This window comes from Leopardus geoffroyi, chromosome A2 (assembly GCF_018350155.1).
Source record: "Leopardus geoffroyi isolate Oge1 chromosome A2, O.geoffroyi_Oge1_pat1.0, whole genome shotgun sequence".
Taxonomy (NCBI): domain Eukaryota; kingdom Metazoa; phylum Chordata; class Mammalia; order Carnivora; family Felidae; genus Leopardus; species Leopardus geoffroyi.
In genome coordinates, this window is record NC_059331.1 from 146,519,530 (window position 1) to 146,756,174 (window position 236,645).

The 236,645-nt window shown below is 42.4% G+C and overlaps 6 protein-coding genes and 2 long non-coding RNA genes across 17 annotated transcripts; 5 read left to right on the forward strand and 3 right to left on the reverse strand.

The window, feature by feature from the left end:
- Positions 1-13,420: 13,420 nt before the first annotated feature.
- On the reverse strand, positions 13,421-16,342 carry LOC123606856. Its single transcript, XR_006716526.1, has 2 exons — positions 15,607-16,342; positions 13,421-15,066 (listed from the first exon to the last, which is right to left on the reverse strand). It is a non-coding gene; the product is annotated as an uncharacterized LOC123606856 (long non-coding RNA).
- Positions 16,343-21,070: 4,728 nt separating this feature from the next.
- Positions 21,071-41,213, reverse strand: ZC3HC1 (zinc finger C3HC-type containing 1). The gene is made up of 10 exons (XM_045495630.1): positions 40,994-41,213; positions 39,372-39,483; positions 34,872-35,022; positions 34,249-34,332; positions 28,348-28,475; positions 26,809-26,963; positions 25,527-25,770; positions 24,501-24,713; positions 23,629-23,835; positions 21,071-21,500 (listed from the first exon to the last, which is right to left on the reverse strand). The coding sequence occupies exons 1-10, from the start codon at positions 41,137-41,139 to the stop codon at positions 21,432-21,434; spliced, it is 1,509 nt and encodes a 502-aa protein (XP_045351586.1). The 5' UTR covers positions 41,140-41,213; the 3' UTR covers positions 21,071-21,431.
- Positions 41,214-41,263: 50 nt separating this feature from the next.
- On the forward strand, positions 41,264-46,835 carry LOC123606861. The gene is made up of 2 exons (XR_006716527.1): positions 41,264-41,325; positions 46,634-46,835. It is a non-coding gene; the product is annotated as an uncharacterized LOC123606861 (long non-coding RNA).
- Positions 46,836-54,975: 8,140 nt separating this feature from the next.
- Positions 54,976-127,749, forward strand: KLHDC10 (kelch domain containing 10). Of its 3 annotated transcripts, none has more exons than XM_045495632.1 (10): positions 54,976-55,195; positions 85,995-86,081; positions 102,219-102,440; positions 104,416-104,570; positions 105,748-105,896; positions 107,589-107,673; positions 108,730-108,796; positions 109,327-109,374; positions 111,427-111,566; positions 127,519-127,749. In XM_045495632.1, the coding sequence occupies exons 1-10, from the start codon at positions 55,120-55,122 to the stop codon at positions 127,732-127,734; spliced, it is 1,245 nt and encodes a 414-aa protein (XP_045351588.1). In that variant the 5' UTR covers positions 54,976-55,119; the 3' UTR covers positions 127,735-127,749. The 3 variants fall into 3 exon arrangements, with proteins under 3 accessions (XP_045351588.1, XP_045351587.1, XP_045351589.1); XM_045495631.1 differs by lacking the exon at positions 127,519-127,749 and adding an exon at positions 112,208-117,334 and having other exon boundaries at positions 54,985-55,291; XM_045495633.1 differs by lacking the exon at positions 127,519-127,749 and adding an exon at positions 112,208-117,334 and having other exon boundaries at positions 54,988-55,195.
- LOC123606860 (translation initiation factor IF-2-like) lies at positions 120,016-122,671 on the forward strand. Of its 3 annotated transcripts, none has more exons than XM_045495634.1 (2): positions 120,016-122,108; positions 122,472-122,671. In XM_045495634.1, exon 1 carries the CDS (start codon positions 120,311-120,313, stop codon positions 120,992-120,994), a length of 684 nt encoding a protein of 227 aa, XP_045351590.1. In that variant the 5' UTR covers positions 120,016-120,310; the 3' UTR covers positions 120,995-122,108; positions 122,472-122,671. The 3 variants fall into 3 exon arrangements, with proteins under 3 accessions (XP_045351590.1, XP_045351593.1, XP_045351592.1); XM_045495637.1 differs by having other exon boundaries at positions 122,506-122,671; XM_045495636.1 differs by having other exon boundaries at positions 120,026-122,108; positions 122,448-122,563.
- Positions 127,750-140,153: 12,404 nt separating the features above from the next.
- Positions 140,154-177,054, reverse strand: TMEM209 (transmembrane protein 209). 5 transcript variants are annotated; one of them, XM_045495638.1, is made up of 15 exons: positions 176,962-177,054; positions 175,659-175,795; positions 175,443-175,501; positions 174,116-174,247; positions 173,364-173,605; positions 168,285-168,486; positions 163,216-163,391; positions 162,526-162,597; positions 160,445-160,541; positions 154,907-155,032; positions 152,491-152,588; positions 150,931-151,045; positions 150,740-150,837; positions 147,536-147,609; positions 140,154-141,860 (listed from the first exon to the last, which is right to left on the reverse strand). In XM_045495638.1, exons 1-15 carry the CDS (start codon positions 176,962-176,964, stop codon positions 141,806-141,808), a joined length of 1,686 nt encoding a protein of 561 aa, XP_045351594.1. In that variant the 5' UTR covers positions 176,965-177,054; the 3' UTR covers positions 140,154-141,805. The 5 variants fall into 5 exon arrangements, with proteins under 5 accessions (XP_045351594.1, XP_045351596.1, XP_045351595.1 ...); XM_045495640.1 differs by having other exon boundaries at positions 140,154-142,485; XM_045495639.1 differs by having other exon boundaries at positions 176,452-177,033.
- Positions 177,055-179,508: 2,454 nt separating this feature from the next.
- Positions 179,509-188,966, forward strand: SSMEM1 (serine rich single-pass membrane protein 1). The gene is made up of 3 exons (XM_045495643.1): positions 179,509-179,750; positions 185,557-185,611; positions 188,123-188,966. The coding sequence occupies exons 1-3, from the start codon at positions 179,568-179,570 to the stop codon at positions 188,569-188,571; spliced, it is 687 nt and encodes a 228-aa protein (XP_045351599.1). The 5' UTR covers positions 179,509-179,567; the 3' UTR covers positions 188,572-188,966.
- Positions 188,967-210,011: 21,045 nt separating this feature from the next.
- On the forward strand, positions 210,012-235,215 carry CPA2 (carboxypeptidase A2). Of its 2 annotated transcripts, none has more exons than XM_045495648.1 (12): positions 210,012-210,018; positions 213,685-213,759; positions 215,873-215,954; positions 216,625-216,759; positions 217,552-217,647; positions 219,355-219,456; positions 221,729-221,827; positions 223,235-223,345; positions 224,472-224,562; positions 226,129-226,328; positions 228,410-228,494; positions 234,981-235,215. In XM_045495648.1, the coding sequence occupies exons 2-12, from the start codon at positions 213,695-213,697 to the stop codon at positions 235,166-235,168; spliced, it is 1,254 nt and encodes a 417-aa protein (XP_045351604.1). In that variant the 5' UTR covers positions 210,012-210,018; positions 213,685-213,694; the 3' UTR covers positions 235,169-235,215. The 2 variants fall into 2 exon arrangements, with proteins under 2 accessions (XP_045351604.1, XP_045351605.1); XM_045495649.1 differs by lacking the exon at positions 234,981-235,215 and adding an exon at positions 232,881-233,029.
- The last annotated feature ends 1,430 nt before the right edge of the window (positions 235,216-236,645 follow it).

Genomic DNA, 236,645 nt, shown 5'->3' on the forward strand with positions numbered 1-236,645 from the left:
CGATATGAATAGATTCTCTTGAGCCTGGTGAACTCCAGATGCATTGATAGATCGTGCTTCTGGATCTGCGCGGTCCAGCCTTGAGCCACAGTGATCCCCACGTTAGTGCCTTTGGCATCTCTTAAGCTTTAACAAAGGGAGTAATATGCGAGATGATAATAGCAACAACTATTGAACGCTTACTATGTGCCAAGTATGGTTCTAAGCACTTTTCTGGGAGGACGGGGGTTTACGTTGTGGTAAAATATACATAACAGAAAATTTACCATTTTGGGGGCACCTGGGTGGCCCAGCTGGTTTAGCATCCAGCTCTTGATTTCGGGCTCAGGTCCTGTTCTTGAAGTCCGAGGGATCAAGCCCCGAGTTGGGCTCTGCGCTGACAGGGTGGAGCCTGCTTGGGATTCTCTCCCCCCCCCCCCCCCCCCCGCCTGCCCCTCCCCTGCTTGCACACATGCACACACGTTCTTTCTCTCTCTCTCTCAAAGTAAATACACTTAAAATTTTTTACCATTTTAACCATTTCAGTATCTGTCTGAATCCCTGCTCTTAGTTATTTGTGGTGTATACTTAGCAATAGAATTGCTAGATCGTGTGGTAATTCTATGTTTATAAATGCTTTTGTGTAATAAGTCATTTAATCATCATAGCAAACCTTACAAAGGAAATAGCATCAGTATTTTCATCTTATGAATGAGGCACAGAGAAGTTAGGTAACTTACTCAAGCTCACACAGCTAACAAATGGCAAAGTCAGGATTTCAACTCAGGGAATCTCCCTTCAAAGCCCAAATTCTTTCCCCCCTTTTCCTCCAGAGCTCACATTCTTTTTTTTTTTTTTTTTTTACGTTTATTTATTTTTGAAAGAGAGGGACAGAGTATGAGTCGGGGGTTGGGGGGCAGAGAGAGAGGGAGACACAGAATCCGAAGCAGGCTCCACGTTCCGAGCTGTCAGCACAGAGCCCGACGCGGGGCTCGAACCCACAGACCGCGAGATCATGACCTGGGCCGAAGTCGGACGCTTCACGGACGGAGCCACCCAGGCGCCCCCAGAGCTCACATTCTCAACCACCATGGCAGAGCAAAGATGTTGCAAGATCTTCGCAAGAAAGATGTAAGCAAGAGATAAATGTGGGTGTTATAGAGAGTGGATTGTACTGGAGTTCAGAGCAAAGAATCATGTGAACTGGCGTGAAACTGGGATTAAAGCTGAATCTTTTTTTGTTTGTTTTTTAAGTAGGCTCCACACCCAACATGGGGCTTGAATTCACGACCCTTTGATCAAGAGTCGCATACTCTACGGACTGAGCCAGTCGGGCGCCCCTAGGGATGAAGGCTGGATCTTAAAAGCGGCTCAGTCGAGGTAGGGAGAGAGACACAGGAAGGGTACAGAAGTGGACTGAGGGTGGTGTGTTCAGAAGTCTATACGTAGAGCAGACTCTTCATGTGGAATTTAAATGTACAAAGGTTGTCGAGATCAGACTGGGAAAGCTCCAGTTCCGCAGGTAATGGGGAGTCGTTGAAACATTTTGAGGATGGGGACAGGGTGTACGTACATTTTGGAGTGATTTCTCAGGCGGGAGCATGTGCAGGACAGGTGGGACCGGGTCAGGTCTGGAGTCAGAGCCAATTTGGACAGCGATCTATCTAGACAGGGTGCCAAGAGGGTCTGGGCCGGAGGAGGGCAGTACAGGTGGGAGGAGACGCTTGAGGCTGTGACAGATACCAGACAGACCAGGCGACAGAGGGACAGATGAATGATAGTGGCAAGAGAGGACACATCAAATACCAAAGATGACTCTGAGGTTCCAGCCCAAGCGACTGGGATAATCATGATGACAGTGACTTTTGGTCACATTGAATGTGAAGTGACAACAGGGCATCCAAATGGAAACGTCCAGGAAGTTGTTGGAAATGTAGACAAAGAGCTGGGGGAAAAGTTTGGGCTAGAGAAAGAAAAGTTGCAAGAAATCTTTGAGACAACATGAGCAGGGGAGGGGCAGAGAAGAGAGGGAGACATAGAACATGAAGCAGGCTCCAGGCTCTGAGCTGTCAGCACAGAGCCCGACGCGGGGCTCAAACTCATGAGCTGTGAGATCATGACCTGAGCCGAAGTCGGACACTTAACCGACTGGGCCGTCCGGGTGCCCCATTTTTTTTAATGTTTATTTATTTTTGAGAGAGCACGAGTGGGTGGGGGAGGGGCAGGGAGAGGAAGAGAGAGAGAACCCCAAGCAGTCTCTGCACCGTCAGCAAGGAGCCCAACATGGGGCTCGAACTCATGAACCGTGAGATCATCCCCTGAGCTAAAATCCAGAGTTGGCTGCTTAACTGACTGAGCCACACAGGTGCCCCAACAAGAAGTTTTATAAAGAAAACGGAGTTTATCAGGGGGAGGCCCCCAGAGCTCCTCCTGCAGCCCCAGTGCTCTCTGGCCCCTATCTGCCAGAGGGTCCCAGGCCAGCTGAGGAAATGACACCCTCCTGGAGCCACCCAGGTGGACAGCTGAGCCTCTCCCTAGCCCAATTCAGGGTGCCAACATGTCCTTTTCTCTTCACTTCAACAGGACCAGCTTGCATTTTTCATACCAAACATTTTCTAAGATCCACTGGTTAGAAGGCTTTGGACCACAAGAAACCAACAAGAACCGTAGTAGTAAAAACTGGCTCAGGCAAGAGTGATCAGTGGACGCTAAATAGGAGAGAGGTCTCGATGAGGAACAGGATATTTATGCTGTCTCAAACTACATCCCTGCAAATTACTTATTAATTACAAAAGGATTAATAATAACCATACAGTAGAGAAACCAGACAACGTCCTCACCAAGCGATCAAAAGTAACATTTCATTGTGGAGCAAAAAGAGACCATGTGTCTCCCACTGTGGTACCCTGAGAAGGACACCCTGTCCCTCATGTAATATTCAGGTCAAAAACGTGTAACCTGTGGGGCGCCTGGTTGGCTCAGTCATAAGAGCATGCGACCCTTGATCTTGGGGTTGTGAGTTCGAGCCCCACATTGGGTATGGAGATTACTTAAAAAATAAATAAATAAAACCTTAAAAAAAATCTACTTTGAGAGGGAAAAATAATGTGTAACCCGAAACTAATAATGAGGAAACACCGCACAAACCAAATTGAGGAACATTCTATAAAAGAAAAATAATAACTGGCCTGTTAAGAGTCATGATATCATGAAAGCACCCCCCCCCCACCCCAAAAGGCCTGAGAAATGGTTACAGATTAAAGGAGACTGAACGGCAATGACAATGACATGTAATATGTCATCCTGAATCAGACCCCGTGCTGGGAAAAGCAAATACTTTACAAGACAACATTGAGACTGTTGACAAAATTAGAATATGAACTGTGGATTAAATAAAATTCTTGTATCAGTATAGTCTCCCAGATTTGATAATCAGACTGTGCTTATGTAAGAGGATATCCTAGTTTCTAGGAAATACACTGAAGCAGAGTATAGAGAATAAAGGGGCATGAGATATGTCATCCATTCTAAATGGATCAGGAGAAAAAAAAGAGTTTGTCTGTGTGGGTATAAAGGGAGGATTAGAAAACAAATATGGTCAGGGGCACCTGGGTGGCTTAGTTGGTTAAGGGTCCAACTTCAGCTCAGGTCATGATCTCAGGGATCGTGAGTTCGAGCCCCGTGTCAGGCTCCCTGCTGACAGCTCAGAGCCTGCAGCCTGCTTCGGATTCTGTGTCTCTCTCTGCCCCTCCCCGACTTGCGCGCGCTCTCTGTCTCTCTCTCAAAAAGGAATAACATTAAAAAAAATAAAAAAAAGAAACAAATATGGCAAAACGTTAGAAGTCGGTGACTCAAGTTTATAAGAGTTCTCCTTACTATTCTTGCGACTTCTCTGAAACTAAAATCATTTGAAAATAAAGTTAAAGACAACCTCTCCCCGGCACACATCTAATTTGAACTGGCTTACACGGGGAGGCAGTTTATTTTCTCACGTAACAGCAAGTCCAGGGGAATGACAGGCTACAGGTTAGTGGTCCAGCGACCCCGCGATGTCAGAGAATCTAGGTTCCTTCTGTCTCTCCCTTTCTCCACCCTTAGTATGGACTTCATCCTCAGGCTGGCCGGAAAGGGCCCTGGCAGTCCCAGACTCACACACAGACACAACTGTGCCAAGGGAGAGAGACCATTCCCTCGTCCGGCTCTCTTTTGCCTGGATTCGCTTCTCTACTTTCTACTCAGACATATTGCTCTCACAGTCAACTCTCTCTCTCTCTGGCATCAGCGCTTTTCATCATGTTTGCCCCACCCCACTGGATCATTCCATCGGCACGTAGACACTCAGTAATGTCTTTGCTCTTGCAACAAAAACAGGCAAAGTGCTCTTCTAGCCACCACTCCTATTCTCTGTATAGCTGAAGCCCATCAGTCGTGTTACCTACATCTGTCTTCATCACACACACACACACACACACACACACACACACACACACATCATTGGTGTCTTTACTCCCATCAGCTATGGGCTCTGCCCCCACCACTGCACTGAAACCACGGCCTCCAGCTTGCCAAGGTCACAGTCAATTCCCAGCCCTCAACTTAGCCAAATGACACTGTTGATCATCCCCTCCTTAAAACTCCTTTATCACCTTTCAGGACACATCCTCTTCACGTCCTATGTCCCTCCACCTCTTCTGTTCTTGGCTTTTAAATATCAGGGTTCCCAGAGCTTGGTTCCTTGATTGTCCCAGGTGACTTCCTCCAGGCCCATGACCTTAACACCAAGTGTACTCAGATCATCTCCAAATTTTCACCTCTAACCCAGCCTCTTCCTGGGGTTCCAAGCTCATATACTGCCTGCCTGCCTGCTTGCCTTCCTTCCTTCCTTCCTTCCTTCCTTCCTTCCAGGCTCATATACTGCCTGCCTGCTTTCCTTCCTTCCTTCCTTCCTTCCTTCCTTCCTTCCTTCCTTCTTTCCTTCCTCCCTTCCCTTCCCTTCCCTTCCCTTCCCTTCCCTTCCCTTCCCTTCCCTCCTCTCCTTTCCTCCCTCCCTCCCTTCTTTCCTTTTTCGTTTTAGTATGGGAAAATTCAAATCTATAGAAAATAAAGAGAACAGAATGGTGAACCCCATGGTCCTAAGTGCTTCCATGATGCCTTGCCATGGATTCCTAACGAGTATCTCAAAGTTAACTACAGCCAAATTAAAACTCTTGACACCCCCTCAAATACGCTCCTTTCTCACTCTTTTCCTTTCTATATGCTTACCCCCAAACCCAGCTTGTCATTCTTTGTTGAAGGACCGGCAAGCAAGGTCCAGACCATGCAGATCCTGTTATCCACCCTATGAAATCCCAACCCTGGAGCTGGTAAGGGCTGCACGCTTATCTCTGCCCTCAGGGTAAATATACACCCTCAGTAGATAGGAGGCTATAGAGCCCTTACCGACCAGTGCTGGGAGGTTACCCTTATTAAAAAAAATTTTTTTTTTAATCTTTATTTAGTTTGAGAGAGAGACAGAGTGTGAGCAGGGGAGGAACTGAGGGGAGGGAGACGCAGAATCTGAAGCAGGCTCCAGGCTCTGAGCCGTCAGCACAGAGCCTGACGCGGGGCTCGAACCCACGAACCCCGTGAGATCATGGCCTGAGCCAAAGTTGGATGCTTAACCGACTGAGCCACCGAGGTGCCCCACCCTCATTTTAATAAAAACTAAATCCAAGGGCTGACACAGAAGCTCTCTCATGTACCTCCCCCTTGCTGAGAATGTCAAGTGAGCTGGAGAGGAGCCACAGAGGTGTGTCTTAGGTTACAACCTTCCTATTGCTGCCACACGCAGGCCACACACCTGCTGGGACACTCTCCTGCTCTTCGTTTCTCAGCCTTAACATCGTCCCAAATCTCCCCTTTCTAGCCCTTGGCTAACTTCCCCATCCACTTCTTACCCTGGTCTGCTCTCTTCTCAAGAGGAGGGCAAAGCATGTCTTCCCGACCCCTGTGAAAGTAGGTTCTTCAAGGGACCAGAATGGAACCCCTCGTCTTCATGCTGCACAGTCTGCAAGACAGTGAGTTTTGACTCCGAACTCCCGCGCCAGCTCTGGACATCGATTTGTTCATTTACGCAGCAAATATTTCCTGAGCACTCTCTCTGGGTCAGGCGCCGGGCCGGGCACTGGGGATACAGGAATGAGGAAGATCCACGAAGGGGGCAGCAGATGAAGTAGCTGAGAAGTCCTGAGAGATCATCTTACACACGACCTCACGTTTTTTCAGAGCTCAGTTGCCTCCGTCCTCTCTTCATTCCTCACATCCTTTTATGTAACCGTTGTGCCCTGCTGAAACTCAGGCCGAAGATTTTCAGAGCCCAAGGGAACAATCACAATCAGCTTCTCATTGGAAAGCTGCTCCTGTATAAGGCATCAGTATGCCTCAAGGGCACCCGGTTCCTTTGTTTGGAACAGCTTTTTCTGAAATGGAGACGGAGGTATCCTGACTCCGAAGCTAAACTGGCCTTAGGGCGCTAAAGGCAAAGGGCAGAGGACTGTGGAGGGGAGGAGAGGTTGTGTCTGTCTCCTTCCTGGCCTCCTCTGCCTTGCTTCAGGTCCCGTATGGTTTGAAGACAAGGGCCAGAAGCTTAACCAAACCATTCACAAATGGCTTTGGGAGACTTGGACCGTGCGCTGAAGCTTTGGGGTGCGCTGACAATGCTAGCTACTAAATCGAGGAGAGGGGTATTGTCCCCACATAGACAGGCAGTCCACCTTCTTGGGGCACCCGGAAGCATGGGGGCCTGGGCTCCCTCGAGAAGCTCTGTGGTCAGCCGGTGGGAGCTGAAGCCCGGTATAAGATGCCTGGTGACAGACTGGCTTGTGGATGCTCGTGAGGCACCCTTTGGGGACTCCCTGAGAGAGCTGGGGACCTTGGGTGGCATTAATTTTCCCCTCGGGCGGTCAAGGGGGTAAAAATCAGAATTCTTGGGGCACCTGGCTGGCTCAGGCGGTGGGGCGTGCGACTCTTGATCTCGGGGTTTTGGATTCCAGCCCCACGCGGGGTGTAGAGATTACTTAAAAAGAAAATCTTTTTTTTTTTTTAATTTTTTTTTTAACGTTTATTTATTTTTGAGACAGAGAGAGACTGAGCATGAACGGGGGAGGGGCAGAGAGAGGGAGACACAGAATCCGAAACAGGCTCCAGGCTCCGAGCTGTCAGCACAGAGCCCGACGCGGGGCTCGAACTCACGGACCGTGAGATCATGACCTGAGCTGAAGTCGGCCGCTCAACCGACTGAGCCACCCAGGCGCCCCAAAAGAAAATCTTTTTTTTAAAAAAATCAGAATTCTCTAAGGATTGTCTTACTTGCCTAGGATGGACCCAAACCCATGATGGGGTGACCCATTCTGCAGAACTAATGTCATCTCTGGCATTCACGCCCGACAGTCTGCAGGCCTCTGCTGTTTGCTGCTGGCTTAGCGGGCAGTGTCCAGAGACGGGGCACAGCCTGGCATCCAGACGTCCCGTCCGTCAGTGGACAGGCCGGGCACTGACCACAGGCCTGCATCTAGCTCCGGAGGGGACACTTCGGCGGCTGCCGAGGGAAACAACGTCCCTCTGCCTGGGGCATCACCTGACATTCCTCTTTCTTCCACACCACGGCCCCAAAGCTTCTCTGCTTGACCTCTCTGGGTCCTCGCTCCTTGACTTCTCACTGCCGTCTCTCCCGTCTGATCTTTCCCTGTTCTTGACTCAGATACCAGCCGCTGTCTGCACATCACCCCCACTCTTGTGGTAACGCCTCTCCTCCCCAAATCAAGTCCCAACTCATCGCAGCTCACGTGGTGTGTGTTTGTGAGTGTGCGCGTACGCGTGTGTGAGAGAGAGAGAGACAGATAGACAGACACTTTCCAACTTCCCGGAGGCTCCTTGGCCTCATCAGTGAGTTCTAAATAAGTTAGATAGTTACTACTACCCCATTGGACAGACAGACTGAAATGGAGACTGGCTTGCCCAAGGTCATCAGGGTGACAGGCAGTACCGGGGCACTGGAACCACCAGGCTCCCCGTTCCAGCCCAGTTGCCCCCTGCACCACAGTACCGCCTGCATGAAGTGCGCCGGGCACAGAGATGGTGTGTCCCTTGTCCTCTAGGGCAGTTCCAAACTGTCATATTTTCACGAACTCGGTCCGGCTCTGGGACTGCACGTCCCAGGATATGTGGTGATGGAGAGTCTCCTGGCATCACAGGGCCCAGGCCCCGTCCCGAGGGAGTGGAGCCATGAGGCCTTGTTTAGTGGAGGAAGAACACCGGGCCCACGCCTGGCTGGCCTCCGTGAGGGGAAGCCGATGGCTGCTCGCTGCCTACCAGGAGCCTTTATAAGGCCGTCGTAAAGGTCAGGGCTGGGAGTCACCCTCAGTCGGCAGGTCGACCGGAAAGCCAGGTGTGAGGACGCTGAGGTCACGTTCTAGGGAGCAAGGAAGAATTAGGTCTCCCTCCACCCTCCTGCCTTGCCGCTCCCTCCCCTCCAGGGATAGTCTGTCATCAGTCTCACTTCCTGCCCAACCACAAAGTGTGAGGGGCCATGGGTGGCACCAGGAATGCTGAGGCTTTCACGGGGAGCAGATTGCACAGCGGGAGGCACTACTGCTGAGCCCCCCAATTACTTGGGGTGCAGCAGGGAGAGCCGGATACAAGCAACAGCCACAGCTGTGGGGAGGCAGGGCCTGAGGCAACCCCACTAATCAGGTCCTCCAGCCCCCGGGGGAAGCTGGCCTCTTGGCCTGAGCTTGCTTTTATGGGGCTTTCTAGCTCTTTTCTTGGAGGAGAGAGCCACATCCCTAGGCTTCTGGGATTGCTGCCTTAAAACATTGCTTCCTCTGTCTCCTGTCCCACCTACAGTGTCCCCACTTGGCCTTGTTGGGTTCTTTTTAGCAGCCGTGCCACAGATGGTCCTGACGGTGGAAATCACCTCAAGGTTGTAAACTTCCTCCAGTCCCAGAGAAGGGGCCCACCTTTCTCCTCTGTCACATCCTTCTAGTTTCCCTTACTCAGTGAGTCAGAAAGGGAGTAGGGGATTCTCATTCTTATTTCGTTTATACTTTCTGTGAGAGTATTTTCTAGGTCTAATTTTAAAATGTTTTTTGCGAGGGGTGCCTGGGTGGCTCAGTTGGCTGAGGGTCCGGCCCTCGATGTTGGCTCAGGTCATGATCTCAGGGCTGTGGGATCGAGCCCCGCATCAGTCTCCGCGCTGGGAAAAACCTGGGTGGACCCCTGAATGGGGGACAGGGAGCAGCTCAACGGTGAGGCTGGCGGGTGGTATGGAAGCGGAGAGGCAGCTGGCGCCCTGGCCGTTCTCTAACGCCCGGTTTCATCTCTGATCCATGGAGGTGACCTTCCGAAGGCTGGCTGTGAGGCCTCCGCTCTGGTTCTGCTCACCCCAGAATGAGCCCTGGCCGGGCTCTTCGCTCAGTCTGGAGCTGTGTCTCCGGAGCTAAACGGTCTCCGCTTGCTTTCGGGAGGGGAGAACAGGCAGGAAGCGCTGGCACTCGCCAGGTTGAGCACGCAGAAGGTGTTCCAGACTCCGGGCAGCCTGCCGGCCCAGGTCCAGGCCCAGGTGGCTATAGGCTACGGGCTAGATGACTCAGGTTAAGTTGTGCTAGACAAACAAGCCAGTATTCTCAACCCAGCAGGGTGACGACTGTAATTAGCTTTCATGTCGTCACTATCCCACCTCATTCAGAGGGTGGGCTTGCGGGGCCCGGAGCCAAGGCCTGAGGAGATGGGCAGGAATGTGGTTATCTTGGTCTGTGTCTTGTTGCCCAAGATGCCTTCTGATGCTTCTAGAGCTGGGCTGGGAGCTGAGCCAGCAGCACCTGCATTGTCTGATGATGTCACCAAGGCTGCTGGGCTAAAAGAGCCTACCTTGGAGTAAGAGAAAGGGGAAGAAATTCCAGGAATCTCTTTCTCCTGAGCCCAACATCTATTCTTTCACTGCTCCCTTCTCTCAGGAGACCCAGAAGGTCAGGCAAACTGGAGAAATGGCCAGCGAGACAACTGGGCTGGACCCAGTAGGGGAGCTGAGTGGCCAGGTGTAGAGCTAAGGATTCTCATACTTGCCTTGTTTAAATAATACTACAAAAAATTAGCTATGTATTTTAAAAATTTTTTTAAAGGTTTATCGATTTTTCAGAGGCAGAGAGACACAGAGTGTGAAGGGGAGAGGGGCACAGAGAGGGGGAGACACAGAATCCGAAGCAGGCTCCAGGCTCTGAGCTGTCAGCCTAGAGCCCGACGCGGGGCTCGAACTCACAGCCCGTGAGATCACGACCTGAGATGAAGGCAGACGCTCAACCGACGGAGCCACCCAGGTGCCCCTGCTACGTTTTTGTTGTTATCATTTTTTTTTACATTTATCTACTTTGCTTCTCAAAACATCCCGATGATCTAGCTACTTGCATTAGCCTCATTTTATAGATGGAGAAACTGGGGCACAGAGGAGCTGGCTCGGATGCACACAGGTGGTAAGCAACGAATCCAGAATCTGAACCCAGGCTACGGAGCCCGAGCCCACGCTTGTAACTCGCACAATCCTGCCTCTCTCCTGCTGTCATCAGGGTGTACAGGGAGCAGCACACAGCACCTCAGGATGCAAGGCCTGGCCCACTCACAACACCCATGGTGTGATCTTAGCTGTCACCCTGGCCTCCAGACTCCTCATTGTAGAAGCAGAGGTAGTGGAGGGGTTATCGAGCCAAAGGTCTTTCCAATGGGAGTTGCTAGTTCTATGGCTCTGGTCCACATGGAACAGCACTGAGGAAAGGTCCTGCTCTTCTCCTCTGAACGGGCCCACGGGAAGTGTTTACTCCTGATTATCAAGGGCAGCCTCGAGGGCAGGGCAGTGATAAACTCGCAGCCTGGTGCCCCTGACTAATGGAGCAAAGCTGCTTCCCCACTCCATACCTCAGTTTCCCCCACTGGACTCAGTGGAGACAATGACCTCTTTGTGCTCAGTGTTACAGTGAGTCATGGTTAATTACCATTAGTCACAGGCTTTGGAATCCTCACAAGAAAAGGGTCATCTGCTAGGTCCGGGCCACACTGCGGTCATGATGAGACACCATTCTGGCCCATGCCCCTATGAGCATGTCTTCAAAGCGTCACTAGTGGCTTGCCTAGCTTTGTGGGTTGACCCCGAGGTGACCCAGCTCCGAGTGCTGGTGCTGAGACTGGCAGGAGATGACCCCTCAGGAGGGCTACCTACCGCATGTGTGCTGATGTCCCTGCCAGTGGCTGATCGTCCCCTGGGTTTCCTCTTACAGCTGAATTCCTATTCCGATCTGCTTCTCAACCGTGCTCCTCTCTCTCGCCTCTAATCTCGGACACGGGGTCCTAACCCTAAGTTTTTGGTGTTTGTTTTTTTTTTTTCCTTCTCCGGCTCCTCAATAAACATCCATTCTATTTCTCTCTCTCCCTACCGACTGTCTCGTGCTTTCAGTCCATCTCTTTTTCCATCCTAGTACAAGCCTATGGTAGAAACAAGGCAGCTTCAGCCTGTAAGGAATATCAGTTTGGTTAAGAGAGAAGATCGGTAGCAAAGCAAGGACAATGGAAGACTGATGCTGAAAATGAAAATAAGCCACTTGAGAAAATAAGAGCAGTAATGTCTGCCACTGGCGATCTGTTAGTCGTTCATACAAAGCAGGGAGGCAAGGTTTGTCTGGTCTCTCTCTGTTCCTGCTAGAATTCAGAAAGCCTGCAAGGAAGTCAGATGCGGAGCATGGGGGCCATCTAGCGGCTCCTGGCAGGTACTGCTGCACCACCGCTCAGCACCGAAGCCACGCATCTGATTTTGATTCTCAAGTAGGCTACGGGGACCTCAGCTCAGACCTCAGCTCTTCCGGGACGCGGCATGATGGTTAAGGAGGGGAGATCTTCTAGTCACTTAACATCTGCTAAGTCGCCTTTCACTTGACATACAATTTCCTCGAATCTACAAAAGAATCTATCAAGTCCACTTTCTTCCCTTATTAGAGGAGTAACTGAAATCCATGGAAGACCAAGACCACGGCACAGCCGGAGGGTCTCAGGGCAAAGACGTAAAAGGCATGTCAATAGAAAGAAACGGGATGATGGGCAATGTGGCCCAAACCTAGGTGGTAAGGGTTAAAAGGACAGTGTTCAAGTGGTGGTTTGCTTCTGTAGAAGCGGCCATTTCTTTTCTTCGTTAATGTGGCAACAACCACCACCAAAAAAGCACACATAACATAAAACATACCATCTTAACCATTTTTTAGAGTAGTGTTGACGACATGCATACTGCCGTGCTCAGATCTCTAGAACTTCTTCATCTTGGACAACTGAAACTTTATACCCACTGAACTTCCCCCTTCTCCCGGCACCTGGTAACCACATTCTACTTTCTGTTTCTGAGTCTGACTCCTTTAGATCACAGTGGAATCACACAGTTTTTGTCCCGGCTTATTTCCTTCGGCATAATGTCCTCAAGGTTGATCCATGTTGTAGCGTAGGACAGGATTCCTCCTCTTTAAATGGCTGAATAATACTCCATTGTACATATACCACATTTTCTTTATTCATTTGTCCATGCACATTCAGTTTGCTTCCAACTCTTGGCAACTGTGAATAATGCCGCAGTGAACGGGCATGGCCCGTGAAGGGGCATGTGAACGGGCAGTGAATGGGTGTGTGGCCATTTCTTTGTTAACAGCTATGAAGAGAGTCCGCTCACAAAAGGACGGGCTAGACTCCACAGCGGAGAGAAGGTGGCTTGAAGGTGAACGGAAGGAAGGGAGGGAAGGAGGGCACAGCTCCCTCTCTATCCTTGACTGTAGGATTTACGACAGGTCACCCTCCTGCCCAGTCTATAAACTGTGAAAAACGATACCACTATGAGCTGGTAAGCTACAAAGAATGGGTTTTGTATATTTGTTTGCATATAAAATATTTACCAGAATGAGGTAATACATTACTTGGCCAACTTTCAAGATAAAGCTTTATTATTATTCTGTCTGAACACTCCCACTTACTGCTATTACTTTTATTGTTTCTCACCTACCTTCTATCCCAGGCATACAAAACAGAACAGGAAAAACAACAAATATGAAAACTTAGATAGCTGGGGGTGGAGGGAACATAAAGTGACCAGAAACCTTTGCTAGGCCACGGACTACTGATTGTAGAATTACAAAGACTAAGGAGACCATTTTTTTTTTTTTAATATATGAAATTTATTGTCAAATTGGTTTCCATACAACACCCAGTGCTCATCCCAAAAGATGCCCTCTTCAATACCCATCACCCACCCTCCCCTCCCTTCCACCCCCATCAACCCTCAGTTTGTTCTCCGTTTTTAAGAGTTAAGGAGACAATTTTTAAATTAGCCACACAAGCGGTAGGGTGACGATTAAAAACAAAAAAATCCAAAGAACGTCACACGTCCCATTTTAATACGTGAGCTTTTTATTCTCTCAAGGTTTCTTCTAGTCGTGGCCATGTAAACCACAGCGGAGGTACATGCCCTTGCACCGTTTTCCACACATGTCACAAACAACTTTCTGCCCCGCAACGGATTTATTACAACGATCATTTTAAGAGTTCGAATTGTGTTCCGCCGATTTGCACTCTGTGGAGTTAATCACTCTTCAACCGTCAGATGGTTAAGTTACATTCAACTTTTTATGATAAGTAAGCATGTGCTGAACATCTTCCGGTAGATCACTTTTTCTCTTTTGAACTATATTCTTGGTTAGGAGGCAGATAGCAGAGTGTTAGGAAAGCAATGAACTTCTGCTTTAATTTCCTCACTTGTAAAGTAGAGATAGTAATGTGACTTCCTCATAGGCTTGTTCTGAGGCTCCAGTGAGGTAAAACATGTGGTGTTTAAAAAGGTGGGCACCAACAGCCCTTACAGGGAATGACAGCTATCTGTAGCAGTAGTAAACTCAATTTTCAGGGGTTCTCCTGTTCCAGAATGTTCTTCTCTGGCTCAGGTCGCACGAGAGAGGCGGGCTCCGGCTGCAGTCTCTGCCTCTTGAAATGGCTCGAAACCCACCCTGCCACCCAGGCCCTCACATGTGTGTTTCCTTCTCCTTTGGTCCTAGTTAGGCTGGACCAGACTCGCTAGGAAATGGGCACGGAAGCTAAACAATGATCTTCTTATCTCTGGGACCTTGGTTTCCTCATGAGAACAGTGGGGTCCTGGAGGTAAACCTCCTTCCTGGTCAGACATTTTATGCTCCTACTCCCATCCTCTCGATGGCTGTTCCTCACCTACTGTGGGCAACAGGCCCATTCCCCCCACCCCACCCCCCCACACCCCTACCTATTGTGATAGTGATAGGCAGCTGACAGAAGTGAAGTCAGAAAGCTGAAAAGCGTTATTATTAAAGTGGTCTGAATCTTTGGATAATCTGAATAAACCGCCAAGTCTCCGCGGCCTACTGCTCCTCCCCACAGACCTCCATACAAACTTGGCTTCCCCTTTCCCGGTCTTCCTAATTGGCTTCAGTTCCCCAACAGACCAGAGAGGCACCAAGGAAAGAAAAACAGTGACCACCAGCAACACTTGAGCCACAGCCATGAGAGAGAAGAGAGAATGGGAGGCAGATGGAATGAGTGGTCTCTAACTAGCGACGCGGCATCTACTTCGGAAGGCGTGGGTCAGCTGACCCAGATGACCGCTACATAAAGCCAAAGAAAACCCAGCGTAGGAATAAAACTAAAAATAGCAAGGAAAACTGAGGAGGAAGTGTTTGTACTTTTGCTGCTGGTCAAGCTGTACGTGCAGCTGTTTTTGTTGCTAGGGTGGAATAGGGTGGGAAGGGATTTAAAAGCTGGCTCCGAGGGAGCCACGACTGGTCTAAGGGCTTGACGAATGAGGAAAGCCCCCAAACAGCATGTTGCACCTGCTAAATCGATTAAAGTTGGCTAAAATTTAAAAAGAGCCGGGCAAAAGACTCACCTCTGGATGCCAGCGTCCCACGGGCAGTTGCAAGATAGTCCTTTCGGCTGTGAGGGGCAGATCTCAACTCTGTGCTCGGGAAAGGAGGATCACAGAGTCACCACGCTGGAAGTTAGTCCCAGCTGTATGACCATGGAAAGATCAGAAGGGTGGGAAACACAGATTTAACTGCAACTCTGTCACATTCTAGCTGTACGACAGCACTTATTGTTAAATGTCATTGAACTTCAATCTTTCCCAAAGCTACTTGGATGGGAAGTGCAACCTTTGCTAAAACAGAATCCTTGAGGGGCACCTGGGTGGCTCAGTCGGTTGAGCTCAGGTCATAATCTCACGGCCGTGGGTTCGAGTCCCACGTTGGGCTCTGTGCTGACAGCTCTGAGCCTGGGGCCTGCTTCGGATTCTGTGTCTCCCTTTCTCTCCGCCCCTCCCCTGCTCATGCTTTGTCTCTGTCTCCAAAATAAATAAAAACATTAAAAAAAAATTTTTTTTAAACATAGAATCCTTGAGACCTTGGTGGACCAAAACAGTAAAAGGAGAGGCCGAAGGCAGGGAGGACTGCCCAAATGAGGGAGTCTAAATGACCCAGAATAGCAGGGGGTCTCCAAAATACGGCCACCCACCCTGATGCTGGGACCAAAACTGCAAAAGAAGGTTCTCACCTGTGAAGTAGATAGGAAGGCATTGGAAGTTCCATTTGCTGGCAGATGATGAACACAGAGATTCCACAGCATCCCCATAAGCTGCCTAGTGTGGCTAACGAAAGTAGGAAAATTCCCTACAATGATGGCTTATAATGCCACCTTGGAGGATGGTAAAGTAGCAAAAATGAAATTTTAGGCAGTTATCTTTAAAAAAAAAACACAACAACTTTCATTTATCTTGAGAGAGAGAGCACGCACATGCAAGCAGGAGAGGGGCAGAGAGGGGAAGAGAGAATCCCAAGCAGGCTCCGAGCTGAGCAGACTCCACCAACCTCACGACTGCGAGATCACAAGCTGAGCTGGTATCAGGAGTTTGGACGCTTAACCGACTGAGCCACCCACGTGTCCTTAGGCAATTATCTCTTTTAAAAGGGCCTGCCGAAAGAAAACTGTATTTCCAAGATTTTAAGTAATCCGTACACCCAACATGGGGCTCAAACTTACAACCCCAAGGTCAAGTTGCATGCTCTACCGACTGAGCCAGCCAGGTGCCCCCAAAAATTGTATTTTCAGATAAAAAAATCAAATCATGGTGGGGGTGGGCTGGGTGGCTCAGTTGGTTAAGCGTCTGGACTCGGGATTTATGCTCAGCTCGTGATCTTGTGGTTTGTCGGTTCGAGACCTGAGTCGGGCTCTGTACTGGCCGTATGGAGCCTCCTTGGGATTCTCTCTCTCTCTCTGTCCCTCCCCTGCTCACGCTCTCTCTGTCTCAAAATAAACTTTAAAAAAATTAAAAAAGGGGCACCTGGATGGATCAGTCAATTAAGCGTCTGACTTCAGCTCAGGTCATGGTCTCACGGTTCATGAGTTTGAGCCCCCCATCAGGCTCTGTGCTGACAGCTCGGAGCCTGGAGCCTGCTTTGGATTCTGTGTCCACCTCCGTCGCTCTCTGCACCCCCCTCCCCATGCTCTGTCTCTCTCTCAAAAATGAATAAACATTAAAAAAAACTTAAATTAAACCAGGAAAAGTGGGTTTCTAGAGAGGCCATGCCAGAAAGAGTTATAGGAAGAACTCACAAGAAGAACAAGTAATAGCCCAGGGCTGAAGTGATGTCCTAATGTGTGGAAGAGACCAGCAGCTTTAGGAAGAAATTCATGAACTCAATGCCATCTTTATCGGTCAGGGTTCTCTAGGAAAACAGAACAGGTAGAATATATATAGACACATACAAAGAAATTTATTATGGGAACTGACCCACACAACGACAGAGGCTGAGGAGTCCCCTCCTCTGTCTCACGCAAGCTGGAGGCAAGCTGGTGGTACGGTTCCAATCCAAGCCTGAAGGCCCGAGAACCAGGAGGTCCGAGGTCCAAGAATAGAAGATGAAATGTCACAGCTCAAGGGAAAAAAAGCATTCACCCTTCCTCTGTATTTGTTTTGTTTAAGCCCTCAATGGATTGGATGATCCCCACGCGCACTGGTGAGGGCGATCTTTACTCCTTCACCAAGTCAAAAGCTAATCTCTCCCCGAAACATCTTCACAGATATGTCCAGCAATAATGTTTTGCCTGCTATCTGGGCATCCCTCAGCCCAGTTAAGCTGACACATAAAATTAATCATCATGGGGCGCCTGGGTGGCTCAGTGGGTTGAGAGTCCGACTTCGGCTCGGATCATGATCTCACGGCTCGTGGGTTCGAGCCCCACATCAGGCTCTGTGCTGATGGCTTGGCGCCTGGAGCCTGCTTCGGATTCTTTGTCTCCCCGTCTCTGCCCCTAACCCACTCGCATTCTGTTTCTCTCTCAAAAATAAGTAAACGTTTAAAAAAATTTTTTTTAAGTCAATCATCACGCCCTCTGAGAACACCCATTACCATTTGAAAGTATACTCAGTACAGCCTAGCAGAGTATGTACCAGAAACTTGAAACCGGTAGCCTCAAGCCTCAGGTACGCGGTGACACAGGCTGACGATAAGGTGGATGGCTTCACCTCCACGCAGCTCTCTAGATGGCAGACATTTGAAACAATGAGCCTTGACTTCAACATACTGGATCCTCTTCTCCGGTCCTCTGGAACATCATTTCTAGACAGACACTAACCCCAAAATGTTAAACAATACAACTATTTTCTTCCCTCCCCACCTGGATTCTTGATCTTGAATGGCTGGCCAGAGACCTCAAGGTCACCCGATTGCTCCTTTTTCTTCATGCCCAGACTGTTCATGTTGAAGTTGTCCTGACATTATTCTCAAGCCACCCTCTGTCCTTGCCATCGTACCTCCCTTAGAGCCTTCCTGTCTCCCCTAATGCGTGCTATCCACACACACCAGAATTATCTTCCTAAGCACTAATGTCACTTCCCAGCTCAAAAACTCTTCAATGAGTTTTCCGTTTTCCAACAGAATCAAGACCACGCTCCTCAGCGGAACATACAAGATTCCTATCTGGCCCAACTTTTATTTTCTTTTCCTCTCTCTTCCATTCCTCAGTGCAAAGGTCTAGCCACAGCAGAACACCTGCTCTTTCAGGAACACGTGAAATTCTGCTCATTTGCTCACAACATTCCTTTAGCCTCAAATGTCCTTATTTCATTAAGTGTCTATCGTGAGCCAGGCAGTTTCAAGTGCTGACATTATAAATAAGACAGACAAGGGGGTGCCTGGCTGGCTTGGCTGGTGGAGCATAGGACTCTTGATCTTGGAGTCAGGAGTTTGAGCCCCATGTGTGGGGGTAGATTTAAAAAAAAAAGAGGGACAAGGTCCCAGTTCTCACAGAGCCTACATCTCCCACTCATCTCCAGGTCCAGCTCAAATCTATACCTTCCTGAAAATTCTCTCCAATTCCATACGTGAGAGTTGATTCTTATTTTTCTTAAATAGGCTCTATGCCCAACGTGGGGCTTGAACTCACAACCCTGAGATCAAAGGGTCGCATGCTCTACCAACAGAGCCAGCCAGGCGGCCCTCGCTTCTTTTGTTATACTAATTCTTCCAGAGTATTGAGCACTCTGTCTTGTGCAACAGGTGTCTATAAACTTGACTTTCAGCCTGGGAGACAGACTCCTTGAGGGCAGGAAGCAGGTAGTCCTTCACCTTTGCATTACCCAAGGGCTTGTACAGGGCCTTGCACACGGAAGAGACGGAATGTTTCTTGAATTGCACAAAGCCCATCCCAAACTGCTTCCATTTATACTTTAAACACACACTCATAAACAAAACTTGTGGAGCTTTGTCTTTTTTAAAGAAATGTGACTATTTTCCCTGGAGGGAGGTATAAATTAAAAATTGCAGCGGAAGGGCATATGGATGGCTCAGTCAGTTGAGCATCCAACTCTGGATGCTCTTGGCTCAGGTCATGATCTCACGGTTCAAGAGTTCAAGCCCCACATAGGGCTTGTGCTGACAGTGCCTGGGATTCTCTCTCTCCCTCTCTCTCTCTGCTCCTTCCCTGCTGTGTGCACTCTCTCAAAATAAACTTAGAAAGATTAAAAAAAAAAAAAAATCTCTCTCTCCTTCTACCACTCTCTAGATCACAAGTGTGTGCACTCTCTCTCTCTCAAAAAAAAAAAAAAAAAAAAAATGCAGTGGAAAGACTTTTAAAAATTTACCCACATTATTATAACCTGGAATCAGGGTTGCGGTCCTTTTGAAGACCTTGTGTTAATGATTCTACACCACTCCTAAAGTGGTGACCTAGACGACAGGAGCTGCCAGACAGCAGACTTCAAACTCACTTAGTCACCAGTCAGCAAAGGGCTTACCCCCTGGGCCCAAAGGCTCATGTCCATGAACATTAGAGAGCTGCCTGGCACGGGGCGCCTGGGTGGCGCAGTCGGTTAAGCGTCCGACTTCAGCCAGGTCACGATCTCGCGGTCCGTGAGTTCGAGCCCCGCGTCGGGCTCTGGGCTGATGGCTCAGAGCCTGGAGCCTGTTTCCGATTCTGTGTCTCCCTCTCTCTCTGCCCCTCCCCCGTTCATGCTCTGTCTCTCTCTGTCCCAAAAATAAATAAACGTTGAGAGCTGCCTGGCAGTGTGCCCCTCTAAGGAGACCACGGGGCCTGACAACGCACGCTCACGCTGAAGGTAAAAGAGCACCCCTACAAAATAACCTGGAAGCAGCCTCTCCTGGCCTCAGCCACTGACAGGGGCTTCATTCAGAAGAGATATCAACACTATTTACCCTTTTAAAAATTAGGATTGAAAAATGACAAATTAGAAAATCTGACATGCATTAAAAAAAGGGACTCTCCTTCAAACTAAAGAGATTTACGTAACCCATGATCTTGAATTGGATCCTGGTTTAGACAAATCAAATGTAAAAACATTCGGAATACCCAGGAATTTTGCATATGGACTGGGTATTAGATGATGTTAAGAGATCGTTAATTTTCGTTGGATAAAGAAAATAGAAAAAATGTATTTAGAGACGGAAACCGAAGTTTTAGCAGGGGCAGAATATTATGATGTCTTATTTTCTTTAAGATACTGGAGTATAAAAGTGAGTCCTAATTGGTCACGCGTCTGACTTCGGCTCAGGTCATGATCTCGCAGTTCGTGGGTTCAAGCCCCACGTCGGGCTCTGTGCTGACAGCTCAGAGCCTGGAGCCTGCTTCGGATTCTGTGTCTCCTCCTCATTCTGCCCCTCCCCTGCTCACTCTCTGTCTCTCAAAAATAAACGTTAAAAAAATTTTTTTTAAAAAGTGAGTCATAAAACAAACTACAGTTACTCAAAGAAAATATGACATTTCAGAGAAATGTCCCTTTATCAGTGTCCCCTTATCAGCTTTCATGGTCCCTTTATCAGGGGGCAGTCTTATTTAGACGGGGCAGGTCAGGGTCATTCTTCACCACAGAGACTGATGCTCACCAGCAGCAGTGAAGGAGCCTGGGGGAGTCCCCCTCGGGGGGAGCCGTGTACCGGAAGGCATGTGGAGAGGGTGTCTCTCCTGAAGGACCTTCCTCCCTCACCTAGCCTATTGTTGTCAAAGTGAACAGAGAACACGAACAGCCTACCATTCACTGTAACACATCAGGAGATCTCCCGGTGACATAACGAACACTCTCTGGTTCAGAAATACCTCTTTGAGGGGCGCCTGGGTGGCTCAGTCGGTTAAGCGGCCGACTTCGGCTCAGGTCATGATCTCACGGTCCGTGAGTTCGAGCCCCGCGTCGGGCTCTGTGCTGCCAGCTCAGACCCTGGAGCCTGTTTCAGATTCTGTGTCTCCCTCTCTCTGACCCTCCCCTGTTCATGCTCATGTCTCTCCCTGTCTCAAAAATAAATAAAGTGTTAAAAAAATTTTTAAAAATTAAAAAAAAAAAAAAAAAAGAAATACCTCTTTGATGAGAATCACAAGCAAATTTCAGGCTTTGTGGCCAATCTGAAAATGAAAATCTTGATTCTGCCTACTGCTCCACTGACGTGTGCTCAGTGTCTGCCTTGTTTATAACAGCCCAGAGGCAAGGAGGAACACAACTCGCCGGCAGTAAGAATCCTAATAAGTATTTTATTAACACATTCTGTCACATTCCTGGGACACAAGAGTCTTCACAACACCAGCCCGTACTGACAGACACCAGAAGAGCTCAAGTGCTCGGTCCTCCATCTAGTTTAACCACCCCGCACTCCCTTAACAGAGCCAGGCTTGGCGTACTTCACCTGTCCAATCCCGGCACGGAAACAGGCTTCCCCTCAGGCAGACGGCAGACAGTGACGCTGCCTTTTACAAAGACGGGGGATCCTTGTGATTAAACCGGGATGGAGAAATCCGCCGCCCAAAAGGGAATTCAGACTCTTGCTTCTCCAAGTCACTCATTCCGCTTCTCTCCAGGAAGGGCTGGAATATCTTCAGGAGGAGCATAAGGATTCCCACTGCCGGAATATTCGGAATACCTTCCTTGATTTCTCAGAGAGACTCTATAGGTAGAAAAGCTCATTGTTAGAGATGAAATTTTTTTATAGAGATGAAAGACGGGTAACGGCGTTAAGGATTCGTCTATAAATTCCTCCCACAGGGATCTAGGTACATCTAGAATTGAATAAAACCCATTTTATATTTCGTATTACTTTATATTGTATACAGAACACACATCTAAAACCAGACTAAAAATCTGCGTTCTGTCACAAGACTGCTAACACACTCTGAGCCTCTAACACATGGCTCATGTCCTCCCTCCAAGTATCTTCATCTGTCCTCATCTTTGTGAGGCTGACACTCCTGACCCACCATTAGTGCAGTGCACACATCCACCGGTTTCCGAATTGGCCCTAGTTCGTTATTTCTTGTGAACAAAGATTCACATTCATGTGATGCTTCACTGGGGTTAACAGTATAATTCAAGGCCAAGGAGTAAAATAAATGACTCTTTAGAGCTTAAACTATGACCCTGGCCTTCTCAGCTTCATTTTTAGCCAGCAGAGCTAATAATAGGAAGACTCTCACCGCCACTTGATCATGCCTATGAAGTGATCTGAGATTCTGAGAAATGGTGTTACAGGGAGACAAAACAATTCACTAAAAGATAAAAGTTCTCAGTGAATCAGAACACGCTGATCTCTCAGCCTTTGAGAGGCACAATAAAGAGCACAGGGTCTCAATGAGAACATAAATAATAATCTAGCAGATAATCCATAAAGTTATCTCCAGTTTCTGACATCAGATGACATTTTCACTGTTTTCTCATCCCCTTTGTGGATGAATGTTTCAATAAAATAAAAGTCCCGGGGTGGGAGGTGAGGGTGGGGGGAGTTTGAGCTCTTACTAATGACCGAGGGGAATTTAGTTAATACGGTGACAACGTTAAAAGGAACTTTAGTTGAAAAACAACATAAGCTTTTTTCTAACATGAGGATCCTTTGTGTAGCCTCATTAAGCTCTGGACTTCCCAGTCACAGCAGCTGTGGGAAGGTTAAAAGACAAACCACCAAAAAGGATCTTAAAAGTCCTGGAAACCAGGGTCAATTATGAGGCCAACTTTTCCCACTACAAAAACAAAAAACCCCGTAAAAACCCTGTGGGATTTCTTGTAAGTAAGACAGTGACAGAGGGGAGTCAATAAAAACTTCCAGTACACTATTTCATGAAGATCTAGGCAGAAGAATTTACGTGCAGATTATTTGTCTTCAGATAGCTTTATGTATTTGCAAAGGTTTTAAATTAGAAAAACGTAGATTTTCTTCCTGCGGAAAAACCTGGAAAGCCTTCATTTGTGTATTAAAAGGGTACAGATGTACATTCTCGGGCTTGCTATCGTTGTCCCCAGTAGAATCCCATGATCCTGTTGAGCCGCGAACCTGGGACCACTTCTTTTGAACGTGTACCGGCAAGTATTATCTTACTTTGTCCTTGGAGGTTATGGAAATCAGAAATTATTCTATTTACACCGTGCTAAGAGGCAAATTTGGCAATGAGCCAGCAAAGGAAAGAGAACCCAGTTTCCGTGACTCCTTAATGCTTACCCTCCTATCACTTCCATCCTTTACACACAGTAAACACGTGACCCGTCTTCTCAGCTGTCACGATGGATTTGCATTTGCCCACATGTGCGGTAGCAGCAATCACTACTGCCGTGGCTTGCTGAGGCTCAGGGCACAAGTCTGGGGCTGTGGAACAGAGCCAAGTAACGTGCCCACCGTGAGGAATGAAATCGCAATCGTGGGGTCAGGGCACAGTACTCAGACGGCTAAGCTAACTGGCCAGGCTCCAAATGCAAGTGACAGCAACTGATAGAAAAAGCAGCTGTTGTGCAACAGGAGGCCGGAACAGCTGCCTCATCATCTAGTTCTGGTTCTGTATTCCTTTTCTACTTTGAATCACTTTAGTTGAGAAGACAAAGAATTTACCAGAATTTGATGGGAATGCCAAATGCTAAACTGCAGGAAGACTGAATCAGTTCCACGCCTGTTCTCCCGGACGAACCCGGACTCAGTCTAACCTGACTTATGACAGCTGAGGGCAGGCAGGGTGCTAATTATAGGACCAGCCCCTGTTCCTCATCCCATAAACAGCAAGTGCTGCACACACAGAGGCAACGGCTTATCTCACCATGGAGTCTGTGTCAGCTGGCTGGCTGGACTGCTTGTGGGCCAAGAGGATGTTCAGCACGGCCTTCCAGCCTGGCTCTGCCGCGGCACTGGCCTCTGCCTCAGTTCTGCCATCCGCCCTGGTATCCTGGCCAAATGTGACATTCACCCAAGGGCACCAGTCTCTGTGCTGAGAGGTGGGATCAAAGAAGCTTCGGGAAGATGTGTCCTGAGAGGAGGAAAAGAAACAGTGCTGATGAAGGGCAGAGGCCACGTCAATCCAGAGAGGCACTGCTGTGAGTTGTCCAGTTCAGAATCTCACAACTGCCCGCGTTTCCAATTTGATGTCTCCTTTAAACGCTGCCTATGTCGGGGCACCTGGGTGGCTCAGCTGGTTAAGCATCTGACTTTGGCTCAGGTCGTGATCTCACGGTTCACGAGTTCAAGCCCCGCATCAGGCGTGCAGCTGTCAGTGCAGAGCCTGCTTGGGATCCTGTCTCCCTCACTCTCTGTCCCTCCCCAGCTCATGCTGTCTCTCAAAATAAATACACTTTAAAAAAAAAATCTGAACACTGCCTATGTAGTGCCCACTCTCTTTCCAAATTCTTTCATTCCCTTTGTGTTAAATCAACAGCACCTGATCAGGTATGTCCTCCCATCCCCCTGCCAGCCCCATGCGCTTGAAATAGTTACTACCTCTGCAGAATCCATTCCAAAGAACTGAAATGACAAACCTCTTCAAGTTTTTTCCTTTTGGTCACCCAACTATCCCATCTTGAAACTTATCACATGGTCTTCTCACAGCCACAGGACCACACCTGCTTCTCTGTACTACGCGGTGAGGGTCTTGCGTGCTGTCTGCGCTCCATGACATCTACACGCAGGTGGACTCACCGAGCTGCTAGAAGAGCAGAGGCGAGCCCGTTTGGCTCTCCGGAGAGGGCTAGATGGCACTTCCAGGCCAGTGCCGTCTCCTGTTCCCATACTTCGGGTCACAGGACGAGTTCTGGTGGTGGGGCTAGCAGCCTCTGGCTCAGGACGGTCAACGGGACTAGAAGAGTCCCAGCTCCGAGTTCGGGAGACGACAGGGCCTGGGCTCCTTTCAGCCTGAAGGAAAGAAGAGGGAAGAGAAGTACACCAATGATGGAAATGACTATGGTCAGAAGACGTATTTCTAGAAGCAGGTGAAAACAAATACTTCACAGTTTAAACTGTGAGAATTTACTTTCTGGACTGTCGACATATCTAAACTCTTCAAAAAATAATCGATTTTTATACAAAATCATGAATTTAGCTTCTGTGTTGCAACTGGTGAATAAAAACACGCGGTATTTTGATCACTGTGGTCAGAACTAAAGCTTCCCCACCTAAGTTAATCTCCAACTTTTCCACCACAACACTTTTGGCAAGAATGCTTTTTTTTTTTTAATGTTCATTTATTTATTTTGAGAAAGTGTGAGAGAGAAAGCATGCATGAGCAGGGGGAGAGGCAGAGAAAGAGGAGGAGACAATCCCAAGCAGGTTCCTCGCTGTCAGAACAGAGCTTGACGTGGGGCTTGGTCTCAAGAACCACTGAGAACATGACCTGAGCCAAAATCAAGAGTCGGAAGCTTAACCAACTGAGACATCCAGGCACCCCAAGAACGCTTGCTTACTTGCTTTATTATTTTTAATGTTTATTTATTTTTGAGGGACAGAGCACGAGCAGGGGAAGGGCAGAGAGAGAGGGAGACACAGAATCGGAAGCAGGCTCCAGGCTCTGAGCTGTCAGCACAGAGCCTGATGCGGGGCTCGAACTCATGAATCCTGAGATCATGACCTGAGCCAAAGTCAGACACTCAAGTTGGACTGAGCCACCGAGGCGCCCCCAAGAATGCCGCTTTTAAAAAGGCCACCCCAACAAGCCAAGTAAGTCTATACCTGCTCGGAGCCAGGGGAAAATGTGGCATCCTGACTCCGAGTCATCATCCTCCGAGGAGATTCCGGCACCAGAGGGAAGCGCTCTGCCCGCCCCTCAGGGCCTTGGATGGGGGAGCTGGTCAGGCCAAACGATGCGTCCAGTTCAGTCATGGAAGACTCCATCTGCTGGAAGCCCCAGAGCCCCACCTTCCTCGTACACTGTGAACAGCTTATCAAGGAGAGCTGCATGGGTTCCAGAGAAGAACTAGGTAGGAATAGAAAAGAGAGTTTTCTCAAAAGGTAACACTTCCAAGGGACTAAGTGTAATCATTTGTGAGAATGCTTTATCTCATCAAATAAGTCTCTGGAACAGTCCAGTGGATTGGGAATCATGGCATCTAGAGGCCCCTGTCCTCTGATCTCAGGACCCCAACTCCAGTGTCGCTCACAAAGTTCCTACAGAAAGATCTAATGGTCTTGGTGTCATCTCGAAGGCAAGACTACATTAAAGGTTATTTTATAAATTTCTTCTGTTCCTTTTAAATGAAAATATTCCTGGGGCACCTGGCTGGTTCAGTCAGAAGAGTATGTAATTTTTGATCTCAGGGTCTTGAGTTCAAGCCCCACAATGGGTGTAGAGATAACTTAAATAAACTTTAAAATAAACAAACAAACCTTAAATAGAAAATATCCCTTGATCTATCAAAGAATGCGTAGTTAAGGTAAATCAAGATTGGTTCAAACAGTTTTTTGGTTTTTTAATATTTTATTTTTAAGTTATCTCTATCCCTAACAGGGCTGGAACTCATAATCCTGAGATCAAGAGTTGAATGCTCTACCGACTGAGCCAGCCAGGTGTCCCAGTTGCAACAGTTTTCTATCTCAGAGGGAGTCTATGCTAAATTGAGCAGCTGGAATAGAAATACCAACATGGAGGCTCAGAGGACTCTGGCTGACGTTTCCTTTGGTAGTTTTTATGAACTCAACTGATTTTTCTTCCTTTCTATAAACAGAAAGGAGCTTCACTGCTTACAGGAGCACAAATTCCCAGCTGGAAAGCGATAGTAAAAAAAAAAAAAACAAAAAAAAAACCCCCAAAGTTCAGGTGTGTCCAAGAATTCCCGCGTTCTAATTCTGGAACTGTTACTGATTCTTATCATCCCCTCACCACCCTCTTAGGTTTTCTTTGTCTGCTTTTCTGACAGGAAAACACCATGTGATCTACAAATACTATCAGTGACTGATGTAAACCAGTGTATGACGATGTCAAAGTTCATGTCACCCTGCAAATTCACTGACTGACCTGCATGCCCAGCCGCACAAAGAGAGGACACAGGCAGTGACGTGGACTTGGATGTCTGAGCCTAATTTGCTTACAGCTTTTCTCTCATCCGTTCGGTGATCAAGTTCGTCTTCAAGCAGGTGCAGGAGAAGACTGATCTTGTCTTCTGTCAAGCACTATAAAGGAACCACGGTTCCTTAAATTAAACGTCCAACCACAAAAATGACATATAATGATGTACTTAGACGGTACAACGCATAAATCATGAAAGAAATGCCAAACACGAAGACAATTCTCTTCATTATGGAAGGCTTACTTCTAGGACAGGGCTAAGGTATTACAAACCTTTCTGTATTGCTCTGGATCTACTGACTGAGAAAGGTAGCAGTTTTCCTAGAACTACTAAATCTTTTCTTAGTACTAATTTGTTTTCAATTTACCAATTGCAGGGGCACATGGGTAGCTCAGTCAGTTGGGTGCCCAAGTCTTGATTTTGGCTCAGATCATGATTTCACGATTCATGGGACTGAGTTCCCTGTTGGGCTCCAAGCTGACGTGAGGAGCCTGCTTGGGATTCTCTCTCTCCTTTTAGCCCCTCCCCCACCTCGCTCTCTCAAAATAAATAAACTTAAAAAAAATCAATTTACAAGAGTGCCTTGGTGGCTCAGTCCTTTAAGCACCTGACTCTTGATTTCAGCTCAGATCATGATCTGACCATTGGGGAGATTGGGTTCTGCGCTCACAGTGAGAACCCTCCTTGGGATTCTCTTTCTCCCTCTCTCTCTGCCCTTCCCCTGCACGTGCACTCTCTCTCCCAAAAAAAGATATTTACCAATTGCGGATTTTCTCTCAAACCTGTACACTTCAAACCAAAATAGGAAAAACAGATTACTATTTATATCTTGACCTGACACTAAATTTACTTCTTGACAAAATGAGAACTTACCAAGGTCTTTATTTTTGTACTAAGAATAATAAAGAACTGACAAGGTGAACAAAAAAGCTGCCTTGGCTATGGACAAGGGACATTTATAATAGGCACAGAGGGTAACACTTCAGTTAAAATCCAAATGGCCTTGCAACTTGAAGAAGCAAAATAATAGCTACTATTTCCTACAGTAAAGCTTGTCTCCAGAGTGTGTGCAGGGTGATGAAACAGGACACTAGATAGGGACACTAAAGATAGGGCAGAGCATTTCTAATTTCTACTCACAGGGGAGAAGGGAGTTTATAACTTCTCCTGGAGTATTTTCTTTGGGAAATGATAAGCAATAAACCATATGAAGTCACATTTCAGTATCTTCTGTTAAATAGTTTAAGTAACAACTCAAGATAAAATTGAACGTATGCCATTTAAAGAATATCTAGAAGTTTCGAGGGAACCATTTACTTAACTGTCAATAGCTGCCCTTCTAGCAGAGACTGAAAAAGTCCAGTTGAGGGGCAAACAACTAGCTCTCTTCACAGCAATCTGAATCCTCTGGTCATTTAAGGAAATGCTTCACGTACAAACGCTAGTGACAACTGAAGACCGCTGTAGGCTCGCTAAGGAAAACTCACCATAGTTTTCAAGTCCTCTGGCCTCAGGGAAGGAAGCTGAAGGTCCAAGTGACAAAGGCTTTGAAAACGATCTAGGAATTCACTAACAAGAACAGCAGGCTCATCCAACGGCAACATCCCAAATCGATCTGCGGACAAGGTAAACTGGAAGCTCATATTGGTGTAAATGGTAAAAAGTCAAAGACGTGTATGGAACGACAGGGGACAGGTACTGATAAAACTGATTAAGTACTTGAAGATATTAAGAATTATTGACTTTTTTTGACAGAGCTGTGATGTTTTTGTGAATATGTTTAAAAAAGTAGATTTCTCGAGAAAGGTTTCTCAGAAGCAGTCAGGTCTAAGCTGAATTTGAGACCAACAACAGTGTGCAAAAGCAAAGGCCCAAAGGATGGGACAGGTGCGGAGTTTCTAAACAGTTTCACGGGACTGGAACCCAGTGCGCCCGTGGGGAAAGTAGTAGGAGACGGGGTTGAAGTGTAGAGAGTAACTAGACCACGATTTTACTAATGTATGTGAAGAGAAATTACCGAAAAGATTTTTTTAAAGGAGGAAGAGATATTATAGATAATATGCAGTAGTTTAGAGTAGAGATCATAAAAGGCCAGCTGGGATGCAAAAAAAAAAAAATAATAAGCTTAGCAGACATTAAAGTGACCTAAGGTAATAATCCCTGCAAGATACTGGTGGCACAAAGATGGAGAGAAGGAGCATCCATGTTATAAAACTCTTAATGATCAATGACACTTCATACTGTAAGAAAAACAGGGCACGGTAATATATAGTGTTAAATTGGGATAATGATATCAACTCCTGATGTTAAATAGAAATCTGGCAGTGATGGTTTCACAAGCCCACAAGGATGTCACAACTTACCAAACCGTACACCTAAATATGCACATTTTATGTCAATTATTCCTCAATAAGGCTGTTTAAAAAATGGGGGGGGGGTGGGGGTTCTGGGTGGCTCACTCAGTTAAGGGTCCAAATCTTGATTCTGGCTCAGGTCAACGATCTCACAGCTGTGAGATCGAGCTCCATGTGGGGCTCTGTGTTGGGTCAGACTCTGAGCTGGGCACGGAGCCTGCTTAAGATTCTCTCACTCGCCCTCTGCCCCTGCCCCGCTTGCCCACATATATGCGTGCTCCTGCTCTCTCAAAAAAATAAATAAACAGAAACAGAAAAAAGAAAAGAAAAGGGCACCCAGGTGGCTCAGTCAGTTAAGCGTCCAACTTTGGCTCAGGTCATGATCTCAGTTTGTGAGTTCGAGTCCCGCATCAGGCTTTGTGCTGGCAGTACAGAACCTGCTTTGGATCCTCTGTCTCCCTCTCTCTCTGCTTCTCCCCTGGGTAACCTCTCTCTCTCAAAAATAAACATTTAAAAAAAAAAAAAAAAGGAAGAAAAAATCTCTTTTCCAGAGTTATTACTAAGAGGTACAGGGGCACCTGGGTGGCTCAGTTGGTTGAGCGTCTGACTCTCGATTTTGGCTCAGGTCGTGATTTCACGGTTCATGAGTTCAAGCTCCACGTCGGGCTGTGTGCTGACAGTGCAGAGCCTGCGTGGGATTTTCTCTCTCCCCCCACACCCTCTGTCAAAATAAATAATAAATAAAAACTTAAAAAAAAAGAGAGAGATACAAAAGTAGTTAACAATAGCACTTTTGTCCGCCTTTTATTGTATCATTAACAACCAGATTTTGGTCTCTAATATTATTAAATATTATCAAACTATTTAAACTTGTTGCCAGTAACCAAATATGTCAAAAATATATGCCATCAATTTAAAAAGATGTATCATTTTACAAGGAATGTCTGATTATAAAAAACTAAGATTGGGGCGCCTGGGTGGCGCAGTCGGTTAAGCGTCCGACTTCAGCCAGGTCACGATCTCGCGGTCCGGGAGTTTGAGTCCCGCGTCGGGCTCTGGGCTGATGGCTCAGAGCCTGGAGCCTGCCTGTTTCCGATTCTGTGTCTCCCTCTCTCTCTGCCCCTCCCCCGTTCATGCTCTGTCTCTCTCTGTCCCAAAAATAAATAAACGTTGAAAAAAAAAAAATTAAAAAAAAAAACAAAAAACAAAACTAAGATCAACAAAAAAGGTATGGACTTTACAAAATCAAGTGAGGTTTAACAATAAAAATAAAACATGTTCTGATGACCAGTGGCTCAGGTTTGACAAAATTTAGGAGAAAAAAACAGATCCCAATGTCCTTCTGATCACCTTCCAATTCAGGGTTTGGTCTGATCCCTACAATTCTAAGAAAATACTAGTAAAAATTGATGAAGGCAAAAGAGCAAACAGAAGAAATTAAACCCATCATGTAAATGTTTTAACAGGAATTAAAATATGTTTTATAACTAACATGTGAGTATTTGGTCTACTTCAGTGTTTGATATGTTCAAAATAATCAGTCTAGTAAATTAGTAATTATAATTGTTATAATTTGAAATGTTTAAAGGGATTTAGTTTTGTTTGTAAATACTGGTACGTGTTAGAAAAAAATTACCTACAAAACTGTATTTATTAGATACGCTTAATAAATAAAAGCACTAAAAGTACAGATAGTTGTCAGTGTTCCTTTCTTCACACTAAAGTCTCTTGAATGTGAAAGAACCAAACCAAGGGACGATATAACTGAAAGGTCACATTTCAGATTTGGGAGGTAGGATGGATAGGACCAGGTGGTGACAACAGGGAAGAGCATCTAAGGTGACTTCCAGGTTTCTGGCTAGGACAACTGGTGGGGGGGGGGTGGGTGGGTATCAGTACCATTTACCAAGATGGAGAACATAGAAGATGAGAAGCAAGTTCTAGGTATAAAATGAAGCATTCAGTTTTGTATATGTTGAATTCCAGGTCTGCAGCAGATATTACATGGAAATGTTTAGAAGGCAGCTGGAAATGAGTCAGGCTCAAAAGAGAGGTCTGGATAGGAGTTAGAGGTATGCAAGTAGGTGGCAGCTGAAGTTATGAATAGGACCAAGAAAGCTGAGTGTGTAGTACCAAGAGGCAGGAACCACCAGCAGGGTCCTGGGCGGATCCTAGAAACCTGGACAGGGCACACGGAGAGACGATTCACATCCTCAAGGAGCGAATGTGGTTGTACTATCCAGAGAAATAGCTGGGCCAACAGCAGAAACTTCTGTTACCATGACCTTCACTTTACAATGTTATTTCTTGGGTCACCTGAGTGGTCAGTTGGTTAAGTGACCGACTGCGGCTCAGGTCATGATCTCGCAGTTTGTGAGTTCGAGCCCCGCATCGGGCTCTGTGCTGACAGCTCAGAGCCTGGAGCCTTCGGATTCTGTGTCTCCCCCTCTCTCTACCCCTCCCCTGCTCATGCTCTGTGTCTCTCCATCTCTCAGTAATAAATAAACGTTAAAAAAAAAATTTTTTTTAAATGTTATTTCTTGGGGTGCCTGGGTGGCTCAGCTGGTTGAGCGTCCGACTTTGGCTCAGGTCACGATCTCCCGGTTCATGGGTTCAAACCCCACGTCGGGCTCTGTGCTGACAGCTCAGAGTCTGAAGCCTGCTTCGGATTCTGTGTCTCCCTCTCTCTCTCTGCCCCTCCCCTGCTCATGCTCTGTCTGTCTTTGTCTCTCAACAATAAATCAATGTTTTTTTAAAAAAAAAAGTTAAAAAAAAAAACCTGTTATTTCTCGGGGCACCTGGGTGGCTCAGTCAGTTAAGCATCTTACTCTTCCTTTCGGCTCAGGTCACAGTCTCACAGTCTGTGGGTTCAAGCCCTGCATCAGGAGCGGAGCCTGCTTGGGATTCTCCCTGCCCCTTCCCTGCTCACTCGCTCTCTCAAAATAAATAAAAACCTAAAAAATTTTTAAAAAATCATTTCCTAATAGTCCCTTTCTAGCACCTGTTCATCTATCAGTAGATGGCACTCTATGAACATTTTCAATCTATTTTTTTTTTCTTCTTAGTGGTTATTCATAGAATATTCCCAGGTGTCAGTGACCCTGGAATTAGCCTGAGTTGTCCTACTGAAATAATAAAAAGTATACCTACTTTTTGGCACTAATGTCTGGTCAAGCATTGAGTTTTGCACCTGGTCTTGGTGAGCCCTCCAGAAGGCTCTGCTGTAGAAGTTACTCACTCAGCAGGAATATGCCCATGTGACCAGTAAAATATTTAAAACTCCCACTTGTGACTACATTTTGGGCTCCCTCATTCTGAAGCATTTTGTGCATACAACACTTAAGAGTCTTTAAGAGTCCAAGATACTATTGGGGCACCTGGCTGGCTCAGTTGGTAGAACACACGGCTCTTGATCACAGGGTCATGAGTTCAAGCCCCACATTGGGCATGGAACCTACTTTAAAAAAAAAAAAGAGGGGGCGCCTGGGTGGCGCAGTCGGTTAAACGTCCGACTTCAGCCAGGTCACGATCTCGCGGTCCGTGAGTTCGAGCCCCGCGTCGGGCTCTGGGCTGATGGCTCAGAGCCTGGAGCCTGTTTCCGATTCTGTCTCCCTCTCTCTCTGCCCCTCCCCTGTTCATGCTCTGTCTCTCTCTGTCCCAAAAATAAATAAACGTTGAAAAAAAAAGAAATCTTAAAAAAAAAAAAAAAAAAAAAAAGAGTATAGATACAATTAAAAAGAAAAAGAACTAAAAGAACTTTAAAAGACATGAAAATATTGGGATGCCTGGGTGGCTGAGTAGGTTGAGCATCTGACTTGGGCTCAGGTCATGATCCCCGGTTTGTGAGTTTGAGCCCTGTGTCAGGCTCTGAGCTAAGAGCTCGGAGCCTACAGCCTACTTTGGATTCTGTGCCTCCCTCTCTTTCTCTGTCCCCCCCACCTTGCTTGTGCTCTGCCTCTGTCTCAAAAATAAACGTTAAAAAAAACTGAATTAAAAAAATATGAAAATATTAGCAACTGCATCACCGTAATATTTTTCACAAAACAACTTCTAAATCAAGATCCTAAGACCAGTAACAAAGGAGCTATCATATATTTTATAAGGCAGGGCATTCTAGAGTATGAGGCTTCATAAAATTCCTGTCTCTTTGCCTAAGTATAAATTTTGGAACCATAAAGCAAACATATCCTGCTGTTAGTTTCCCAGAATACATAGTCAGATTCACTCTAAAGTAGCCTAGTTTTTTAAAAAAGTAATGATTAAAGTCAATAACTCAAGTGAAGACAATCACAAATTCACCGGATTCAAGAGAGGGCTTTGGCTTCAATGCTGTTGTTTATATTGTGTCACTTCACTGGGACAAATTATACATTTGTAATCACTCTCATTTGGCTTCCTGTGAGTTGGTTTTAGGAACCGAACCCCAACTCCATTTAACTGCCACAGTTAGTGCACCAAAGGAAGCCTGGGGAGAACATGGGACTGCTTGCTATGGGGGGCAAAGCAGAGAGTTTGAAAGCAGATAAAACCACAGTTTTGCCTCCTCACCAGTTGGTTTTAAGATTTCTGATTCTGGGTGCCGGGGTGGCTCAGTTAGTTGAGTGACTGACTCTTGATTTCAGCTTGGGTCATGATCCCAGGCTTGTGGGATCGAGCCCCATGTCAGGCTCTACATTGAGCCTCTTTTTTTAATTCTCTCTCTCTCTCTCTCTCTCTCCCTCCCTCCCTCCCTCCCTCCCTCCACCCAAAGATCTCTGATTCTGTTTCCTCACTTAAAAAACTGTGTTGGTAATCTACCTCCCAGGGCCCCTGTGAGAATTAAATGGGATAATGTATGCATGGCTAAGCTGTCAAATGCCCTTAATAAAGTTAAGTAATAACCTAACAAGTAAATGAATGTAAATTCTTCTTTAAAAACCCAAATAGAAAGGAAAAAATGAAACTTCAAAGACTAGATTTTCACAAAGAAACAGACAATATTAAAATGCAACAACCAAGAAGGGATGGTCAATGGGAAATCTTGGAAATAAGTACCTGGGGAGGGGCTGTCTGGCCAGAAACAGAACTTCTCATGGGCGGTGCACAAGGCTTTCTTCAGCTCAGCACATCGGTCCTTATCTGAAACCCATACAGGCAGCAGTGCCTTAGAAAACACTATAGGGATTCAAAATCTAATGACTAAGAACCTTTAAGAGTGTGGATAGAATTAAAAATAAAAATGACTAAGATAATTTTAGAAGATATGAAAATACTAGCAACTGCATCATCTTAATATTTTTCAGAAAACAAGTTCTAAATCAAGATCCTAAGGTCAGTAACGGTATTATGTATCTTACAAGGCAGGGCGTTCTAAAGCACAAGGCTTCATAGAAGTGCCTTGTCTCTTTGCCTAAGTATAAATTTTGAAACCATAAAGTAAATATACTCTGCTGTTAGTTTCCCAGAATACAGAAAGTCAGGTTCACTCTAAAGTAGCTTAGTTTTAAAAAACAGTAGTAACTGAAGCTAATAATTAGGACAAAGACAATCACAGATTCGCCTTGCTATATGTAACAGTACACATTTTTTGATCAAACACAAGTGACTGGTCTTCTTAGAAAACCAGTCTAATACATCTTTGAAAATGGAGGAAAACATAATTTGTACTTTATACTTACATCTGTCAAAATCAAAAGCTGGTTGTAAACTGGCACAGAGAAAAGCCTGACAGCTGGAACACTTGAGCATATCACATTCAACTGTGACCCAGCCGTACTTTGCACAGACAAGTGGAGACAGCTCAGAGGGCTTACCTGCCCATTTCAGAGAGTATTCATGTTAAGAAAAACAATGCTGCAAGTATATTAAGATGAGGAAGTCAGAAATGAAAACTTTAACTCATTCTTTACACATATAGGAATAAACACGTTAGATTAAGAGGAAAAGCAAGTAAGGAAAGTTTGGAAAACTAATTTTTACTTTTTTATTATTTTGAGAGAGAGAGAGAGAGAGAGAGAGAGAGAGAGAGAGAGAGAGAATCCCAAGCAGGCTCCATGCTCAGTACAGAGGCTGACATGGGGCTCGATTCCAAAACCTGGGATCATGATCTGAGCCGAAATCAAGAGTTGGATGCTCAACCGACTGAACCATGCAGGCACCCTGAAAAACTATTTTTAAAGCACAGGCAGGGCGCCTGGGTGGCTCAGTTGGTTAAGCCTCTGACTTCAGCTCAGGTCATGACCTCATGGCTCATGGATTCATGCCTCACGTCGGGCTCTGAGCTGACAGCTTAGAGCCTGGAGCCTGCTTCAGATTCTGTGTCTCCCTCTCTCTCTCTCTGCCCCTCCCCTGCTTGTGCTTTGTCTCTCAAAAATAAATAAATGTTAAAAAAAATTTTTTTTTAAAGCACAGGCACATACTTCACAGAACAACGGAAGTCATTTGAGTAATAACCAGAGGGAAAAATTTTTGAACTTTTCCTCTACAAAGCCCTATGTATTCTACATGTTTAAAATGTTGATGCTGGGGCGCCTGGGTGGTTCAGTCGGTTAAGCGGCCGAACTTCGGTTCAGGCCATGATCTCGCAGTCCGTGAGTTCTAGCCCTGCGTCGGGCTCTGTGCTGACAGCTCAGAGCCTGGAGCCTGCTTCAGATTCTGTGTCTCCCTCTCTCTGACCCTCCCCTGTTCATGCTCTGTCTCTCCCTGTCTCAAAAATAAATAAACGTTAAAAAAAAAAATTAAAAATAAATAAATAAATAAATACATACATACAATGTTGACGTTATTAATGGTTGCGGGGTGGAATATAGAAGCCATTCCCTTTCATTTATTGTGAAATACTAGAGATTTAAAAACACTTGTAAAAGTACAGGGATATGCCTCAGCAATAAGGATGGTAAAAGTCAAACAAGCAGAAATATTTTCTGCCACTCATCTATGCTCTTTTATTGTACCATGTTCGCTTTTACATTCTAAAGAATAGTCAGTAAAATTAATAATAATTATATTCTTCATTATTTCCCCTGCCCAAAATTTGATTATTATGAACTAATGTGTGCACGTAGTCTATGTGTGTTAAACAGGCTGAGAGTACCCAGAGCATCTAGAAGTATGCGCTTGGGAAAATGTCCTAAAACATTTATTGATCTTTAAAACTCAATACTCAACATTTTACCTAAAGAGCTCTATTTTACAGAGCACACACACACACACACACACACACCAACACACACACAACACATGAAAGAAGATGGAGGAAAGTTCTATATTTTTATAAGGGATACAGGAATTTCAAAACATTCTAATAGCAAAAGAAGGACCGAAGCCTAGAAAACAGAATTTAGATACAGATGTTAAAGGAGTTGGCATCACCTAAAATAAAAGTAACAGAATTACTTAACTGGCTAAGTGAAAGAAATGATTATCATACCCAAAGCGGTGGTCAATTTATATCCAATGAAAACAAAAAAGAACAAAGGATAAGGTTCCTTTGCAGAAAATGAGGAATTAGTCCAAGGTACGGCAGTAGATGATTAAAATACCTTCCTCTTCCTGAGAAATTTAGTCCTAGAGCCATCAGGTGGTGAGCAAGGAGAACAGCCACCAGGAGGGTGAGGGAGGCAGTTCAGCACAGGGTGTCAGAACCCAAGTTGGGTAAAGACAGGCCGCACCCTGAGGTGTTGGGAGTCAAGTGGAGTGTAAAGAGAATCTCTACAGGGCCCCCACTCACCAAATCAGGGATAAGTGTAATATCAAAACATATAATGATAGTTACAGATTAAAATCCACTGAAAAAGCAGCCCATGCTGCTACAAATAAATAAATTACATAAAGTTTGATGAGGAATGGGATATTTGTATATTTTCAAAGCACCTCTGCACAAAACACTTTTTTTAAATGTTTGTTTATTTTTGAGAGAGAGAGAGAAAGAGCTAGAGCAGGGTAGCGGCAGAGAGAGAGGGAAACAGAATCTGAATCATGCTCTAGGCTCCCAGCTGTCAGCACAGGGCCCAACTCGGGGCTTGAACACACGAACTGCGAGATCACGACCTGAGCCTCAGAGGTACCCCCCCCGCCCCCCCACCACACTTTTTAATTACAAAAGAAGAAGTGTTACAATGGAAAAGACGGGCAAAGATGGGCAGATGCTCCCTAATCAAGTGATCAAAGTGATTATCACCAGGAAAGGGATAAATCAAATTCATGTGCCACCTGACAGGATACAGTGAGAACACAGCACCATTCTGTGATATTCCTAAGCTACTTGAATCTAACTATAAGGAAACATCAGATGGATGTGAATTGAGGTACTCTCTACAAAACTACTGGCCTGTAATCTTCAAAAGTATCACGATCATGAAATTCAAGGAAAAACAAGAATCTCAACTGGATCCTTTTACTATAAAGAATATTATTAGGGGGTACTTGGGTAGCTTAATTAGTTGAGCATCCGACTCTGGATTTTGGCTCAGGTCATGATCTCATAGTTTGTGAGTTCGAGATTGGGCTCTGTGCTGACAGCAAAGCACAGAGCCTGCTTGGGACTCTCTCTCCCTCTCTCTCTCTGCCTCTCCCCTGCTCACTTTCTTTCTCTCTCTCTCTCAAAATATTTAAACTTAAAAAGAAAAAAAAGAATATTACTACGACAACTGATGAAATGACTGGGGTCTGAGGGTTGGATGGCAGTAATTTATTATGTGAAATTTCCTGATTTTGATGGCTGCATTGCAGTTACGTAGGAAAAAAGTCCTGGTGTGTAGGAAATATCTGGGGGTAATGAGGTATCACTTTGGCAACTTACTTAAAGGTAGCTTAGAAAGGAAGTTCTTTGTAACCTGTGCAACCTTTCTGCAAGTCTATAATCGTTTTATATTTTTAAAAAATCACTCTAGTGAATAGAAAAGGGCACAAGTGATGGGATGTCACCTGTGAGATTAGGTTACAAAGAGAGTTTAGCTTCTATCTTGCTCTCTTTCACTTGCACACTCTGATGGAAGCCAGCTGCCACGTTTTGTGAACTGTCCCTGTCAATAGGCCCATGCTGCAAGGTACACAGGGAGGGTCTACCCGAGAGCCACTATAGAGCTGAAGCCCTCAATCCAGTAGCTCGTGGGTGAGCTTGGAAATGCATCTTTTCTTAGCGGAGCCTGGAGATGACTGCAGCCTGTGAGGAACCCTGAGCCACAGGACCCAAGTAAGCCATGCCCAGATTCCTGACCCACAGAAATTGTGACAAAAAATGTGGTTTTTTTTAATGTTTATTTTTGAGAGAGGGTGAGTGAGCGGGAAAGTGGCAGAGAGAGAGGGAGGCAGAGGATCCAAAGCTGGCTCTGTGTTGACAGCAGGGAGCCCAATGGGGGGGGGGGCCTCAAACTCATGAATCATGAGATCATGACCTAACCTGAAGTCGGATGCTTAACCTACTGAGCCACCCAGGCACGCCCCATGTTTGTTGTTTTCAGCCACTAAGCTTTAGTGTAATTTGCTATACAACAGATAACTAATAATATAGGGGAAAATCCAGAAAGAGACAGGAAGTGTAGTATACATAGCCTCATGCTATAATCCTGGCTCTGCCATTAGCTAGCAGGCTGACCAAAGGCAAGTCACATAACCTACCTGAAACTGTTTCCTCTTCTGTAAATGAGTATAATAATGATACCTATTTTCACGGGTTTAAGGTGAAGACTGAATGTGATAATATACATGAAAACACACCACATACAAATGTTAGTTACTATTCCTTTTCCTCTCAAGCTCTTAGTGTTTTCTTCTGCAAAAAGAAAAGGTCAGAGGCACCTGGGTGGCTAAGTTGGTTGAGCATTTGACTCTTGAATTCGGCTCAGGTCATAATCTCGAGGTTTGAGAATTGGAGCCCCATACTGGGCTCTGCACTGACAGTGCAGAGTCTGCTTGGGGTTCTCTCTCTCTCTCTCTCTCTCTCTCTCTCAAAATAATTAGTTAACGAAACAACAAAAAGCAAAGGCCAGATCATCTCAAATATCCCTTTGAGGAATAACATTTAATGATGCTAATTTTCCTGTAAAATATCTTACCAAGTTTAATTCTTTTTTTTTTCCCAAGTTTAATTCTTAAATTTACAACATCAAAATAAGTGCTGTTATTCCTCTTTCCAGGAGCGGAAAGTGCAACTCACGTGAACTAATAAAGAAGGATATAGAAAATGTTTCCACCCTGCTAAAGAAGGCTTCTTTGCTTGTAGATTCCAATGGCGGCTGTTCCGCTTGGGGTGACCCATTAACTGACTGGAATGTGGCAGATGTGTCCTTCCTAAAATAAAGTGGCAGAACTCTCAGAAATCTTTCACAGCATCACTTTCCCTAAACATTTTGCATCTCGCTTCTCGGCACATCACAGCGTCAATCACGCCACGCTGGATTTTAACCTTTCTAAAAATCATTTCAGTAATGTCATTCCTCTGCTTAAAATTATTAATTAGCTTCACAATAATTATTAAATAGAATCCAAATTCGTCAGTCTGGCATTCAAATTTCTTTACCGTTCGTTCATATCTAAGTTTCAAGTAATTTCTACCTCCATGGTGCTCCACTAATCCTATACCGGAGAACTTCTAGCTCACTTACTGGTCTCCAACAGTATTTCACACAACTTTAGTAAACACAAAATGAGACTCAAAGCTTCTATGCATTATAAATTTGAGCCACCTTACAAATAGAACTCCTTTAAACACAGAGAAAAATAATTTTGATAGGTTTCTACCTGAGTCGACCATTGATACCCACTCTCCCAAAACAGAGTTTCAGAATTCAAATCAAAGTAAAGATCTTTGGGCAATTTCATGAAAAAAATTCAGGGAGGTAAAAATCCAACAATACAATGATCTATTTTTAGTGAAAGGCATTTCAACAGCACCTGGAAGGGGTAGAGGGAGGAATCCTTGAGGACAAAAATCATCTTAATAAAAACAGGATGACAGCAGCTATTATAACTCGAAAGATATAAACTCATTCTAGGAATCTTGCTCAGAGAGCCAGCCTCAGGGAGGTGCAGTTCTTGAAAGAAATTCAGAGGATCCATAAACTTGGATGAGAAAAAACTGACGTTTATTTTATTAACCTCTAGCTGAAATTCAGCACTTCCTTCAAATACGAATGAAGGTACTAAAAAACCCCTCACAAAACATAGTAGCATCAGCAGTACTTATGAATTTGTCACCAGTGGAAATCACAGGCATTTTGTCACATTACGGTTGTTGAACATGTTGTGAAATATCACTTATGCCCATGATTACTTCAAAATTATGGTACATAATAGACTTATTACTAGAGATTACTTAACTTTCCAGTAATGAAGCATGTTACTGCACTTTTTTTCTTTTACTATCTTGATAACCGCATTCTAAAGTAACTGGTCCCCTTTATGTTGCTATGCACTTTATTTTATGCATTTAAAAATATTCTGAGAAGGGATTCATAAGCTTTGCCAGGCTGCCAAAGGTGTCTAAGGCTCAAAAAAGATGAAGAAACCCCACTAACAGATGTCAAGCGCATATTCAGTTAGCAGTCGCCTTTTTTCCCTCTTCCGCCCCCCAACCCGTTTTATTGCAAAATGCCGCCCGTGGTGCTGAAAGCAGTACATCCCGAGGCTAAAACCGAGTAAACGTAGTAAACCCGGTCTCTTTCAGATCCCGGGACGTTGCCAACCCTACAGACAAAAGTGCCGACCCAGAGGATTCCCCCCACCCCCCGCCCCGGGCCCGCGTCCCCCAAACCCTCTCCAATCCGCCGGCGCCGGACCCAGGGTGGACTCGTGAACTCACGCTTCGGCGCCTCCTTCTTCTGGAGCAATCCCCTCATCTATCAGCTGCCTGACTTTTTGGGGCGTCCCTTCTGGGGAGCGAATAACCGCACCCCAATTCTTTTCAACCCCCGCGGCAAACGCCTGCCCCTCACTGGGCGCCGCCATCTTGGTCCGTTGCCGACTTGCTTCCCCGCGGGCTTGAAGGCTCTGGAACTTCCGTTCTGCGCGGTTAAGATCCTCCTCTGGAGGCGCGGTCCGGCGCGTTTGCCCACGCAACTCGCAGAATCTGACCGCGGGGTCCACCCCTTCGTGGCCATCTTAGAACGAGGTAAACCCTCATTACAGAACGAGGTAAACCGCCTTGGGAGCTCCTAGTGTTTAAGCCTAGGTTGAGGCTTATGATGTGGGGTGTTTGGAGCGGTGTTTCTGCAAATTCGACAGGGATGGGGGGCCAGGTTGAGTCTTAAATTAATTAACTGATATGGCCTTCCTGAGTTACGTGTTTTTACAAGGGAAGAAATGGCGACCGTTTCTTGAGAGTAAAGCATTTCGAACTTTTCTTAGAAACCGAGTTACAGTGGGTTTCTAAGAGAGAGAGAGAGAGCGAGCGTCTGTGGCATTGGCACTGAACACCCTCCCTCCTTTGTCTAACAAGTATTTATTGAGTGTGCCCTACTGACGCCGTCCTAGGCGTTGTCAATGACGACAGTGAACAAAGGAGACAGGTGTTAGTGAAGTTAGACATTCAACAAATACGTTTTCCTGTAGTTTTGAGATTATGATTAGAAATGCTCCGAAGACGTACTAAGTACTAGGGACCCAATTTAGTCTGTAAATTGTCCCGGGACAATCAGGTGCTGGAGCTAAAATAGATGTGATTGGGGGAAAGAGATCAGATTGGAAGGAGTTTGTCTCATCCGATCAACTGGCAAAAAAGACTTGTGACTGAGCAATAGGCCGAGATGAAAGTGGGACCACCTTGAGCATAGGGTCGTGGAGGCAGTGTTGCACCACCGAGGGCCCCCTTTAGGAATAAAGAACTAAATCTCATAGCTCCTGGGAGTACCACCAGCAGGAAGCCCTTCCCTCAGCTGTCAGTTCCTTGAGGAGTTACTTGAATGAAAAGAGCCATTTGCCTTCCCCAGGGAATCCTGCATCCAGGGACTAATCAAGAAGGGGATATAAAAGGCCCAGCATCCTTGTCCCAACTCAGGACAATGCTAAAGGGCCATCCAGCTTTGGAGTTTCCTGTAGGGTCCCCTGGGGCCAACCTTGAGACTTCATGGCAGTCCAGCTTCTTCCCTGCCCTATCCTGCTTCCTTCCCCTCCTTTCCATGGTGTTGATCCCAAATGCCCTCTCCCAAACCCTCTGGCATGCTAATCTCACTCTCAGGGTCAATTTATCCACTTTGTTTATCCCAGGGAAGCAGACAGTTCTGCTGATAGCTCCAGCTGTCAGACTGTCTTTATTGTATGTGTGGGGTGTTGTTTATTTATATTTTAGTAATCTCTATACCCAACATGGGGCTTGAACTCACAACCCCAGATCAAGAGTCGCATGCTCTTCCGACTGAGCCAGCCAGGCACCCCTGTGTGTGTGTGTGTGGTTTTTTAAATGTGAGAATATACAAAAATTTATGTAAGTAAGCTTTTTATGCCGTGTTGGACCTCTTAAGAATGAGTCAAATATACTATGTTTGCTAAGTACAATTCTTTCATAAAGTACAAAGATGTGTCCAACAGCAAGATTAACGTTTTCAGTGAAAATTTAATTTCTATAAAACATGACTAAGGTTTTAAGTGGGTATACATTTATCAAACATTTTTTATTTCTTATGGGCTACTTTTTATTGATATGTAACTTACATAACATAAAATGGTTTTTAGTATACTCACAGAGCTGTGCAACCATCACCACCATCTAATTCCAGAACATTTCATCACTCCATGAAGGATCCTCATACTCATTAGCAGTTATTCCCTATTCCTCCCTTCCCCCAGCCCCAGGTAACCACTAATCTATTTTTTTTTTTTTTTTTTTGGTCATTATGGATTCGCTTTTGCTGGGCATTTCATATAAATGGAGTCATACAATATGTATTTCAGAGATTTTTTTTTTAAGTAATCTCTACACCCAACGTGGACCTCAAACCTACAATGCCGAGATCAAGAGTTGCACGCTCCACCGAATGAGTCAGGCAGGTGCCCCAATATGTGGCTTTTCGTATAATGTCTTCAAGGGTCATTCATGCTGCAGCTTGTATTAGTACCTCATTTTTTTTTTTTAATTTTTTTTTTCAACGTTTATTTATTTCTGGGACAGAGAGAGACAGAGCATGAACGGGGAAGGGGCAGAGAGAGAGGGAGACACAGAATCGGAAACAGGCTCCAGGCTCCGAGCCATCAGCCCAGAGCCTGACGCGGGGCTCGAACTCACGGGCCGCGAGATCGTGACCTGGCTGAAGTCGGACGCTTAACCGACTGCGCCACCCAGGCGCCCCGTACCTCATTTTTTTTAATGACTGGATAATATTCCATTGTACGGATGGATGCCTTATTTTGTTTTTCCAACATCCCGTTGATGGACGTTTGCGTTGTTTACATTTTTTGACTGTTACGAATAATGCTGTTGTAGATATTTGTGTACCAGTTTTTGTGTGGACATAGGTTTTCATTTCTCTAGGGTATATATCAAGGAGTAAAATTTGAGTCAGCTGGTAACTCTTAACATTTTGGAAACTCTTAAACTTTTCCAAGGTGGCTGTACCATTTGACAATCCCATTAGCAGTGTATGAGGGTTCTAATCTCTGCACAGTCCTGTCAACACTTATTGTCTATCTTTTTTATGTTAGCTAACCTAGGTAATGTGATGTGCTATCTTTTGTGCTCTTGATTTGCATTTCCTTAATCATAGTGGTGAGCATCTTTTAAAAAATTTTTTAATGTTTATTTATTTTAGAGAGAGGGAGAGAGACAGAGTGAAAATCAGGAAGGCGGGGTGGGGGGGGTCACAGAGAGAGAGAGGGAGACACAGAATCCAAGGCAGGCTCCAAGCTTCTAGCTGTCAACACAGAGCCTGACGCGGGGCTCGAACTCACGAACCCTGTGAGATCATGACCTGAGCTGACGTCGGGACACTTAACCGACTGAGCCACTCGGGTGCCCCAAGTATCTTTTCATGTGGTTATTGACCGTTCTTATTTGGAGAAGTGTCTATTCAGACCCTTTGCCCATTTTTCAACTGGGTTGTCTTTTTGTTGAGTTTTAGGAATTCTTTATATATTTGTGACATTAAACTCTGCTCAGATACATGCTTTGCCGATATGTTTTCCTATTCTGTAGGTTGTCTTTCACTTTCTGGATAATGTCCCTTGATGTGTAAGTTTTAAATTGTTGAGATCCAATTTTTCTGTTTTATCTTTTGTTACTTATGCTTTTGGTGTCATATCTAAGAATCCCTTGCCAAATCCAAGATCGTGAAGATTCACCTCTATGTTTTTCTTCTAATACTTTTATGGTTCTAGCACTTATGTTCGGGGCATTGATTCATTTTAGATTTATTTTTATATATGGTCTGAGGAAAGAGGTCCAGCTTGATTCTTTAGTGTGTGGAAATCTAGTGGTTCGAGCACCATTTGTTAAGACTGTTATTTCTGCATTAAATGTACTTGGCACCCTTGCCTAAAATTGGCCACAAATATAGGGTCCATACCTCTTTTTAATGAGGCATGTTTACTAGTGTTTTTTAATTTCTTCATTATATGGTATTTATAGTTTGTATTTATCCAAGGATTCCTTAAGTCTACGAGACGTTGTACATGTTCTTTTTATACTAAAAGAATTAAACATGACTGTACATTTTTCCTCGAGAGCAACTTTTCTGGTTAATCTATAACCTCACAGATATATAAAAGCAGGAGCCTTTTACCCATCCAGGTCCCTTTGCCTTTATGCCAATAAAATTATCTAAGGCCAAATTCAAAGAACTTTTATTATCTAAAAAGTTGCTAATGATTAAAATCAATAACATGTCATAATTTCTTTATTTTTTACTCTGAAAGTAATAAAGTCATATTCTAGAACTTTCTGAAATTAGAGATAAGGAGAAAACAATCCATAATTTCACTCTTCAACACAATAACCATTAGCATTTTTCATCATTTCTCTCTTTCAGACTTCGTACTGATTCCACTTAAACCAGGGAATGTGAACTTGGATAGTATACTGGGTTGAATAGTGTCCCCCACCCCCCACCCCCCCACCAAAAGTTATGTCTCCCTAGAACCTATGAATATGACCTTATTTGGAAATGAGGTCTTTGTAAATGCAATTAAGTTAAGATGAGGTCACACTGGATTTGAGTGGGCCCTAATCCAATATGACTGGTGTCCTTATAGAAAGAGGGAAATTTGGACACAGAGATGCACAGGGAATGCATCATGTCACAAGATGGGAGTGATGTAGCTACAAGCCAAGGAATGCCAAGGATTGCCAGAAACCACCAGAAACTAGGAAAGGGACATGAAACAGATTCTCCCCCAGAACCTCCAGAAGGAACCAGTCCTGCTGACACCTTGATCTCAGACCTCTAGCCTCCAGAATTGTGGGAAAATACATTTCCATTGTTTAAGCCACCTACTAAGTGGGATGTTGTAATGGCAGCCCAAGCAAGCCAATACACCAAGGAAACTAATAGTTAGGGAAAAAAGTCCCATGATTTTCACAATCCCCTAACTGAAATTTAGCATTTCTGTCAATAGAAATGTAGGCAATAAACTACAGTAGTATGTTTTTCTTTTCTTTTTTTAAATTTTATTTAAATTCCAGTTTGTTAACATACAGTGTAATATTTTCAGGTGTAAAATATAGTCATTCCACACTTCCATAAAATACCCTGTGCTCATCACAATAAATGCGTCCTTAATTCCCATCAGCTGTTCAAACCACAGTAGTATTGTACTGTCACTTTGTCACCCATAGAAATTCAGATATTGTCATATACCATTAGAGTTACTGCAAGTACCTTAAAATATTGTTTATACCGTTTTAAATATAGTAGTTATGGAGACTCCCACTCAACTTTGTTATTTCATGTGTTAGTATAAGAGGCATATGATTTACTATATCAAAAAATTAATTCTTTTAATATTTTGATAGCTATCTTTTAGTATAATTAGTCTCCTTGGTAATTTTATACATTTTATTTTATGCATTAAAAAGATTATTCTGAAAAAAGTATCCATAGGCCTTACCAGGCTAAAAGAGTTTCAGAATCCTTGATTTAAGCAGTGAAATTTGCATGGAGAAGCAAGAATATAGTCTTGTGAAATCTCTCAGGGGAAATGAAAGTCAGTGGAGTTTTTCAGCCTACCATGCAGGCTGGACAAAGGTATTCCCAGATCCACCCAGACCTTGACAAATTATCTTTCCCATTTAGAGGAATCTTCCCTCCCAGATCCTATTCCTTTGTTTGTTTTTCGGTGTGAAAGATTATTCAGGTGCTGAAAGCAATTCCAACTTTGCTTGAATTTATTTGGAGTCCTTGGATTTCTTTACATCTTTTCGTTTGCTTTTTGCTGTGTTTGTAAATTTACATCCTAAAAGACAACGTGCTATTTTGGGACTAAGAGATCTTCACTCTTACTGTTTCCACCAAAGGACAGAAGAATGTCTGCAGGTTAAAAAAGAATAACGAAATCCTGTTAAAAACTAATAAGAATGTGTCCAAGACATATTGTATAGAAGAGCAAAAGCTGCCTGCAGAATACACCGTGTCATCCCATCTGTGTAACAAACTAAAATAGAATACCTGCATGTGTGTGTAAAAGATCTGGAGGGGCATCTGGGTGGCTCAGTTAAGCATCCAACTCTTTTTTTTTTAATGTTTATTTATTTTTGGGAGAGGGAGTGGGGGAACAGAGAATCCCAAGCAGGTCCGTGCTGTCAGCTCAGAGCCCCATGTTGGGCTCAAACTCACGAACCATGAGATCATGACCTGAGCCGAGATCAAGAGTTGGATGCTTGGGGTGCCTGGGTGGCTCAGTCCCTTAAGCGTCCGGCTTTGGCTTAGGTCATGATCTGGCAGTTTACGAGTTCAATTCCCACATCGGGCTCTGTGCTGACAGCTCAGATCCTGGAATCTGCTTCAAATTCTGTGTCTCCCCCCCTCCCCTCAAAAATAAATAAACATTAAAAAAAAAAAAGAGTTGGACACTTAACCAATTCAGGCGCCCCAAACATCCAAGTCTTGATTTCAGCTCGGGTCATGATATCACAGTTGTGAGATCAAGCCCCATGTTGGGCTCTTGCTTGGGATTCTCTCTCTCTTCTCCCCTTTCCTGCTCATGCGCTCTCTCTCTCTCTCTCTCTCTCTCTCTGTGTTTCTCTCTCTGTCTCTCAAAATAAATAAAAATAAACTTAAAAAAAGAAAAAGATCTGGAAGAATAGACATCAAACCATTAACAGTCTTTTGGGGGTGGAGAGTAGGATTGGGTAGCAAGTGAATGGGAGAGTTTCACTTTTTCTATATCTTCAATTTACAGTTTATGCAGTAAGGATGTATTCATTATTTTACAAATCAGAGTTTGATATAAAGACTCAAAATCAGGGGCGCCTGGGTGGCGCAGTCGGTTAAGCGTCCGACTTCAGCCAGGTCACGATCTCGCGGTCCGTGAGTTCGAGCCCCGCGTCGGGCTCTGGGCTGATGGCTCAGAGCCTGGAGCCTGTTTCCGATTCTGTGTCTCCCTCTCTCTCTGCCCCTCCCCCGTTCATGCTCTGTCTCTCTCTGTCCCAAAAATAAATAAACGTTGAAAAAAAAAAAAAAAAAAAAAAAAGACTCAAAATCATTTTCCATGTGGCTATTGGACCAATCTTGGGACTATTACAACTTTATGTATTTTTATCTTATTTCACCTCTCCCAGCTGACTAATTACAAAGCATTTTTTAAGAATCTACTTTGTGTAGGTGCCTGGGTGACTCAGTCGGTTAAGCATCCAGCTCTTGGTTTCGGCTCAGGTCATGATCTTACAGTTTCGTGGGTTCAAGCTCTGCGTCAGGCTCTGCACTGACAGTGCAAAGCCTGCTTGGCATTCTCTCTCTATCCCTCTCTCTGTGTCCCCCACGTGGGCTGTCTCTCTCGAAATAAATAAACTTAAAAAAAAAAAGAATCTACATTACGTAGGAAATCCCTCACATTTGTATTATACTGTATGGTTTACATCTGTTTCTTACAACTCTAGAGGTAGTATATTAATTAGGATTATATTGGTTTCGCGTGACAAACTCAATTAAATCTATCTTAAGCAAGAAGGAGCATTTGGTAGAACAGTATTTCTTAAAATGATTAATGTTCATTCTACCTTTTGATTTTATTCATCCCATCTTACACAGAAGAAAACCTCCTCCTCAATGTTGACATGTTATTTTTATCAGAAGTTCAATGCATACATTATTTATAAGCTTCTTATATATGCTTATAGTGCTTTAAAAACAAAATCAGAATAAACTTCTAAATTAAATAACCATATATTCAAAACAGTTCACATTACTGAATGATGTTTGCTGAACTATAATCACCAATGTTGGAGAAAAGTAGAAAAATATGGCCTGGTTTAGGCTCTTTATTTAATCTTCTTGTGTGTGATTTAGTTTCAATAGTATTAACATATGCAGGGAGTGCCTGTTCATATAAGGTTACCACACCAAAAATACAAAATGATATTAATAGTTTCAAGGTTTTGTTTATTTGTTTGGGATGAGACTTAATACTTGACAAATCTTTGCCAGAGAGCATTCTCCTGAAGTCAATTTAATGAGATGTCACTTAATATCTTCATAAAATTATCTTGTTCCTTTGCAGTTAAGTTAGTGTCACTTAAATCTGAATCAAATGAATATGTAAAACAATTATTACTGGAATTGGTAACAGTAAATCCTATCTGGACTTCAAGTTCAATATTTCAGATGTCGAAAAAACCGTCCAGGGGCACTGGGCTGGCTCATTCAGAAGAATGTGCCACTCTTGATCTCAGGGTCATGAGTTTGAGTCCCACGGAGGGTATAGAGATTATTTAAATAAATAAATAACTTAAAAAAAAAGTCTGGTTTTAGCCCAGAACTTTCTATTAGATTACTGAAGTAAATAAGTAAATATCCAAATGACTCTACATATAACTTCAAAAACGATTGACCATTATTCAGTTTTCTGTAGAAACTTACATTTCTTATTGGACTTGGAACATTAGGAGCACTGTGAAAGTCGCTTTTGGATTGCTTTCTGTGATGGCATGCAACCTTCAAATATGCCATGAGTGTATTTTTTCATGTTATATGGCAGTCCTTGTCTTCTTCTCATTAGCCTGCAACAGCTAAAGTAATATGTTACTGCATCTCATTATGTCATTGTTATGATGTCAAGTGTAAAAGTAAATTTATCAAAAGACAATAAACTAGTTTAATTCTGTTTCAGTCTTTCAGTTATAAAGCACCACTACAAGAGTGTTATTTTTTTTAGGTTTATTTATTTATTTCTACTTTTTTTTTTAGTTTATTTATTTTGAGAGGGAGAAAGAAAGTGCATGAATGAGTGGTGGAGGCAGAGAGAGGGAGAGAGAGAATTCTAAGCAGGCTCCATGTGCTATCAAGCGCAAAGCCCAATGTGAGGCTCGAACCCATGAACCATGAGATCATGACCTGAGCTGAAATCAGGAGTCCGATGCTTAACCCACTGAACCATCCAGGTGCTCCAAATGTTTTTTGTTTTTTTTTTAATGTTTGTTTACTTTTGAGAGAGAGAGAGAGAGAGGGTGAGGAAGAGAGGGAGAGGGAGGGAGGGAGACAGAGGATACAAAGCAGGCTCTGTGCTGACAGCAGAGAGCCTGATGTGGAGCTTGAACTCACAAATGTGAGATCATGACCTGAGCTGATGTTTGACTGAGCCTCCCAGGCACTCCTATTTGTACTTTTTAATGTACAGGTTCCAATGTAGAACTTGAACTCACGACCCCAAGATCAAGAGTTTACTGAGGTAGCCAGGTGCGAGAGCATTGTCTTTATAATTGATGATTATAAGACTACATGGCTTAGTGCTAGAGCAATATTGCATTTAAGTCATAGCCTAAACAAGTATTCCAATCTTTTGTGATACTGCTCAAAAATATGCATGTGAGAATAGATTTTTTTTTAAGTTTATTTATTTTGAGAGAGAGCACAAGCAAGGGAAGGGCAGAGAGAGAGGGAGAGAGAAAATCCCAAGCAGTCTCCGCACTGTCAGTGCAGAGCCCCACTTGGGGCAAGGCCCCGGTTCCATGAACCGTGAGATCATGACCTGAGCCAAAATCCAGAGTTGGACGCTTAATGGACTGAGCCACCCTGGTGCCCCAACATGATAGATCCTTAGTGTGGCCAGGAGAAGATATTTGGGAGCAGAGGTCTTTTCCCTGAGGGTGCTGCCTATAGGCAGGTTCACCCACAGCAATGGACAGCCTCCCATATAAATCCTCAACCCAGTTCTCTGGAGTGATCTTTGAAAACTAATCTGATCATGTCACCTCTTTTCTTAAAGACTTCAATGACTCCTCACTCCATTAGGATTCAGCCTAAGCTCCTTAATGAGATTTGTCTTTCCGGTGTCATCTTAAGCAGAACTGTTTAATACCTTCCCTCTCCAAAATGAAATCTTGGTTTTACCTTTGCAAAGTCCAAGGCCTTTTTTCCACATATCAAAGGCAAACTCAGGCTTTTATGTTTAAAGCTACACAAAGAAACATGGAAGCTTTGAAACAGTGGGATATTTGTGTGTGTGTGTGTGTGTGTGTTTTAAGTGGGGGTGGGATAAGGGCAAAGAATTGCATTCAAAATTTCCATATAAGTTTTTTAGACAGGGCTGAAGTTGCCGGGCTTCTGGGAACATAAAACTTTGGTAAACACATTGGTTGCTTACCCTTTTGTTGATCAAATGCCTGCCTAAACATTGTAAGAGGGGAGCTTAAGCTTTCTATAACCCTTCAGAGGAGGCCCTTCCAACTTGAATACCTAGAGGCAAGGTGTTTCAAGACCTTCCTGAACCATTTTGTCCTCCCACCCCTTTTTTTTCTTGCACTCTTACAGTTTCATTCTTCTTTTTAGGAAATACTGGTCATGTTCCATTGAATTGATTTCATGACTTAATGTTTCAAAAATGCTATGGTAGGTAATCTGCCTATTAAAAAACATAATATACATAAAAGTGCCTAGTTCACAACAGGTGATCAATAAATGTGAGCCTTCTTCCTTCTTTTCTCTGGGCAGCCAGACCTAACCTTAGCTACAATTTATACTTTGCGTTTTGACGACATCTGTATGTGTGATGCTTATGCGTGTAATGTTTATGAGTAGATGGTTATAATTTTTGTAATTAAGTAAACTACAGACTCATTAGTTTGGGCTTCTCAGTATCAATGCTGATTTGATCTGGGCTGATGACAAGCAGTTAGTCACCTTTGACTATTCACCAAGGAATTTATAGGATTCTGGGTCATGTTTAATCTATGACAAACTAACCAACAATCCAAGAAGTAAACGTTTTTAAAGGATTGCTATACATTGATTGATTGCTAACATGAGAATATGACCTTACATTTATATAAAACATACTTTTCCATGTACTTTCACATGTACTGTTGTTTATATCCTGTAAACGGATAGAGTTACACGTTTGACTTTATTCAGATTCAGTTTTTTGGCAAGAATAATTCATCATAGGGGCCACTGGGTGGCTCAGTCGGTTGAGCATCCGACTTGAGCTCAGGCCATAACCTCATGGCTCATGGGTTCATGCCTCACATCAGGCTCTGTGCTGACAGCTCAGAGCCTGGAGCCTGCTTCGGATTCTGTCTCCCCTTCTCTCTGCCCCTCCTGTGCTCATGCTCATGCTCTCTCTCAATAATAAATAAACTTAAAAAAATTTTTTTTTTAAAGAATAGTTCACCATCAATGATCATACTTCCGTTAGCACACACGTAATGTCTGCTTGTTCCTTTTTGTTATGCTAGCAGCCGTTGATTGTCATTGCCTACCTCTATTATTTCGTTAGTGGTCACCACCTTCCCATTTTGTTTTTGTGTTATTTCATTTTGTTTTTCATTACGTTGACTTAATGACGAAACCAGGCTAGATATAGTGAAGACTGTCTCCTTGGATTTAGTTGTTTCACATGTTATTTAACTTGTTCTTTGTACCCTGAAAGTTTCTGTAAACTGGATGTTAGAGGTTAAATCTTGAATAGATTCAAGTGAATATTTTTGATATGATGACTTCGTAGGTGGTATCATGTACTTCATATTATGTTATGTTAGCAGGTACATATTGTCTGCATGCACTTACTTTATTAACTTTTTAAGTAATCTCTACATTTAACATGAGGTTCAAACTCATGGCCCAAAGATCGAGAGTCGCACGAGTACTGACTGAGCCAGCCATGTGCCTCTGCATGCACTTATTTTGAAGGCCCCTGTCCAAATCATGTCAATGCCCATCAAAGTGTACCTATATTCCACATTAAAAAGTTTTGATGGCAACCTAATTTTTAGAAAGTTTTCAAAATAATTTAATAATTTGGGGGCACCTGGGTGGCTCAGTTGGTTGAATGTCCAACTTTGGCTCAGGTCACCATCTCAGGGTGTGAGAGTTTGAGGGCCTCTCTTTCTGGCCCTCCCCCATGTGCTCTCTCTCTCAAAAATGAATAAGCATTAAAAAAATAATAATTTAATATTTTAAATTTAGTTAAGAACAAAAGTTTCATTTTGTTTCTGGAATTAAAACTGATTATCATATATATTACATACAAATTATATGTGTATTATATATACTACATAATATATAATAACTACATGAGATACTTTTCAGTTGATTCGTTAATATAATCTTATTTTTGTAGACCTTTTTTTTTCCTTTTTATTATGAAGAATTTCTAACATATACAAACGTAGGCACAACAGTATAATGAACAGTTCTTATGTCCTTCTTCAACCACCCAGCTTCAGCTTATGGTTAATGTGTTTCATCTAGCTCCGCATCCATTCCTCCCTTCCCATATTATTTAAAATTTTTAATTCAGATATAATCCACATAAAATCCACCATAAAATTTACCCTTTCAAGTGCACAATGCAGTGGTTTTTAATATAATAACAAAGTTGTGCAACCATTACTATTCAGTGATTCTTAGTATATTCACAATTATACCACTATCACTGGTCTCTTATCATATAGATTTTTCCTTCCAAATCTCTCATTTTCCTTTGTAATTTATTTGTTGAGAAATTTGATTATTCCGTAGAATTTCCATAGTCTGGATTTTGCTGTTTGTGTCTCTGTAGTATTTTTTTTTTATATTCCTCTATCCTCGGTATTTCCTATAAATTGATAGATATAGATATCTGATGAGATTCAAGTTCAATTTTTCTACAAGACTACTTCATACTTATGTTTATGTTCTAGAGGCATATATATCTCATCTTTAATTTTGTGATGCTAGCAGTAGGTAATATTCAATAGGTTGATCTCTGAGTGTATTAAGGGTTGAAAAATGGCGATATTGTATTGTTCTTTATTTAGGGACTACTCCTATAAAAAGAAAATTTCCTTCATCTACTATTTGGTTTACTCAATGGTACAATTTCTTTAGAAAAATTAACATTTATTAATTTTGACTTTCATATTTTAGAGCCATAAACTTTTTTTTTTTTCAAGTCTCAAACATTTTCATAAGCAGTACCTTATAGTGCTTACAAGGTAAAACGCCTGCCTTGAGGGACTAAAAGTAGGAAAATAAGGAGGCAGGACCACTGGTGACATGAGATTTGACCAAAAGCATATGTATGCAGCCTCAGCTACAGCAGATTTTCTTTTTTCCTTGCATCACATAAGGTTCTCCTATGTAAAGGTTTACAGAAAAAAAAGAAAAGCCACCGTACCTAAGAACCTTGAAAAGTTGTTTTCTCTGAAGAGTATATATGCTTTTCCCTTATCATTCATAAACATCTTTAATAATCTGTATTTTCCCACTTTGCACTGCCCCCCCATAAGTTCATAGCCAAGTTTTCTGTTTAATTTTGGAACAATAATTTGACAGTAATAATTTGACAATTATTTAACAATAAGAATTTCTGAACTGTACATCTGCAGTTTTCCTCAATCTTCATCTTCCGTACCTATTTCTGTGTTTCTTTCAGGTGATTCAGATTTTCTACTAGCAAAAAAGGGTTTGATTGGACAAAAACATTTTCATAGCCATCAGTCATCCATGAAATTACCTTTTTCCTGGTACTCTTCTTGCTGATAGGTGTTATTTTTAAAATCTTTACTAACCTAATAAGCCAGAAATGGTTTCTCATTGGACTCTTAATTTGTATTTCCAGGATTACTGGTTAGCTTCAACACTTTTTTATGTTTATTAACCAAGTTTAAAATTGCTTGCTTGGTAGGTGGCTGGTGTTTAATTGAGGAGCTCAGCCACTCAACTCAAAGACAAGACAAATGAAACCCAGACTACCTCACTTTTATATTTAAGCTATGACTCCGCCTCTGTTTTTTTCCTCCTCCAACAGAGCCCTTTGTGTGTGTTAACAGTCGGGGAAAGGGGTCTCAGTCTGCACAGCCGGCGAAACACTGTATTGCCCCCAAACATGTGTATTATGTTCACAGCCTAGTTCTGATTTGAGTACTTACGGGAAGAGTTCCTGAACCCTAACCGCGGCTGGAGGACCGACTATCGCCGGGACTCTTTCTGCAGGCGTGGCCTCTCTTGTTCGGCCTTCGATTGGCCCTCCTGATCCCGCAGGACTCGCGACGCGGGCTTGCTTAGCGCGGTTGATGCGTGTGTTGAGTGGCTGCTTCTGCCTTTCTCTCTCTCCACTTTTTTTTTTCTTTTTTTTTAGCCATAGCTATGGTTACCACGTCTCTCCCCGCCTCCCTCCACCTGCCAAGAAGGCGACTGGCCATTGGCTGCCTGTCACCAAGTAAGGCAGTCATTGGTCGCTGGTGAGGACAGGGCGCTCCCCCTACCCCAGTCTCCCGGGTCTCTTGAGGAGCCCAGCAAGGAGGCTCCGCTAGTGCCGCCGGGCCAGGGGCTGCCGGGACCCGGCTGCCGCAATCGTTAGCGGGTCATGTCGGCCGCCCAGGGCTGGGACAGGAACCGCCGGCGGGGAGGAGGCGCCGCAGGCAGTGGCGGCGGCGGCGGAGGTAGCGGGGCCGGCGGGGGCAGTGGGGGCAGCGGGGGTCGGGGGACTGGCCAGCTCAACAGATTCGTGCAACTCTCCGGGCGGCCGCACCTGCCAGGTGAGTCGTGGGACAGGGTCCTGCCAGCTTGCGGGCGCGAAGGGAAGGCGACTGCTACCTTTTCTTTTCTCCCTGGCTTTCTTTTCCTTGGGAGGAGCAAAGGCAGGCCCCACGCATAGCAGAGGAACTGGGGCTTAGAGAAAAGGAAAGGTGTCTTTGAGGTCAGGGACGGAGCAGGAACACAACGAAAAGAAGCATTTTTGCTTTGTTGAAAGCTCTGTGCTGAGAGTTGTGTTTTCTTTTCAAAGGAGAGGCCGATGTTTCATTGACATTCCCAAATGTTTCGGTTACTCTGTTCCCAGTCTCATCCTCTTCCGCAGTTTGATCCTGTAAAAGGAGGATATTGGCGCCTAGCTGTGGGACATTATTTTTTAAAGGGTGCTAAGTTGAGAGAAGAGGGAAGAACATTCCAAAGAGTGTTTTTGTAAAAACCACCTCGAGTGTTTAAGAGTTAGGCATTCTGAGACTAGAAAGGAGGAGGAAAGGCGCGGGGAGGGGGGTAGAGGGTGTTGGAATGTGGATGGGGAACAGAACCAAGAGAATTAGGAAAAACTAGTTAAATTATTAGTATTTTGCAATGTCCAGAGACAGAATCGATAACGTGGTCTAGATTTTAAGGGGAGAAAAATGAAGATCAAGAATATACTTGGTGACAAAATTATGATAAAAGCAGCTGATTGAGAATTGGAAAAATGTGTCCAATGTGATTATTTTACGTTTTGGCCTACAATTTCCTATCCTGGAGTTCAGATGCTTTAAAAAACAAATCAGATCGATGTGTGTGTGCCGTCAATTTTAAAGAGGTACATTTGTAAGTGAAGTGTAGTAGAGGGAAGGTAGGGAAGTAAATATTGCACAGAATGTCAAATATTATATTGGGCAAGCGTATTTTTTTTACCTTGAAGAGAACGATCAGGAGTGATGTGTTAATCATTCACCATATTGTTTGTGAATAATGTTGATTTTATCAGTGATATATTTGCTTAGCCGGTGAGTTTTGAGAACATGATGGTTTTTGAATTCATTTTAGTACCATGCCTGTGGTTCTAAGTAGTCAAAAATTATTTGATTAATTTGTAGACAACAAAGGGAATTTTGCACGTTCAATGAGACAGTTGCTTGCTGGTGATGAGGTTATTGATGTGTATTAGAAATGCACATTAACCATTTATATGTGCCATTAAAATTAACATTGAAGCAGTTGTAAATAGTCAAATATATAATGTACTAGGAGTTGAGTTTGAGGTGATAGTATCAGACTGGGTATTCTAGAACTGCTATATATGTGATCTTTAACATGAAAAAGAAAAAAGGAGAAATCCTTTTACCTACCTCAAATTAACAGCAAAAACTTCTATTTTTGTGTATTGATAGATTAGAAGATAAATCTCTTACCAAAGACTATTACCGGTTTTCCCTCTACCACTGCGATCTTTAGGTCTTTGATCTCAGATTAATTATACCATGGACTTCATATAGGCATTCCCAGGCTCCAAGAACCTAGTTGGTGCACTTCCTCACTGCCACCACCAGATGGCAGTGGAAGCCATGCTTTCTGATGTGGGGCTTAGGTGTGGAGCTATTTCTGCGTTTCCTTAGCACACAAGGCCAAGAACAGCCATTTGTCCAGAGGGAAAGATAAAACGTGAAAAATTTAAACTGTGAGAATTCATGCAATGGGATGATCAGCTTCTTCTCTCTTTCTTTTCCTTTTGATTGGTGCTTCATTCTTCCTTCCCCAAGTAGGCAGCTTCTGTCATTTCTTTACTATCAGAATTGGGAACATCTGCCATCTCCATATATTTCAAATTCTTTTACACCAATTAATTATTTTCCCCAACATTGCATTTTGGCTGTCCCCTCCCCCCACACTCATTGAAAGGTTGTATATTGAGGTGTTTAAGATTTTAGGTGCTGGTGAGGCATAGAAATATCTAGGCCTGTTTTATGGCTGACCCTGGAGGTTAAAAAAGGATTCTTTTTTTTAAGTTTTTGTAGCTAACTTTCTCTCTCCATTGACATCTAATCCCATTTTCCATTTTTTGTCTGGCTCTACCAAGACTGCCAGATACTAAGCACCCAGAACCCTTTCTTACTTTTTGCACGCAGACCCTCCATCTAGTCCCTGATGAAACAAAACAAAACACTCTGGTCTTCCTGGAGTGTTCTTGCTCTCTCCTTCAGTGGTAGCATCTTTATCCACGCAGTTACGCAACCTGAAACTTGGGCATCCTCCTTAAATTTTCTTCTCCCTTGTATTTCAGGTATAATTAATCACCAAGTTCCATTTATTTTATTTCTGCTCTATAACTCCAGCTCATGCTGCCATCATCCTTCACTTAGGTCTGCTGCAGTTTTCTAAGCAGTCTTCCTGCTTCTCCTCTTGCCCTGCAATACCTATGGCACACTCATCTTTTGCAAACGCAAATCTATTCTCATCTCTGCTTACAACCCTTCACTAGCTTTTCATTGCTTTTAGTGTAAGGCAAAAATCCTTAACATGACCTAAAAGGCACTGCATTGTGTAACTCTTGAGTTAATTTTACGTCATATGGTCTTGCTCTTAGATCGTTTCCTGCTACCTTAGACATATCATGCTCTTTCTGCCACGAGGCCATTTCACATGCTATCCCATCATGCCAGAACTCTCTAACTCCACTTCTGTTTTTTGGCTTTTAGGGTTTTTTGTTTTTGTTTTTTAGCTTCTCTTCCATTAGAACTTAACTCGATCACACTGTGTTTTCAGGGATGCCTTCTTTGACCTTCTGATTTATTCTCTTCTTTCTGTACACACTTACAGTGCCATGTGGTTCTCCTTGGGCATACTTATCATTTATGGGTGATTCCTTGATTTGCATGATTTGACACTCTTCGTATATGCACACACACTAATTGTGTATATACGTCTATACATATGTACATGTACTTAAATTCTAGATGGATGCATTGGCATTATATGTAAGCAATTAGTTTCTTGTGAATTTGATTGATTAGTGTGGTTCAATCCTCTACAGCCCCATTGACTCTGGACAAATGGATAAAATCAAGTTCTTACACTTAAAAGTAGACCACACTCTGCATTCATGGTGACAGCACAAATGATAATTTTGTGAAACCTTGTTTGAGCAGCTTCTTGCCTTTTTGCTGTCTCCTAAAATGAAATCATGATTTTGTGTTTGTCCCATAGGCCAAGACATTCATAGCTTGTTGGTCCTGGATTTCTAATTCATAATCTCTATACACATAGTAAAGAAAGAACAGGGAACATTTTTGTAGAATAGGTATGCAGAGGTAGAGCTCAGGGGCACCCAGATCATGGAGATGATAGAGTGCAAGTTACTATTGTGATTGCACGGTGTCAGTTTGATTAAATGTATTACCTGCGATGACAGTTAGACATTGTGGCTAATGAAAGAACTGAAAAACTGACAAGGAGAAGGAAATATGTAACAACTGGTAAAGCTGGGCAAAAACAGTACTGATAACTTAAAAATGTGAAATGTGATATATGTTGCTGATATAAAATCCAAATGGTACAAAAGAGCATATGATAAAAGGCAAGTTTTCCTTCTACCTTTGACCCCAGCTAATTGGCTTCTTTCCCTAGAAGCAAGCAATGATAAATTTTGAGTGTACGTGCGTGTGTGTGTGTGTGTGTGTGCACTTGCACATGGAAAGAAATGGTAGCATTTCTTTGTTTGGATGGGCATTTAAAATGTTTACAGTCTTGCTAATATAAATGATGATATGATGAATATCTGTCTATATATTTTTGCACATGAGTGAGTCTGTCTTTAGAATAAATTCCTAGAAGTGCAACTGCTGGGTCAAAGGATATGTACTATTTAGATTTTCATAGATATTGTGAAATTGCCTTCCATAAAGATTGTACCAGTTTATGTTTCACTGTTGGTGTTGGAGTGCTTGCATCCCAGGCCCTTGATAATAGAGTGGGTTATCAAACTTTCTAAAATTGCCAATTTAATAGGTGTATTTTTTTTTTTTTTCAACGTTTATTTATTTTTTGGGACAGAGAGAGACAGAGCATGAATGGGGGAGGGGCAGAGAGAGAGGGAGACACAGAATCGGAAACAGGCTCCAGGCTCTGAGCCATCAGCCCAGAGCCTGACGCGGGGCTCGAACCCACGGACCGCGAGATCGTGACCTGGCTGAAGTCGGACGCTTAACCGACTGCGCCACCCAGGCGCCCCAATAGGTGTATTTTTCTTCATCTTTTCAATAGGTATAAGAACCATATTTGTTAACTTTATTTATAACATCTGCTTATAGTTTTTATTCATCTGGTTATATTTTTTGTTCATTTTCTATCAAGATGTTTAATATTGTTTATAGGAACTCTGTGTTTTAAGGAAATTAGTTGTCTTTGCTATGTATTGAAGGTATTTTTCATAGCTCATTATTTGGCTTTTGACCTTGTTTATGGTACAGTTTTTCAGCAGAAATTAAAATTCTTTTGTAGTTGTAATTATCATTCTTTTTTGGATTTTAGATTTTGCATCATAAGAAAGGCCTTTCCTATTTAACTATTATTTCTGATTAAAATGAAAATTCTTGTTTTTTCTAGGTACTTTTATAATTTTACTTTAAGTTAAATGTACTTATCTATATAAAATATAAATTATGTGAAGTGTTAAGGTAAGAATCCGACTTTTTTCTAGGTGGCTACAAGTTATTGCAGTATTAAAATACTGTCTATAGGTGTACTTGATTCCTACATATAATTTGAGGTTCTTACTGGGCTTTTATCCTGTTTCATTGATCAGTTCACCTATTTATACCTTAATGACCCCATTCTTTGATTATAGTCTGCTCTTACTCTACTTGCCAGGGTTTTCCTGGATAGTCTTGCTTGTATAGCTCCTCTCCCCCATGCTGTTGATATTTTTATTGATAGAACGTTATGGATTGATTTAGAGATATTTGATGTCTTTTTGCGGTTCATTCTTCTGTTCCAAGAGCAGGGAATATATTCATTTCTTGTTCAAGTCTTCTTTTGCATCTCTCAATAACATTTAAAAATTTTTTCATTAAGACCTTTCACATTTCTTTTTTTTTTTTTTTTTTTAATTTTCTTTTCAACGTTTATTTATTTTTGGGACAGAGAGAGACAGAGCATGGACGGGGGAGGGGCAGAGAGAGAGGGAGACACAGAATCTGAAACAGGCTCCAGGCTCTGAGCCATCAGCCCAGAGCCTGACGCGGGGCTCGAACCCACGGACCGCGAGATCATGACCTGGCTGAAGTCAGACGCTTAACTGACTGCGCCACCCAGGCGCCCCTCACATTTCTTATGTTTAGCCCTTGGTATTTTATCTTTTTTGTTGCTATTGTAAATGGAGTTTATAGTTTTATTATATCTTTTATCTTGTTTGAATGTGGGAATGCTGTTAATTTCTGAGTGTTAATTTTGTATCTAGCCACTTTTAGAATTCTAATACTAGCTAGTTTCCCCGTTGTCTTTTTAGAGTTGTGGGGTTAAATAATCATATCATTACCAAATAAAGATAATTTTATCTGCCTCTTTCCAGTGTTTATACTTATTTCTTCCTTTTGTCACATTATTTTGGCAAGTACTTTCCAAAATGTATGAAACAGTAAGATAGTGGATCTTTGTCTTATTCCTAAGTTCATTGGGTGTTTTTGGTGCTTTCCTGTTGGAATGTGATCTGACTTCAGATTGAAGTGTATGTATTTAATCATGTTAAAGTAGTCCACTATTACCATTTTATTAAGATTTTTTAATACAGAAGTAAATTTCATCTAAAACCTTCATCTATAGTTTCTTTGAAAATTACATAATTCTTATCCTTTGATCTACTTTTGTGGTGAATTGTACTACTGGACCATCCTTGCATTCCTGAATCAATTCACTTTGTCACAACGTATTACTATTTTAAATGTGCTGTTGGGTTCTATTTGCTAAACTTTATTTAGAAATTTCGTATCACTCCTCATAAGCTAAATTGCTCCGTAGTTTTTGGTTTATCTTTGTTGGATTATGCCACTTTCATAAAAGTTATTTCAAAGTTTTGGTTTTTTGTGCTTTTAAATTTGTTTTCTTTCTATCTCTGGCTAAATGGCATTGAAGTTAAAGGTTTGATTCAATTGCCTGTGAAATCTTTGGACCTTGAGTATTTGAGGGGAAGAAAAACTATTTGACAAATAATGTCTGCTTTTATGATAATTTGGCTGCTTACAATATACATCTTTTAGGGGAAGCTTTGATAATTTTATTATCCTAGAAAATAACCCATTTCATCTAAGTTTTTAAAATTATTTTGTGTGAAGTTGAACAGATACTCTTTTATGATTAAAAAAAAAATTCCTGTGTTTTTTTCTTGGTTCTTGGATTTTAGAACCAGCTCTTGGATTTATTTAAGTTAGTTCTACTATTTTCTTATTTATTACTTTTTTCTTTCATTGTTTTAAATCCTTCCTTAGCTTTTCTTAGGTTTTATTTTGTGGTTGTATTTCTGTCTTTTTATGTTGGATGCTTAATGCTCTTTTCATTCTAAGTGTTTAAATTATAAGAATGCTTCTAAATACTGCTTTAGTTGTGTTCTGTAGGTTATAGGCTTCCTGTTGTAGTTATTTTCTAAATATCTTGCAATTCCATCAATTCCATTTTTTATTTATTTTCTTTAGTACAAAAGTAGTTAATCCCTTTATTATTATTATTTTTTAGCCCCCAACTCCCTAGTTAATCCTTTTAAACTCTTTCTTAACATTTCCATTTCTGTTTTCAATAGCTTGAGATATACTTCACATGTCAAACAAACAATTCACCATTTAAATACCAGGGTTTTTTAATATAGCCAGATATGTGCAGTTATTATCACAGTTGATTTTAGAACGTTTTCATCACCTCAAAAAGAAACCTCATATTTTTTAGCTGCACCTCCCTTATCCTCTTGCTTCCATTCCCCACCCCACCCCCACCCTAAGCAACCGCTACTCTACCTTTTGTCTCTAGAGATTTCCCTATTGTAGACTGTCTCATATGAATGGAATCATAGAATATGTGGTCTTTTGTGACTGCCTTTTTTTACTTTGCATAATTTTTTCAAAGTTCATCCATGTTAAAGTGGTGGATATCAGTACTCCATTCCTTTTTATGGATAAATAATATTCCATTGTATGGATAAACCACATTTTGTCTATCCATTTATCCACTCATGAGCATTTAGGCTATTTCTACTTTTTGGCTGTTAAGAATAAGACTGCTATAAATTGTGTAGAGATTTCTGAGTGAACATATGTTTTCATTTCTCCTGGGTATATACCTAGGAGTGAAATTGTTAGGTCATATAGTAGCTCTGTGCTCTATGTTTAATATTTTGATTAACTGCCAAACTTTTCCAAAGTGGCTGGAATTTTACATTCCTACTAGTAGTGTATGAGGGTTCCAATTGCGTCCACATGCTCTCGTCAACACTTGTTATCTGACTTTTTATTTGTATTTATTTATTTTTATTTTTTAAGTGTATTTATTTATTTATTTTGAGAGAGAAAGAGTGAGGAGAGGTGGAGAGAGAGGGAGACAGAATCCCAGGTAGGCTGTGCACTATCAGCACAGAGCCTGATATGGGGCTCGAACCCAACTGCGAGATCATGACCTAAGCCAAAATCAAGAGCTGGACGCTTAACCGACTAACCCACCCAGGCGCCCCCCACCAAATTTTTAAAAATTTATTTTTAGAGAGAGAGAAAGAGTGCACACATGTGAACAGGGGAATGGGGCAAAGGGAGAGAGGGAGAATCCAAAGCAAGCTTCACACTCATCATGGAGCCCCACAGGGGCTTGATCCCATGACTCTGAGATCACGACCTGAGCCTAAATCAAGAGTTGATGCTCAACTCACAGAGCTACCCAGGTTGCCCCTGCCTTTTCACTTTTTTAATTGTGTTATTTGAAGTGCAAAAGTTTTAAATTTTGGTGAAGTCCAAAAATAAATAAATAAATTTTAATGAAGTCCAGTTTATCGATATCTAAAACTCTTGCCAAATCCAAGGTCATGAAAACTTATCCCTATGTTTTTTCTAAGAGTTTTATATAGCTTCCCTTTTACATTTATGTTTGATTCTTTTTGCGTAAGTTTTCATGTTTGGTGTAGGGTAGAGATTGTCTCAGTTGGCTGCCCTATTGTCCCAGCATCATTTGTTGGAAAGGCTGCTCTTTGCCCATGGAATAGCCTTGGCATTTCTGTCAAAAATCAGTTGACCATAAACATTCAGGTTTATTTCTGGACACTTGATTCTATTCTATTGATCTATATGTCTGTCCATGTGCTGTTACCTCACTGCCTCCCATGCTTTTGCTCTGTAGCAAGTTTTGAAATCAGAAAATATGAGTCCTCTTAGTCTTTTCCAAGATTGTTTTGACTATTATAGGTACCTTGCAATTCCATGTAAATTGGAGAATCAGCTTGTCAGTTTATATGAACTCAACTGAGATTCTTGTAGAGATTTGTGTGGAATCTGCATATCAGTTTGAGGAGTATTACCATATTAATAACATTAAGTCTTCCAATCTCGAACATGGGATGTTTTTAATTTATTTAGATCTTCTTTAATTCTTTCAACAATGTTTTATGGTTTTCAGAGTTCGCTTATATCTTGCTTGCCTTTCTCAGTCCTCTTGTCCATGTCCTTTACTATGTTTTCAGCAGTGTTTGTACTCCTTTGTGTTATATTCAATGAAGATTTCATTTCAGTGTCAGTTTTATTTTTTCCTTCCATTTCTTTCCTGCTTTCAACCTGCTTATGTTTCATCTCTTCTATGGTCTATCTTCTTTGAGTTAGAATCTCTTAAATTTTTTCTGCCTTTGAAACATCATTAATTTTGGTTCAGTATGGTTTATTGTCTTCCACTTCTTACCACCACAATTATAAAAGGAATAGAAGCTCATTATTAAAATTTGGTAAGTATTGAGTGAGAACTTGAAAATCATCCATAGTAATTCCGCTTAAAAAACCACTATATCAACATTTTGACATTTTGCTTTCCTTTTAGTTATCAGTGAGTTGTTTTTTCTTTAATACTATGTAAGTAATTACATATCACTAGCAGCAACTTGGATTCTGTTAAAACTGTTGTGTATTTAGGGGTGCCTCGGTGGTCCCGTTGGTTGAGTATCCATCTCTTGGTTTCGACTCAGGTCATGATCTCGCAATTCACAGGGTCAAGCCCTGTGCTGGGCTCTGTGCTGACAGCATGGAGCCTGCTTAGAATTTTCTCTCTCCCTCTCTCTGTGCCCCTCCCCTGCATGTATGCACTCTCTCTCAAAATAAATAAATAAACTTAAAAAGAAAAACAACAAAAAAATAACCCAAAAGCTGTCGTATGTTTAAATATTTTACTCATAAACACTCATTTATATTTTCTTTTCTTTTTTTTTTTTTTTTAAATTTTTTTTTTTCAACGTTTATTTATTTTTGGGACAGAGAGAGACAGAGCATGAACGGGGGAGGGGCAGAGAGAGAGGGAGACACAAAGTTGGAAACAGGCTCCAGGCTCTGAGCCATCAGCCCAGAGCCCGACGCGGGGCTCGAACTCACGGACCGCGAGATCGTGACCTGGCTGAAGTCGGACGCTTAACCGACTGCGCCACCCAGGCGCCCCTCATTTATATTTTCTATTATTAGGAAGAATCTGTTTCTCAATTTATTATATGAATAACTTTTAGGTTTTCTTCTAGCTGATGTCCTATTTTATTTCTTTTCTTTTTTTAAGAAAATTTTTAGTGCTTATTTTTTGAGAGAGAGAGACAGAGACAGAGAAAACAGATGCACAGGGGAGGGGTAGAGAGAGGAGACACAGAATCTGAAGCAGGCTCCAGGCTCCAAGTTGTCAGCACAGAGCCCGATGCAGGGCTCGAACTCACAAACTGTGAGATCGTGACCTGAGCCAAAGTCAGATGCTTAACTGACTGAGCCACCAGGCACCCCATGTCCTGTTTTATTTCTCTCAGTTACAGCCAGGCTTTCAAAAAGAATAGACTCTGTTATTTATTTTAATTTCTTTTTTTTCTTTTCAATCTATTGCAGTCTTGCTTCTGCCTCCTTCATTCCACTCAAGTGCTCTTGTTAAGGTAATAACTTCCTAATTGTTCAACCCATTGGATACCTCTTAGTCTTCATCCTACCCAACTTCTCTAGATTTTTATTTTTTTTTCTCTTTTTTTTTTTTTTTTTTAATTTTTTTTCCCAACATTTTTTATTTATTTTTGGGACAGAGAGAGACAGAGCATGAACGGGGGAGGGGCAGAGAGAGAGGGAGACACAGAATCGGAAACAGGCTCCAGGCTCTGAGCCATCAGCCCAGAGCCCGACGCGGGGCTCGAACTCACGGACGCGAGATCGTGACCTGGCTGAAGTCGGACGCTTAACCGACTGCGCCACCCAGGCGCCCCTCTAGATTTTTATTTTGACACCTCCTGTACTAGAGCCTAGGAATCCATAATTAGACAAAGTCTCTATTCCTGAAGAGCTCTTAGTTATCCTTTAGGTCTTGAACTTCTCATTAGTTTTCCTTTATCTGCCCCTTAATATTAGTATCCAAGAATATATCTGTCTGTTTATTTGTTTTCCCTCCCTACTCTTGTATTCTCCCTGGGTGATGTTATTAATTTCCTGACAATGCCTAAATCTGTCTCCAACCCAGACCTACTTTCCTGTTGGACTGTTTGCCTGTGGCTACTAGACATTACCACCCAAGTTACTGAAGAGTACCTTAAATTCAGTGTCTAAAAATAATTTCATCATCTTTCCTGCCAAACCTGTTCTTTCTTCTTTGCTCCTTATCCTAACTAGTTTCATGGCTAATTCATCCATTTAGTGACCCAAGCCAGAAACCTGGGAATCACAGTGGATTCCTTCCTTTTGCTCACCTCTTACCCAATTGGTCAGTCTTCTCAATTTCTCCTCCTTACCCTAACTCTTCAGTTTGTCCCTTTCTTTTTTTTTTTTTTTTTTTTCAACGTTTATTTATTTTTGGGACAGAGAGAGACAGAGCATGGACGGGGGAGGGGCAGAGAGAGAGGGAGACACAGAATCGGAAACAGGCTCCAGGCTCCGAGCCATCAGCCCAGAGCCCGACGCGGGGCTCGAACTCACGGACCGCGAGATCGTGACCTGGCTGAAGTCGGACGCTTAACCGACTGCGCCACCCAGGCGCCCCAGTTTGTCCCTTTCTATCTCTCTAACCTCACCATTGATGTCTTCGATTTTATATTTCAGCTGTATAGAAGTATTTGTAGTTAGTTGCCTTAAATTCTTGGCAAAAAGTAGGTTGGAGAGAGAGATTTAAAAAAATGTGTAATTTACTGTAATACTACAGTACATTTTATTTCTTCTTTCTAGAGTGCCGTTCTCCTAATTGTCTTCTAAGACCCATTCAAGTGTACTTTATACAACTTTTTAAAATTCTCTCTTTTTTTTTAAATCTCTTTTTTAATACAAATAGGTTGTTTGTAATGAGTAGGTACTGTGTGTCTGGCCCTGTTCAAGGTGTTTTATAACCATTAACTTATTTAATCCTCATAACCTTGTGAGGAAAATAACTTTTGCATCTTCTTCTCTGATGAGGAACTGAGGCTTAGAGAGAAGCTACATAACTTGCCCAAAGGTATATAGCTAATAAATGTCAGAGTTCAGATTCAGACCAGTCTTTTGGACTCCAAAGCCCATGCTATTGTGCCCCTTCTTTGTGTCACCACCTTCCTTTGTATATATATACAAAGTGTGTATCACAGTACTGATGTATACTGAATTGCAATTCTCAACTTACCTGCTTGCTAACTATGGGTTCCTTAAAGGCAAAAGTAATGTCTTACTCTTTACCGTATTCTGCAGAGATTAGAACACTGTCCAGCTCCTTACTATGCTTTTAGTAAATGTTTATTGGATGAGTTGGTAATTGTCAATGTCTGCAGGTATTGATGCAAGAGAGTTATTTTACATTACATAGTCTAAAATAGATTTTCTTTACTGAGGCATTTAGCACATACAAGTTTTGTATGGCTTTTCTAAATATTCTTTTTTTCCGAGTACACTTTTATGTTGAACATTATCATAAATAGTTGTACCACTCTTCCATCTGTGCCTTGATTCTGTCCCCTCCTGCCTTTCCAGAAAATGTATATTATGTCCTGTGTCTTCAACCTTTTTCTCTCCATCAAATCATTCCTATAGCATTATAGCTTTAAGTTTTATGTCTTCTAATCTCTCCTTTTCCTTTTTTGTTTTTAAGTTTATTTATTTATTTAGAGAGAAACAGAGACTGTGAGCAGGAGAGGGGCAGAGAGAGAGGGGGGGAGAGAGAATCTCAAGCAGGCTCTGTGCTAGGAGCCCAGAGCCCAATGTGGGTCTCGAACCCATGAGCTGTGAGATGATGACTTGAGCCAAAATCAAGAGTCAGACACTTAACTCACGGAGCCACTCAGGTGCCCCTCTCCTTCTCCTTTGATAGCCAAGTTTGTGAAAGCATTGACTAGAGTTGCTGTCTTAGTCGCCATACCTCCCCATCACGTCTTTGAAGTAGGTCTTGTTAAAGTCACAGAATGACTAATGTGTTATCAAATCAAACGAATGTTTTTCTATCTCCATTTTATTTGATCTCTCTTCATTTTAAGACATCCTTTTCCGTCAGCTTTCTAGGTGTCAGATCTGCTCTTCTTATTATGAGTCTGGCCTCTCATACCCAGTCTTAATTTTGTCAACTCTTCCTTTTCGACCAGGCCTTAATGTGAGTTCTCAAGTCATGATCCTATGCCTCCACCCTTTTTTTTTTTCAAACTTAATTTTAAGTATTCTCTTCCAAATCCATGGTTTTCAATTTCTATCCATATGCCAATAAGTAAGGCCACTTTCTAACCTCTGCCCAAATCTCTCTTGAGGGCCATATACTTACTGTCTTCACATCTTCCCTTACATGCCTTATATCCTTCAAGTTCTGCATGTCTAAAACTGAATTTGTGACCTTTCCTTATTCTAAAGGTGAAGGGAAGCTTTTGGACAGTTTTAAGCAAGGGATTGATAAGATGTGATATACATTTTTTTAATGTTTTTTATTTAAATTCCAGTTAACATACAGTATAATATTAGTTTCAGGTATACAATATAGTGATTCAACGCTTCCATATAATACCTGATGCTCATTACAAGTGTGCTCCTTAAACCTCATCACCTATTTAACCCATCTCCCCACCTGCCTCCATTCTGGTAACCATCAGGTTGTTCTCTATAGTTAAGAATCTGTTCTTGGTTTGTCTCTCCCTCTCTTTTTTCCCCTTTGCTCATTTGTTTTGTTTCTTAAATTCCACGTATGAGTGAAATCATATGGTATTTGTCTTTGTCTGACTGACTTAACAGTCCAAGTGTCTGTTGACTGATGAATGGATAAAGCTGTGGTATGTATATGTGTACACACACACACACACTGGAATATTACTCAGTCATAAAAAAGAATGAAATTTTGCCATTGGAAACAACGTGGAGCTAGAGAATAGTATGCTAAGCAAAATAAGTCAGTCAGCAATTTACATCTAAAAAATTTTTTTTAAGTTTATTTTTCAGAGGTGGAGATAGAACATGAGCAGGGGAGGGACAGAGAGAGAGGGAGACACAGAATGCGAAGCAGGCTCCAGACTCTGCGCTGTCAGCACAGAGCCCGACACGGGGCTCAAACTCACGAACCGTGAGATCGTGACTTTGAGCCGAAGTTGGAGGCTCAACTGACTGAGCCACCCAGGTGCCCCAGCAATTTATATTTTTTAAAACTCCCTCTAACTGCTGGATGGAGAATGGAGTGTGGGAATTGGCTAAAGTGAAGCATAAAAGCCATTTAGAAGACTTGTAGTGGTCTCCTCAAAGGATTATGGTGGCTTGGACTAGGGTATAGTGGTATAGGTGGTGAGAAGTGATTGAGTATGAGATGTATTTTGAAAGTGGCATTTTTTTAAAGTTTATTAATTTTGTGAGAGAGACCACACGTGTGTGTGTGTGTGTGTGTGTGTGTGTGTGTGTAAGCAGGGGAAGGGTAGAGGAGGGAGAGAAAAAATCCTAAGCAGGCTCCGTGCTTTCAGTGCAGAGCCCAACTCAGGGCTTGATCTCACGAACCATGAAATCATGACCTGAGCCAAAATCAAGAGTCGGATGCTTAACCTACCGAGTCACCAGGTGCCCCTTGAAAATAGCATTAACAGGATTTACTGTGAGGTATGAAGAGAGGAATCATATGTTTCTGTCTTGAGCAACTGGATGGATGATGGTGTCATTAAATGAGATGGAACAGATGGGAAGGAGCAGGATTGTGGGGGTAAGTCAAGAATTTTGTTTTGGCTATGTTAAGCATGTGATGCCCATATGACCTCCACGTGGAGAATATGGGGTAGGCAATTTTCATATACAAATCAAACTTAAGGGAGAGGTAGAGGGTCAATATATAAATTTTGGAATTATTAGCATATAGATGATATTTTAAAGCTGCTGGGCTGGATGAGATCACCAAGGAAGATTAAATAGAAATAAGGACAGAAGACTAACTTGAAGGTGGGAAGGAAAGGAGAAGCAAGCAAAGAAGGTCAGTAAAATAAGAGGAAAACTAGGACTACTTGATTTCACAGAAGCCAAGAGAAGAAAGCCTTTCAAGAAGGAGGGAGAGGTCATCTTGTTCAAGGCTCTAAAATGGTGGACTCTAATACTACGGTGCTCTAGTTACCATTGTCGATATGGTAGGCTTTGGTGGGCTGGCCTACGGACCTATGAACTGTTTATAACACAGTTCATATCACAAACCGAGATACAAATTTAGAATTTTGAAGCACAGCCTAATTTTTAATAGCCTCTATACTTTTTAAGGTTCACTTTGTTTTCCCTTCCTGAACTATTTTTAAGACCTTTTTAAAAGCAGTTTTTTAGTGGTTTTGAACCCTAAGATCATTAGACCAGATTACCAGTTATCTATACTGAGCAAACTTGTAGAATAAATAAAAGTTATGCTCAGGCTAAAATATGTAAATATGATTTCCTGTTACTGGACTCATCCTAGCCTATCCCCTAATATCTTTTCATAAATTTTTTTAACTAAACACTACATAAATATGGTAAAATCAAATAGTATACAAAGGAGACAAAATTTCCCTTCTGCCCTAGATCCCTAGTTCTCTAGACTGTCTCCAGAGGAATCATCTGTTAAGAGTTTCTGGTGTACCTTTCCAGAAATAGAATTTGCATATGTATGCATATAGATACATTGTATCTTCATTTTTAAGCAATTAGAGTACAATATAAAGTATTCTTTATGAACCTATCCTTTTTTTTAACTAAAAATATATTTTGGGGGTAGTTCTATATTACTATTTAGATTTTGATTGATCTGATTGATCTGATTCTTCATGGCTGAAAGTATTGTGTTATATGGATGTACAGTAATTTACCATTCATGCAATAGATACTTATTTAAACTGTTCCTCATCTACAATTTGAAAATATTGCTGGGGCGCCTGGACGGCTTGGTTGGTTGAGTGACTTTGGCTCAGATTGTGATTTCACAGTTCATGAGTTCAAGCCCTGCATCGGGCTCTGTGCTGACAACTCGGAGCCCAGAGCCTGCTTTGGATTCTGTGTGTGTCTCTCTCTCTGCTCCTCCGCCACTCATGCTCTGTCTCTCAAAAATAAATATTAAAAAAAATTTAAAGAGAGAGAAAACATTCCTGCAATGCATAGTGATAAATATTACCAACTTACCCATATAATGTCTGTTTTTAAAGTTTTCTTCAAGTTATGGAACTAAAAACTCATGCTTCTATTTATCCCTTTATTTTACTCAACTTTCCCATCCATTTTGTCTGGGAGTGTTTAGGTTTAATCCTCATAATAATAACACTAGGAACTTTTATAAACATAACCCAGTGAGGAGTAGGTACTGTTATTGTTCCCTTTTCACAGAGAAGGAAGCTGAGACCCAGCATTTCTTGTCTAAGGCCATTAGCTAACTAGAGACAGAGCCAGAATTTGGAATAATCAATGTGGTTCTACAGTCCATGCTCTTAACTCTGTGCTGTATTCTCTGCTGCCCGTCCTTCCCACTTCTTTCTCTTACTAATGTAATTCAGGCCTTCACTGCCTTATAACTGGATTATGCTAATTAATGTTTCTGTCATTTCCTGTCTTCTTCTCGTATTCTATTCTATATACTGAAACAGGATTAATCTTCCTCAAGCAAAACTATGGTTTTTAGGATGTGCTTCCCAGATCAAAATCCTTCAGTTGCTTCCTGCTACATTTAGAATCCAACCTGGTATCATGTTCTTATTATATTTGCTATACGGTCAGTGAATTTACTTCAAGCTTTCTCTAAGATATCATTGATTTGTCTATAAGATTAGACAGTGAAATTAGGGGTGTCTGGTTGGCTTAGTCGGTTACGCATCTGACTCTTGATTCGGCTCAGGTCATGAGATCGGGCTCTGTACTGGGTCAGGCTCTGCACTAGGCATGGAACCTGCTTAAGGTTCTCTCTTTCCCTCTCCCTCTCCCCCTTCCCCGTTATCTGGCTCACGTGTGCACGTTCTCCCTCACTTACCAAAAAAAAAAAAAAAAAAAAAAGGAATAAATAGTCTTTGGAGTTGAATAGTGCTTTTTCTTTGAGTTATTTCCCTTTTTACCCACAGTAGCTCCTACCATATGGTTTTATCAACAGACTCTCAACTCAGTTAATTTGAATCAGATGTGTAATTGATCAAACACTGCTAACCACAAACATCTTGGTGTCACATAAAACAAATTCCTCAAAATACAAACATGCAAACCTCATGCAAGAACATGGAATTTCTTTTCTTTTTTTTTAAGATAAAATTTTTTTTAATGTTTATTTAGTTTTGAGAGAGACAGAGTGAGTGAGTCCAAGAGGGGGAGGTGCAGAGAGAGAGGGGGAGACACAGAATCTCAAAGCAGTCTCCAGGCTCTGAGCTGTCAGCACAGAGCCCCACACAGGCCTCAAAACCACGAATGACCTGAGCTGAAGTTGGACGCTTCACCAACTGAGCCACCCAGGTGCACCTTTTTTTTTAAAAAAGATTTTATTTTTAAGTAATCTCTACAGCCATCATGGGGCTCGAACTTACAATCTCAAGATCAAGAGTTGCATGCTTTACCAACTGAGCCAGCCAGGCACCCCTGAATACGGAATTTCTAATGTGCGTTCCAAACTGGGTACTTTAGAAAGAGGTAACATATTTAGCATTAAATGCACATGCATATACTAAACTAAACATTGAGAAAACCATTTCGGAAGAAAAATAACTTTTTAAAGCTACATCAAATTTTTTTCTGCTCAGTTATAATTTTAAGTACAAAACTTCACTATGCATTTATGGAAAAAGTACTACAATGCAAATGTTCTTGTGAAATGTATCTTTTGAAATTTTTATTTTTAAGGAAGGAATAGCTATTATTTTATTTTTTAGAATAGCTCTTCTTTTTTAATATGATGCTTCAAGCAAGTATCTTACTAGAAGTCATGTCTGCTTTAGCAGTATTCAATCTGATATTTTTTAGTTTTGCATTTAAGCTCTTATTGGCTTTCTGCTTGTTACATGACAGGATTGTCACCAATTTTTCAAAATAGCATCATTTTAAATATTGAACTTTTAAAAACAGTTTTGTATAAGATAGCAAACATTGGGGCGCCTGGGTGGCGCAGTCGGTTAAGCCTCCGACTTCAGCCAGGTCACGATCTCGCGGTCCGTGAGTTCGAGCCCCGCGTCAGGCTCTGGGCTGATGGCTCAGAGCCTGGAGCCTGTTTCCAATTCTGTGTCTCTCTCTCTGCCCCTCCCCCGTTCATGCTCTGTCTTTCTCTGTCCCAAAAATAAATAAACGTTGAAAAAAAAAATTAAGATAGCAAACATTAAAAACTTGTTATTTGGTGACTGTTTTGTTGCTTTTTTGCCAGGTTTGGTCCAACACAACTTTTATTGCTTTTGGTCAAGTCTAGATATTTTCTTTGAAGACATTGCATTTGCCAACAGAAAATGGTGCCTTGAGAGAAGGGAAAGTGTAAATTCATAAAGAACAGTCGTGTCGTAGGGAGCCTGGGTGGTTCAGTAGGTTAGGCGTTCAACTTCGGCTCTGGTCATGATCTTACGGTTTGTGAGTTCAAGCCTGCATCAGGCTGTGTGCTGTCAGCACAGAGCCTGCTTCAGATCCTCTTGTCCCCCTCTCTCTCTGCTCTCCCTTACTCTGTCTCTCGCTCTCTCAAAAATAAACAACAAAAAATAATTGTGTCTTCACTTCAAAATTGATTACTTTTCTAATTTTAATCAAGGAACAGAATGAGTAGCAAAGTATTAAATGACATTTCTGGATACAATCATTTAATAGAATTTGTGAATTTCCTTCTGCTTGATTCCTCAGTTTTACTTGCAGAAATAGGAAGTGTTCTGTGTCTCTGAAGAGCTAACTGCCTTTGGTGCCTCTTAAAGGAGGGAGTTTGCAAAATTTTAGTTCATCAAGCACTGTCAAAATGTATTGATTGAAAGATCTGTTTTTCCTATTCAGTCTCTCATATCTATACTCACTGAGTACATAGTGTTTCTATCTCTCCCTCAAGGATGTTTTTGGGGAGAAAGTTTATTCTCTGGATACTCATCAGAGTGCAGGAAATCCAGGAATATGAAAAGACCAAATCATGTAGTTTGACTCCTGAGTAGGTTATTACTATACATTTTTATTTCAGTATATTAGGATTCACATACATAGTTGTTAGTAAAGAAACTGGCTAAGTTATTTTCTAGGGTAGTAGGATGTATACCATACTCATTTTTTTAAACTATTTTTTTAAGTGTATATTTATTTTGAGAGAGACAGAGACAGTGTGAGTAGAGGGAGAGGTAGAGAGAGAGGGAGAGAGAGAGAGAATCCCAGCCAGCCTCCATGCTGCCAGTGCAGAGCCCGATGCAGTCCCCAAACTCACAGAGTCGAGAGGTCATGACCTGGGCTGAAACCAAGAATCGGATGCTTAGCTGACTGAGCCACCCAGGTGGCCCTCTTTTTTTTTTTTTTAAACAAAGTTTTGCTGGAGATAAAAAAGGAGATAATATTAAATTAAGAAAAACAGACTCTTGGGGTTCCTGGGTGACTCAGTTGGTTGAGCGTCCAACTCTTGGTATTGGCTCATGATCCCAGGGTTGTGGGATTGAGCCCCGCATTGGGCTCTGAGCTGAGCGTGGAACCTGCTTGAGATTCTCTCTCTCTCTCTCTCTCTCTCTCTCTCTCTCTCTCTCTCTCGCCCCCTCCATCTCTAAAAAGAAAAAGAAAAGAAGGAAAGCAGACTCTCTGGCTATGGTTTACATTTCAGGATGGCCACATTAACACAGATACTCATAGAATACAAATGCAGGCAGTTTTATTTATATTAATTAATTAATTTATTAATTTATTTATTTATTTTTAATATGAAATTTGTTATCAAATTGGTTTCCATACAACATCCCGACAGGTGCCCCCCTCAATACCCATCACCACCTACCCGTCCCTCCCACCCCCCATAAACCCTCAGTTTGTTCTCAGTATTTAGGAGTCTCTTATGTTTTGGCTCCCTCCCTCTCTAACCATTTTTTTTTCCTTCCCCTCCCCCATGGTCTTCTGTTAAGTTTCTCAGGATCCACATAGGGGTGAAAATATATGGAATCTGTCCTTCTCTGTATGACTTATTTCACTTAGCATCACACTCTCCAGATCCATCCACGTTGCTACAAAGGGCCATATTGCATTCTTTCTCATTGCCACGTAGTACTCCATTGTGTATATAAACCAGTTTCTTTATCCATTCGTCAGTTGATGGACATTTAGGCTCTTGTTTATTTATTTATTTATTTATTTTTATTTATTTTTATTTATTTATTTATTTATTTTTAACATTTATTTATTTTTGAGACAGAGAGAGACAGAGCATGAATGGGGGAGGGTCAGAGAGAGGGAGACACAGAATCTGAAACAGGCTCCAGGCTCTGAGCAGTCAGCACAGAGCCCGACGCAGGGCTCGAACTCACGAACTGCGAGATCATGACCTGAGCCGAAGTCAGACGCTTAACTGACTGAGCCACCCAGGCGCCCCTCTTGTTTATTTTTTTAAATCTTAAACACAGAAAATATTTTATAAGTAGTAAAAAAAAAAAAGTTTTAAAATTAACTTTTTATCTTTTTCCTTTGTCCTCTCTTCTAAAACTCTTTTAGAGCCATAAAATGTTAAAATTGAAAAGGACCTTAGAAATTAATTATCTTGCCCTAGCTTCTACACAATATGAGAATCCATTCCACAATAGTTCTAATCGTTTTATAAAATCTCTATTTTAATGTTGTTGTTGTTGTTGTTGTTGTTTTATGTAAGCTCTATGCACAATGTGGGGCTTGAACTCATGACCCCAAGATCAAGAGTCACATGCTCTACTAACTGAGCCAGCCAGGTGTTCCTAAATCTCTATTTTAAAGATGTCTCCTTATTTTGACCTCTTAGACTAATGGACTGCCTATTACATTGTGGAGAAAGCTGTCAAATTATGTGTTGGCTCTAATTATTACAAAGACTTGCCTTAAGTGCAGCTACAAATTCTATGACTTTCTCCCAGTTGTATCTTCTTATAGATTATAGAATGAATCTGTTCTTTCTTCCATTTAACCACCCTTTGGAAAACATTGATAACATTCTGGGTCTGAATTCTGTTTTGCTTTTTAACCTGGGGGCCATCAGTTCATGAGTCTGTCTTCAGGGGATGGGTCTTCAGGGGATTATATCATATGTAAAATTGTATATGTGCATTTTTCTGGGAAGGGAGCCAGTAATTTTTATTAGCCTCAATAGAACCTGATTCCCCACCAAAATTAATATGCCAGACCTACCGGGGTAGACCTGGTAATCTGCTTTTTGGTTTTGTTTTTATTTTTATTATTTTTAGTAAGTTTGCAATGAGCCGGCTAGTCTAGCATCTCGGGAACTATCGCACTAGGTAATTTCTGAGATGCTTAGAGCATTTCCGACTCCATTGAGAATTGTAGAATTTTTAGAGCTTTAGAGACCATTTAGTTTATATATAGTTAATGGTATATTTATAGTTAATTCTTTCTATCAAAAGATTAAGCTGATCCAAAGGAGTAAGGTTTTTATTTAAAAATTTATTTGAAAACCTTGGCAGCCATTCATAAACATTAAGAATGTGGTAGTGCTATTTTAAATCAGGAGTGTTCCCAAGATTTTTTTTGTTAGACTTAATATTTTAATCTAACACAGGTTTATGAGTTATACTTTTTTGTTAATTTTTAATCTGTAAAGATTTTAGCCTATTTTATTCTTACTATTCCATAGGAAGGACAGTATAGCTGAGGATTCACTTAGGAGCACTAGTTTCAAATATTCCATCTACCTTTTAGAACAGTTTGAGCCTAGTACAGCTCCTCCTGTGCCTGCCTCCCTTTCCCAAAGACAAAACTCAACCAGCGAGGCTTTTTTCTTTTCTCCAGTAAAGTAATACTTGAATAACTAATAATGTAAACCGAATGACAAAAAGCATCTTAAGATTTGAAGATGTCTTTCAGTGTGCTATGATTACTTCACTTTTCTAGAAGTCTGTGCATGATAGACCTACTTTTTGCAACAAATGTCAGAGGAGTAAAGTCAGAAGAGACAAGAGACTAATGTGAAAGAAAACAGAAAAATGCAGCACAGCAGGGGAAATGAACATGTTTTAATAAACAGCAATGACAAGCAACAGAGATGGCAAGAACCAGCAATTTTCATTCATTTACCATTTATCCCTCTCTTAGTGTCAAAAGTACCTGAGTTAGCTTATAAACAGAGATATATCTGAAAATAGAATGTTTTTTATAAGTAGGTAAATAAGTAAATGGTGTAGTTGAAGACAGATGATATAACATATCTGGTATCTGGGGGGTATACAGCTGCTTTTGCCTCAATATTGTAACTTCCTAAAGATACATTTCCTGTGTATGTATTAGGGAAGGACAGTAGAAGCGTGTAAGTAGTCAATAGCTGCTTACCCCTAGCTTGAAGGCCCTTGAACCAGAGTGCAGGCTTCTTGCTTCCTAAAAGCCTAAGGGATGAGAAACACTACAGTTATTTCATTCATTACAATGACTTACTATGGCTTTTATTTTATTTTATTTTTTTTATTAAAAAAAATTTTTTTTTTCAACGTTTATTTATTTTTGGGACAGAGAGAGACAGAGCATGAACGGGGGAGGGGCAGAGAGAGAGGGAGACACAGAATCGGAAACAGGCTCCAGGCTCTGAGCCATCAGCCCAGAGCCCGACGCGGGGCTCGAACTCACGGACCACGAGATCGTGACCTGGCTGAAGTCGGACGCTTAACCGACTGCGCCACCCAGGCGCCCCTATGGCTTTTATTTTAATAAGGGTGGCAATATGATGGTATATGGGGGGGAGGCGGTGCGGGTAACACCAGACTCTTGGGAGAGGAGAACAACTTCTTTGGAGGGGTTGGGAGAATGTACCTTTAGTTGAGAGTCCTTGCCTTAATGTTCTTTCATTTGTTCATTTGTTTGTTCAACAAGTATTTAGCAAATGCCTCTATTAGACACATTTCTTAGGTGCTGAATTGAATTGTGACTAAGAGCATTATTATAGAGTCGTTAAGAGTGATTTGGATCTAAACTGCATGGGTTTGAATCCCAGATTTTTCATTTGCCTAGCTAAGTGACCTTGGGAAAATTGCTTAATTTCTCTATGCCTTGGTTTCCTCCTTTGTAAGTTGGGAATCATAATAGTATCTGTCTCATACAGATGTGGTGAGGATTAAATGAGTCCTGGAACAGTATTGTTATTAAAGGGAATTCAGTTGTTTTGATACACATACACACACACACAAACATGTATATGTAAAATGCTGCCATGACTAAGCCATAACACAGTACAATATAGCACTCCAATTTATATTTTAGTTTGTGTTGATTTACATACCTCTTTGTTTCCAAAAGGATTTGAGACCGATCCAAAGCCTCCAAAAGAATACCCTGTATTCAACTAACACAACAGAATTAAGATTATGGGTTCAGATCTTCTTGCTTTGAGAGGCAAAAGACAGAAACTTAAAAATGAGTGTATTTGGGCGCCTGGGTGGCGCAGTTGGTTAAGCGTCCGACTTCAGCCAGGTCACGATCTCGCAGTCCGTGAGTTCGAGCCCCACGTCAGGCTCTGGCCTGATGGCTCAGAGCCTGGAGCCTGTTTCCGATTCTGTGTCTCCCTCTCTCTCTGCCCCTCCCCTGTTCATGCTCTGTCTCTCTCTGTCCCAAAAATAAATAAACATTGAAAAAAAAATTTAAAAAAAATGAGTGTATTTAACTGCTAGGAGTAGAGTAGACACTGGATAAATGTTAATTCTAAGTGTAAAAGAAAGTCATTTACTTAAAAAAATGGTCACTGCCAGCCCAAAGTGTGCTGTTATGCAAAGTACTTAAAAATGCCTCTTCCAGGGGTGCCTGGCTGGCTTAGTCAGTTGAGCATGTGAGTCTTGATTTTGGGGTTGTGAGTTCAAGTCCCACGTTGAGTGTATACTTAAAAAAATAGGGGTACCTGGGTGGCTTATTTAGTTGCGAGTCTTGATTTTGGCTCGGGTCCTGATCCCAGGATCATGGGATTGAGCCCCGCATCGGCCTCTAGGCTGAGCATGGAGCTTGCTTGAATTCTCTCTCTCTCTCTCTCTCTCTCTCTCTCCCCCCTCCCCCTCTCTCCGTCTCTCCCTCTGTCTCCCCCCTCCTCCACTCATGCACTTTCTCTCTCTCTCTCAAAATAAGTATCTTAAAATAAATAAATAAATAAACAAACAAACAAATAAATAAATAAATAAAGCCTTTTCCAGGTAAGCATAGTCCTGTTAGTACACCGGGGAGTAGAGTGTTGGCTGGATTTTAGCCTCACTTAGCCACTTGGCCTGGAGCTCTTGTGCAGTGTGCAACCTACACAACTGTGCAGTGATTCTGAATACAGTATTAATTTGCTTCTCTTCTGAAATTCTTTATAGACACTGAATTGTATAAAGCAATAGGATCATGCCACATGGCATAGCCACCTAAATCAGAATTCTTAGATCATGTTAAATAGTTTGGTTTATTAAAATATTTATAATTGTTTCAGACATAGCATTTTGAATGCAGTCTGCCCCATATCAACGTAATCAGTTTTTGTCATGTTTTTAATCCTTTTTCCTTTGAGATATTGTAGATTTACATGCAACTGTAAGAAAGAATATGGAATGCTCCATACACCCTTCATTTAGTTTCCCCAAATGATAACATTTTGTTACTATTGTGTAATAACACAACCAGGAAGTCAACATTGATACTGCTTGTTTGACCTTACTTTGATGTTATTAGTTTTGCATGCGTTCATTTGTGTGTGTGTTTGTATTGAGTTCTAGGCAGTTTTATCACATGTGTAGATTTGTGTGACCACCTAGTCAGGATATAGAACAGATCCATCACAGTGACTCTTCATGTTACCCTCGTATCACAGCCATCTCCCCTGGTAAGCTCCTGACAACCACTAATCTGTTCTCCATCTCTATAATTTTGTCACTTTAAGAACGTTATATAAATGGAGTCCTACAGTTTTGGCATTGACTTTTTGGCATTGACTTTTGGCATTGGCTTTTTTCATTCAGCACAATTCCCTTGGGAGCCATCTAAGTTGTTACACGTATCAGTAGTTCATTAATACTGAGCCTTATGCCATGGTATGGATGTACCACAGTTAAATTACTCATTCATTGGAAGGTTGTTTCCAGGTTTGGGCTATTATTGATGAAGCTACTATGAACATTTGTGTACAGGTTTTTGTGTGAGCTTAAGTTTCTTTTTTTTTTTGCAGTTTGGTATTTTATCCAAAGGTTTTTTTGCACTGATTGAAATGATGTTGTGGTTTTTCTCCTTACTTTGTTAATATAGCGAATTATACTGATTTTTTAATGTTAAATCAGTCTTACATTCTTGGAAGAAATTTTACTTGATCATGATGTATTATCCTTTTATATAGCTTTGATTTTATTTGGTAATATTTTGTTTGGAATTTTTGTGCCTGTTTATAAGGGATTTTGACCTGTAATTACTTTTAATGTTTTTATCAGATTTTGATATCAAGGTTCTATTAGTCTCCTAAGTGAGTTTCTCTATTCTCTGACAGCATTTGTGTAAGATGGGTGTTATATATCTTCCTTAAATGTTCGGAGTGAAGCCATCTAGTACTCCTACTAATTTTTTTGCACAGTACCTAAATTTGTGTTTTTCTATCAATATCTGTATTAATCACTTTCTGCATCTTTCTTCTAAACAAGGCAAAGACTTTATTCTTCTGCTTTCCCTTCTCTCAACCCCCTTCTTACCCTCACAGTGATTCCTGTCAATATCATCTAAGATTGGAGTTTTGAATATTAGTAAACTTTTGTGTTTTGTTCTTTTCCCAATCAGCACTTAACTTCAAGATCTTACTGGTTTCTCCTCTTACTCTTTTCTTGTACCTTGTTTGTTGTTTTTGGATTAATTTTTTTTAGCTCCAAGTAAAGTTTTTAAGTTTATTTATTTGAGAGAGGGAGGATCCCAAGTAGGCTTTGTACTACATGCTAAGCCCAACACAGGGCTCAGTCTCATGGAGCGTGAGATCATGACCTTGAACCAAAATCAAGAGTTGGACACTTAACCAACTGAGCTGCCCAGGTGCCCCAAGTATATATCTTTGAGTAATTCTTTTGCCAGAAGTCTGAAAGAAGCAAAATTTTTGTTTCCTAGTACATTAAAAAAATGTCTTAATTTCACTCTCACAATTGAGAGTTTGAATAGATATAGAATTCTGGACCATCTGTTGAAAAGACTGTTCTTCCCCATTGAGTGGTCTTGTCACCTTCGTCAAAAGTCAGTTGACCATAGATGTACGGGTTTACTTGTGGACTTTCAATTCTATTCCATTGATCTCTATGTCCATCCTATGCTAGTACTAAGTTGTTTTGAATACGGTATTTTTGTAGTAAGTTTTGAAGTCAGGAAGTGTGAGTCTTCTAATTTAGTTCTTTCTCAAGATTGCTTTGGTTTTCTGGGTTTCTTACATTTCAATATGAAGTTTACAGTTAGCTTGTCCATTTCTGGAAAAAGGGCAGTTGGAATTTTGGTAGCGATTGCTCAGTTCTCTTTTATATCTTAACTTTTGAAAATACTTTCTACTTCTTTTTCCTTCTATACTATATTCTGGTGAATTTCTTGGCTCCATCTTTCATTGTACTAATTTAGTTTGCTGTTTAACTGTGTCTTTTCAGTTCCTAGGTTTTTTAGTTTGGTGATCAAAATTTAATTTCTGAGAGTTCCAATTGATTTTTTTTTAATAAATGTATTATTACTTTGCATATCTCTGAGGATATCAATTATACTTGATGTAAGGTCTTACTCTATTTAACTTGTTAACTCTCTTTCTTTAGTCTGAGTTCCTCTGTTTGTCACATTCATGCCTGAGTCTTTTTCATGTCTGAGTCTTGGGTTTTTGCTTATTCATCTTTATTTGAGAGTCCTAGTTAGCCTTCCTGTGAATATTACATCTGTTACTGCAGCAGATCTTTAATGGTTGTGGGGAGAGAGGAAATGTGAAGTAGGATGGAGCCGCCATTGGCAGGGTCTTCTTCAGGGTGAGCGTCCCCTCTTCGACCTGGGAGTTAGTATCCACCCAGGGCTCTGTCCTGTCTCTCTGATTGGTGTTTATAGTCATTGTTCCTACCTGGGGAGGGGAGGGACACCTGTCCTTTGATGCCACCGTTTCCCTCTGGAGCAAATACCTCTGTTCTGTAATGGTTGACCCAAAGAGGTAAATGAGCGGGAGAGGCTGATCTGCTTTGTAACTTCTGTGCTGGCCCCCAACCTGTAAATTCTGTAAATTGTGTCACTTCTTCCTGCTGTTTTCCACCTCTGGGCTTCATTTACTGTGAGGTCTGCTCTGACCACTTGCAGTAGCCCTCTCCTCTGGGTGTATCGGACTATGTTTCTCACGTTGCAGTGATTCCCGATAGTGTTAGTCCACCGAAGACATTTCTTGCTTTCTTTTGATTATGGATTTGTAAAAAATTTAAAAATTAAAAAAAATTTAAAATGGCTTTTGTGTAAGCATAAGAGACTGTTAAAAACTGAGAACAAACTGAGGGTTGATGGGGGGTGGGAGGGAGGAGAGGGTGGGTGATGGGTATTGAGGAGGGCACCTTTTGGGATGAGCACTGGGTGTTGTATGGAAACCAATTTGACAATAAATTTCATATAATAACAAAAAAAAATGGCTTTTGTGTTATTTGCTGGGCTTTGGAGAAAGGAGAATGTGCTTGGCCTAATAGCCTGTTTCAGTCAATGACTATGTCATTTTTATAATGAAATAAATTTAATAAAAAGAAAACATTTAAAAGCAAAAAATAGGGGTGCCTGGCTAGCTCAGTCGGTAGAGCATGTGACTCTTGATCTTGAGGTGGTGAGTTTGAGCTCCATGTTGGGTGAAGAGATTACTTTAAAAAAATAACAAAAATCAGCAAAAATAAAATACTGATGAAATCATTGAAGAAATTATCCTTTTTGTTTTTGTTTTGAAGAGTAGAAGCAATCACGAATGAAGATTGGCAGTCTGAATTTATACAAATGAAAGCTTTAACGAGCAAAACTTCAGACCAGGAACATATCTATATGAATTTGGAACGGCATATATTTGCTCTATTGCTGGTTTCTCTCTTTTTCTGATCTTTGGGTGAAGGAAGAAAACGTGGGTTCTGAAGTCAGTGCCTACCTTGTGTGAATAACCTCAACATTAGCTTATGCCTATGACAGACTTCATGTTGGTGGCTGAGTGAGGCCAAAGATGTTTGGCAGAGCTCTGAGAAAACATCAAAAGCATTTTTTATTATAACTTTGATTCAGTCATTTTCAATGTTATTCCCTCAGTGTCATTCTAAATTTGCTTGTGTTTTTCCATTATAAAATATGTCCTAGAAATTTGGATAATATAAAAGAGATGATAACCCTCAACCCTAATCATAACCACTGTTAATGCTTTGGTATGTTTCTTTACAGTATTTTTTTTAACATAGCATAAATAAATTAAAGTAATATGGTATTATTTTTCTTCCAGTCCAAAAGTAATGCCTACTCAATGGGAAAGCTTGGAAAATAAAGACCAGCATTAAGGAGAAAAATCCAAAAATCATTCATAATAACCACACAAAGTTAACCACAATTAAAATTTGATGTACATCCTTCCTGTATTTTTCGTGAATCTATACAAGCACTTTTTTCTTTACTAATATGGTATCAGACTCTAGTACTATTTTGTACTTGCATTTTTTTTGTTTGCAATATATTGTGAATGTTTTCCCATGTTAGTAAATATTCTTGTATATACTTTTTAGTGGTGTGTGAAATATGAACATATTTAAGTATGTTTATTTAGCATACTTACTTAACCATCCCCCTATCATTGGACATTGAAAGTGTTTCTAATTTTTTGCCATTATGAATAGTATCATAGTGAGTATCTTTATCCATACATCTTTCCATGCATCTGTGATTGTTTCTTTAGGAATAAATTCCTAGAAGTGGAATAGCTGGGTCAAAGGGTATGTACATTTTAACACTTTTGATACATAAAAATGTCAAATTTTAAGCTAATCACTTGTTATACTCTGTCTTGTATTGCTATCTAATTGTTTTATGTGTCTGTCTTGTCTCCCTAATTAGAATATAAGCTTCTTGAGGGCAAGGGAAGTTTCTTATACATCTTATGTATCCTTTGACAGTGTGGTTTATAATGTTGGACTTATGAGTCATCAACAAAAATTGTACTGATTTAACCTGTGATTCTCCAGACTTTTGGATGTCATAAATTTGTTATTAAAAAAAAATATATATATATACACCTATATATGTATATACACATACATACATATATATGCATATATATATGTATATGTATATGTATATTTTGGGGATACACATAGACTTGAACATTTTCTGTTTTTCTAAGAAAGAATAATTCAATCAAAACCAACTAACCATTTCCTCTAACCTTCATCTCATAAAATGAAGCATATTTGATCAAAAAAAATTTCTAATCTCTGAAAAAAGGACAGGCCATTTACTTAAATGGAACATTTTCCTTTAAAAAAAAAAAATCCCTACCTTGTCCGCTTTTTTCTCATTTTGTTTTGGACTGGTGAATCTTCACCTTAGCCTAGCAGTGGTCTGTAGACCAAGATCTGGGCATTGCTGATTTAAAAGACTTAGACAGTTAAAAGATAACCCTTTTTGCAAAACAAAGAATTCTTCGCCTTGCCAAGGAGTCTGTCTACTCCACAGTATGACGTGCATAACGCACGCACCAGTAATGCCTTTTCATCGCACAGGATTTGTGTACCAGTACCTTGCTGACGAACATCTAAGTATATTTGCAACTGCCAAACCCAAAACCTATACGCTTTCTAATGAATATGAGACAGGGAAGTGTGGTGTAGTGGAAGGAAGGCAGGTTTTAAAGTCAGGCTGAGCTTGGATCCTGGGTGAGGCATTAAGTCGCTTTGCTACCTGGCTTGTAAAATTAAGATGATAACATCTTTCTCAAAATGTCTTTACGGCCACTGTTATGGCAGTTACTTCACTGTAATGTAATTGTTTGTTTAGACATCTGCCTTCCTCATAAGACCAAGAGCTGTTGAGGGTAGGGGACATATCCTTGCGCTACGCTAGAGCCTGGCCGAGGGCTCAAGGCATAGCAGATGCTTCATGAAATAACTGTTGAAGCCGTACAGGATTGTTGTGAGGATCAAATGAGGTAACATGCGTGGAAGCTCTTTATAAACTTTAAACTCTATACAAATGGTAACTTTTTGTATTGCCAATAAAAGCCATCTTTGGGAGCTATCAAAACTTTGGAAAGAGACAAAATTATTCCTTTAACAGTTCAATAATGCTTTGTATTTCTCTACTATATTACAAGAAAACAAGCTTTAATTGGGGTTAATATGGAACTGGTTTGCTTCCTTGGAAGGCAGATGAATTTCCTTTTTTCTCTCTCCCAGTGGAAGTGCCAAGATATTAAATGTTTGCTTTATTTGGTTGTCACCATGACATTTTAATTATAGCAAGATCTGCTTATTTCATATTCAAAGAATGGTGCCCATTGCTTTATCCTCTTAACCACATAACCGATAAAAGAATACCAAACCCGGAAGAGAACAGGAGCCTGCATTATGCCGAATTAATTTTAGTCAGTGCTCCTTTTTGACATTCACTGATTTTTTAAAATGTCATAATTTCTAATTTGTTTGTAAAGCTACTGGTGAATTTTTGCCACAAGATGGCATTGGTGATTATTGAATGCATGTTCTGTTGAACCAGAATTCTGAAAAATGGTGCACATATTGTTTGCATTCTTTGGGGGTGAGTTGAATACCTTCATCACTGCTTGTATATTAATTTAATTTTGTTTTGACTTCCAAAACAGGGTTAAATGCTACTTTACATCACTTCTTTCTGTATTCAAGTATTGTTTTGTTTCCTGTTTTTCTGTCTTTATAACTACAGTAACTATGTATTATTTGCCATGTGTTGTATGTGTCTGACTTATTGCTGATGATTGTGGTAACAGGTAAGAAGAAAATACGATGGGACCCAGTTAGGAGGCGCTTCATTCAGTCCTGTCCCATCATAAGGATCCCTAACAGGTTTTTGAGAGGTGGGTGATAACTAGCAAGAGATCTGTGCTTCATATGGGTTAAAGGGAACTTTGAATTTTCTAAAGTCAAAACTCTGGTTTTTAAAAATTGTCTAAACAGCTAAAATTGGAGTAAGAAAAGTCTAGAACTTAATTTTAAACCTGTGTCTCATATTGACCACTGTTGGCGTTGGAATTGTAAGTTTTAGGGAGTTAGAAACACTTAATGTGTACTAGATGGTAGAAATAAATCATCTAACTGATATCAGTATTATTCCACTGTAGCCATATGAGAGAGAACTTTGAGTGAATAATCTATAAAATATGGGCGTGGGAAAGAACTTTCTAAATATCATCTGAGGAATAAATAAAGATTAACTGATGTGACAGTATAAAAATTAAAAACCTCTATGTCAAAAACCATAAATAACAAGATAAATTAAAAGGGGGAAATATTTGTAACAAATGGTTACTACCATGAATATATAAAGAGCTCTTATGAATCAATAGTTTAAAAGCAAATGCCCACTAGAAAAATAGATAAAAGAACATGAATAATCAATTCAGAAAAAGGAAGCATCAGTAAATATGAACAAATACTTATTTTCACTATTGTTACATAAACATGATAATTAAAATAATAAAATCTCATTTTCACGTATGAGGTTGGCTAAAGGCTAAAAATAAGAATGCCCAGTGTTGGCAAAAGTATGGGGACGTGAAGCTCATATATTGAGGGAAGTGTAAAGTTAACACAGCCTATCTGGATTCAGTTTGTCTATATGATATAAAAAACCTTAAAAATGTTGACATCCTTTGACCTAGTAATTCTTACTTTTAGAAGTGTTGCATTCCTTCTAGTTCTTATTTTTTCTACCAGAACATATTCCATACTGAAAAAGAATCTCAGAAGAGGGTTGAAAACTGGTTCACACTGTTTTTCTAGATACAGCAAATTGTCAGACAAGCATACTTAATGTGATGATTTAGACTTTATTAAATGATTTATAAGCCAGTATATCTAATTTTGACTGAAGATTATTACAAAAAAAAAAAAAATCCTGCAGCTGCTATAGATGTTTCTATATCTAGTACCTAATCTATTTTTAACAGCCATGTTCCACAGCATGGAAAGAAGGAAATCTAGACTTAATGGTCAAAATAAGATACTTAGGGTGTTATGCTCCCTTTTAGAATGAATAATGATTTTACTGATACAGACTAAGAGATAATTCTAATATTATATGACAAAACCATTTTTGCATATGTGGCCAAACAAGTGGCACATCTAATTCTATAACATTTTTTTCTTTTTTCTATTTATAAGTTAAAATGCCAATTTATTGATTTACAATGAGAAGGCTAACTTGGGCTGACTAAATTTAAGTACAATTAAGAAATTGTTTAATTAGGATATAGAATTTAATATAATACAATTTTGTACAAATATAAACATAAAAAAAACAAAGGAAACTGAACCAACATTATATCTGGATGGTGAGATTTTATTTCCTTTTGAATATTCTGTTTTTCAATTCTTCAGTCATGGAAAAAAGAGATTAGTACAGGTAAGTTGCATATCTTTGGTTCTTTTGGAAGCCCTAAATTGCCTCCAACAATAAATGGCCTAGGAAGATGGCCTCTGCCTGTGCTGAGAGGGAGGTGGGAGTAAAACCAGCATCACCATCATCAGTCACCAGTGACTGCCTCTAAATCAGTGGTCTTGTCTTAGTTCTCGCTTTCTTTGACCTGTTTGTAGTGTTTGATGCTGTTGACCACCTGCACCTTCTTAAATATTTCTCTTCTTTTGGGTTACTTTCCTGTACAATCCTAGATGTTTTCTTCTCTTTGATTGTTCATTCTGTTTCCTTCACTAGCTTCTTTCTTCCTACCCACTACAGGTGGGCATTTCTCCAGCGTTCTGTCCTTCTCTCCATTATCTCCTTTGGTTCTCTCATCAGCTTTCACAGACTTAACTCTCTCCGTTCGTTCGTTCATTCTTTCATTCTTTTAGTATTTCTTGATTGCCTCCTGTGTAGCAGGCAGTGTATCAGCTCAGTATCTAAATAACAGAGAATCAGATAAACAATTACAGAAAATAATTTGAGTGTAATTCTTTGTGATAAGTGTCCTGGTGAGGTAGCATGGTATGGGATTGCACAGAAGAGGCTCCTGACTCAGCTTGTGGGGAGCACAGACAGAGGAGTGGCCATCAGGATGACTTTTCAGAAGAGATGTACTTAAACGCTGAGTAGGTGTTAGTTAGCAAGGGAGGGTTAGCAAGGGAGAACATCTCAAATCATGGGGACCACATAGCTTAAGGAAAGGCAGTTAGGCAAAACAGAGCATAGTCTCCAGAGAACCGTAGGGGGTTCAGCATAGGGGGAAGGAGTAAGGAGAGAAGAAGCTGGAGAAGGTCCAGATCAAGTGGGGTACAACCCAAGGGAAGTTTTCAGAATCATTTTGTGTTTTAAAAAAAAATTTTTTTTTTTAACCTTTTATTTTTATTTTTGAGACAGAGCATGAACAGGGGAGGGGCAGAGAGAGAGGGAGACACAGAATCGGAAGCAGGCTCCAGGCTCCGAGCCATCAGCCCAGAGCCGGACGCGGGGCTCGAACCCACGGACCGCGAGATCGTGACCTGAGCTGAAGTCGGACGCTTAACCGACTGAGCCACCCAGGCGCCCCTCATTTTGTGTTTTTAACCAGTGAAGATATTTAACTGAAAGATTAATTACAAGGTTATTACAGTTATTGGGGTGAGAAACGATGGAGACTGCAGTGAAGGTAGTTGTACTAGGAGTAGAGAGTAGGGAGTTGATTTGAAATATAAGGAAGTAGAATTTGATGACACTTGATTCAACTAATATTGAAGAGGAGGAGCTTTCTGTGTGGACCTTTGTGCTCTTTACCCATGTTAAATGGGTGGAGAGTGGGGCAGATTTGAAGAGAGGATGATACATTCAGTTTAATCTCCCCAAACCAATAATAATGTATCCTTGAGCCCTCAGGTTAAGAGTTATTTCCAGGGAAGTTCCTGGGAAGGCCTGTCTCTGCCCCGATGGCACCCTCGGTGTACCTGCCTGTGTCATAGCACTTATCACACTGAATTACAGTCATCAGTTTCCTTGTCCGTGCCTGCCGTTAGACTGTAAGCTCTGCAAGGGCAGGGATGGTGGGACAGTGCCTGACATTTCTCTGTCTCCAGTTTGTAGCACAGTGCAAGTGGTAGGCATATCATATGTATTTCAGTTGAATTGAATTATTAAGGCCACTGTCAGGGAATAAATAGGATGGGACTAAAATTTTCGTATGTTCTCAACTTCTCTCTGGTGATGTGGCAGTAAACTAGAGTTGTTGAGAACACAAAAATGCTGTCGTTTATCGTTTTCTTAGATTAAAAAAAAATCTATGCTTTTGAAGTTGCCACTTTTAAGTCTTTCATTTTGGGAATCCTATGCATTACCTCTGTTGATTCTGATTTAACAGTTTCAAAGGGCTCGTTTTCTGTCACTGGATTCCTTCTCTAGAACCTGCATTTTCTCTGAAAGATATTTCTACCAATTAAAAGTGTGGTGTGAAAACAATATTGGTGTAATAAAAACAATGGGTTTCCATTACAAAATGATGGCCTAAACATACCCATTTATCTTTCCATACTTCTTAGATATCATTGCAAAAGACAAAACAGACATAAGAAAACTAATAAATCGAAGAAAACTAATAAATCGTGATTGTAGAAAAGAAAGGCTTTGAATCCAAATGATCTATGTCTGAATCCAGGCTCTACCATTTACCAACTGTGTGCCTTTGGGCAAGTTCCTTACTCTTTTTTTTTTTTTTTGTCCTCAATTTCCTCATCTGTAAAATAAGGATGATGATAGCAGTACCTACCTTCTAGAGTTATTGTGAGGACCGAGAGAGGTAATGTGTGCAAAGTACTTGGAGTTTTTATATTTAGCCAATGTTGAATTAATGTTAGCTGCTTTCATTATTATTTGATGATACCAGAAAGTCTAAGGAATTTCAAGGTAATAGAAAGCAGTTGGAATTTTATTGATTGAGAAACCAAAACAGGAACATGGAACTCAAAATAGGTGCTCCGGCTGCATGCTGAAGTCAGAGAATTCTCCATAGGGCCTCTTTACTGAAACTCCAAGCCTAGAGTCTGCAAGTGTGGCAGTAGGGAGCAGGTTTAGGAAAAATGGAACATCAAGGCAAATAACTAAGGGACTTCCTCCAAAACAGTTACTTCCCTTCTTCCGTCTCTCTATAGACAGAGCTCTGACAACAGCTTTCGTTCCTAGGATAAAGCTACGAGAACAGCTCTTCGGGTGGAGTTAGGGGATTTGCTTTGGGGATGGTTGAGCAGGCCCTGTTCCCATGGACTTGGACTGGAGAGAGAATGGGAGCACAAAGCAGAGCTTTAGGTAGTGTGCCTCCACAATAGATGGGCGAGGAGGGTGGAACAGGAGCAGGAAAAGAAAGGGAACTCAATCCGGGATTGACGTACATTAAAGGACCCTACCGTCAAAATACGGCCTTATTCTGGCAATCCTAAGGCAAAACTGCTTACCTTTTCTCAGCTTCTTTCGAAAGGGAAACCTGTCTGTCAGTGTACCTCCACTGTACCACTTACCTGCAGAGACCCACAGTGAAAGAGACCTCTCACTTGGAGTCTTGGAGACAGAGTGATACAACTGTTGAGGAAACCCATGCCTCTTACAGTTACTAACCCATGGAGTCCTTCACTTACTAACATAAATAGGTGATCCAGGCCCATCAGACATTTGCAGGAGACTAAACTTGAAAGAGGATGACTAAGATGAACAAATAGCTGACGTGGGAAAAACAGAGATAATGAGGAAGCGGAATGGAACTTTAGGAAGTTCTGATCATAGGAGGTTTCCTCAGAATCAAGAGTGAATTGGGCCCATAAATTAAAAACCAACTGCCGTGAGAAAAAGGAATGATTAAAGAATTAGTTCTGTGTTGAAGTCTTTTTTAAAAGTGTTTATATTTATTTATTTTGAGAGAGAGAGAGAGAGAGAGAACAAGCACATGCAAGCATGGGGCAGAAAGAGGGAGAAAGAAAATCCCAAGCAGGCTCTACTCTCTGTCAGCACAGAGCCTGACACGAGGCTCCATCTCACGAACCATGAGATCATGACCTGAGCTGAAATCAAGAGTTGGCCACTTACCTGACTGAGCCACTCAGGCACCTCTGTGTTGAAGTCTCGATTGCTGAAATAAAAATGCAGTTGGAGTGGTCAATAATAGTCTTAAGACCAATTTTTACAAAAATAAAAGAGGAAATGTAGAGACCATAAGGCAAGAAGACCAAAAGAGAAAATAACATGAGAGAAACTCATACTGTCGGGACAAATCTAAGTGGTCAATATTCATTTTGTAGAGTTACAGAAGGAAAGATCAGACAATGGAAGGGAGAAAATAAAGAAATGGAGAATATTTCCCTAAAATGAAGAGGCTATGAAGGGGCCACCAAGGAACAAGCAGGAAGAACACAAACAAAAGCTTCTATCTGTACATGGGTGAACTCCTTATGATTCCGGAGACAGAAAATAGTTTACATAGAAAGACTGGTGTTGGATTTCTCACCTGCAACATGATTTGCTTGAAGAGAAGTAGCTTCAGTGTTCTAAGAGAAAATTATTTTGAACAGAACTCTGCACCCAGCCTCACTAATGTTTATGTGGGGGTCAAAATAAATGAGAATTCTGAAAGTTTACCATACACACCCTTTTTGGAAAATTACTTTGAAGAGATACTCCCAGTAAAATGAAAACAAATCCAAGAAAGAGGGAGATTTGGATATAGAAAGCAACAGTGTGCAAAGAAACCAGTAAAACTTAAAGTTGTGTCCAGATAAAGGGGCTATGAAGCCTAGTTTGATTTTTAAGAAAAGATTTATAAAAATGTAGAAGTATAATATAAATGTGTGTATGTGTATGTATGTGTGTGTATATATGTTGTATATACAACATTCTGTAACTAAAAACACAAGATAATAGCATGTATGTGTATGTATGTGTGTGTATATATGTTATATATACAACATTCTGTAACTAAAAACACAAGATAATATAAATGTGTGTATGTGTGCATATTTATGTGTGTGTGTGTGTGTGTGTGGATGGATAGATAGATATACCTATAAATAACATTCTGTGACATTTCAGGTGATTTAAACAATTGGGGGTAAGGAGAAAGTGAAACTGCCTAAGATCATCTGGTTTTTTGTTTTAGAATTTACAGGTGTAATACGGGTTTATTAAAACTCAAATAGGGGCGCCTGGGTGGCGCAGTCGGTTGAGCGTCCGACTTCAGCCAGGTCACGATCTCGCGGTCTGTGAGTTCGAGCCCCGCGTCAGGCTCTGGGCTGATGGCTCAGAGCCTGGAGCCTGTTTCCGATTCTGTGTCTCCCTCTCTCTCTGCCCCTCCCCGTTCATGCTCTGTCTCTCTCTGTCCCAAAAATAAATAAACGTTGGAAAAAAAAAAAAATTAAAAAAAAAAAAAACCTCAAATAATACGGAAGTACATAGGAGGGTGAAAAGTGAACGTCCGTATCTCAAGCATATGTAACAAACTTAACAGATTAGTAAGAAGAAAATAGACATCTCAATAGAAGAATGTATTAAAGCTTGAGCAGGCATTTCCCAAAGAAAAATCCAGTTGGTCAATAAATAAAAAAAGGTAATGAGATAAATGCATATTTTTTCAATGTTTAGTTTTGAGAAAGAGAGTGTAAGCGGGGAGGGGCATAGAGAGAGGGAGACACAGGATCCAAAGCAGGCTCCAGGCTCAGAGCTGTCAGCACAGAGCCTGACGCGGGGCTCGAACTTACAGACTGCGAGATCATGACCTGAGCCGAGGTCAGATGCTTGATCCACTGGGCCACCTAGGCACTGCAGAGACAAATGCATATTAAAACCATGATGAAAAGAGGTCTACAAACCTTTAGGAATTGCTAAATTAAAAAGACTGACAATACCAACTATTTTGTAAACAGTTAGGCCTTATCTAGTAAAGGTAAAGTTTTACACTATGACTCAGAAATTACATTTCTAGATTTATAGCCTACAAACATTGACCCCTGTGCACCTGAAAACTTGTACAAAAATGTTTATAGCAGCATTAAGAACCACTAATTTGAAACAACCCAAATCTCCATTCACACAACATAGAGTGGATAAATCATGGTATATATTCACACAAAGTAATACTATTTGGCAATGGAGATGAACAGACTAATTCACCCCAACGACATGCATGAATCTCAGAAACTTAGTTATGAAAGAAAGAGCCCAGAAAGAATACATACTATATATCATTCTATTAAAATACAATTCAGGGGCACCTGGGTGGCTCAGTCGGTTAGGCATCCGACCTCGGCTCAGGTCATGATCTCACGGTCTGTGGGTTTGAGCCCCACATCAGGCTCTGTGCTGACAGCTCGGAGCCTGGAGCCTGCTTCGCATTCTGTGTCTCCCTCTCTCTCTCTCTGCCCCTCCCCTCCTCACTCTCTGTCTCAAAAATAACATTAAAAAAAAATTTTTTTTTAAAATACAATTCAAATTTAGGCCAAAATAAACAATACTGTTTAGGAATGCAAACTTAGGTATGATAAAGCCTTTAAAAGAAAGCAAGTTTAATAGTTTCCATAAAAATCAGGAAATATATTTCCTCCAGAAGTGACGGAGGTGGGATGGATGGAGTTGTGACCAAAAGAAGCAGGTAAGGGGTGTCTCAGTGCTGCCAGTATTCAGTAGTTTGACCTGGGTGATGATTACATACTGCCTTTTTGATAATTTGTTAAGCTACACATTTATAGTTCTATGTGTTCTGTACGTGTGTTATATTTCACAGTGAAAGAGATTAAATTAAAAAAGCAAAGGTCCTACTTTATATCTTTATTCTCCACTTTATTCCCCTCTACAGAAGTAAATGCTGTTAATAGCTAACTTCCTTTCCATATGTGGTTTATTCTTAATATTGTTAGAAAAACAAAAGTTTATGGGTTTTAACGTTTATTTATTTTTGGGACAGAGAGAGACAGAGCATGAACGGGGGAGGGGCAGAGAGAGAGGGAGACACAGAATCGGAAACAGGCTCCAGGCTCTGAGCCATCAGCCCAGAGCCTGACGCGGGGCTCGAACTCACAGACTGCGAGATCGTGACCTGGCTGAAGTCGGACGCTTAACCGACTGCGCCACCCAGGTGCCCCAAAAGTTTATGGGTTTTAAAAATTATTAGAGGTTATAGGATGAAGATCTCCCTGGGAAAAAAGGAAAGGAAAATAAGAAAGCTTAACTATTTCAGTAAAATCAGAAAAGTGGGAAAACAAGCTTTTCTTGATATCAAAAAAAGCATTTTATAAACTTTGATTCTCAGTGTGTTCATTTTGTTAAATGTTAAATGCATCAAGCTGTACTCTCCTATGCAATTTTCTCTATGTTACGTTTCAGTAAAAATTTTATTTAAAAAAATCATACCCATTCCTGGCAGGGAGCATTTGCAGGCATCCAAGAAAAAAGGAAAATTTATTTTATTGATAGGCTATCTATAAGAACCCAGTTAATTGTAGGGGCACCTTGGGTGGCTCACTCAGTTAAGCATCATACTTCGTTCAGCTCAGGTCATCATCTTGTAGTTCGCAAGTTCGAGCCCCATATCAGGCTCTCTGCTGCCAGTGCAGAGCCCACTTTGGATCCTCTGTTTCCCTCTCTCTCTGCTCCTCCCCCACTCATGCTCTCTCAAAAAAATTGTTAAAAAAAAAAACCAACCGCAAATATATATAATGGTGAAACATTACCAATATTTTCATTAAAGTAAAAATCATGGAAACCAATTTGACAATAAACTTCATATACTGGAAAAAAAAAAAGTAAAAATAAGACAAAAATGCTTACTATCATCTCCACTCTTCAACCTTATTCTGGAGGTTTCAGCGAATACAATAGAAGACAAGGAAAAAAATAAAAGGTACAAATATTGGAAAGAAAGCAGAAAGTTGTCATTAATAACATATATATCATTGTCTACTGTAAAATTCAAGATAATTAATGATAACTAATATTAGAGTTCAGACAGTTGGCTGTATAAAATTTAAACTTGCAAAGATTAATTACTTTCCTATATATTAACAGCAACAAATTAGAAAATAAAAGAGATATCTAGTCACAATTATATGGAAATTTGTAAAGTACTTAGAAATAAAAACAATGAAACTACTGATGACTATCAAAAAAGATGAGGATAAAAGGCTAGAGATTATGTTCCTTCATGACATAATTTCAGATTCAACAGAGAAGCTACAAGAATGGTAAAAAATTCTATCCCTTTTGCCCAGATTCTCCAAGTGTTAATATTTGATCACATTTGCTTTATCCTATTCCCTCTCTTCTCTCTCTCTCTCTCCTCTCCTCGCCCATCCCCCCCCCCTTTCTATATGTATAACACATGTATACATATACATGCATATTGTTTGTTTGAACCATTTTTGAGAGTAAGCTACAGACATCATGCCCCTTTGCCCCTAAATACTTGTGTCTTTTCCTAAAAAACAAGTAGTCTCTTTGACTGCAGACTCGTACACAAAATAGGAAACTATAAGTAATGGATAAAATTAACACTAGTATCTAATTTACAGACCTTATTTTCAGATTTTGCCAATTATTCCAATGATATCCTTTTTAGTAAAAGAAAGTCCCAGATCACGTGTTGCGTTCAGTTCTCATCTTCAGCCTTGGTGTTGATATTTTTGAACAGTAAACACTAGTTATATTGTGCAGTGTCCCTTACATTCAGCTTAATGCATTTTTGGTAGGAATACTCCGAAGTAATGCTGTGCTCATCTCATTGCACATGGTGTTGATTTGTCCCATTATGACCACGTTAACTTTGATCATCTGTATAAGATGGTGTCTTATACCAAAGAACTTCTTATAGGTTTTTAACAAACTGATTTCAAAATTCATTACATGAGTAATGGAGAAAAACAGCCAAGAGGTTTATGAAAAAGTAACACAAAGGGGAATTTGTCCTACTAGATGTTGATTGATACTTCAAAGCTAACATAATTAAGACCGTGTGATAATGGTATAGGAATAGACAGTGGAACTGAACAGATCCCAGAAGCCCATGGCCACTGATCCCTAGAACAGTGTGACTGCTGTCTCAAGTATGCTGTGCTCAGCACTTGAAACTAACTCACGATAACACCAGAACCTGTCAAAGCGAATTTATTTTATTGCTGCCATCTTAGACGCTAAAGATTACTCTGCCCTGAGAAGCCAAATATTTACATACACATCTCGTATAGGGCATAGAGTCTCTTTGGTAGGGAATGCTTACACAACTAAGTAATATTGCATGCTGATATGAATGGGTTGCTTTTGCCTGAGCAGCTTGGACTCTGGGAGTAGTAAAAAGGTCTGGTTGCTGGTCAGGGGCGGGAGCTAGCTGGCTCAGTCTTCCTTGGATTTCCTGTCAGGTTTCCAGGTGTACAACAGAAGACCTGTCTTCTCCGGCAGAGGTAATGGAAAGCTTCATATTTGGAAAAAAGTGACCAGTTCAACAATTTATCCTTTAGCTATTTGATATTTATAACCAGCTAATACTTTTAGCGGTGAAAGTTCTTATTTTTTTAATGGCCTCCCCACACATATTTGATAGAACATTTAGAGGTGGCTACATCTTGTAAGTAATAGACTTATTAAGCAATAAATGTTAATATGCTATTTTATTTGCAAGCTTTTGCCATTAAGATTTTGTGGTTTTGCTTTGTATTGATTGTGTGCATTCTTAAAGAGTAATAGATTTTGTGTCTAAATTTGTGATTAGACCTGGATAATTGGGATTTTCCTGATTCTACTTTAGAACATGTCAATTTCGTGTCTGATAAAGGTGATATTTCGATTCAGTATAGAAGAGGTGGCTTTCCATAAATGGTTTGGGGGCAACAGCCTATCCATTTAAGAGGAACAGTTAGAGCCCTACCTCATATAATACACAAAAATAAGTTCTGGATGTATTCAGGTTCTGAATATAAAAAGTCAAAACTATAAAATTACTAGAAGTAAGTGGGAATTTTTTATAATTTTATAATGATTTAGAAATAAATGAGATACAGAGCAGCCTTGTTTCTTTTTCTTTTTGCAAAGAAACCTTAGAAGAAAAGATTGAAAGATTCAGACAAAAACTTCCATCTGTTAAAAGATACCATAAACAAAATTGAGACAAGTAGCAGGCTGGAAGAAAGAAATATAATAATCTCTATAAACCTGTGAGAAGAAAACTCAGTAGATGGAAAAGTAGGCAAGGGATGTGATCAGGCAGTTCCCCAAAGAAGAAATAAAATGGGCTGATAAACGTGAACTAGTAAAAATCAGGGAAATACAAATTACCTGACACCAATTTGCACCATTCTGATGGGTACAAATGAAAGAGGTTGAAGACAGCATGAATAGGCACTTCCAGAAATCATTGCTGGAGTGTAAATAAAATTGTTCCAGTCTTTTTGGAGAGCAGTATGGCTCTGTGACAACATTGCATCTGTAACAGGTTAAAGCGTATATTCCTTTGACCCAGAAATACTCGGACATTTGCATCTCAATATACATAACGGAAGCTTTGTTACAATATTGTAATGGTGAAAACAGCAGCAACCTAATCATCTATCCCCTGATGGGGGACAGCTAGCTCCTTCCTTCCTTTAGGCTGGAAACTAAAGCCCATTTCCCTGGTTACCATAAGCTCCTGCTTACTCCCTGGGGTAAACAGCAAGTTGTTGTGACAGGGTGAGCACGCAGAAGAGAAGATGGCTCGGACATCATAGGTGCACACTGCCTTAGCTGGAGGTTGCCTTCTGGATATTAGAAGTTCACCTCTGCCTACAAGTTCACATTGGAGTTTTTTACATTTTCTAGTGGAAGTTCCTGAATCAGGTAACCTAGTTCTCTGGGTGATTTTAATAGTAGCAAGTCATTTTTAGGAAGGTGGGATTTACACGTGGAGAATTTGGGGGAGGATTCAGAGAACTATTTAACAATCTAAAACCCGATTTTATTTCGGTCAAGTTGATGAGCCTATGCTATATCCCACATAATGAAAATCAATGCTTAGTCTCCATGACATTATCCCTGACAAACTCCCATGATTTATTCAAAATAAAATTTGACTTTCTGATATGTTAGTCACTCTTGGGCTATAAATATGTACAAAGAAATCTCTAGTTACTGACCAAAGAGAAAGGAGAGTAACCTCTTCACTCCCGGCTATCAGACTTCTTGACAGGATGTTTAATATTTATCAAAAATTGATCAGATGCTCTTTACCCAGCAGTTTAATTTGCATAGATAATGAAATTACTTACAAAAGCCAGCAATTGAGTTAGACCAACCCTGTTCAATAGAAATGTTACGTGAACCACAACATTTAAAAATTTCTAGTAGCCACATTAAAAATGTAAAAGGCCATTTGTGCTTTTTTTTTTTTTTTTTATGGTGCTTGAAGTAAAACAGCCCATCCTCTGTAAGTCCATCTATGTTGTTCCTTAGGCATTCTCTCTCTGCTCAAATTGTTGAAGGATGGTGGTTGTTTCATGGTTTTTGTATTTGAGTCTAATGCACGTCCTAACATGATAGAGGCAATGCATTATTGTGTAGCCATGGTTTTCTGGAGAAGTTGATATTTTAGGAATTGTATTTCAGATCTTAAATAAAATTTGTTTCTAAATTTCAAAGCAAAAAAAAATAAAAATGTAAAAGGCAGGCAACATTAATTTTAATAATACTCTTATTTAACTCAGGATATAAAAAATTTTTCAACATGTATTCAATACGAAAATTTGTAATTTTACATTCATTTTTGGATATTAAGTCTTTGAAATCCAGTGGGCATTTTACATTTAGAACATATCTCAGTTTGGACCATCCTCATTTCAACATTAATGTTGATTAATTAATTAATTGATTTAATTAATGCTCAACATTAATATATGACTAGTGGCTACTGCATTGGACAGTGTAGGACTAGCCTTTACAAGCTCTAAAGGACAGAAATGGTTATGGTATCTCCATTCTCTATCACTGTATCCCCATCATCTTACACAGTACCTGGTACATAGCAAGTATCTGATAATATTTTTGGCTTAATGAACGAGTGGATAAATCTAAAACTGTCTTTTCACTAACTCCTCAACCTTTAATACATTTGAGTTATAGTTGTCACAAAAATAGTTGTCAATAAACTTATAATGGAGTATCTGCTGTACAGCCATTTAGAGAAAAATCCTAGAATAGACTGTATGTCCTTTCTGTCCAAAAGCAGTTTTAAAAAATTGTCTGTTGACTGCAGGTAATAAGGTGAGTGACATTATAGAGATTCTTAGAGTTCCCATCTGCTGACCACAGCAATTCTGTTTTTTCTTTAAATTTGCCTCACTAATTTTTATTTATTTATATATTTTTAAAATACACATATTTTCAATAAATATTTGCTTTTAATAAATACTATTTATTTTTGAGACAGAGAGAGAGAACAAGCAGGGGAGGGGCAGAGACAGAAGGGAACAGAGGACCTGAGGCTGGCCCTGTGCTGACAGCTGTGAGCCCAGTGTGGGGCTTGAACTCATGAACTGTGAGATCACGATCTGAGCCGAAGTCGGACTTCGGGCGACTGAGCCACCCAGGTGCCCCTAAATTTGTGTCACTAATTTTTAGAAACATTTATATTTTGAGAAGACCATTGTGTAACCCAACTCCTGCCCCCCAAATCGTATATCTCTTAAGTATAATTATATCAAAGTCCATTGAGAGCTGTACTGTTTTGAGCGTCCCTGTCATTGTTTACTCTGACTTAAAATCAGTGAAACTTCTAGTGCCTTAAATATCTCCAGCTGTTTTAGGTGTTAGAGGTAGTACAGAATAATTGTTATACATGACCTTTCCCCTTGAGGAGCTTATAACCTATTTGGAGGAGAAAAACATTAACAAAATGAGTAGAGAAGAATTAAATTTGTAAGTTTGTGTTTAGTGTTTTCTGTGTGCCTTAGGCTTGGTGCTAGAAAGATGAATACAAGTACATTTTTCTCTCTTCAAATAGCTTGCAGATACGTTGAAGATTCATATATAAACCAATAAACATTTTAGGGGTGCCAGGATGGCTCAGTCAGTTGTGCCCGACTTCAGGTCATGATTTCACAGTTCATGAGTTCGAGCCCCACGTCAAGCTCTGTGCTGACATCTCGGAGCCTGGAGCCTGCTTCAGGTTCTGTGTCTCTCTCTCTGCCCCTCCCCTGCTGGTGCGCGTTCTGTCTCTCTCTCTCAAAAATAAATAAACATTAAAATAAAACTTTATTAATAAACATTTTAATAGCAGTATGAAAAATCTGTGAGGTATAAGAATAATGTCCCCTTATGCAGATGAGGAAGCTGAGACTCAGTGAGGGTCAGTGACTTGCTCAAGGTAGCAGTTAGAAAAAAACCTGGATTCAAATCTAGATATTTGTAGGAGCCTTTGCTCTTTCTTCCACACCACACTTTCTGTATTTCAAGATTCCTAGAAAGAGAAATTGAGTTCTTCACTTGAGGTAAATCATGGCTCATGAGTCAATTTTCTAACTGATTCTAGATTGCCTAATATATTCATGTGTTTACATAATCTTATAGAAAGTGCATATCCTATCATTTGAATTGCAGGGTGCTGAACTGTAAGGGCCCTAGGGTTTTATTGGTTAGAAAGCTGTAAGGGCTGGACTTGGAGGCATTTCCACAAGTAGGCATTGAAGGGTAGGAGGCCAGGCCAAGGTCTAAGGGAAGCACTCGCCTTTCCAAGCAGCGAGACAAACTTAAACAGGCAGGAGTGTGAGAGATCAGGACAAAGTTAGGTCATCAGAGGCCCGAAATCACTAGTTGAACACTCCGTACTTGAACAGGAAGGAACCATCAAAGATTCTCAAGCAGGACTAACAGGTCGGAGTTGAGTGATTCGGTGATTCATGGTTCATCAGTTTTTTAGTTTCTCTTAGATCTGTGCAATTTCCTTTCAGTTCTTACTTAAAACTATACCTTAGGAAGTGGGATTTTGATTAAGAATATATATATATAAGGCTTATGTTAGGTTGATAATGTTTATTTATGTGACAGAAGTTTGTTAGGTGCCCAGCATCGTCCTAAATATTAACATTATACTAGTGCCTATTCCTAATATAAGAAATTAGATAAGTCTTTAAGGTAACAGACAACTATAGTAGCTTCTTATTCTATCCAATATGTTATTTAAGCATCTTTGGTTCTATAGCTATGTAAGGGTTTGTGTAGACTGGTATAAACAATTGTAAGGATAATAGGAACAATATAAAATTTTAGTTTTTTTTTACTCTAAAATAATCTTGAAGTGGTTTTTAGTGAACTAGGTGATATAATTTCAGAAATTACAGAAAGCTTCAGAAAGCTTTCAAATATCAATTGTAGAAATAGCTTTCCTTAGTAAAGCTCTTAATAGGGCGAAAGATGCTCTTTGAGATAAGTATAAGGATATTTTTTGTTGACTGCCATAATGTCTGGAGTGGGATTTAAATTCTAAATTTTGCTATAACTCTTTGAAAGCCAGTTTTCTTTTTAAGTGTGTAATTATATACTGTGGACAAATCATAGGTTTTATGTGTGTGTATTTTTATTTATACATGACTCATTCACATTTGTGATTATATTTATGTAGTTCTCTAATATTTTCAGTTTAATTTAGTTGGCCTGTGTTTTTGTTCTCCTCTAAGGAAATAAGAAAATTTGTCCTGTTAGCTTTTGGATTATTAAACCCCTCCTCCTTCTCTTGCAAATTTCAAGTTGTCAGCCATTTTCTTGAGTTTATAATGCTATTTTTCCTCCCTTGGAAAAAAATTTTTTTACAGTTTCCAAAATCTGAAAGTAGTTGTATGAAATAGAAATGGAGACTAGCTCCTTAAAATTATCTTAAGTAGTATGTGCGAATGTATAAAATAACCTAAGCAAATAAAACGTAAATCCACGTTATAAATCTTCCCCATCCCCTTTTAAAGCTAAAATGATTATGACCAAATTTTGTTTGTGTTTTTAATCTGCTTGGCCATCTGTGGAAGACTGTCCTCTTCTTTCCTAGGCCACAGACCTCCACCAGCACGAAGTGGACATCGTTGTGTGGCAGATAATACCAACCTCTATGTGTTTGGAGGTTATAACCCAGATTACGATGAATCTGGAGGGCCAGATAATGAAGACTACCCTCTCTTCAGGGAGCTTTGGAGGTATCATTTTGCTACAGGAGTATGGCACCAGATGGGCACAGATGGCTACATGCCCCGGGAATTGGCATCTATGTCACGTGAGTGCAAGCCGTCCTGAACTTTTGACTCTTTCATAATTAAGCAATGTCTGTGAGAACAGGTTCAGTGCCGCGTGTTTTTTGTTCATAATTTATAATAATACTGTAATATGATTAAACCCTGTTAATGGGTAGACTTTTCACTATGGTAATAATATAGCATGGTGATTCAGAATCACTTGGCAGTTGGATAGTCCTGAGTTTAAATCTAGCTGTGTACCATTTGCTTGCTTGATGAGTTTTAGCGTCAAGTTCCTTACCTGTAAACTGGGATTAGTAATATCTCAGAGGGTTCAGTATAAAGTTTCATATGTATGTATGCTAAGCCCAATGTAGTAGAAGATCAACAGATGGGGCTTATAATGGCAATGATAGCTTCTGAACAAAGTACTTCACGTGTAGTATCTGTTTACCTAACGACATCTGTATAATGCACAAACTAGAATTACTGCCATTGTACAAACGAGAACTGAGTGGAAAGAGCGCAAGTATGTCCATCAACTGATAAATGGGTAAAAAAGGTGTGGTATATATATATATGTATATTATATATATATACATACACACACACACACACACACAATGGAATATCACTCAGCCATCAAAAAGAATGAAATCTTGTCATTTGCAATGACATGGATGGAGCTAGAGTATATTATACTAAATGAAATAAGTCAGAGAAAGATACCATATGATTTCACTCATGTAGAATTTAGGAAGCAAAACAGATGAACATATGGGAAGGGGGGGAAAAGAGGGAAGCAAATCACAAGAGACTCCTAATGATAGAAAACAAACAGGGTTGATGGAGGGAGGTGAGTGGGGGGGTGGACTAGATGGGTGATGGGTACTAAGGAGGGCACTTGTTGAGATGAGCACTGGGTGTTATATATGAGTGATGAATCACTAAATCCTATTCCAAAACCAGTATTACACTATATGTTAACTAACTAGAATTTAAATCAAATTTTGGAAGGGAAAAAAAAAGAGAAACTGAGGCTACAGAGATGCCCTAAGGAAATGGCTAAGAGTGCAGGCTCTGGAGTTAGATTGCCTGGAATTGAATCCTAGCTTGGCAAGATTCTTTTTGGGAAACGTTCAACAAGGTTAAACCACTCTCCACTTGTTTCATCAGCTATAAAAATGGAGAAGATAAGATTAGTTTCCACCTCATAGGGCTGTTATGAGGATTAATTTGGAGATTAAATAACTTTCCTGAGGTCACATGAGAATTGAAACCTAGCTCTAGCTGGCTTCAGAGCCCGTGCTGATTCTTATTCTATATTAACTGAATAATTGATTTTAGAAAAGAAATGCCATTGAAATAATACAGTAGCACTATTTTGGGAGCATTTGTCATCAGAGAGAAAGAATGTGTGTGTGTGTGTGTGTGTGTGTGTGTGTGTGTGTGTGTGTGTGTGTGTGGTGGCAGGAACAGAAGAGATCTAGAGAAGAACACCAAAGTTACCAGCAGGATATTGGTGTTTCTTTTTATCTGGTGGAGGATTAAGGTGACAGAAACCATAATTTAAAATGTAGAGATCATTCATTCCCCTGGCAAAAACAGAATGATCATTTTATCCCTTCATCCAGAGCCCTGCTGGGCCTTTGCTAAGACAAAGATAATACTTCATGTTCCTCTGCCTTGCTGCGTACTTGAACCGCCTTGAGCAGCAGTGGTTCATGTCATTTAGTATTATTATCCACAGTATTTCATGAACTCCACAAATACACATTGAATACATGTCACACACCTAACAATGAGCTGGCTACATGACACAGTCCATAGAGTGTGAATTAAACCTTTTTCTGCAGTACTTTGTAGTAGTTAGATGTCAGTGGTTTGGGCTATCTTCTGAGAGCATTAAAGCAGGCTTCTTTTTTTTCCCCCAGTTTCTCAGTGATTCTGGGTTTATGTGGGAACATATTACAGGTAGCCAGTACGTAAATGGAATTTGTGCTTCTCCTTCCCCAGTTGTGCTGCATGGAAACAACCTGTTGGTATTCGGAGGTACAGGCATCCCATTTGGCGAGAGCAACGGCAATGATGTCCACGTGTGTAACGTGAAGTATAAGAGATGGGCTTTACTTAGCTGTCGTGGGAAGAAACCCAGTCGTATATACGGACAGGTACCAATCTGTGGCCAGTCAACGGTGGTTGTATTTCTGCAGATTTTTCTAGTTTGGGGGACAGTGTCAGAATAATTATTTCCATGTTTTTAACAGAGAATAAATTCACTGGGGTTAATATTTGATTTTTCAGTTCTGATACGAAGTTGTAATTTATAAATCTGGTTGCTCGCCTTCTCCCTTCCTTTTTTTCCCTCACTCTTTGTTTCTAGTCCAATTGGGCAGCGTGATCTAGATCTATACAGAAGTATTTTTCAGTGTCAGGACCCACCACATCCCCACCCCCACCTCCAGTGAGAGATTGGGCTCTACGTATGGTCTCCACGCTGCCACCTTTAGAACAATGCAATTCTGTGGAGAGCTTTCTAACCTAAGTAGTAGAGGAGGTGATCTCCGCACTTTGGTACAAGACTTTTACAAGACTGATCTGAGCTAAAACACAGATTATGTGGAGATGAGTTTCTAGTTACATTGCCGTGCTTCAAATCATAGGTTTGAAAAGTTATATCCAAAAAGATAGGGTGCGACCTACCACCATCAGAGACCCTTTGAAAGTAATGGACTAAGCTTAAAACAGCTAAGCTTTGGCTTCTTGTTTAGCTGGCCAGCTTTCATACTGGTAAATACCTTCCTTCTGAGCTATGTGTAGAGGCACACACTAGATAACTCTATCCCACCACAGGAGGCATTTAAACTCTGATAACATGATCATAACAAAAGCTGAGCTTATGCTAAAGAAGAATCTGGTGGAAAATGTGAAGTTTTATGACTGCTAACTCTAGACATTTTACTTAAGGAGTTCTGGTGGCTTATTTTCATATCTGCTTCTTCTTCTTAGAGCAGTTTTCTTCATACTGCTTAGAAAGAGAAGCAGCTTTGCATGGAAATGCTAATGCCCCCGATGTATATACATTCTTGGGTTGGCTAAGACCCGTAAGGAACATCCAGTCCTCTTACCTATCTAGGTAGGACTGCTTTCCAGTTGAGCAAAGCTCTACCTTTCTAAAAGTAATATCTGGGTTCTCTAAAATCTTTAATCCTTTAAACGTCTGATATTCTAGAAGGTTAAAAAGTACAAAAGAATTTCATAAAGTCTGATTTTGGGGTATTTAGTAAGTTTACATTCTTTAACAAAGTGTTCATGAGTCAATGGTGTTCACATTTCCTTGTTTTCCAGGCCATGGCGATCATCAATGGCTCCCTTTATGTTTTTGGAGGGACAACTGGCTATATTTATAGCACAGATCTGCACAAATTAGATCTCAATACCAGAGAGTGGACACAACTGAAACCAAACAACCTATCCTGTGATCTGCCAGAAGAGAGGTAAGGTTCTAGGATTAAAGCATATTTATTCATTCTTGCTAAGATTTGACTTTATTCAGAATATTGGTAATATGGTTTGAAGAAAATTCTTAAAGCCTGGTTAAAATAGCTAACTGGCTGGTAGATGCCAGTTCAGCATTAAAGAAAGGTCTTCTGGTTAAGGAGTGCTATTTCTCCATTAACTATAGATTTTTTCCTCATGTTATTTTCTTTTATACCTCAGTTTTTCTGCATTAAGAAGATAGTAACACTTTGAAGAAGAAACCAATGGTAGCAATTGTAATTAAATATCATGTTACAGACAAAACAATTACTTTCTAGTTACTTTTTTGATTTCCCTTCTTAACTTGCATATTAGGATTCTTTGGCTCATTTGCTCGCAGCTGTATACCCAGAAGAAGGCACAGTGCCCGTGGCATCAGTTCCCATAGTAGTACTCAATGAATATTGATTGGATGGATGGATGGAAAGGAGGGAGGGAGGCCACTGATTTTAAGTGCCCTGTTAAGCACGCAAACATCACTTGGTGCTCCTAGTTGCCTTCTAGGAACAGGTGTAGGCCTTTCACTTTTCTTTCCTGATAGGAGTTGCCTTTTAGCAGTAAGCTCTATGAAAAACTTAATTTCTTCCCCTCCTGTTTAAAAGTAAAGACAGTGGGGGCACGTGGCTGGCTCAGAAGAGCACACAAGTCTTGGTCTTAGGGCTGTGCGTACAAGCCCCATGTTGGGTGTAGTGATTACTTACATGAATAAACTTAAAAAAAAAAACATATTAAATGCAAAGACAGTAAACATTTTTTTATTCACTCTGTTCAGATGAATGCAGTTAACTCTTTGTTTCCTTTAAACAAAATAGCATAGAGGTGCTAAGGAAGACTTTATCTTTTTTGCAGTATGTCAGTGGGCTGATGATTGTAGAACTACCGTGTGAGGACTTGGGAGGTGGACCGCTACTGGAATAATTTTGATGTAATTTATTTTATCAGCACCAGGGCCTTCAGGGAAAGGAGGAAATAGATTAAGTTTTCAAAGCATTTTCACATGGTTGCCTTCTTGAATCATTTTATGGACATATTATAAATTGTTTCAGCTTCTAGCTAGACTGCTTGGATGAAAGTTCTGGTAGGTGTTTCACATTATATTCACAGTTTTGAGTAGCATAATTTTTCTGATATCTTTGTATCTATTAAATAAGTATCTTCATTTAAAAGCGCATAGTCTAGGGTTTCTAATGAAATGTAGACAGATCACTTTTTAGAAAATCTGGAAAATACAGATAAGCAAAATGAAGAAAATAAAAAAACAAAACCTAAATCTAGGGATAACCAGGGTTAACATTTTGGATGTGTCTCTGTAGTCATTTTCTGTGCGTATTTGTGTAACTATAAATTTTTAATGAGATTATAGCCTATCTGCTCTTACATGAGAGCATTTTTTTTTTTTTAGTTAATGACACGAAAAGAAGTTTCCAATATATTAACCATCCTCTACACCTACTTTCTTATTGGATGCACACTAATCCATTTTATATATATTCTATAATTTATTGAATCAATTCACTCTTGTTGACCACTTAGGTTATTTCTAATAACTTATTACTGTGAATAATTATCCAATAAAAATACCCTGTAGCTAAATCTTAGGTAGATAATTTTTCACTTTATTATAAATGGATTTTATTGTGTATTTTCAGATACAGACATGAAATTGCACATGATGGGCAGAGGATTTACATCTTGGGAGGTGGTACTTCCTGGACAGCTTATTCCTTAAACAAGGTATATTTAAAAATAATGAGAGCGAGAGAAGGATAGGAAGAGGCATGTTTCATACCAAGCAAGATAATTCTGTTACTGTAGATATTTAGATTTCTGGACAGGTTCTTCATTAACACCTGTTGTGTGTTACCTGCTTTTCGTAACAGAAGGCCGAACTATGCCGCTGTTACACTTTCCAGTTGACAGTTGTAGTGATCACACACTAAAAACACATGAAAATGAATCCTGGCACAAACTGGATGAGGAAAGAGACCAAAAGGAGGACACAGTAGCTTAAATGGAGAAACCGATGAGAACTGGAGCCACGTTGCTCAGAATGTCCCACAGAATGTCTCTCATCATCAGTAGATGTCTAAAAAGAACAGTATTTTTAGGGCTCTGCGTCACTCATTTTAGAAAGCTGTACTCTGAAGGTTTTTATTCATCCATTCCTATGACACTTCTAAATGCACATCTCCCAGGGAAAATCTAGATTAGGCTACAGAGCTCCTGGTCTGCTTTGGAACCTTATTGATCTTTTTCAAGTTTTGTCAAAACTGCATTCTCATATTTTCTTATGAACAGTTGCTTTTTTCTGGTATAAAAAAATGATACACATGTTCATTGCAAAAAATGTGGTAGTTGTAGAATTCCAACTTTTTTACTTCGTTTTTTTTCTGTGATTTTAAAAAATTGGAGTCCTATATCTGCTAGTTTTCAACTGCTTCATTTAATGTTTTTTGCCTTAATATTAGTATTAGGGAAAATCAGAGAAAAGCAAAAGAAACGAAGACTTTTCAACCAAGAATACATGTTTATACAGGTTGTTGTTAAAAATTCAGTTTTCAGGGGTGTCTGGGTGGCTCAGTCAGTTAAGTGTCTGACTCTTCATTTCAGCTCAGGTCATGATCCCAGGGTTGTGGGATCGAGCCCCACATCAGGCTCTGCACTTAGCACAGAGCCTTCTTAAGATTCTCTCTCTCTCCCTTTGCCCCTCTCCTCTGCTTACACACTCTTTCTCTAAAAAAATAAGCTAAAGTTATTTATGTGTGTGTATCTTCTCTTTTTCTCCCCAAGATCCATGCATACAACCTTGAAACGAACGCATGGGAGGAAATTGCCACAAAACCCCACGAAAAAATAGGTAAATTTAAATTATTGATTCATTTTTCTTTAATAACTATGCTTTATATTTTTACTTATTTTAGAAGAGAAAAAGTGCTTTTTTTGAGTTATATGACAAGTATAATATCTGTTGTACTAGTATTATAACTTATTTTATTCCTTAGCCCAATTATGCTTCCTCCGCAATTGTGCAGAGACTTTTAATGGGGATTGTTGAGTTCTGTGGAAATAGGGAGATGTGGGTGGGTTAGGAAGCAGGCACTTTGAATCAAGGTCCACCTGTTTTTTGTGGGCATAAGGGCTTGGGAAGGCCATTAGTAACCCCGTTTTGTTCCCCTGGCACCTGAGCATTGTAGTTATGATGGGACTCCGATGGCTTTAATTTAATGTGAAAAAAGGAAGGGTTGGAAGGACTAATCAATGGTTGCTTAATGCAACAAAGGGATTGTTTTAAGTAAGTTACTCATAGGATGTCTTTCACCGTGGCACATCACCGTTATTCTATTCTTTCTGTGGATAATGGGATATTTGTGTTCATGTGTTTGGCAGGTTTTCCTGCAGCCCGAAGATGTCACAGTTGCGTTCAAATAAAAAATGGTAAGTATTCTAAAGAACATTCTAGTTTCATTTTTGTAATCGTATATGCCAAGAATGTCGTCTTTTTTTATGTTTATTTATTTATTTTGAGAGGGTGAGTGAGAGTGCGTGAGTGGGGGAGGGGCAGAGAGAAATGATGAGAGAGAGAGAGAAGAATCCCAAGCAAGCTCCATGCTGTCAGCACAGAGCCCGATGTGGGGCTCAATCTCATGAACCGTGAGATCGTGACCCCAGCCAGATTCAATATGCTCAACTGACTGAGCCACCGAGGTGGCTTTATTTCTTAATAATAGCTCCTTAAAGGGGGCATAACTTTGAGAAGAGTCTATCTCTTATAGTTTTAACTTAAAGGGAAACCCATAAAACTATGGTTCTCTCAGCAGTTTTCATCCAGTAACCTAGTGGGGTGTTTGGGTTCCCTCAGTTACCAGAGTACTCAAAAATTGGTGATAAATAAGCTTTTATTACACTACCTGACCTTTCAGCACCTCACCCCAACCAATGTCTGTGGCTGTGGTGGGTAATACTAATAATCTTGACATATAAAATGGACACCTTGGTGGACAAAGTATTAAAATTATAAGAAGTCCTTCAGAGTGGTATTTTCTAAAGTTTATTCTGTGTTCTGTCAGATGCCAACTAGGACTCTTGGCTCATTCTTTGGCCATATTACAACAGAGGCATTGTGTGGCTTCAGAAAGCAGCTGAGGCTACTTCATCCGAGTGTGATAAATGACTCCTCTTTGGACAACCCTCCTGTCTTTTAATTTACAACTTATTTGATCGTTTGGTATACCGCCTTCCATTTTTCCTGGGAGGAAGGTGTGTGTAAATGAATTTGATAGCCTGTATCCTTTCGGCAGCTTTGTTTGGATTTAACTAGGATCATGCCGCCATCTCTAGTACAGAGGGACATTTTATTAGGCGCCTGCTTTCTCGGTAGGATTTATAGATAGTGGCATCGTTCAGCTTTGCCTCTGGAAGAAGCAAAGCTGTACCTTGCTTTGGAGCTGAACTTTTCTTGAATCTTAGGCCAAAAAGTTTCCAGTGTATTTTGTAGTTTAATTAAGTACTGGCTTAACCCTGATCTAGACCTGAATTAAGACATGTATTCATTTGATTCGTTGAGGCCAGGCGGTATACTAGTGGAGTTCAGCCTTAGTTTGGGGCATTTAGTATGAATGTTTATGTAGACTTTGTTACAAGTCGTCCAGTTATAACTGTATAATTTTACAAAAACAAAGCAATGACAACGGTAAAAAAAAAAAAAAAAAAAAAAAAAAAGAAGAAACACCTTTGATTTTGGAGAAGGTTTAAAGAACTTAAAAAACTGTTTAGATCCAATGGGGCTTCAAACTATCCTCTTTTGGCTAAAGAAAATTTGTAAGAACTACTTTTTCTGCCCCCAAGTTGAACATTGCAGTGAATGTTTCTCCTCAGGTTAAATGTCTACATAGAAGACATTTGTCTCTATGGGCAGATAGGTGTCCATCCTTTCTAGAGCATTATTTAAAAGAAGAATTTGTAAACTGGTGACCTGCAGTTATGTTTTGTCTGGCTCACATGTATATGAAATTTTTTTGGATTAGAATCGAAGTGTTTCACTTAAAAAAAAAATCCAGATTTCCAGCTTCTCTCATAAAAACAGATCTGGCAGTTGCTGACCTTCAACTCTACATGGTATCAGTCAGCTGGTGCAGGGCGTGTGCACTCTTCTTATTTGTTTCCCTGGATCTCCTGGTTGTTTATTTTCCCTGGACCTTCTCATTCATTCACTTCCTGTGCCTACAGGTATTTGAATTTGAGGACCCAGACATGAGGCCTGCTTAGAGGCTTGCTGCATCCTTAGTCTTAGCAAAGATCCCAGCATAGTATCCATACTTTAGCAAGGGACAAGACAGCAGCAGGGGAGGACCACCCGGCTAGAGCCGTCTGTAGTAGGGGGGAATCCACTGAACTTGTCCCCTGTCAGCCTGCCAGGTGATCTACAAAACACGCTGTGGCTGTGGCTCTTTTCTTTGGTGTGATCATGGGTCTCTCTCTTCTTGATAGATGTGTTTATTTGTGGGGGCTATAATGGAGAAGTGATCCTGGGAGACATCTGGAAGCTGAATCTGCAGACTTTTCAATGGGTGAAGCTCCCAGCTACCATGCCAGAGCCAGTTTATTTTCACTGTGCAGCTGTTACACCAGTAAGTTTTTGTTTTCATATTTTCCTTACATAGTTGCAGATGATAAATCTTTACAGTGATATTAGTGAGAAAAAAAGATTCTGATATTACCAACCTTGGATAAAGAATGTGTTTCTAAAACTTTCTTCACGACAAAGCCAGCCCTTCTTCTGAGAAGAGGGGAGAAAAACCATCATACACAGTTTAAAAGAGCAGCAGAAATATAAAAGAAATGCTGTGCATGGCATTTAGGCCCCTGCAGTGACATAAAAGGTGTTTTCTGGGAGGGCAGGATAGCTCTATCCCCCCGATGCCTTGTTCTTAAAGATCCCACCAGTTTCTCAAGGCAAAGACCTTTATTTTCATCTTGGTGTTCCTAGTGTTTGGCACAATGAATACTTAATATAATGTCACTTTAATGTTCGTTGAAGTAAAAAAAAAAAAAAAAGAAAAGAAAAAAGCTACAGTTTTCCCCTAGTAAACTCATTTATTATTTAAACGCCTCTTGATCTCTGCACTATGTTGGGATCAGTGAGAAATTCTTTTTGTTTTGCCCCGTCTCCATTTGGCCTACTATGCATTTTGTCGCTGACTCTTCAGCCTAAGTTACCTGCTTCTCTCCCATTTGAATTTGTCCTCTTTTGACTGCCGTCTGTTCGTAGGCTGGTTGCATGTACATTCATGGAGGAGTGGTGAACATCCATGAAAACAAACGGACTGGGTCACTGTTTAAGATCTGGCTGGTGGTGCCGAGCCTGCTGGAACTGGCATGGGAGAAGCTGCTTGCAGCCTTCCCCAACCTAGCAAACCTCTCCCGCACACAGCTTCTGCACCTTGGACTCACACAGGGACTCATCGAGCGCTTGAAATGAGGATTTCTGGACTGTTCATTGATACTGGAAATGTTAATTTAAAGAGACTCCTTTATTTATGGGCAGTGTAGAATTGGTTACCCTGATCAAGGCCTTATTCAGAAAATACATCAGATGCCTTTCTGTAAATTGGTTTTAAGTTTATGGCAATCTCACTTTCCCTCGTGCTTCTTTCTTTGCTTCTCTCCCTCCTGCCTCAACACACACACATACTCACATACTCCCTCTTCCTGGATGGACTTGAGGGAAAGTCTGAAAGTACCTTAACAATGTTATGAATCATGATCAGATAAAGAATTTTTTAAAGGATCTCTGAAACTATGACCATGTCAGCCAGTGCTCCACAAATTAAAGCAGCATCATTGACAAAAACAAATAAAAATTTAAAAAATGTAAATCCAGCAACAACAACAACAACAAGAAGGCTGACCTTGAGAATTGTGCAGGTTACATGCCAACCTAGACGTCAAACTTACTGTTTTCCAAGACGCCTCTAATTGCGTGGCTGGATCTGATGGCAGCACCGGTTGACATCTTGCTGCATCGATACCCAAACCCATCCTTTGACTTTGGAGGAAAGTCAGGCGGCTCAGCAACTCTTGATCAGTGATTTCTTTCCACATTCTTCTGGTGCCAGCAATGGTTAGATTTGGCTGTCAAAAGGCTTGTGTGTGTGTGTTGTAGTTGTGCTGTTTATTGTTGCTCTTAGAAATTATGGCACCAAGAACGTTTCAAATCAAGGAATTGATGGTGGTCAAAGTTCTTTGTTCTGGGCAGTTTTGAAATTCCCTTGTGCTTATAACTGGTTTCAAGTATCTCTGACTTCTTCGTGGGGGGACTTGTAGACCCTAAATATGTGGCATAAATGCCATGGGGCGTAAAAGTAAGCTTGTGAGAGGCCAGAAAAGAGCAAGGCGGGGAGGGCTTCAGCTCCAGGCTGTGAGCTTTGACCATCATATTGGCCGTTTCCTTTTCAGAACTTGAACACTGGGCCATGCACCTGCCATTTTCTCAGGCAGTGGGTTTTATCTCTAGAAAGCCAACTGGCCCTTGATTTTTCCCTTAGCTTATTGCCTCTTTTTTGTCTGCTTTAATGTGCATGGTGCTGTGAGTAATTGTCTAGTTATTGGATAAAAGGTCTTGGGGGAAAAGCCACAGGCCATCCTTCCCAAAGAACTATTGTTTTCAAAACTAGCATGAGGAAGGAATGAAGCTGAAGATCATTAGCTTTTTGGTGTGACATTTTAGTTCTGGTTTGTTTTGTATTTTAACTCTAAAAAAAGGAGTGACCTGAATTTTCACTTCTTTGCCATCAGGCTGCTAGAGTAGTTGAGCAAGTCACTGAGATGTGAACATTTGGAAGTCCTCAGGTGTACGAAAGGTGCGGAAGGCATACAAGAAGGCACAGTGCTGATCATCCCGTTGGTCACCTCACAACAGGAGACTCAGACGGGAGATTTGGGACACATTTTTCCTTTAAGTGCCTCTTTTTCACTTAGCTTTTAAAGTTACTCTTCTTTTTTCCTTCATCCCAGAAGGGATCTCTTTAGCTCATGTGTGGATTTAAAATCACCTTTGAGTTATGGCTAAAAAGTCACCCTCCAGTGTTGAGTTCTGGGGAAGAGAAAACTGTGGTCTCTAGACTTGGACTCTTAACTTCCATGCCTTATTAGAACATCCCATCCATGTTGGGTTGAGTTCATGGAGCCCAAATTCTGCAAGGTCTTATGATACCACTCACCTGTGAGTTTGGGTCCTTTTGGGGGAATGATGGGTGTGGGGCAGAGGCAGGACAAGGAGCAACTCCTCTAGAGGTCTCACCCCCATCTTGCCATGACCAAGTCTGTTTGACATTTAACCTCTTACCGCCCACTGCTAAGCTTACTCCAGTGAGGAGCTCTCTCCAGAGCAAGTCAGGTTGAACAGCCCCATGAGTTCAAAACAAAGCTTTACTGCATGACTCCAGCCTGGTCTCTGGATATTCGGTGGACTATATCCAGTTAAATAAGCTGTGCGGTCTAGGGTGGTGAAAGGGTATTTGTCATGGATTTACGTAGGGACCAAAGCCTCAGTGCTCAGCCTCTGTGCTTACCCTTCCGTGCTCCTTGGGAAATAAGCAGGTCTCTAGCTTTGCTACACTGGAGAGCTAGAAAGAGAGTCTAGTTCAGTCCACACTTGCTAGCAAAAAGGATTTAAGCCTTCTGAGGGCAGTCTTCTTTGAGGTAGACTTTGGAGGCCTGACATCCAAGACCTTGTGTGTGACATTTTTATAAAAGTACATATCCTTGGTCTAAAGTGTCTTCTTTTCATATAACACTAGTGAAAACGATGTAGTGTGACCAGCTCTGAGTGCTATAGAACCACACATATGCACATGTTCTGGATGCCAAATGAGACTGTGTGTATGATGACTTAAATATAGATGAGCAGAATTTTATATAGGGGGTCCCTGACCATTCAGTATCCCTATAACCAGCACCCTGAATTCCTGACACTGTTACTTGGTTTAGGAAAGTTTATGCCTGCTGCTTCTCTGCCTCTTTGAGGTACTCCCTGCCATCTTACTGCAGTCCTGTAAATTTAAGTGCAATATATAGAAACACATATGGATATATACAGATTATATATAGGGTGTAACTATAAAGCAGGTAGACTACTTTTTTTTTTTTTTTTTTTTTTTGAATCTGCCTTGGAGAAAGCCAGCTCATTCCTGTAGAGTCAACTTATACCAAGAATTTGAGATGTGACCAGCTAGCGTAAGCCAACTCTTGGTCAATCTGGATTTTCAAGTCCTTTTGTTTTCTTACTCCAGTTCTTAAAGACTTCTTATTCCTTGGGTTTGTTAGAGTTGAGACTTTCCCCCAGTCATCTTTTGTACTATCTCATGTTTGCATATCTTACTACATTTCTTGCCCACGAAAAAAGGAAGTCTACCTGTAAGGAATTTCTAAATGGAGAATTAAAATCTAATATTTAATACTGTCAGCTTTCCCATGTACATACTAATTTATCTGTGAATATAAGACTTTATTAAACGAAGAAAATGATGCTTTCTTCATTTAATAAAATATTTTCCACATTCTGGAAAATCTTATTAACCAATATAGAATAGAATAAAATTTTCACTGTTCTTCAGGGGCCAAACTGAAATCCTTTCCACTGGCAGAATCTTTTTTCAGGGCCCTCGTGACATGGTGTAAAAATTTGCTCTAAATTATTCATGTCCATCACATAGCTAGATTTAAACATATGATGATAAACATTAACATTTCTAAGCAAAAGGTTTATTAACAGTGACCTTTGGTTACCCAGAGTAGCAAGAGTAAAGCACAGATAATTGAAACTCGTAGATAATCAGTGTTTCAACTTTTCTATCAAACAATTGATCCATTTACATTCTTCCTCCTCCTTACCCCTTTCCCACAAGCACCTCCTTTTCAGTGGAGTAGGGCTAATAAGTAGTTAGAAATGAAAACGAAGAGTCACGGAGGGCTAGAAACCAGCAAGCATATAGGCAGCCCTATTAGCTGTAATTATCAATTTGATGACAGCTGTTGAATGCTGAAATTAGGACCCACGGGTGGTAATCCTGAGTTGAGATGTTAATTCTTCACTCCTCTGCTTCGGCACAGTTTTCCTGCCCTGAGTTCTAGGCTGTCTCTCCTATAACCACCAAAGAACTCTTAGCACCTAGAGGAAGAAAAAGCTGCTGTGTGTGATGCAGAGGGAATCCCATCATTTGAACACATTTCTTTGGCTCTTGACAAATACTTGCTTTTCCTCTGTTCTTGCAGGAGCCTTATTTTTTCCTTTGGGAATACCTTTTCCAGCCATATAGCTTGGCATGTAGGAAAAGGTTGAATTACGCTGTAAGTCTGTGTTGGTCTTAATTCTGTAAAACCAGTTTGTTTTTATGTGGTCTTACAGATGTTTAGCAGGTGGCACCGTTACTATAAATTGTCTACCTGCCAGCACTCTGATGTAGCACAAGAAGCCGTTTTCCTTATTCTTCATTGTTCTGGCGTTGAGCTCCAGGACGGATGAGGGCTTACGGTCCCGTGATCACGAGCTCCAAAAACTGGTCACTGTTAGCTTAAAGTGCTTTGGTTCCTCAAATTCCTCGGGACTCTAGGTGCGTTGGCAGGGCCTGAGGCCGGCTTCATAGAGCTCTGTACCTCCCGTGTGTGCCGCCGCGGGTCGTGCCCAGTGATGCTGCTTCCCTTCTGAGGTCACTGGGTTTGGTGGGAAGCGACCTCTTCTCTTACCTGGTGTTACAAAAAGAAGTTCTGAGTTGTGCTTCAAAAGTGGTACCATCTTTTTAGTTGTAATTTTCATGATTTTATTTTTTTTCACTTTATAGAAGTTTTTGAAAGGCCCTGCTTAGTCAGTGCGCAGGGTGAGTCCGAGGCAGTCTCACCGAGCTGTAGTGATTGCTGTTTTACTAGTTGCACATTTAGAATACAAAGGAGGCATCAGAAACACACTGACTTTCTCTGAAGCCGCTTCCTTGTACACAGAGTCTGAGCAGGGACAGCGCCAGGCATTTCCCTGTAAAGGCACCTGCCGATGAGGATTTGACTGGAAGAACCTAAGCAAGAAAGGGGAACCTCTCACGCAGTCTCTGAGGGCAGGCCTGGGCTTGGCTCTTTGTACAGGGTGTGCTTAGGCCACACACGATGCTTGCCTTACTGTAAAGCTATTTGCCACAGTCCTGTTAAATAGTGTGGAAGTCCTTTTGCAGTCTGGTGTGCATGCCATATGATCAGGACAGCTTTTCCACCTTATTTGGTCTCCTACGAGCAAGTAGGAAAAATAGTGAATTTACCCTAAAATGTCCAATCTGTATTTATGTACCTTGTCAGTGTTTTGCTGTTGGTTTTCTAAAACAATCTGATCAATAAATCTTATCCAAATCTATTTGGCTCAAGGCTACCTTGATTGTGGGACAGTGATTTGCGTGTATGCGAGCTCACCCCTATGACGTAAGCATCAGTCTGCCCGCCTCCGCCACCCCTTTCCCACCCACCAGGGTGCACTTTTCTCTGTAATTAATATCTGTGAGTCATCTGCCTTCCACCGCCGCCTGCTGTGGGTCCCTCTCTCTGCTCACCATCTGGGACTCCTGGACCTACAACCGTCCCCTCAACAGAACGCTCTTCCCCTCAGGACACCAGCAAGGGAGCGAGTGACTGTGGGGCAGACCACACTCCCTTTTCCTGTCCCGTTCTGTATATTTCCCAAACTCCCACTAGCCAAGTCTGTACGGATGTCTCAAGGCTTTTCTGAAGAGTTGGAGGAGCTACAGGGAATTCAAAGGGAAGATGTGAATCTTTACATACAGAGTCACAACCGTCTCTGAGTCAAGGAAAAAACCCCAGGAGGAGCTGAGCCCTTCCCAGGGGGTCCTTTGGGGATGAAACCACAGTTCCTGGTTCTTGCCTCGGTCTTCCAGATGTTTCTTTCTCCAAAACCTCTGCTTTGTATCGCTTCACCCTCTGCTAGGATCCCTCTCCCAGCAGTGCTTTTCTTCAGGCTCTGAAGTCCGGTGTAGGTGTGGACACTCCCAAGTCTGGTCACTTTTAAGGTCTCTCATCCAGAATCGCACATATGCCTCTTAGTTTTCAGTGTTTCCATCGACAAACTGTTGGATCAAATATACCTTCCTGGGACAAGTAATCTTCGATATTCTGCCATAAATCGACCAGAGGAAAACATAACAATTTCTACCCCCTAATTTATAGGGCTTCCCAGCCCACGTTACAGTTAATACGCAGAGCACATTCATTACGCAGAGCATTCTCGTTTCCTTTGCTTTATTTCTCCTACGTCTTCTGAAGTATACTCCCCTGAGGCCCATCAGGGGCAAGAAGTGGACCCTGTGCCTTTTAGACTTTAGACCAGCCAGAGCTTTGAAATGAACTCTTGTTGGTATCTAATTCGGTTCTTAGTTAAGCCCCGTCTTAGCTTGGGTGGGAAGAGGTTTCAGTGGCTTAGTTGGTTTGGGTGGTTTTGTTCTTCCAGTTACACGTGTAAGATTCTAGTTTGTCAAAATGCTGTTACGAAGCTCTTATAACTGAACAGTAGGACCACAATTCTCTTGCAGTTAATCTTTGGTAGTAATTGCTTGATGGGAGACGACACTGGTAAAACCATCCAGTTTCCATACTTACCTTCAGATAAGAGGCCCAGCTTCTAGACCAGCGCAAAACCAATGGTTTCCTGCGGTGATGGAAATGTTCTATATTTGCGCTGTCCAGTATGTGGTAGCCACTGGCTATTCAGCACTTCAGATGTGGTTAGTGTGACCGAAGAACTACAATTTTCATTCCATTTAATTTTCATTTCTGTAAGTATAAGCTGTTACGCGTAGCTAGCGGCTACCTCAGTACAGTGCTGGAAGGAGATGGCCTGGAGAGCTGGAGAACCAAGGCTTGGTTAGCTCTTGGCTCTCAGCTCAGTCCTTGTTATTGTGTGGCTGCAATAATGTGTGAGGTGCTTTGAAGCATGCCTGGGGTATTTACCGTTCTCGCTCTCTATAGTTGATGGTACAGGAAATGAAGACGAAGTATTTGCTAAAAGTTACAAAATTAACCAATAAAGAAAGTAAGAGGACGAGACAAGGGAAGTGGGGTGACATAGGTGAGAGCTAAATCCTCATGTTCCATGGCAGGAAGGTAATATACAGAATGTCTCAAATTAAGCACTAACCAGGAAAGCATATTGACTAGAGGCGTAAAGGAAGGTATCAGAAAACACAAACAAAAACAGCCAAAAGAGCTAACAGTGGTAAGGTGGCCCGGGAGATGTAGAGGGCCACAGCAGGGACTGCTGGCTTTTTCAAGTATGTTCACGGTTTTTGTTCGTTTTTTTTTCCCCCCTTTTCTCTCCTTTATAAACCAGAACCCTTCATGACTCTTTCGATTTAGCCCTTTTTCAGGATACTGTGAATCTGGGTCCGTTCTGACCAAATCAGGCTGTAAAAAATTGGGTGATTCAAAAGGCAGGGCTGGAGTATTAGTATTTTTAAGTTCTTCATTGATTAAGAGGTAGCCTGACTGGAAATCTTCGATTTAAAAGCCAATCATGGAAGCTGGTAGGAGAAAAAAAAAATTCAGGAGAGGGAAAGAAAAAAAAAAAAAGTCTCAAATTTAATTGTTGCCCGAAGACCATTCCTCACCATCCTGTCCCTTCATAAAATCAAGCAAGATAATACATTATTTTAGAGCCTTTTTCTGTCATCCACTCCACAGTGAGGGGAGGGGAGGTGGAAGGCTTCTGAGCGATACACAAAGCAGACCCCGCAAACCCACCCATCCTGCACAGGCCTTGGGGTCTGGCCTCGAAGTCTCCGGTGGAAGAGGGAGACACTTTTCTCAAATCCTCAAACACACGAGTGTGTCTGAGTGCCTTTCCAATGGTCCGCCTAACAGGAGGGCCTCCGCAGCTCTCCTAGGAAGGAAGGCGCCGAGCTCAGCTCAGGCAGACCGGGCAGTGACCAGCCCAGGGCTGCGAAGGAGAGAAGGACAGAGACAGCTGGGAGCTCCGGCCACTTGCTATTTCAGGAGCCCGCACCCGGCCTGGAGCTGTAGGGTGGCTGTGCCCATGGCAGCTGTGCAAAGAGAAAGCCGCTGTTAGTCCGCGTCACCTTAGACCACACCGGTCAGTTCGTCCCTCTTGCACCTTCCACCGAAAGCTGCCCGGCTACTGGAGCCGAGGTGGCTCTCCCTGCGACCGCCAAGGATGTCTACAAGAGCTCCTCCACTTGAAGTGAGTGAACTTACTTGCTCTGGCCTCCGCCAGGCATCTGGGGTCTCATTTACTCCCTGAGCCTCACCCTGGAGGAAAAGGTAGAGAGCGTGCACTGCAACAGCCAAGATCAGATCGTGGCTCAGGATGCTGGCAACTGCCCTTCCCCCCCCCAAAGGAAGAGGCCCACTTGCCACCCACAGAGAGGTGATCCGTAAGAACGGTAACTCGGCCGTTGCGCGGAGTGACATGTGCCTAGGGGTGCATCGGAGGCGTCCAGGACTGGAACTCCAGCCCTGCTCCCCCCACCGCCAACCTCACCACCTCGGAGCCCACCCAGCCTGTGCCTCCTTCAAGCGCCAGCCGCGCCTTTCCCTGCTTCGTTTCTCCCCACCAAAGCGGTACTGGAATGTTAAGCCTGGAGGGCTGACCCCCACTTGGTGGCAAGCCAAGCGCAGTGACGTGCCTGCAGAGAGAGTTACCCAGATCCGCAAAGCCCGGAGAAGAGGTGGCCTTGCCTGCAATCCCCCGCCCCAGAACGGTCGCCCTCCGGGGCCCTGGAGCCCTGGGCTGGCGGCGAGGGTGGCCCGGCCGCCGCCGCCTCCCCCGCACGAGCGAGGCCCGCAGCCGGTTTCTCCCCGCTGCGGCGCGCCGGCCTCGGGCCCGCGACCTCGCGTCCCGGGGCTTCTCTGCCTCCCCCTGGCGGGCAGCGGCAGCCGGCGGAGCTCGGCCGGGAGGGGGCGCCCGACCCCCGGCCCGAAGGCGGGAGCGCGCGGTGCGCAGGCCGGGGTCGGCGCCAGCGCGCGCCCGCTCGGACCGCTCACTAACTGAGCACCTAGTGCGCGCCCGCGCGGGGCCGGGAGCCGGCCGGGCCAGGCGGCGGGGAGTAAGCCTGCCTTCAGGGAGCTTCCATGGGAGGCGGGGAGCGGGGAGACAGCTGCTGTGAAGAAGCACGAGCGGCCGGACACGGACAAGTTAGGGAGAGCCTCCCCGAGGATGCAATGACTGCGCGCCAGGAGCTAGAAAGCACTTGAGGGAGAATGCCACTACATCAAGGGGCCAGAGCATTCCAAAGACAAAAACCCGGCCCCTGGCGTCTTCTGGAAGGGGAAGAAGCCGCGGAGCGGGAGGACGGGAACCCGGGAGGGTAGGCCAGGGAAGCAAGGAGAGGCTGGCTAGGCAGATGATGGAAGAGCCGGGCAAAGCGTCTGGTTTTCATTCTAAGATCAACTGGAAGCTGGAAGGCAGAGAGAGGACGAACCGATCCCCCCCGCTGCCGAGGGAGGGTGCCAGAGGAAGCAGGGCCCTCGGTTGGGAGGCCACGGCAGCGGTGCGGGCAGGATGAGGGTGCTTTGGGCCAGGTCACAGAGCGGGGCTGGACGTCGGCTCCCATCGCTCCCCCACCTTCCGCCGGGCGCCCTGGTGTCGTGACCGACCGACCACCGCCGAGCAGAGGCCGGCGAGCCCGGGCGGCACGACAAAGGCTCCGCCAACACCCCGCACCGGCGGGGAGGAAGCCGGGGCAGGCAGAGCGCAGGCGGACGTGGAGCCCGGGGCGGGGGGTGCGGAGTAGCCTCCAGACCCCTCTCCACTAATCTCAGGGCGCGGAGCCGCCGTCCGCGGCCCACGCCTAGTTGGAGAGCCTACTTGGAGAGCCTCTCGGAGGAAGAGCGGGGAACCGCTCCGAACCGGAATGATCTGGTTTAGAGCGGCTGCCTTCCCCTCCTCCCTCCCTCTCCCCCCGCCGCCCGCCCTCCCCTTCAGCGACTGGCTGGTTTTTGCCGCAGTCCCTGACCAAGGTAAACAGAAGAGGGAAGTGGGAAGAATGCTTCGTTTCCATGGCAACCCAGAGGGCAGTCGGTGCGGCTCTCTTGGATGTGCTTCAGGGGAAGAAAAGGCTCACTGGAAAAGCAACAGGGAGACCGGCCCCTTCCACAGACGCACGGTGGGGGATTGTTCTGGAACGCGGTGTGGGCCTGGATGGAGGGAGGAGCGGGGGAGAGGAGTCAGGCACCATCCGTGCAGTGGCAGATGAGCGGGGAGGGCCAGGGACACACCAAAAAAGCAACCGCACATGCTGTTGTGACAGCTGTCCGTCAGTGGCTCCATCCCCACACCTAGGGGGCAGAAAACAGGGATGGCGGAGATCTCAGAGCCTCCCCAAGTGTGCACCTGGCTGTCCCTTTCCAGAAAAATCCTTCCGTGGGGCAGCTCAGCCGGAGGGCAGCCACAGAGGCTGGATCCAGAGCCTCAAGGCCATAGATAGGTTTTGTCTGAAACAGAGAAACCCACCGTTCTCCAGCTGCAGAGTGAGCTGGAGGTGCCCACCCTCCCCCCTCCAGGGGACAGGTGCTTTCCATTTGTCACCATGTCACTCCAGCTGCTGACCACAACTCCTGCACGCTGAGGGCATCAGAAACCTCTTCTGGTTTCCAGGCTTCATAAGAGATTCGTCAGAAACTGGCTCCACCTCAGGCATGGGCCTTCCTGGCTTGGGGCGGGGGCGGGGGCGGGGGTGGGGTGGGGGGTTCACTGTTCGGCTTTCACCTGTGTAGGCAGAAATGGGAGAAAACCTGGGACAGAAGGAGGTGGGAGGCAGTAAGCTTCCTGCCCCCGCAAAGCAGAAAGATCGTGGATGCTTTGTGGGAAGCTGGAGGGAGGTGCCTCAGTTTCCCGGGGCAGATGCATCGAGAACCCTGGCAGCGGGACTACAGGCCTGGGAAGTGCTCACTTACACGTCGTGCAGTCCACACCCTTCTCCTTGAGTGGGCCCTTAGACGCTGTGGTCTGCCTGGAAGACGCCTTCAGGACAGGACCCAGGGCTGGGAGGGAACACCTGCAGAGAACAGGATCGACAGACTTGCTTTTCCCTTGCAAAACACCCCAAAATGCCAGGTTTACTCAGCTCTTTCCATGGCTCATGGATTCCAAATTTCTGTGACCTTAACTCCTGCCGCTGCCCCTTTGCTCGTTCTATTCCAGCTCCCCTTTGCTGTTCCTTGACCAGTCAGGTTTCCATGCCAGGTCCATGGCACTGGCTGTGCCCTGGAAAGCTCTTTCTCCAGCATCCACATGGCCAATCTCTCGCCTTCAGTTCTTTATTCAAATGTCATCTCGAGGCAGGGCCAGGGTGAGGTAAATGAGGCAACACGGTCTTCCCTGACCCTTGGTTTAAAATTGTATGTTTCCAGGGGCTCCTGAGTGGCTCGGTCACTTAAACGTCCAACTTCGGCTCAGGTCATGATCTCGCAGTTCATGGGTTCGAGCCCCGCGTCGGGCTCTGTGCTGACAGTTCAGAGCCTGGAGCCTGCTTCAGATTCTGTGTCTCCCTCTCTCTCTCTGCCTCTCCCCTGCTCGCCCTTTGTCTCTCGCTCTCAAAAATAAATAAAACATTAAAAAAATATTTTAAAAATTGTGTATTTCCACCCCTGCTAGATCTCCCTTATCCTCTTCACACCCTGTCACTTGTCATTTATCTTGTTTATTGTCTGACTGCCTCTGTTAGAATGGAAGTGCCAGGAGGGCAGGCATTGTCTCTGTCATGCACCAGGAGGTCTCCACCACTGCAGGAGGTGCATTGGGAGGGGACGTGGGGATGGTGGTGCAGAGAAGGGGGGAAGGGACCACCGCTTAGAACCACACTGGCTCTTGTGTCAAGGAGCCTCGACACCTGCGACCAGGGGCTCCTGTCCCTCTGCCTCAGGAGGCTACCGCTGTGCCTCTCCTCGGCGCAAAGTCTCCTGTAGCCAACTGGCAACAGCAGGTTCTAACAATCCGTCAGGCAAACCCCCCACTTGCAGTGTGTCACCTTCAATTTCCTGCCTGCCTGCCTCTTTCCTGATTGACCTGATAAAATTCGGGACAGCTTTTATTGCTTTTGGCAAAAAACTGCCGTTAAGATTTACAGAGCCAAAAGCCGGTACAATGTAATCTTCAGAGTAATTTACACAGTGAGTTTCAAAAGATGAAAAGTTAGCATTTCAGAGGTAATTTCATAAAAGGGATTATCAGATTAATCACCGTGTCAATTTAATAGTGGTGTCTCCAATAATTAATTAGCTTTCTCGGGAGTCAGCAATGCAAAAAGGGACTCTAAGAGGAATAGAAATGGCTGTGTCAGACAGTAAGTGTGTTTTGGGCGATAGATCTTGAGACACTTCGCCTCGGAATTGCCTCCGCGGAATGTCTGGCATATGGGTTCTGCGGCTAGAGACGTCCTAAGAGAAGAAAAGCGCTTGGGAGCGCCCAAGTCTCCGGCAGACCTTTTGGATGTGCCGGGCTGAAGCTTGGCTGCACCTGCCGAGTGAAGGCCACCCTGCCACGTGTTGCATCGTCCCGTGACACCTGGAAAATGTGTCTAACCCCGCCGTGCGTTGACAGGCTGCTCTAGATGGGGAGAGCCAGGTGTGAGTTGCAGCCTGCTTGTGAAATCACCCGTGAGAATTCCGAGCTGGAATACCGCCAGGGACACACGCAGTCTGAACAGCGACATAGCCATGTGGCGCTCAGTCGGCTGCCACAGGTCAGGGCAAGGCTGTGTCTTCAGTGGGTAACGGGTCCCCCCCCCCTGCCCCCTGCCACCTCCTAAAACGTAGGTTGCAGTCCTAACCCCCTGGTATCTCAGAATGTGATCGTATTCAGAGACGGGGTCTTTTCAGAGGTAATCGAGTTCAAATGAGGTCATTAGGACGGGTCCCCATCCAGTATGACTGGTGTCTCTATAACAAGAGGGTATCTGAGAACAGACACGTGTAGGGAGGACAGCACGTGAGCACGGAGGCGGAGAATGGGGTGATGCATCTGTAAGACCAGAGATTGACAGCCAACCACCGGAGCTGGGGGAGAAGCAGGGAATGGACCCCCCCCTCGCCGGCCCCAGAAGGAACCGGTCCTGCCTTGACCTCGGACTTCGAGCCTCCACCACTGTGTGCGAATACGTTCCTCGTGGTTGAAGCGTCTCAGTTTGTGGTACTTTGTTGAGGCTGAATTGGGAAACTAGCTCGGGGGGTGGGGGGGGGCATCGTGGAGACTTGGGTGTCATCGTTCTTAATAATTGTATTTCTGTGTGTTTTTAAGAGACTTCATCTTTTTTTTTTTTTTTTTTTTTTTTTTTAGCAGTTTTAGGTTCATAGCAAAATTGAGAAGGTCCAGAGATTTTCCCATGTGCCTCCCCTCCCCCACCCCAGCCTTCCCCTCCAACAACATCCAGCATCAGAGCTGTACCTTGGTGGCGACTGATGAACCCACATGGACACGTGGTTATCACCCAGAGTCCGTGGTTTACCTTGGGGTCCACTCTCGGTGGGGCCCATTCTGTGGGTTTGGACTGATGATGAGTAATGACACGTATCCACCATTGTACGGTCTCATACACGGTGTTCTCACCGCCCTAAAAATGTTCCACCTATCCCCCCCCCCCAACCCCTGGCAACACCTGATCTTTTTTTACTGTCTCTGTAGTTTTGCCTTTTCCAGAACGTCACGTAGTTGGAATCACACGTTATGTAGCCCTGTCAGCTTGGTTTCTTTCACTTAATGATACGCATTCAGGTTTCTTCCATGTCTTTTGATGGTTTGAGAGCTCACTTCTTTTTAGTGCTGAATAATAGTCCATTGTCTGAAGGTACCCCGATTTGTCCCTTTCCTGTATTTTCTTCTTTAAAAGATCATTTTTAAAACACCAGCTCAGGACAGAATATAAAGACACGACAAATCCAGGTAGTACGTATAAGAGTATTCTCAATACTTTCTCTTAAAGAATTAGAGACTCGGGGCCTTTCTCTTGGGGTTGCTGACCAGATAGGCTGCGAGCCTGAAGCTGTGGGGGCCAGCGGCCTCTGTTGGAGGAGAGCCTGCCCTGAAGAGAACAAGCCGGAAGGCCCGGGGGGGCCCTGATGCCGCGGGTGCGCCTGGACCCAGCTGGCCGGGGCACTTTAGTTACATGAGCTTTAAACAGTACATGGCTTTGGGTCTCAGTGATTCTACTTAGAATGTGATCTTCTGGGCCTTGCCTTCCTCCTTTCTCACATGAGGAAATCTAGGGCGCCTGGGTGGCCCAGTCGGTTAAGCACCGGACTTCAGCTCAGGTCATGATCTCACGGTTTGTGGGTTCGAGCCCCGCGTGGGACTCTGTGCTGACAGCTCGGAGCCTGGATCCTGCTTCGGATTCTGTGCCTCCCTCTCTCTCTGCCCCTCCCCCGCTCACACTCTGTCTCTCTCTCTCTCTCTCTCTCAAAAATAAACATTAAAAAAATTTTTTTAAATGAGAAAACCTGCCCTCAAAAGTTGTGAAGATGAGACATAAGAAGAAACTCAGGGTGACCTGGAAAGTGCCAGAATATCCACAGCTCCGTGGTTAGATACTTCCTGAGCAACTGACACCACACTTAACAGCCTGGAAGAAGCTCTGGTCCCAGACTCAGGATCCCCCCACCCCCACCCAGGTGCCACTCACTGGCCCTGTTCACCCTGAAAGCCCCTTGTTGACCTTACGAGGGTGTCTCTCTGGGGTCTGACTTCAGAGGTCACCCTTCAGGGAGGTAGCTTCTTCCCACTGCACTCGGGCCACACCAACCTTTGCGGTCTGGGCTGCTCCTGGGAGGATGATGGCCAGTTCTTTCAGAAAGGGCACTAAAGACCAAGATGACAATGACCCCCGGGGCCTGCTTGTGGTGCCTAACCCTTTGAACCGGGCAAAGCTTCCATGGCTATGAAAGAAGCTTCTATGGGCTTCCACAGGCTGTGGAAAAGGAGTCTGAGGAGGGGAGTGGGGTAAGAGGGGGAGCCAGCCAAGTGGCTCAAGGCTGAAAATATATCCTTCGATGGGGAGGTTTACCTCAGACTGCTTCCTCTTCCTTGTCTCTCTTGGGGAGGAAGAGCCTGAGCCCCTTCCTCACGGCACTTCAGAGCACAGAGCCTGAGCCCCAGGCTCCAGGTTCAACCCTGCCTACTGTGGTGGAGTCCTTCCCGCTCCCCTTTGCCTCTTTTTCCCAGGGACACACCAGATGGGGTAAGGGCTAGTCGGCCATTGCCAGAGGAAGCTATGTGGGAATTTAAGGGCTGCCTCCCAGGTCTACACCCTGAAGCTCCCTCTCAGTGGCTCCTTGAAAAAGGGAGACCCAGCCTGAACCACCAGCACTCTTCTCTCTCAACTGTCACCTGCTGGGCACCTTGCCCCCTCTGTCTTTCCTTCATAGATTTGAGTTTAGGTTCTCCCCATGAGAGCAAGATGGCCCCAGGAAGAGGTCTGGTAAGTCCTACACTTGGACCTGGAGGAGGAATTCAACCAATTTTCTTATCTTTTCAACCAGTGTAATTTATTTCCTGCTCTTAGGCTTTTCCACGTTTCTTCACAGGGAGCCCTCTGTGGTGCCTTGAACTGTCAACCCTTCCCGAAGATGCCATGTTGGAATTGTGGGCCTGGAATAGGGAAGACAGGAGGGCTGGTTTGGGGTGGGGGCAGTGGGATGCAGGAAGCAGGTGATATATTAGATACAAGCTGTTTGGGGGGCGCAAATTTTCTTATTTGGGGAAATAAATTTTTTGTCAACTTGGATCCTAAAATGGCATAATCGCTCACTCTTCCCCAGGAGGGAAGTCAAGCCCAGATGGTGTGATCCATTTCCCAGGCACTCTGGCAAGGTCACTGGAAGGGCCAGCTGGCGGCTTTCTTGTTATTGTAGAGTTATTTTATTCTTTAACATTTTACTGATTAAAGTCCTTGAATCTCAAGAGACCAGATGGAAGCCAAATAATATAGCTCTTTTGGTTTCCTTTTAATGAGATCAGGGTTGGGAGAGGACTTGGGCACGACAGAGATGGAGAAGCCGTCTGCTGGGTGCCCTGGGACTGGTTGCCCAGAGGGCTGGGTGAGCTGTGATTTCTTTCATCCTCTTCCCTGCAGGGATTCTTGTCAGTCTCTATTTTCCAGAAGACTCTCCTAATGGTTTCTGTAGGACTTTGTGCTTCACAGGCTTCAATTAAAATTTGACTCAGCTTGGGAGGTGGGGAGACTAAGAAGCCTGCCAAGACTTTGGACCCTTAAAGCCCCCAAATCCTCTTGCTCCATGGGGGGCTGGGGGCCACTTGGCCTACGAGTATGGTGGGGGCTCTGAGGATGTGCTGCCCCCTCCCCTCGATCCTGCTGCCTGGGAGCTAAGGTGCAGGCTCAGGTCTGGCGTCCTCTGGATAAGCTTTGAGCAGCCCAACAGCAGTGCTCCCCATTCTGTGGGGATGGAAGGGCCTGAGCCCATCCAACCTAGCTCTCAACCACGTGGATGCAAGATGGCCACCGGCTGGGCTGCCTCAGCTGCACCCAGCTCAGCTCTGGGTCTGCCAGGAGCTGGCCCACCCTCACATTCATGTCGTGAAGGGGGTGAGGGAGGGCAGGCGGCCCAGGCAGGTCACCTCAGCCAGGGGTGGGTGCTGAGGAGACAGGGCCTTGCAGAGAGGGGCACACCACATCTCCAGTAACCGCCACGGGCCTCTTGAGAGTCTGTTAGTACAGAGCCTGATGCGGGGCTTGAACTCACAAGCTGTGAGATCATGTCCTGAGCTGAAGTTGGACGCTCAACCAACTGAGTCTCTCTGGACCGTCTCTAAGCTGTCACCATTTTAGTTAGCAAGCAGTTCAGCACCGGCTGTGTACGGAACCCCACGGTAGACCCTGGTGAGCAAAAAGGAAACAAAAGAAACAGGAACTGTGTTCTGTTTCTCAAGGATATTCTAAAAAGGTCAGGAAACACAAATATACTGACAAAATGGCCTGAGGACTAAACCACCCCAGCGGCTGTTCATACATATTTATGGTACATAAACCATGAGGTTTCAAACGCTGAGGCAGAGGGGGCAAATCAGAGGTGACGTGAAAAGTTCAATACCACTCGGGGCACCTGGGTGGCTCAGTTGGTTAAGCGTCTGGCTCCTGGTTTTGGCTCAGGTTACGATCTCACGGTTTGTGAGTTCGAGCCCCGCATCGGGCTCTGTGCTGACAGCGCGGGGCCTGTTTGGGATGCTCTCTCTCCCTCTCTCTCTGCCCCTCCCACTCTCTCAAAATCCATGAATAAACTTTTAAAAAGTAAAATTAAAAATGTTTTAAGTTCAAAAACACGCGCATGCAGGGGATGACTGTGACCCAGGGAGGCATCTGCTACCAAGTGTGAAGATGGGCCAACCTTCACACGTCCTCGCACCTCAGCGGGTGTGAAGGAAGCCTGCCCACACCGCGCTCCCTCCAGGTGGGGGATTCCTGTGCACTCCTCAGTCATCGCCTCACGCTGGTCGGGCTGCGCGGGAAGGTGAAGGCCTCTGGCTATTGTTCCTTTACCAGCTCTGCCGTGGAAGAACCTCTTACGTCTCAGCTGAGATGTATTGATCTCATTTTTGCAGACAGAGAAAATGGATACAGGGAAGGGCAGCGATCAGCCGCAGGTGAGAGCGGCGAGGCCCTGAGCACATTAAGAGTTCAATAAATTTGCTGACTGACGTTGAAGGCGGGGAAATGACACCGAAGTCTTGTAGCCAGATCCCTTCTTCTGAGGCCTTGTGTGGCGGTCAGGCAGTGGCGACAGAGGCCAGGGCGAGACCGGCCTGGCGCTTCCCTCTCTTAGGTCTGGCCAAGCAGGGCAGGGACCTTCAGCTTTCCGGACACACGTCAGTGCCCCCCACTCTTCTCCCCAACCAGGGCAGAGGAGCTTCTCAGGAGAGGAGCCAACGCAAGTGACCACGCGGGTGTAAGAGACCCCCTCCTCCTCAGCAGCCACAGGTACAGTTTTGGAAAGGCCGACATCCGGCCTGTGACACCCCCGAGTAACCCCGTGGATACAGAGAGAAGCCAGTGGAGCTGGTGCCTGAATAGCCACAGGGACCTTCAGGAGGAGAGGCCGTTGTTTCCCTACCTCCCTCTCCCGGGCAGCAGCCTAGTTAGAGGGCAGAGGTTAGGAACAGAAGCTCCTTCCAGGCCTGCAGCTGGGGCTGCTGCAGCTTCCTGGAGAAGGGGGGCTTCCTAGTGCCCTTTCTTGCTTAATGTTTATTTATTTTTGAGGGAGAGGGAGACACAGAATCTGAAGCAGGCTCTAGGCTCTGAGCTGTCAGCACAGCCCGACGTGGGGCTCGAACTCACTGACCGCCACATCATGACCTGAGGGGAAGCCGGAAGCTTAACTGACTGAGCCACCCAGGCCTCCCTTCCTAGTGCCTTTTCTGAGGCAGGCTCCCTCGTACCCACGGCCACCCCTCTCAGGGCCCATGTCGGGGAGGGAGAAGCGGTCGACTCTGAAAAGAGCCTTCTAGAAACTCGGGCCACAGTGGGGACCCAGGTGCCTTCAGGATGAAGGCCTGAGCCACTGGCAGCCCTGCGGCCTACGGCGGGGATGAAAACCACTTGATTTCTTTGGCCCTCGGCCCCGCACGGCACAGGGAAGCTGGTGGTCACCGGCCTGGGCGTCCCGGCCTGGCAGGGAGGCAGGGACAGCATCTGTCCTGGCCGGGAGGGCCTCCCGCCGGCACAGGCAGGGCGCCCTTCCCTCCTGCGGTGCGGGGCCCGCCGCGTGCGACGACGGTCGGGCGGCCCCGCTTTGTCCTCCCGCCGCGGGGGGTGGGGGGATGGGGGTGGTGGCGGCGCCGGGACCGGCAGGGCCCCCGCAGGCACAGATACCAGCGCCCTCTGGATTCACGCCAGGAGCAGGTGGCCATCAGATCCCCGGCTCCGGCCCCCACCCCGCGAGGCCCCCGCAGGAAAGCTGGCACCTTTCCCGGCGCCAGCTGCGCCGCCTGGCACCGAGTCCGCACCCAGGGGAGCCCGCGGCGCGCGCCGCTGCCCGGGGACTGGATGCGTGACTCACGCCCGCTCGCTAATCGCTCCCCTCTCCTCCGCCTCGCGTCTCGCACAACCTTCTTTCCCCCGGAGACAAGCGTGCCCATCTGACACCCCGCCCGCCCCGCTCCCCGTGACACATTCATCTGCCCTTGCGCCTGCCCCGGCTCAGCGCGACTCCCACACGGCCGATCCTCCCCGGGCCCGCGGCCTCCCGCTCCCGCTTCCACCAGGAGGGCGTGCCTGGCCTCTACCCTGGCCAGTGCCCTCGGGGCGAGCCCTCAGCACCTACCTGGCAGGTGCGCCGCGTCCCGCCCTTACCTCTCTGCCCACCTCCGCACCAAGGCCGCGGATGCCCAGCCTGGAGGCATCTGTGGAGAGGAAGTAAGTATCAGAGCGCAGTGGCCAAGCTCTTCAAGCCACCATTCAGCTCCCGAGGACTCGTGGCACATCCCCTAGAAGGAACCAAGGACGGAGAGCCTCCTGGTTTTGTCTGCTTTGACCATACAGGCCGGAGGAAGAATCTAGCCCAAGTAGGAGCTGGGAGGTCCCAGGAGTGTCAACGATGCCTTGTGGCCTGGCACCACAGAGCCGGCCTGATGGGGACAAACGACTACCTCCTGCGGCACCGTGGAGTCTGAAGGCCGGACTTCTACAGTGGCCCAGGCAGGACCCTGGGCAGGGGCAGGCCCTCTTTGGGCTTCTGGGTCTTCTGTACAATGAGACGGTCCAGCTGCTTGATCCCCAAGGCCACTTCCAGGCTTTCTAAGCTACGACAAGGAAACACATCTCACCCCAAAACTGAAGCGGCCCCCAAAGCCAACACTACTTGCATGTGGTGTTTCACACAATCTAAAGAGCTCCTTGGGGCGCTCGGGGGCTCAGTCAGTTGATCTGACTCTTGATTTCGCCTCAGGTCACAATCTCACGGCTCATGGGATTGAGCCCCACATCAGGCTTTTTGCCGACAGTGCAGCCTCTGCTTGGGATTCTCTCTCCCTCCCCGCTCACACACTCTCTTTCAAAATAAACAAACTTAAAAAAGATACACACACACACACACACACACACTCTTTCTTTTACTAGGCTAAACACAGAACTGGTGTCACAGGACTGCCACCTGGACAGCCACCCAGGACCCCACACTTAGAAGGGCCTTGTGATTGGTTTAATGCTCTGTTGTGGCTGTCTTGAAATTCTTGGTAATTTTTAACAAGAGACCCCACATTTTCATTTATTTTTTTTTATTTTTTTTATTTTGAGAGAGACAGAGACAGAGAGCACTTGGGCAGAGGAGGGGCAGAGAGAGAGAATCCCAAGCAGGCTCCATGATGTCAGCGCAGAGCCCATCGCGGGGCTTGAACCTGTGAACTTGAGATCATGACCTACGCCAAAATCAAGAGTCAGGCCAACTGATCCACCCAGGCCTGTCCCCCCCCCCCCCCACCCAATTTTAATTTTGCACTGGGTCCCACAGATTATGTAGCTGGTGCTGGCTAAAAATACTTAGAATGTTAAGCAGAAGCATTGTAGATGTCCCTGCAATGTTTTGCTCCAGATCTTGGCATCTGGAACACAGAAATGTTGAACATTTCCTTATCTTCAGTGCCTGGGGACCAGGGAGAGGGTTAGGAAACCCTTGGTGAGTTACACCATTCCAGGGGACAATGGACTCTGTACCATGTTCACGGCCCTTGGAGGCAGGCACAGCCAAGGCTCTGTGGGTTTGTATAGACATCTCCTCAGTGACAGACTGCTGCTGCTGTCCAACATCCAACCCCTCCCCTTCGTCTGTAGTGCTAGGATTATTAGCTGGCCATGGCCATGATCATGGCAGACAAAACCTACTTTCCTCAGATTCCCCTGCAGCTTGATGTGTCCCTGTGATTAAGGGCTGGCCAACAGGATATGCCTGGAAGTACCTGCCGCTATGCAGGAGACGTTCTTAAAAACCAGTTGGTGGGTGTCCTTTCTTCTAAGTTGTATTTTTGAGCAGAGAAGTTTTCAATCTTTAGACTGAGCTCTGGAGTCAGAAGAATATATGCCATTTGTTATTATCATTTCATAATGGAAATTCACATAAGAGCGAATCGGCGCCCCATTGCCCATTAACGTGCAGTTTTTTTTTTTAATTTTTTAATGTTTATTTATTTTTGAAGGAGAGAGAGAGGGAGAGAGAGGGTGAGTGGGGGAGGGGCAGAGAGAGACGGAGACACAGAATCTGAAACAGGCTCCAGGCTCCGAGCTGTCCGCACAGAGCCCGACGCGGGGCTCGAACTCACCGACTGCGAGATCATGACCTGAGCCGAAGTCGGACGCTTAACCGACTGAGCCACCCAGGCGCCCCAATGTGCAGTTCTTAACACAGGACGATGACGCAGGCGTCCCATCTCTAAAGGGGGGCGCTGGTGGGGGTAAGTAAAGTCTCACGTATGTGCAATGAAGAAGAGCTGAGCGGGGTAAGGGAGATGGTGACAGCAGTGCCATTTTAGGGTGGCAAGAAAGCGTCCAAGGAGGTGGCATTTGAGCAGAGCTCTTCCTGAAGACAGGAAGCAGATGTTACACACAGCTGGGGGAAGAGCCTTCTAGGCCGAGTGGGAGGTTCAGACTATTTTGCCAAAAAGGGGATCTCTTCCCTAAGATTCAGACTTTATGTTTCCAGCTATCTGTTGTCATTCCGTGTGGATGTCCCAGTTAACAGCTCGAACTCAGCGTGTTGAAAATATGGGGCGCCTGGGTGGCGCAGTCGGTTAAGTGTCCGACTTCAGCCAGGTCACGATCTCGCGGTCCGTGAGTTCGAGCCCCGCGTCAGGCTCTGGGCTGATGGCTCGGAGCCTGGAGCCTGTTTCCGATTCTGTGTCTCCCTCTCTCTCTGCCCCTCCCCCGTTCATACTCTGTCTCTCTCTGTCCCAAAAATAAATAAACGTTGAAAAAAAAAAAAAAAAAAGAAAATCTCTCTTCTGCCAACCGGTTCTTCTTCCTCCAATTTCCGCGATTAGCGCTGCAGTCGTCGTAACCACGCAGACCGAAGTCTCGGGAGCTGTGTCTACCAAGGTACCACGTTGTGACCGTTTCTGCTTTCACAATCGCTCTCCAAGCTTTCCTGCCCCACCTGGCCTTCGGCAGCAGCCTCCTCCCAGGCCTCCCTGCCTGCTTCTGTCATCCTCGGGACAGCGGGCAGGGTCATCTTCCTTGGGTACACCTTTGACTTCAATCTCTGCTCAAAAAGCGGGGGAGTCTCTACGGTCAACTCTGCAGCCTTAGGTGAACCTTTCCTTCGAGCCCCAACTTCCCAGGCTCCAGTAAACACGGCTCGGGTGGGATGCTTTGCAGTTTTCCAAAGTCAGCTCCCCCGCTCCTGTCTTCATGGCTGGATCCCTGCTGCTTTCTCGTCCTGCTGAAGCTCATTTGCCACCTGTCCCACCTCACCTTCTCACTCAGCAGAGCCTTCTCTTCCTTTGACCTGTAAAATCCTGTTTTGCACCACTTTCCCCCACCCCACCCCCCTTTCTGGACTTTTTTTTTTTTTATTGTAAAAGCGACATACCATTGAGAGGGAATTGAAAATGGAAAAACAATCATCCACGTTCCCGTTTCAACAAGTGAGTTCACATTTGGATATTCTGTTGTAGTTGGCGATCCGCATGCATATTTTTACATAACTGTAACCACAGTAGACGTACAACTTTGATTTGCTTTCACTTCTACCCGACATTTCCCCCATCTTTTTACATAGTCTTGTTAGAGTTGTAGGAATTTTGGAAAGAGGTCAAACTAAGTCTGTAAGTATCTCATTCAAGGATAGATCTCACAGAATTGAGGTACAATAATTGATTAAACCGTTCTATCACTAGACATTTGGATGGATTTTGTTTTTAGCTATTATAGACTAGAAACCATGTGAGGGGAAAACGGGTATATTAAGTCTCCTCTGTATTCCTAGCACCTAGCAAAAGAATTTAAACAATATTTACTGGGGGGATGGATAAATCAATGAGCAAATGCTCACAATGAATATCTTTAGGCATAACTTATTTTTTTCCTGTTGAATATTTTCCTAGGATACATTTTCCTAGGATCGATGAGCCAAAGAATATTAATATCGCAGGAGGTGGGCATTGCACTTTGTGGTAGATCGTATTTTTCAAAAACGGCCACATCAACATATGACCCATCCCACATACTCTCTCCATGGAGAGGTGGGGTCTAGGCTCCCTCCCTTTGAAAATGGTCCGTTCTTTGTAGCCGCCTCGATCAACAGGATGCAGTGGAAGAAACGTGCAACTTTCGAGTCTAGGTTATAAAAAGTAATATGCTTCTGTCCCCATCTCCCCCCTCCTTTCTCAAGATACTTGCTCTTGGAATTAAGAAGTGGCTCAGGCCACATGTGGAAGCCCTGTGTGGACATTGCGCCCACATTCCCAGTTAGGCCCCCGGCCAATAGCCAGCGTCGACCACGAGCCATGTGAATGAACAAGCCTTAAAGACGATTCAGTCTTCCAGCTCCCCGGGGAAAAGTGATACTGAATGATGCTTTGGGGGAATAGTTTGTTATGCAGCAGGAGTGACGGAGATATAGCCCCGTGTTATGTTCCGAAAAGGCTGTACTAATTTCCAGGGCCACCAGCAGTGGAGGAGTGTGGCCGATCCTGGTGTGGCCGGGGGGCACAGACTCTGTGGAACAGACGGAGGCTATCCTCAGAGAAAGCATGTTCCAGAGAAGCAGCTCAGGAAGCACATCTTCTGGTCCAATGAGACACATACTTGGAGAAAACTCTGCAGTGTGCCAGGGAACGGGATGATGGTATCCCGGGATCGGATCACGGGGTTCCCAGCTCTCACACCTCGCATCTATCCTAACACAGCTCCGGCTGTGTCAGCTTGCAGGATGCCACCAATTTTGCACCCAACTGAGAAACTGCTGGCAGATGTGCATCTAGATGGCTCCACCCACTCCCAGGCGTATACGTACTCCTTACTGTTGAATTAATTTCCATAGAGCCCAATGAAGAAGGATGCATGGAAATGTAGAGTGGGTCCTCTGACCTTCTTCTCTACAAGTTTAGAGCCAACTGCCAATCCCTAGCTTTTTTTCCTCTCTGCCGCCCTTCTACTCACCAGCCAGAGAGCTCTCTACGGTCTTCAGCATGGAAAGCACACTGAAAATTCCAGTCCAGAACAAGAAAAGGATTGCTTTTCAAGTGAATTTCTACTCAATCCGCTTGTTAATCCAACAAATAGTTCCTGAGTATCTCACATGCACCTGCCCTCAAGGACCTGAAGGAAGCCAGAGTCTAACAGAAGCTCTATCATTTACAGGAGTTCCACTGTCTGCAGGGCCTCTGGTTTTCCTTGGTATTTGTTCTAGCACTGCCCCATTGTTGCACCTGCCGGGACAGGGTCAGAAGGGCAAGCCAGTGAGAGCTGCAGATCCGTCACCAGCAGAAAACTACTGCGGGTAGGTGAGAGGGGAGGGCGTATGTGTGGGGAAATAGAGTCTTGAGGTGGGAAAAAAAGTAGCAATGGACTCAGAGATAGAGTAGTTTCAATGAAAGATCATTTCTCTGGCTGCATAGAAAATACGTTGTGTCTCATTTAAGAGAATCCCTAATTCTGGGATGTGGACGTTAGCTCCGAGTTCTAAGTACAGTCTAACCACAACTTTAAGGTAGTTAGCTCCAGGAATTTTCAAGATGGCTTAAAAAAGACTTTAAAGAACTCATGCAGAACTTTGAACTGGAAGCAGAACATCGTACCGAATTTACTTTTTTTTTTTTCAAAAAAAATTTTTTTTACATTTATTTTTGAGAGACAGAGAGAGAGCACAAGTGGGGGAGAGGCAGAGAGAGAAGGAGACACAGAATCCGAAGCAGGCTCCAGGCTCTGAACTGTCAGCACAGAGCCCGACGTGGGGCTCGAACCCACAAACCGCGACATCATGACCTGAGCCGAACGCTCAACCGACTGAGCCACCCAGGCGCCCCTTACTGAATTTACTTTTAACAGTGGTTAACTAACTTGAGACGGATGCCACGTTAACACCTTTTCAAACTACCAGGTTTGGGGGCTGATGGCTTTAGATCTTTCTTCTGCCAAGTCTTACTTTCACGAGTTAGCTGGACTGCTCTGCCCCGCAGGCTGTCCAGTGGATGATGCCCCTCCCCACTAGGAGCACAAGGGGCCTTTCTGTGGAGCTGGAGCTCAGGACGCTGATGCCTGTAGTCTGGGCCAAAACTATCACAGAGCTGCCTGGTTCCAGTCTACACACCATGTGTCTGAGGAAGAATCGTGCCTGGCCGCTGCCTGAGAAAACAAGTCTTGCCCCCAACAGAGCAGATCACCACCTTCTGACTTTCCCCCTATGGGATGCAGTTCATGAAAGCAGAGTCTGATTCAGGGTTGTTATTTTTTCCTTCTAGTTTAGAAATGGGAAAGGAAGGAGACGGGGTTTTCTTGGTAGACCAGAAAGCCCAGCCTTCAAGGTACAAAGGTAGCATTGTCTATGCTGGGGAAGGGCCAGATCTGGGGTGGGGGGAGCAGGGGGCAGATCCAGCTGGGCAAGAGCAGTTGGGGTGGGGCAAGGGCGTGTCAAGGCCATGAAGGTCTCCTGGTCCATGAACGAGATAGTGGCTTCACAATGCCAAAGGGGCCATTTCTTACGTTTATGCTCACAGTCTGTTTGGGGACTTTGCAAAGCCAGTTTTTTCCCTACCTAAAAGCACTACCTAAAAGTCATCTGTTATTTTAGCTTGTAGCTTCTCGGTGATCTCTGAATCAGAATCAGCGTAAAAGGTAATTACCCTGCCCCAGTCAGGGAAAAGAGCTCAGTCCTCCCAAGCCTCAGCCCATTCAGGCCAGTGGCTCTTCTAGCCAGACTGGTTTTGGAGTATTCATTTTGCTTTGGGGACATGAAAGGATGTAACTATAGCTTTATTTTATTAAAAAAATTTTTTTAATGTTTATTATTTATTTTTGAAAGAGAGAGCGAGCGGGAGAGGGGCAGAGAGGGAGACACAGAATCCAAAGCAGGCTCCAGGCTCTGAACTGTCATTACGGCACCCACGGCCGCAGCTGGGGACTGCCTGCAGGGGACATTGTGGTGAAATATCCCTGGGTGGACGGGGTCCTGCTTGCTCTGCAGCCCCATCCTGCTGTACTGGACTCCTCTTCCTAACCCTGACTGTGGAACCCACGACCTGTCCCCGAGGTGAGTACAGCTCAGTCAGTGTGGAAATGGAATCCTGGATGACCTTCCAGGGCACGAATTAAAGATGTGGCTCAGAAGCAACACCTAACAACCTCTAGACTCAGCAGAAAGCCACTGGCACACCCAGCGAGATGTGGCAACCTGGTCACCAGGGACCAGGAAGCACAGGTGCTCGTTGTACAAACCCCTCTCATTTTAAGCGTGCAGACAAGGCCTCCCCAGATCCTTCTCAGAAGCTTTCCCGCCAGAGAGCCCAGCCCCCTGTTGCTCATAGTCACGCGTTTTTGCCTTCGGCCACTACCCACGGTCTGGAGGCGGCCGGAACCGGAGTCACCGAGGGATGGGTGCACCCCGTGCCCCTTCCCGTGGACGCTGTGGCATTTGGAACAGCGTGCTAAGGCGCAGGGCCTCACCCAGCTCACTGAGGAAGACCTTTGGGGTGCAGAGACCCGGTTGTGGCATTTTCCTCACACCTCACTCGGGCAGCCCCCCTGTTGCTGTCTGGTCCCGGGGCTGCTTCCTTCTCCTCAGGCCTAACACAGAAGGAAAAGCCAGGGAGCCTGGCTGCTCGAAAGGCATCCTTCAAAGAGGAGAATGCAAGCCTTTCCCAGAAGGTGGCTTTAGCCATTGTCAAGTCGTCCCGAACAGCAGGACAGCTCAGACTAGTAAAAAACTCCGTTCTTTTCGGCAGATGAGAAAAGATACGAGGACGCACCGTTAGACCAAAAGTCACTTCTGAATCTATTCACATGGCTGCTGAGTGCCAGAAAAGGGGCACGGATCCAATCACCCTGGGGGAGAAATGACTGCCAGCTGGAGTGGTCAGAACTAGCTCCAAAAAATAGCAGGTTTAATCAGAGTGAAGTCTCAAGGCAGGGGCAGGCTGCTCTGGGGGTTCCCCAGAGAGTGAGGGGGACAAGCGGGAGGAAGCGCACAGAGAGCCCAGCAGGCGGCAGCCCGCCCTGGCTGGGGCCGAGAATCTGGGAGGAGAAGGCTAGCTTGGGGCCAGATTGTGGAGGGCTTTAAATGTCAGGCTAAGGAATTGATCAGGGGAATGAAATGATCAAACAGGTGTTTCAGGAAGATGAATTTGAAGAGAATGCGCGGGATGAATTGGAAAGTCTGGAAGCTCGGCAACAGTCAGGAAGCTGCGAGATGAATTAGGCTGTCGTAGTGGTCCTATGTGAGTTGATAAGGGTGCAAATGAGCACAGGGGCAGCAGAAACGGAAAGGGACAGCTGCAAGAGACACTGTTAAGAAAGAATGGATGAGGTTTGCTGCCTAATTGGATTGGGGACCCAGGGAGCGAAGGAATCAAAGATGACACCAGAGTTTTGAGCGTGGGCAACTGGTAGTACAATGAACAGAAAAAGGGAGGCTAGAAGAGCGAGCGGGTTTTGGCAGATGTGAATTCAGTTCCGGTCGCACAGTCCACAGGACACGCGAATGGAAATGTCGGACGCCAGAGCTCAGGCAGGAGAGACATTATGGTTGGTGGTAAATTTGGGAATCAGATGCAGAGAGGTGATAAACTAAGTTGTGGAGTGAATGAGATCTCTAAGGAAAAGCAGAGACAGGGAAACACAGGACCAAGACTGACCTTTGAGGAAAAGTCCACATTTAAAAGATTGATATTCTAAAAAAATAAAGGACTTCTGTTCCAAAGCCGGGTTTAGAAGTGCCAGCCATATGCTACATGTCTTCACTACGGAAATATCCGTTTAAAGTGTACCATATATCAGTTTGAGAAAGCCAAGCAACACAGCATTTTTATGTCTTCGTGGGAACTAAATTATGAACACCTAGATACGCTCCTAAAACAAATTTGGCTGAAGTAAAGGCTGATATTCATAGCAGGGGGGGGGGGGGAAGGATAAATGATACAGAGAACATAATCTAAAATCAACATAATTGGTGGATCTGATCCCACAAGGATGAGTCAAGCAATGAAAAGAAAAACTCGTGAAAAATACCCTATAAATAACATTTAATTAAAGTAGGTATTTACTCATTTTAACACAAAGACCCCAAAAATTTTACCATATTTGCAGTGCACTGTTTTCCTGACATGTGAATGCCAACTAATTTATCAAAGTATTTTTAATAAAGGCTACATTAAAGTATAAGTTGGCTCAAACACTTGTGGAGACTAGTCACTATAGGAAAACTACCTAGAATATAGTAATCCACGCTAGACTCACAGTATGCAAACAAAAGAGCTTTTCTTTTTTAGCATGTATCTCTAGTCTTTTTACATGTATACTTCCCACATATTATATTTTCTTGATAGTCACAAAATAAAAATATTATAGCTTTGAATTTTTGGACTAAAAGCTGCCATAAGTCCTATAAAGAAAAAAAACCTTTGTCTTAATGTGTTAAATTTTTTCCCTTATTCCCTTTAATAAAGAATGTTAATTAACCATGTAACAACTGTTATTCTGTGACACCTTCAATAAGTTTTGAAACAGTACTTAGATTTTCACATGTTCTCGTATTTAACATGTTTAATTGACATTTTCTTCTAAAATACCACAGCAAACATGTTCAACATACATCAAAAGCAGTGAAAAGAAACCTCCTTTCCTCTGGACATAGGACTTTCAAAACACAGGAACGACTTGTCGAAAAACAGAATTTACAAATTATTAAAAATGGGATGCACATATAGGACCAAAATGCAGTTACTCAGAAGATTCTAGTTTTGTTTCCAGGTTTACGTAAGGTGACAGAAGTGGTCTCTAATAGGACGTCAATCCAGAAAACAAACACACTTGCTAGCTAGCCTTCAAGGTCCTATACGTAGATACGTAAGAAAATAGAGTCAAGCAAAACTCAGTCACTTCTTACTCTCCAGATATTTTGAACATATCTAAAAAAATTTAAACAGATATTGTATGATCTTAAAAGAGAACTCTTAAAATAACACAGTCAGATTGAATTATTAAAAAGAAAGCAAGAGTTTCTTAATGTCTTCAGCCTTTTAACCTAAGACCCAGATAGTTTAACTCTGTGAGTTAATCTGAGAGCTGACTTCTAAACATGCCAACACTGTCAAACCTCTTTCAATATTATTTAAAAATGCACATGGACTAATAATACATTGCTTACAAGTTGATCTCATCTCTTTACATGTGGGCCTTGGGCTGATCTACAGAACAACAGGGAAGTAAAGAGATAAAAAAAGGTGAATTAGCAATTTCCTTGTTTCTTTTTAAGTATTTACACCAAATAATGCGATTGAAAAAAAAAACTTTTTTGTGGGGAAAAATCAGGTGGATGATTCTCATTTGTAGGTTACAATGAAAAAGGACTCAAATTTCTTAAGGGGAAATTGCACTGTTTTGGGTCAACAAATATCTGAAGGTTTGCAGTTTCACAGACAACTGAAAAATCTGAAAGGTAATAAAAAAAGTGAAGGTAATGTCTCTCGGTGTAGAGAACACAGGAAATACTTTAACAAGAAGTTTCATAACAGCTAATTTTTCGTTAAATCTAAAAGAGTCTGTTAACACACACACATGTATCTTATTTCAAAAGACACAGTGACTCAGAGATGCTTAGATTCAACTCCTGGTTCAATCAAATAAAAGTCCTAATGTTTGGAATTAAACGACCCACACTACTCGCCAAAAATCCACAAAATATTCACACCGGATAGACCAAGATTAACTCTCCTACGAAAAGAAAAAAAAAAAACAACTTTTTAGTTGAGTTGATTTCCAAACATTTAAGGTCTCTTCAAATAACAAAAACTAGTCTTTACAAGGAATACATATTTAACTGGTAACATTTAATGCCATTCTGTAATGAGTTATGTTACATATGGCTTATCAGGTGGACCCTAGTAATAGTAATTGCTTTCTTCACTGGGCTTAAAACCCCAATTTAGGACAAATGCGTTTACAGGGTGTGGAAAATTCAAGGAATATTACAGAATAATTTTAGCAAGATTAAAGTAGAGGTAGCAATTAAATTTTTTACATGGAGGATATGATATAGAGCTGCTAGGTTTCTTAGAGAATTTTACCTATTAAATCCGAATTAAGAATTTACTAATTATTATGGATGCTTTAGTGAATGTGTACATGGGAATTCTTAATATAGCTTAAACTAAACCCTACTTATATATAAACAAAAAGAAAAATCTACTTCTACTCTAGAGAGTACTATACAGTATTCAAAGTACAAAGGAGAGGGCTATAAGAGAAAGAGATTACTCATCTGACAAAGTAAGAAATCAACCTCCGATGTCCCAAACTGAAGAATCAAGAGACAGCCGCATGCCTCTATTATTTGGAACTATAATAATATCAGAAGAAAAAGGCTAAGAGAGTTTCAAGTGGCTGTCTTTAGTGGGCTTGGGGAACAGGGAACTGGTTATTTCTGTCATGAACTTACAGCACCACAGGACTTGTAAAATTATGAGTAGTTATTGCTTTTGACAAAAATTTTAAAATATATATACACATATTACAAAAATGCCCTTCAAAAAAGGTCATTTATATATTAATTGGCTTTTCCCATTTCTTCAAGGAACTCTTCACCAAAACTGCCAATGAGAGGGGCACCTGGCTGGCTCAATCAGTAGTGCATGCAAATCTTGGTATCAGGGTTGTGATGTTGGGTGTAGAGTCCCATGTTGGTATATTTAAAAAAAAAAAAAAGAATCTTAAAAAAAAAACCAAAAAAAACCCTGCAAATGCTAAATGTCAATCTGATAGAAAAAAAAGTTTTAATTTTGGCTTGTTTTATATGAGGCTAACCAGCATCTTTTTGTGATTATTAGCCATACGCACAAAGCTTTTTTGTGCAAGTTTTTCATGTCTATGACCATTTTCTATATATTTTCTTTCCAATGAATTTATATATGCTCTTTACATATGATGGATATTAGCTTGGACTTGCTATATCTGTTGCAACTATAAAATTTTGTCTCAGTTTGTCATTTAGTTTTAGCTTTAAACTTTATTTACGGTTTATTTGCTGAACAGAACACTTAAATTGTTGTGCAGTTAATTCTGTCTAGATTTTTCCCCCCTTTTGGAAGTAAACCAGTCATCTCATTCCAGTAACTGCACAAATATCTGGCATTGACTGGATAATGTATTTGGATCAATCTGCTGCTGCTTTATGGGAATGATTCCAAATGGACTCTATTTGAGCCACTTGCTTATTTCCTTTAAGTTATAGAATAGTTTTTAAGCATTTGATTGTTTTAGAATGTATCAAGTAGATTAATCAATCATTTAAAAAGTTAATAATTTCAAAGTTTTTCCCTTGGTTAAGAAAAAAAAAATCTCAAATAAATAAAAGATGTATTAGTTTTAGTTTGAAATGTTTCTTTTCCACATTTAAGTTGCTCAATAAGATACGCACTTTAAAAATTGTATGAATTCTTCTTGGCCTCTAAGTAAGTCATTACCCCACTAAATATTTCAATCTTATTTTACTTTATTTTTTAAATAAGCTCTATATCCAACACCTGGCTTGAACTAATAACCCCCAGATCAAGAGTTGCATGCTCTATAGATTGAGCCAGCCTCCTAAGTACTTCTGAAATTTTTCCATTTTTATGTGGACAAAGTGTACCTAGCACTCAACACAAACTTCAAGCTATCATGACAAATCATTAATGCATCAAAATGTCAATTTGGATCTAGAGAGGAAAAGATAAACTTTCAATTAAAACCAAACATTCGAGGGGTGCCTGGGTGGCTCGGTCAGTTAAGTGTCTGACTTGGGCTCAGGTCATGGTCTTGCAGTTCATGGGTTCTAGCCCTGTGTCCGGCTCTATGCTGACAGTTCAGAGCCTGGAACCTGCTTTGGATTCTGTGTCTCCCTCTCTCTCTGTTCCTCCCCAGCTCACACTCTGTCTCTCTCTCTCTCTCTCTCTCAGAAATAAACATTAAACAAACACTCGCTATTGATTTAAAATATTTTTTTTTTTATAAAAAAAATTTTTTTTTTTAACATTTATTCATTTTTGAGAGACAGAGACAGAGCATGAGCAGGGGAGGGGCAGAGAGAGAGGGAGACACAGAATCCAAAGCAGGCTCCGGCTCAGAGCTGTCAGCCCTGGGGCTCGAACCCACAAGCTTTGAGATCATGACCTGGGCCAAGTCAGATGCTTAATCGACTGAGCCATCCGGGCACCCCTAAAGTATTTTTCAATTAATTCTTGGCTTCAAAATAGCCCTTCTGAAGCACTAAGTGAGGAATAATTATAAAACATTATATTTATAACATATTTCATATTTCTAATACATATGCATGCACATATTTATAATTAAATACTGCTAGAAATTTTAGGAAAAAGGTCTGTATTTACTGACATGGAAGAATGTCTAAGACAAACTGAGATTAAAAAGCAGAGCACAGGGGTGCCTGGGTGGCTCAGTCGGTTAAGCGTCTGACTTTGGCTCAGGTCATGATCTCTCACGGTTCCTGGGTTTGAGTCCCACATCGGGCTCTGTGCTGACAGCTCAGAGCCTGAAGCCTGCTTTGGATTCTGTGTCTCCCTCTCTCTCTCTGCCCCTCCCCTCCTCATGCTCTGTCTCTGTCTCTCAAAAATGAATAAATGTCAAAAAAAAAAAAAAAAAAAAAGATTAGGGGCGCCTGGGTGGCGCAGTCGGTTAAGCGTCCGACTTCAGCCAGGTCACGATCTCGCGGTCCGTGAGTTCGAGCCCCGCGTCGGGCTCTGGGCTGATGGCTCAGAGCCTGGAGCCTGTTTCCGATTCTGTGTCTCCCTCTCTCTCTGCCCCTCCCCCGTTCATGCTCTGTCTCTCTCTGTCCCAAAAATAAATAAACGTTGAAAAAAAAAAAAAAAAAAAAAGATTAAAAAAAAAGCATAGGATAATATGTTTAGGCACAATACATGTTTAAACAAAATGAAAAATAAAACCCAGATCAACTTATTCCCAGAAAGTAGTCTATAAACATACACTTTTAACTGCTAACATTGGGTACTCAGAGGCAGTGGGATTGAGAGGCTGACCAGACGGGAATTTTCAATTTCTAGTCTATACACTGCTGTGGCATTTAGGTATCTGCATATTGGGCATGTATTACTTTTGTAATTAAAAAATAAGGAAAAAAGAATATTTAGTTTAGATGCTTCACAAAAGTGAGTTTCCTATTTAATCTTTCTTACGTTAAAACATATATGACAATGGGACACATGGATGGCTCAGTCAGTTAAGTGTCAGACTTCGGCTTGGGTCATGATCTCACAGTCTGTGGGTTCGAGCCCCACTGTCGGGCTTTGTGCTGTCATAACAGCTCGGAGCCTGGACCCTGTTTCAGATTGTCTTCCTCTCTCTGCCCCTCCCCTGCTCGTTCTCTCTCTCTCTCAAAAATAGATAAACATTAAAGAAAAAAAAATACATACATATATATATATATATATGATAAAAGGGGATCCTGGGTAGCTGGGTTGGTTAAGCATCTGACTTCAACTCAGGTCATGATCTCATGCCTCAGGAGTTCGAGCCCTGCACTAGGCTCTGTGCTGACAGCTCAGAGGCTGGAGCCTGCTTCAGAGTCTGTGTCTCCTTCTCTCTCTGCCCACCATCCGCAAAATAAATAAATATTTAAAAAAATTTTTTATATATGCTAACTAATTTGGATGTAAATTAAAAAAAATAAAATTAAGAAGAGAACTAAAAAAAACTTGCTAGGATTTTGATAGGAATCATAGACTGATTTGGTGAAAAAAAATTTTTTTGGACTGTTTATGTCTTTTAAAAATCTTTGAATCTAATATGTTTAAGGACAGGAACTTGGCTTTCTCTAGAGCAGTACTGTCCGGTAGAAATATAATGTAATGTCAGTGAAATGCAAACCACATACATCATTTAAAATTTTTTTCTAGGGGCGCCTGGGTGGCGCAGTCGGTTAAGCGTCCGACTTCAGCCAGGTCACGATCTCGCGTTCCGTGAGTTCGAGCCCCGCGTCGGGCTCTGGGCTGATGGCTCAGAGCCTGGAGCCTGCTTCCGATTCTGTGTCTCCCTCTCTCTCTGCCCCTCCCCCGTTCATGCTCTGTCTCTCTCTGTCCCAAAAATAAATTAAAAAAACGTTGAAAAAAAAAATAAAAAAAAATAAAATTTTTTTCTAAATATATTTTTAATTTATTTTTGTTACTTCTTAAATTTTATTTATATTTAATTTTATTTATATTTAATTTATTAAATTTATTTGTTTACATTTAATCTTATTTATATTAAAAAAAATTTTATTTTAAGTGGGTTCTATGCCCAACCTGGGACTTGAACTCACGACCCTGAGAGATTGAGTCGTGAGCTCTACTGACTGAGCTGGCCAGATGCCCCCATAATTTTAGATTTTCTAGTAGACATCTTAAAATTTTTATAAAAAGTAAAAAGAAACAGGTTTAATTAATTTCAGTAATATATTTCATTTAATCCAATATATCCAATGTATTAATTCAACAGGTAATCAATGCACAAAAGTATTAATGAGATCTTTTGTACCCCCCTTTTTCTTGGGTCTTCAAATTCTGGTCTATATACATTACACTTACAGAACATCTAAATTCAGATTAGTCATGTTTCAAATGCTCATTGTCACATGTGATGGATGGCTGCTCTATCAGACAATGTAGTTCTAAAACACATATAAAACAGGACACCTAAGCTAAACTGAAAAGAGGCATGCGTATCGGAACTGGAATGGACCCCAGACGTTCTCCACTCCAAGCCTTTCACTTCACATTTTCTTAACCTCAGGTTTTGAGAGTTCTAGACCTTGCATTACGAGATTTCCCCAGCCTTAACCAGTCCTCCTGCTTCAAAATATTATTTGATATGCTAATATTTTGCATCACCAAAATGACCATATGACAATTCTGAATGTATTGAAACAGGACATGAGCTTCATTCTAAATATTTAGAATAACAAAGTAAACAATTTCAACTGACCATTTTTCTGTCCCAGTTAATAATATTATGGAATGGGTGCTGACTCAGCCTCTCTAGAAGTATAAACATTTTGCAGAAGGCTGTGTCTGAAATGGGATGGCTTTGTTTTGTTCTGTTGATAAATTTTAAATTGGCAAGAGCTTGAAATACATCCTCAGAGTTGCTTCTTGAGGAACACAACTGTAAAGCCAATGAGGGAAACCAGTAGGGAAATGGAGGTTGGTGAGGAATCAATGGATTTGCCCAAGAGAATAGAACTGGTTAGTGGCAGGGCTGAGCCAGTGCCAAAAGCCATATCTCTTGTTCAGTCCACAATCTTTTCAATATATGATGCTGCTTCTGCAGAATCTTAACATGGGAAGAAAAACAGTAAATAAGTTAAGTACTTGCATTTTTAAAGCATCAATACCTACCCAAGCATTCCTGACTCTTTGGTTTTTATGATGTAGAGAAACATTAACAATGTATGAAACATATTATTTCGGCCCTGGAACAAAGACAAAAAAAGACAGCAAGATTTAAACCAAGCCAAGCCAAAGATTATACAAACCAGACAAAAAGATAAATGCAGATCCTATCAATTCACATTCTACTAACTCAGAATTCCGTGTAATTCAGACTTTCATTTGCATGGATTTGTACAGAAACTTCAATGGCCCAAAATATTAACACTTATAAAGCTGGAATATTAAATTTGAAAAAAAACGCAATTAATACTCTTCTAGGAATCTGATGGAGAACACGATTTATGATTATAGTCAATATAAAATTTTTTTGTAAAGAAGCTGGTAACAACAATAACTACAAAGGTCATCAATAGAACTGAAGTCTGCAGTTAAGAGTAAGATACCTGAACAGAAATGTAAACCGGTACATAATGTTTTGTATAAAAGTAGTTTGGTAATATATTTTAAAAGCTTTGAAAATATTCTGTAACCTAGAATTCCACTTTTGGACTTTAACAAAATTACCCAAAATGTAGACAGCTAGATCCATAAAAATGAATATTCAGCAGTATTTATAAAACAAAGATTTAGAACATCCAAAATGTCCAATGGTAGGAGAACGGTTGAATAAATTATGTTACAATCTTATAATAAACTTAAAACAATTAAGAAAAAAAAATTTTTAATGTTTTTATTTATTTTTGACACACAGAGAGAGACACAGCATGAGTAGGGGAGGGGCAGAGACAGACGGAAACAGAATTTGAAGCAGGCTCCAGGCTCCGAGCTGTCAGCACAGAGCCTGATGCGGCGCTTGAACTCACAGACTGTGAGACCGTGACCTGAGCCAAAGTCGAATGCTCAACTGACTGAGCCGCCCAGGCGCTGCCCTCCCCCCCAAAATTTTTTTTAACACTTATTTATTTTTTGAGAGACAGAGTGTGAGCAGGGGAGGGGCAGAGAGAGAGGGAAAAAGAATTTGAAGCAGGCTCCAGGCTCCAAGCTGTCTGCACAGAGCCCGATGCAGGGCTTGAACTCACCAACTGCAAGATCATGACCTGAGCCGGAGTCGGACGCTTAACTGACTGAGCCACCCAGGCACCCCATATAACGATAACTTTTTTATAGCCATTAAAAAGTATTTCTATGAAAGATTTTTATAGGATGGAAATTATATTTAAGTTAATTAAATTAAGAAAGTTTTTTTTTTCTACCATTCACTTTAAAAAAAAAATTTTAATCCAAGTTAGTTACATAGAGTGTAATGATTTCAGGAATAGAATTTAGTGATTCATCACTTACATATAACACCCAGTGTTCATCCCAACCAGTGTCCTCCTTAGGGCCCATCGCCCATTTAGCCCATCCCCCTACCCAATGCCCAGCCAGCAACCCTCAGTTTGTTCTCTGTAAGAGTCTCTTACGATGTGTCTCCCTCTCTGTTTTTATCTTATTTTTGCTTCCCTTCCCCTATGTTCATCTGTTGTGTTTCTTAAATTCCACATATGAGTGAAATCATGTGATATCTTTCTCTTATTTCGCTTAGCATAATACACTCTAGTTCCATCCACGTTGTTGCAAATGGCAAGATTTCATTCTTTTTGATTGCTAGGTAATATTCCATTGTATTCATATACCACATCTTCTTTATGCGTTCATCTGTCGATGGACATTTGGGCTCTTTCCATACTTTGGCTATTGTTGATTGCCCTGCTATAAACATTGGGGTGCACGTGCCCCGCCAAAACAGCACTTCTGTATCCTCTGGATAAATACCTAGTAGTGCAATTACTGGGTCATAGGATAGTTCTATTTTTGATTTTTTGAAGAACCTCCATACTGTCTTCCAGAGTGGCTGCACCAGTTTGCATTCCTATCAGCAGTGCAAAAGAGTTCTTTAAGGAAGTTAATTTTTATTTTCTATTTATTTATTTTTTTTTCAACGTTTATTTATTTTTGGGACAGAGAGAGACAGAGCACGAACGGGGGAGGGGCAGAGAGAGAGGGAGACACAGAATCGGAAACAGGCTCCAGGCTCTGAGCCATCAGCCCAGAGCCCGATGCGGGGCTCAAACTCACGGACCGCGAGATCGCGACCTGGCTGAAGTCGGACGCTTAACCGACTGCGCCACCCAGGCGCCCCAAGGAAGTTAATTTTTAAAAGGAAATAAAACTACATAAATAATACGATTTCAACCCATAAAATAGCACAGAGAAAAGGCCAAAATGAAATTTATCAAAGGCAATACAACAAAAATGTTAACAATAGCTGCCTTTAAGTAATGGAATGAGTGATCTTTCTTTTCAGAATTTATTTATTATGAGACAAAGTGTGAGTGGGGGAGGGACAGAGAGTGAGGAGAGAGCACGGATCCCAAGCAGGCTCTGCACTGCCAATGCCGAGCCCGACGTGGGGCTCAAACCTGTGAGCTATGAGATCATGAACTGAGCCGAAGTCGCATCCTTAACCGACTGAGGCACCCAGGTGCCCCTGCTCTTTCTTTATATTTTCCCAAATTAAGCATACATTACTTTTATAGTTTAAAAAAGGGACATTTAAGAAATTCATTTTGGGGCGCCTGGGTGGCGCAGTCGGTTAAGCGTCCGACTTCAGCCAGGTCACGATCTCGCTGTCCGTGAGTTCGAGCCCCGCGTCGGGCTCTGGGCTGATGGCTCAGAGCCTGGAGCCTGTTTCCGATTCTGTGTCTCCCTCTCTCTCTGCCCCTCCCCCGTTCATGCTCTGTCTCTCTCTGTCCCAAAAATAAATAAACGTTGAAAAAAAAAAAAATTAAAAAAAAAAAAAAAAAAAAAGAAATTCATTTTCCTTAATTTAAACAGTTTACCTGTTTCTTAGACAAGAGACTTTAATTTAAAAAATATTATCAAAGCAAATCACCATGACCTTCCTCAATAGCCATTTCTACATTTAGAAGTAACTTTGGGGGCGCCTGGGGGGCTCTGTCGGACGTGTCCGACTTTGGCTCTGTCATGATCTCACGGTTTCATGAGTTCAAGCCCTGCGTCCGGCTCTGTCTTGACAGGTCGGAGCCTGGAGCCTGCTTCAGATTCTGTGTCTCCCTCTCTCTCTGCCCCCTCCAGCTTGCACTCTGTCTCTGTCTCTCTCAGAAGTAAATAAACATTAAATTTTTTTTTTTAAAAAGAAGTAAGTACCTTTGGAAGATTGTACACATGACGCTGGTAGATTAGCTCATAATGAGGAGGGTTGATAGCACTCTGATAGATGCAAAAAACATTCTCATTTGTCACATCTGTAAAGGAAATATGCTACATTAAAAAACAAGCTAAACCTCTAGATATATCTCATGTGAAAATCTCAACTCATTCTGTTAGGAGGTTTATACCTGGTTTATTTGGTGTCTGAACAAAGTGCTGAGAAGTAAATGTCTTCCCGTCAGGGTACTTAGGATGTGGAGGTAATCTGGAATCAAGGTAGGTGCAAAATACATGCATGATGATCTGAAGATGAGGAAACAATTTTTTTAAATCAGCATGAAAATCTATCATAGATATAAGCCCTTTAAAAACAGTGCTGTTTATGATGACTCCAATCTTTAAATGTTTCCCTAAAGAGAGAACTAGCAAAATGCTTTCAAGTAGTTATATTTATAAGATGAAATCTATAAAATGAAAAGACAAAGCAAGACATTCCAAGTCTTCTGTTAAGTGGACCATTCATACTCATATAGTTAATAACAAAAAAACAAGATAAAAACAGACATACATTCTCAATTTGAATATCATCATTTGAAGCTTTATGTTTTCTACACTGACGGTCACTATTAAAAAATAAAAAACATGATCTTGAAACTCTTAAATGTTCAAAAACTTTACACTCTTTGATTTCATAAATCTTAATTCCAGGAATCTTTCTTAAAGCCACAATCCCCAAGAATAAACATGTACCATGATATTCCTTACAATATTATTTACACTTTTTTTTAATGTTTACTTATTTTTGAGAGAGAGAGACAGAGAGAGACAGAGCGTGAATGAGGGAGGGTCAGCGAGAGAGGGAGACACAGAATTTGAAGCAGGGTCCGGCCTCTGAGCTGTCAGCACAGAGCCCGATGTGAGGCTCGAACTCACAAACCATGAAATCATGACCTGAACTGAAGACGGATGCTTAACCGACTGAGCCACCATGACGCCCCAGTTACAATATTATTTAAAACAGAAAAACCACATTTCTCAAACTTTTAGGTCCAACATAGGAAAAGTTAATGGACACTGGGTAATAATGAAAAAATACTTAAACACAACAGAAGTGAAAAAAAAAAAAAAGGATACAAAATTTTATGTATGGGATAACAACAACTATGATAAAAACATTAAAAAATAGCACAATCTTGGGGCACCTGGGTGACTCAGTCAGTTAAGCATATGACTCTTGATTTTGGCTCAGATCATGATCTTAGGGTTGTGAGATCAAGCCCTGCGTTAGGCTCCGTACTGAGTGTGGAGCCTGCTTAAAAGATTTTCTCTCTCCAGGGGGTGCCTGGGTGGCTCATCGGTTTAGCCTCCAACTTTGGCTCAGGTCATGATCTCACTGCTCGTGGGTTTGAACCCTGCGTCGGGCTCTGTGCTGACAGCTCAGAGCCTGGAGCCTGTTTCAGATTCTGTGTCTCCCTCTTTCTGTCCCGCCCCCACTTACACTCTGTGTCTCTTTCTCTCACAAATAAACATTAAAAAAAATTAAAACAACAACAACAACAACAACAACGACCAAAAAACCCCACCAAACTATTAGCAGTGGTTAAGATAGATGCTGGTACAGTTTTAAACTTTTATTTCTTAGTTTCTAAGTTCTTTTTAATATTTATTTTTATAATGGAAAAATAAAAGCACATAAATCCAATTAACATGGGAAAATGTTAAACTGAGAAAACAGAAGTATGACTTACAGCTGAGTCAGTGGGCAGGTCTGTATCCCACTTCCGTCCTTTGAAGTCTCCACCTCTATTCCATCTAAATGAACTCATACAGCCTCCCTGAGAAAGTTCTGAAGCAACAAAGATGAAATTTAAGAAGCCAAAAATATGCAAAAAAAAAAAAAAAAAAAAAGAAGAAAAGGCTAAGGGATTACAATAAGGGAAGCATAACACCTTCAAAACCTGATGAAAACACCCTAACATAAACACAAGATATAAAATAGTAACTCACACATCACCATGAAAAAAAAAAAAAACAGACAATTCCAAAACACAGAATAAAACTACCGTTCGGGATTCTTAAAAAAGTCCATGTCATGTGGAGAGAAAAGGGGGACAGAACTGTTCTAGAGAAAGAGACCAAAGAAAGATAAAATACTATAAGGTAATGTGTGAAACTAGACTCTATTCTGGTTAGGAAAAAAAAGAGTAACATTCTTTAGACAATTGGGAAACATGAATATGAATTATATATTAGATGATTTTAGAAATATTGCTAATTTTAAAGGTCTGTTAAATGTACTGGGTTTATGTAGAAGAATGTTCTCATTTTTAGGAATCATTACTAACAAGTAATGATGTCTGTAATGAATTTCAAATGGTAGAGTAAAAAAAAAAGTGTGTGTGTATATATGTAGACAAAGAGAATCAACTATAGCAAAATGTTGCTAACTGTTCAATCTAGAAGGCCTCTATCTGTTCATTGTACTTTTTTAAGTACAATTTTTTTAAGCTTTTTTGTATATTTGATCTAGAATATAATAATACTTTGTATGTGCTTTGTATATATATGTGCACACACATTTCTTTCTGGATATACAAACACCTTGCTATCTATCAGGCAATCTTGCCAAAATATTGCAACCTGAATTTACATGAAATACAGAGGACAGAGGATCATGTAAAACCATACCCCATGGGCATGCATTCAGTAAAATCCACAACGTGGACAACTCTACAGGACAAACAATCTAGTTTTTTCAACAAATAAGTTGCAAATGAAAAAAAGGATGGACAGGAAACCTATAGCTTAAAAGGAACTAAAATGCTGTATCAACTAGTCACAATATATGATAATATCTGAATCCCAATTCAAGCAATACCAAACAAAGTAATTACACATTTTATGAGATAGATGGATGGATGGAAATCCGTACATACATAGGCTATATATTTCATGATATAAAGAAATTGTTTTAAAAATAATAGGTGTGGGGGCGCCTGGGTGGCTCAGTCGGTTAAGCGTCCGACTTCAACTCCGGTCACGATCTCGCGGTCCGTGGGTTCGTGCCCTGCGTCAGGCTCTGGACTGATGGCTCAGAGCCTGGAGCCTGCTTCTGATTCTGTGTCTCCCTCTCTCTCTGCCCCTCCCCTGTTCATGCTGTGTCTCTCTCTGTCTCAAAAATAAATAAACGTTAAAAAAGAATTTTTTTTTTAAATAATAGGTGTGATAATTGTACTGAGGTTATGTTTTTAAAAGGCCTTATCTTTGAGACACATAGAGAGCTGTTTACAGATGAAGTGACAACAGCACACAGAACTATATATAACACAGGAAGGGAGCAGGTAGATGGGGATATAGATAGGGCCAGGGGTGCCGAGAGGCTAAAGGCTGCCAGGCCCAGGGGCTGTGTACAAGAGGCTTGAGCACACTGTTGTGTTTAGTATTAGGAATATCTGAATTCTCCTGATAATAAAAAGTTTTTTTAAAAGTCATGAAAAATGCTTATTTCTGAACCCCAGTCCAAACCTGGGGGAGAGAGGGTACCATAACGTTTTCAAGTTAAGATTTATGATAAATCTGAAGAGTGAAATACTATTTCTAAAGCTTTTTTTACTGATGAGAACATTTTACAGTTTATCCAAATAAAAGCAGGGAAGCATAAAGAGAATTTGGGAGTATCAGGGAGGCTAACTTTCCTGATTCTCACGTCCGTCTCCTCAGAAGATCACATTTCCCTCCAAATAATCCGAATATAACAGAAATTCAAAGTAGCAACACATTAAATATACATTACAAGAATTGAAAGAAAGAAGGACCAACATGCTAAAATGATAAGGAATGTCACAGTGGCACCCATTCTTAGTGGTTTAAGGGTAGAAAATAGGTGAAATATTTACTGCAGCCCATGTAGCTCACATTTAAGTTTCCCTCTACAGAATGCAATTAATGAGCACATTTAAGGCTAACTACATCATTTTGACAAGTCTTAGGCAATATGAAATATAAAACCCAAACGTTATTCAAGTATAATAAGCCTTAACTAAGCCCTAAATATATGTTCATAAAACAAAAAAAAGTGATACTTAAAATTTTTTTCCCCTTGTTACTTTTATTTATAAAATCTCAAAGTAGTGAAATTTTTTTCCTCTTCAAATTACTAGTTACCTTTAATCCTTTCGAACAAGTATTCCTGATTGGGTGTAAGGTCTAGATACTGCACAATCGTGTTCAAAGTCGGGATGAGAGGAGCTTTGACCAGAGCGGCTTGCTTCAAGCTAGTAATGCTAGCCTCTGTTAAAAACAAAACACATAGGACACAGATTATTCTTCATGTGGCGTTCTTCAATAGGCGTTGAAGGAATAAGTAAAAGAATAGAATATTTTCACAATGAGCATTATCTCCTTTACCTACAATTTATTTTATTTCTGGCATGGTGGCCAGATTTATAAACACACACACCACTTGCACACACACGCCAAAAGCAGCAGCCAGATCCATTCTGGTAAATCTATAGACAACTGATACAAAATTTTTTTGTGGGGTATGTATAAAAAGATACACGATAGCTTTCAAAATCAGGTTGAGTTGGGGTGCTTGGGTGACTCAGTCGGTTAGGTGACCAACTCTGATTTCGGCTCAGGTCACAATCTTTCAGTTGGTACGTTTGAGCCCCCAGTGGGGCTCTGCGTGTAGGGCTCATCGTTGACAGCTTAGCCTGCTTGGGATTCTCTCTCTGCCCCACCCCTACTCAGCTTGTGAGAGCTCTCTCAAAATAAACTTAAAAAAAAAAACAAAAAACGTTGAGGGGTGTCTGGGTGGCTCAGTTGGTTATGTGTCTAACTTGGTTTTGGCTCAGGTCATGATCTCACAGTTCCTGGGTTCGAGCCCCACGTCGGGCTCTGCACCAACAGTGCCTGCTTGGGATTCTCTCCCTCTCTCTCCCTCCCATGCTCTCTGTTCCTCTCGCGCTTGTGCTTGCTCGCTCGCTCTCTCTCAAAATAAATAAATAAACTTAAAAAAAAAATCATGTCGAGTTAAAAGCTGCCCCTTAGGGGCACCTGGGTGGCTCAGTCAGCTAAGTGTCCAACTCTTGATTTTGGCTCAGATCATGATCTCACGGCCGTGAGACAGAGTCTAGTGTTGGACTTCCTGCTGAGCATGGAGCCTAAGATTCTCATTCTCAGGGTGCCTGGGTGGCTCAGTCGGTTGAGCGTCCGACTTCAGCTCAGGTCATGATCTCACAGTCCGTGAGTTCAAGCCCCACGTCAGGCTCTGTACTGACAGCTCGGAGCCTGGAGCCTGCTTCGGATTCTGTGTCTCCCTCTCTCTCTGCCCCTCCCCCGCTCATGCTCACACACTCTCTCTCTCTCTCTCTCTCTCTCTGCCAAAAAATAAACAAAAAAAAAAATTAAAAAAAAAAAAAGATTCTCATTCCCTCTCTTTCCCTCTTCCCCTCCCTCTCTCAAGTGCTCTCTCTCTCTCAAAAAAAAAAAAAAAAAGTTGCCTCTTAAGCCACTGACAAGTAGAAACTTTTTATGACAGTGATTTCTCTTATCATATCAGGAAACACAACTATACAAAGAAATTAATAAGCAAAAATTTTCAGAACGTCCAACCTTACTAGTAATATCCAGTGTTGGGGAAAAAGGCATTCTTCTCTGTGACACAGTTGCTAGAGTATAAACTGGTATAAGCTTTTCAAAGGGTTAGGTACATCATCACAGCTTTGATGTATTTATTCCTACTGAACTAACCACTTCTTTTTTTTTTTTTTTTAATGTTTATTTATTTTTGAGAGAGAGAGAATGTGCGTGTGCCCTCTAGTGAGGGAGGGGCAGAGAGACAGGGAGAGAATCTGAAGCAGGCTCCACGCTGACAGCAGAGAGCCCGAAGCGGGGCTCTAACTCACAAGTCCTGAGATCATGACCTGAGCCAAGACCAGACGCTTAAACAAGTGAGGACCCAGGTGCCCCAACTCCACTTCTAAGAAATTATCCCCAAGAAATCATTACAAATGTACACAAAGATTTAGGCAAAATGGTATTTACTCACAGCATTATTAATAACAACAAAGGGAAAAAGCCCTACATTTTAGATAATCAAGATCAGTTAAATACAATGTATTACACATACCAAAAAAAAAAAAAAAATACAATCTAGCCACAAAACCAGTACTGGAGAATATTTAACAAATAGAAAAACTGGGGGAAAAAGGAGTTAACAAAATTGTATGACCCTAATTTTTTTTTTTTTTAATTTACATCCAAATTAGTTAGCGTATAGTACAACAATGATTTCAGGAGTAGATTCCTTAGTTCCCCTTACCCATTTAGCCCACCCCCCCTCCGACAACCCCTCCAGTAACCCTCTGTTTGTGCTCCATATTTATGAGTCTCTTATGCTTTGTCCCTCATCCCTGTTTTTAACTATTTTTGTTTCCCTTCCATTATGTTCATCTGTTTTGTCTTTTAAAGTCCTCATGAGTGAAGTCATATGGTATTTGTCTTTCTAATTTCACCTAGCATAATACCCTCCAGTTCCATCCACGTAGTTGCAAAAGGCAAGATTTCATTCTTCTTGATTGCTGAGTAAAACTCCATTGTATGTATATACCACATCTTCTTTATCTATTCATGTATGACCCTAATTTAAAGTGGCTCAGTTGGTTGAGTGTGTGACTTCAGCTCAGGTCACGATATTGCGGTTTATGAGTTCAAGCCCCACACTGGGCCCTCTGCTGTCAGCACAGAGCTGACTCAGATCCTCTGTCCCCCTTCCTCTGCCCCTCTCCCACTTGTGCACACAAGCGCTCTCTCTCTCAAAAATAAACATTAAAAAAAATGTACATGTGTAATATATGTCCTCAGCTCCTAAATATAGTTTTTAAATTTTAATGTTATATTATGGTATAACTTACAATTGATATACATATATGTAGTTAGTACCATAATCAAAAATAATAATTGTGACTTAAAATTGATAGTTGTTATCTCTGGAAGCAGAATTATGGATAATATTCTTGTGTATTTCTGTCTCTACTTTCCAGCCTTTCTACAATGAACATAATATACACTGCATTTTGTAGTCACAAAGCAATGTTGTCTTTTTTTTTTTAAGTTTTTATTTATTTTTGAGAGAGTATGAAAGGATGGATGGGCAGGGATAGAGGGAGACACAGAATCTGAAGCAGGCTCTAGGCTCCGAGCTGCCAGCACAGAGTCTGATGTGGGGCTTGAACCCACGAACCATGAGATCAAGACCTGAGTTGAAGTCAGACGCTTAACTGACTGAACCACCCAGGCGCCCCCCCCAAGCAATGTTGTTCTTTTCAAAAAGCACATCACACTGGTAAAATGTTGTAGAAAATAACATTTTTATAGCTTTTAAAGAAAGCTCAAAGAGAACAAGCACAGGTTCAAATAACATTACCAAGATCTAGAAAGTAACTATTTGGGCTTTGCGGTCTAACAGCTGTGGCCTCAAAACACTGTTCTGTGTTGACACTGGGCAAGATACTTAATCTGTGTCTTAGCAGCCTCATCCATAAAATGGGACACTGACAGCTAGCTTTCAAGGTTGATGTGAGGGTTATACAAATTACACATGAAACACGCAACAGACACCTTTGGGATATACAATTCTATTCTTAGTCTCCAGAGAATAAAGGCTGATCAAAAGACACCCAAAGTAAAAAAATAAATAAATAAAAGACATGCAAAGTAAGTAGAAAGTACTAATGTGCAATCCAAAGCACTTAAATATTTCAAGGAAAAATTTATTCTCTACAAAGAGGTGGTTGAGGGGCGCCTGGGTGACTCAGTTGGTGAAGCATTCGACCTTGGCTCAAGTCATAATCTCACAGATCGTGGGTTTGAGCCCTGTGTCAGGCTCTGTGCTGACTGCTCAGAGCGTGGAGCCTGCTTCAGATTCTGTCTCCGTTTCTCTCTGCCCCATCCCTGCTCATGCTCTGTCTCTCTCTCAAATATACAACAATACAAACATTAAAAAAAATTTTTTAATAAAAAAAATAAGAAAGAGGCGCTTGACTAAGATATTCCTTTTTATTTTGAAACCTAATTACTTAACCCTAAATAAGTTATGGTAAATATATTTTTGGCAAATTATATGGAACCTTAATAGTTTCATTTTTTGCAGGTAAAAGAGTTGAAAATAGGTGATTTTCAATTAGCACTGTTACGCATTCTTTATGCTTTGTACAACTTTGGAATTAATATCTGACAAGGGACTTGTATCTAGAACATAAAAAACACCTCAATGATAAAAAGACAAGTAACCCAGGGATACCTGGGTGGCTCAGTCAGTTTTGCGTCCTTCTCTTGATTTTGGCTCAGGTGATGATCTCATGGTTCATGAGTTCAAGCCCCATGTTGGGCTCTGTGTTGACAGTGTGGGACCTGCTTGGGATTCTCTCTCTCCCTCTTTCTCTATCCCTTCCCTGCTCGTTCTCTCTCTCTCTCTCTCTCATAATAAACAAACTTAAAAAAAAAAGACAAATAATTGAATTTAAAAATGGTAAAGGATCGGAAAAGGTATTTTCTCCTATGAAAATGTATGAATGGCCAATGAGCACAAGAAAAGATGCTCAACATCAGTAGACATCAGGAAAATGCAAATCAAAACCACAATGAGGAACCATTTCACACCCATTAGGATAACTATAATAAAAAGGACAGACAAGTGTTGGTGAAGATGTGAGGAACTGAAACCCTCATACGCTGCTGGTGGGAATGTAAAACAGCACAGCTACTTTAGAAAACAGTCTGGCTGTTCCTCAAAAGAATAAACATGGAGTTACCACATGGCTCAGTCATTCTTGCCTAGAGAAATTAAAACCTATGTCCACACAAACACCTGCATACAACTCTTTATAGCAGCATTATTCATAATAGCCCAAAAGTGAAAACTCAAATGTCAACCAACTGATAAATGGGTAAACAAAATGTTGTAGATCAATATAACAGGATATTGTCTGGCAATAAAATGAAACGAAGCAATGATAAATGTCACAACACGCAGGGATGAACCTTGAAAGCATATTAAGTGAAAGAGCCAGTCATAAATGACAACATGCTATATGATTCCATTCATATGAAATATCTAGAACACACTTATCTATAGAGATAGAAAGTAGATTCGTGGGGAGCGCCTAAGTAGCTACGTAGGTGGCTCAGTTGGTTAAGCATCCAACTTTGGATCAGGTCATGATCTCGCAGTTTGTGGGTTTGAGCCCCACATCAGGCTCTGTGCTGACAGCTCAGAGCCTGGAGCCTGCTTCGGATTCTGTGTCTCCCTCTCTCTCTATCCCTCCCACACTCACACTCTCTCTCAAAAATAAATAAACATTAAAAAAAAATTTAAGAAAGTAGATTGGTAGTTGCCTTGGGCTGCGGAATGCGTTATTGGGAAAACAGGGTGACTGCTAAAGGTTATGTGGGGTTTCCTTTTTGGGTGATGAGATATTCTAAACTTGATTCTTTTTGCACAACTCAAATCTCTGAATTGTAGACTTTAAAGGGGTGAACTGTACAGCAAGTAAATTCTAATATATATTATAAACATTTAGTTTTGTCCTCACCTCAAGATAACAAAGGAAGTTGTTAAACAGCCCAATAAAAAAAGAAAATTTCTACTTGGCAGATTCACTGAAGGTAAATCAAATGTTGGTCTCTATTCTCACATACCTCCTATCTGAAGCTCGGGACAGCCCATTCGTCTCATCTGTGTGCTGACAGACTCAATCTCTTGTACCAGTGGCACTAATATTGTCTCATTGATCCACTAGGGAAGAAACAAGGCAAAGATTTCACACACATAATTCTAAAGTATTTCTCAAATAATGATATTCGTGAAACACTAAGAATATTTTTACTGTCTTGTAGTTGAATATTAACAGAATATAGTGAAAGACAATGAAGTAGCAGCTACCTGAAGTCTAGACAGTTAAGTAAGCAAGCCAGCAGAGTGTAAAAAGTTATACTCTTAAATCACATATGCCTGCTTTTTGCTGATGAAAATATAAAAATTTTAGTTAAGTTTTTCTCAAAATTTCCTGTGGTTATTATACTTAGCTAAAAGGATAATCTCCGATTTACATTTCTGCAGCAATTATCATACATTTATCCATGTCGTGTTTATATTGGTTTGTAATTAATAAGATAGTTTTTCAAACTAACATAATTAACTCAGCAGGCTTACTCAATTTGCTAACTACGTGGAAAACAGATCTATCTGATACTGGTTTATGCATATTAAAATATTCCTTTAGGATTAGAACTTCAAATGCCACTTTGGATGGCTAACATCAATCTAATTCTGGACGTGAAAAGACTGTCCAAGGAAACACCCCATTTGAGTTGTTTGTGTGTTATGTGTTTCGCGTAGGTGTTCGTGGCAACTTTAACTGCTACGTTAGTTCTATTTCCATGCTTCTGTTTAACTATAAAATGGAAGGGTGAAAAAGTTTCTGATGAAATACAAGTCTACAATTCCTTATACAAATTTGTGAATTAAGAAATCTATAAAAACAAAACTTTTCAGTAATCCATTTAGCAAGCAAATCAGATACACCGCAAGGCCTGAACTAAATTCCAATGAGGCTATTTACACACTTAGTGTGACTATTCACATGTTTTGCTACAAATATTAATGTCTTTGATCACCGCGTGCTAACCAGACTCTGCTAGTAAGTAGTATTACACAATATTATATGCTATATGCACACTGCTTTTTAAAAAATATCCAAAAAACTTGAAACTTTCAAGACTGTAATTAGAAATAAAAGAGAGTACAGTACTAGGACATCATTTTACTCATTCATTCTTCCAACATGTACTCAATGCATTCTACTCGCGAGCCACCCTTGGGCTGCAACAAAATTACCCAAGGGGTTCAGGGCTATATTCCCTATGTTGTACCTTTCATCTTCGTGAGGGAATTTTTATGTTTAGAAAGCCATCCAGTGCTTCTGGTTCAAGAAAACAGGCTGCTATTTTCACTACTCCCTCCTGATACCTAATTAAAATTATAGTAAAAGAATAAAAAAGTAGACAAGTGATTTCAACGTATTTCTCGAAGGTGTAGAGTGAGTGGATGAGTGTTGAAGGGTGAAATAGTGGAAGAAGTGGCAGCCTCCGTGGAATCCAAGCGGAACTACCTGCAGTGGAGGGGGGCCAGCGTGTCCAACAGAACGTGGGACATACAGAGGGGTAGAAAGAGGCCGGGCTGAAACAAGGGAACTCACTTATTCTGTATGAATTGGCCAAAGAGAAGAGGGTTCTTCTCTAAAACAACTTAAGAAATTGAAATATTCTGAAGGAGCTTATAATATATATTACCTTCTCTCTCTCTAACTTAAAAAGTTCCCTGAGGGCAAGGACCTCATTTTTGTTTCCCTCATATTTCTAGACATATAAAAGGTTCTGCCAGAAAAGCTCTTTGAAAAATAAAATTGAAAAAAAATTTTTGAAAAAAAATAAATAAAATTGAGCTGTTGGGAAGATCTTAATAACTAGATATGTTATTTCTTTATCACTCAAAAGAAACTGATTTACTAAATATGGAGAGAAAAACAATCTGATGAAAACAGACACCATAAGGTAAATGTCATGTTTATCCTTACATATGTACCATCCATATTGCATTTTTCATAATAATTAATTCTGATACTCTAATTAGTAATTAACACCTCTAAATAATATTCTAATAACACACTTCGCATAGTAAGAGGCAACAATATCGTCTGAAGAGTAATGTCAGAACTTACATTTCTGAACTTAGCTGTCCACGAATCCATATGATCAAGAAGTTGTCTATTCATAGTCACTCTTGCCCAAACCTATTAAAAATATGTTTCAAATGAACAATCAGTGAGGAAAAATCTTGTCAGAAATTGGTCACTTTCCTCAACTCTCAAAAATATGTGGAAAAAAAATCTGAAAAACAACTTCATCAACACTGATATTCATCTAATTAATATGCAAGAATTTTCTTACTACCCACTTGGTTGCTATTCATGCACAGATAGATCTTTAAAATTCCTTATGTTGGTATGTTTAAAGAACATTCCTGCTTTATGAACAAAACAAAAATCTTATTTTTGGTATTAAACTGATAAAGTTCAAATGTTCTAATCCAAATGTATTTTAAAAGCAGGAGTCTTGTATATATTAAGTACAAACAGATACTTGAGATACCTTTTTATAAATGAATGCAGAAAAATGTTTTAGGCAGGATACTAATGTCAACTGTATGCAACGAAGAATAAAACGTACAATACAATTCAGTTTTAGATACACGAAGTTACACAGGAGTCTTTCCAGTGTTTAATGTGTGCCAGATTTATGTTTCTGGCCAGTAAAAGTGAAGATTACAGACAAAAAATGTTCCAGAAGTAGAAGAGACTTTCTAACAATCTGCAATCAGAAATATTAAGTCATTTTTATTTTCCATTTACCTCCTCTGCAGCTTGTTTAGAACTGAGATCAGCCTCATCTTTGTTAGCACATGGGGCCTGAGACCTACAGGCAAGCTGATACTGAAACTTCTTCAAAGTCTGTGCATAATCTCCCATAGAACGATTGTAGTTCCAGAAGGTAGGACTGGTGGAAGGCGAGGTAGAATCTGGACTCCCTACAATAATGAATTTAAAGAGCATCAGTGTGTGCTGTAGTAACTGTGACACTTAGCGTTAGCACACGAACACTGGGTATCTGGGCACCTAGGCGATGGCAATCAAGGAAGACAAAGCCCCAAGGGACTCTTCTCTTCCCTCCTCCCTGACATTACCTCTTCTTTAGAGAACACAGACTGCCTGTGCTAAAGATTAAAAAGAACATTTTCTGAGCAATATCAATCAAGTGGTTGAAAGTATCTGTTTATTTCTGTTGTAAAATTGGGCTTGTTTCATTCTCTAAGACTTTCAAATGACTCAGCAAGAAACAAACAAAAGACAAATTTCCTCAGGAAATAAATAGGCTAAGGAAGTTCCTTGCCTGAATTTTTAGTAGCTCTTTCTGAATGGTACGACTACAGCTTCCTATTAATAAACTACTCTGTGGGCCAGCAGCTCCACTCACTCTTCCCTGTACTACACTGCATTCTCTTTATAGCCTGTAATAATTCCTGCGTTGCATTCAAAGAGACTGCCGATTACACTTTTAAATTTATAAATTTACTTTTAGGAAATGTTAATAGTTAATATGGGGACTCAATCCTCTAGAGGATTCTACCAGAGCAGTTATTACACTTTAAGGCTATAGTTTGTCTTTTTACCCAAACAGAATTTGAGTTCCTTGAGGGCAGGAAATACTATTTTTCCCCAGCATCCCTGTGAGCTGATGCTGTGGCTGCTCTGGAGAATTCTGTAGGCTTTGGGAAACCTATCAGCTTGGATTTCACTGCCCAAGTGGGAAATGGTAATGAGGCAAAGGTGAGGTAGGGTTGGACTCAGACCCTTTTCTCCTACCTCTATCCCCTGTAGCCAGCATAGGGCCAAGAACCTCAAATGGCCACATTCTTGTAGATAAGAAAAAAATCTGCCCACTGGCACCAGGAGATAATAAGGAAACTTATCTAAGTTGTATGGGGATTTAAAAATTATCCATTTACATATGGGTTTAGAACACCCATTTATACTACCTGTGAAATCCAGGAACCTCCTAGCCCAGAAATTACCTAAGTTAGTTCAAGGTCATAATACTCCTTAGGTACTTGGCAGAGGCAAATACAAAACTGCTAGGAGGAGACAAGGCTTGTATCCAGCCTGCCCAGGACAGAAGAGCACAGACAGAACTGTACTGCAGATAAACTTACCAAAAACAAACAAGAAATACATAAATCACAAGAGGAAACAGGGTTCCAAGCAAAGGAATCAACAAGACAAAAATGTGAGTATTTAATCTTTGAGAACTTTAGATAACTGAACTACAAGACAGAGACTTTTAGAAAGTCATGTTTAAAGTGACTGAGATAGGAAAAAATTGAAAACATAAGAACAAGATACACTAAAATAAATCATATATATTTGAAAGAGAACCAAGTAAAACCTTGAAAACTGGAAAAAAAAAAAAAAAAAAAAAAAAAGAACCCACCACAACAAATGAAAAAACTCAGTGAGTTAAACAGCAGGCTAGATACTGCTAATGGAAGAACCAACCAGCAGCACAAACAAACTGTGGGGTGAGGGGGACAACGGAAGAATGCCAAACTACTAAATGCAGAAGAAATGAAAGTATTAGAAAGTCTCCATTTTGCAACCACCACTGCATTAACTCATTCAGATGCTAAAACCACCGGGTAAAAGGCTGTTGGGGAACAGGACTCACAAGTCTCAAAGTATCACACTATAGATTATTTATTAATTACAAAAGGGAAAGGCCAAGGTTGCCATCATCTTGACCAACTGATCCAATTTAATCTCACCAATAAAGGGACAAAATGGTATCATGAGTCTCCTGATGTGATATGCTGAAAGGAGCACACTGCCACCTAAGTTGTATTCTTGCCAAAAAATCGTATTTAAACTGATTCTTATCTAATCCAATAATGAAAAATGATCACACAAATCCAAATTTGCAAAACAACTAGGCTGACTTCTTCAAATGTAAATGTCATAAAAAAAACAAAACAAAGACGCGCAAATGTTCTAGATTAAAAAGGACAAAAGAAGCATGGCAGCTAAATATGGAAAAATGATCCTTGATCAGATCCTGCACCAGTAAAAGAAAAAAAAAAAAAAAAGCTACAAAGGCCATTATTGGGTCAATTGGAAGAAATATGAATATAAATAACACTAGTATCTCAAGTATGGTAATTACGCTATAGTCAGAAAGGAAAATGTTCACATTCTTGGGAGATGAATTCGAAATAGTTAAGGATGAAGTGGCCAGGCAGCAAAAAAAGTGTGTGAGAAAGAGTAAATGTGAGTGCCTGGTTTCTTACTATTGGAGAAAGGAGTTACAAATATGAAAAGGGAGGAGGCTAGAACAAACCCTGCTTAGTTGGACTGCAATTGGAGGTATCAGTATGTACTCATGGTTTTTAATATATAGGTGGATGGATATGGAAACACATATAGGTGTGTTTGTGTGTGTATACACATATATATTCCTGGCTATCTGTTGAGAGGACCTAGAGTAATGATACCCCATCAACAATGACATATCCAGTGCCCAGACATTAATTTCTCAACATCATTCTCCACTAAAAGCAATCACGGTCCCCTTGGAGAAATGGACTGACTCCAGAGCTAGTTAACCAGGAAAGTACAAGAGAAGCCTGGAATATCTTGCGGTGCTAGACAGTAAAACAAAACAACAAACAAAACACAGAAACCAGAGGATCCCACTACCCAAACCTGAAACAATCTAACCACTAAAATAAATGACATAATTGGGGAGAAGAGAAAGTTCTTATCTCGCAACAGAATGCCAACAAATGAATGTAAAAGGTGGTTGCACAACAATGTGAATACCACTGAATTATACTCTTAAGAATGGTTCAAATGGGGGGCGCCTGGGTGGCGCAGTCGGTTAAGCGTCCGACTTCAGCCAGGTCACGATCTCGCGGTCCGTGAGTTCGAGCCCCGCGTCAGGCTCTGGGCTGATGGCTCGGAGCCTGGAGCCTGTTTCCGATTCTGTGTCTCCCTCTCTCTCTGCCCCTCCCCCGTTCATGCTCTGTCTCTCTCTGTCCCAAAAATAAATAAACGTTGAAAAAAAAAAAAAAATTTAAGAATGGTTCAAATGGTAAACCTTATGCATATTTTATCACAAAACATGTTTAAAAATGTAAAAGGGAATAATATAGAAGGAATGATGGAATGAGATAGCCACTACAACACAGTAATAATTTTGAAAAGAAACTTAAAAGGATGTTAAAGCCAGGAAGTCAAATTTGATGAGGAAGAAGATACTTATATAGTCTCAAAGTAGCTCCTCACAAAAAGACTATTTCATTTATATAAATACTGAATTACCTAAAACCTACAGGCACAGAGAGTTCAAAGTATAAGGATGGACACAGATACACCAGGCAAATACTAACCAAAAGAAAATCAGTACAGCTGTGTTAATATCAGAGAAAACAGATTTCAAGGCAAAAAGATAAAGATAAAAGATAAAGATAAAAGAAATAACTGACCAGAATATTAACAATCATGAATTTATATGCACTTAACATAATTTCATATATATTTAGCAAATTTAACAGAATTACGAGGACACATTTAATGTAAAACAATCAGTGGGAGGTTTTAACCGACTTTCTTACTAATAGAGCAAGTGGATGAAGATTAATAAGATAAAGAATTTAAGAACACGTTCAGGAAGTTTGGTTCAATGAGCAAATATGGAGCCAAGTATGTAGAGACTATGCCATCCTTTTCAACATACCAAAAACCATTTATAAAAAGTGATCACACAACAGGCCCAAATGCAAGTCTTAAAAAATACCAAAGAATTAACAGGGTAGAGGTCACAATCTCTAGTGTAGCACAATTAACTTAAGGGGAAAAATAAAAGATAATCAAGCCTTCATTTCAATGTTTGGAAATTAAAAGCAACACCAATCACTAATATTACTTTTAAACAATAATAACACTTTTAAGTAAGTCCTATGGATCAAAGAGGAAATAAAAATGGAAGCCAGAAAATATCTCAATAAGACAAAGATAGGGAGAGGGAATGACACAGGTTGTTCTTTGCATTATACTCTATATAATTTTCAGAAAACTTGAAATAGTTCAAAATTTCACAAGAAGAAAAAGCATGCATCGACAAATAACAAGATAATATTGATTTGTTTCTTTGACATTTCTGGCACTTTCAGGCAAAATTAAATTAAAAATCAATGGAGAGATTTCAAGTGACACAAAGAGCCATGGTCCAATAACGGACTTCCTCATTGTGGCCATGCTTTAGCACCTAATGTGCTTTCTGTGAAAGTTCCTGAGGGGGAAAAATCATTACGTGGCTCAATAACCTAATTTGGTTTCAAATAATTGACTTTGTTATAATCAAATCCACCCCAAATGGATTAAGATTTGCTAACACTGTTTCTCAAAGTAAACTAAAGAGAAGTTCGAAAATGTTCTGAAAAACAGCAGCACTTCTGGAGTAAATATGTTCTCCCTCCTTTATCCCTCCCTGTCATGCCAATCTTCCCAAGGACCAGAAAGAGACAACTATCACTTCAATAAGCTTTGCTCTGCACCGCTTCAAAAACATTTTATAGCCTCAATTTTTGAATAGAAAGTATAACTTATATATAGAAAAAGCTTTCAATCTTAATGTAGATAAAAGGTTCAAGAATTCTCAGTTCAACTGCATTTTACTTCTTAAATTTGGCGCACTTAAAATTCTAACTCTATAAAATATAAGAACAAAATGTATTTCTCTCCTAAGCTACACATATTAGTAAAAAAGAAGTATTTATGTACAGTTATCAAAATAATGAAAACAAGAGGGTAAGGATAACATAAAAGCAACACCAAAAATGAGAGTTGGATCTGAATAAAAATATACATACCCAGCTTAACTCTATGCTGTTTCTCTTCTTCACTTCTAAGAAAAGTATCCAAAGTTCGTAGGTCTGTCATGTAGTCTTCTTTGTCAGTAGGCGAGTTATAGACGGTGGGTGAAGAACGGTAGCGAGATCTCAACCCACTGCCCTCCACTGGTCCAACAGTTGTAGGGTATGGAGAAGAAGGAGAAGGACTATAGCTTGCCAACTATACAAAATAAAAGAACTTTTTCTTATTGAAATTTACTTTTGTGTTGGTTTTTGACTTTCAGAAAGTAACGCACCCATTAGAATGGCCAAAATCCAGAACAATGACAACACCAGAAGTTGCTCAGGATGTGGAGCAACAGGAACTCTCATTCACTGCTGGTGGGAATGCAAGATGGTACAGCCACCTTGGAAGACAGTTTGGAGGTTTCTTGCAAAACTAAACTACACTTATCATCTGATTAGCAATTGTGCTCCTTGGGACTTAGCCAAAGGAGTTGAAAACTTAGGTCTATACAAAAACCTGCCTACAGGTATTTACGGCAGGCAGCTTTATTCCGTAATTGCCAAAACTTGGAAGCAACCAAGACATCCTTTAGTAGGTGGACGGGTAAATAAGCTGTGGTACATCTGCATAATGGAATATTATTTGGCATTGAAAAGAAATGAGCTATCAAGCCATGAAAAGACATGGAGGAACCTTAAATGCACATGACTGACTAAAAGAAGCCAATCTGAAAATGCTACACTGTATGATTCCAATTATATGATATTCTGAAAAAGACAAAACTATGGAAAAAGCAAAAGATCAGTAGTTGCCAGGGATCGGGGTCAGGAGTGGGACAGGATGAATCGGTGGAGCATGAGGGACTTTTAAGGCAATGAAATTATCCTATATGATACTGTACCTTAATGGTGGGTATACAGAATTGTATATTTATCTAAACCCACAGAATGTACACAACCAAGAATGAATCCTAAACTGTGGACTCTGGGTGATAATGATGTACCAATGCAGGTTCATCAACTGGAACAGATGTACCACTCTGGTGGGGGATTTTGATATTGGGAAGGCTGTGCCCGTCGGGGGGCAAAAGGTATAGGACAGGTCTCTGTACCTTCCTCTCAGTTTTGCTGTGAAACTGTTTTGTTTTGTTTTTTGAGAGAGAGAGTGAGCGAGCGAGTGCAGTGGGGAGAGAGGCAGAGAATCCCAAGCAGGTTCCACATCCCAAAGCAGAGCTTGATCCCACAACCTTTGGGTCATGACCCAAGCTGAAATCAAAAGTCAGTCGCTCAACTGACTGAGCCACCCAGGTGCCCAAACCTAAAACTGTTCTAACATATAAAGTCTATTTTTTTTAAAAAAGCACTATGTGCACGTCTTAAAAAATGGAAAGTTTGAAGAAAGTAAGTCATACTTAGAACTACAACCTAGAGGTAATATAATCCCTTTTCATATTTTATGTATTTTCAAATCTTTAAGTGCATATAGCTATATCAATATATTTTTGTTTTTACATATTTTTTTAAACAAAACAATTGTTTTTTAAACCTCATTTTTAACTTTTTTTCTACGAGAGAGAGAGAGAGAGAGAGAGAGACAGCACGTATGTGTGTGCACACAAGTGGCAGAGAGGCAGAGAGAGAATCCCAGCCCTGTGTGGAGCTTCAACTCACAAAGTGTAAAATCATAACCTGAGCCCAAATCAAGAGTCGGACGCTTAATCGAGTCACCTAGGTGTCCCTAAACCTCATTGTGTTTTTAAAGGTAACCAAGGATTTTCCTATAAAAATCCTCTGTAATATTATTCTTACTAGCTATACAATATTTCATTATACATACGTACCATTATTTATTTTTACATTCAATACATTTGAATTATCTACAAGATTTGGCCACTGTAAATAATGTTAACATCTCTGTACATAAATCTTTTCTTTTCTTCTTTTTTTTTTTTAGTAAGTTCCACACCCAACGTGAGGCTTGAGCTCATGACCCTGAGATCAAGAGCCACATGCCCTACCGACTGGCCAGCCAGCTGCCCCTACATAAATCTTTTCTTAATTTCTGAGAAATGTCCTTCAGGAGATTCTTAGAACGGAAATGATCTGATCAAAGCATATGAACATTTAATACATATTCCGATTCTATTAAATGAAAATGTTGTGCTAAGTACTATTCAGAAAAAAGTTGATAGGCGGACCTATTTTGGTATATGTCCATTTCACTATTTTAAAATGTTTATTGGATATAGAAGAATTTTAAAAAATTTACATTTAACTTGTGTTTCCTTATGAAGTTAAACACTTTAAAAATATGGAGGCACGTGGCTGCCTCAGTCAGAAGAGCATCCAACTCTTGATCTCAGGGTGGTGAGTTCGAGCCCCAAGTCTGGTGTAGAGACTACCTAAATAAATAAAACTTAAAAAAAATACAACTACTGGTCACTGGTATTGCCTATTTTATTAACTATTTACTCCAGTATAGTGGCAAAAGAAATAAAGTTGAAAAAAAAGAAAAATGTTACTCCTCTTCCACATTGATTTCTTTCTTTTTTTTGAGAGTGAAAGAGAGAGTGAGAGGGGCACCTGGGTGGCTCAGTCGGTTAAGTGTCCGACTTCGGCTCAGGTCATGATCTCACGGTCCGTGAGTTCTAGCCCCGCGTCGGGCTCTGTGCTGACAGCTCAGAGCCTGGAGCCCATTTCAGATTCTGTGTCTCCCTCTCTCTCTGCCCCTCCCCTGTTCATACTCTGTCTCTCTCTGTCTCAAAAATAAAATAAAACGTTAAAAAATTTAAAAAAAAAAAAAAAAAAAAAAAAGAGAGTGAGTGTGTGAGCAAGGGAGAGAGGCAGAGGGAGAGTGAGGAAGAGAATCTTAAGCAGGCTCCATGGTCAGCACAGAGCCCAACACAGGGCTCAATCTCACGACCCTGAGATCGTGACCTGAACCAAAATCAAGATTTGATGCTTAACTGACTGAGCTACCCAGGCGCCCTGCTTTCTCTTATTTATTTTTTTTATTAAAAAAAAAAAAAAAAGTTTTATTTGAGAAAGAGAGACCACAAACAGGGAGAGGGGCAGAGGGAAAGAGACAATCCCAAGCAGGCTTCATGCTCAGCACGGAGCCCGACCCAATCCCACAACCCTGGGATCACGACTCAAGCTGAAATCAAGAGTTGGCCACTGAACCGACTGAGCCACCCAGATGCCCCCTTCTCTAAGATCCTTCTATATGCCATGATGATATCTGCGCTATTCACTAATTGGTCTATTTTTGCTGAGGGGCACATCTTATGCATAATGTACATTATTTTATTTTATCCTCTCAATAATAAGTAAATATTACTACCATACTAATTTCAGATATGAGAGATTAGGTAATTCACTCAAGATTGTCCCAGGATTTCAATCCAGTTTTCTGACTCTAGAAATGCACTATACTAGTCCCTTCGTTTTTGTCTATGTTTCAACATTTCCATAATCAAAAGTTGAAAAGTTTCTTGAAAACTTAAAAGAACTCAATGACAAAACTTCGGAACCCTAATATATTCTGCAGATATATTTGATTAAAGGTCAAATTTTTTCTTCCTTATTTATTTAGGTTTTCTACCTGTTAGTCAATCTCAGCATTTTTTCCCTAGAAAAATTACTATTCCATTTCATTAACTTTTCCATGGTATTAACTTGGTTCAACAAATATGTATATACAGCATCGATATTTCATATACTATGCTAAGAAAACAAACATGAATAAAAACACACAATCCTGTACTCAAGAAGGTTACAGTCTAGGAGAAAAAAGATAATTAATGTTACCAAGTTTATACAGAGCTATTTAGTACAGATTAATAGTTTTTAAGAAATAAAAATAACTTACATATTCAAGAGTAAACTATGGTGTTTCCACTAGATGAGTATTTTTTTTTTTTTTTAATTTTTTTTTTCAACATTTATTTTTGGGACAGAGAGAGACAGAGCATGAACGGGGGAGGGGCAGAGAGAGAGGGAGACACAGAATCGGAAACAGGCTCCAGGCTCTGAGCCATCAGCCCAGAGCCCGACGCGGGGCTCGAACTCACGGACCGCGAGATCGTGACCTGGCTGAAGTCGGACGCTTAACCGACTGCGCCACCCAGGCGCCCCTCCGCTAGATGAGTATTAAGTAGCCATTAAACAGAAATTATGTTTGGTTGATAAAACTATGAGTGATTTTTTTTCTCATGAAAACAAAAACTGTAAGTCATATTTGCCTATGGGTTATTAATTATCACTACATATACATTTCCTCATAAAATTTAACTTATACAAAATTTTCTAAATGTTATTATTTGCCAAAATTGTTATTGGGTAACCAGTAGTATGCAATTTCATTACAAAGAAATATTATGTAACGGGTAAGGGCAGTGTGTTGATTTCACTTCCAGACATTCCTCATTTAACTAGCAGCTATAGGGATGTAGTTCTAACTAGTGAGAGCATCTGAAAACGTGACCATGCCCCCTTTAACACTCCTTTTATATTCTTACACTTCAGGCAGGAGTCACAATTTCAAATTTGTCAATTTTGCTTCTATCAAACCCACTTTGTGGAAGTTGGAATGGAGGTTTCTAGTCATCCCATGAAGGGTGGTGTCCATCATGAAGAGTCAAACTACACAACAATCCCAGTTTTTAGCTTAGGAGATATTCCACATGATGAAAAGCATTAAGATTCTGTAAGGATATACAAAAGTTTCATATAAACAAGCAAAGAAAGAGGGCAAACATAGATTTAAAAAACTAAAGTAAAAAATTATCATAGTCTCAACTTGTTTGAAAGACCCTGCAGAAAGATCCTAGAGGGTGATTCTCAGTCTATTATCTTTGCAAAAGCTGATTTTTTTCTTTCATTTTAGGGTGTGGTATACGTAACGTCTGAGTAGGTATCAGGATCTGGGTTCTGTTCTTGGCTCTTAGATGGGCAATTTGGGCAAGTCAATTACCCACTGTTTCTCAGTCCTGTCAGTGAGAAAATGAGGAGTTTTGATTCATTTGGTGATTTTCAAGGTAGCTCCCAATTCTAAAATAATGTGACTGGCCAGGAAAAAAGATTCATTACCTTATTATAACCACTGATGGGAGAGTAAGTCACTCCAGGGCTATAGGAACTGCTGCCACCTGATGACAGACCTTGCAGCTGAGGGCTGTATCCGGTTATACAGCTGGTGGTGAACTTGGGGCTGGTACTGGGTGAACGAGATGGGCTATAGCTCAACACACTCTGACCCTGAATTGAAGGAGAAGGTGGCGAGGGAGGGATTTGGGTTGCTGCCAGATCGTGTGGAGGAGTAGTCTGTACAACTAGAAGGAAGGAAGGAAAGAATGAATGAATGAATGAATAAATAAATAAATAAATAAATAATATGTGCATGCACGTATAAGCAAAATTTCTATAAAAACAGACTTAATGAAATGAATCTTTTTCTTCAGGAAAAGAGAAAGTAATAGAATAACTTGGTCGTTAAATTACATATTATTACCTAAGGACACAAAGTAGTGGTTTACCATTTCCATACAGTTTAAAGTAAGAGATTAGCTTCAATCCATAAGGGTTAGTCATTTACTTTTAACTGTAATTAAACAATGGAACAAACTTTCATGAGGTTGTTGAATAGTATTTCCATTCAGTTTATACAAATAGGAATGATAATCATTGGTCTTAAGACAATTTATTATAGACTTGTTTAATATAGTTGAACCAGATGGCTTTAGAAGTCCCTTCCAGCTGAGTCTATAAAAAGGGCAAATTAAATTGAGAAAGATTTATTGCCAACCTTTCCCCCACCTTTGCAAAAGATATAAAACACTTACCAGCTGTTTTCAACCCTAAAAGTGTTTGCTGTCCAGGGCTAACAACCAGACTTGTTGGTGCCACAGTATATTTGAAATACCTCCAAAAATCAAATAAGGCGTTTAGGCTGAAGAGGGACGCAAGGGCAAGCTCTGGAAGAGAACAATTTATTTTTTTTAAGGGGGAGGATGGGAGGGATAACATTTAAAGGTGAGTGGAAAACAAAACCCTTCATACTTTAGCAATTTAACAACAAAACTGAAAACTATCTTCTTAGTCCTCATAACAGTTACCATTTAATGAATGTCTATTATGTATAATGTCTATGGCATTTACTAGTAAATTTCAAAATATTATCAGGCACCTGGCTGCCTCAGTTGGTGGAGCATGCGACTTGATCTCGGGGTTGAGTTGGAGCCCCACATTGGGTGTAGCGATTGCTTAAAAATTAAAAAATCTTAAAAAAAAAATCACTAACCCTCACAACCTTGTACAATAAACATTTTCACCTTCAGTTGACTAGAGGAGTCAAGTGACTTTTGCAAGAGCACACAGCTAGTTACCGAAGTCATGATTATACACTCAGGTATGCAGATCCCAAAACTCTTGCTTATTAAATTTTTTAATGTTTATTTATTTTTTGAGAGACACAGAGAGATAGAGCACGAGCAGGGAAGGAAGGGGCAGTGAGAGAGAGGGAGACACAGACTCCGAAGCAGGCTCCAGGCTGTGAGCTGTCAGCAGAGCCCAACGTGGGGTTCGAACCCACGAGCTGTGAGATCATCACCTGAGCCGAGGTCGGACGCTTAATCGACTGGGCCACCCAGGTGCTCCCAAAACTCTTGCTTATCCACTTGCCACACCATGGACTCCACATTAACATGTGTATTAGACTACAGAATTCACTTTAATGGCCATAAAGACTCTTTATACCCTCTTTATACTGAAGAGCAGAGAGAAGTAGAGAGGAGGACAGAACGAGAACCTGAGGAAGGCATTAATGGAATAGAAATCTGATTGTTCTTGAAAGGAGACATGGTAGGGATTTAGGGAAGGCATTTCAGAGAAAATAAATGCGAATCACTACCACCAGAAGTTATTTTTCATCAGAGGACTCTAAGGATTACCTGGAACTGTACTGTTTAATTTGTCTCCTCTACATTTCTCTACTAGAATGTTCCTTCCATGAGGGCAAGGATCTTGTTCGCTGCCTGCTATATTCCCAGTTTTTGGAACACACTACACACTTGAATATTTATGGAGTGAAGGAATGAATACTAAGCTGAATTAAGCATGCAGTTTTTCATTGGTAGCAAACCTAAATCATAGTAAAAATTAATTACTTACCAATATACCAAAGGGGCCAGTATGTCACATTATAATATGAACTAATCAACTTTCCAGTCCTGAAAAAATTAAGAAGGCTTTTCAAAATCTTAAAAAACAAACAAACAAACACAAAAACCAAACAACAGAAAACACCTAAAATCAAAAAAACACAAAAACCCGTGGAACCAACCACTGTCCTCTTTAAGTTTCGCTTTTTTTGATTAATTAACTTACATTTCAGTATATATCATTCCAGCCACAGATACATTTAGGAGTCCCCAGGCTAAAACCACTTTCTTAGCTTCTGTTTCTTTTCTCATCTTGATGGTTCTGTCAATAAGGGAAGCACTAGGATTTGCCTCCCCTTGCATCTATCCAAAAACAAAAAAGCACAGAAATTAACGAAGAGAAACCACTTCCCCATTTAAGAAATCCAACTTGTGTCCTTTATAATTGTAACTAAAAACTGCACGTATTTTCCCTCATCTTTAATGTCTTTCCAAAAATTTTTATTTCATTATTATCTTATGAAAAGGGAGCCCTAAATTATAACTTTATAGGCACTATATTGTAATCAATAGAGAACTTGCTCAACACTTCAGAGAACACTTCCAATGAATAAAAATGTCTTATTTTGTAATTTAAAAGGGTGGTGATTTTATGTGCCATTATTCCGTATTGTTTTGGAATGTCACAAAGACTAGCCCCTCAAAATACCAAGCTTTGAGAGAAAATATTCCATATTAGCTACAAGCCATTAAAGACTCTCCTCTTGGGGCGCCTGGGTGGCTCAGACGGTTGAGCCTCCGACTTCAGCTCAGGTCATGAGCTCATGGTTTGTTAGATTCGAGCCCCAAGTCGGGCTCTGTGCTGATACCTCAGTGCCTGGAGCCTGCTTCGGATTCTGTGTCTCCCTCTCTCTCTCTCTCTCTCTCTCTCTCTCTCTGCCCCTCCCCTGCTCATGCTCTGTCTCTGTCTCAAAAATAAATATAAATATTAAAAAAAAATTTTAAGGCTCTCCTCTTACATCTTCACGCAGAAGATCGTAAACAACTCTGCACTCGGACCGCTGGGCGCCAAAGATCCCAATTTTGTGTTGCCGCCGATAAAGTGTGAGGATTGAAGTTTTATAAGGGTGAACGCTCCTGTTGTGAAGGGGATGAGAGCGACTGGGGAGTGTGCAGTTTGGGTCCACGTGGGATTTATATTTCCTTTGTTTCGCTAGGCCTCATCTCCGGCAGAAAAACATTAAGACTTCCATATCTGGAGTCGTTGCCCAGAAAGTACAGAGCAGCGCTCTTCCCGCCACCCAGTCCGCGAGTCAAAACTTCCCAGTCCCGAGAGCTTCCCTCCCTGGGTCTCCCAGCACAAACTTCAGCAACCCCTATCGTTTCTTTCTTCCTTTCCGCTACAGGTGGAGGGACGCCTGGCCACACCCCCCTTTGGCTGAACCCTCTGCAGATCCGCAGTTGTGGAAACCCGACAGCACGCGTGGACTCCGCGTCCACTAAGCACAAAAATGACCCCGAAAACCCACCATGTTCTTCGGCCGGAAGCTGCTGGCTCGCGCCACTCTCTACTGCACATGCGCGAAGCCAAGCGCTAAGGCGTAAGCAACCAGTTTGCCGGACGACAGTTACCGGAAGAACGGACCTTCTCGCGAGAAGAGGAGGTTGGGGAGGGCGGCTGGGAGCCCTAGAGCTAGGAACGTTACCAGGGAAACAGCTTTAGGGTTTGTGGCTCCCGCTCAGCTGCGGGGAGAAAGTTGGGCAGCAAAAATTCAGACCAAGCTCTGAACCCGCAGTAAAAAGAAATAACTGTAACAAGCTGAATTTCTATATACTAATATAACTTTAGCTTCCTTAGAGCATTTATGGACTCACTTTTTAAAGCAGATTTTATTAAGCAAGGTAGCCAATTGTAAGGTAAAGAATGTGGTAAGGTGTCCAGACGCCCATCAGCCTCAGCGAAGCATTTCTCACAAAAAAAGTGTTCTGACCCAGTGTAAATTCTTAAATATCCCTGTGATGAGGTTGCAGCAGTGAGAAGAAAACCCCAAACGTGTCAAAGTTGCTAGTGGTTTTGAGGTTTAAAAAAATGCAGTCGTTCCTTTTCTTGCATATTCTTCGGAACTGATCCTGAGGGGGAAAAGAGGTTCATCGGGGAGTTCAGTTTGGTTTCATTGAACGAATCCAAACGCCTACTTTGTGCCACTGAGCCGCGCCGGGATGCGAAAGCGGAGCTCCCTGGTTAGTGTCTGCAAGAGCTCAGCCAGCTGGTGACCTAGGTGGGCAGGAGACGTGGGGGCAGGTGAGCCCAGAGGCGTGCCACGGATGGGCTCCCGGAAGGAGAGCTTCCTGGAAGAGGCGACGCCGGCCTAAAGCACGGGGCCAACAGCCAGGAAGAGCAGGGCGCTGGGACCCGCCGTTGGGGATGTGGAGAAATGTTACCCTAATGAAAACATCACACCTTTTCACAAGAAGCTAGTGGATTGTTACGTCATGTACGTCTCAATGACCAAAAAGTTTCCTAAAATGCATCTAAAGTCAAATAGAAGAAAATTGTTTCCTTAATAGATAATAATTATTATTTATTTACTGCGTATCATTAATATGCAATGGAATCTGCAGGTATGCTATGCTCTTAAAAGATCTAACAGATTTTTTTTTAACTGCGACTTTAATAATTTTTGGACCTGCCTTAGCAGCAGTAGTGTTTTGCTCTAGTTTTAGATTGAGACAAACTAACTCAAAAATGGTTCGCCGTGAAAGGGTTCAATGTACAGTCAAAATTAGAATACTAGGTTCCTCCCCACCCCATGTATCTTTCCTAGGAAACTGTATACATTTGATGTCATTTACAACAGACTCATCGTTCCTCTCTTGATGTCCTTAAGTTATCGTGCATTTGTTGAAGGCTTAAAAAGGAACGGTACTACTATCCAAATTTGATATATAGCTGGCATTATGTATTTGTTTGCTAGGGTTACTGTAAAAAGTACCCTGGAGTGGGTGGCTTAAACAACAAAAATTAAATTTTTTCACAGTTTTCCAGGTTGGAACTGTTTTCTCCTGAGGCCTCTTTCCTTGGCTTACTGACTTCTGTGTCCTCACAGGGCCTTTTTTTTCTGTGTCCACATACCCCTGGGGCATCTCTTACTCTTCTTATAAGGACATCAGTCATATTGGATTAGGGCTCTATCTTTATGACCTCACTTAACCTTAATTATCTCTTTTTAAAAATTAATTCATTTATTCTTGAGAGCTCGTGAGCAGGGAAGGGGCAGAGAGAGGGAGAGAGAATCCCAAGCAGGCTCTGCATTGTCAGTGCAAAGCCCTATCTGGGGCTCGAACTCATGAACCTGTGAGATCATGATCTGAGTCGAAATTAAGAGTCCAATGCTTGGGGCGCCTGGGTGATTCAGTCGATAGGGCTTCCGACTTCAGCTCAGGTCATGGTCTCACAGCTTGTGAGTTCAAGCCCTGCATCAGGCTCTGTGCTGACAGCTCGGAGCCTGGAGCCTGCTTTGGATTCTGTGTCTCCCTCTCTCTCTGCCCCTACCCTGCTTGTGCTCTCTCTCTCAAATAAATAAACATTAAAAAAAAAAAGAGTCCGACGCTTAACTCATGGAGCCACCCAGATGCCCCTCATCTTAATTGTCTCTTTAAAGCCCTCTCTGTGATTATAGTCAAACTGGGGGTTATTCATTCAACGTATGAATTTGGGGGAACACAATCCAGTCTATAACACATTAGACCCACGTATGTTAATCTATATATGGTATGTGATACATGTAAAAGACACTGAAAAAAATGAATGAATACCTCAGAGACTTCGATTTTATAGGCGTTAAAATTTAAGGAAAATACAGCGTATACAAATTTCAGGAAAATAAAAAAAAAGATTAGGGCAGAATGCACCCTATTGACATAGGGGGTAAATACCATAACCTTTCGTAGAAATAATTTAGGTAAATCTTCCAAAAGCTTAGAAATCCAAGAAGTGTTTGCCGGTTCCTGTCACAGTTACTGAAGTGTATGTCATAATAGGTTGCCAAGGAAATTGTCATACACATGGAGTGAAGTACTTCTCAGTCATCTTCATTCTTCCGAGCATGCTTTATTTCCAAAGCGAGAAGCCATCATGGGAGACCTTTTTTCCTTATTTTGGGAGGTGGATCCTCCTCCCCTACCTTTAAGTTTTCCTATTCCAAGTCAGGATTATGAATGCCAGAAGGATGACTCTTGCGGGGCAATAGGGAGCTTCCTGCTTTGGTATTTTGTCATTATATTGGTCCTGATGTTCTTTTCGCGGGCTTCTGTCTGGGTAGGCTATCCAATTTCGTTTTATATAATATGTTGACTGTAGAATAGGGGATTTTCCATAAAATAAATTCACTTTACTTCGATCCAACTACTTTTTAAAAGTTATTTTAAAAATAATGCAATCTCGCTCTAGAGCATCCAAGAATATGGAAAAGGATGAAGAAGAAAATTTAAGCTAACGTAATCCTAGTCTCTAGAGATAACCGTTGTTAACATTTTGGAGTATATTCTAGTTTTTTTTTTTCTTTTTCTCTATCTCAATATATTTCTCTCCATTTCTCCTTGATCTTACATTGTTGGCATCGTATTGTACATATTTTCGTATCCTGCTTTTTCAAAACTTAGTATTATATTGTAACACTTCCTCAAATCGTATTCACACAGCAGCACTCCTCATGACTGCATGACTTTGTCTTGTGGTTGCACCAGAACAAATCTGTGATTCTGAGACATTTAGGTTTGCAGTTTGTGCATAGGTTATGTAATGCTGGGATGAACTTCCCTACTGGCGAATGACCTCCACATTCCTTTTGTAGCCACGTAATTCTAATCAAAGATACTAAAGTTGTCGTATTTATAGAAGACGTATTGTAGGATTTGGGAGTTTGTAGAATGAGGCACTACACTCTCCCGCCAGATAAGACGTAGAAATAAACTAAACAGAACGAAGATCGCCATTCTAGGCCACCTACTAGCAGAAGAAAATACCATCCTCTTAGGAAGGAGATAGCCCAAATTTTCAGGACTGTGAATCTCCAACATATTATGAGTAACCGAGCTCTTATAAATTGCTGACATGGAGTCCTTGCTGGCCATTAATACAGGCTGATGATTAATCAAACCTCCATCATTTGGCATTACAGTCAGAACACTGGGCTGGCAATGGGCAGCTAGACCGAGTGCTGCATCAGCTCTAGAAGGAGAGCAGGAGGGTTGGTCTATCTATGCCAGCTGGATTCCATTATGATAATCAGAGACTCTTCCCCTCACCACCTCTTCCCCCTGAGAAGTTTCATCTAAAGTCTAAATGCTTCTTCCAGTAGATACTTTGCCAAAAGGAGATTTAGCATAGTGATCGCTGATATGTGTCCTAAACTCCCTAGCTAAGTATATTGAATTTGTCTGGATGGGCAGGAAAAGATACTTTAGAAAATTAACAAAAAATTGAAATTGATTCCTGGCAATTTCCTCATGAAGACCACTTACGAGGTCTAAGCTATTCTTCTGCTCCTTTGCTTGTGTCAGCTCTTTGGAGTCCCAGAGTCCTGAGCTTCAAGGACCTGAAGAGAGCACGTGGTCCTGCTTCCTTTCTGTAGGCGAGTAAGGTATCAGTATCCCTCCTTTTTTTTTTTTTTTATTTGATAAACCCCAAGGAAATCAAGCGACTTGTCCAATGTCACACAAGTGGTTAGTGACAGAGGAGATACAGACCATGGTTTCCTGCCATATAATTCGTTTGCTTCAAAGCATAGCTGAAATGTTGAATTAAATCTATTCAGTGCTGATTAAAACCTTAATTATCTTAGAGGTTTCGTCTTTCACTTTGTATCCTTATGGCAGTTACAATTGGTTGAACTGCTTCTTCTGAAGGGTCCCAGATTTGAAATCTGAGAACCATATGAGAGCTAGTCAAGGAGGATGGAATTTCTCTTTCACTTTGAACTTCATTTTCTCTGCTAACCTATGAGCCTTTATTTACAAACCTTGAAGGAATGGTAAAAGTGTGATGGAAATGTGGTGGTAATTATCCTCCACTGCGGAGCCCAGGGATTTCCTCTGGATTTGCCACTCTTCAGGATGCATTTACTCTTTTGCTTTCAGAGACTATGAATACTATATTTAGTTTACACATTTGTTGAGTGTTTATTCAGACTGCTGGTGCTGGTATTTTTCCCAACAATACCAGCCCAAGCTTCTTGTTTTGCATATGTGGAAACTGAGTTTAAGAGGTGTTAAGTGAATCGGAGAAATTGCAGAGTTGTCCCCTGGTAGCCTTAGCCTAGATCTCTCCTCTGTTCTACCCTACTCCTCAGGGCAGGCTCTGCTGCTGTTTTCACTCACGGAGTCACACGCAGATAGTTAATAAAATGCTTTTGATAACCACAGTTCGTATGATTCCACTTAGCTTGATGCAAAATCTTTCTCAGGATTTTGTGATTATATTTTAATGTGACATTAAGTCAAATATAGAGGCTTTCTGTGAAAATGATATAAACCTAATAAATGTTTTTAAACATTCCCCCTTCCTCGTCCATTACAAAAGTATGCATTATAGAAAACGTAGAAATTATAGAAAAGTGCAAGCAATGAAATAAAAGTCACTCCAGATTACATGGAAATAACCAACTACTATAACTTTTAGGCTTATAAACTGCTAATCATTTAATAATTATCTCTATACATATTCAATTTAAAATAAGCCTCCCCAATCATTTCTAAAAGAGTGGTTTCTTTTATATATATACGTATATGTATGTATATGTATGTGTATATATGTACATATATGTATGTATATATGTATTATATATTAAGTATGCATTAAAATATATATTAAATTGAATATATATTATATATAAATTAATATATATTATACTTATAAGTATATAATATATATAAATTTCTATATAATATATAAATGTATAAATATATATTTATATATTATATAAAATATATAAGTTAATATATTAAAATAAATATATATTAAATATACATATATATACATACATATATGTACATATATACACATACATATATGTACATATATATTTAATTTAAATCAAAGTTAGTTAACATATAGTGTAATAATGATTTCAGGAATAGAATTTAATGATTCATGACTTACATATAACACCCAGTGCTCATCCCAACAAGTGCCCTCCTTAATGCCCATTGTATCTTTTGTTCAAAAGTGTGGTTTCTTAAAAGAAGTTTCCATTCTTAAGGTTTTTAGAGAATGGTTGCCGTAACCCAAAAAGGAGAGAGGCACCTTGTTAAAGATACTTGCCTGCTATTGCAGAGATCAGATATTAAGAAAGGAATGGGCCAAGGGTCCTGGATTATAGTTATGAATACCCAAGTACAGCACTTTCTACCCGAAGGAAGTTGGACTTTCTACAAAAATTCATTTTTTTTTTCCTAACTGGAGACAACTTCAAAAGTTATAAGGAAAACTATCACTCTTTCACTCAAACTCAACCATTGCTAACACTTGTGGACATTGCTTAGTCTTTTTTCATATTTTTAGTGAACTTGTGATCATACTGCATATACAAATTTGCATCTTGATTTTTTTAACTTTATTTTTAATTTTTAAAAATTTACATCCAAATTAGTTAGCATATAGTGCAACAATGATTTCAGGAGTAGATTCCTTAGGGCCCCTTCCCCATTTAGCCCATCCCCCCTCCCACAACCCCTCCACTAACCCTCAGTTTGTTCTCCATATTTATGAGTCTCTTCTGTTTTGTCCTCCTCTGTTTTTATATTATTTTTGTTTCCCTTCCTTTATGTTCATCTGTTTTGTCTCTTGGATTCCTCATATGAGTGAGGTCATATGATTTTTGTCTTTCTCTGACTAATTTCACTTAGCATAATGCCCTCCAGTTCCATCCACGTAGTTGCAAATGGCAAGATTTCATTCTTTTTGATTGCCGAGTAATACTCCATTGTGTGTGTGTGTGTGTGTGTGTGTGTGTGTGTGTGTGTGTATGTATATATATATATATATATATATATCACATCTTCTTTATCCATTCATCCATCGATGGACATTTGGGCTCTTTCCATACTTTGGCTATTGTTGATAGTGCTGCTATAAACATGGGGGTGCATGTGTCCCTTCGAAACAACACACCTGTATCCCGTGGATAAATGCCTAGTAGTGCAATTGCTGGGTCGTAGGGTAGTTCTATTTTTAATTTTTTGAGGAAGCTCCATACTATTTTCCAGAGTGGCTGTACCAGCTTGCATTCCCATGCATCTTGATTTTTAACTTAATATTATAACATGCATTTTCTTATGCTGTGACATGCCTTTATTATAATAGTTTTTACAACCATATATGATGATTGTACCATAGTTTATGTAACCATTGCCTCCTTTTGAATTTTGAGTTTTATATTATCTTAATTACATTCTGATTATTTTTGTGCATAGTCTTCTCTCTTTGGGGGATTATTCCCTGGAGTATTAGATTCCTAGTGAGAATTATTGTGTGTCAAAAGTGTTACCAGTATTTCTAAAATTTTGATACATTCTGAAAGGGTTGCTTTATATTTATACCTTTTGGCAAAATCACGTTCAGCATCAAAATAGGGGCACGGATCTGAACAATGGAACAGACTTATTTATGGAATATTGGGCTAGAATATTTGAAATTGGAACTCTTCAAAGAAATCCATTTCTTTTTTGTTGTCAGGTTCACAGATAATGCGTTATGGTTGCCTTTTGGAGGAAAGTTCCTAAAGGATTTAGGAGATATTAAGTTTCTGAACTTTGGTAAAGATCTTCAAAGATAATAGAAAAGGAGACTTGATGAAATGTCCTTTACAAAGTAATTTAAGGGGTGCCGGGGTGGCTCACAGTCTGTTAAGCGTCTGACTTCGGCTCAGGTCATGATCTCACAGTTCACGAGTTCGAGCTGTACTGACAGCTCAGAGCCTGGAGACTGCTTCACATTCTGTGCTCCCTCTCTCTCTGCCCCTTCCCCGCTCACACTGTCTGTCTGTCTCTCTTTCAAAAATAAATAAACATTAAAAAAAAATTTTAAGTAATTTAAAATCAATCCCAGTACTATCAAATCTGTTTTTAAATGATATTTAGGGGCACCTGGGTGGATCAGTCGTTTCAGTATCCGACTCCTGATTTCTGCTTGGGTCATGATCCCAGGTTCAGGGGAATCAACACTGAGCATAGAACCTGTTTGAGATTCTCTCCTTCCCTCTGTCCCTGCCCCTCTCCCCCACTCAAGCTCTCTCTCTCTCTCTCTCTCTCTCAAAAAAAAAAGATGTTTAAATAACATGTCTTTACAGTGTGAATACAGGAAAACTTTATAACCTACAGATCCTTATCAGTATTATTTTCTCTCAAGTCTTTGTTCCATTCGGTTTGGTTCAAAACACATTGGCAGATTCGGCATCAAAGCCTGATCTTCAGTGGGCAGCAGATGGATCACTGTAATGGAAACTCAGTAAGAATTTATTGAATCGGGGGCGCCTGGGTGACTCAGTCGGTTAAGCATCCGACTTCAGCTCGGGTCACGATCTCACGGTCCGTGAGTTCGAGCCCCGCGTCGGGCTCTGGGCTGATGGCTCAGAGCCTGGAGCCTGCTTCAGATTCTGTGTCTCCCTCTCTCTCTGACCCTCCCCCGTTCATGCTCTGTCTCTCTCTGTCTCAAAAATAAATAAAAACGTTAAAAAAATAATAAAAAAAAGAATTTATTGAATCGTACTGAATGTTTAAAATTAGACATTGTCCAAGAGTCTAGGGCAGCAGTGGAATTTTTTTTAAATTTTTAATGTTTATTTATTATTATTGAGAGACAGAGAGAGACAGAGCATGAGCAGGGGAGGGGCAGAGAGAGGGGGAGAGACACAAAATCTGAAGCGGGGTCCAGGCTCTGAGCCGTCAGCACAGAGACCGACACGGGGCTCGAACTCACAAACCGTGAGATCATGACCTGCGCTGAAGTCGGATGCTTAACCGACTGAGCCTTCCAGGTGCCCCTAGGGCAGCAGTGTTTTACAAGTAAATGTAAGCGAAAACCAACCAACTGAGATTGCTATTACTAATCTGTATTTCTGAAGCAGATGTCAGAGAAGAAAAAGGATGAAGACAGTGGGACCAGCACCTCGGTCAGTAAAGGTGAGCGTGGGTACATATTTGGTATTGGACTGTGATGAGAGAAATGTGTGCTGAATGTGGAAAGCAAAGTACAGAGGAGAACAGCCCAGAATGGCTATAGGGCCTCCCCAGACCGGTGGTGGCCCCTTGCGGGAGCTCCTTGCTTTAGCCCAGGACAGCTTACCTGCTTTTGCAGAGCCGCTAGAGGCTATAAATTACTGGTAGGTAGAGCTCAAGCTCTCACTTCATTCCTCAACATTCATATAGCTCCCTTTTCATATACCTTTGTTGTTCGGGTTGCTACAGCATTGTGAGCTTTGTATGACATCTTTTTAATTTTTTTTTAAACATTTATTTATTTCTGAGACAGAGAGAGACAGAGCATGAGCAGGGGAGGGGCAGAGAGAGAGGGAGACACGCTCCAAAATGAATGTTCTTTTCCTTTAAGTTAAGGAGTAAGATGAAAGAAACAAGATGTATGTTAGAACTCAACCTGGGTGTCAATGATGTGACTTCTTTGCTGAATTGGATAATAGTTTTAGAATATTCTGGAAGCATATTTCCCTTGTTTTTGGGTGCTATTCACAATGTGGTGGCTACAGGATGACACTTTTTTTTTTTTTAAGTTTATTTATTTATTTTGAGAGAGAGAGAGCACACATGTGTGAGCAGAGGAGGGACAGAGAGAGAACCCCAAGCAGGTTCCATGCCCAGCGCAGAGCCCAACATGGGGCTCAATCCCATGACCCGGGAGATCATCACCTGCCACAACCAAGAGTTGGACACGCAACCAATGAGCCACTCAGGCACCCCATGACACTTTTATTTTTTATTTCATTTTTTTAAAAGTTTATTTATTTAAGAGAGAGGGAGGGGGACAGAGAGAGGGGAGAGAGAATCCCAAGCAGGCCCTGCACTGTCAGTGAGGACCCCAATGCAGGACTTGAATTCAAGAACCAGAGATTATGACCTGAGCTGAAGTCAAGAGCCACCCAGGTGCCCTGCCCATGTCACTTTTAAATGTAACCTATGTTTGGGGCGCCTGGGTGGCGCAGTCAGTTAAGCGTCCGACTTCAGCCGGGTCACGATCTCGCAGTCCGTGAGTTCGAGCCCCGCGTCGGGCTCTGGGCTGATGGCTCAGAGCCTGGAGCCTGTTTCCGATTCTGTGTCTCCCTCTCTCTCTGCCCCTCCCCCATTCGTGCTCTGTCTCTCTCTGTCCCAAAAATAAATAAACGTTGGAAACATTAAAAAAAAAAATAAAATAAATGTAACCTATGTTAGTAACCCATTTTTCATCACTTTAAGCCTAGACAATCCACAAAACCATAAACCGAGACCTGAGTTTTAGTGCTTGTTGATTTCTATGCCATCCATCAAAGCTGATTTCAAATTACCAGTGTGATGTTACAGGGGAGAGATGCAGAGTAGCACATGATTACGTGGTATTTCCAACCAGATAAGACAGAAATAGCTTTAAGAGCATACCTCATAATAAAATGTAATAAAATAATTAGGAAGTGATTAGTTTTGAATATTTATCACATTTATGTAATCTAAATTGATTTAATGGTGAGTTTGTATAATTTCATTTTTACTAATGGCTGTGTTTTAACAGCTATCTTATTAAACTCCTGAAAGCTTAACAATCTGTTTTTGCCAGCCAGCTGGGCAAAAGACAACTCCAGCACACCACTGTGTAGAGAAAAGATCCTTTTTAGTTTCCCGCTACCCAAATCACATTCACATACATAGTGGAATCTTTAAGACTTCAGGACAGGGGCGCCTGGGTGGCGCAGTCGGTTAAGCGTCCGACTTCAGCCAGGTCACGATCTCACGGTCCGTGAGTTCGAGCCCCGAGTCGGCTCTGTGCTGACCTCTCAGAGCCTGGAGCCTGGAGCCTGTTATGGATTCTGTGTCTCCCTCTCTCTCTGCCCCTCCCCCGTTCATGCTCTGTCTCTCTCTGTCCCAAAAATAAATAAAACGTTGAAAAAAAAAAAAAAAGACTTCAAGACAAGGTTAAAAAAGGTCCTTCTCGGGGCGCCTGGGTGGCTCAGTCGGTTAAGCGGTCGACTTTGGCTCAGGTCATGATCTCACCGTCCGTGAGTTCGAGCCCCGAGTCGGCTCTGTGCTGACCTCTCAGAGCCTGGAGCCTGTTATGGATTCTGTGTCTCCCTCTCTCTCTGACCCTCCCCCGTTCGTGCTCTGTCTCTCTCTGTCTCAAAAATAAATAAACGTTAAAAAAAAAAAAAAAGCGTCCTTCTCTGGAAAGGCTTAGAGACCTTTCCCTTGGTCTTATATCAGGGGCCCACAAAACTTCAAAAGCAGTGTGTCAAGCGTCCATTTGACCCTCCTGGTCTTTCGGAGATTTGGTGCAGGGAGACGCCAACACTTGCAAGTGAGTGGAGAAAAGTGGTGGCTTGGCAAATGGCAACTGAGAGTGAGTCCACACGTGCCATAGGCTTCCTTAAGGAGTATGAAGTTCCGGTGACCAATAATATGCCTAACATATTCATCTGTTTCCTTGGTTGTTAGCGAGCAAAGATACTTCCTTTAAGCGGCAAAGCAAAGATGGTGACTGGGCCTCTTCACAAATGATGAAAAAACCAAAGCAGAGCCAACTCACCCCTGTAACTGACTCTGAAGTGGCTTTGGTCAACGCCTCTCTGGAACAAAGACGAGCCAGGCGCCATTCTCAATTCAGCCGGGTGAATCAGACCCAACGTGACAGTGATACTACCGAGTGTGACGGTGAAGAATCTAACTCGGGAGCCTCTTCGTGGAAGGAGAGTGAAAGTGAACATCACCCATCACCAGCTAGTATTCCGAAGAGGAAAATAGCTCAGAGGCAAAGGAATGTGGGAAGCTACCAAACCAGGGAAAGGCCCTGCCTCCACTGCAAAGCCATGAGAACCAGTGAGTGGTTGACACGCCATTTCCTTCAAAACACTTCAGGAACAACCCACACGAAGGCAGATATTTAAGAGGAAAATCGTGTACCTGACATTAGCACAAAGTACAGCAAAATTTGAATTTTATCAAGTCCTTACCTTACGCCAAGCCAAATGAAAGAGATGAATAAAACACAAAAAAATCACCAGAGCTCTAGGTGAGGAGGCTTTTACAATAGAGTCTCTCTACTAACAACAAAAGCATACTTGGAACCCAAGAGGCAAAATTTCTGATAATCCTTTGTCCAAAAACAGGCCAGTGAATTTGTTTATGGCACCGTTACAACATCAAAGATCTGCATCTCCTATGGGTTTTTTTTATTCAAAAGAGCAGAAGACATATTTTATTCCTTGCGTATTTGTATTTTGTTTATGTCTGTACTACAAATAAGGAAGCTCTTTGAAAATATATTTATGTTCACAAACCATTTAAATGTATTCGTATGTTTTGACGGTCTGACTGACTGAATGCATTAGGTGACATTGGTTGGCATGGAATGGACCACATTCTCCAGGTCCGTATTTTCAGGTGACTCTATCAGAGCTGCATTGCTGCACATGTATCAGCTACAGTTGGTGAGGAGGAAGAGAGCCTGGAGAAAGACCCGAATAAGTTTTGGGTAATCTAATGTACAGCATAGGGACTCCGGTTAACAATACTGTTACAATGCCATAGTTGAAAGTTGCCAAGAGTAAATCTGAAAGGTTCTCACCACACACAGCAAAATGGTAATCATGCGAGGTGATGGAGTGCTAAATAATCTTATTGTGGTAATCTGTCACAATATATATGTGTATCAAATCATCACGTTATACACCTTAAACTATACACGTTATAAATTATGCATGTTATACACCAATAAAGTTGGAATTATATCTCAGTAAAGTTGAGATTAAAGAATTTAAAAAAAACTATGCCACAAAGTGCTACCAAAAAAAAAAAAAAATCTATCAACCATTGCTTGAAAAGAAAAAGACTATTGTAATAGGGGTTAAATCTGTTGCCATAGGGGAGAAAATCAAGCTCAGCTCCAAATACAGCAAGGACGAGGGGTGATTTACAGCCAAGGAGCAGGGTGGGGGGCGGGGGTTAATGAATGGAAAATTACTAAGAGGAGACATCAAGGATAGAGGATTCTCGACAACCTGACCTAACAGGATTCTTGCTAAAGATAGTCAAGGATTTAGGCATCAAAGATAGAAGAAGATATTGATCAGATATTAAGGGTAGGGAGCTCTCACTAAACTTACTTAGCTGGATTCTTGCTAAAAGTTGGGCCAGGCACCAAAGTTGAGATCTGGGTGTGAAGAGGGCTCAGAGGAGCCTAAGATTTGGTCAGAGAGAGTCTTTGTGGAAAGTTAGCCACAATCCAGACATATGTGAGGTTGGGCTTTTGAGTTAAGTGGGAACCCCAGCAGTGGGACATTCAGGCAGGTCTCAGTAGATGGGTGGCCATTCTGGAGACCATTCTCCAGATGGATAGCAGAACCCCGGCTGGGATATGAAAGGAGGCCCCAGATCCCAGAGAAGAAGGCTGGCAAGGACAAGATAAACAGCAGGGACTGTAGTCCCTGGGCTAGAGTTCAAAGAAGGCCTTAAATCTTGGGGAAGGACTTAGATATTATATATGATAAAGACTGCAACCTGATATTGGGGACTGAGCCCTTCATGACTCACTGGCAGAGAGATCACAAGCTATGATTTTTGGCTCAGGGGTTACTCCTGCTAATAGTAGCTTTAAAAAAAAATTTTTTTTTTAACCTTTATTGTTGAGAGACAGAGAGAGACAGAGTGTGAGCAGGGGAGGGGCAGAGACAGAGGGAGACACAGAATCTGAAGCAGGTTCCAGGCTCTGGGCTCTCAGCACAGAGCCCGATGTGGGGCTCAAACTCACGAACTGTGGGATCATGACCTGAGCCAAAGTCGGATGCTTAACCGACTGAGCCACCCAGGCACCCCTGATGATAGATTTCTTAACTGATGGCAACAAAGGGAACTGGGGGGCAATGTGGGAACCCCAACCACTGGAACTAGGTCACTAGAATCCAGGACATGGGTGAAATTTCTGAACGTATTTGTGGAGACTGTCTTGTTCAGATTGCCTGAGTTTTGGAACAGGTCTGAGGCCATGAGCAAAGAGCAGGACTTCAAGAGTCACCTGAAGCATCAACCTTTTCCATGAAAACTTCCCTAACTCCTTGACACCCTCTTCCACGTTGTTCCCTAAGGCAGAACTCACTGTGCACTCCCTTATGCTCTAGCGTACTTTGCAGCATTCTCTATCTCAGCATCCTTAACATTTTAATGAATGGATTTCTTTGCATGTCCCTCTGACCTCTATACATATTTGTCCACCTTTAAGGGAGAGTCCGTGATTTGTCATCTTAGTATCTCTATGACCCAGCACAGTGCCAGACAGCATGACAGATAAATAATGCAGCTTAATAAATAGAGAAAAGGATCCATGACTGCAAAAAGGAGGAGTTGGGGGAAAGCAGAGACAGGACAGGACAGGGGCCAACATCCAAGACGTAGTGAATGATTCTGATATTTCTAACTTGATATGATCAAGATGCTGGTTGTTTACCACAATAGCACCAAACAAAAACCCAAACCCCCCAAAAACAACAAACACAAAAAACAAAGGAACAAGCTGAAAATATAGTAGCAGGTTGCAGGGACAAGATGTAGACCCGCATTGTCTGGGTTCAGAGTTTGGGCTCTTTTTTTTTTTTTTTTTTTAATTTTTTTTAACGTTTATTCATTTTTGAGAGACAGAGAGAGACAGGGCATGAGCAGGGAAGGGGCAGAGAGAGGGAGACACAGAATCTGAAACAGGCTCCAGGCTCTGAGCTCTCAGCACAGAGCCTGATGCGGGGCTCGAACTTACGGACCGTGAGATCACGACCTGAGCCGAAGTCGGACGCTTAACCAACGAGCCACCCAGGCACCCCTCAGAGTTTGGGCTCTTAATTACCTTGATCTTAGCCATTATTCTCTGAAGATAAAAGATCTTGATTTCTTTTTTTTTTAATTTTTTTAACGTTTTTTATTTATTTTTGAGACAGAGAGAGACAGAGCATGAACGGGGGAGGGGGGGCAGAGAGAGAGGGAGACACAGAATCCGAAGCAGGCTCCAGGTTCTGAGCCATCAGCCCAGAGCCCGACGTGGGGCTCAAACTCATGGACCGCAAGATCGTGACCTGAGCTGAAGTCGGACGCTTAGCCGACTGAGCCACCCAGGCGCCCCTAAAAGATCTTGGTTTCAAGGTAAGTCAATCACCACCTCTCACACGGCCAGAAGTGATGTCCAAGCGACATGATCTCACCAGGAAAAGGAAGATGATGACTATTTTCCGGATAACAGAGTGAGGCCCCATGCCTCAGATGTTTTGCTTGTGGGTTTAGAATTTAGATCACATTATATAATACAAACATTATAATCTGAAGAGCCTTATCAAAGACTGCTACTTTTCTTGGTCTTATCCATGGGGGCTAGAACAGATTAGAGTGGGGGATAGGAGATAGTGGGGGTAGAAGAAGGAATCAGGATTGAGTTAAACCAGGGGCTGTAAAGATGAGATTAGGGTAAATTTGTGAATACATTAAACCAGAACAGAGGTCCAGTACAGCTGGGGGGACATCCCAAGCCAAGGAGAGAAATGCACAGAATCAATGGAACAAGGCAAGGATGGCGTAGGGGAGGATCCAAAGCATGGCCAGGCATGGTTGGAAGTGGATTAATGGGAGAGGAATAGAACCTGTGAGGTAGGAGATAATTCACGAAACCAGGGCTGCAAACGCTAGTCGTGGCTGGGTGTTGCTTGCCTGTAGAGCCTGACATGAGCTGTAAGGATGGGGTCCCTGGGTTGCTCTATAGTTCTTCAGTCCCTCCTTGCTGCACGGGATAAAGTAAGCCACCTCTGCTTTTCCTGGTTGAAGTTGTAACCTGTTTGGGTAGCTTGCTTGAGGGAAGGCATGGGGTTCTTGGGCTTGCTTCCTATCTGTGGCCCCTTCAGGCAGCTAAGCGGTCACAACTGACCTCTGGACGCTTACATCACGCATCACACTCCTTGTCAAGCACTGCAATGCAGAGAACTATGGGGTGGAAGCAAGGGTCTGACAGATGGATGTAGTGAAGGACGAGTATGACACAGGAGGTATTTGGAAAGGGGCTGGAGAATGGGGAATGAGAACCATGTCTACAGGGAACACCGTCTCAAACTCTGAACCAGTATCTTCCTTCCAAGACTGGGTGGTGTGGTTTTGGCGGGAGAAGAGAGGAGCTGGTTAAATCGAAGCCAATAATAACAACAATAATACTGATAAAATAGGCAACATTTAGAGAATGCTTGCTATGTGCCAGCACTGAAGCAAGCATTTTATTTTACTTTATTTTATTTTATTTTATTTTGTTTTGTTTTGTTTTATTAAAAATGTTTTCTAGTGTTTATTTTTGAGAGGAGAAGAGAGAGACAAAGTGCGAGTGGGGGAGTGGCAGACGTGCGCGTGCGCGCACACACACACACACACACACACACACACACACACAGAATCCCTAGCAGGCTCTAGGCTCTGAGATGACAGCACAGAGCTCGACGTGGGGCTGGAACCCACGAACCGGGAGATCATGACCTGAGCCCAAGTCGGAAGCTTAACCAACTGAGTCACCCAGGCACCCTCATTTTATTTTACTTTTAAAGTTTATTGTTTTTTTTGAGAGAGAGCCCAAGCAGGGAAGGGGCAGAGAGAGAGGGAGAGAGAAAATCCCAAGCAGGCTCAGAACTGTCAGCGCAGAGCCAAATGCGGGGCTCGAGCTCACGAACCGTGAGATTATGATCTGAGCGGAACTCAAGAGTGAGACACAGACGATTGAGCCACCCAGGTGCCCCCAGCATAAGCCCTTTTATAAGGATTCACAAGCCTGCAAAATAGGTGTTTTCCCAATTTCACAGATAATGAAACTGAGGGTCAGGGAAATTGAACGACATACTCGAGGTCACGGACGTGGTGAGGGTGGGGGAGCTGGGTCTTGGGTTTTGTCTGTTCATAAAGATTTTGTTTTCACCGTGATGGTAATACATTACCCATGTCCTTAATGGAGAGCAATTAGATAAGAACTTGGGAGACCTAAATACCAAACCGAGCTCAGATACCAGAGGAGGACTGTTCATAGAAAATGGAGCCAAGCATCAGAGATGGGAGAAGTTGGGTAAAGCTGGGGAGGGTCCCCACCGTGGAGCGGAGAGACCTCACAGCATCAGCTCGCCTCATCTGCCATTGGTGAGCGTGGCCAGCTTATTGATAGCTCAGGCAGAAACTCAGGGTGGCCTTTTGAAGAAAAGGAGGGAACTGGAAACTCGGCTGGGAGGGCTGGTGAGGATAGGAAACGAGCTTTGCACAGCACATCCAGGAACAAGAAGAGGCAGTAGTGACTAGAGCAGTGAGGTTGATGGCCAAGGATTGGAGAGGAGAGCCAAGAAATCTGGGAGCAACCACAGCTCTTCCCCAGCACCAGCCCCTTTCTCTCAGGATGGAATGCTATCTCCCAACAGATCCTCGTGTTTTCAAAACAGCAACCCATTCATAGATTGTGAAATCAATTTTCGAGGGCTGTGACTAGCATTTATGAAAAAATAAATAGAAAATAACAGTGTACTGCGCATAATAAGGGTAAGTACTGTTTTTGTTTCAGTGTGTGCGTACTGAGTTGCCATGCAAAATGTGTTTCTTACTCTGGCAAAATGAGAAATAAAAGCCGCGGCTCTGGAGTAGTGTTCTTTGTCGATTTTCTGTGTCAGGCAGCTTTTCCCCCAAGTTAGTGAAGGCGGTCGTCACTCTGCGTTCCCGATTGCTGTAGGCTAGTACTTAGTAACTCTTCACCCACACTGTAGGATGGACCAACAGTCAAGATTAGTGAAAAGCTTGAATTAAACGATACTGCTTTAAAAGAGCTTCGGTTTATTATTTTCAAATAGAGTAGGTGGAAGCAAGCTAACCAACTGTTGCTTGGTAAGCAGGGGTGGGTTTTGCCTTGATGAATAAACAAGAGTAATTTGTAATTGACATTTCAAAGAAGGCTTAGAAACAGGCCAGCCTTTGTTTAAATCATAATTACCCTGTTTGTATGTAAAAGGATACTTCTAAAGCTTTTCAAAACAACTGGTTCTTTTAAGTAGATAATTATTCCCCTTCCAATCTTGTTTACGCTATTCAGAACTTCAGCGAACTCTTTTTTTTTTTCTTCCATAGATAGTACAAAGGTTAACTTCAGCCAGCCCTTCCTCAAATGATCGCAAATTCCCAATTAGTACGTTCTAAACAGGGTTTCCCTGTAACAATACACCAAAGACTTGTGTGATGTGTTCTTTATTGCTTTGAATAACATCTGACAAGTTTCCAAGTACCAGGCCACCTGGATCTTCTCTATCTGTCAGGAACATGTGGTCACAGAGGTGCACGGGAGGGTAACAGGAAATACAAATTATGCACAAACCTGCGGGAATGGTGAAGGAGACAAAAGGGAGAAGATACCTTTTTTTTTTTTTAAAGTATCTATTGCATGTGAACCGAACGGGTACATTGATGGGCACTTTTTAGTGGAAAGAAGAGCTTCACTTTATATCTAAATTTCATGAAGCTACAGATAGAAACAGAAAACGGAGCTTTTTTTGGTATGGAGACTGGAAGTTATTAGAGAGACCTCGAGGAGTTGGCAGTGGAATGATGTATTATGAAAAAAAAAAAACAGAATTGTCCTGTTTTGAGTAACTTACTTCTCATTGCAGATTTCAGCTAAATGCGCAAAGGACATGCATGAAATACTTTTCTAAAAAACAAAAATGTTATAATCCCAGGCAATGCCCTCTTCTAGTTCTTACCTTTTATCTTTGGAGCTTGGCCTCTTTCATAGATGCTTCCTCAAGCTGCCTTATTACAAGGACCTGTTGTCTAGTATTGTCTTCATTTATTAGGGCCTTCTGTCACCATGAAGTTTCATGGGCTCAAAATCTTGATTTAGCAGTGAGAATATCAGGCGGGGAGCCAACTCTGTTACTAATTAGTATAAATCAAGAGAGGGAAGCAGGGAGATAGAAACCAGGCCCCAGTGGAAGGGTCTGCAGCCAGAGTTAGTAAGACTAACAGGTCACTGAGTTGAGTGTGGGACAAAGGGACTTGGAAAAATGCCACCTCAGGCCAGGGTCGTCTTGTCTCTTTGCATCTGTGGGGGTTTTCATTCTTGCCCCCCGCCCCGTTCCTTTGTCAGCGGGTGGTTCACACGTGGGCATGGCAGCTAATTCTGGAAAGGGAAGTTTGCTGGTGGGGGGCATTCTGAGAAAGGTTTCTTCAGTCTTATAAAGACCTGCACAGGGAAGAAGTGGTCCCTTTTCATTTGGTGAAAGATGTCTAGTCTGCACGCGATGGCTGCAACAGTGACAGCTACCTGTATCCAAATGGAATTACTCTGAACACTTCCCAGCAAGAATAGGGAAGAGATTAGGACCTGAGTTGCTGAATTAACAAATTCTGGAAACATCCTACTTTTCGACTTCTTTTTGGGCAAGAAAATTAGCCTTATTGAGCATTTTAAGTTGGTTTTGCTGTGACTTGCAGCTAATACAGGGTCTTAGCCATCTTTTTGTTCTCTGTGATTCTTAGAGAGGCTCCTTTCACCTAGAAGATAAATAACTTCTTTCATTTATTTAAAAATATTTTTTTAATGTTTATTTTATTTTTTTTTTATGTTTATTTATTTTTGAGAGAGAGAGGGAGATAGAGACTGAGCATGGGAGGGGCAGTGAGAGGAGACAGAATCCCAGGCAGGCTCCCTACTGTCAGGGCAGAGCCTGATGTGGGGCTAGAACCCACGAACCGTGAGATCGTGACCTGAGCCGAAACCAAGCGTCAGACGCTTAACCAACTGAGCCAGCCATGGGTCCCTTGAAGATAAATAACTTCTAATAAAGTGTGTGTGCTCCTTGGATGGGGGCTGGACTTTGCCTGTGATGACGATGGTGGGAACTATTAATCTCTGAGGAAAGATCTTCATAAATGCTGTGGACCTTTTTCAGTTGACGGCCTCATTCCTTTTTTATTCCAGGAGATTCTTTTTCCCCCTGCTTCTCATGAATGTCGGTGTACATAGTGATCCTGCCTGTTCCCATCTCACTTTCACCCCATGCAGGCATGGGTTTCAGGAGGATTTTCTTCCTATCAGAGTCCCTTCCTGCAGATTTGGAATTGGGACCAGGAAAGAGATCAGTCTCAGGTGACTGGACTTAACGGCAGATTTTGGGGGTCCACGGTTCCCTTTGCTTTGGGAACCAGAGAAGGCAGGTAGTGACTGAAAGATAAGAATGAAACCGACAGTGAAGGGCAGAGAGATGTGATGGTTTCCAAGTCCCTGATTCTTGTTAATTCCTGAGACCCCCTTGTTTATGCATTCATAGGCATCCGACACTTCCCTAGCAGATTCTTATAATAATTTCCCCTTTTTGCTTACTCTAGCTCAAGTGGGTTTCTATTACTGGAAACCAAAAGAATCATTAAAACAGTGGTGTGCTGGTAAACGTTTAACAATCGGCTCTGATTGTTAAAAGCCTTGATTTTGTAGCGCTTGCTGATTTGCATGATATAAATACCCCCACTATTGCTTATTTCAGCTACCAAAGTGGCATCAGTGAACGTGGAGTTGGGAAGGGAAGAGCAGGTTGGGTTCTGGCGAGCTGGTCTGAGACGGTTCCAGAACATCACTGCCTGAGGAATACAGCCCGTAGCACACTTGGCAGAAAATCCGTGTTATATAGGAGGTCCAGGGATATATCCTGGTGGTTGCTAAATTGGGAATACTGGTATTAAAAGTTTTTAATTAATTTCAAATGTGCAGAGTCTTGGGGCTGAGGGAGTAGAGCAAGTAGGATTAAGTTTTTAAATACTACTGAAAAATTCTTTTTTTAGTGTAATAACGATCTGGGTGTATTGGGACTTCGTGGGAGGTAGGGGGCTCAGACCAAGGAAGGGAAAAAGGCTGGGAGTGCAACTGGAACGATGTGGAATGTGGAAGAAGGCGACCTGTGCGAGGGCAGGATCTAGGCCTTGACCCAAAGGAGAGTGTTTACCTCCTGCCGGTGAGGAGAGGCATTCTGGGAGTGAGAAGCTAAGGCTACCACACCTGACTAAGTTTGGTCATTCAGTTATTGCCTGTACAATCTGCTGCTCTGCTTTGTTTTTGTTGGAAGTTTAAGGAGGGAAAAGCCTTTTAAGGTAAGAAGGTATGAAATGTATATGCGGGGTTGGAACAATACTTTTATCACGAATGAGGTCAAATGATCAGTCAGTAAGAATAAGCCTGACAGTGGATCCTTTCCTCCTTGGGTGAAGGGAGCATGAGAGGACTTTAAGAAGCCCCTTCCGGCCTAACCACCTTTCCCACACTTGATTCCTCTACCTGAAATGCCAGTCACCAAATCTTCGGATGTTGGACTCCTCAAATGTTGACGCCCTCCTCGCTATTAAGACCAATCTCAAAGATCACCGCTCTAGTAAATATTTCCTGTGGCTCTTCCAGCAATGCTGGGCTCCCACGGTTAAGCCCCCTGTTGTAGCCCTGATCCTATCGTACTATAAAGAACCCCCATCCTTCTTCCTCTCATGTTTCAAGGTCAAATAACTGGATTTTTTGGACACGATGCATCGATACGCCTAACCTCCTAGAAATTGGATTTTTGTACCTGAGGTCACAGATGAACATTTTAAGCAACTGCGTTTGTTTGCTTTCAATGGCATCGCCGTCTTTGCTCGTCAATGTTTATATATCTATTTGAATATTTAGTTCTTGGCATGTATACATGGAAAAGTGAATGTGTTGATGTTAGCGATAAGAAAAGGCGATTTTACAAATTTAGTTCAGTTGAGAGAAAGCTGGAAATCATTAGACATCCTCGAAGTGGTGCATTTTAGCATCAGTCACCTATTTGGATGTAAGCCCTCTGTTCATTTGTGGGGAAAAAAGAGATCAAAATTAAAGAACACGTATAAAATGCTGAGAAACATATTCCTGAAGAATATGTCTGAAAGGTGACGCGAACCAATTCCTTATATAAAAGTTAATTCCAGATGGAACAAAACTAAAAGATAAAACAAGGAAACCACAAAAGTACTAGAAAAAAAGCACTAGTTAAAAGTTTCCTAATCTCAAGGAAGTCTTGGGAAGACTTTTCCAAGCATAATATAGCTAAAATCCAGAAGTCTTAAAAGAAAAGGGTGTTACTTGGGCTATATACAAATATTTAAACTTCTGGAGAGAGAGAGAGAGAAAGAGAGAGAGAGAGAGAGAGAGAGAGAGAGAAAATCTCAGTAAATAAAGTGAAAAGGCGAACTGAGAAATTCTTTGGAACACAAAATTAGGACAAGCCCTAATATCCCCAGTATGTAAAGATTTTTTAAAAAGAAGACAAAGCCAAACTAGTTAGTAGCAAAATGATCTAGGGAATAGAATATATGGGTAGGAAGTTCACAGAAGAGGAAATGTGAATGATTCTAAATGATATGCAGAAAGGTGCTCAACCTCACAATTAATTAAACAAATACAAAATAAAACAAAGTATTGTTCTTATTTTAGCCCAGCATAGGTCCAGTGTTTGAGGATACCAGTAGTGGGAAGAAAGGCCCTTTTGAAGCAGTATTGGTGGGAAAGAAAATTGGTATAATTTCTTTGGAGGAATATACACAATCTTCATGCTCTGTGACCTAGCAATCTACTGTTAAGAACTGGTCCAACAGAAATACCCTTTCAGGTGTGTACACACAAACAAAATAGGTACATATTTAAGGATATTCATTGAAATATTGTATGTTTAGATCGCCAGGTTTCCAGAATCTGCTAGCTATTTATTTATTTAGTTAGTTAGTTAGTTGGTTAGTTAGCTTTAGGTAGGCTCCCAACGTGGGGCTTGAACTCATGACCCTGGGTTCAAGAGTTGCATGCTCTCCCAACTGAGCCAGCTAGGTCCCCCCCGCCCAGCCCCAGAATCTTCTTCTTAAAAATGACATTTTTGTGGTGGTGTTTTCTGATTAGAAGTGCACAGGTGCATTGTAAGAAATTCACAGAACACAGTTACATTAAAATAGAGAGAAAATTCCATCCCTAATGTGGTTACTGCTAACAGTTCAGTGTATATTATTTCCAGGCCATTTTTGTGCATAAGCACACGTAATAAGCTTAACTCTTGCTTTCCAAACCTAACAACTAAATAGATTTGGACAAATACCCTGAGATATATTTCTCTGTATCTCAACTCTTACTATCCACTATCTGAAACTCAGGACCTGAATACATTCAGAAAACTTAATATCCTTCACAATCTGAATTCACTACCCAGATTTTAACACTTGCTCTCTGAATTTAGAAATAAATAAATTTGGATAGCCAGGCAAAATGGTACAAATACTTTTTCTCTTACAAAAGTCGAATCGTAATATACACTATTCAACAATTTGCCTTTTTTGCTTACATGTATATTTTTGACACCATTCTGTGTTAATTCATAAAGCTCGATCTCATTTTTCATGTCTGCATAGTATTCCACTGTATAGGTATATCATAATTTATTGAACACATTTCTTATTGATGAGCCTTTACTGGTAGCTTAAGTATATGCACTAACATGGAAAAGCGTCCAGATAATACATATATTTTTCTCTTCCCTTCCTCTCTATGACTGTGGGTCTACTTTTAATTGAGAGCTACATGGTTTGGCTCTTAATTATAAGCTAGATTATAATTATATGTTTAATGGAGGCATGTTTATCTCATCTTTCCATACGCTGTAAATTGTAGGCTCTTTGGAATGAAGGATTATCTTCACTTAGGTGTCTTCCAAAACACTTATAAAAATGCCGGGCACACATTTTTGTAGATTCTCAAAAAGTTACACATAGTGTTACCCTCTGATCCATCAATCCACTCTTTTTAAAAACAATTTTTAAATATGAATTAAAATTTCTGTTTTGTATCAACTGCATGTTTTTCTTTTTACCTTTTGACTTCCTCCACCCAAACAATCTTTTTAAGTTAAAAAGCATATTGGGCGTGGGGGGCGCCTGGGTGGCTCAGTTGGTTAAGCGTCCGACTCTTGACCTTGGCTCAGGTCATGATCTCATAGTTCATGAGTTCAAGCCCTGCGTCGGGCTCTGCACGGGCAGCGTGGAGCCTGCCTGGGATTCTCTCTCTTTCTCCCTCTCTCTGCCTCTCCCCTGCTCTCTCTCAAAACAAATAAATGAACTTGAAAAAAATTGTTTAAAAAGTATGCTGGATAGCGTATAGTCTGTCTAAAATGTTGTGAAAGAAAAAAATAAGCTGGTTAATATAGATACAGAAAACAATTCTGGTGGAGTACTACATCCAACTGGTAACAGTCATCAGAGGTACAGATTGGGACAAGGGAGAGTGGGCAACATGAGAAGTAGTTACTTTTTGTGTTAGAGTTTTCAGTTATGTTTAAATGTTTTTACTATGCAAATATTATTTTAGAAGAAGAAAAAGTAAGCATAAAAAGTATACAAAGGTACTACAAGCAGGGCACCTGTGTGGCTCAGTTGGTTAAGCATCCAACTCTTGATTTTGGCTCAGGTCATGATTCCATGGTCATGAGATCAAGCCCCACATCAGCCTCCAGGCACTGAGCGTGGAACCTGCTTGGGATTCTCTCTCCCTCTCCCTTTGCCCTTACCCCCACTCACACTCTCTCTGTCTCTCAAAATAAATAAATGAACATTAAAAAGAAAAGTACTACAAGGATGTTTCTTTAAAAAAAATTTTTTTTGGGGCGCCTGGGTGGCGCAGTCGGTTAAGCGTCCGACTTCAGCCAGGTCACGATCTCGCGGTCCGTGAGTTCGAGCCCCGCGTCGGGCTCTGGGCTGATGGCTCAGAGCCTGGAGCCTGTTTCCGATTCTGTGTCTCCCTCTCTCTCTGCGCCTCCCCCGTTCATGCTCTGTCTCTCTCTGTCCCAAAAATAAATAAACGTTGAAAAAAAAATTAAAAAAAAAATTTTTTTTTAATGTTTATTCATTTTTGAGAGACAGAGAGATAGAGCATGAGCAGGAGAGGGGCAGAGAGAGAGGAAGACACAGAATCCGAAGTAGGCTCCGGGCTCTGAGCTGTCAGCACAGAGCCTGACGCGGGGCCCAGACTCACGAACCGTGAGATTATGACCTGAGCCGAAGTCAGACGCTTAACCAACTGAGCCACCCAGGCGCCCCAGGAACGTTCTTTGTAATATTGGATGCTGTAAATAAGAACTGCGTAAATATATTATAGTACATCCATATTGTGGAATATAATTCAGCTCTTTCCAGAATATAGTTATCATGTCACACTAACAAAAATAACCGATAACAACAATGTGGGTTTTTTTAATTATTATTTTTTAATTTACATCCAAATTAGTTAGCACATAGTGCAACAATGATTTTAGGAGTAGATTCCTTAATGCCCCTTACCCATTTAGCCCATTCCCCTTCCCACAACCCTTCCTGTAACCCTCTGTTTGTTCTCCATATTGAAGAGTCTCTTACGTTTTGTCCCTCTCCCTGGTTTTATGTTATTTTTGCTTCCCTTCCCTTGTGTTCATCTGTTCTATGTCTTAAAGTCCTCGTATGAGTGAAGTCATATGATATTTGTCTTTCTCTGACTAATTCTGCTTAGCATAATACTTTCTAGTTCCATCTACATAGTTGCAAATGGCAAGATTTCATTCTTTTTGATTGCCGAGTAATATTCCATTGTCTATGTATACCACATCTTCTTTATCCATTCTTCTATCGATGGGCATTTGGGTTCTTTCCATACTTTGTCTATTGTTGACAATGCTGCTATAAACATTGGAGTGCGTGCGCCCCTTCGAAACAGCACACACGTATCCCTTGGATAAATACTTAGTAGTGCAATTCCTGGGTCCTAGGGTATTTCTATTTTTAATTTTTTGAGGAACCTCCATGCTATTTTCCAGAGTGGCTGCACCAGTTTGCATTCCCACCAGCTGTGCAAAAGAGATCCTCTTTCTCTGCATCCTTGCCAACATCCGTTGTTGCCTGAGTTGTTCATGTTAGCCATTCTGATAGGTGTGAGGCAGTATCTCATTGTGGTTTTGATTTGTATTTCCCTGATGATGAGTGATGTTGAGCATTTTTTCATGTGTCGGTTGGCCATCTGGATGTCTTCTTTGGAGAAAGGTCTCTCCATGTCTTTTGCCCATTTCTTCACTGGATTATTTGTTTTTTGGGTATTGAGTTTGATAAGCTCTTTATAGATTTTGGATGCTAACCCTTTATCTGATATGTCGTTTGCAAATGTCTTCTCCCATTCCGTCCGTGGCCTTTTAGTTCTGCTGCTTGTTTCCTTTGCTGTGCAGAAGTTTTTATTTTGATGAGGTCCCAATAGTTCATTTTTGCTTTTGTTTCCTTTGCCTCTGGAGACATGTTGAGTAAGAAGTTGCTATGGCCAAGGTCAAAGAAGCTTTTGCCTGCTTTCTCCTAGAGGATTTTGATGGCTTCCTGTCTTACATTGAGGTCTTTCATCCATTTTGAGTTTATTTTTGTGTATGGTGTAAGAAAGTGGTCCAGGTTCATTTTTCTGCATGTCGCTGTCCAGTTTTCCCAGCACCACTTGCTGAAGAGATTGTCTTTATTCCATTGGGTATTTTTTCCTGCTTTGCCAAAGAGTAGTTGGCCATACATTTGTGGGTCCATTTCTGAGTTATCTATTCTGTTTCATTGATCTGAGTGTCTGTTTTTGTGCCACTTAAAAAAATTTTTAATGTTTATTTTTGAGAGACAGAGAGAGAATGAGTGGGAGCTGGGGAGGAGCAGAGAGAGAGGGAGAGACACAGAATCCAGAGCAGGCTCCAGGCTCTGAGCTGTCAGCACAGAGCTTGATGCAGGTCTTGAACTCATGGACCACGAGTCATGACCTGAACTGAAGTCAGACGCTTAACCAACTGAGTTACCCAGGCACCCCACAATATGTTTTTTGTATAGCTAAAACCGTTCATTATTTCTAAGAGTACCTTAGCTTTCACAGTTATTTCTGTAATGTTTCAATTCTTAACAAGCAGCATGAATTACTTTTTCAATTGGGATAAAAGGTTATTACTTAATTCATGTTGAAATTGAGGATTTTACGATATTTTTTTACCTCTTGAGAATTAATTACTCGACTCTATCAGGTAAGTCTACTGCTTAATTTTTATGTATTATACTTTGTGCACATTTGCAGGAAACTGTAATGTATTTTAGTAGGAGACTGTTTATTTTTTATTTATTTATTTTTTTAATATATGAAATTTATTGTCAAATTGGTTTCCATACAACACCCAGTGCTCATCCCAAAAGGTGCCCAGTAGGAGACTGTTTAGATGCCACTTTTTTTCTTCAGTCTAGATAATGCTATTCAATACAAATTTAAATGCAAGCCACATACGTTATTTTAAATTTTCTAGTAACTACATTTTATTTTTTTTTTAATTTTTTTTTTTCAACGTTTTATTTATTTTTGGGACAGAGAGAGACAGAGCAGGAACGGGGGAGGGGCAGAGAGAGAGGGAGACACAGAATCGGAAACAGGCTCCAGGCTCTGAGCCATCAGCCCAGAGCCCGACGCGGGGCTCGAACTCACGGACCGCGAGATCGTGACCTGGCTGAAGTCGGACGCTTAACCGACTGCGCCACCCAGGCGCCCCCCTAGTAACTACATTTTAAAAGGTAAAAGGAGGGTGCCTGGGTGGTTCAGTCAGTTAAGTGTCCGACTTTGGCTCACTTCATGACCTCACGGTTCATGAGTTTGACCCCACATCGGGCTCTCTGCTGTCAGCACAGAGCCTGCTTGGGATCCTCTGTTTCCCTCTCTCCATGTCTCCCCTGCTCTCTCTCTCTCTCTCTCTCTTTCTCTAAAAAATAAATAGACATTTATGGCACCTGGGTGGCTCAGTCAGTTAAGCGTCCATCTTTGGCTCAGGTCATAGTCTCACAGTTTGTGGGTTCAAGCCCCACATTGGGCTTTGTGCCGACAGCTCAGAGCCTAGAGCCTGCTCCGGATTCTGTGTCTCCCTCTGTCTCTGGCCCTCCCCCATTCACACTCTGTCTCTCCTTCTCTCAAACATAAATATACATTAAAAAAATAATAAATAAATATTTTTAAAAAGGAAAAGGAAACAGATGCAGTTAATTTTAATAATGTTCTATCAACCCAAGATATGGATACTATCTAATCTATACTAGGTATACTATCTAACAAATGCTGTCATTTGACATGCAATGAATATAAAAATTATTAATGAGATATTTTATATTCTTTTTTTTTTTTTTAATTTTTTTTTTTTTAATGTTTATTTATTTTTGAGACAGAGAGAGACAGAGCATGAACAGGGGAGGGTCAGAGAGAGGGAGACACAGAATCCGAAACAGGCTCCAGGCTCTGAGCTGTCAGCACAGAGCCCGACGCGGGGCTCGAACTCACAGACCGCGAGATCACGACCTGAGCCGAAGTCGGCCGCTTAACCGACTGAGCCACTCAGGCGCCCCGATATTTTATATTCTAATTTTCATACTAGTCTTTGAAATCTCGTGTGTATTTTACACTTACAGCATATCTCAATTCGGATGCTGAATTTTCAACAGTTAAAAATGTCCTACCAACACATTAAAGTGTTTAAAGGGAAAATATTTTACACTGTTTTAGCTTTAAAATTTAGGTTAAAGTTAATTAAAATAAAATAAAATGATTCAATTTCCCAGTCACACTAGTCACGTTTCTTTAAAAAAAAAAATTTTTTTTTTTAAACGTTTTATTTTTGAGACAGAGAGAGACAAAGCATGAACGGGGGAGGGTCAGAGAGAGGGAGACACAGAATCTGAAACAGGCTCCAGGCTCTGAGCTGTCAGCACAGAGCCCGACGGGGGGCTCGAACTCACGGACCGCGAGATCATGACCTGAGCCGAAGTCGGCCGCTCAACCGACTGAGCCACCCAGGCGCCCCACTAGTCACATTTAAAGTGGTCAATAGCCACATGTGGCGGGGCACCTGGGTGGCTCAGTCACTTAAGCCTCCAACTCTTGGTTTCAGCTCAGGTCATGATCTCACGGTTCATGAGTTCGAGCCCTACATCAGGCTCCTCACTGACAGTGACAGTGAGGAGCCTGCTTGGGATTCTCTTTTACCCTGTCTCTCTGCCCTTCCCCCACTTCACGCTTCCTCTCTCTCTCTCTCAACATAAATAAACAAACTTTTACAAAATTAATAAGGGGCACCTAAGTGGCTCAGTCGGTTAAGCGTCTGACTCTTGATTTGGGCTCAGGTCATGATCTCACGGTTTGTGAGTTCAAGCCTCGCATTAAGCTCTGTACTGACAGTTTGGAGCCTGCTTTGCTTGGGCTTCTCTCTCTCTCTCTCTCTCTCTCTCTTTCTCTGTCTCTGCCCCTCCCCTGCTCGCTCGCTCTGTCTCTCTCAAAGTAAATAAACTTAAAAAAAAAAATCGCCACATGTGGCTGGTGGCTGCTTATGGGACAGCACAAATATAGAACATTTCCATCATAATAGAAGGTCTATTGGACACTGCTGGTCTAGACATCGAGCTCTTTGGCTGATAAAATCTTATCCATCTTTGAAGCCCTATTACTTAACCACGCCGGTCATGTCGGAGATATTCCATAAACGAGGGATCCATTCATGGATCCTGAACCGGGACCATAAATGGGATGGTCCCATTTCTGATGCAGAAAGAGAAGGATGAGAAGGATGAGAAGGATGAGAAGGAAGAGAAGGATGAGAAGACGGTTCTTCACAGTTTGGCATTGGCTGGCTCTGTTGACTTCCAGCTGAGGAAGGACGAATAGTCATTGTACTGGAGGTCGTTTGAGCTTGGTGTTGCGAACAGCAAATGATCTACGGAGTCTGTTTGTTCTCAACTGACTTAATACCAAAAAGAATTTGTGTAATGGCCCAGTGTAAACTGGGTCCCACTGGATCGACACGGTGGTTGTCTGCTGGGGGCAGGAGGGGGCAGCAGAGAGCTGCCGGGGTGGTGAGCTCTGGGGAGCCCCAAAATACTGACAGGTGAGAAAACGGAGTATTAGGGGGAACTCAAATCGGGAACTCACCGGCCAAAAGGAAAGCCAGCCTAGAAAGCACAGTATTAGGAGGGATGCCAAACCAAGGTGAGACCAAGGTATAAGGAAAGATGGTGGGGTCTGTAGTTTCCTATCCCACCTCAGAGGGAGATTTGGTCTTTCTTTCTTTTTATTTAAATTTTAAGCAAAATGAAGAAAATTAACATTACTGCCAACCATGCAAAAGTTTTGGCAATTTGTGTAGACAAATCATTAGGTTAACCTTTGGGGGTATTTTCTTCCTCCCTATATAATCATTTTCTCCCCTAAATAATTGTTTTGTTTTGTAAGTGGCTTTTTTTTTAAATTTTTTTTTTTTAACATTTATTTATTTTTAGGACAGAGAGAGACAGAGCATGAACGGGGGAGGGGCAGAGAGAGAGAGGGAGACACAGAATCAGAAGCAGGCTCCAGGCTCTGAGCCATCAGCCCAGAGCCCGACGCGGGGCTCGAACTCACGGACCGCGAGATCGTGACCTGAGCCGAAGTCGGATGCCCAACCGACTGAGCCACCCAGGCGCCCCTGTAAGTGGCTTTTTTTAAAAAAAAAATGTAATATTCTGTGAACATCTTTCCAGGTCTTTACATACTCTTTTTTTTAACATTATTTTTCAGATATTTATTGAAAGCTTTTTTTTTATTATTATTTTTTGGAGAGAGAGAGCACACATATGAGCCGGGGAAAGGGGCAGAGGGAGGGGAGAGAGAATCTTAAGCAGGCTCTATGCTCAGTGCGGAGCTTGATAGTGGGCTCGATCCCACAGCCCTAAGACTATGACGTGAGCCAAGATCAAGAGTTGGACACTTAACTGACTGAAGCACCCAGGCGCCCCTACAACGTCATTTTTAATGGTCCCTTCATCTTTGGTTTGTGTGGATTTCTGCCTGATTTAACCAATTGCCAGTTAGAAAACATCAGGATTCTTCCAAGTTTGCACCATTTGGAACAATATCAACCCTCGGTAAACCTTTGTGCCTGTCCATAACGATCTTCTTGGAATAAGCACCTAAGAGGAGAAGGGTAGGCGTGGAGGTCCGCATTGGCAGATTTTTGGACTTCAATTGCCAAATCCCTCCCTTGGAAGCCTATAACAGCATATACCCTTTCACTAGTGCTCATTCTCCCAAACCCTCAGCAGTTCTGGGTAATATTAAAAATAAGCAAGGGGCGCCTGGGTGGCGCAGTCGGTTAAGCGTCCGACTTCAGCCAGGTCACGATCTCGCGGTCCGTGAGTTCGAGCCCCGCGTCGGGCTCTGGGCTGATGGCTCAGAGCCTGGAGCCTGTTTCCGATTCTGTGTCTCCCTCTCTCTCTCTGCCCCTCCCCCGTTCATGCTCTGTCTCTCTCTGTCCCAAAAATAAATAAACGTTGAAAAAAAAAAAATTAAAAAAAAAAAATAAGCAAGCAAACAAACATCTATAACACTCCAAAAGCCCGACAATTTTGCCAACTTAGCAGGGAAAAAAATGGCATTTCATTTTTAAATATAGAATTTATTTGGTTATTAGAGATACTGAACATTTGAGAAAATTGGTCATATATGTGTGTGTATGTGTGTGTGCACTTGTGTTCCTATTCTTGTTATTGTCCACTTTCTTTTTCTTTTTTTAAAACATTTTATTTTATTATCTTATTAATTTTTTTAATGTTTATTTATTTTGGAAGGAGAGAGAGCCAGAGCATGAGTGGGAGAGGGGCAGAGAGAGAGAGAGAGAGACAGGGAGACACAGAATCCCAAGCAGGCTCTAGGCTCTGAGCTGTCAGCACAGAGCCCAATGTGAGGCTCGAATTCACGAGCCGTGAGATCATGACCTGAGCCAAAGTCGGCAGTTTAACCGACTGAGCCACCCAGGAGCCCCTAAACATTTTATTTTTAAGTAATCTCTACACCCAGCATGGGGCTTGAACTCACAACCTGAGATCAAGAGTCACGTGCTCTCCCGACTGAGCCAACGAGGCATCCTATGCTGTTGTCAATTTTCTATAAGATACTTTCCTGTAGAGTTTTCTAAGTGCTGTCTACATAGTGAAGATATTAATCCTTTAAAGTTTATGCTGCAACAAACAAATAAATAGCTGTGCATATTTCCCACTGTATATCATCTCTTCATTGTTTTTATATGTGGCTTCCCAGAGGTTATCTTTTTTGAAATCAACTTTTTATTTTGGAGTGATTTTTGAAACAATTTCACATTTATAGAAAAGGTGCCAGGACAGCATTGAGAGTTCCTATCTGCCTTTCACCCAGTCTGCCCTAATGTTTACTTCTTAGATAATACCGTGGTGTATTTGTCCCAACAGAGCAAATACCATAAGATTTTAAAGTTGCCTGTTCCTGGGTGCCGGACAACCAAGCAACTCATGTCGTCCTCATCTTCCTCTGATGGAAAATTTGGTTTGAAGTTTGGCTGATGGAAATCTGGAGCGCATTTGTTTTTCAGACGCTGTGATTTTGTGTATTTTCCGGTCAGAGCGCAGAAGTGTATGTAATCCGGAATGTTCTGAAATACATCATTAATAGTTTACTCACAGAGCTGCAGGACTCTTTTTACTATGAATAATAATGTTTCCACACGCCAAGGCATTCAGAGTTTTGATTTTGGAGTGTTCTGGAGGCTGGAAGTTCTGCTGGAGGATTTAATTTGTAGTCGCGTCTCCCATGGTTCCATTTAATCCTTCACTCTCCTTACTATCAGGCCGCTTACTTCCTGGGGTTAAAGGGCAAAAGTGGGCAGTGTGCCTAACATCATCCTTAATAGAAAGTAACATGCCATTAGAGCCCTTTTCTAAAGAGAGCTATCATCTTTCTCTTTCTAAATTACAGCTTCCCCACTGATAGATTGATAAAGAAGCATTTGGTCTCAAACGGTCTTTTCCTAGAGCAGAGAAGAATGACTTGGGATAACGGGACAGGCCAGTGTCAGAGCAGTGACCTGCAGAGCGAGGACGGAGCTCCTGGTACCTGCTCCACCTCTCATCAGGCCTCATCGGGGGGCGTTGGGTGGACCGCTTCCTCCCAGGGGCCTCATTTCCTCATCTGCAGAGCAAGGGGGCTCCGATGATCTCTTTCCGGTTGGAGATTTTCTCCGTGATTCTCAAAAATGGGCTTTATTGGGGCTGATGGATACGTTTATGATGTGGCTTGTGGTGAGGGTTTCTTGGGTGCATACACATGTCAAAACTTACCGAGTGGCGTATTTTAAATATATGCAGCTTATTGTAGGTCAAGGATATCTCAATACGGCTATCTAAAAAGAGATTTTATCCAGTTTAATCCAGCTTCCAGAACGATGAGGCAGTAGAAAGGACGGTGCTCTGTTCTGCTAAAAATCTGGTTCCATTGTCAGTGACAGAGAGACATAAACAGTGTTTTCTGGAGTTTTCATTACGGCCTCCAACTAAGGTTTGTGTTTTCTCCTTCTCTGATTTCTATTTGTTTTTTTTTTTTTTTTTTTTTTTTCAACGTTTATTTATTTTTGGGACAGAGAGAGACAGAGCATGAACGGGGGAGGGGCAGAGAGAGAGGGAGACACAGAATCGGAAACAGGCTCCAGGCTCTGAGCCATCAGCCCAGAGCCCGACGCGGGGCTCGAACTCAGACCGCGAGATCGTGACCTGGCTGAAGTTGGACGCTTAACCGACTGCGCCACCCAGGCGCCCCTCTATTTGTTTTTTAAAATTACTGTTTTTGTCCGTTCCAGGGAATGTTCATTCTGCTCATCTCAGACATCGGCCTTGAATTCTCTCTCACTCTTGAGGCTCAGGAGTGTGGGGGCCGGGCTTCTCTTGGATGCCTACTGCAGCTGTAGGTTCACTTCCTGTTTAAAAATTTTTTTTTTTCAACGTTTATTTATTTTTGGGACAGAGAGAGACAGAGCATGAACGGGGGAGGGGAAGAGAGAGAGGGAGACACAGAATCGGAAACAGGCTCCAGGCTCTGAGCCATCAGCCCAGAGCCTGACGCGGGGCTTGAACTCACGGACCGCGAGATCGTGACCTGGCTGAAGTCGGACGCTCAACCGACTGCGCCACCCAGGCGCCCCTGTTTAAAAAACATTTTTGGGGGGCGCCTGGGTGGCTCAGTGGGTTGAGCATATGACTTCGGCTCAGGTCATGATCTCGCAGTTTCTGGGTTTGAGCCCTGCATCGGTCTCTGTGCTGACAGCTCAGAGCCTGGAGCCTGTTTCAGATTCTGTGTCTCCCTTTCTCTCTGCCCCTCTCCCACTCTCTCTCTCTCTCAAAATGCTTATTTATTTTTGAGGGGGGGTGGGGCAAAGAGAGAGAGACAGAATCCCAAGCAGGCTTCGTGCACAGAGCCCCACGTTGGAATGGAACCCTCAAACTGTGAGATCATGACGTGAGCTGAAACCAAGAGCTGGATGCTTAACCGACGGAGACACCCAGGTGCCCCTAGGTTCATTTCCAATAACCTTTTCAGGAAGAGGAGAGAACTCGCTAGTCTCTGACATAGTGAATTCAGTTCATTGGGTAGTGCTCCCCAGCAAAAAGTCCTCTTTGTTTGAAAGCGTGTTGTAAGGGCGATAACACAAATCCTTAAGGTGGGACTTCACAGTGTGATGCATGGGTGCCGAGCTTTGGGGAGGCAGCGTGGAGATCGTGACCCGCCCCTCTTTTAACACCCACCGGAAGGCATCCTGTCCCCGACTTCTTCCATCTGATCAGGCTCCAGTCACTCACCACAGACTCGGGGTTCTCCCCCCTGCAATATCTTCGAGCCCATCTCACACATTCCCTCCGCCACCACCACCTAGTCCAGGCGCGTCACTTGCAATCTGGATTGTTCCAGGAAGCTCCTTACTTGGCTCTCTGCTTAAAGTGTCCCTGCCCTGCAGCCCATCCCGCAAGAGTCATCATTCTTAGGACTGCCTTCCTCAATCACTTACTGGCTCAGCAACCTCCTGCCGCTCTCCATAGCTCCCTTTCCTCAGGTGTAAACTCCTTCTCTTGGACTGTGAGGTCCTTACTATCAGCTCTTCTCATATTTTCTTCTCATATTTTACCTTTCTCACCACGCCCAGGGGCACATCTGCCCAAGAGGGGCTGGTTCCCTGCTAGACCCAAATGTCTGCCGTGTATTCTCCAGTTCTGTACCTTTCTCATGTTTCCCTCCCCCCCCCCCCCAGGTTCCCCTCAGGAAATCCTGCCTTAAGACTCACTTAGCTCAGGGGCACCTGGCTGGCTCAGTCCATTAAACGGCCAACTCCTAATTTTGGCCCAGGTCACGATCTCGCAGTTTGTGAGATCGAGTCCCGTGTTCGGCTCTGGGCTGCACAGAGCCTGCTTGGGATTCTCTCTCTCTCTCAAAAATAAATAAATAAATAAACTTAAAAAAAAAGAAAGACTCATTCGGCTCAGACCCCATTTTTCCAAGAAGCTTTTATTGATTTTCCAAGTATATTCATTTCAATTTCTATGACTACTGTTTACTTGTTAGGTGCTGGGCATGTGAGGATGAATGATGGCCTCCATTTCTTGGTTTCTGTCTTCTCCCTGACACCCAAGAGAATGAGAAAACATGTTAATCCAGGAGTTTCTGAAACCAGACACACACACACACACACACACACACACACACACACACACACACACACAGCTTTCCCCTTCAAGCTGGTACTTGAGAATTCTAACCCAGCAATGATGCAGAGGACAGATGAAATATTCCTTGTGTCTTTTTTGTGGCGTATTCTTGCTGGGCTGAACATAATGTGTGTGAATGATTAAATGCAATAAAGTATGATTCCTAAAAATAGGGAGTTCTTTTTCTTTTGCAATGAAGAACAAAGTCAGATTAATGAAGAATTACGTTTATAGACAAGGGAAGATCACCTTTGTTTAAAAAACCCTTTGCTCAGGGGCGCCTTGGTGGCTCAGTACGTTGAGTGTCTGACTCTTGGCTTCAGCTCAGGTCATGATCTTGTGGTTTGTGGGATTGAGCCCTGTGTGGGACTCTGCACTGTCAGCTTGGAGCTTGCTTGGGATTCTGTCTCTCTCTCTGTCTCTCTCTTTGCCCCTCCCCTGCTCACGCTCTCTCCCTCTCAAAATAAATAAATACACATTAAAAAACAAACAAACAAAAAAACATTTGCTTAAAAATCAGAATGTATGGCATCATCTAATCTTCAAGGGAAAGCTCTAAAACATAGAACAAAATTTGGAAAGGTATACACCAAATGATTTTCATTGGGTGGAGGAACCATGGGTGATTAAATAACACACACTTTTTTACCCAAACTTTCTATAACAAGCACTTTCATTGTCATAATCAGAAAGACATTTTCATTTTGGGAAAAAGCACAGAAACAAGGACATCAATTTGGTACAAATGCTGATGGATCACTTTAGAAAGAGTCCAAAATTGAATATTAAAAGGCCTTCTGTTTTGTTTTAATATAGAGTAAGGATGGGAATGGGCCACCTCTACAGGGAGATTCAGCAGATGTGGACTGAATGGTTGCAGCATTTCAGGGTAAACATTATAAAAATAAACAAATGAGCAAACTAATGGAATGTGATAGACAGGATGCCTGAATAATTAGCCTAAATGCTGTGCCCTTTTTTGTTATTTGGTTTTTGGTGTTTTGTTTTGTTTTGTTTTGTTTTGTTTTTTTAGTCAGAGACCCAGAAAGGACTTTAACCTCAGGTCTACTAATCTGGCTTCTATCACTGGTCAGAGTTGGTGGCACTTTATGTTCTAAATCATAAATACATGATTTGCCCTTGGAATGCTCTAGCGATTTTGTTTTCTTTCCATCAAAATTTGTTATCTCATGGTGGGAATGGAAAATGTACGAATTGGTGATATCACACAGGTGGGTGTTTACGACCTTGAGAATTTGACATGCAGGTGGGAATTTTAACATGTGGGCATTCACTTGAGTTCTTAGACTGCCTACAGATCAGCCTCAGCCATGGGCCCTATAAATAAAGTTCAGGAATGACACTGAATTCTGGACTCTGGGAAGACCCTCGACCATGAAGTTGATCTTGGTTTTTGGTGCCCTTTTTGGGCATATCTACTGTCGAGAAACATTTGTGGGGTAAGTTATGTCTTCTGGTGCCTCTTTGAACTTTGTTGCCTGATTCACAGAGTCTCACTGGATGGTGGCAGAATAAAAAGGTGTAAGTGTTCAGTATTTTCAGAGAAGTCCTCTTAGATTTGGAGAGGGGATGGTGGGAATAACAGAAATGAGTGACTAAAAAAAAAAAAAAACCAAAAAACAAAAAACAGAGATGAATGACATTTAAAGGAAAAAACAAAGTGAAACCTGAACGCATATACCTTTTTCTCTCTGTATTTACTCACATCCCTTGATGATCAGAAGGTAGGGATGATAGACATCAGTGAAAATCAAGCTGTTTGGCCTACTGTCTCAGCGCATCTCAGTAAGTGATGGGTTACTCTCCTACGACCTCCTCCCAGCTATTCTGGGCTCCATCCTCCATATCTGCCCTTCAGACCGAGTGCCCCAGCTATGGAACCTCATGATGTAGGAGAACCGGCACTGCAGATTTCAGCCCAAATCCAACTCTCACGGCTTTGTAGGATTCACCTTTGCTCCCAAGAGTATTGGTTCCAAGATTCTACGAAAAGTTTTAGGCAGCATTTCTTGGAGAGTGTTCCAGGGAGTTAAGGAAGTGGTCAAATAAATTTGACCCAAAGAAGTGGGTGGTGAAATAAATTTGGGAATCAGAGGGTTTAACAAACTATAGGATTTCTAGTGACTTTTACTAAATTCATATGCATTGTAAATCTATAAGAAGGGATCTAGGTTGGTACGTTTACCCATTTTTTTGATCATCAAACTCCTCCCCACTTTTCTTTTTTAACGTGTGGAGAAACTCAAAGGGTTACTATTCCTCAAAACACAGACCATGGGGCGCCTGGGTGGCGCAGTCGGTTAAGCGTCCGACTTCAGCCAGGTCACGATCTCGCGGTCCGTGAGTTCGAGCCCCGCGTCAGGCTCTGGGCTGATGGCTCAGAGCCTGGAGCCTGTTTCCGATTCTGTGTCTCCCTCTCTCTCTGCCCCTCCCCCGTTCATGCTCTGTCTCTCTCTGTCCCAAAAATAAATAAACGTTGAAAAAAAAAAAACCACAGACCAGTAAGCATTAGCCCAAAGCAGTACTTTGCTCAGTACCTTCCCCTTATAAAAGAGGACTCCTGGGCATCTGTGCACTAACCAAAAGGAATGAGACTCAAATGGAAGAATTTTCAGATCATGTGGCAGGTGGATACCTGGAGGCAGAAGAGCCTTGAAGATCTCACAGTCTGTTACTTATTTTGCTAGCGTTCACTGGAAGTTTGCACGGCACTTGGTTTCAGAAGACCCGGGTTCTGGCCCTTGTATATGGCTCTATACCAACTCTTTCCCCACTGCACAAATGCTCAGGGCGGTGACTCAGGAAGTCAGCCTACTTGGAGAAAGCGGTAGAAGGCAAACCGCCACCACCGAGGAAGGGCTATACAAATCCAGATCTACTCCCAAATTTCTTTTCTAAGGATATGCGTTGGCTTGTTTTCCAACTTCTCTTTCCTGCCAAGGTGTCCTTGATATCCTTTATCAAGGATAAAGTGTGGATGGGTGCATGGAGTGAGAAGCACACCATGGTTTTTCAGCGTCCTAATCATCTTTCGCATACCCCAAGTTTGGGTCACATGAATGGGGTTTGGAGACGGCACTCTGATACATTTCAGTTAACGACGACAACAAAAACGTCCTAGGTCTACCCAGATGTGAATTCGATTTCTCTCACAAGCACCAAACTAATTATTCCACTTAAAAAAAAAAAAAAAGCCCCCAACCTCATTTCTGAAAGGCAGAAAGAGTTTTCAAAGCTATTGCTTTATGACCAGCAGGTGTTATTTTAGAAATAATCATTAGCTAAAGGAAAGGTAACTTTAATGGCAAGCTTCCTGCTAGGAGTAGGTACACCTCTTAATTATTATCTAGATACCATTTCCTCAGGGGAAGTAAACTCCTCATTCTGGGGATATGGGTCAGTATACCATTTATTAGTTTCTCGATTGTCAAAGAGATTATTAACCGCTTCATTAACCTCCTTCCTATGTGCGGAGACTAACAGCAGGCGTAACGCAACAGGAAACGGTGTCCAGGGTTTGCTTTTAAGGTCATGTCTGGTTAATATCCTTAGGGACCAGGTTCTCGAGGTCATACCAAGGAACGAAGAACAAATAAGACATCTGGTGGAATTGGAGGCTGAAGAACATCTTCAGGTATCTGTCCTACAGGGAGTTTCTGTTTTGCCACATGACTACTGCACAGTTAGACATGATGATTGGATCTCTTACTTTGGACAGTGGCTCATCTTTGACATGGTGTGAAATGTTAACTCCTGGAGCCGGGGTGTGGAAAACCCAGGCTCCCGTTTCAAGTCTGTGACATTGGGCAAGTCACCTGCTTTCCCTGTGTCTCATGATCCCGTTCAGTATAAGGAGGATAAACATGTCATTCTTCTATCTCAGAGGCTTATTGTACGAGTGAAAAGAGAGGTCAAATGTGAAAGTTACTTCGAAAAATTGCCGAACAGCTTTAATGCGTTATTTCCCTCCTCCAATAATTTACGGTATTAATGTTCTGTTATGAAATGAATTGGATCACTTGAATGTCAACTGTTAAAAAAAACTGCCATAGTTTTAAATAATCTTTGCCTTCTGTCAGTTTTAATATCTAACCACAGGGGGGAAAACAATATAACACATATGTTCATGCTTGGATATTTAAAAAAAAGACCCTCGTGCCATATCACAGTGACTCCATAGTGATTCTAGTCTTGTGGGCTAGAGGCAAAATGGATACAAATTGATTTCTGGAAATCTATCCATGCTGAGCTGTCCATTTCCCTGGAATGACCCGTGTATTGCCTTGGCCTTTTACCCCTTCCAGCTTGATTTCTGGAGATCACCAACCATCCCAGGGGAGACAGCCCATGTCCGAGTTCCCTTTGTCAGCATCCAGGCGGTCAAAGTCTTCTTGGAATCCCAGGGAATTGCTTATTCCATCATGATTGAAGATGTTCAGGTATTTATTCCACAGACCTTGCTGGTCCACATGAACTGAAGGTCCATCCTTTTTTCTCCTTGAATACCCTCTGCCAGGGAGAGGACCTGTGGGTGCCACAAGGGCCTTCCTGCCATCGGGGCTACCCTGCAGAGTGGGTAGGGAGGCACTGTCCCTCTCCTGTCTGCATTTGGCATGAGTGGGATATGGTCATAAAAAAAAAAAATTTGAGGGAAAGGGCAAAAGAGAATCCCTGGCATGCAACGTCGAGCGCAAACCGAAGCATTTTAGCTGAAGTAAATAAAAGTAAAACGTCACTCATTTAAGTTTATTTATTTATTTAGAGAGATTGATCGTGTGCGCACGAATGGGGGAAGTGCAGAGAGAGAGGGAGAGAGAGAATCCCAAGCAGGATCCGCACTGTTAACGTGGAGCCCGACGTGGGGCTCAAACCCAGGAACTGTGAGCTCAGGACCTGAGCCAAAATCAAGAGTTGAATGCCTAACTGACTGAGCCACCCAGGCACCCCTCATTTAGTTTTTAATTGGGGGTTAACTCGGGCCCTGGGTTCCCAGAAAGGCAACCACAGGACTGTCATCCTGTATTTTCAGCATCTGGCTGGCCCCAAAGTCCCGTTAATGCCTCCTCCCCTTTCAGGGTGCTCTCAGAAAGGGGGAAAGGCATGACCCCAGAGCCTGGAGGACCGGAAGAGGATGCTTGGACTGAGGACCGTGATCTTAGCATTTCCTTCACAACTGTAGATGCAAACGCATGGCTATAAGCTAATCAGAAGTGTGACTGGTTTTATCTCAGGTTCTGTTGGACAAAGAGAACGAAGAAATGCTACTCAACCAGAGAAGAGAACGGAATGGCAACTTCAACTTTGAGGCTTATCATACTCTGGAAGAGGTAGGTGTTTCAAAATGAGTATCAGAGCAATGGGCCATTTTCTCCTCTGATGACAAGGCTTTTGCTTCGGCCTGGTGATTTAATGGCAAGTATTCTCAAACTATTTCCTAACTTCTCCAGTTTTCTCTGGGATTTCACAGCCAGTATCAGTGTCCCTGCCTTAAGGCAGGACCTGAAGCCCACATACCCATTCCAGGAGCCATTCCATTACTTGGAACCGTCTAGGACTGTCTTCAGGGAGCACACAGTCGCTCATGCTGATGAGCCTCTCCCCTCAAGGCCCCTTGGCCAATTTCTGACCTGTGCTACCCACGAAGCCACCTGAGAGTTGTGCTTCATGGCTGGAATTGATGAAGACAGACACCTCTGCCTGCCAGCGGAGGGTGGGGTCTCCCAGCCTGACGAATGTGCCCAGACCTCATAGGAGCCGAGGCTAGTGAGGTCTCTGCTGTCTTTTCTGTTGGCGTGAAGAATGCCCCCTTTCCTCCAGCTGGGTCACAAGCTGCCCCCTGGACACCTGGGCAGGGCCACACCGCACTTGCCTCTTTGTGACACGGAGCTTTTCTCAGGGTCCACAGGGGGTCTATTTGCACTAACTGATTTGGAGTGGGGGAATGGAGGGGAGGGGGTGACAAGACGGGGTGGGGTGGGGAGCTGGGGTTGGAGGGGAACAGGGACAGGTGGGGGAATAGGAAAGAGCCAAGGGGGGAGAGACCTGGTAGGAACTCATCCCCTAAATCACCAATTCTAAATGCAAAGAACCCTGAAATCAATCGTCCCCCCTGATTTATCCGATGGCAAAAGCTGACCCGACCTAAACGCATCTGGGGACAAACTCTGCCCTGAACTGCCTTGCCACTCATTTGTTTCACCGCCGGCAATACGAACGTGTTCGAACACGGAGCCAGGCCACGTGTATCATGTGCAACACACGCTTCCCACGACCCTTCTGAAATTAAAACACCAAAACGAAACGCCGCCACGATTCTTTATTTGAAATACGCAAGGCCCCGACGGCTTTCAGACAAGGGACTGCGAACCACTGGGGAGAGCGAGGGGAAAAGGGAGCGGAGCAAGCAAGGCGCCCCCGCGCGCTCCCCGGGCCTCGCACACCGGCGTCCGTGTCCCGCGGACAGCAGGTGCCGGCAGCGGCCGGAGGGGCTGTTTTGCCCGCCGGTCACTCTCCGGACACGTCTCACGCCCAGCCCCGGACGCAGCGGCGCAGCGTTTCCATCAGCCTCGCCGAGAGGGGCCCGAGGTAGCCGGCGGCGGACGCGCCTCACGGGCCGGCGCCCCGTCGCCCCTGGCCTGGACCCGCCCCGCTGCCTCCAAAGCCACCTTTCTGCGGGTGCCCCTGGGAGTCGCGGCCCTCCGCCAGGGAGGGCGAGCGGGGGACGCTGCCCCTCAGAGCTGAGCGGGGGGACGGCCTCGGGCAAGCCAGACAAGGGCCATTTTGTCGGAAGCACAAAACTGGAACGAGCCGCCTCCGCTGCCACAAAATGGCTCCCCCCTCGCCGGCCCCTGCAGACGCCCGGTGACTCATCATCTCTCCCCTCCGCTACCCGCGTCCCCCATCCTGCGGCGTCGGCCGCGCGGCCCTCTCCGGGGCCCGGAGGGAGTGGGAGTGGAGGAGGGGGGAAAAGTCGCTCACGGGGGCGTCACGTCATTCATTTGCAAATGTCTGTTTGTTCATCTTAAACACTGCAGATTTCCCAAGCAATGGATAACATCGTTGCCGAGCACCCCGGTCTAGTGAGCAAAGTGAACATTGGCCATTCTTTTGAAAAGCGGCCCATGAACGTGCTCAAGGTACACAGGTGGCAGCTGTGGGTTTTCCTCCCGAGAGGCTTCTAGAATCCCGCTCCTCCCAGGCGAGCCGTCAGTCCTGGCTCTGCCTGCAGAGCGGGTCCCTTTTTTTTTTTTTTTTTTTCCCTTTCCCCCTTTTTTCCCCCCTCCTAACCGGTCCTTGCTGGTTTTGAGTATCCAGCTCCCCACAACCCCCGCCCCCCCCCCCCCCTTTCTTTTTCTTTTTTCTCTTTCCTGCGCAAGCTGACGCAGGTCTGCAGGAGTGAATTAATGCTCTCATCTTGATAGATTCACTCGCCGGGAACCAGAGGCGAACGCGCCAATAGGAACGGAGGAAGGGGGAGGCGGTGCGGGCCCCAGGGCGAGGGGGGCGGATGGAGGAGGTGACGAGGGTCCCAGGGTGAGAGGGGGTGGTGGAGGAAATGACGAGGGCCCCAGAGTGAGGGAAGGTTGGGGGTGGCGGTGCGGGCCCCGCGATGAGGTGGGGGCTTTGGAGAAGGTGGTGTGGGCCCCAGGGTGAGTGGGGGGGGGGCGAGGGGATGGACGTAGGGGTGCCGCCTTGGGGTGAGCAGGGGAGGATGGGGGAGGTATTCTGTAATTAATCAAGGTAGGAGTTCTGTACCTTGTTTCTCTTCTCTTTTTCTTTTCTCTCTCATTTTTAAAGTAAGAGATTTACAAAGAAAAAAAGCGCCAAGTACTTGCCTGAGCTGCATTTAAAAAACAGAAGCGTTCCTGCAGCGAGCAGGAGAATGACAGGGCAACTTAACTGCGCAGGCAAATGCCCAGAAAACGAAGGCTTTTCTTTTCTTTTCTTTTCCTTCCTTCCTTCCTTCCTTCCTTCCTTCCTTCCTCCCTCCCTCCCTCCCTCCCTCCCTCCCTCCCTTCCTTCCTGCCTTCCTTTCTTGGTGCTAGTTGAAAAGGGTTAGGGTTTTACTCCAGCCTGTAACCTCTGACAGTCTTAGTGCTGATAGTTTCAAGCTTTTGCACTTTGCCCAGAAAGAATGAAATTTATTTCCGAGTTTCCTAGAAAGAGTTTGTGAAAGAGAGAGAGAGAGGGAAAGAAAAACAGAAAGATAATGTCACAACTCCCTACTAAATTTGGAAATGTTATGGCTGAGAACCAAGGGACTCATTGGGACAGATGGATTTCTCCAGAGTGTTTCTCCCAAAGCAGGCTTGAGAGGAGTGGTTTGCCTATTTTATGACACCGTGGTACATTTGCTAATATTTACTACCTTCTTTAAAAAAAATTTCCTTTTCTGTGTTACTGCTACCATTGGGCCAGGAAATCCCAGATTCTTCTCCTCCTTGGATTGTCCTGGCCTTCTCTTATCTAGGGTGGTTCGTGGTTGAGAATGTTCTGTGTTTTTTTGAAAGGTCCGCTTTTTACAATTGAGCTCTTTGGGGGAAAAGATATGAAACCCTTTCAACTAAAACTCTCAAAGCCCATGAAATGTAATTTTTAGCAAGGATTTGCATTTCTCATTTACCTTATCTGCTATGTTTAGAATGCAGCACAGAGACAGAAGTTGATGGTGCAAACAACCATCCTCTTTTCCTTCCCATTTACTGATCCAATTGACAAAGCCACTCTTCCAAATAAAACTGAGACCCTTAGGTCATAAAATTTAAACTCTGGAAAACACCTCCAGAGCCTACTACCTATTCTGCTTCTGTGAAGGACTCGAAAGGTTATCCCAAGCCTTTTTATCACAGAAATAACACAATCGGTGCACAAGTTGGAAAACAGAAACAAAAAAGGAAAAGCATCCCCATGTTCCTAATTCCACAACTACGGGGTGATCGGTGTTAATATTTTGTTGTGTATCTTGCTGTGTCTGTGTTCTCTCTTCTTCCCCCTCTTCCTTTTTTCAGATGGTTGTGTGCATACGTATATAGACATGCACGAACTGGCCTTTCGAGAGAATCAAAATGGCATCGCACTAGTCTGTAACCTGTTTTAGAAAATTTACCCCAAATGATGAACCTGTGTTTTCATGTCATTACGTTACCCGCAACGATTTTTTTACAAACATCAAAAAGAAAGTCCACGCCCTCTTGTTAGCTTGCATTTAAACTTAGGGTAAAAGCACGGGGCCAGGAAAATCACGTGAAATGGGAAGAGTTAGTTGACAACATCGCTGTCTACACCTCCTCCTTCTCTCTCGATCACATCAAGTACAGAACGAGGGACAGACAAGGCCCCTGGGGGAAAAGAGGGGGGACAGGAGCCCGCAGAGGTGGAGCCGTTCACGTTTCTACGCTTGTCTCACAGTTCAGCACCGGAGGAGACAAGCCGGCCATCTGGTTAGACGCCGGGATCCATGCTCGCGAGTGGGTTACCCAAGCTACTGCGCTGTGGACAGCAAATAAGGTCGTTTTTCCTAAAATTCCTCGATTATTTTGGCTTTCTGGGTTAGGCCCCACCCAAACACACAACAGTCTTTGTGATCCGAACGGCCAACGCTGATGCTCTCGGCGAGGCTTTCTCTTGTCCTACTGGCAGGAAGCAGGCCCATTCAACCTTTTTTGGTATTTCGGTATTGCACTGCCCCCGGGCCTGCCGGCCACTGTGTGCTCGGTTAACAGACACCGCCAGAAGAGATTGAGAGGGTGGTAAGTATAAGGACCCCAGGAGTCAGATTTCAGCATAAGAACAGACTAGAGAAAAATTGCTTCGCTGCCTGGAGCCGTGAGGGCTGAGGGACTTTGTGCTAGAAATCTACAAAATCACCAAAGGGGCTCAGATGGAAAATAGAAATGGGTGCTAGAAGAGTTTACTCTGGCCTACGGATCCAAAGTGAAATTAGCGAAGGGTTTTTGGGTTTTTCTGAAAAGTTTCCACATCAGGTTTTGAAGTCGGAGTGTGGCAATACCTTTCTTCCACATGTTCGTTGGAATTAGAGTCAGGACACCGGGCTGGGTGTGACCTAGTCTGGTATTGCTTAAGTAATTCAAAAATGACACGCTATAAATCAGAATGTTAATTCATGAGCAAAGGAAATCAATCCACATCAGATCATTCAAGCATGTGCAACCACGTGCATACCGACTGATGCATTTTTCCCTTCAATTAAAATGCAGTTACCTTTAGGGTATTATGAAATGGATATTTAACAGTTGAATAATAATGCCTTAGGATGGCTGAGCACAGGAAATGAATAAATTTTAATCCAGCAGAAACTCCAGCCCTACTGCAATTGATGGCAAGTAGAAATTTAATTCCCCAAATGGAATTTAACCGGTTCTCTGTATCTTCAGAAAAGTCTCTACGCATTTAAGTAATCTGTTGTTTGTCATGAGTACTTTTGGAAAGCCTGCCTATGTGACGACGAAGAAAAAACTGAAAAACATTTCTTTGGTTCTTAGCTCCCCTATAAGCCATACCGACGAAGAAAAAACTGAAAAACATTTCTTTGGTTCTTAGCTCCCCTATAAGCCATACAACGCCATTGCGAAGTGCTTTCCCAGAATGAACAGAAAGAATTCTGCTTTTGAGAGAGAATGGATAGGTGATATCTGCGTTTTATTTCATATAAGTAAATTATCCTGACTAGAGATAAAAGTATAGACGTTGACGTATTGAACACGTGAGCGTTGCAGGAGACCGGACTGTAGTCCTGGCAGGTTCTCATTGACCAGCAGTATCTGGTCATGGTCATGACCATGGTCATGGGATCTGGTTCATGTTTGAAAAAAAACCACATTGTCTTACTATTCCATCCGTTGTTCCCTGGTGAAGGGGGAGTGTGAGATTGACATATTTGTTGTCTCTGCTCAGATTGCCTCTGGTTATGGAAATGATGTCTCCATCACTTCCATTTTGGACACGATGGATATCTTCCTGCTGCCGGTTACAAACCCCGATGGATATGTGTTCTCTCAAACCAAAGTAAGCCTGGACCTTTTTCTTCTTCAATAAGAATTGATGGAGATGCGTAGGACTTTAACAAACAAACGTAATCTTTCTGTTCTTGATTTACCATAAGTGGAATGACTAATTTCTCAGTAGTGGCCCTGGATGGAGGCACAGAGTGGAGTTTATAATCACCTCTTATTCCAGCACATGATGTCTTTACATATTGCCGCGGTCAGAGCCCATTTCAGCGGTTAGGCTGGGCTATTAGAGCTCAGCGTTCACAGTGAGTCACCTAGGAGATTTGTTCCGATTCTCTCTGCGTTTTTTGTGGTGGGATTGATAGAAAAGAGGAGGCGGATGTTACCTGCTGACAATTAGATTGCAGTAGGATTTGGGTAGGCAGTACAATGCATTCGGCATGTTACTTACAATTTGTAGAAGAAATCCTCTGTAATATCACTAAAAGGAGTTACGTAGTTTCTTTTCTTTTTTCATTTAAAGTCTCATTACAAAACACCGTTGTGGCAACTGTGACCCCACGTATATTCAGAGTGAATCAGAGCTTCAGGTTTATTTTTGGAGGGAGCCAAGTACGGTAGTGTTTTCCAACGGGCGTTTAAAAAGAACTCGTACAAATACTAGTACTCAGATACCCTATGAATAGAGAGTTCCACAGTCAAGTTTGGGAAGTACCGCCTAATGTATCACCCTCCTGGAGCATCGTAGAAAACGTGAAAGTGTTAAAAAAAAAAAACCAAAAAAACCCTAGAAGTGCTGAAGTAAATTAGCTAATTTAGCTCTATATTTTCCTGAAATAGTCCATCACAGAACCCTTGCTCTCTCCCCGCTTTGTTTATTGTTGTTTTTATTTTCTGTTATTGTTAAGAGAACTGATGTTCTATGGAAAATGGTTTGGCAGGTATTGACTTGGAGAGATGGGGATTATTTCTCGTCTCAGTGAAATGACCAAGAAGCTCCTGGCAGAACCCTGGAGGAGGACTATTTGCCACCTCTGTGGGCAAGGGAAATTAGCATCATTCCAAAGGGACCTTCCCGGGAGGAAGCAAGGGAAATTAACAGAATTCTAAAGGGACCTTCTCATCAGGCTGAGTGACGGTCCTTCTTTTTTTCTGTGTTCTCTTTCGGTTGGATTTTAAAGAATCGTATGTGGCGGAAGAATCGGTCCAGGATACCCGGAAGCCCCTGTGTTGGTGTTGATCTTAACCGGAATTGGGATGCAGGGTTTGGAGGTGAGCGCCGGGTCTTGCCCCCCAGGGATGGTCCGAAGTTGTCTGGCCCAACTGGCTATTTTGCATGGTTGTGCAGTGTCGTCAGCCTGCTAAGCCCATTCAGGATTGAAGCCATTTAAAAACCCATTTAAAAAACACTTAAGTACATTCCCTTCACAGGCACGCAGCGCTGTCCCAGATCTCTGAGCAGCATTTAATATATTTTGTCTCACATCTTAGTTTTCCCACAAGCTGTAGCCCAGCTCGGCTTCGCTTCTGAGTTTTCAGAGCGAGACTCGGCACAATGGCGGGAGGCCTCAGGAAGCTCCAGACCAACCACTAGAGGGGGTTAGGATCTACTCAGAGGAGAAGCATTACATCATCTCTGGATGTTTCGAGAAATAAAACTAAAAAGAAGTACAAATAGGATTAGGAAATTGATTTTCAAAAACAGATTCAGAGGGAAAATGCTGGCTTGCTGCTCTGGTCTCGTTGACTCGTGGCTCTAATTTTTTGGCAGGCTGGTTGGGGGGCTCCTTTATGCTTGTAGGGACCAGTTAAAACCCCTGTGTTTCTCTAATTACAGAATTGAAATTTGTATTTTTCTCATTAGGCCTGGTAACAGTGAGGTTAGGAACTGTCTTTTTCATCGTACTATCCCTAATACGTAGTACAGGTCTGGCATGATTTAGGCGATCACTAAATATTTGTCAGACGAATGAATTAATGAGAATTATTGAACCAAGAAAGGACCCACTAGGGAATTGTGACAGGATGTGGATGAGTGGCAACTTCATTCATCGCTTTTACAATAGTTTTTTTAGCGTAGGAAAAAAAAAATCAAAGCATACGATCTAAAATACCGCGCAATGCCCAGGAATTCAACGTCAGGCTCCCTCCCCCCCCCAAATGTTATTGTTCTTATTAACTAATCTTGAAGTAAAGTGACAGGTTGTATTTATACTGTGTTTATATCCTTTAGAGACCCTGGGGAGTCCCAGCCCCTACCCAGCCCCTCGGAGTTTTTCTAGCATTCAGAGCCCTGGCCAGGTCATAGTGGACCACTTTGGTGGTCACGAGTAACTCTAGTTGCTGAGAAAATCAAGGCCAAAGGTGGCCTCGTTGTCGTCAAGTGTAGTGATTTCCTCACCGCAAAAAGGGTGTCAGGGTTCCTTGCATTTGTGGCTTTGTGATTTAGGAGTACAGATGCATAGAATCTTCTACTCTTGGACGCTAAGAATTGGAAGCAATCCCAGAAAAGAGCTTGCTCAACTCCCACCCAAGGCAGGAATTCCATCTATAATGTTAAATCTAGCTTTTCTTCCAACGACTCCCACAGAGAGGAGATGATCTAATTTGATAGCTCTTTCTGCCATATAGAGGAACCATATTTCTAAAGAAGAGAGATGTGTCCAGAATCACTTCAGTTTGGCCTCCCCTGTACCCTTAGACAGCAACTCGGTGTAGTGCATGGGCGACCTTGCTCTGATTTCCAGAGGAAGAATTTGGTGATGCATGGTAAATGTATCCATATGGTGTCTCCTTAAAGCTCACTGTTTCTACTGGGCTTCTTCTGCATCCCATCAGGACCTGGAGCCAGCCAGAACCCTTGCTCTGATTCCTACCGTGGACCCCAGGCTACCTGTGAAGTTGAAGTGAAATCCATAGTGAACTTCATCCAGAGCCACGGGAGAATCAAGGCCTTCATTACCCTCCATAGCTATTCTCAGCTGCTGATGTTCCCCTATGGGTATACATGTACCAAGCCTGATAACTTTGATGAGCTGGTAAGTTTCTGAAACTTCATTTCAGCTCAGCCACGAAGGTCCATTGTGTGGACAAGTAAGTTTCAGTCATACAGTCAGGTACTGAGATGGGGGTGTACTAGTGACAGGTTACAAATGAATAGGTCCAACTACTGAGAAGTTTGAGATGCTGGCAGATGTCTGAAAGACTGGTTATGGACTTTCCTAAATTAAGTTTCTTTGGGAAATAGAATTGATGAGATTCCTGTTACCTTAATCCAGATGAGCAGGAGCCTACATTTGACCATAAATTCCCAGGATGTGCTCTCTGTTGCTTAGGAAATAACCCACTTGAATTTGGACCCGAGGCTCTTAGCTCTGTAGTCGGATGCTGTTGTATGCCAGGGAATACTGTCGCCCAGCTCTGTGCCTCATACCTTCCTGGTGCTTTCGGCTCTATGACCGGTTATCATGCTGTGCCGATGTGTGACGTTAGGCATAAAACACTCAGCCTGCCTAACCTGCTACCTTCCATCATCTCTCCTGTTTCGGAATGAGCAAAATGGTGGTGGCCTTAAGTCAGATGGTGACATCTCGGGGACTACTTAAAATTCAGCAAGAGCTATCTCCAGCTGAAGAGAATGTGCAGATATTCCCAATTTGGCTTTTAGGCTTGGTTTTCGAGACCCATGTGTTAGAGGTAAACCCTGAGATGGGACTTTTTGGTCAGTTTACTTTCAGATGCATTCTTGACAGCAGCTCCTGGCAGAAATGGAATAAATTATTCCAATTCAGGTGTATCTCTCATCTCGTCAGTTGGACGTTAGCCCTGTAGGGCAATTTTCAGGGTTTTGATGGTGAGTATTACCACTCAAGGTCAAATCAGAGAGAACCGTAGGATTGAAAAGAACCTAAAAGGTACTTTTCGTAGACCCAGATGACCTTAAATTATCCAAACTGGGTGCTCACATCTCTGCCAGGTAGTCATCCAGCCTGTGTTTGGACAGTTTTCTGCCTCCAAGGGATTCTATCCCATGTTGGGGTATAATTGATTGTTTGAGTTCTTCTTATGGAGACCCAAATCCTTCTCCTTAATGGTTTTTACCTGCCAGTCCTGGTTTATCACCTTGCTCCATAGAGCAAGTTTGTTTCCCTTTGAAAAGAAGCAAATCCGTTAATTACTTGAAGAGTGATAACCTGCTTTTTCTAGGTTTTTCCATATCCCTACTACATACCTGCTGTTCCTTCAAGCACTCATAACATGGTCCCAAGTTCCCTCACCATTCTGGTTGCTTTTCTCCCAACATGCTTTGGTTTGTGCGTGTTCTTCAAGGGTAGCTCCCAGAAGTGAGTGTAAAACTTGTGTCGTGGGTTAACCAGCACAGAGCAGAGCATGACCATCACTGCCCTCATCCAGACCGTGCACTTCTGCTTAAACAGTTGAGGGTCACGTTAGTTTTTTGGCAGTAGCATCGTGCCGTTGACTCACGTTGGGCTTGTTGACAACTGAAACCCCCAGGCTCTCTGAGGATTCTGCCGAGCCAGGTTTCCCCCATCTGGTAATTGTACGGCTGTTTTCCTGGACCCAAGTTCAAGACCTTACATTTATCCCTAGCAAGGACAGTAAAGCCTCAATCAGTCAAAATTGGAACCCTCAAATAATGGAAAATATTTTGCTGAGCTCTACTTCTTGGAAAAAGAGACAATCATAGGGAAGGAAGCCAACGTAGGGATCTAGTAAAAAAAAAAAAAAAATCCACTTCCCGGGTACATCCTGGGGTCAGTACGTATTTTCTTTAGCCCCTTACTCCCACCCTATTTCCATCCACACCCCTGAGCAAGGAGAGCTGGTGGCAAAATAATGACCCTGGTGTAGCTGTTGCAAACACCTGGAAGAATACATACACAGTGAAGGTCTTCGTGTTGTATTTTCCAAGCCAACAGAAGTGAGCTAGCGCTCGCTTCTCCGTGAAAATGGCCGAAACGAAAGGGCATGGTGCTTAAGCCTAAGTTAACCGGAGTCCAGTTAATCAGACTGCCTCGTGCTACATTCTGCTATTGGGCATCCGTTCTTCAAGCGACAAGTGTTATCCGTCCACCTTTCCTTGGTTCTCTCACTCTAGAATGAAGTGGCCCAAAAGGCTGCCCGATCTCTGACAAGCCTGCATGGCACCAAGTACAAAGTGGGATCTATCTGCTCAGTCATCTGTAAGTATCTGATGTGTTTTCACAAATGACCCAGGTACGATGGCAGGTACGATGTGGTTTTGGGCCAGAGCCTTGCAATGCCCTGATGTGAAATGGAGAGGTCTTCATGCATGGCACCCGGCGTTGCCCAGTTTCCCTCTGTGAGGCTAGGTCCCTCCCATGGGATACTTATTAGGTGATATCTGGAACAGAGAACTTCTTAAATATCTGAGTTATGTACATTCCTCTCTGTTCGTCCTGATCCTTACAGCTCGCCGTCATCGTGTGGAATCTTGTTGCCGAAAAATAAGCTTTTGTCAAGACTTGGTCCTACGTTATCACTTTTATTAATTATCCCTTTCTTGGCTAAGAGGGACGGTGCTGTGGACTGGGTGTGGGGACAGAATGGGTGCGACTTTTTAAAAGGACCCCGATATTTTAGCGGATGGCCTCTGTCGCAGTCCTTTGTGCAGGTACCGTTTGGGGAGCCAGAGGGGAGGATAAGTCAGGAATACCGGCAGCGTCAGGAGTAAAGCTGGGGAGCCTGCTGGCGGGCTTTCTGGGACTCCCTTCTCCCACAGTGCACTGGGATAGAAACAGGAAACTGCAGTGCTGTGGGAAAGCCTAACGCATCCGTCCAGATTCTGAGTCCCCCAGAGGAATCCCCCGCTTCCTTAGGGACAGACCCAGAAACTCAGGACCCCACAGTCGAATGCTCAGGAGTCTCCCAGTGCTCCCGTGCCCGTGGATCCTTTGGAAACAAATGTCTCTTACGGGCACTCACTCTGCTCAACACACCTTTACTAAGCATCTACTGTGCGCATCATTGCGCCAAGTACTACAGACATAGAGAACTCATTGTTTATGTGGGAGACGAACAGGAAGACAAACGGGCTTCAGTGTGCTGTGTGCAGCAGTAGGTTATACGTGGTACAAAAGTCGTAAGCAGCTGGAAGGATTGGACAGTGGCAGAATCAGGAAAAGCCACATATGGGAGGAGGACAGGATTTTGATGGCAGCTCACCAAATGGCCGGGGGAGGAGAAGGGGATGGGGCAAAGGCATGGAAGTAAGGCAGAATGGGCTCTGTGACCCACAAGGAGATTTGGGACTGCTGGGATAAAAGTGGGAACAAGGGGAGCGGGGCGCTCAGGTTTTTGCGTGCCATGGTAAGTTTAGGTTTTAACCCAGAGGGTTCTCAAAGCCTTTGGAGAGTTTTCATCCGGCAGTGAGTGCGCTGAGGCTTTGTGCTTCAGAGAGGACACAACCAGCAGCAGTGTGGAGGACGGAGTGTGGCGGGCTGGAGGTACAAACATCCCGCAGGAAGAGTAGGAATTGTTCAGGGAGAAATGGTGGTCCACGCTAGTATAGTGCCAGTGAGGATGGAAGGCGGACATTAAGCGGGTAAAACCAAAAGGCTTTTGTCGTTCATTAGAAGGGAGAGCTTCTCACCGAGGGGGTCATTAGATCTGGGCAAGTTGAGGTTGAGAGAACTGTAGCGTTTTCAAGCGGGGATGTCCTGTAGGCTTTGGGCTACGTGGCCCTGGGATTCTGGAGAGAGGCTTAAGAGTCGTTGACATGGAGAGGATGGTTGGAACAGGAGAGCAAGGAGATCACTTGAGAGGGAAGAGCCCTGGATGGAGGAGGGGAGCAAGATGTCGGACAACAGAAGGGGTTAGTGAGGGAGGGACACACAGTGGGCCTGGGCAGAGGGGCCAGGAAGCTTGTGTTTCAGAAACCACGGAAGGAGCAGTTGTTGGAAAGGAGGCAGTGGTTAACCATGACGAAAGGCTACAGAAAGGTCAACTCTGACAAGGACAGAACATTTACCATTGGATTTTTTTTTGAAATGTTTACTTATTTGTTTTTTCGAGAGAGCCAGAGAGAGAGCATGAGTGGGGAAGGGGCAGAGAGCGGGGGTGGGGGACAGAGAATCCCAAGCAGACTTTGCACCGTCAGTGCAGAGCCGGGTTGTGGGGCTCGAACTCAGGAGTTGTGTGATCGTGACCTGAGCTGAAACCATGAGTCGGAAGCTTAACTGACTGAGCCACCCAGGCTCCCCCTTTGGACTTTCATCACTAGCTTATTGGTGGCCTTAACCAAAGCAGTTTCCTAAGCGTGGTGAGGGTCAGGGGAGGAGTACATGGGGTGGGGGAGAGCGGAGGTCTGGTGAGTGGACTGCTCTTTGGAGGATCTGAGATGAGAATGGAAAGAGAGAGGAATGGAAGGCTTCGTTTTTGAGATGAGAGCCTAACTTACTGACTGTGGGAAGAGGACCAATAGAGAGGGAGAGGTGGGAGATACGGGAGAGAGGAGAAGTGACCAAGGCAGTGCCGTTCCCAAGTGGAGGAGAAGAGGGGCCAGAGGAGTCCAGCAGAGGTGGATAGATCAGGCTTGACTAGGAGGAACAAGTGTGCAAGCATGCTCAAGGCACCAGCACGGCTCCATTTGTAGGAGGGGGGTGGTGGGAATCCAAGGGAAGGCACATTTGTTAGTCATGGTTTTCTCAATGGGAGTCTCGGAGAGCGGAGGAGGAATAGTTGACTTACCATATCTAGAACAATTGATGGAAATCCAGAAACTACTGATCATGAAAGTTTCTTTTTTTTTTTTTTTTTTCCAGTTGGTGGTTTTTCTTTTCTAGTTTTTTGCTATTATGATACATTTAAAAGACTTCACAGTGGGGTGCCTGGGTGGCTCAGTTGGTTAAGCATCCGACTTCGGCTCAGGTCATGATCTCGTGGTCCGCGAGTTCGAGCCCCGGGTCAGGCTCTGTGCTGACAGCTCAGAGCCTGGAGCCTGTTTCAGATTCTGTGTCTCCCTCTCTTTCTGACCCTCCCCCGTTCATGCTGTCTCTCCCTGTCTCAAAAATAAATAAATGTTAAAAAAAAAAATTTAAGAATAAAAAGCTTCATAGAAAAAAGAAATGGCAATAATCATATTTTCTTTCCATTTCATCAGTAATTTTGTCAGTGAACACAAATGTATCTAGTTGTAATCAACATCTATATTCTATTTTGTGTCCAGTTTTTTTCCGTTAACGTTGTTTCCTGTATAGTTTTATGTATTTCCGCTCTAGGTACTTGTTATTCCATTACGTTGCTGTATCCTGGTTCTTGGGCCTTTGTATTGTCTGCTAAATGGTGCTACTACCTGTTGGTACAAACTTGTTTTTCTTCTAAATGATCTCTTTGGTGTATATTCCTAAAGCAAGATTAGCAAGTCAAATGTTGAATGAACAGATTTGGCGTTATTGTTACATATTGTTTTAGGCTATTCTCTGGGAAGACTGATCTGCTTCCAGTTGCCCAGACTTTTTTTTTTTTTTTTTTTTTTTAAGTTTATTCATTTTGAGAGAGAGAGAGCATGAGCAGGGGAGGGACAGAGAGAGAGGGGGAGAGAGAGAGAATCCCAAACAGGCTACACGCTGTCCGTGCAGAGCCTGATGTGGGCTCGATCTCATGAACTGAGATCATGACCTGGGCCGAGATTAAGAGTTGGATGCTTAACCGACTGAGCTGCCGAGGTACCCCTACAGTTGTCCTGTTAAATCATGACCTTTTAAATCATGTTCCATGTGGAATTGTCCTCTCCTTTGGCAGAGGGACCTCCAAAGAGCAGAGCTCTCCGACTGGTGGCACTGGGGAGGAAGGCCATCATGGCCACTTAAGGCTGAGGAATGCATGTTTTCTCTGTTTGGCAGCCTCTGAGTGGAGGCTGGAGTTCAGAATGTCAGCAAAATGGCATCATATGTCCCCCCACATGGGATCTCAACCATTTTATTACAAGGAGTCTAGTTTTTCACCTTTCTTATGTGAGGTGTGTACAAGGGAGGTAGGTCTTGGAAGCCTGAGGTTTTTTGTGCTTTTCTTGGTAAGGTTACAGATATTTCTATTTTTAAAAAGTTTATTGGAGAGTGAGAGAGGAGAGAATCTGAAGCCGGCTCCACCCTGTCAGCACAGAGCTTGATGCGGGGCCCAAACCGTCAGATCATGCCCCGAGACGAAATCGAGAGCTGGACATTAACCGACTGAGCCACCCTGGTGTCCCCAGATATTTCCTTTTTTTCTTTTTAAGTGTTTAACCATTTTTGAAAAGGAGAGAGAGTGTGTGTGCACAAGCGGGGGGTGGGGGCAGAGGAGGACAGAGGATTCAAAGTGGGCTCTGTGCTGACAGCAGTGAGCCCGAGGTGGGACTCGAACTCATGAAGCGGGAGATCAAGATCTGAGCCGCAGGCAGATGCTCAATTGACTTAGCCATCCAGGTGCCCCATAAATGAGCAAGTGTCAGACAGGCATAGGGTTTGCTGTCTGATCTTTTGGAGCCTGACCATTAATGGTCAGGCAAGTTCTGGCTGTATCTTTGCCCAGAGCTGACTCTGTTTTCGTTGATTCTGGCCTCATTCCAGCTTGGACAAGCACTGCCTCTAAGAACAAGGCTCAATTAAGTACTTTTGCCTCCTGCCCCACATTGGTATGTAGCTCTGGGCTGAACACCTGCTTCACTCCACCCACGAGGTGGCTGGACTTCTGTGGTGGGTGAGACATTTCCTGGGTAGTTTCTCACCTGGAAAGGGCTCTGAGAAGCTGCACCACAATAGGTGTTGTTACTTGAGTCCTTTCTTAGAGAGGTAGTTGGTGAAAAACCCAGACCCTGGGGGGAGAGGCCTGGTTTTGAGTCCTAGTTCTGCCACTTTGAAACCAGGTGATCGCAGGCAGGTCACTCCTTCTCCCTTTTTACGTATTTATCTTTTCTGTTCTTCTGTGAAGAAGCTTGTTGAGAAGCTCAAGACAAGAAGAGCTTGTTGAGAAGCTCAAAAGATAGAATGTGGAATGAAAGTGTTCACTAGCGTTAAGGCATTATATACATGTTGCTGGTTAGTTTCCTGGGGGATTACTCCCCTGCGGGTACCTCGTCTCTTTAATGTGGTCCAGATGTTTTGATAGGATCGTAGTCATTTATTCACGATGATGGTTCCAATCACAACGGAAATTTATCGCACGCTTCTTCTGCATACTTTATCCCAGCTCCCTCACTTAATTCCTCAGAACCTCCCTTTCCTCACTTGGAAAATGGGAATAATACTAGTATCTACCTTGTGACCCGTGTGGGGATTAAATCAACCAATTTAGCGTAGTACCTAACACAGTTAGTAGGTGCTCAACAGGTGTTGGAGTCAGACACATAATATTATCCCACTGCATTTCTCACTGTGAGATAAGTACTGTAATATTATACCCGTTTGGCAGATGAAGCCTTTGGGAGTCAGAGAGGTAAGTGCCGTAGGTCCCCCGGCGAATGATCTGCAGAATCAGGATTCAGTCTGCAGCCAGGGTTCCGTCCACTGTGGGCCTCTTAGTGGGATAGGCTGGGTCACGTAGCATCAGTTAGTAATTTTGGTACCCTGGGGGATTTGGTTCAAGTCAGCAACCATTTGGGTGAAGGCCAAGGCACAAATCACAGGTGTTTATAGTGTTAGTTCACACAGTAACCACTAATTCTACTTCTCCCTGGTACAACACCCTGGTCTCCCTGTCTGTCCAGCCCCATTTCTTTTTAATTTAAAACATTTTTTTATGTATTTATTTGGGGGGAGAGAGAGAGAGAGAGAGAGAGAGAGTGTGTGTGTGTGTGTGTGTGTGTGTGTGTGTGTGTGCATGGGGTGGAGCAGAGAGAGGGAAAGAGAGAATCCCAGGACGCACGGCTTGAACCCGTGAACCGTGGACACTGAGCTGAAAGTAAGAGTTGGACACTTAACCGACTGAGCCACCCAGGAGCCCCTGTCTAGCCCCATTCTTAGGGGCTAGGTGACTTCTTCCATCTCTCCCATCCGTTTCTTCCATTGACCTCTACCTGCCTTCCCTGGGAGGAGCTTCAGAGCTCATCCATTGCTCAGATCTTCTGAGTCATGATTGCCATTAAGTCTTCGTAGGCTAATGCCACCTTCCTTCATCATCTGTCACGTCAGCGGCCACGTGTTACACAGGTGCACATCAGTTTATTGATGTAACCCATCACATATAGGTGCTGGGCATATTATTTGGTATCAGAATAAAACTCCCTCCACCCTTACGCTGAAAGTTCCCTGAGGGAGGGCAGGGGCCAAATCTCTTACTCTATTTGTAATCCCTCCTGTCCCATAAGAGAAAATAATGTCTACACCTAGCACTCATCTAAAGAAGGAAGTGATGGTGTGGCCTCCTTAAGGTGTAGAAGATGCCAATGAGGAAAGCAGGCAGGATTCCAAATGGGTAGATGAAGCCAGAGGCTCCTAAAAATGCCAAAGGAAGGCTAAGTATAGCGTCCATTTAAATAACTTTTTGCTTTTCAGATTAATCTTGTAATTTTTCATAAGTGTGATCCTCTACAAAGCTATCTCTGCTTTCAAGGTCCATAAAGAGAGGGGTCTGACTTATCTTTGGTAATGGTGAAACTTAACATGGAGGTTGATAGCTGGAGAGGCCAGCGGGAATAGCGTAACCAAACTTTATTCTCATTTGCCCTTCAGACCAAGCCAGTGGAGGAAGCATTGACTGGTCATATGACTATGGCATCAAATACTCATTTGCCTTTGAACTGAGGGACACAGGTCGATATGGCTTCCTCCTGCCAGCCAATCAGATCTTGCCTACAGCTGAAGAGACCTGGCTTGGCTTGAAGACCATCATGGAGCATGTGCGAGACCATCCCTATTAGGGCTCTGGGGAATAAACACCATTAAAAGTTCTTTGGTTTAAAGCAAAGTTGGGTTGTGATTATTCCTTTTTCCAATCCTGATCTAGGAGCACTATTTCTTTGATTTATGTTGCCCTAAAACATAGTAAGCCACTTAGGTTACCCCTTCATCTTAAAAAAAAAAATCCGTCTTGAGTAAAAAGCTTCCAACATCCTTTAAAAAATTTTTTTAATTGCAAAATATACAGATCATAAAATCGATCATTTTCACCGATTTTTTACAGGTTTATTTCTTTTGACAGAGTGAGAGAGAGAGAGAGAGAGAATGAGCAGGGGAGGGGCAGAGAGAGAGAGGGAGGGAGAGAGAGAGAGAATCCCAAGCAGGCTCTGTGCTGACAGTGTGGAGCCCAACAAGGGGCTCTATCCCACAAACTGCGAGATCATGACCTGGGCCGAAATCAAGAGTCAGATGCTTCACTGAGCCACCCAGTCACCCCCATTTTCACCATTTTTAGGTGTGCAATTCACTGGCATTAAGTACATTCACAGGGTTGTGCAATCGTTACCACTGCCCATCTCCAGAGATTTTTCATTATCCCAAACCGAAATTCTATACCCATTAAGCAATAACTCCTCATTCTCCCTCCCCCCAGCCCCTCGTAACGTCCATTCGAGTCTCAGTCTCTATGAATTTGCCTATTCCAGGTACCTCCTATAAATGAAATCATATAGGATTTGTCCTTTTGTGATTGACTTATTTTACCTAGCATAATGTCCTCAAGGTTCAACCGTGTGGTGGCATGTGTCAGCTGCTTCACCTTAACAGAGTCGTGTTTAGAGCTAGCAAGGGACTTTCGAGTTCATTGATTCAATAAACACTAATTAAACAACTACATTGTGCCAAGCATTATCCTAGGTGCTGTGTGCCTTTTGCTTTTTTCAATTTCTAGTGTGCTGCATTATAAAAGCAAGTGGGGACTCAAACAAGTGACGCTCCTTCTTCCTGGTTGCCCCATCAAGCCTGGCTCTCAGATTCTCTATATGTTCTTTTTAGACATTCACTTCCATTAGGGATTGAGATTTTCTTCATGTTGATGGTTTTCTCTGGGAGAAAGGGTGGGAAGTGAATTTCAGCTTGCCTGGAATTCTGGGTACTTGATTCTTTAGTTCACATTTCTTGCCGATTCAGCTCTCAGCTCTTCTTTTTACTAATTTCGGAGCTGAAATCTGTGTTGGAGCCCAGCCTTCGTTATGGACCAGGGTGGGCGTGGGAGTTCAGTTTCACTGCTGACAGGACAAGAGTCCTAATAAAGCCTCTAGCTCCATAATTCCTGACAAAGACTCCTTGGCCCAAACTTACTTAGGCTTCTCTGAGCCCTCGTTTTGACTGGGCCTTGTCCTTGGGCCCTGTCTAAGTCAGTCTTAGCAAAGTATCCTGTGAAGTCATCCCCCAGTCCTTGATATCTGATTGAGTGCCTCATCCTCCACCTTTGATGAC

Bases quoted from the DNA above. Each gene is read 5' to 3' on its own strand.
- ZC3HC1 (XM_045495630.1), bottom strand. From the start codon at position 41,139: ATGGCGGCGCCCAGTGAGGGGCAGGCGTTTGCCGCGGGGGTTGAAAAG. The intron at 35,023-39,371 runs ATATCCTTCTTT...TAACATGAATAC, and splicing joins GCAGGGTGGAAACATTTTCT to TCTCTGAAATGGGCAGGTAA. The intron at 23,836-24,500 runs GTGAGTCCACCT...TCCTCCTCTCAG, and splicing joins TCTGCTCTTCTAGCAGCTCG to GACACATCTTCCCGAAGCTT.
- KLHDC10 (XM_045495631.1), top strand. From the start codon at position 55,120: ATGTCGGCCGCCCAGGGCTGGGACAGGAACCGCCGGCGGGGAGGAGGC. The intron at 108,797-109,326 runs GTAAATTTAAAT...TGTGTTTGGCAG, and splicing joins AAAACCCCACGAAAAAATAG to GTTTTCCTGCAGCCCGAAGA. The intron at 111,567-112,207 runs GTAAGTTTTTGT...GTCTGTTCGTAG, and splicing joins ACTGTGCAGCTGTTACACCA to GCTGGTTGCATGTACATTCA.
- LOC123606860 (XM_045495634.1), top strand. From the start codon at position 120,311: ATGCTGGCAACTGCCCTTCCCCCCCCCAAAGGAAGAGGCCCACTTGCC.
- TMEM209 (XM_045495638.1), bottom strand. The intron at 162,598-163,215 runs GTAAATGGAAAA...TATTTTTAATAG, and splicing joins CTAAACAAGCTGCAGAGGAG to GTTTGGGCAAGAGTGACTAT. The intron at 155,033-160,444 runs GTATGTGAGAAT...TGTTTTTAACAG, and splicing joins TCCCGAGCTTCAGATAGGAG to AGGCTAGCATTACTAGCTTG.
- SSMEM1 (XM_045495643.1), top strand. From the start codon at position 179,568: ATGGGAGACCTTTTTTCCTTATTTTGGGAGGTGGATCCTCCTCCCCTA. The intron at 179,751-185,556 runs GTAGGCTATCCA...TTTCTGAAGCAG, and splicing joins TTTCGCGGGCTTCTGTCTGG to ATGTCAGAGAAGAAAAAGGA. The intron at 185,612-188,122 runs GTGAGCGTGGGT...CTTGGTTGTTAG, and splicing joins CAGCACCTCGGTCAGTAAAG to CGAGCAAAGATACTTCCTTT.
- CPA2 (XM_045495648.1), top strand. From the start codon at position 213,695: ATGAAGTTGATCTTGGTTTTTGGTGCCCTTTTTGGGCATATCTACTGT. The intron at 216,760-217,551 runs GTATTTATTCCA...GTTTTATCTCAG, and splicing joins TCATGATTGAAGATGTTCAG to GTTCTGTTGGACAAAGAGAA. The intron at 217,648-219,354 runs GTAGGTGTTTCA...TAAACACTGCAG, and splicing joins CTTATCATACTCTGGAAGAG to ATTTCCCAAGCAATGGATAA.